Raw genomic sequence first — 288,358 nt, 5'->3', positions numbered from 1 at the left:
TGCAGAGGGTGGAACAGTGGTGTCACGTGTGACAAAAATGACTTAGGTAAATCCAACCTTGGGTTCCCCTGTGTTAGTTAGCCTGCCCTCGGTTCCTTGGACATGTCCCTAGATAACCGCCGAGTAGGTGGTGGTAGAGCCACCGTGACAAGGCCCAAACTCTACCCTGCTGTCTGCTAGGCTGGGGCTCACTACTTGGACGCTGCAGGTCACGTCACCGCCAGTTGTTAGCGCTCATGCAGAATATTTAAACAGGCGGATTACCACTGAGTATCGCTCACTTCTTGCTAACTTCTCGCTCGATGTGAAGTGCTGAGCGGGGAGCTTTTAGACTCAGCAAGAAGTCAATCCAGCAATGATTTTTATGCTGGCTAAAAGTAAGCGAATAGTAAAGAATGGCTGTGCATTTAGACGTAACGATTATTGTGCATCTTTTGAATCTAATTCCATTTGAATTAACTTTGCGCGATAAGCGTCCCATGTAAATGGCCTAAAAGTCTTATACCTGATATAATGGTGGTGCTATCAGGGTGCTTCATTTGCGCTTTAAATAACTTTTAAAATGGGCTTGTTGTGTTAAGATAAGAGAACAACAGCTTCTAATGGGTTAAGATGAAATAACTTTCTGTACTATGGTATTACAATCAAGGTAAAATGTGTCTCATCTATACATACATGGTTAGTGACTAGAGATGAGCGAGCACCAAAATGCTCGGATGCTCGTTGCTCGAGTCGAACTTTCCGCGATGCTCGAGGGTTCGTTTCGAGTAACGAACCCCATTGAAGTCAATGGGCGACTCGAGCATTTTTGTATATGACCCATGCTCCGCTAAGGTTTTCATTTGTGAAAATCTGGAAAACCCAAGAAACTGATGGAAACGACACAGCAACGGATAGGGCAGGCGAGGGGCAACATGCTGGGCTGCATTTCAGTTTCCCAGGTCCCACTATTAAGTCACAATAGCAGCAAGAGTGCCCCCCCCCCTAACAATTTTTACTTCGGACAAACCCTCATTAGCAAGGCACACCTTAGGTAAGCACCACACTACCTCCAACTAAGCACAAGCACTGCCTGCGGGACACACCCCTGCCTCTTCTCCTGGGTTACATGCTGCCCAACCCCCCCCCCCCCCCGCACGACCCAGCGTCCACAGCGCACACCAAAGTGTCTCTGCGCAGCCTTCAGCTGCCCTCATGCCACACGCTGGTTGCATAGCCACACCACCCTCATGTCTAATTATAAGTGTGTCTGCCATGAGGAGGAACCGGAGGCACACACTGCAGAGGGTTGGCAGGGCCAGGCAGCGACCCTCTTTAAAAGGGGCGGGGCGATAGCCCACAATGCTATACAAAAGCAATGAGAAATCCAATCCTATGCCACCTCCGTCAGGAGATGCAAACGTGGGCATAGCAATGGGGAATCCATGTGCCACACAGTATTCATTCTGTCAAGGTGTCGCATAGCTCAATCAACACTGCAAGGGGAAAGCCGTCAGCACTCTGCCCCCTACCCAAGTCAGTCAGTGTCTTTGTGCCAGACAGGTCAAACACTGCGATGGGAGCTAAGTTTGCACCTACAGCATAGGTGGGTCCTAGGAAACCCAAGACATGAACAAAAAATTGATCTGAGCGGCCAAACATGGCAGACTTGCACCGCGCCCACGACATAGGCCTCGGCCCACAGCTTCCGCAATCGTAGGCAGGAAGCGGACTTTCACTGCACCCAGGACATAGGCCTCTGCACAAACCCTCAGCAATCGCGGGCCTACAGCGGACTCCAATGCTAGTGTAGCTGTGCACGTCTCATTAGCGCTGTATTGCTCCTGTAGTTTGTCCCAATGCAGTGCCCCGGATAGTAGAGGTAACGTCAGATTAAATAGAGGTGGGCTTTGGCCCACACTGCATGCCCCAGTCAGACTGGGTTTTTTTTATAAATAGTCACAGGAAGGTACAACTCCGCAATGGGAATTCCGTGTGCACTCACAGCATGGGTGGCTCCCTGTAACCCACCGGCGGTACATAAATATATCCCATTGCAGTGCCCTGGACAGCAGAGCTAACGTCAGATTAAATACAGGTGGGCTTCGGCCCACACTGCATGCCCCGGTCAGACTGGGGTTCTTTATAAGTAGACACAGGCAGGTACAACTCCGTGTTGACCGACAGCATGGGTGGGTCCCAGGAAGCCACCGGCGGTACATAAATAAATCCCATTGCAGTGCCATGCACAGCTGAGGTAATGTCAGATAAAATGCAGGTGGGCTTCGGCCCACACTGCATGCCCCAGTCAGACTTGGGTTTTTTATAAGTATACACAGGCAGGTACAACTCCCTAATGTGAAGTCCGTCTGGACCAACAGCATGGGTGGCTCTCTGGAACCCACCGGCGGTACATAAATATATCCCATTGCAGTGCCCTGGACAGCAGAGCTAACGTCAGATTAAATACAGGTGGGCTTCGGTCCACACTGCATGCCCCAGTCAGACTGGGTTTCTTTATAAGTCGACACAGGCGGCTACAGCTCCCTAATGCGAAATCCGTGTGGACCCACAGCATGGGTGAGTCCCAGGAAGCCACCGGCGTTACATAAATAAATCCCATTGCAGTGCCCTGCACAGCTGAGGTAACGTCAGATAAAATACAGGTGGGCTTCGGCCCACACTGCATGCCCCAGTCAGACTGGTTTTTTTTATATGTATACACAGGCATGTACAACTCTCTAATGTGAAGTCCCTGTGGACCCACAGCATGGGTGGCTCCCTGGAACCCACCGGCGGTACATAAATATATCCCATTGCAGTGCCCTGGACAGCAGAGCTACCGTCAGATTACATACAGGTGGGCTTCGGCCCACACTGCATGCCCTATTCAGACTGGGTAATTTTATTTTGGGCCATGTACGTGGAACACCACGATGGGAACACTTAGTGCACCCATAGTGTGCACCGACCCCTGTAATACTCCTGTAGCTAAGGTATACGCACACCCCACTAACAGTTATGTTGCAGAACTCTAGGGAGACCCTATTAACACTTCTGTAGTAACAGTATAGACGGACCCCAGTAACATTTCAGTAGCTGCAGTATAGGCAGAGCACAGTATCAGTTACATTTCAGTAGTAACGGTATCGACAGACCCCTGTAACATTTCCGTAACAGCAGGATAGGCATAGCCCAGTATTAGTGGGATTTCAGTAGTAATAGTATAGACAGATAGACAACACCTATGTGGAAAAGCTAGTATTTTCTAAGACAAGAGAGGGGCATTTGATTGCAATGAAAAGGATACTCAAGGTACTGACAGTCTGCACTCCTTCTCATCTCAAGCTGGAAAATGGAAAGGCTTCATTCCTATGGTTTCCATTGTCCATTTCAAAGTGTTAGCAAATAGCAATCCAAGTTTCCGGCTACTACCACGGATCTTCCTTAGGAATTACCAAAGATGATCACAAGTAAAGGCCTCATCATCGGTCAGTCCAAAATCATTCAGGGAGTATGTGGTTCTCAGCTGGCCTGCTTCCATTTAGGGTTGGTACCTGCTGCCACTCAGTCCCTTGCCCTGCAGGGATGGTGTGTTCTATAGTCATCTGTATTCCGACCTCAGCTGTACGCTAATCTTTGGACTTAGCAGTACCAACAAGTTTTAAGCCACCAATGCTCTACCAGTCGTCTGAAAGCTTCCGCTAGGGATAACGGAATACTACCGCGGTTGTATTTAGTTGGTTTTCAGGATGTGGCCAGGATTAAGTGGGCTGTGGCGGGGGGGGGGGGGGGGGGGCTTTCATATTGTGTCGTTTAAGGTGAAATTCTTGGACTGCCGCCAGACGGACCACTGCGAAAGCATTTGCCAAGAATGTTTTCATTGTTGGAGGAGGAGGGGGATGTTTTTGAGGCAGTACGTGTCCTGTCCCCGTGTCCGTGGTTATATGCACCTTACCAGTAACCGCGTTGGTGGGAAAGTGGTCGCGACTGCGGACCTATTAGCGCGGTTTTATTTCGTTGGTTTTCGGAATGTGGCCAGGATTAAGTGGGCCGTGGTGGGGGGCTCTCTTATTGTATCGTTTAAGGTGAATTTCTTGAACTGCCGCCAGACGAACCACTGCAAAAGCATTTGCCAAGAATGTTTTCATTGTTGGAGGAGGAGGAGGGGGATGTCTTTGAGGCAGTACGTGTCCTGTCCCCGTGTCCGTGGTTATATGCATCTTACCAGTAACCGCGTCGCTGAAAAATTGGCGCGCCTGGGGACCTAATAGCGCTGCCTCGCCACCATCATGTCTTTGGCAAGCCTCCGTTTCCACAACCCTGTAACACAGCAGTAGCAGCAGTATAGGCAGAGCCGAGAATTAGTAACATTTCAGTGGTAAGAGTATGGACAGACCCCAGTAACATTTCATTGGCAGCAGTAGGGACAGACCCCAGTAACATTTCAGTAGTATAAATCTAGACAGACCCCAGTAACAGTTCAGTAGTATAAGTCTAGACAGACCCCAGTAACATTTCAGTTCCAGCAGTGTAGACAACAGCAGTAACATTTCAGTAGTATCAGTTGTGACATGCCCCAGTAACATTTCATTTCCAGCAGTATGGACAGACCCCAGTAACATTTCAGTAGTAGTAACAGTAACCACCCCTTTAACATTTCCGTTGCAGCAGTGTAGGCTGAGCCCAGTAACATTTAATTTGCAGCAGTATTGACAGAGTGCAGTAACTTTTCAGTTGTAGTAACAGTATCGACACACCCCAGTAACATTTACGTTGAAGCAGTATGGGCAAAACTGCAGATTCACATGTCCCTGGCAGCAGTGTAGGGAGAGCATATTTTTTTTAACATTTCAGTAGTAGCAGTATAGTCAGACCCCAGTAACATTTACGTAGAAGCAGTACAGACAAAGCAGCAGATTCACGTTTCCCTTGCAGCAGAGTAGGGAGAGCACAGCATTTGTAACATTTCAGTAGTAGCAGTATAGACAGGCCCCAGTAACATTTACGTAGAAGCAGTATGGGCAAAGGAGCAGAAAAACATTTCCCTGGCAGCAGTGTAGGGAGAGCTTAGTATTTGTAACATTTCAGTAGTAGCAGTATAGACAGGCCCCAGTAACATTTACGTTGAAGCAGTATGGGCAGAGCAGCAGATTCTATATTCCCTTGCAGCAGTGTAGGGAGAGTACAGCATTTGTAACATTTCAGTAGTAGCAGTATAGTCAGACCCCAGTAACATTTACGTTGAAGCAGTATGGGCAAAGCTGCAGATTCACATTTCCCTTGCAGCAGTGAAGGGAAAGTACAGCATTTGTAACATTTCAGTAGTAGCAGTATAGTCAGACCCCAGTAACATTTACGTACAAGGAGTATGGACAAAGCAGCAGATTCACATTTCCCTTGCAGCAGTGTAGGGAGAGCACAGCATTTGTAACTTTTCAGTAGTAGCAGTATAGACAGGCCCCAGTAACATTTACGTAGAAGCAGTATGGGCAAAGCAGCAGAAAAACATTTCCCTGCCAGCAGTGTAGGGAGAGCTTAGTATTTGTAACATTTCAGTAGTAGCAGTATAGACAGGCCCCAGTAACATTTACGTAGAAGCAGTATGGGCAGAGCCCACTATTAGTTACATTTCTGTTATAGCACTATAGACATGCCCCACTAACATTTCAGTTGAAGTAGTATGAGCCCAGTATTAGTAAAATTACAGTAGTAACAGTATACACCAACCAAGGTAACTTTTCAGTAGCAGAAGTATCGGCAGACCGAAGTTACATTTCTGTTGCTGAAGTATAGTCAGACCCCTGTAGCATTACTGTGGCAGAAGTATAGGTAGGCAGAACAGAGTTACATTTCTGTAGCAAAAGTGTAGGCCAACCCCAGACACAGTGGTGTAGCATGAGTGCAGGCGAAGCCCATAAAAATTACTTGGATTATATTGTAGGTGAGGGCCCGAAAAATTGGTGTACCGACAGTACAAATGTACCCCACAAAAAGTTGCCCATGCCCAACCCAGAGGGCAGGTGAAACCCATTAATCGCTTAGCTACTGTGGCTTAATTTTTAACTAGGCCTGGAGGCAGCCCAGTCAAAATAAAAATTGGTTCAGGTGGTTTCAATGCTTTAATGAGAATTGAAACAGATAAATATTATTTAGAAAAGTTATATGAGCCTTTTGGCCCACAGAAAAATTGCCCGTTCGCGGTGATTACGTGAGGTTTCAGGAGGAGCAGTCGGAGGAGGAGGACGAATATCATACACAGATTGACAAAGGTCTTTAGGTAGCGCTGCTGTCTGCTGGTGGAGAAGAGAAGTCTGGGGAAATCCAGGCTTTGTTCTTTATGAGTGTAAGCCTGTCGGCACTGTCAGTTGACGGGCGGGTACGCTTGTCCGTAATGATTCCCCCAGCCGCACTAAATACCCTCTCTGACAAGACGCTAGCCGCAGGGCAAGCCAGCACCTCCAGGGCATACAGCGCGAGTTCGGGCCACGTGTCCAGCTTTGACACCCAGTAGTTGTACGGAGCAGAGGCATCACGGAGGACGGTGGTACGATCAGCTATGTACTCCCTCACCATCTTTTTTAAAATTAGTTTTTCTCCAATGCAATGCAGGCAATGGAGCGTGTATTGGACTCTCCCTCTATGGCTGTCTGGCACCGTACACTGCGCCGGCAGCTGACTCGTAACACAGAGCGGTGTAAAAAATTTGTGGTTTCTTGGCGTACACTTGGAGGCAGACAGCGCTGACGTTACGCTAAGTGCGGACAGAAAAATATTTAAACGAAGGCTGCACGCAGGCCTTGTTGTGCACTATGCAGTTTGGATGGACGTGAAGTCCCACAGGCCACGCAGGCAAATGCACTGGGTCACCGTCAGCCGTAAAAAGGATTTCTTTTTTAAATTTCCTTTTTTTTCTATGCAATGCAGGCTGAGGCTATGCAGTGTGTATTGCACTTTCAATCTATGGGTGTCAGACACACCATGCACTTATGAGACAGCACGTGTGTAAGACAGAGGGGTGTAAAAAATGTGTGGTTTCTTGCCGTACACTTAGAGGCAGACAGCGCTGACGTTACGCTAAGTGCGGACACAAAAATATTTACATAAAGGCTGCACGCAGGCTCTGCTGTGCAATACTGAGGTACTACAACTCCCAGCAACCACGGAGTTAAATGCAAACGGTCACAGGTAGCCCTAAGAAGGACCGTTGGGGTTCTTGTAGACAGGATTCTACACTACCACTGTCCCTGCCTGACCAATACTGCCCCTATACTCAAGTACAGCCTGCAGCCTGAGGACGCTATAGCCTGCACGCCCGATATACATTTTAAAAAAAAGCGCAAAACTGCTCACAGCAGCCACAACAGTAATGTACTAGGTGAGTTGTGGCCCTAAGAAGGACCGTTGTGGTTCTTGAAGACGCTAACACTCTCCCTATAGCAGCAGCACTTTCCCTGATCTCTCTTAGCTTGTGTCTGTGGAGAGCCGCGGGCGGGGCTGATTTAAATACTCGGGGGTCACTTGATCCCGCCAGCCACTCACTGCAGGGGGGTGGGATAGGGCTGGAACTTCACAGGAGGAAGTTGTAATGCCTTCCTTGTGTTTCTATTGGCCAGAAAATGGCGCAAATTTCTCAGGGAAGGAAATGTAATTGACTCAAGTGCCACGTGGTGCTCGTCTCGAGTACCGAGCGTCTCGAACACCCTAGTACTCGAACGAGCATCAAGCTCGGACGAGTGCGCTCGCTCATCTCTATAAGTGACTATCCTCACCCGTATTACTTACATAATCAGTGGGAGTTACAGCAGTGAAGAAAAAGCAGAAAAGGGGGAAAAAAGAAAAAGGCTTCCAGCTGCAGAGAGGCTGCTGCTTCTGTTGCAACTACACAATTAGGGTGAGTGACTTACTACACATCTCAGCTACAGTCCATCAGGCCAAACTTAACACTGCTGCAACAGTTTCATACATCACTTGTTTACCACTAGATCTATTCATTTTTCTTGGAAATACTATATGTGGACTCTGACGCCATTGAGAGGCAGAAGGTAATACAAGCTACAACTTCTAATAAAACACTAGATCTGAAGAAGCTTCAACAATAGAACGCTATATGTGAGCACATTTCAATCCGAATTCTCCCAGCGTGATTTTAATCAGGCAGGCAAAAAGGGAAAACTCACGAAACTCGTAATCACTGACAACACCAGGGACCTTAAGACACCAAAAAAACTACAAGATCCCATGAAAACATCCAGGATATCTTCCCAGGACACTCCCCAAACAAACATTCACACCACTTCATTGCAAGGCTCAGAACACGAACCTAAAGAAGACACACTAATAAATTCAGACTCAGAAATTAAAAAAATAGATCAAGCCTCTGCCTACTAAGGAGTGCATCAGGGATCTCTTTAAAGAATTCACTAAAATGGTTAAGGAAGAGATCCCAAACTTAAGGAAAGACATAAAAGTGCAGGGTAGAATTGACACATTCGAAGACTTATGCACCAAGATGATTAACCACGCGGAAAAAGCTAAAGATAAAAGAAGAAGAATCACTAGATCTTCCTCATTTCCCCAAAGTATATTATATACATAAAATATACATAAATTTCCAAATTGACACCGGAACCCCTCCTTTTTGGTCAGACACACATTTTTATGATTATACAAGCTGATCTACCTAACCCAAGTTAATTTGATACAGGTGCTTGCGTGTTGTTCGCATGGAAAATTTTATGAAGTCAAGTTTACTTTAGAGGAACCTAGGAATAAAATTATAAATATATATATATATATATATATATATATATATATATATATATATATATATACAAGCACACACACACACACAGGGGAGCGTTAGATTCTCCTCAGGCAGCATGTACCAATGTCCCTCTGCAGAATGTGCCAGCCTGCCCACTCTCCTCATTTAGGACCTAAAGAATGTTCACAACAAATTTCATGCTTGTACGACAACAGGAAGTTATATTACATAGGGGTGCACTTACATTTGCAATTAGCATTAAATAATTGAGTTGTGACCTCCTCTCTTTTCCTATTTAGGACCTTAAGAATACTCCTGCCAAATTTCATATTTGTACCGCACCAGGAAGTTACATTACATAGGGGTACCAATACTTTTGCAATTAGCATTGAATAATCAAGTTGTGACCCCTTTACTTTTCCTATTTAAGCCCTAAAGAATGGTCGTGCCAAATTTCATGTTTGTACGACACTGAGAAGTTAGATTACATAGGGTTGCCAATACTTTTGCACTTAGCATTGAATAATCCAGTTGTGACCACTTTACTTTTCCTATTTAGGACCTAAAGAATGATCATCCCAAATTTCAGGTTTGTACGACATTGAGGAGTTAGAGAATTAGTGGCGAGTTAGTCAGTGAGTGAGGGCTTTCACCTTTATATATATAGATATATTTTATACAATACTGCAGCCTTGCGCATAATTTTTTCTGGCTGCACTGCGCTTTCAATAACCACAGTCATCCTCCAACAGGGAAATCCATATACAGGCTATATAGGCAGTGGGCTTTTTCCCAAAAATTGGAAAAAAATACTATATTTGGCCTGCCTGTGACCGTCTTCAGTTTACGGCGTGTGTGCTGGGGGTAGTAGTCGCTGATTAATACCCAGCCTTGTGCATAATTGTTTCCTGGCTCTGCTGTGTCCGTTACATGATCGCCGTCATCCCGCCAGAGGGAAAGAATATACATATATACGCTGCATACGGTGTCTGTCTGGTTTTTCACCTCACCATTTTAAAAAAATTGAAGCAAAATACTTAAGGCCTACCACTGGCCTTTGGCCACTTGACTGGTTCTGCGCTGTGAATTCCAGTAGCTCAGTCATACGCACCTAGGTCTCACTACAGGCTTGCGCATAATTGTTTCCTGGTCTGCTGTGCATTCCGTAAGCGAAGTCAGCCTCCAACCACAGGCCAATAAGCGGCACATTTAATTACAGTGTTCTGTTTCTGCTCTACTCGTAATACACCATGCTGAGGGGTAGGGGTAGGCCTAGAGGACGTGGATGCGGACGAGGACACGGAGGCCCAAGTCAGGGTGTGGGCACAGGCCGAGCTCCTGGTCCAGGTGTATCGCAGCTGACTGCTGCGGGATTAGGAGAGAGGCAAGTTTCTGGGGTCCCCAGATTCATCTCACAATTAATGGGTCCACGCGGTAGACCTTTATTAGAAACTGAGCAGTGTGAGCAGGTCCTGTCGTGGATGGCAGAAAGTGCATCCAGCAAAGTATCCACCGTCTCCATCCAGTCTTCTACGCCGTCCACTGCTGCAACTCTGAATCCTCTGGCTGCTGCTCCTCCTTCCTCCCAGCCTCCTCACTCCATTACAATGACAGATTCTGAGGAGCAGGCAGACTCCCAGGAACTGTTCTCGGGCCCCTGCCCAGATTGGGCAGCAATGGTTCCTCTCTCACCTGAGGCGTTTGTTGTGACCGATGCCCAACCTTTGGAAAGTTCCCGGGGTCCAGAGGCCGAGGTGCTCAAAGGTGTTTCAGTTTTTCACTGAGAGTGCAGACGACCGACGAACTGTGGTGTGCAAGGTTTCTCGCGCCAAGATCAGCCGGGGAGCCACCGCCACCAGCCTCACCACCACCAGCATGTGCAGGCATATGATGGCCAAGCACCCCACAAGGTGGTACGAAGGCCGTTCACCGCCTCCGGTTTGCACCACTGCCACTCCCCATGTGCCCCAACCTGCCACTGAGATCCAACCCCCCTCTCAGGACACAGGCACGACCGTCTCCCGGCCTGCACCCACACGCTCACCTCCGCTGTCCTCGGCCCCATCCAGCAATGTCTCTCAGCGCAGCGTGCAGACGTCGCTAGCGCAACTGTTTGAGCGCAAGCGCAAGTACGCCGCCACGCACCCGCACGCTCAAGCGTTAAACGTGCACATAGCCAAATTGATCAGCCTGGAGATGCTGCCGTATGGGCTTGTGGAAACGGAGGCCTTCAAAAACATGATGGCGGTGGCCCCGCACTACTCGGTTCCCAGTCGCCACTACTTTTCCCGATGTGCCGTCCCAGCCCTGCACGACCACGTCTCACGCAACATTGTACGCGCCCTCACCAACGCGGTTACTGGCAAGGTCCACTTAACAACGGACACGTGGACAAGCACAGGCGGGCAGGGCCACTATATCTCCCTGACGGCACATTGGGTGAATTTAGTGGAGGCTGGGACAGAGTCAGAACCTGGGACCACTCACATCCTACCCACCCCCAGAATTGCGGGCCCCAGCTAGGTGCTGGTATCTGCGGCGGTGTATGCTTCCTCCACTAAACCACCCTCCTCCTCCTACGCAACCTCTGTCTCGCAATCAAGATGTGTCAGCAGCAGCACGTCGCCAGCAGTCGGTGTTGCGCGGCGTGGCAGCACAGCGGTGGGCAAGCGTCAGCAGGCCGTGCTGAAACTACTCAGCTTAGGAGAGAAGAGGCCCACGGCCCACGAACTGCTGCAGGGTCTGACAGAGCAGACCGACCGCTGGCTTTCGCCGCTGAGCCTCCAACCGGACATGGTCGTGTGTGACAACGGCCATAACCTGGTGGCGGCTCTGCAGCTCGGCAGCCTCACGCACGTGCCATGCCTGGCCCACGTCTTTAATTTGGTGGTTCAGCGGTTTCTGAAAAGCTACCCACGCTTGTCAGACCTGCTCAGAAAGGTGCGCCGGCTCTGCACACATTTCCGCAAGTCCAACACGGACGCTGCCACCCTGCGGACCCTGCAACATCGGTTTAATCTGCCAGTGCACCGACCGCTGTGCGACGTGCCCACACGGTGGAACTCTACGCTCCACATGTTGGCCAGGCTCTATGAGCAGCGTAGAGCTATCGTGGAATACCAACTCCAACATGGGCGGCGCAGTGGGAGTCAGCCTCCTCAATTCTTTTCAGAAGAGTGGGCCTGGTTGGCAGACATCTGCCAGGTCCTTGGAAACTTTGAGCAGTCTACCCAGGTGGTGAGCTATAGTGGAATACCAACTCCAACATGGGCGGAGTAGTGGGAGTCAGCCTCCTCAATTCTTTACAGAAGAGTGGGCCTGGTTGGCAGACATCTGCCAGGTCCTTGGAAACTTTGAGGAGTCTACCCAGATGGTGAGCGGCGATGCTGCAATCAATAGCGTCACCATTCCTCTGCTATGGCTCTTGAGAAGTTCCCTGCAAAGCATAAAGGCAGACGCTTTGCGCTCGGAAATGGAGGCAGGGGAAGACAGTATGTCGCTGGATAGTCAAAGCACCCTCATGTATATATCTCAGCGCGTTTTGGAGGAGGAGGGGGAGGAGCATGAGGAGGAGGTGAAAGAGACAGCCGGGCCCACTGCTGAGGGTACCCATGCTGCTTGCCTGTCATCCTTTCAGCGTGTATGGCCTGAGGAGGAGGAGGAGGAGGAGGATCCTGAAAGTGATCTTCCTAGTGAGGACAGCATGTGTTGCGTACAGGTACCCTGGCACACATGGCTGACTTCATGTTAGGATGCCTTTCTCATGACCCTCGCGTTAGACGCATTCTGGCCACTACGGATTACTGGGTGTACACACTGCTCGACCCATGGTATAAGGAGAACCTTTCCACTCTCATACCCGAAGAGGAAAGGGGTTCGAGAGTGATGCTATACCACAGGACCCTGGCGGACAAACTGATGGTAAAATTCCCATCCGACAGCGCTAGTGGCAGAAGGCGCAGTTCCGAGGGCCAGGTAGCAAGGGAGGCGCGGAGATCAGGCAGCATGTACAGCGCAGGCAGGGGAACACTCTCCAAGGCCTTTGACAGCTTTATGGCTCCCCAGCAAGACTGTGTCACCGCTCCCCAGTCAAGGCTGAGTCGGCGGGAGCACTGTAAAAGGTTGGGGAGGGAGTACGTAGCCGATCGCACGACGTTCAAGCCCTATACCACCCCCCTGCTGTGAGTGGCTGGGGAGATCTGATGTCACCCGAGTATAAAAGTCGGCCCCTCCCGCGGCTCGCCACACATGCCTTGTGAGTTAGCTGAGGGAAAGTCCAGTTCTATTGGAGTTGCTGTAGGGAGAGTATTTGTAGTGAGTGTAGGCTTCAAGAACCCCAACGGTTCTTCTTAGGGCCACATCTACGTGTGTGCAGGCTGCTGTTAGCAGTGGAGAAATTTTTTTTTTTTCTCAAAATCGGCAGTGCAGAGCATTGCACCCGGTATTAGGGACAGAAGTGGTGCTTAGGCAGGGAGAGTGTTAGGAGTGAGTGTAGCCTTCAAGAACCTCAACGGTCCTTTCTAGGGCCACATTTAACTGTGTGGAGTACTGTGCAGGCTGCTGTTAGCTGTGTTGCTTTTTTTTTTTTTTTCTCAAAATCGGCGGTGCAGAGCATTGCACCCTGCATTGATACTACAGGCACAGAATTGTGTAGGCAGGGCCACAACACAGTTATTAGTCATTGAATAGATGCAGTGGGCCTTTTCTTTTTTAACAAAAGGGAAAAAAGTATATTTGCCCTGCCTCTGTCAGTCCTAAGGGCTCTGGGTACGTGTGTGCTGCGTGGAGAACCTAAAAAAATCAGACGCAACCAGCTACTGTTGAGTGCAGCCTTGCGCCAATTTCTTTCCTGCCTGGGAAATACCTGCTCTGCCACAGTTAATAACTCTGCAACAGTAAAGTTCTGTGACACTTTTGCAGGGCCGCAACACAATGTCAGTTATTAAACTTATTATTCAGTGAATAGACGCAGTGGGCCTATCCTTTTAAACAAAAGGGAAAAAAGTATATTTGCCCTGCCTCTGTCAGTCCTAAGGGCTCTGGGCACGTGTGTGCTGCGTGGAGAACGTAAAAAAATCAGACGCAACCAGCTACGGTTGAGTGCAGCCTTGCGCCAATTTCTTTCCTGCCTGGGAAATACCTGCTCTGCCACAGTTAATAACTCTGCAACAGTAAAGTTCTGTGACACTTTTGCAGGGCCGCAACACAGTTATATTAGTCATTGAATAGATGCAGTGGGCCTTTTCTTTTTTAACAAAAGGGAAAAAAGTATATTTGCCCTGCCTCTGTCAGTCCTAAGGGCTCTGGGTACGTGTGTGCTGCGTGGAGAACGTAAAAAAATCAGACGCAACCAGCTACGGTTGAGTGCAGCCTTGCGCCAATTTCTTTCCTGCCTGGGAAATACCTGCTCTGCCACAGTTAATAACTCTGCAACAGTAAAGTTCTGTGACACTTTTGCAGGGCCGCAACACAGTGTCAGTTATTAAACGTATTATTCAGTGAATAGACGCAGTGGGCCTATCCTTTTAAACAAAAGGGAAAAAAGTATATTTGCCCTGCCTCTGTCAGTCCTAAGGGCTCTGGGTACGTGTGTGCTGCGTGGAGAACGTAAAAAAATCAGACGCAACCAGCTACGGTTGAGTGCAGCCTTGCGCCAATTTCTTTCCTGCCTGGGAAATACCTGCTCTGCCACAGTTAATAACTCTGCAACAGTAAAGTTCTGTGACACTTTTGCAGGGCCGCAACACAGTTATTAAACTTATTATTCATTCACTAGAGGCAGTGGGCCTTTCCTTTTTAAAAAAAGTTAAAAAATTATATTTGGCCTGCAGGCTTGCGCCAATTTCTTTCCTGCCTGTGAAATCAAATCACTGGTAATACAGCATGCTGAGGGGTAGGGGTAGCCTAGAGGACGTGGACGCGGCCGAGGACGCGTAGGCCCAAGTGAGGGTGTGGGCACAGGCCGAGCTCCTGATCCAGGTGTGTCGCAGCCGACTGCTGCGCGATTAGGAGAGGGGCACGTTTCTGGCGTCCCCACATTCATCGCCCAATTAATGGGTCCACGCGGGAGACCTTTATTAGAAAATGAGCAGTGTGAGCAGGTCCTGTCCTGGATGGCAGAAAGTGCTTCGAGCAACCTATCGTCCAGCCACAGTTCTGCGCCGTCCACTGCTGCAAATCCGAATCCTCTGTCTGCTGCTCCTCCTTCCTCCCAGCCTCCTCACTCCACTACAATGACACATGCTCAGGAGCGGGAACACTCCCAGGAACTGTTCTCGGGCCCCTGCTCAGATTGGGCAGCAGTGGTTCCTCTCCCACCAGAGGAGTTTATCGTCACTGATGCACAACCATTGGAAAGTTCCCGGGGTCCGGGGGATGAGGCTGGGGACTTCCGCCAACTGTCTCAAGAACTTTCTGTGGGTGAGGAGGACGATGACGATGAGACACAGTTGTCTTGCAGTGAGGTAGTAGTAAGGGCAGTAAGTCCGAGGGAGGAGCGCACAGAGGATTCGGAGGAAGAGCAGCTGGACGATGAGGTGACTGACCCCACCTGGTGTGAAACGCCTACACAGGACAGGTCTTCAGAGGGGGAGGCACGGGCAGCAGCAGGGCAGGTTGCAAGAGGCAGTGCGGTGGCCAGGGGTAGAGGCAGGGCCAGACCGAATAATCCACCAACGGTTTCCCAAAGTGCCCCCTCGCGCCATGCCACCCTGCAGAGGCCGAGGTGCTCTAAGGTCTGGCAGTTTTTCACCGAGACGCCTGACGACCGACGAACAGTGGTGTGCAACCTTTGTCGCGCCAAGATCAGCCGGGGAGCCACCACCAACAGCCTCACTACCACCAGCATGCGCAGACATATGATGGCCAAGCACCCCACAAGGTGGGACGAAGGCCGTTCACCGCCTCCGGTTTGCACCGCTGCCTCTCCCCCTGTGCCCCAACCTGCCACTGAGATCCAACCCCCCTCTCAGGACACAGGCACTACCGTCTCATGGCCTGCACCCACACCCTCACCTCCGCTGTCCTCGGCCCCATCCACCAATGTCTCGCACCGCACAGTCCAGCCGTCGCTAGCGCAAGTGTTGGAGCGCAAGCGCAAGTACGCCGCCACGCACCCGCACGCTCAATCGTTAACCGTCCACATAGCCAAATTTATCAGCCTTGAAATGCTGCCGTATAGGGTTGTGGAAACGGAGGCTTTCAAAGCTATGATGGCGGCGGCGGCCCCGCGCTACTCAGTTCCCAGTCGCCACTACTTTTCCCGATGTGCCGTCCCAGCCCTGCACGACCACGTCTCCCGCAACATTGTACGCGCCCTCACCAATGCGGTTAGTGGCAAGGTCCACTTAACTACGGACACGTGGACAAGCACAGGCGGGCAGGGCCACTACATCTCCCTGACGGCACATTGGGTGAATTTAGTGGAGGCTGGGACAGAGTGAGAGCCTGGGACCGCTCACGTCCTACCCACCACCAGAATTGCGGGCCACAGCTCGGTGGTGGTATGTTCGGCGGTGTATGCTTCCTCCACTAAAGCACCCTCCTCCTCCTCCTCCTCAACCTCTGTCTCGCAATCTAGATGTGTCAGCAGCAGCAGGACGTCGCCAGCAGTCGGTGTCGCGCAGCGTGGCAGCACAGCGGTGGGCAAGCGTCAGCAGGCCGTGCTGAAACTACTCAGCTTAGGAGATAGGAGGCACACGGCCCACGAACTGCTGCAGGGTCTGTCAGAGCAGACCGACCGCTGGCTTGCGCCGCTGAGCCTCCAACCGGGCATGGTCGTGTGTGACAACGGCCGTAACCTGGTGGCGGCTCTGCAGCTCGGCAGCCTCATGCACGTGCCATGCCTGGCCCACGTCTTTAATTTGGTGGTTCAGCGCTTTCTGAAAAGCTACCCACGCTTGTCAGACCTGCTCGGAAAGGTGCGCCGGCTCTGCGCACATTTCCGCAAGTCCCACACGGACGCTGCCACCCTGCGCACCCTGCAACATCGCTTTAATCTGCCAGTGCACCGACTGCTGTGCGACGTGCCCACACGGTGGAACTCTACGCTCCACATGTTGGCCAGGCTCTATGAGCAGCGTAGAGCTATCGTGGAATACCAACTCCAACATGGGCGGCGCAGTGGGAGTCAGCCTCCTCAATTCTTTTCAGAAGAGTGGGCCTGGTTGGCAGACATCTGCCAGGTCCTTGGAAACTTTGAGCAGTCTACCCAGGTGGTGAGCGGCGATGCTGCAATCATTAGCGTCACCATTCCTCTGCTATGCATCTTGAGAAGTTCCCTGCAAACCATAAAGGCAGCCGCTTTGTGCTCGGAAACGGAGGCGGGGGAAGACAGTATGTCGCTGGATAGTCAGAGCACCCTCCTGTCTATATCTCAGCGCATTCAGGAGGAGGAGGAGGAGGAGCATGAGGAGGATGAGGAGGAGGGGGAAGAGACAGCTTGGCCCACTGCTGACGGTGCCCCTGCTGCTTGCCTGTCATCCTTTCAGCGTGTATGGCCTGAGGAGGATGAGGAGGAGGAGGAGGAGGATCCTGAAAATGATCTTCCTAGTGAAGACAGCCATGTGTTGCGTACGGGTACCCTGGCACACATGGCTGACTTCATGTTAGGATGCCTTTCTCGTGACCCTCGCGTTGCACGCATTCTGGCCACTACGGATTACTGGGTGTACACACTGCTCGACCCACGCTATAAGGAGAACCTTCCCAGTCTCATTCCCGAAGAGGAAAGGGGTTCGAGAGTGTTGCTATACCACAGGACCCTGGCGGACAAGCTGATGGTAAAATTCCCATCCGACAGCGCTAGTGGCAGAAGGCGCAGTTCTGAGGGCCAGATAGCAGGGGAGGTGCGGTGATCGAGCAGCATGTACAGCCCAGGCAGTGCAACAGTCTTTAAGGGCCTGGACAGCTTTATGGCTCCCCACCAAGACTGTGTCACCGCTCCCCAGTCAAGGCTGAGTCGGCGGGAGCACTGTAAAAGGATGGTGAGGGAGTACGTAGCGGATCGCACAACCGTCCTCCGTGACGCCTCTGCCACCTACAACTACTGGGTGTCGAAGCTGGACACGTGGCCTGAACTCGCGCTGTATGCCCTGGAGGTGCTTGCTTGTCCTGCGGCTAGCGTCTTGTCGGAGAGGGTGTTTAGTGCGGCTGGGGGAATCATCACAGATAAGCGTACCCGCCTGTCAACCGACAGTGCCGACAGGCTAACACTCATCAAGATGAACAAAGCCTGGATTTCCCCAGACTTCTCTTCTCCACCAGCGGACAGCAGCGATACGTAAGCAATACGTAGGCTGCACCCGCGGATGGAAGCTACGTTCTCTCTCACCATCCAAAACGGGGACATTTCTGCTTCATCAATCTGTGTCTAATATTCCTCCTCCTCCTCCTGCTCCTCCTCCTAAAACCTCACGTAATCACGCTGAACGGGCAATTTTCTTAGGGCCACAAGGCTCACTCATCTAATTTTTCTAAACAATTTTTATATGTTTCAATGCTCTTAAAAGCGTTGAAACTTTAACTTGAACCAATTTTTCGTTAAACTGGGCTGCCTCCAGGCCTAGTTACCACTTAAGCCACATTAACCAAAGCGATTAATGGGTTTCACCTGCCATCTTGGTTGGGCATGGCCAATTTTTACTGAGGTACATTAGTACTGTTGGTACACCAATTTTTTGGGGCCCTCACCTACAGTGTAATCATAGCAATTTTTATGGGCTTCGCCTGCACTCATGGTACAGAAGTGTGTGTGGGGTTGGCCTACACTTTAGCTACATAAATGTAACTTGGGCCTTGGCTATACTGCAGCTACTGAAATGGAACTAAGACTGCGCTCCCACTATACTGCTGCTTCGGAATTGTTACTGGGGCCTGTCTTGAGTGCTACTATTGCTGACATGGAACGAAGACTGCGCTCCCGCTATACTGCTGCTTCGGAATTGTTACTGGGGCCTGTCTTGAGTGCTACTATTGCTGACATTGGACGAAGACTGCGCTCCCGCTATACTGCTGCTTCGGAATTGTTACTGGGGCCTGTCTTGAGTGCTACTATTGCTGACATGGAACGAAGACTGCGCTCCCGCTATACTGCTGCTTCGGAATTGTTACTGGGGCCTGTCTTGAGTGCTACTATTACTGACATGGAACGAAGACTGCGCTCCCGCTATACTGCTGCTTCGGAATTGTTACTGGGGCCTGTCTTGAGTGCTACTATTGCTGACATGGAACGAAGACTGTGCTCCCGCTATAATGCTGCTAGTGATATGTTAGGGGGCCTGTCCTAATGCTACGGCTGAAATGTTACGAATTATGGGCTCTGCCTATACCGCTGCTAATGGTATGTCTCTGGGGTGTGGAAACAGAGGCTTCCCAAAGACATGATGGCGGCGAGGCCATTTCCCACCAACGCGGTTACTGTTAAGGTGCATATAACCACGGACACGTGGAGAGGACACGTAGTGCCTCAAAAACATCCCCCTCCTCCTCCAACAGGGAAAACATTCTTGGCAAATGCCTTTGCATTGGTTCGTCTGGTGGCAGTCCAAAAATTTCACCTTTACCGACACTACAAGAGAGCCCTACCACCATCCCCCCGCCACGGCCCACTTAATCCTGGCCACATTCCGAAAACCAACAAAATAAAACCGCGCTACTAGGTCCGCAGTCACCACCACATTACCACCAACGCGGTTACTGTTAAGGTGCATATAACCACGGACACGTGGAGAGGACACGTAGTGCCTCAAAAACATCCCCCCGCCACGGCCCACTTAATCCTGGCCACATTCCGAAAACCAACAAAATAAAACCGCGCTACTAGCTCCGCAGTCACCACCACATTACCACCAACGCGGTTACTGTTAAGGTGCATATAACCACGGACACGTGGAGAGGACACGTAGTGCCTCAAAAACATCCCCCCGCCACGGCCCACTTAATCCTGGCCACATTCCGAAAACCAACAAAATAAAACCGCGCTACTAGCTCCGCAGTCACCACCACATTACCACCAACGCGGTTACTGTTAAGGTACATATTACCAGTCTGACTGGGGCATGCAGACACCTTGACAGAATGAATAGTGTGTGGCACATAGGTTCCCCATTGCTATGCCCACGTGTGCAGCTCCTGATGGCGGTGGCACAGGATTCTATTTCTCATTGCTTCTGTACAGCATTGTGGGCTATCGCCCCGCCCCTTTTAAAGAGGGTCGCTGCCTAGCCGTGCCAACCCCTCTGCAGTGTGTGCCTGCGGTTCCTCCTCATGGCAGACGCACTTCTAAATAGACATGAGGGTGGTGTGGCATGAGGGCAGCTGAAGGCTGCGCAGGGACACTTTGGTGTGCGCTGTGGGGGGGGGGGGGGGAGGGGGGCGGTTGGTCAGCATGTAACCCAGGAGAAGTGGCAGCGGAGTGTCATCCAGGCAGTGATTGTGCTTTGTTGTAGCTAGTGTGGTGCTTAGCAAAGGTATGCCATGCTAATGAGGGCTTTTCAGAAGTAAAAGTTTTTGGGAGGGGGGGGCCCCACTCTTGCCGCTATTGTGGCTTAATAGTGGGACCTGTGAACTTGAGATGCAGCCCAACACGTAGCCCCTCGCCTGCCCTATCCGTTGCTGTGTCGTTCCCATCACTTTCTTGAATTGCCCAGATTTTCACAAATGAAAACCTTAGCGAGCATCGGCGAAATACAAAAATGCTCGGGTCGCCCATTGACTTCAATGGGGTTCGTTACTCGAAACGAACCCTCGAGCTTAGCAAAAAGTTCGTCCCGAGTAACGAGCACCCGAGCATTTTGGTGCTCGCTCATCTCTATACGGAATGTATTTTTCTCACTTTCCGGTGTCATAGATATGTGAAATTTGGCACGAGCATTGATTGCCATAAATAGGAAACGCTAATGGGTCCCAACTCGATTATTCAATTCTATGCGCAAAAGAATTAGCGTCCAAATTTTACATACGGAATGTAATTTTTTCACTTTCCGGTGTCAAAGAAACGTGAAATTTGGCACGAGCATTGAATCTATATATATAAAGACGAAAGCCCTCACTGACTCATTGACTGACTGACTGACTCACTCACTCACTGACTGACTCGCCAAAAGTTTTCCAACTTCCCGATGTCGTAGAAACATGAAATTTGGCACAAGCATAGATTATCTCCAAAATAGGAAAAGTAATTGGGTCCCAACTCGATTATTCAATTCTAGCGCAAAAGAATTGGCGTCGAAATTTTACGTACATAATCTAAATCTATCACTTCCCAATATCATAGAAACTTAAAACTTGGCACGGGCATTGAATATGTCATAAATAGGAAAAGTTAATAGGTCCCAACTTGATTATTCAATTCTATGTGCAAAAGAATTAGCGTCAAAATTTAACGTACGGAATCTAATTCTTTCACGTCCCGGTGTCATAGGAACTCGAAATTTGGCAGGAGCATTGATTATGTCATAAATAGGAAAAGCTAATGGTCCCAACTCGATTATTCAATTCTGTGCGCAAAAGAATTAGCGTCAAAATTTTACGTACCGAATGTATTTTTCTCACTTTCCAGTGTCATAGAAACGTGAAATTTGGCACGGGCATTGATTATGTCATGAATAGGAAAAGCTAATGGGTCCCAGCTCCATTATTCAATTCTATGCACAAAAGAATTAGCGTCCAAATTTTACATACGGAATGTAATTTTCTCACATAGAAACTTAAAATTTGGCACGGGCATTGATTATATCATAAATAGGAAAAGCTAATGGGTCCCAACTCCATTATTCAATTCTATGCGCAAAAGAATTAGCGTCCAAATTTTACGTACGGAATGTAATTTTCTCACTTTCCAGTGTCATAGAAACGTGAAATTTGGCAAGAGCATTGATTGTGTCATAAATGGGAAAAGCCAATGGGTCCCAACTCGATTATTCAATTCTATGCGCAAAAGAATTAGCGTCCAAATTTTACGTACGGAATGTAATTTTCTCACATAGAAACATAAAATTTGGCATGGGCATTGAATATGTCATAAATAGGAAAAGTTAATGGGTCCCAACTCGATTATTCAATTCTATGCGCAAAAGAATTAGCGTCCAAATTTACGTACGGAATGTAATTTTCTCACTTTCCGGTGTCATAGAAATGTGAAATTTGGCACGAGCATTGAATATATCATAAATAGGAAAAGCTAATGGGTCCTAACTCGATTATTCAATTCTATGAGCAAAAGAATTAGCGTCCAAATTTTACGTACGGAATGTATTTTTTTCACTTTCCGGTGTCATAGAAACTTGAAATTTGGCACGAGCATTGAATATATCATAAATAGGAAAAGCTAATAGGTCCCACCTCAATTGTTCAATTCTAAGCGCAAAAGAATTAGCAGCCACATTTTACGTATGGAACCTAATTCTCTCACTTCCTGATGTCATTTTATATAAAGGAAACGTCGCATGGTTACCTCCCGTGGTGTTTCCTGGGTAACACAGAGAACTATGCAAAATGGTGAACATATGTTTTTCCGGTATATCTAAAGTAACCATGACTTCATAAGATTTCCGTGTGACCACCAGATAAACACCAGTACCAAATTAACTAGATACTAGCTGATATACCCGGCTTCGCCCGAGTTAATTTGCTACTGGTGTTTATCTGCTGTTCACATGGAAAATCTTATGAAGTCGTGGCTAATTTAGAGATACCGAGGAAAAAAATATGTTCACCATTTTGCATGGTTCTTTGCATTACCCAGGAAACACCACGTGGAGGCAACCATGCGACGTTTCCTTTATATAAAATGACATCAGGAAGTGAGAGAATTAGATTACGTATGTAAAATTTGGACGCTAATTCTTTTGCGCATAGAATTGAATAATCGAGTTGGGACCCATTAACTTTCCCTATTTATGACATAATCAATGCTCGTGCCAAATTTCATGTTTCTACGACATCGGGAAGTGAGAGAATTAGATTACGTACGTAAAATTTGGACGCTAATTCTTTTGCGCTAGAATTGAATAATCGAATTGGGACCCATTAACTTTTCCTATTTATGACATAATCAATGCTCGTGCAAAATTTCATGTTTCTACGACCTCGGGAAGTTGGAGAATTAGTGGTGAGTCTGTGAGTCAGTCAGTCACTCAGTGAGTCAGTCAGTCAGTGAGTCAGTCTGTGAGTGAGTCAGTCAGTCACTCAGTGAGTCAGTCAGTGAGTCAGTCAGTGAGTCCATCTGTGAGTGAGTGAGTGAGTGAGTCAGTCAGTCAGTCAGTCAGTCAGTCAGTCAGTGAGGGCTTTCACCTTTATTTATATAGATATATTTTATACAGTATTCTTATATCTATACATCTTAATTAGTGATGAGCGAGTATACTCGCTAAAGGCAATTGCTCAAGCGAGCATTGCCTTTAGCGAGGACCTGCCCGCTCGAGACTGAAGGTTCGGGTGTTGGCGGCGGGCAGGGAGCTGCTGGGGAGAGCCGGGAGGAACGGAGGGGAGATCTCTCTCTCCCTCTCTCCCCCCTCCGCTCCCTCCTGCTGACAGCCACTACTCACCGCTCCCCCGTGCCGACACCTGAGCCTTCAGTCTCGAGCGGGCAGGTACTCGCTAAAGGCAATGCTCGCTCAAGCAATTGCCTTTAGCGAGTATACTCGCTCATCTCTAATCTTAATCAACTAATTTAATAAGAATTGGATATGCTTATAGTTTTATACTGTAATTCTATATATTTTTACTCTCCTATATTTTATGCATCGGCCAAAACTTATTGAAAGTGAATTTCTAATTTGTCCATTATTACTGTCTTTTGCAGTATGTTAATACTAATTGTTTGTGTATATCTACGTGTGCGCACATATATTCACATGTATATAAACTTGCAACCAAGACTTGTTGTTAGCAACAGCTGCATGCTGCTCCCAAGCCCAGATAAATGGGGATCGGTGGGGAAAGCAATGGCAAACTACTCGACCACCACTGCCAAAATACTTTATGGATCAAAACCAAATGAGTCCCAATATGGTGATGGAAAGTGGGCCCCCTGGGCTGGAAGGCACCAATCAAGCCACCGGGGAGGAACAAGGACGACAGTCAAATAACTCTTGCATAATGATGCAGGCAGGACAAAGCCATTTGGATGCCGGTCTGCTGATGCAGCTCCAAGCGAAAGGTTTAGTTTGCATTTCCCAAAGATTCACAACAATCGGCACGTGGAACCTCTGTGGCATCAACATGGGCAAATTGGAAATCCTAAAAAATGAAATGGAACTTCTCAACATTGACCTTCTGGGTATCAGCAAGCTTCACTGGACAGGCAATGTTTTTTTCAGTAACAATGATTACACCGTTTTCTACTCAGGCAATCGCACCATCAGACACAATGGACTGGAATTCACCGCAAACAAGGCAGTCACCACAGCTGTCCATTGTTTCAATGCCATAAATGATAGGATCATATCTATATGTATCAATGGGAATCCTCACTTGATCACAATTCTGCAAGTTTATGCACCCATAACTGATGCAACAGATGAGGACGCTGAGCTGTCATTCAATGCTAAGAGCTGCCTCTGATTGGACACAGCGCACAGCCAATCAGAGGCAGTGCTTCAGGATGTGGGGTTTTTCAATCCCCGGAGAGAAGAGCAGCAGAAGAAGAGTGCTGGGACCTGCAAGAAGGCGCACCAGAGATGACAGCGCTTCCCAGGTGATGTTTTTTTTTTCTACAGATATGGATTATTTTCGGGGGGGGGGGGTGCTTATATTTCAAGCACCCCCCAAAAATCCCCAGCAGTGGCAAAGGATCCTCATCCATTGATTTCAATGGGGGTGGCGCTGCTGCCGCTGGCCCTATTGGGACCAAGGAGCGAGATCACAAAAAATAATCGACATGCAGCGATGTTGTTTTAGCGCTGTATTGCAGGCGTTAAAACATCACAAATGTGCATGGAGCCATTGGAAGCCTTTGACTTCATAATTTTGCGATTTCTCTGTGCTGGGTTTCCCTCACAAGCGTGAAGCCACCCTGAAAAGGACCTTTAGATTAGCCTTAAAAGAAAAGATATAAGAAAGGAGACTCAACAAATGGGTCAATGAAAAATAATTTTATTTCTGGCACTAATATATGCCCCTTATTTTTAAAGGGCATAGTCATCAGTTGTTGGTCTTAAATTTGTATGAACAACAGCTTATCCATAGTATAGCCGAGTGGGGATGCCTCGGCTACTCTATTATCTTTTTCATTGACATCAATGTTTGTCCGCTCTCATCTGAGGATAGAATTTTGATGTCACAGGGTATCTAGGATTGAACTCACTAATACTGATCAGTGGTCATCATACCACTTTAGAACACTTTTGGAGATATCCTGGCCCTGAAGAGCCCACTCCAAGGTGAAACGCGTTGGACATTAAAAGTTGTTGAAATCTGCTGAACATATTTAGGGCATTAAAATTCGCTAAATACACCTAGTGATCTAATAATATCATCAAATAACTGATAATAGATTTATCTGGAGTAACAGTTATCATGTTTTCCAGACATGGGTAACCAAGTTATTGGGTGTCACAATCTATATGAACCCTCTGACCTACATTTCTGGGTTATTGGTTAGGAGAATAAATCCACATTGATCCTACACTATGTGATATCGGACTAGTTCATATAGTCCATCGTATGAGGATATTATATAGGTTTTTGTTTGTCTATAGACTGAGTTTTTAAGGTACTCTCAGGCAGGGACTTTATCACGCTATGTCAGGAGGTTGCTCTGTGGCTTTTCTGACTATAGATATCTTCACTAGACCTGGCATCTATTCAATAGGAGAGTTCTTTAAGGACATGTTAAGCTCATGCTATGTTATTGGACTGCTCTGCTTTGGTGTCACTGTAGGCACATTAACTAAGCAGGGTCTCTATTAAATATGAGAGTTCTGTAGGGTCATTGCAAGATCTATCTATATAGAGTAATGAAACTCAGTATTTTCAGGCCACCTGTCAAAATGTGCCTTAGAACCAACAGAGCCTTAATCCAACTCTGGCTTAGTACCTTCTCCTTTCTCAATTCATGAACTGTCTACAGAGTCCTGCCGCAGCACTTTAATGTTAGAGCATCTTAGCAAAGCCCCGCTCTACTCCAAACTAGCGAACTACTGCTTTTGCAGATCTGAGCTGGTATTCTGTGGACCTAGAGAAGGTTTCTGGAATTCTACTCTAACCTCATCCTATGGTCCTGCAAGCATTTCAGTACGTTTTGGGATTTGCCAGCTATAGCAACACATCATAATTCATTCAACACTTCTTCTGTCTGGAAGCTCTCCTTATGATCCTCATTCATAAAGGTTTAGGTCCATAACAGCAGTTCATGGCTATGAACAACTGAAGAGATGCGTCCACCGGTTCTCTCACTTGTAGATGTTATTCAGTCATTCTTTGTCAATATGGCTGTCTTTTCTGTGGGAGTAAGAGCTGTCCTATTCCAGATACTGTATTTTTTAATGAAAGGTTTCATCCTTGTGTTCCGCTATTTCTGCTGTGTCCTGCTGCCTTTTACTGACTCCTATAGGGTCCGTGATCTGGGGATCTGGCTGGTTAAGTCCAAACTTCCTTGGAGGAATCCCTGGTGAAAAATGGGAGGATCCTTTAGACTCTGCACCCAATTTAGTGTTGTAGTTCATTCAGTCCAAGATCAGTTGGTTTCATCATAAACATAAAGGCATAGGTGCAAACAATTAAAGTGAGCATTTGTCCTTTGGCATGTTGAGACCAGTGACTATTCCTGAGCCAATCCAAGGATCTTCTGCACCATGGAGCACCATGTTTACTTTAACTTCTTCTACCTATTAAAGAGTTAATGTCTCTTAAAATCTCTTTCACTTTCATTGTTAGACATAGGTCTCTTGCAGGAAGTGTCTGTGAATCAGTTTTCGTAGTTCAGTGATCTCCTCTTTACACAGAGCAAGCTCCACTATGCATAAAAAGTGTCTGTGAATCAGTTTTCGTAGTTCAGTGATCTCCTCTTTACACAGAGCAAGCTCCACTATGCATAAAATCAGTATGGATTCTCTGGCCATGAGAGATTATATTAAGAATTTCAGTCTGGATAATTGCCCTCATGGTAATCAGGGATACAACCGGGTTCTCCTGCAGCTATTTGGTTATGCTGGTCATGGCAAATCCTGCTTCATCAACTCCTGTAAGTACGTGGTGGATGATGGACCCTACAAGGTCTATGCGAAGGTTGCCAAAACAGAGCATACCCCTGAGACCATGATAAGAAAGGCATATGTGCTGACGGATACCATCACCCTGGTGGACAACCGAGGATTTGCGAAAATGAATAAGAACGAGACTGGAGAAATATATGCTCAGCTGGGTGAGTGCAGGAGAATTAATTAACTTTTCATTTCTATAAAATGTTCTATAAAATGTCTCACAATCAACTAGTAAATCGGAGGTTTCTCAGGTGATTTTTCTTCCAGTACAGTTGGGGTTTCTGGATATCCTCCACAAAATTTTCTGGGTTTATGAATCTATGTCTTTTTAGCCTCATGTTATTGAATATAGACATCAGACATGGCTTTGGGGCTTTTATTAGTAGGAAACCTGCGCTTATACATGATCACAAGAACAAGGAACTAGTCGATCTTCAAGTGTATGTGAAGCAGGGCCTAATGTTATGCATGATGCGGTGATGACAGAGGGAGGCGGCACATTTTATTTAAAAAAAAACAAAAAAAACTTTACTACACAAACTTAAATTATGTGTCTCTCCATGAGAGGGTACAAATATGTTTACCGCTGCAAATTAACCAAAACTTCACATTTATTACATATATCTCCATAGGATGGTCTCTGTATTATGTGCATGTGAGATCAATACACCGTAACTGATAGATATGTCTCCTCTACCTCCAACAACGTCTCTTGCCACCTTGTCCATTACACATAAGGAGATTACCATGGCGGGAGAAGCCACTTTGTATTTGTAATTATATCCATCATCACTGTCCTCATGAAACTTCATACTCATCATTGTACTCTGTATTACCGAAGGTCCACAGCATGTCAACCTCACGGCCTAATGGACCGTAGGTGCCGGAGCACGTCACTAAATTTAGGAGCTCTGTGTCACTGCAAGCTCACACGTACCATAGGCGTGAATACCATCTCAAGTAACTTTTATCTCCCGTGAACCTAACATCATTTCGTATAAGTGCATAGTGCTGACATCCCCGAAGTCCCTGTCCCTATCACACAGTGTGATGTGAACCTTAAACTTCACATCATATCAACAAATATTCTAAATTCCTGTGCACATCCTATAACTCCCATTGGGTTAACATCATATAACTCCCATTAACAGCCCTGGTCTGAAGTCTGTCTCTTCCTCTGCGAAGCAGCTCCTGCTGCTGCCACACACATCACTCAAATCTATGCACCAAGATGGCCACCTTGACATCACCTGTGAGCAGGGCTTAGACCTCATGCCCAGCACCAGCATACAGAGCTAGTCCTAGTGAGTTTAAGGACATTAGTGATGTCACAATCATGTGACCTCTGTCTCTGAAGGTCTTTTTACCCATTTATAGGCAATCATATCAAAAAAGAATTTAACACCTTACGTTCCATCCTTACAAATTGAGCAGAAGTCATACAGATGAGCGCTTGAACTCTGCCATCTTAGGTGCTTTCACTTTCATTAAAATGAATTGAGCGGCAATGCGCCTACACAATGTCCACTTTGCTCACTTTGAGACCAAACAGACCCCATTCTTGGGATCGGTTGGGGTCCCAGTGGTCAGACCCCTATTAATCCATCACTTTTCACCTATCCACTGGATGGCTGGAAACTTGAAAAAAAACATTAAGTCTCTGGAATACCCCATTAGGAACTGACTGAGTAGGAAAACCCCACTACAGTAAATAAGGAGTGCTGAAAGTCTGAGCGCCTATCGGGAGGGGAGGTATGTCCATTTCTCTTTTTATAAGTTATTAAAATTTCTATAATAATCAATCTCTATGAAAATCATAATAAAGCGAGCGACTGATATGTGATACCGAATTAGAGTCTGCGTCACTTCAGGAAGTAACTGCTCAGTACATTCTAGCAAAAAGCGTCCGGCTGAAGAGGAAATAACACAATGCTTGTTGTGCGTTCTGTACTGATATCAGACGCCCCCATGATGGGCGTTGGTGACTTTACACAGAACAACTATTAGCCAAATAACAATAGCATATATTTTTTCCAAGAAAGGAAAATAAAACCGATAATTCTCTTAAAAAGTATATGCTTATCTTTATTAATCCAATGGTGCCATTACATATCCGATAAAATCAGCTGGAGGACGCGTTACAGCTCCTTACATGGAGCCTTGATCACCGTGTGCAAATACATTCACTATGTCAACAGCAGTTATTTATTACCATCTATTAAATAAATAAAAGCAACCACATACTGATTATTATATTACTTATCATGCTAATAAATGTATAAGAAATCAGATTTAACGTTTAGACCTTCGGGATAACGGGTACATAGGGTCAAAATCCAAAAAGCCTCTCTTTTTCGAATTTGATTTTCATGTATATCTAATTTTCTATAATTATTAGCTTTCTCTATGCCATAAAAAGAGAAATTATTTGTATTTCCTCCGTGTACTAGAATAAAACGACGGACTGGGCCCGAACCACCTACTTCGCTGTTCTTAATCTGTCTGATGTGCTCATTAATTCTGATTTTGATTTTACGTGTAGTGCAACCTACATATTTTAAATTGCATTTATCGCGTGATACCACACCACATGGCCATAATATGGGTTCTGACTGGAATAAATAAAAATTGATTCCCACCAGCTCATTGTCAATTGCTTGTATGGCCATGTGGTGTGGTATGCACGAATAGAGGTTAACCACATCACAAGTAACCCATCGATATCCCGGTTTCCATGCTATGTTTTGAACAAATTGTAGTACATTTTTGCTATCTTTGAGGTAACCTGGAATTATACTGACCAGAGGTTGCAGGGATCTGTCCACCCACGAGCTGAGAAGCTCACAGGGTGAACCAATCCCCACAACTATTGGTCGAATAGGAGGGGGGAAAACCCCCTTGTGTACTTTGGGTAACCCATGGAATATAGGAATTGAAGGATTTGCGGGACATAGACATTCCACTTCTCTCTCATTGAGTATTCCATCCTCTAACCCCTCTTTTAGTAGTCTGGATAAACTCAATAAACATTCCCTAATGGGGTTAAATATCAGTCTATGATATGTATTAGAATCATTTAGAATATTTTTTATTAAGTTTAAATAAAAGGTCTGTATCTAAAATTACGATATTACCACCTTTATCGGAATTCTTGATTGTCAAATTTCTGTTGTCCAATCATATTTTTCAATTGTCTTTTCTCATTAATGGAAAAATTAACATCATTTTGGATTGTAGATTTATTATTATCATGCAATTTTGTTAGTTCTCGTTCAAGCACATATTGAACATCATCCATTACTTAACATCTTGCTTTTTTGGATAAAAAGTTGGATTTTTGATAGAAAGAGAGAAAGAGAGAGAGAGAGAGAAAGAGAGAAAGAGAAAGAGAGAAAGAGAGAGAGAAAGAGAGGAAGAAGAGAGAGAGAAAGAGAGAAAGAAAGAAAGAAAGAGAAAGAGAGAAAGAGAGAGAGAAAGAGAGAAAGAAAGAGAGAAAGAAAGAGAGAGAGAGAGAGAGAGAGAGAGAGAGAGAAAGAAAGAGAGAAAGAGAGAAAGAAAGAAAGAGAAAGAGAGAAAGAGAGAGAGAAAGAGAGAAAGAGAGAGAGAAAGAGAGAAAGAAAGAAAGAAAGAGAAAGAGAGAAAGAGAGAGAGAAAGAGAGAAAGAAAGAGAGAAATAAAGAGAGAGAGAGAGAAAGAAAGAGAGAAAGAAAGAGAGAAAGAGAGAAAGAAAGAAAGAAAGAAAGAAAGAGAAAGAGAGAAAGAGAGAGAAAGAGAGAAAGAAAGAGAGAGAGAGAGAAAGAAAGAGAGAGAGAGAGAGAGAGAGAGAGAGAGAAAGAAAGAAAGAGAGAAAGAAAGAGAGAGAGAGAGAGAGAGAGAGAGAGAGAGAGAGAGAGAGAGAGAGAGAGAGAGAGAGAGAGAGAGAGAGAGAGAGAATTAAATTGGTTGAAGTTCGTATCAGGTGTAAAATTTAGACCCTTCCTCAAAATATGCCTCTGCTTGTTAGAAATAAACTAAGGTGTTAATACAATAATATCATTGTCCCCTATTTTCTGTATCTTCTTGTTTCCACATTGTTGCTTTGCTCGTTTTTTGCACCTTTTTTCCTCATGTCTAGTAGTCAATCCATCAGGGCTCGATGATAAGCCATTTGAGGACTCCCCCTCTGTGGTCATATCTTCATTCTCTGATTTGAAGAAAGTAACTCTGTGTACCATCTTTTCTTTACTTTTTGTTCTGAGAATAGATCTATTTTGATATTGTTGATGTCGGTTCCTTTTCCACATATACACTTCATTCTTGGCATAATCATCTTGATCCCTCAGAAGTTTCTTCTTTTTTGTAATTGTTAAATTATATCCTCCATTTTAAGTTAATTATCTCTGAGTCTTTTATTTAGTATTTCATAGTCTTCCTGTTTGAAAGACTCTCGTATATTCCTTTCTAGAGTTATTATGTCATTCTTCAATTCTTTAAGTTTTTGTTCCTCTTGCTCCACAATCAATTCAATTAAATTAATGGAACATTCAGTCAAAATACTGATCCCTGCAACAATCACAGCTACCCTAAACTGGTATAAGGAAAGTTAATAATTATAGAAAATTAGATATATATGAAAATCAAATTCTAAGAAGAGAGGCTTTTGGATTTTGACCCTATGTACCCGCTATCCCGAAGGTCTAAACGTTAAATCTGATTTCTTATACATTTATTAGAATGATAAGTAATATAATAATCAGTATGTGGTTGTTTTTTATTAAATAGTTTGTGATAATTAACTGCCATTGACATAGTGAATGTATGGGCGGTGAAGCCGGTGTCTCACCTGACTGAAGAGAAAAGATTTATGCATGAGCAGAGATTATGTGGGAAGCAGTCGTAACAGCTAGTATAGAAACTTTTGTTTTTTACATATTAGCCAAATAGTCGATTGACAGAGTGAATGTGACGGTTGTTCCATCTAAACACGGCCACCAACTGGGTGATGAGTGAGAATTTCTTCACTAGTGATTTCTTTTCAGCTCACCTACAAATTAATTATCATCTGGTGTAAACAGGCAATCGTTTGTCTTTCAACAATAGACAATAGCTTATTGAATTGTGGGCTTCCATGACTGCAAAGTTGAATAACAATCGCTCTGTGTAAAATCAGATTAACAGTTGTTAGAACTGTTCAGCGACTATTTTGAGCGTCCATGCAGATGACTGTTATCCTATGTAAAGCCACCCTAACTGTAATAACCCCAATTCTGATGTATACTGTGTCAGACAAGTTCCTGGCGGCCAATAAAGAAGAATTGCTGGAATTATCAAACATTCCAAAAACACTGTGATAAATGTAAGGTTCTGCACATGGGCCGGAAATACATGTCACTGTAAAGGCCCATTTACCCCAGCAGATGATCGCTCAAACGAAAGTTTGAGTGACAGCTTTGAGCGATCATTTTGCATAAACTACTAAGTAGCTACTCAGCTACTTAGTAGCAATTAAGTGTACAAATGAAGCCTTCACTGAAAGCAGTTAATAGCCTGAGGGCTCTCATCTGCATTCAGATCCTTTGTTCTCCAGGGGAAACAATGCTATCGGCACTACCCACGGAGAACTGCTGATAAGAGTAAAGGACGATTTTTAGGTTGGACTGAATTTAACGATCAGCTAGCAGTGCCTGAAAAGCACACGATGGGCGCACATTTAAACTCACAGATGATCGCTAAAACGTTCGCCAGTTAGTGATTTTTTAGCGTTCATCGGCTGGTGTAAATGGGCCTGTACACACTAAATGGCAAACCACTGGGGAACACTGAAATGGGGAAGGACTTGGGGATTTAAATTATCTGAAAATTCAAGGGGCACATGACGACAACGGTGTTCTTCCTCTTCACAAGTCACTGGTCAGACCACACATGGAATACTGTGGACAGTTCTGGGCACCGGTATTCAAGAATATATCAAGTGGGTACAAAGGGGGGCAACTAAAATAATAAACTGAATGGGCGGACTACAATACCCATAGAGGTTATTAAAATTGAGGTTTTTCACTTTAGAATAAGGATGGCTGAGGGGCGCTCTAATAACTATGTATAGATATATCAGGGGTCAGTACAGAGATCTCTCCCATCGTCTATTATTCCCTGGACTGTAACAAGGGGGCACTCTAATAACTATGTATAGATATATCAGAGGTCAGTACAGAGATCTCTCCCATCGTCTATTATTCCCAGGACTGTAACAAGGGGGGCGCTCTAATAACTATGTATGAATATATCAGAGGTCAGTACAGAGATCTCTCCCATCATCTATTTATTCCCGGGACTGTAACAAGGGGCGCTCTAATAACTATATATAAATATATCAGGGGTCAGTACAGAGATCTCTCCCATCATCTATTTATATGCAGGACTGTTACAAGAAGGTGCTCTAATAACTATGTATAGATATATCAGGGGTCAGTACAGAGATCTCTCCCATCATCTATTTATACCGAGGACTGTAACAAGGGGGCGCTCTAATATCTATGTATAAATATATTAGGGATCAGTACAGACATCTCTCCCATCATCTATTTATACCGAGGACTGTAACAAGGGGGCGCTCTAATAACTATGTATAGATATATCAGGGGTCAGCACAGACATCTCTCCCATCATCTATTTATACCGAGGACTGTAACAAGGGGGCGCTCTAATAACTATGTATAAATATATCAGGGGTCAGTACAGAGATCTCTCCCATCATCTATTATACCCAGGACTGTCACAAGGGGGGGGGGGGGGGCGCTAATAAATATGTATAGATATATCAGGGGTCAGCACAGACATCTCTCCCATCATCTATTTATAACCAGGACTGTAACAAGGGGGCGCTCTAATATCTATGTATAAATATATCAGGGATCAGTACAGACATCTCTCCCGTCATCTATTTATACCGAGGACTGTAACAAGGGGGCGTTCTAATAACTATGTATAAATATATCAGGGGTCAGTACAGAGATCTCTCCCATCATCTATTATACCCAGGACTGTCACAAGGGGGGCGCTAATAACTTTGTATAAATATATCAGGGGTCAGCACAGACATCTCTCCCATCATCTATTATACCCAGGACTGTAACAAGGGGGCGCTCTAATATCTATGTATAAATATATTAGGGATCAGTACAGACATCTCTCCCATCATTTAATCTACCCAGAGCTATGACTGTAACAAGGAGCACCCTCTATGTCTAGAGCAAAGAAGGTTTCTACACTGACATAGAAGTGGGCTCTTAACTGTAAGAGCAGTGAAACTATAGAATGCTCTGATTGAGGATGTGGTGATAGCATACTTACTAAAAAGGGTTTTCCAGGGAGAATGCTATTGATGACCTATTCTCAGGATAAGTCATCAATAGTTGACTGACTGGGGACCGTTACTTGGGACCCTGATCAATCAGCTGGTTGTGTGCCCGCTGGCAGTGCCGCAATTACACAGAGGTCAGAGCGGAAGCAGCAGAAGTCTTTGCTCTAACTGCTGTGAAGTGGGCGGCGTTTGTAACTGCAGGCATAGCTCATGTTGGCAGATGTTGGAGCACAGACCACTGCTGTTCCTGCTCCAACCCGTGTGTAATTGTGACGTTGTCAGTGGGTGCACAATCAGATGATTGGTCAGGGTCCCAAGCTGATCAACTGTTAATGGCCTAGGTCATCAATACTATTCTTTCTGGACAAAAAACCCTTTAACGAGTACAAGAGGGGCTTGGAGTGTAAATGTATTACATCTTATAGTCACTGATTACTCAGAAGGATCGGTAATCCAGGGATTATTCTGATTATCTGATTGTAGTCAGGAAGGAATTTTGGCTTCTACCTCATTGGTCTTTTTTTTGCTTTCCTTAGCATTGAGAGAGGGAAGGAGGGGGGGGGGGGGGTTAATTGGCTGGACTAGATGGACATACATCCTTTTTCAGCCTTTCGTACTGTTACTATGGATAGGACTACTCAATTAGTGGTGCATGCTCTGATGAATCTGATGAATGTTACAGAAGTATAAAGCGGACGTTATCCAAGGGGCGCTGCTATAACTGCTACATTTTTTCATTCTTCTCTTGACCCAGGTAACTTTCTACCCCTGGATACTGAAGTTAAATGGCACTCGAAATTTAATGACATGCTCAATATAGTGTTAAATGCAGAAACACAGGACCAATCAATGGATTTAATCGTCCCTGTGTTCGTCTACAGGTAAGATTCAAGCAAGTACATACCACAGTTGCAGACAATGTGACTTTCAGTGTCTGCCCTGTGTCTATCCGAATTTATCGACTTGCTTACATCATTGCACTCTGTCGGTCCCATCATCATTCTGTTTTCTGTCCGTAGCCTGCACTGCTTCACGGTGCTTTGCACCAGTGTCTGGCTGCCAACCACTCCAGGACTACTCCAGAGGTACAGGGGTAAAAGGATAAATGACCCATCAGGATAACACCCTCAGGATTAGCCCAAAGTCAAACCGGTTGGTTGGCACAGTGGCCCACACTCACTGTCCGTAACATTTACATTGAGGAAAGTTTTCTGAAATTGTTCCACAATTTTTCAACTCAGTGTTTCACAGATTGGTGAACCTCTGCCTCTTTGTTTCTGAGAGACTCTGGCTCTCTAACATGCTGTTTTTCTGCACAATCATGTGACTTAGTAGAAAATTGCCCCCCCCCCCAGCTGTTTTTCATTAGTACCACTTACTTTTCCAGTCTTTTGTTAACCCTGTCCCAGCTTTTGTGAAAAGTGCTTCTGCTATCAGATTCCAAAAGAGATGTTTTTTGTTTTTTTTATTAAATAGAAAAATGTGTCACTTCCCCCTTCTGATGTGTTCTCTCTTCTACTGTGAATAAGATAGGATTAGATGAGATTACCAAATCATTGCATTCTTTCTTTTCTTAACATTTTTTTTACATTTTACACAGTGTCCCAACTTTTTGGAATTCAGATTGTACAATATGAGCCCGTGTCTAATCTGGGAGTGTTCTTCCCTCCTTAGACACATTTGTCCTGTGTGGCAAAACCCAATATGTACATGACAGCATGCATTCAGACACCAGTAATGGGGATCCACACAGGCAACGAATATTCTGTTTTGAAAACTGGAATCATATCTCTCATCAGGACGCAGGAATCTTCTCCTAAGTCCCCTTGTCCATGGGCGTTGCGATATCCCGCTATGTATAAGGTGTATAGGATGCTTCTCACGGTATTCTGTGATTTAAAGTAATATACCATCAGTTTATTTATTGACTGGTGTTCAATGCCCTAGATTTTTTCTTACTTCTATACAGATGCCACTGTAGAGTATCCTGGATATGACTCAATTTTGATGACTCCCAGAGACATAAGGGAGTTTATATGACAATATCTTCAACAGTAAGGGATAATTCCTTCCCATGAAGTATTAATCACAAATGATCTTAATAATCACAAAGGCAAAAAATAATAATTCTGCCACAGGATTGAATAGATCAATTCTGGGCAGTTAACTAGGTCTAATCTGGTCCGACGCGTTTCGCTCCGCAGTGGAGCTCCTCATGGACCTAAATGTACACCTTAGATATGCCTCTCTAATCAATAATCTTTCTTTTACTTTTTTACATCCCAATTGGTGGTTCCCTTATATTAAAGTAAATGATTAAGCAGCATATACTGGATGTCAGTACAGAGTAGTGATTTCACATCACAATAAGTGATACCACCGCTGGCACCCCCGCACCCAGAGCTACAAATAGAGACCTCCCACGGGTCTCTAGCCGGAACCGCGATTTTGCGGCCTACGGGACTGGGCGCATCCCCGGACTAAATTTCTAGAAGCGGCCGACCGGAAGTGAAGGCCGGCCGCGGAAAACAACAAAAAGAACCCTGCAGGGGAGCAGTGGGAGCCGGGGAGCGGCTGCTGGGACCTAGAATACGCTGGGGAACGGGCAGAGGAGGTAGCAGAGACGGTGGCAGACCCACAAAAGTGAGTAGGCCCGCAGCACACCCCATCACCAGAACGGAGGGGAGCATCCACCAGAGCAGGACACATCCCCCCCCCCTCTCCCCCCCCTTTCTGTGCAGGCGGCCGGAGGAGTGGGGAAACATAGTGTGGACTACAACCCCCGTTCACCCCCCCCTTTCCCCCCCCTGCAATCACCAGTGGCCCAGAGGGTCAAAACAGCAGAGTGGGGAACTAAAACAAGGTGCAGGACAGCCACTATACTGAGCCCCCATACCCCAGGCAGGGGACCCCTGACAGGATTAACTACATAAAGTGGGCCTGAGACCCCACTGACAGACAATCCACAGCCTGCGCTCCCACTGATCAGCACCTACGTGCGAACGTTACCTGCCCCGCGGCCGCTCCTGGGCGCCCTGGACCGCGCTTTCTCTCTTCTGATACCAGCCTAATAAAAGGGGGCTCCAGCTTCAAGCCGCCATCTTCTCCTCTGCTCACCTACGTACAAACTTGAAAGCAGGGCTTGGGGAAAACTACTCATCTAAAGAGACCACCATAAACCCATAGACCCCAACTGCCCCCATCAGGACTCAGAATGGGCATTTGATCGCTAACCATGATATAACGGGCCCCAGGGGCATATGTGAACATCAACAGCAAACCTAAGATATTACCGCATGGCTGCATAATTTTGAGTTAACAAACCTCAGCGAAGTACAATATATTTCCTCACAAAATGGTGAAGATTGGGAAAGACAAGAATAAAGATCACGCCGAAACGCCTAAAGCTACCAAAAATCAAGCTGAAATGGATAAATACCTTAAAAAGAAACATAGCTCCCCTGCGGCGCAAAAGCAGAGACCCTTACAAATAAGAGTTGAAGACCAACACTCGGAGGACTCAGAAGGGGAAAGTATATCGGCCGCTTCAGAACACAATGAAGAGCCTGACAGGGACCCAATCTCCCGCTCCTTCCTAAAAAAAATTCTTACCCAAGCCATCTCTCCAGTTTTGAAGGAACTAGCCGACATAAAAAATGAAGTTAAACAAATAGGTCACAGGGTAGAAGATCTTGAAAATACCCAGCAAGAACTGATTCAACACAACTTAGCTCTACAGTCTACTATTGCGGAGCAACAAGACCAGATAAATCAGGCAATGCTCTTAATCGAAGACCAGGAAAATAGAAGCCGGAGGAAAAACATCCGCTTCAGGGTCCTACCAGAGTCCATAGCATCTGAAGCATTAAACTCTGCCGCTTCACAGATATTCCAATCTCTGCTCGGAGAAGATAGAGCGGATAAAGTTGTGGTTGAGAGGATACATCGAGCCCTGAGACCAAAACCCTTAGCGTCGGAACCTCCAAGAGACGTTATCTGTGGCCTACTAAATTACCTTGACACCTCAGCAATATTACAGAAAGCCAGGGAATCAAGTGAGATCCTTTACGAAGGAAACAAAATCCTTCTTTTCCAAGATATTGCGCCCAGCACATTGCCCAAACGTCGGGTCTTGAAACCCTTAACAGATGCGCTTCGAGCTAAGAAACTTCCGGTGAGATGGCTCTTCCCGTTTGGCCTAGCAACCTTCAAAGACGGGCAGCAAATAACCATTAGGACGCCGAGCGATCTAGAGAAGATGTGGGGGAAACTGGAAATCCCCCCTATGGAAATACCATCATGGCTCTCGTGTCAACCAAAAACCCCGCTACCCAAGCTGAAGAAGCCCGAAAATTGGACTGTCAATAAGGCCCCTAGGACCCCAAGACATAAAAAAAGAACACAGCCTGAAACATGAAGCTGACCAACTCTCTTGCTACCCATCTCTCAACCCACCATTAGACGATTATGGGAACTATTTCTGGTTCTCTGGATGAACGGGGAAACCTGTCCCCTTCTACCTCACTTCCCTCCCTCTTTTATTACCACTTTCCGCTGCTTCTCTCCACATTTAGACTTTCAACGCAACTGGACCATGGGACAGAAAGGAGAGGAGCGGACTGGGAGAGAGAGGGGCCTATAAGCTACTTCGCTGAACCGACCGACAGAGGGATCTCAAAAGGTAAAAGACGACGGAAATAGAAGCGCAACTTCGAACATTTTATTTTAATGCCAAGGGAGACTTAGACCCTAAACCTCCCCCCCCCTCTTCCCCCTTTCCCCCCCCCCCGCCTTCCTTGTACCCCTCCCTCCCTTTCCCATGGGTCTCCCTGGCTCGTCCTACACCTCATGTTCGCACTTTCTAGGACTGAGATCCACTACCCTCTCAAGATTTAAAAGCAACAACCCCGCTGAGTTTTGGTGGTGAACTCCCTATCGCATGATGGGGAGCCACGACCTGAACTCACAGTGCGGTAAATTTGTTTATTGACATTTCTCATTGTATTTTTGTTTGTAACCTTTATGCTGATTACTATTACACTGTTGATAAGATTAAGAAATGATGTTCACGTGGCCGTCTGGGGGGCCGCAACCAACCTAAAGAAAGGTGTGCTCCCAACCCCCCCCCAAATCCACGGAGATGGGAAGAAGCCAAGGGGTTACTATCCCACCCCGGGAACTGACTGAGGAACAGACCCGAGGCCCCTTAGGGTATGGCCCTCCCCTCCATCCGTGCGTGAAACATTTCCTCACCCACCCACGCAACGTGGAGTTTACTGTTACCGTTTGTTTATACAGCAAGTTTACACACTATCTACAGATTAGAGTTGGAGAAGAGCCGGACCCTAGAGTAGTACACCAAGAAACTGAACATGGCAGAGATTAGAATCACCTCACTTAACATCAGAGGCTGGAACAATCCCCAGAAGAGAGCCCAGACCTTTAACCTCATGAAAAAACACCTTCCGGAAGTGCTGTTTCTTCAAGAAACCCATTTCCGACATGAACATATTCCCAAACTTCCAACCCACACATATAACCAATGGCACCACAGCACACATTCCTCTGCTTCCAGAGGAGTCACCATTGCAATAAACAAAAATGTCCCTTTCACGCTCACAGGATCAGAGCAAGATCCAGGTGGGAGATACCTATTCTTAAAAGGCACGATAGCCCATAAGCAGGTCTCACTGGCCAACCTATACGCCCTGAATAAACATCAAGCTCTGTGGCTCACACGGACCCTGACCAAATTCGGAAAGTTTGCGGAGGGCCTACGGGTGGTTGGTGGTGACTTTAACTTGGCGCTGGAACACTCAATTGACACAACTTCGAACGCCGTATCGACCCCCTGCAGCCGAGTACATAGACTTAGAAGCCTTCTGGCAGATTTGAACTTGCAAGATGCCTGGAGACTAAGAAACCCCAACCTTAGAGAATACACATACTTTTCCCACATCCACAAGTCATACCACAGAATTGACTACCTACTAATATCAGGCAAATTCCTACATTCGGTCACTTCGACCGATATAGGACAAATCACTATATCAGATCACGCCCCTATCACCTTATCGCTGATAGTAGACAGCCTGCCGAGGAGGGAATGGAATTGGCGCCTGAACTGCACACTGTTAGACGGCAAGGAAAATCTCTCTAACTTAACTGAAAAATTGGAAGAATTCTTCCTAATTAATGACTCACCTGAAGTCCCCACCCCAATCATTTGGGAAGCACACAAAGCCTACATAAGAGGGGAACTGATTTCGCTGGGCACCAGAACTAAACGTCAGAGAAACGAAGAAATTAACTCCCTTTTAGCCCAAATCTCAACTAAACAAAAGCTCCATAAAAATAATCCGAAAGATAAAATCCTTGAAGAACTCACAAACTTGAGAGATAAACTGAAAAACGTTCTGAACATTAGATCAGCTAAGACGTTACTCTCATCCAAATATAAGATTTATATGCACGGGGACAAGGGTTCAAAGACAATGACGAGGCTCATCCAAAAACAGAAAGAGAGAGCCTTTATCTCCCAAATTAAAACCCCTTCAGGAAAAATGGCGACATCTACAGAAGACATTTCATTAGAATTTGAAAAGTATTACACAGAACTCTATAGCTTAGACAAAGATGCCGAGAACCTACACGACTCTACAGCTAATTTCCTTAAAAACTTAAAGCTCCCCGGATTGTCAGAGGAAGACGCCACCTCGCTTTTATGCCAGGTTACGGACGACGAGGTGAAAAAGGTTTTGGCCTCTATTCCCAACGGAAAAAGCCCCGGCCCTGATGGACTCCCCATTTTATACTACAAAAAATTTGCCAGCACACTAATCCCACACTTAACAAAACTCTGTAATTCCCTTCTTTCTGGCACGCCTTTACCCAAACAATCCCTGGAGGCCCACATCTCACTTATCCCTAAAGAGGGCAAACCCCCAAATCTGTGTAGTAATTATAGGCCAATCTCGCTATTAAATGCGGACATCAAATTATGGGCAAAACTATTGGCTCAGAGAATAGCCCCTTTCCTCACCAAACTAGTAGATCCAGACCAGGTTGGATTTATACCGGGTAGAGAAGGCAAAAATAACACGACCAGAGCTATCCACGCGATACACTTCGCCAAGCAGAGCAAACTCCCATTGGTTTTGATCTCTACGGATGCCGAAAAGGCCTTTGATAGAGTTAAATGGAACTACATGGCAGCTACCCTGAATAGATTTGGCTTTCCACCCGCATTTATTAGTGCTATCCTCTCCTTATATACTGAACCAACGGCCAGAGTACAAGTCAATGGCACGCTATCCAAACCCTTTGCCATAGGGAACGGCACCAGACAGGGTTGTCCACTGTCCCCAACGCTATTTATACTGACAATGGAGACCCTCCTACAGGAAATCAGGCAAAACGGGGACATTAAGGGCCTTCAGATAGGAGACAGGATGCATACCACTGCGGCCTTCGCAGACGATCTTTTGGTACTGATTACTAACCCAACTAGGGCACTGGCAGCACTTATGGAGACATTCGATCACTTCGGCAGGCTGTCCAATTTTAAGATAAACTATGATAAGTCAGAAGCACTAAATATCTCTGTAACACCTCAAATAGTATGAAAGTTGAAAGAACAATACCTCTTTAAATGGCCCACGTCAAAAATAAAATACCTAGGCATTGCACTAACCGCCAATCCCTCTCAACTCTATGAAGCTAACCTTACTCCGCTACTCAAAAAAGTGAAAACACAACTCACACAATTTAACATTCCACTGATTTCATGGCTGGGTAGAAAAAATCTCATTTCTACCTACATACTCCCCCAAATCATTTATATTATGCACTCGGTCCCAATAGAGATCCCTAACCTCTTCTTTACGCACTTACATAAACTCTTCAGGAGCTTTATATGGGACAAACGCAAACCGCGGCTGGCGTTCCCTATACTCACCCAAAAACGCCCCCAGGGAGGAGCGGGACTCCCGAATTTACTACTCTACTACAGGGCGATCCACATCGCCAGATGGATCCTCCTGATAGACAGAGAAGTGACAACCCCCTCGTTGGTTTTGGAGAGGGAGATGTTGGGCAAGAGTAATCAAGCACTGCTTTGGTTAAACTGCCTCCCCCTACGTAAACACGCACACTTAAGTCCGATAACAAAATGTACAATAAAAATATTAAGAAATGTGAGATCGGGGGATGGCGAGAGAAGGATCCCTCCCCCCAATGACTCCGGCTCGTTTGATACCTGCCATCTTGGCAAACAAACCGCTCAGAGCTGGCGAGGTTTGGGATAGACTCGGCGATCTCTCAATACACGTAATTCTCAAAGGCCCCAAATTAACCAACCATACGCAACTAGATAACCTCCTGCCGCAGCACTCCCTCGATTTCCTAAGCAAGGCCGGACTTTTCTTTTCTCTGAGTCGATTCCAAGCTACCAGCCTCGGGGACCTGAGGGACCCTCTCTGGTTCGAGAATTACATTGAGCTCCCCGCCCGCCCGAAAAAATTAATGACCCAACTTTATAAAGGCCTTCTCCTACAATCCGCTACCGAAAAACCCTGGTATCTTAGGGAGTGGGAGAGAGAGCTGGAGCTAAACTTGAGCAGGGAAGAGACCCTAAGGGTCTTGAAAAACTCCCACGGATTCTCGAGTTGCGTACGCATCCAAGAGAACTCATACAAGACTCTCACTAGGTGGTATAGGACCCCAATCACGTTAGCAAAAATGAACCCAGAATCCTCAGATATCTGTTGGAGATGCGGGAAGGAGAGGGGAACTGCCCTACATATTTGGTGGACATGCACCAGAATCAAACCCTTCTGGCATTCAGTCAGCAAACTCATCAACAAAATTTGCCACACAAACTACACCTTTAAACCAGAGGAGATTCTTATCTGGCTACCCACGATTCAATTCAGACCATCTCGCAAAAACCTAACGACTACTCTGCTCACGGCAGCCAAGTTGCTGATCCCCCTTTATTGGCAGAAAAAAGACATCCCACCGACTTCACTCTGGCTCGAGAGGGTGTCACAAATCTTCAGGTTTGAAGAGATACTGGCCTGGGAAAACGGCTCTAGGGAGGACTTTACTTCCCTCTGGGCGCCATGGATTGGTTACCAAGGCGACAGAGATAACCAAGGCTCTTAAGCGAAAATCTACGTCCAGAATAATTATTTGTGGTCCACTTGGCTCTAACCCACAATATGTTTATATGTATTGCTGTATTGTTGTTTGTTCCCCCCCCAATCACCCTCTTCCCGGTTATGCACCCCATCACCTCACCCAAACCCCACACCTTTACCCATCCCCCTCCCTCCCGCTTCCCCTCTCTACCGTCTGATGTCAGTGTCAATAACTGCAGTAACAACACTTGAGAACTTTTTTGCCTTTTTAGTTTGTTACAGTTGATACGCAAAACATATGTTACATGAAGAGGCCCTGCGTGGCCCGACTGCACTTGATATGCACTGACAATGTTCCCTTTCTATGTTCAATAAAAATAAAAAGAAATTGTTTAAAAAAAAGTTACGTTTTAGAGTCCAAACAGTGACAATAATCTGATAGATAGACTGATCACGGAGAATCGGGGCAATAAGCATGCATTGCAGCATGCGAATTGCCGGCCGCGAGCGGAGAATCGCAATGATTCTCCGCTCGTGGACAGGGGGCCCGCTCTTTCCATAGCAATGCTTTGGAAAGCTTCAGACGGCGTGACAGGGGGCCTAAAGGTTTTACTAAGGTCTCGTTCACATGGGCGACAAAGTTGTGCGATTTTGTACTAAGCTACAAATCGCATGTATGTGAAGCCCATGTTTTCCTATGGGTTATTTTACACATGCAATATTTGGTAGCATGCGACAACCCGACACAAAAACCTCACCTGTGACTCATGAGGTTTTGTAGTTCATGTTTCCCTATTGAGCATTCCTCTCTGTTGCATCGCATCGCATGAAAACGCGGTGTGATGAAACTTTGACAGTAGGAAATCCTACTGTCAAAGCTATAATCAAAGCCCTGGCTGCAGAAATAGTAAAAAACTACACATACATCACCTTAGAAGCGCTTTCCGACGCCGACGCAGCTTCTCACGGGGTCTAGGCACTGTTTCTTTTCATCATCTTCTGGCCGGGGATTGAAAAATCCCCGCCTTCTGGAAGCATTGGTTGAATAACAGCGATTCATCGAGTGCTGGGTGTGATTGGCTAAGCGTCAGCCAATCACAGCCAGTGCTTCCAGAAGGCGGGAATTTTTCAATCCCCGGCCAGAAGACGATGAAGAGAACAGGGACTCGGAGAGAAGCTGCAGCGGCGCCCCGGACAGCGCGGAGGAAGTGATGTATACTTTTTTTTTTTTTTCTTCAGCTACGGCTTATTTTCAGTGTAGGGCTTATATTTCAAGCCCCCCCCTCCCCCCGAAAATCCCCGCATGTGGTGCTACAAAGTCATGTGACTTTGTAGCGCTACAAAGTTGCAGTATTGCCGCGAGAAACTGCAGCAATATCTCACGGACCAGCGATGCCATGTCGCTCGTGTGAATGAGGCCTAAGTAAAAGTTTTTCTCCTTTGTTCTAATAGGATCCAATCCCGGTCATAAACCTAAATATCCAACACCTGTACAAAGCTCTGTCACAGCCATCTGGCTGCAGCCTAGAGCAGTATTCAGATGGTCGCATGTGAGTTTCTCCTGAGGAATACCCATCCGTGTGCTGTCTCATATACACTGATCCCATACATTGACTCTAATGGGTCTGTGAAATAGGTGGACTGAATAAACATGTCTAATTGGGCCCTAAGGCTCTGTTCACACTGGGCTCTACACTCAGTCTACAGTTTATCCCAAAATGCAATACAGTGTATTTACTGTATTGAAAGACTAGAGGTACATTATATATGTCTGGTGAAGGGATCAGTCACAGCTAGAGATGAGCGAACGTACTCTTTTCGAGTGTTTTTGCACTCGAGCTCCACTTTTTCCGAGTAACTGACTACTCGGACAAAAAGATTCGGGTGGCTCCGGGGGTGAGTGGGGGGTTGCAGAGGGGAGTGGGGAGTGGGGAGAGAGAGAGAGAGCTCCCCTCTGTTCCCCACTGCTACCCCCCGCTCCCCGACACCCCCCGAATCTTTTCGTCCGAGTAGTCAGTTACTCGGAAAAAGCGGTGCTCGAGTGCAAAAACACCCGAAACGAGTACGTTCGCTCATCTCTAGTCACAGCAGATTTTATAAATGGTTTTCGGCTCTTCATGATGAACTGAAATTGATTAATCTCACTTATTTTATAGTGCGAAGAAACGGATACCCTTTTGGGAAGTGAAAGAACTGCGAGATATTATTCGGAAGGCCAGTAAAATAACAGGTATAAACCGTCAGTTATAACACAAGTAAGAATACACTGTAGGAGCAGCAAAGACCAAACTCATAATACCTTGTGACCTCCGCCAGCCCTGCAGTCACTGATAGTTTTGCTGCACAGAGTGACCTTATAGCAATTGGAGAGCAAGAGACCCATGTATTGTTCTTGCACAGGGGCTCTCTACTATCTATGCCCACCGTCGATATCTACTTTGACTGTGGCCTTATCCACTGTCCACATAAAAGTGCCAAAACTAACTGTGGAGAACAATGCAGTGGTTTCAGCTTCAAACAATGAAAAAAGATCTAAAGAAAAAGGGTGGTGCCTTTACAATGTTAACAATGAGGGTGTGCTAAACCTGTACATGTGATAAGACACGGTAAAAGTGTAAATAGTACAGCAATCTGCATAACAAATATCTGTCATAATATGAACACATGTAGTAGAACACCAGTGGCGTAGCGATAGAGGTTACAGGGATCACAGTTGCAACAAGGCCCCTAAGCTAGGGGGACCCAAAGGCCCCTTGCTACTAACATAGTTCGGCTTGTTGTGCCCTCCAAGCCCCCAGTCAGCCATGTGCCGGCAGTATGAACCTTGTGACACTTCTTGTTCCATCACATAGAAGTGATGCACTCACGCAGCCTATATACAACCGCTGCGAAGAATGGCTCTTCCCCAGTGTACTCTTCACTATGTGCTTGTAAGCACCTGTTCTACCCTGCAGGCACATAATAGGCTGTGCTAGCGCTGCACTTCTATATAACATATCCCAAAGTAAGTGTTACAGTGTAAATACTGCTCGGCTGGGCGGGGGTTCTTTTATTATACAGAGGCTCTATAACTCCATAGGTGTACAGGAGGGCTCTATTTCTTATACAGGGGCACCAGGAGGGGCTCTATAAATATTACAGGTGCACAGGATGCTCTATTATGTATACAGGTGCACAGGGGGTCTATTACCTTTACAGGAGCACATGGGGGACTCTATTACCATTATAGGGGCACAAGGGGCTCTATTGCTATATAGGGGTACAAGGGGCTCTATTATTTACACAGGAGCACAGGGAATATATTACCATTACAGGAGCACATAAGGGCTGTATTAATTTACAGGGACACAGGAGGGTTGCTTTGTAACTGCTGTAAGCAACTTGGAATAATTTGCTCACATTACAGGTAGACACCACCAAGTTAAAATCCAGAGTCTCATTTATTTTCACCTTCACAGCAATATCAGCTTGTTTCAGCACAGCTCTTTAGCAATTAACTTAAATGTCCTTAGCTTCATGGTTTCAATAATCAATAGTCCAACTGTGGTTCTCACTCACTTTCCAGGGCAACTTCAAGCAGCTTTTTCTCAGGACACGTCCTACACAGCTTTCCTCAAGAATGCTTCACTCTGCTTTCCTGAGGCACTAGATCAGCCCAGGTCCCTCTCTCTGGACCTCTAATTCTGGCTCTCAGCCCAGGTCCCTCTCTCTGGCTCTCAGCCCAGGTCCCTCTCTCTGGCTCTCAGCCCAGGTCCCTCTCTCTGGCTCTCAGCCTAGGTCCCTCTCTCTGGACCTCTGGCTCTCAGCCCTGGTCCCTCTCTCTGGACCTCTGGCTCTCAGCCCTGGTCCCTCTCTCTGGACCTCTGGCTCTCAGCCCTGGTCCCTCTCTCTGGACCTCTGGCTCTCAGCCCAGGTCCCTCTCTCTGGACCTCTGGCTCTCAGCCCAGGTCCCTCTCTCTGGACCTCTGGCTCTCAGCCCAGGTCCCTCTCTCTGGACCTCTGGCTCTCAGCCCAGGTCCCTCTCTCTGGACCTCTGGCTCTCAGCCCAGGTCCCTCTCTCTGGACCTCTGGCTCTCAGCCCAGGTCCCTCTCTCTGGACCTCTGGCTCTCAGCCCAGGTCCCTCTCTCTGGACCTCTGGCTCTCAGCCCAGGTCCCTCTCTCTGGACCTCTGGCTCTCAGCCCAGGTCCCTCTCTCTGGACCTCTGGCTCTCAGCCCAGGTCCCTCTCTCTGGACCTCTGGCTCTCAGCCCAGGTCCCTCTCTCTGGACCTCTGGCTCTCAGCCCAGGTCCCTCTCTCTGGACCTCTGGCTCTCAGCCCAGGTCCCTCTCTCTGGACCTCTGGCTCTCAGCCCAGGTCCCTCTCTCTGGACCTCTGGCTCTCAGCCCTGGTCCCTCACTCTGGACCTCTGGCTCTCAGCCCAGGTCCCTCTCTCTGGACCTCTGGCTCTCAGCCCAGGTCCCTCTCTCTGGACCTCTGGCTCTCAGCCCAGGTCCCTCTCTCTGGACCTCTGGCTCTCAGCCCTGGTCCCTCTCTCTGGACCTCTGGCTCTCAGCCCTGGTCCCTCTCTCTGGACCTCTGGCTCTCAGCCCTGGTCCCTCTCTCTGGACCTCTGGCTCTCAGCCCAGGTCCCTCTCTCTGGACCTCTGGCTCTCAGCCCAGGTCCCTCTCTCTGGACCTCTGGCTCTCAGCCCAGGTCCCTCTCTCTGGACCTCTGGCTCTCAGCCCAGGTCCCTCTCTCTGGACCTCTGGCTCTCAGCCCAGGTCCCTCTCTCTGGACCTCTGGCTCTCAGCCCAGGTCCCTCTCTCTGGACCTCTGGCTCTCAGCCCAGGTCCCTCTCTCTGGACCTCTGGCTCTCAGCCCAGGTCCCTCTCTCTGGACCTCTGGCTCTCAGCCCAGGTCCCTCTCTCTGGACCTCTGGCTCTCAGCCCTGGTCCCTCTCTCTGGACCTCTGGCTCTCAGCCCAGGTCCCTCTCTCTGGACCTCTGGCTCTCAGCCCAGGTCCCTCTCTCTGGACCTCTGGCTCTCAGCCCAGGTCCCTCTCTCTGGACCTCTGGCTCTCAGCCCTGGTCCCTCTCTCTGGACCTCTGGCTCTCAGCCCAGGTCCCTCTCTCTGGACCTCTGGCTCTCAGCCCAGGTCCCTCTCTCTGGACCTCTGGCTCTCAGCCCAGGTCCCTCTCTCTGGACCTCTGGCTCTCAGCCCTGGTCCCTCTCTCTGGACCTCTGGCTCTCAGCCCTGGTCCCTCTCTCTGGACCTCTGGCTCTCAGCCCTGGTCCCTCTCTCTGGACCTCTGGCTCTCAGCCCAGGTCCCTCTCTCTGGACCTCTGGCTCTCAGCCCAGGTCCCTCTCTCTGGACCTCTGGCTCTCAGCCCAGGTCCCTCTCTCTGGACCTCTGGCTCTCAGCCCAGGTCCCTCTCTCTGGACCTCTGGCTCTCAGCCCAGGTCCCTCTCTCTGGACCTCTGGCTCTCAGCCCAGGTCCCTCTCTCTGGACCTCTGGCTCTCAGCCCAGGTCCCTCTCTCTGGACCTCTGGCTCTCAGCCCAGGTCCCTCTCTCTGGACCTCTGGCTCTCAGCCCAGGTCCCTCTCTCTGGACCTCTGGCTCTCAGCCCTGGTCCCTCTCTCTGGACCTCTGGCTCTCAGCCCAGGTCCCTCTCTCTGGACATCTGGCTCTCAGCCCAGGTCCCTCTCTCTGGACCTCTGGCTCTGACTCTCAGCCCAGCTCCCTTTCTCTGGACCTCTGGTTCTGGTTGTCAGCCCAGGTCCCTCTCTCTGGCTTTCAGCGCACTTTTTCTGCTGAATGTGGAAGGAACCAGCACCTTTTATCCTACTTCTTGCCACACCTATGGGTGTTTCCCCTTGTCTCAGGCACCAGAATGCCTGTCTGTTGCCCCCTACAGGCCATTACATGTAGTGCCTCTCTTTACTATATAGGGGGTCTTTTACTTTAAGAAGTTGAATTAAAAAAATATGCTCTTCACTGCAGCTCCAGGTTTCCACTATTATGCTGTATTGACAGCCTTTAGCCTGATTAGCTGTAGCAGCCTGTGATGTCCCATAAACAGGCTGACTGTAGACTGTCAACAGACTCACTGCAGAGAAGGGAGCTGTGGGGAGAGTTGAGTATACCAACATTATTTTTATACATGGGGAGCTGGAATTTTTTTTAAAAATAACTCAGTTAACCCCTTAAAGGGTCAAAATGGACGACAATTATATTGTGAGTATTAGGTAGCAGCAGGATGGTAAGAAAGTGCAGAGATGAGATGTGGCTTTAAGATATCATTTCGGTTGGATGGAGAAGAAAAGAGAAAATGGGCAACACAAATTAGAGAAGATATCATTTGTGATTACTGGAGGTAACTGAACTGTAATCACTATCACTGTGTAGAGCCGGTATCTGACTATTGTATGGTGACTGCATTATATAGCAGTTACTAGATTTGGACTGCTGTATATAAGCTGGCATTTTATAAAGGTTCTCATATAGATATTCTGTCTGATTATATATAATGTGTGTATGTATTTTTTGAGGTGAGTTATGGCTGGTAGCCATGCAAAGTAGAGGAGTGGTGCAGTGTAGGAGACAGTGGAGTAAGGTTTGGGCCTTGTCTACCATCTGCCACCCTGAGGATAGCACAGGACCTGTCAAATTTACCAAAGGAAGGTCTTACATAAAAGGGTAACCGAATACGTGGTTTACTTTAACAGTCTGCTCTCACGGGTGATGCCACCGTTCCTTCCTCTGCGGTGAATCCGGATAGTGAATTAAAAGGGTCCACACTCACAGGGAACTTTTAAATAGAAAATCCAAAAATGGTAGACAGTGCTCATTTACTGGTAGAAAACTTTTTACAGTCTGATTACAGGTATAAACTCACGCCAGCAGGAAAACGGTGCATAAATCACAAAGTGGTGCGACAGGGAGGAAATCACAGGATATTTGAAGAATCTACAGTCTCAGTTATCTGCAGGGTTCTGCTCCCAGTACAAACTCCTTTTACTCTTGCCAGCTTTTTACCGGTCGGCACTCACATTGGGCAGGCACTCCACACTGCAATGGCAGTTCCACTCTCTCTCCGTTCATCAGTGGCGCAGGGCACCACTGGAATCTCCTGGGTAAAGCAGGCCCAGAGAAGGCTTAGGATATCTTTCAGCCTCTTCCATCTCGGATCCCACAGGACTGAAGGTGTCCATGTGGGTCACTTGTACCTCTACCAACACTCCTCTCACTCACAAGTCCAGAACCGAACACAGAAGACCTCTTGCAAACACCTTGTATTTCCATATATAAAACACGATCACGTGACAAACAACAAGATACATTTTTCAGGCATCTCACATACCAGACAGTTAACCCATTCAGTGCTGCAGAAATGCAATACACATCATATTCATGAAACATGAAAGACACTGACAATACAAAGCACGAGACAAATGCATTCATACATTATGGAGGAGCCTCGTTAACTCCAGGCCACTACAATGGTAATAGGGGCCCAAGCTGAAATATTTGCACCCAGGCCCATGAGCCTACAGCTACACCCCTGTATAACGTGTTATCTTCACTCTTATCCTAGGGTTGTTGCCCACCGTGGTCATCACAAATGAGCTGAGCGAGCATCTGAATGACATTCGAGAGATGTTCAGGAGGATGGGAGTGAAGAACATATTCTCTGTTGAGAATTACACGGAGGAGGATCACCTGAAAACCCGGGGGAAACATGAGGAGATGTTGGGGTGTCTCTATGGGATCATCAAAGATGTGGAGTTACTCATGAGATGCAATCGCGATCCCTTTACCGAGAAGATCGAGAGGAAGAGAATCTTATATGCATTTGCTCATGAGAGAGACATGGAGATAGTACAGGATAGGGAGAACAATGAGCGCTGGAAGAGGGAAGAGTCGGAGAGACGGGAACAGAACAGAAATGGCAGGGTAGGCTTTAGAGAAACAGTAAGAAATGTCACCTTAGGTATTGTAATGATACCTGTATCCGTAATCCTATTTGCCTATGATATTTTCTAGAGGGCAAGCAAGAAATGAGACGACCTCACGCCAACTACAGTAGAAATGTCTATAGAAACTGGAAATCAGCATTTTATCTGTCCTTTGTCATAGAGGTCTTCCCCTGTACCATTGGCATTAGCTGCACAAAATATGTAGCCCCCACAACCAGCTGGTTGGAATACTATAAGAAATCAGTGACCCCCTTCACAGAAACAGTTGTATTAAAGTGATACAGCGCGCTCCATGTCCATAAGAAAACACTATTATTATGGGGATAGCACATCCATGCGCCTAAACCCTTCAGGCTCATAGTTCATGGCCCATATTTACCAGAACTGATTAAGGGTTCATTTACTTGGGTGGTTTTATCGTGTGAGTTCTGCGTTTTGCGAGGCGCACAAAACTTGCACGAAAATAGAAGCAATTATTTTAAAAGTGTCTAGTCACACCTGCGATTTTTCTCTCGCAGCAATGTTGTGAGAAAAGACAATGCGGACCTGAACAAAAATCCCATCGCACTCACACGATTCGTGAAAAGCACAGTTTGCTGCAATGTCATTTTATCATAAAAACACATCGCAGGGAAATCCCCAGTTTCAGAGCACGATATTGGGCCATTTTTCTCGGACAGATATAGCGCTTGTGCTTGTAAATGCGGCTTTAGGCTAGTTTCATACGGGCGAGCGCACTTTCCACTTTATCTCACTTTCCACCATGTGAAAGCCCTGTGGAAGCGAGGCGTTTTAATGTGAAAACAGCCTAACATCACGGTTGGGAATCCCTTCATCCCATTGCTTTCAATGAGAGAACTCTGCAATCCTCTGTGATAGCGGCAGCAGGGGATTTCTTCATCCCTGCGAGGAATTCCATCACCCCCGTCGCGTCTGAAAGCATTTCCCGCTGCTGCCGTCACAGAGGATTGTGGAGTTCTCCCATTGCTTCCAATGGGCCCGGCCGATCACAGGGATATAGAACATGCTTTGATATGTTTCTTGCAAAGCGTTGCGGTGCCATGCAGAGAAACATCGCTCATGTGTATGAACCCATTCAAATGAATGGGGTTCATATTTGTGCAAGATGGGTGCATCTTGCAACGCACAAATCTCGCACGATTTTATCGTCTATGTGAAACCGGCTTAAAGGAACTACTTGACGTGGTTTGCTCCAAATTTACTGAAAGGTGCGCAACATTCAATGAACTTGGTGCATGTGGGGCCAAAACTAATTCTGCTCCAGCTGTAAGCATTACTATATAACAACGTCATATGATATAGTGTCACTCCTAGAGGTCAGATGAAGGACGCTTTACTTCACTTCCTCCTTTCTTGCTTCCTCGGTGACATTTCCTGCACTCCCAGGACACAGACTGCTTGCCTGCTGGTGACTCATGGAGCATTTTGTGGGTCAATGTATAGCTTTTGTTTTATGGCATATCCTGTTGTCATGTAACATTGTATCACTCAGTGACTAAATAATGGTTTCCAAGGGGGCGTGACCTTGTTATGATTGGATACTAATATATTTCTATGTTATCAATTATTACATAAAGCTCTGCACTTCCTTAATAAATTTAGATCAGAACCAATGTATTTCGTTGTGTCATCTCTTGCACAAATCACACCCTAATAGTCTCAATAATTCTATATAGGGGGTAAATTATATAACAGCCTACTTAGTAAGTGCAGTATGTGCATGCCATGTATACTGCATCTGTGTTATTGCAGTGTATTCCTCCTCACATATGGGGCGCTGTTCAGGCCTGCTTAGTTCTGCATCGGTATTTAAGACTGCAGCTTCAAACATCACGGCTTAATACAGTTTTTGTATCTGTAATTTTTAGTAGAGGAGAAAGAAAACCGTTCAGGGAGACTTCACAGGGGCATATGGGCAAATGCACACTTCAGCACAACATATTTATGCTATGAACAAGGTTGATGTGCACGAGTATGGGCGCAGTTGCACTTTCTGTGCACACAGGGCATATTCATTTGCGCAGCAGACACCCCAATTTGAATGGCTATTTAGCCTAATTAGGTGTTCTGTTTTTCACAGAATTACACAGCGTATTACTGCATGCATGCATTAAGTGCGCATTTGTGCACATCCCACAGTACTCTATAGGGACCTTTAATGCGCAAATACACACATTAATAGGGCAGGTCCTATTTTTTTGCATTCGGAAGAAATATGCATGCAAAAAAAAAAATGAGAATAAACCCATTGAAATCAACAGGTTCTATTCTCTGCGTATTACACACATCATTCAGGGGCCCATATGTCTGTAGGAAGCCTCCCCTCATTGTCAAAAACACACCTGCCTCTAGAAAAAGTGGTTTTGCTGAAAAACTCGTCCTGCAGTTCCATCTCAGGCAAATATGTAAATGATAAGAGTTGAGGTGTGATGAGATGAATGATCTTGTTACCTGAAAGTGGTTCCCCCCCTTGGCCTATAAAAGGCTCTCGGAGGCTCCTTGTCTGTAGTGACCTCTTCTTACACTTGTGTAGAGCTTGTTGACCACTAGACGCCTCTACGACGCAGAGAAGAGATTTCACCCCATTACCAGAGGGGGGAACATTATTGAGATGTGAGAGGTTAGATGGTCATATCAACGAATTGTCCCCCACCGGCCATTCTGACCAGACTGTGAGGAGGTGTTGGGACCAGTGGATTTGTGAGGGCATGTATTTTTGCTGGATGTGATGTGGGTCTTGATCCTGACCAGTCTGGCTTTTGCATTTCCCTCCTCGCCTAAAGAAGGTTCTTAGAGCCCCAGAGGACAATTTTTGCCTGCATTTGCTGCTGTGTATCTACTTTTCTACAATGAACAAAGAAACCGGACTGCTTGTCTTCAGCGACCAATCCAGATTTAGTTTGGGCGCTGATGACAACAGTGTTCATGTACAGCGAAAATCTTCCGTTTTCAGCAATACATCCTTCTGCTCAGATACTGTAATCACTTACTTATTATCAACATCACAGTCACACCGAGAAAGTTTATTTCCATTCCGACGTCTTCTACATGCTTAATATTTTTTGACAATGAGTGTATTATCACCAATAGGAGCCGTTGTGAAGGTCACTGAGCCTCTCAGGGGGAGGAATTTGTACATTAATACATTTCTACATTCTACATTTGCTCCCTTATTACCAGACCAGAAATTCTCCACCTGACATGACTAATGATTTAGGACTTTATCTCTAGTACAATAATCACAGCTTCTCGTATACACTGCATGGCCACTTTATTAGAGACCCCATCTAGTAGTACGTTGGGCCTCCTTTGAGCTTTGGAATCACCGCAGTTCATCATAAAGTAGATTCCACTAAGTGTTAAAATCATTCAGCTGGAATATCGGCCCCTGCGGACAGGAAGCTTTTTGTAGCTGCCACAAATTAGATGGAAGTGCTGGCATGTTCTGACTGGCTGACTGGAAGTGGTCAGCGATTCATGCTGCTTGCACCAAATTCTGATTCTCCCATTGAATCATCTAGCCAGACAATATTTTCTGCACTGCTCAGTCATACAATTTATGTGCTCTTTTCTCTTCAGAAGTCTATTTCTCTTAGACAGTAATAGCATTGGGCAGTGGTATCATTAGCACTGGAGATCCGGGTCATATAATCGAGTAATGTGCTTTAGACGAGTATCTCCCCGCTCGTCCCTAAAGATTCGGGGGCCGCTGCAGCTGACAGGTGAGTTGCGGCGGGGAGCAGGGGAGAGCGGGCGGGAGAGAGGGAGAGGGAGATCTCCCCTCCCTTCCTCCCCGCTCTCCCCCGCCGCCCCGCGCCGGCCCCCGAATCTTTAGGGACGAGCGGGGAGATACTCGTCTAAAGCACATTACTTGAGCGAGTAGTGCCTTAGCGAGTATACTCGCTCATCCCTAATCACTACATAGCACTGTTTAGCTGTGGAAACCGGCCCTAGGGGGTTAATTTCAGTCATTTTACATAGCTGCTGCAGGTAACCTAGCAACCAGTTAGTCGTTTTTATCCAGCTGCACAGATTAGAAAAAATGCCCAGAGACTCAGATGATGCAGGTAGCCTAGCAACCAGATAGGTTGTGATTGGCTGCAGACAGACTGGTCAGGTGACAGAGGTGATATAGCGTTGGACAACGGTCGCAGGAGGCAGAAGAGAGAAACCAGAGAGAGCAGAAGTAGAAGAGAGAAGCCAGTGAGTAAGAAGTGGCAGAGAGAGCAAAACAAGAAGAGCAAAAGAAGGAAAGAGAGAGACAGGAGAGAAAGCAGAGAAACAGAGATAAACAAAGAAGGAGAGTCAGCTGTGACAGTGAGTGGAGGAAAGATAAAAGAGATATTAATATGAAGAGAGGGAGAAAAAAAAAAGATATGCAAATATGAGGAGGGATTGAGAGAAGAAATCCAGAGTAAGCTCCCAGTATGTAAATGTGTTATACACAAGTATCTTTATTGTTGCAAACTGTATATCATTTATTACTCACTGTGTGTGTTGAATAGAATTATCTCATCTCCCAGTCTGATTAAATAACATTGTGTTTACAACAAGTTAAGCAAAATATCTGACTCAAGCGCACTAACATCCGAAATAAAAAAGAAAACAAATCATAATTACCCACAAATAAGCGCCACCATAGAGCTCTGGGGAGCCACTCATATTGTCTTTTTTTATTTCACACTTTTTCACTGTAGCTGAGAAAACATCCCCCTGTAGTGATATTAGTAACTAACAGAGGCAAGAAGCAAGTGGCACCCGGCAGTCATGTGATCGCCATGTCAAATAGCGACAGTGACACTTTCTCTATTCACTACATAGCATTAATTGAGTGTTAAGTCATCTGCAAGAGAGAAGGCAGACACGCTTAATAAAACGCGTTGGCCTTCTCCTACGGGTCTTGGGCTGTGTCTGAGAGCCAAGAAACTGACCTGCTCCTACTAGACAGCAAGAGCAGAAGCTTTAATCCTGCACTGTATTTTTACCATCAACTGGGATTAAAGCCAAGTGCTGTAAATTTACTGTGCTTGTTCTTTATGGGGTTAAAGGCAGCCAAGTCACAGTTTCTTTAACTACCAATGAGGGAGAGGAGCTGAGGACACTGGGGCGAGAATCTGAACAGGTATTCCGAACTTTATTTGTTTTATATTATATCCATGGGCAGTGACTCCTCTTTCCTATATTATATTCTGTACTCTCCATGTTACAGTGACTATGATCAGTGACTTCCCCTATTTTAAAGGTAAAGTCCCCTGGTGCAAGCACCGAGTAGTGACTAACTCCTAGGGTGACGTCCCATCGTCTTGAGCAGACTGTTTTTGCGGGGTGGTTTGCCATTACCTTCCCCAGTCATCTTTTACCCCCTAGCAAGCTGGGTACTCATTTTACCGACATTTAGAGGGATGGAAGGCTGAGTCAACCTTGGACCTGCTACCTGCAGGTCATGAGGGAGGGTTTAGGACTGCATTTCTGCTGCCTTAACACTCTGCTCCACATGAGGCCTCCCCTATTTTACAGATGGGCTATGCATAAAGGCCCATTTACACGTAATGATTGTTGTTCAAATTTGTTCAAACAAACAAAACTGTGAGATAACCATTCGATCCACACACAAGCCATCATGCACTTTTTGTTTGCTCTTCGTTTGTCGTTCAGTTTCAGCCAGCATAAAAGTCATCGTTGGTTCGCTCACTTCTCGTTACGTTTAAACACCCTCTGCTCAGTGTTTCAATGAGAGCGCTGAATGAGAAGTGAACAATTCTCAATGATGATCTGTCTGTCTAAAAATTCTGCATGAGCGCAAACAGCTGTGAACAAATTAGAGGGGATGTCACTCGCTTGTGCGCTTGTTCAAATGGGAAATGGTTTGTATACAATGGGCATAATACCCCCAACTGTCGGCTAAACAATCTACACAAGTGGGTGACGTCACTGCCCGTAGTTAGCGCTCATGCAGAATGTTTAGACAGGCAGATCATCACTGAGTATCGCTCACTTCTTGCTAACTTGTCGCTCAATGTCAACCTGATATAATGGTGGTGCTATCAGGGTGCTTCATTTGCACTTTAAATAACTTTTAAAATGGGCTTGTTGTGTTAAGATAAGAGAACAACAGCTTCTAATGGGTTAAGATAAAATAACTTCTGCACCATGCCATCACAATCAAAGTAAAATGTGTCCCATCTATACATACATGGTTAGTGACTATCCTCACCCATATTACTTACATAATCAGTGAGAGTTACAGCAGTGTATAGGAAGCAGAAAAGGGGGAAAAAGGAAAAGGCTTCCAGCTGCAGAGAGGCTGCTGCTTCTGTTGCAACTACACAAGTAGGGGGAGTGACTTTCTACACATCTCATCTACAGTCCATCAGGCCAAACTTAACACTGCTGCAACAGTTTCATACATTATTCTTTTACCACTAGATCTATTCATTTTTCTTGGAAATACTATATGTAAACTCTGACGCCATTGAGAGGCGGAAGGTAATACAAGCTACGACTTCTAATAAAACACTAGATCTGAAGAAGCTTCAACAATAGAACGCTACATGTGAGCACATTTCAATCCGAATTCTCCCTGTGTGATTTTATTCAGGCAGGCAAAAAGGGTCTTCAGGCCTAGGTCTGTGAAATCTGACAGGCCATAGGATGCCCTCAGTGTCTGGACTGGCGGCTCTCGGGGCCCCCGTGCCTGCACCACCGGTCCTATCAACCGAGCTGATTGGGGACGGTGCAGGGGAGCCCCGGTCTTGGTGACCCCCCCCCCTGGCCGATGCAGTCCTGGACGCCTGCTCCGTCTGCGCACGTCCCTGTTGCCATGACTCCCAGGTGCTTTTGCTCTGCTCTGTCTCTGCAGGTGCTGGGAGGGGCTTTTCTCCCAGCATCTAATTTGGTCCTGCTGCTGTCAGATTCCCCGCCCCAATCAGCTGCTGGGGCAGGAGTTCTGACAGCATTTAAACCCCTCAGTTTCTCCTGATCCCTACCAGTGTATGTTTGTCTCCAGGCTACACCCACGTTATTCTGATCTGATTCCCCGTTGTGGCTTTCTGCATTTGGACTTGACTTTGATCTCGCCTGATCCCTGGTACTGTATATTCCCCTGTTGTCAACCTGGACTTCCTGACTCGCCTCTGTGTCTGTTTGTCTCGGTATTTGTTTGTAGGTCTGGCCCCTTGACCCGCTTCCCTAGTGAGTATAGGGACCATTGTCCAGTTGTCGCCCTGGGGCCTAGCCCAGGGGGGCAAGTAGGTAGGGACAGGGGTTGCGGGTAGCTTTTAGGGACTTCCAGTACCCGGACTCCAGTTCCCTGACAGTTACACTGGCCATCGGGGTCAGACTTTTTTGTCCTACTGGCTATGTTACCGCTTCTATGGAGGCCGTGTCGACCTTGGCAAACCAGGTCCAGGCTTTGACTAACCTGGCACAGAACCTGACTTCCCATTTGGAGCAATAGGAACAGGTGTTGTCTAAGGCTCAGGTTCAGCCTTCCACAGTTCTGGCAACTATCTCTGAGCCTTCGGCCATGCTCCCTGACTTTTGTTCTGGGGAAAGGAAACAGTTCTTCTCTTTCCGGGAAGGCTGTAAGCTGTTTTTTGATTTGCAGCCCCACTCGTCTGGCACAGAGTACCAGAGGGTGGGCATCATGATTTCCTGACTGAGAGGAGAACCCCAAAACTGGGCATGGTCGGAAGGTGGTGGAGGACTATTGCTCCCAATTCAGACAGCACTGCACTGAGTCGGGGTGGAACGACTCGGCCCTCAAAGACTTGTTCTTGACTGGTCTATCTGAAGACCTAAAAGATCTGCTGGTTGCCCAGCCAGAGCCTGGTACCCTGGAGCAAGCAATGTCGTTACCCATCGAGCAGACCGGCGCCTGAGGGCCAGGCGATCTGCTCGGTCCAGTCTGGTCCACCCGACCTCCCCAGCCACTCTCCCTGTAAGACTGACAACTTCACCTCCCTCCGCCAAACCCCTGGAATTGAGGACGATGTCACCTAAACAGCGAAGGGAATACCTGTTAAAGAAGAACCTTTGTTTGTATTGTGGAGAGTCAGGTCATCGGATCGCTATCTGCGGGAAGAAGCATCAGTAGGAAAAACTTCCGCTCCTAGGCAGTTGTCGGGAGGAATGTCTAGGACCTCAGGTACTCCCTGTTGTGTCTAAAATGTTCTTGCCCTGCACCTTAGAGTTCTGATTCTTCTCTCGTGCAGGGCAAGCCTTTGTTGATTCTGGGGCAGCAGCAAATTTTGTAAATTTTGATTTTGTAGCTCAGATTTTTGGTTCCCTGCTAGGTTTAGATCCTCCTATTCAGGTTTTGGGGTAGACTCCAAGGCATGCTGGCATTGTCAATCTTGTTACCCCAGAGTTAAAATTTAACGTAGGAGCCCTGCATACTGAGACTTGCGCCTTTCTCGTCATGAAAGACTTGTCTGTGGACATAGTCTTAGGGCTCCCTTAGTTAAGGGAACACAATCCCATTATTAATTTGAACACGCTGGAGTTGGTCAAGTGGGGGTCCCACTGTACCAATCACATGAATCTGGTGAATTTGGATATTTCTGTTCTGGAGAGGGTCAAGTTACCAGATTATATCGCTGACTTTTCTGATGTTTTCTCCAAACAACTCTCTGAAGTATTGCCTCCTCATACAGAATTTGATTGTAAGATTGATCTGATCCCAGGAGCCAAACTCCCTAAGGGTCGGATCTACAATGTAACTGTTCCTGAGAGATAGTCCATAAAGAATTATATTCAGGACAGTTTGCCCAAGGGACACATTCAACCCTCGGAGTCCCCTGTGGGCGCCGTGTTTTTCTTCATTGAGAAGGACGGAGGCCTCAGACCCTGTATTGATTACAGGGAGTTCAACCAGATAACCATTAGAAACCAATATGCTCTTCCTCTCATCCCCGACCTCCTCAATCAGATTTCTGGGGTCCAATGGTTCTCTAAGCTCGACCTGAGGGGAGCCTATAATCTCATCTGTATTCGGGAAGGGGATGAGACGAAAATGGCTTTTAATACACCTCTGGGCCACTATGAATACCTCTTATGCCTTTTGGGTTATGTACTGCTCCAGCGATTTTTTTTTTTTTTTTTTTTTTTTTCCAAGGGTATTTGAATTCGATTTTCCAGGTTATCATGGGTGTGTTTGTTGTGGTATACCTGGATGACATCCTGATTTTCTCCCCTGACTGGGAGACACACTGTGTCCAGGTATGAACCATGCTGACTCACCTCAGGGCTAACAAATTGTTTGCGAAATTTGAAAAATGTGTTTTCGGTGTTCAGAGACTATCATTCCTGGGGTATATCATTACACCATGTGATATTTAGATGGATCCAGTTAAGGTGAAAGCTATCACGGAATGGGCTCAGCAAGTTACCCTAAAAGCTCTGCAGCGCTTCCTTGGGTTCGCTAATTACTATCGTAAGTGCATTAAGAACTTCTCTGTGGTGGCTAAGCCTTTAACGGATCTCACCAGAAAGGGGGCGGATGTGAGTAATTGGTCTCCGGATGCTCTTGCGGCCTTCTCCACCCTGAAGGCTGCTTTCTCTTCAGCGCCCATCCTAATCCAACCTGATCTATCCAGTCCATTTGTGGTGGAGGTAGACAAACCTTAGGCCTTGTGCCTACTTTTCCAGGAAATTCTTCTCCACAGAACGAAATTACGATGTAGGCAATCAGGAGTTACTAGCTATTAAATGAGCGTTTGAGGAATGGAGGCACTTTCTGGAAGGAGCACTCCATCAAATCACTGTACTTCCAGATCACAAAACCCTCATGTATCTAGACTCCACTAAGAGGTTGAATGCTCGGCAAGTGTCAAGGTAATCAATCAGTACAGCACCAATCAAGGCCCACCCTAATGTCCCGTAGTCGAAGGTAAAGGAAAAACATCACACACAGGTCTGGTGTGGTTCCCTGTACTGGAGTAATGGCGGTAACTTTACTGGCTTACACAGGGCTTTATACCCTTTGTATACGGTTCCTTGTTGACCAGAGACCTGCATAAGAGGTGTGGCCTGACTTGGTGGGACTAGTCTAGCTGGGTACGGTTCCCCAGCAGGGAGCATGAGGGGTGACAAACGTGGAGTGTTTCTGAAATGGTCAACAGCCTCCTGCATAAGTGGGAGGGCCTCGTGGAGATTTGTACATAAGCGAACCTCCTTAAGGTTAGGCACTGGACCATGTGTCCTGATGGTGTCCAGCATAATAGCTATGCAATCCGTCTTTGGGAACCCAAAGATGCCGGTAGAGATCAGGGAAATAGATACTGAAGTGATGTTTTCTACTCCACAGTTGGTCAAGATGCCGTCTACTGTGTCCTGCAAGATGGTTGCAGAACGCTTAGGGTTACTGTGGTCATAGACTGGACCTACTGCATGTATAATGAGGTTACAGGGAAGGTTCCCAGAGGACGTTAGAGCTAAATTTCCCAGTGGGAGAGGACTGTCGTCCTCTATAAGTCTGTTACAGTAGTGTTGAATAACTTGGTCCCCCTTGTCTACTATCAATTTGGCCACGCCTCCTTTGTGGCTAAGGTTGGAATTAGCAGGGTTGACTATAGCGTCTGTACAGTGGGTGGTAATATCACCCAGGCCTAAGGCCAAAGTGCACTGGCCATCCCACAGAGACACTGAACAGTGCACAGTCCATTCCTCCTCTCCAATCACTGTGGGTGGGGATAGGAAACGTATCCGGGCTGGACTGCAGCGGTCCCACTGGCCTGGGGTAGAGGTGACTACTCCCGGGCATGTAGGAGAGGCTTTGGTCAGGGTACTGGAAGAACCGGACGACAGGGACTGGCCAGTGCTAGTGGACTGCGAGTACGGGCTTGCTGTCTGCGTGGTTAAGTTGGGTGTTTCTGGAAAACTAGCCTCCGAATGCGTGTTCCACTGATCATTCCCCCCTTCCTCCTCAGGGTAATTCATCCTTGTCCTCCTCCGGGCTATGCTCTCCGGAAACTCCGGTGAGTAAAAAATTTGCTGGGGTGTTAACATAAAAATGGGTGCTACGGTATCCGGCAATGTAGGATGGTGGCCTGGGGGCACATAAAACAAGCCATCCCGCGTCAGTACAGGGTACAGTGAAGTATGGTTGGCAGTAGGCCACAGCTGTTTGGCAGTAGGCCGCAGATGGTTGGCAGGTGCACCAATATGGCCGCCGGAATCGGAATTCTGAAGTGTTTCCGGATCCGGCGGTGGTGGCCAAGAGGAAGGGGTTGTGTTTACGGTGCCAACCAGAGGAGGAGAAGGCATAGGAGGGGCCATGGCCGAAGGAGGAAGTGATGGTCTTCCTGAAGGTGTTGATGGAGTAGCAGGAAGTGTTCTAGGGGCATGACAATTAACACAGTATTGTACAGAGGGCGGATTCTGTTGGCCACAATGGTGACATGTGCAGGATTCAGAACAATCGCCATTATGGGGCGGTGGCCGCTCAGTTACAGTTACTTTATCAGGCAAGTAATACATATACATATTCAACTTTCCCTGACTGTACCTTAGCTCCTCTTCCACCCAACACTCCTTGGCAATGGCGGCCACCGTTTTTCCCCACATTTCAGCGCTTTTTAGCAAACATGCATCTTTCAGGGCGCCCCGCTTAGTCCAAGGCTGCATATTAAGTTTTTTGTATTAGCATTGCATAGAATTTGCACTTAGGTATAAAGGTATAAAAACATATAGCAATATATACACATGCCCTCACAAACCCTGCTAAAAAACTTAATATGAAGATCCCGCATCATGTCCCACGCCTGATCCTGGTCATCCTTCTTGTGTCAGGGCTTCCCCACCACCCACAAGGCCCTACTCCTAGGGGGGTGCAATCCCTACCTCACCTCAGAAGGAGGACATCAGGTATTCATGTCCTCTATCTGTACAAGTTAACACCCCGCAGAGTGCGACCTCACTGGAAGCTACGGCCTTCTACACTATCCCTAGGCGAATGAGAAATCCACTGACATCTTAAACGGGAGACCGGAGCAGATGCAGTCTTAGATGCCAGGCATCTCCATCACATCTCCATGTTGTTGGTAACGTACTGTAGTTGGCATCAATGGGACCGGTTCTTCTTCCTCCTCTCTCTCAAACAGGGGGAATGTTGGTGTCACGTTGACTAGTCCCTTACTCATGCTTTTCTTGAGCAGGGGCATAATACACGTACAGGAAATCAGTAGGACTATCAGAACAATACCTAGGACCACACCTACTTGTACCAACACTTTCTGACATCCTTTCAACCACGAAAAGTACTAGTCCCAGGGATCTGTGACCCCGGAATTTCTCTTGAGTTCCTCTGACAAATCAGTTAGTTTCTTAATGGCAACAGTCACTTTACCTGTAGGTCCAGTGTTATCAGGGATATAGGTGCAGCAAGTCTCACCAATCATTTTACATACTCCACCTTTTTCTACTAGAATCATATCCAGGGCCATCCTGTTCTGGAATGTCATGGATGCAATAGGCCCCAGCTGGTCAGCTAATCCCTGCAGAGCCTCTCTAGTGTAATTGACAAACCTTTGCTGATTATAATAAATGTAATTTATCCAGGGAATATTGTAATCCTCTCTCCAGATCGGGGCACCTGTGTAAGGATGCAGTACTCTTTCTTCCACTTCTCACAATCTACCTTATTGATGGTGGTATTGGTAAACAGGCTAATAAAATAGTTCTCATAATTCTCAGGCAGTTCAAGGGGGACCGTACCCAAATGGGGTCTAGCACTACCCCAGACATAGCAACCATTTTTATTATGGGTCTCTGCACTACCATCCATTCCAACTACAGGTTATGGCCAGAGAAACCTGTTTCCATTGACATAGTGTCCTCACAAGTAGGGTTAGCTATGGCCTTAATCCCATCTTGCCGTTTTAATTCATGAATCACTGTATTGAGCCTGACAGAAACTACTGCATCAAACTCAAAAGGTTCAGGAACAGGTGAATCAGTTGACTCTGTCGGGTTCGTTAGTTCTGTCCATCTAATATCATCTTTCATGTCTGCAAGTTTGAATGTACCCAGGGGATAATTGCTTCCCTCGGATGATCCCCATGTCCCAATTATGTAATCACCTGCGTCCCCTGGGCCCGGATTTTTAATAGTCAATATCAACGGTATGTTAAATTCAAACGTCTGAGCATTGTAGTAACTTTTTCCCTTCCCGGATAATGTCATACGTTGAATCAGTGATCTCCCACTTCTGTCTTTCCTGTCCTGAGCACTTTGGGACTTGTATTCCCAATCCTGGCCTGTGTTCCAACCTACTGCTCCCCAATTTTTACAATCCGCTCCCCAATAATCATCTGTAACACATATATACACCTCCTTTGAGCCATACATGGTCATTCTTTTGAATGACTGTCTAAGCTTGGTTATGTCTTTAAAACAAGGGGCTAACGTGCAGTAATCAAAAATATATGTGGCTATGTGTGTGTTTGAAGAATTGTACCACAGAGTCACCTCTCCCTCATATTCTTCAGACCAGGGGTTCCAATTTTCTGCTTTTCCCGCCCCTGCTCTTGTAATAGCCACCTCTGCCCAGGTCCCTTCTCCCACCCATAACATGAAAAGCATATACAGAATCATGGCCTTTGTGCTCCAGGACCCAAGGCCTTCTTGCAGTGTGAGGCGTGGATCCACGTAGGTTTCCCCTCGAGCTTGACTGTAGTAGGGGTGGTGAGCAACACTTGGTAGGGGCCTTTGAAATGGGGCTCTAGACCTTCCCTCTCGAACCTTTTCACATAGACCCGGTCACCTGACTTCAGATCGTGACACTCATCTGTGGGACCTGGGAGAGAAGCAGAAACTGCAGAGTATGTTACTGACAATTCTTTGGCAAGACCTGTAACAAAGTTAATGAGAGAATCATTCCCCAAACTTAGCTGTTGTTGTATATACCCTCCCACCCTCGGAGGAGCCCCAAAAAGGATCTCATAGGGGAACAATTTGGCCGGACCGCCTGGGGTGGTCCTGACAGAGTAAAGGGCTATTGGCAGGATTTCTGTCTAAGGTAGTTTTAACTCTTGTTGGGCTTTCAGGATCTTATTTTTCAAGATGCCATTAAGTCTCTCAACTTTGCCACTACTCTGTGGGTGGTACGGGGTGTGTAGTCCCAAGTCTGCTCCCACCATCTTCCAGAGAGAGCGAGTGACATTGGCGGTAAATGCAGAGCCCTGGTCACTTTCAATGACCTCCGGGACTCCAAACCTACAGATAAGTTCAGTAAGGAGCTTCTTAACTGCGGTAGTTGCTGTCATGTCAACCACCGGGTAGGCCTCAGGCCACCCAGAGAACATATCCACCACCACCAAAGCATAACGGTACTTTCCTGACTTGGGAAGCTGGATGTGGTCTATCTGGATCCTCAGGAATGGATATAAAGGCTTTGCAAGGTGCTGGGGAGGCACTTTGATAGTCTGTCCTGGGTTGCATCTCCCACATGCTTCACAAGTGTTTGGTGAAATTAGCTATCAAAGTGGTGATTCCTGGAGCATGATAGATTTGCTTGATGACAGCATGCATCTATTGTTTTCCCCGATGGGTCAGTCCATGGGCCCATTGTACCACTGCAGGGTATAGTGCTCTGGGCAAACAAAGAAGTCCCTGTATTTTAATCAGTTTGGTTCCTGAGTCTTCCCTTGCTCCATTCTCTTCCCAGGAAGCCTTCTCTTCTGGTGGAGCCATGCGTTGGAAATGCCTCAGCACGTCCATTGGGGTAGGCGTCTTTTTCTTTTCTTCTGCTGCTTTCTGGTTGACCCTTGCGGTGGCTCTGGTGTGGATCATCACCAGCTGCTCTCCTTCCTCTTGCACTGTGGCGGCCTACGCAGCCTGGTCAGCCAGGTAGTTTCCTTGTGCTTGTTCGGAGTTGAGTTTCCCATGGGCCTTGACCTTTATGACAGCCATTAGCCGTGGGAGTGTAAGAGCCTGCAGTAGTCCTTCAATAGCTTCAGCATTCTTCACAGGGCTTTCCTGGGCCGTCTTAAAACCCCTTACTTTCCAAATCCGTCAAAAGTCAGTAGCTACTTCAAAGGCGTACCGTGAATCCATATAGATATTCGCTGTTTTGTCTTCTGCCAACTGGCAGGCTGTTGTTAGAGCTTGTAGCTCAGCTTCTTGTGCTGACATTGATGGTGGCACTGTTCCAGATGCCAGGACTGCGGTCTGTGAGGTGACAGCCTATTCAGTGTGAAAACGTCCTTTATCATCAGCAAACCTGGAGCCGTCCGTGTACATGACAAGACCAGGTTGGAGATGGGGTTAGTTGAAAAGTTCTGTGGTAGGGAGCCCTGCTGCTCCAGCATCTGGAGGCAATCGTGGTCCGGCGGCTGACCAGGGAGTTCAGGGGGACGTGGGTCCTATGCTTCATCATCCCACCTTGCAAGAGGAAGGAGAGTCGCCGGGGTTGAGGGTAGTGCAGGTAGCAAGAGTAATGTTAGAAGGAAGCAAGAGTTCACATTGCAGGCGGGTGTGTGTCACCTGGGAGATGAGAGACTTATGTGAGATCTTCAAGATGGTATTGATGTCATGGGGGAAAAGTACAGTCATTGGGTGGCCAAGTACAATGTCTGAAGTCTTACGGAGCATCAACTGGGCAGCGATGACGGCTCTCATGCAGACAGGTGTTGCATGGTGGGTTGAAGGCAAAGTTGGCGGTAGACAAGCAGGCATACAATGGGGCCATGATGTGAGAGGCCTCTGGAATCCATTGTCAGCAGTAAGTGACCAGTCCTAAGAAGGCCTGTAGTTGTTTGACAGTCACTGGGGTTGGCATGTAGGAAATAGCGGCCTGACGTTCGGGGGTTAGGTGCTTGACCCCTGTAGAGATGCAATGTCCCAGAAAAATGACTTTAGGTGTGCACCATTGGAGCTTCTTGAGAGAGACCTTGCAGTTGAGCTCTGAAAGCACATGGAGCAACTTGATAGACCAGGTCTCAAATTCCTTCAATGAGGGACCACGGAGAAGCAAGTCATCCTAATATTGGAGCAGACAGATGTCTGGAGATAGGGAGGAGATAAATGGGAGAAGGAACGTCTGAAGAGCTTGTGAAAATTGGTTTGGAGAGTTTTGAGATCCTTGGGGCATTCTGGTCCAGATGTACTGTCTTCCTTCAAAGGTGAAAGCAAAACGGTATTGAGAGTCTGGGTCCAGCGCGACGCTGAAAAAGACATTGGTCAACTCCACCAAGGTAAAGTGAGTTGAGGTAGCAGGTATCTGGGATAACAGAGTATTGGGATTAGGGACCACAGGTGTCTCTAAGATAGTGACAGTGTTTACGGCCCGTAGATCCTGCACAAGTCTATATGAATCTGGTTGGCTCTTTGGGGTCTTCTTCTTGACCGGAATCAGAGGGGTGTTAGCAGGTGAGGTGGAGAGGATAAGTACTCCAGCCTTCAGCAGACAGAGGATTTGTGCCCGCAAGGAGTCAGGTTGTGTAGTCCTCAGGGGGTACTGTGGTATTAGGGGTGCTTGTGCCACTGGCTTGAGTAGAACTTTTACTGGTGGAACTGGCAGGAGGCCCACATCATCTGGGCATGTAGCCCAAAGAGTGGGTGGAAAGCAAGGTATTAAGTGGGATGGAAGAGACGTGGGGGATAACTCGTCAAAGTCTGAGTGTAGCAACAGAGGGATACAGGTAAGCAAGCAGATCTCTTCCGCTGTAGGCTTCAAGTCACCCAGGGAAACAGAGATTCCAGAAACTGAGTAGGAAATAGTGGCATGTAGTTTCTGAAGAAGATCAGCCCCCAGAAGGTTGAGAGGGTGTGTAGGGGAGACAAGGAACTGAGATAGGATGGTTTGAGTGTATGGCCCCACTTGTAGGGGAGCAGTAAGGGGGGCAGACCTGGGCTCTCCATCAACTCCCACACAGGAGATAGTGTCATAAGAAATGGGCAGGTCGGCTTTTTGGACGTCCACAGCCCTCAGGACTGATCTTGCAGCCCCTGTGTCCACAAGGAAAGAGAAGGGCGTACCCTCTATCTCTAGGGAGGCAGTGCAAAGAGGTAGGCAAACCAAAAAGAGGGTCGGACACCGGGGCTTCTGATTGTCAACGCTGTTGGAAGCCTTGAATTTGAGAAGCGCCACCAGGGGCCTGAAGGTTTCCAAATCCCCCACCAAGATTCCTAAATTGCTGTGCTGTGTTCAGTGCTGCGCATTGTCCTGATGTGCCAAAGTCCGTTGGTGGGTGAGCACGGCAGTGCCTTTTGATGTGGCCAACCTTTCCACAGGCAAAATACCGAGGACTCGGATCTTGGAACCTGGGAAATTGCTGGCCTTGTGGGAAGGCATAATTTTGGTAAGGAGCATAAGGCTGCTGGTAGTATTGTGGCTGGGGTAACTGAGGCTGAGGTGGGAACAGTTGCTGCGGATATTGGGGAATGGCTGGTGCCGGTGGAAGAGACGGAGAAGAAGTTGGGGGGTACCTGAGGAGCTTCAGGGGTAGTAGTCATCGCCATTAGAGGGGCAGCTGGTGTCGTTGCAGGTGCAGTTGATGTAGCGGGAGGGGAATCACCCTCCTCGTCATCTGTGAGGGATAACTGAACAAGCTGGGTGACTACTTTCTTAGGTGGCAATGTCCTCTCAAATGATTTGGCAATGAGCAATAACTGCTTAGGTTGCATATCAGAATATTCAGGGTGGGCTTTAGCCAATGGTTGGCCTATCTTAGGTTTCAGGCTTTCAACAAAATATTTATTAAAGAGAACACGATGTGTGGATGTAGAAACATCAAATCCATGGTCAGAAAACAGAACGTGTAGCCTGGCATAGAACTTCTCTACTAATTCTGTATCCTCTTGAGTTGAGTCCATGAGAGACGCGGTAGCATCTGCTAGTCTATCTTTGGCCCAGGTGTGTAGTGACACCAGACTGGTAGGAGGTATCGTCGGGGTCCTCTAAAATTGCTGTTTGGATGATGGGCCAGAACGTAGGGCCCGTGGCGAGGCTGCAAACATGAGCCAAATCGCGGTGAGTTGCAGAATAGATACCTTGCAACCGGCTAACTGCCCTATAAAAGGGCATGGGGAGCTTTTCTGGATCTAGGAGTTCTTTTCCATAGCGACAACCTGGCTAGGAGGTTGGGCCCTGTTCTTTTCACGGTTCAATTTTGTGGTGATTTACTGACCCGGCTCAAAAAATGTTAAAGCAGATGCCTTGTCTAGAAGTTTTGGTACCCCTGAGCCTGCAGAGTCTGAGCCAGAGAGTATTCTCTCCCCCGGGGTGGTTCTCGCTGCTGTCTCCTCTGACCTTTCACCTCTGATACACGCTGCTCAACAATCTGCCCTTGAAGCAATTCCGGAAGGCAAACTGTTTGTCCCTTTGTCCTTGAGGTTGAAAGTGTTAGAGGAGACGCATGCTTTGGTCCTAGCTGGTCACCCCGGTATCAGGGGTACTCAGGAACTACTGTCCAGAATTTATCGGTGGCCTCATATGGCTAGGGATGTCCGGTCTTTTGTGACGGTATGTCCGGTTTGCGCCAGGAGGAAGAGTCTTAGCAGACGTCCTGAGGGCCCTTTTCTTCTCTTGCCCATTCCATCAAGGCCATGGTCCCAACTGTCCATGGACTTTATAACTGATTTGCCTCCCTCGCTTGGGAACACTGTCATTTGGGTCATAGTTGATTGTTTCACCAAGATGGCACATTTCGTTCCGCTAGGCAAACTACCTAACACCAAATTTCTATCTGATATATTTATCAAGGAGGTGGTTCGACTGCATGGGATTCCGGAGGATATTGTCTCGGACAGAGGGGTACAGTTTGTTGCTCACTTCTGGCGAGCTTTCTGCGAAAACCTAAATATTAATTTATCCTTTTCGTCAGCATTCTGAGTCCAACGGACAAACTGAATGCATGAATCTAGAATTGATCCAGTACCTACGACTTTTGTTTCTGATAATCAATCATCTCAGTGGGGCAATTACTTACCTATCGCCGAATTTGCGATCAATAACCATGTAAACTCGTCTTCACAAGTCTCACTGTTTTTCCGTAATTATGGTTTCCATTCCTGGTTTAAATTCTCTACTCCTTCCGTTTCTGATACTCCATCTGCTGATACCTCGACTGATGAGCTGTGTACAGTTTGGGCCCATGTTCGTAAGAACCTTCAGGGTTCCCAGGAGAAACTACTTAGGCAGTCGAATAAGAGACGCAATATTTCTGCACCGTTTGTGGTTGGGGAGCAGGTGTTACTATTTTCCAAGAATTAGAAACTTAAAGTTCCGTCCTTAAAACTGGCTCCACGTTTTGTTGGTCCATTCACTATCTCTCAGGTGGTTAACCCAGTGGCATATAAAGCATCCCTTCCTGAATCTTGGAAGATCCACAACGTCTTCCATAAAAATGTGTTAAAAAGATATGTGACTTCAGCTTTGCTCACCCATGACCCGCCGTCTCTTACGCTGGTGCAAGGAAAATTAGAATTTGAGGTGGAGAGAATTGTTGACTCCAGGTGGGTTCGGGGCTTGATACAGTATCTGGTCCACTGAAGAGGGTTCGGCCCTGAGAAAAGGACGTGGGTCCCGGCCAGGGATGTTCATGTCCCACGTCTGGTCTGATTATTCCACAGGGCCCTGACTCTCAAGCCTCCTCCAGGTCGTGGGGGTCCGCTGTCCCCCCGTAGAAGGAGGGGTACTGTCAGGACTGTCGGCACTCGGGCTCTCTGTGCCCGCACCACCGGTCTTATCACCAGAGTTGATCGGGTGCAGCGCAGGGGAGCCCCAGTCTTGGTGACCTCCCTTGGCCGCTGCAGTCCTGGATGTCGGCTCCGGCTGCGTGCGTGCCTGTTGCCATGACTCCCAGGCGCTTTTGCTCTGCTCTGTCTCTGCAGGTGCAGCATCTAATTTGGGAGAACAGCTGTTCGGGCAGGAGTTCTGACAGCATTTAAATCCCTCAGTTTCTCCTGATCCCTGCCAGTGTTTGTTTGTCTCCAGGCTACACCCGCGTTATTCCCCATTGTGACTTTCTGCGTTTGGACCGGACTTTGACCTCGCCTGATCCATGGTACTGTGTATTCTCCTGTTCCTGACCTGGACTTCCTGACTTGCCTCTGTGTCTGTTTGTCACTGTATTTGTCTGTAAGTCTGACCCCTTGGGACCGTCGCCCAGTTATCACCCTGGGGCCTAGCCCGGGGGGGGGGGGGGGGCAAGTAGGTAGGGACAGGGGTTGCGGGTAGCTTTTAGGGACTTCCAGCACCCAGACCCCAGTTCCCTGACACTCTGCTGCCTACAAAGCTTTAAAACCAAAGAAGAAATTCTATACAAAGCCAGAACAGAAAAAAAAGAATGCAACAGTGAAGTCCAAATCTTTCAAGACTTCTCAAAACTTACATTAGACATGAGAGACAAATCCAACCACTTACAAGAGCATTGAGAGATAAAGACATTCCTTATAAATGGCTTTTCCCTTTCAGTCTAGTAATATCAAGCCCAAACAGAACATGGATAATCAAAATGCCGGAGGACCATTTGCTTGTCCTAACAGGCTACATCTCTCCCACATACTAATCACAGATAGGACATCCAAAGAAGAATCAGTAGATCTTCCTCCTCTCCCCTAAATTAAAATTTATACATAAAACTAGCTTACCCGTCGCGCGTTGCTGCGAAGACAGACATACATACAAACATTTGTTTTTATATATCTAGATTACAACTAATCACAGCGCAGCTTTCATGTTACTTCAGCTTTATAATATACTAGCTTACTCGTCGCGCGTTGCTGTGAAGACAGACATACATACATACATACATTTGTTTTATATATCTAGATAACAACCAATGACAGCGCAGCTTTCATATTACCTCAGTGGTATAATAAATAACAACCAATCGCAGCGCAGGTCACATGTTACCTCAGCAGAAAGAGAAATAACAACCAATCACAGAACAACTTTTATTCTGCCTTAGCAATATAAAAAATAGCAATCAATCACAGCGCAGCATTCATTTTATCTCAGCGGTATAATATATAGCAACCAATCACAGCACAGCTTTCATGTAACCTCAGTGGTATAAAAAGTAGCAACCAATCACAGCACAGCTTTCATGTAACCTGAGTTGTATAAGAAGTAGCAACCAATCACAGCACAGCTTTCATGTTGCCTCAGCAGTATAATATATAGCAACCAATCACAGCACAGCTTTCATGTTACCTCAGCAGTATAAGAAATAGCAACCAATCACAGCACAGCTTTCATTTTACCTCAGGCACAAATGCCTTTTGCTTTTGTGCTTGAAAAGGAAATCAAATGATATTTGTCTGGGGGGGGGGAGGGGATAACTGTCGACGATGCTCGCACATAGATGTACTATGCCAGTAATCTTCCCAGGAGTGTACTCAACAACTTCCCAAACTTTCATGGCGATTGGATGAATGGTGTAGTAATGCATAAAGGACAGACAGACATTCATTTTTATATATATAGACTAGCTTACCCGTCGCGCGTTGCTGCGAAGACAGACATACATTCATTCGTTTTTATATATCTAGATAACAACCAATCACAGCGCAGCTTTCATGAAACCTCAGTGGTATAATATATAACAACCAATCACAGCGCAGCTTTCATGTTACCTCAGCAGTAAGAGAAATAACAACCAATCACAGCGCAACTTTTATTCTGCCTCAGCAATATAAAAAATAGCAACCAATCACAGCGCAGCTTTCATGTTACCTCTGCGGTATTATATATAGCAACCAATCACAGCGCAGCTTTCATGTTACCTCAGTGGTATAATATATAACAACGAATTGCAGCACAGCTTTCATGCAACCTCAGCAGTATAAGAAATAGCAACCAATCACAGCACAGCTTTCATTTTACCTCAGCAGTATAAGAAATAGCAACCAATCACAGCACAGCTTTCATTTTACCTCAGCATTCTCAATATCCAGCAATTGTCTTGTGATACGTTCGGCGGATGCCTCATTTTGTAGTTGAACACGCATCCCGTTGCTCGTAATGCCTTTTGCTTTTGTGCTTGAGATGGAAATCAAACGATCTTTGTCTGGGCGGCATAACTGTCGACGATGCTCGCATGCGCGTGCGCCACCTATCGTAGGATAGATGTACTATGCCTATAATCTTCCCTGGAGTGTACTCAGCAACTTTCCAAAATCTCATGGCAATTGGATGAATGGTGTAGTAATGCATAAAGGACAGACAGAGAGACAGACATACATTCATTTATATATATCAGGAAGTGAGAGAATTAGATTTCGTACGTAAAATTTGGACGCTAATTGTTTTGCGCTTAGAATTGAATAATCGAGTTGGGACCCATTAACTTTTCCTATTTATGGCATAATCAATGCCCGTGCCAAATTTCAAGTTTCTATGTGAGAAAATGACATTCCGTACGTAAAATTTGGATGCTAATTCTTTGGCGCATAGAATTGAATAATCGAGTTGGGACCCATTAGCTTTTCCTATTTTTGACATAATCAATGCTGGTGCCAAATTTCAAGTTTCTATGACATTGGGAAGCGAGAAAATTACATTCCGTACATAAAATTTGGACGCTAATTCTTTTGCGGAGAGAATTGAATAATCGAGTTGGGACCCATTAGCTTTTCCTATTTATGACATATTGAATGCCCGTGCCAAATTTCAAGTTTCTATGTGAGAAAATTACATTCCGTACGTAAAATTTGGACGCTAATTCTTTTGTGCATAGAATTGAATAATCGAGTTGGGACCCATTAACTTTTCCTATTTATGACATAATCAATGCTTGTGCCAAATTTCAAGTTTCCATGACATTGGGAAGCGAGAAAATTAGATTTCGTACGTAAAATTTGGACAATAATTCTTTGGCGCTTAGAATTGAATAATCGAGTTGGGACCCATTACCTTTTTCTATTTATGACATAGTCAATGCTCGTGCCAAATTTCATGTTTCTACAACATCGGGAAGTGAGAGAATTAGTGGCAATGATGGAAATCGAACGATCTACGTGGGGGGGGTCGTAACTGTCGACGACGCTCGCGCCATTTATCATAGAATATTTGTACTATGCCTATAATCTTCCCAGGAGTGTACTCAACAACTTCCCAAAGTTTCAAGGCGATCGGATGAATGGTGTAGTAGCGCATAAAGGACAAACACACAGACAGACAGACACGCATACATTCAATTTTATATATATAGATGACATCGGGAAATAAGAGAATTAGATTCCATACGTAAAATTTGGACACTAATTCTTTTGCGCATAGAATTGAATAATTGAGTTGGGACCCATTTGCTTTTCCTATTTATGACATAATCAATGCTCGTGCCAAATTTCAAGTTTCTATAACATTGGGAAGTAAGAAAATTAGATTCCGTACGTAAAATTTGGACGCTAACTCTTTGGCGCTTAGAAATGAATTATCGAGTTGGGACCCATTAACTTTTCCTATTTATGACATTATCAATGATCGTGCTAAATTTCAAGTTTCTATGACATTGGGAAGTGAGAGAATTAGATTCCGTACGTAAAATTTGGACGCTAATTCTTTGGCGCTTAGAATTGAATAATCGATTTGGGACCCATGAAGTTTTCCTATTTATGACATAATCAATGCTCGTGCCACATTTCAAGTTTCTATGACATTGGGAAGTGAGAGAATTAGATTCCGTAAGTAACATTTGGACGCTAATTCTTTGGTGCTTAGAATTGAATAATCGGGTTGGGACTCATTACATTTTCCTATTTATGACATAATCAATGCTCCTGCCAAATTTCATGTTTCTATGACATTGGGAAGTGAGAGAATTAGATTCCGTACGTAAAATTTGGACGCTAATTCTTTGGCGCTTAGAATTGAATAATTGGGTTGGAAATCATTAACTTTTCCTATTTATGACATAATCAATGCTCATGCTAAATTTCAAGTTTCTATGACATTGGGAAGTGAATTAGTGGCAATGATGGAAATCGAACAGACAGACATACATTCAATCTATATATATATATAAAATTGAATGTATGCGTGTCTGTATGCGATTCTGTCTGTATGTCTGTCTGTCTGTCCTTTATGCATTACTACACCATTCATCCAATCGCCATGAAACTTTAGGAAGTTGTTGAGTACACTCCTGGTAAGATTATAGGCATAGTACATCTATTCTATGATAAATGGCACGCGTGCGAGCGTCGTCGACAGTTACGCCCCCCCCCCACGTAGATCATTCGATTTCCATCACTGCCAAACGTTAATGGGTCCCAACTCAATTATTCAATTCTAAGCGCCAACGAATTAGCGTCCAAATTTAACGTACGGAATCTAATTCTCTCACTTTCCAATGTCATAGAAACTTAAAATTTGGCACGGGCATTGATTATGTCATAATTAGGAAAAGCTAATGGGCCCTAACTCGATAATTGAATTCTAAGCGCCAAAGAATTAGCGTCCAAATTTTACATACAGAATCTAATTCTCTCACTTTCCAATGTCATAGAAACGTGAAATTTGGCACGAGCATTGATTATGTCATAAATAGGAAAAGCTAATGGGTCCCAACTCGATTATTCAATTCTAAGCGGCAAAGAATTAGCGTCCAAATTTTACGTACGGAATCTAATTTTCTCACTTCCCAATGTCATAGAAACTTGAAATTTGGCACGAGCATTGACTATGTCATAATTAGAAAAAGTTAATAGGTCCCAACTTAATTATTCAATTCTAAGCGCAAAAGAATTAGCGTCCAAATTTTACGTACGGAATCTAATTTTCTCGCTTCCCAATGTCATAGAAACTTGAAATTTGGCACGAGCATTGATTATGTCATAAATAGGAAAAGTTCAAAGGTCCCAACTCCAATGTCATAGAAACTTGAAATTTGGCACGACCATTGATTATGTCATAAATAGGAAAAGCTAACAGGTCCCAACTCGATTAGTCAATTCTAAGCGCCAAAGAAGTAGCGTCCAAATTTTACGTACAGAATCTAATTTTCTCACTTCCCAATGTCATAGAAAATTGAAATTTGGCACGAACATTGATTATGTCATAAATAGGAAATGTTCTAGAGGGTCCCAACTTGATTATTCAATTCTAAGCGCCAAAGAATTGGCGTCCAAATTTTACGTACGGAATGTAATTTTCTCACTTCCCAATGTAATTTGGCACGAGCATTGATTATATCATAAATAGGAAAAGGTAATGAGTCCCAACCGAATTTTTCAATTCTAAGCGCCAAAGAATTAGCGTCCAAATTTTACGTACGGAATCTAATTCTCTCACTTCCTGATGTCATCTATCTATGTAAAAATGAATGTATGTCTGTCTGTCTCTCCTTTATGCATTACTACACCATTCATCCAATCGCCATGAAACTTTAGGAAGTTGTTGAGTACACTTCTGGGAAGATTATAGGCATAGTACATTTATGCTATGATAAATGGCGCGCGTGCGAGCGTCGTCGACAGTTACGCCCCCCCCCCCCCACGTAGATCATTCGATTTCCATCACTGCCAAACGTTAATGGGTCCCAACTCAATTATTCAATTCTAAGCGCCAAAGAATTAGCGTCCAAATTTTACGTACGGAATCTAATTTTCTGACTTCCCAATGTCATAGAAACTTGAAATTTGGCACGAGCATTGATTATGTCATAAATAGGAAATGTTCTAGAGGGTCCCAACTCGATTATTCAATTCTAAGCGCCAAAGAATTGGCGTCCAAATTTTACGTACGGAATGTAATTTTCTCACTTCCCAATGTAATTTGGCACGAGCATTGATTATATCATAAATAGGAAAAGGTAATGAGTCCCAACCGAATTATTCAATTCTAAGCGCCAAAGAATTAGCGTCCAAATTTTACGTACGGAATCTAATTCTCTCACTTCCTGATGTCATCTATCTATGTAAAAATGAATGTATGTCTGTCTGTCTCTCTTTTATGCATTACTACATTAGATTTATAAAAACGAATGTATGTATGTATGTCTGTCTTCGCAGCAACGCGCGACGGGTAAGCTAGTATATATATATATAATTGAATATATGTCTGTGCGTCTGTCTGTCTGTTTGTCCTTTTTGTGCTACCACACCATTCATCCGATCGCCATGAAACTTTGGGAAGTTGTTGAGTACACTCCTGGGAAGATTATAGGCATAGTACATTTATGCTATGATAAATGGCGCGCGTGCGAGCGTTGTCGACAGTTACGCCCCCCACGTAGATCGTTCGATTTCCATCATTGCCACTAATTCTCTCACTTCCCGATGTCGCAGAAACATGAAATTTGGCAAGAGCATTGATTATGTCATAAATAGGAAAAGCTAATGGGTCCCATCTCGATTATTTAATTCTAGCGCAAAAGAAATAGCGTCCAAATTTTACGTACGGAATCTAATTCTCTCAATTTCCAATGTCATAAAAACTTGAAATTTGGCACGAGCATTGATTATGTCATAAATAGGAAAAGTTAATAGGTCCCAACTCGATGATTCAATTCTATGCGCAAAAGAATTAGCGTCAAAATTTTACGTACGGAATCTAATTCTCTCACTTCCTGATGTAATTTGGCACAAGCATTGATTATGTCATAAGTAGGAAAAGATAATGGGTCTAAACTCGTTAATACAATTCTAAGCGCAAAAGAATTAGCGTCCAACTTTTACGTACAGAATCTAATTCTCTCACTTCCTGATGTAATTTGGCACAAGCATTGATTATGTCATAAGTAGGAAAATATAATGGGTCTAAACTCAATTATTCAATTCTAAGCACAAAAGAATTAGCGTCCAAATTTTATGTACGGAATCTAATTCTCTCACTTCCTGATTTCATCTATATATATAAAAATGAATGTCTGTCTGTCTGTCTGTCCTTTATGCATTACTACACCATTCATCCAATCGCCATGAAACTTTGGGAAGTTGTTGAGTACACTCCTGGGAAGATTACTGGCATAGTACAACTATCCTACGATAGGTGGCGCGCGTGCGAGCATCGTCGACAGTTATGCCCCCCAGGCAAAGATCATTTGATTTCCATCTCAAGCACAAAAGCAAAAGGCATTACGAGCAACGGGATGCGTGTTCAACTACAAAATGAGGCATCCGCCGAACGCTATGCAAGACAATTGCTGCATATTGAGAATGCTGAGGTAAAATGAAAGCTGTGCTGTGATTGGTTGCTTTTTTTTATATTGCTGAGGCAGAATAAAAGTTGCGCTGTGATTGGTTGTTATATTTTATACTGCTAAAGGTAACATGAAAGCTACGCAGTGTGACTTCATTTCCCTATAGCAAATCCATGTATTAATATAGTAAAATAGAATATTAGGCTGAATGAAGACAATGTCCATCTAGTTCAGCCTGTTTCAATCCCCTAGTTGATCCAGAGGAAGGCAAAAACCCCAAGAGGCAGAAGCCAATTAGCCACTTTGGGGGAAAATTCCTTCCCGACTCCATAATGGCAATCAGAATAATTCCTGGATCAACCCCTGATAGTTCCTACCTGAATGTAAGACCTGGAACTACAACCCCGCTGATCACCTAATGTCTATATACTGTAGTCTTGAATAATAGGTGGATCGCAGCACACGTATCACCTGTCAATATACAGGGAAGATATTCCTCTCCAGATGGTGCCCGCTCTCAGGGGTCCTGGATCCTGGACCGTGTTCCAAATAGCAGAAAATACATACGAGAGCAGCACTCCAGGGGTTAAATCCAAGTATAAATCTTTATTGCCCACAACGTTTCAACTCTTACTCAGAGAGTCTTTGTCAAGTGCTGTCAGCACTTGACAAAGACACTCTGAGTAAGAGTTGAAACGTTGTGGGCAATAAAGATTTATACTTGGATTTAACCCCTGGAGTGCTGCTCTCGTATGTATTTTCTAATGTCTATATCCTGTAATATCCTTCCGCTCCAAAAATACATCTAGTCCCCTCTTAAACTCCTCACAAGATTTTGCCATCACCACATCCTCAGGCAGAGAGTTCCACAGTCTCACTGCTTTTACAGTAAAGAACCCCTATTCTGTGTTGTTGATGAAGCCTGCTTTCTTCTAGACGTAGCGGATGCCCTCTTGTTACTGACGCAGTCCTGGGTATAAACAGATCATAGGAGAGAGCCTTGTATTGTCCCCTCATGTATTTATACATAGTTATTTGGTCGCCCCTTAGTCGTCTTTTTTCCAGGGTAAATAATCCCAATTTTGATAGCCTCTCTGGGTATTCCAGTCCTCTCATTCCATTTATTAATTTAGTTGCCCTTTTTTGAACCCCCTCAAGCACTGCAACATCCTTCCTGAGCACCAGTGTCCATAACTGTACGCAGTATTCCATGTGAGGCCTGACAAGTCCCTTATAAAGTTGAAGGATAATGTTCTCGTCCCTCGCCACCATACCTCTTTTAATGCACACCAAGACTTTATTAGCTTTTGCAGCAGCTGACTGGCATTGGTTACTCCAGTTTAATTTACAATCCACTATTACCCCCAGGTCTTTTTCCATATCACTTTTCTCTAGCAGTACCCCATTTAGTGTATATTGGTGACATCTGTTTCTCCTGCCCATGTGCATAACCTTACATTCTCTTTCTGACCCTTTTTTGTAAATTGGAACCACGTTGACAATTCACCAATCCAATGGTACAATCTCGGTATTGATAGTGTCTATAAATATAAGAAATAGTGGTCTAGCTATCATGTCACTTAGTTCCCTTAGAACCCTTGGGTGTATTCCATCTGGACCCTGTAATTTATCGATTTTAATCCTTTTTAACCAGCTCTGCACTTCCTCCTGTATCTCATGTGGCATTTCCTTTTCGTTCGTGAATACACTTGAAAAGAAACCATTTAATAGATTTGCCTTACCCCCATCGTCTTCTATGATTTCTCCTGCAGTATTCATTAAAGGGCCAGTGCTCTCAGTGCAATATCACTTCATAGGGTTGTGCAATGCACTGCTTGGAAGCTCATGTGACCAGACCTCCGGTCACCAAGTATATCAATCTTAGGCCTTATTCACACGGGCTAAAAAATCACTCTATTTTTAGTGCTACAAAAATGGATGTATGTGAAGCTCATTATTTCCAATGGGTTCATTCACATGAGAGATGTTTTGTAGCCTGAAAGAACCCATTGGAGATCATGAGCTTCCCATACATGCGTTTTTGTAGCCTGCGTGAATAAGGCATGAATGATATACATTCCAATGTAACAATTTGCCATGATGAACTTTGGCTTTTGAAGTAAAACACAGCTTTAAGATAAATCACATGATCTGACGCGTTGGGTCAATACACACCTTTTGACTCGTCATTATATGCCTCTATGTAGGTTAGACATGTGAGTCTACCTGTCACACAATACACTGGTCCTCCTCTTCAGTTCTCTGCACCACCATAAGGGCATATGAGTATGTTACCCCTTTTTGATTAAATGACCTGACAAGTCATGTGAGTACACACCCACCTCTGGTCTCCATAGGAGTCTTTTGACTGCACTTCCCATTTCCAAGACTATAGGAAGGCAAGTCCTGGAAGGGGCAGTGTCCAACAGCTGATTCTGATGCTAATCAAACCAAACTTACTTAATAAATAACACCTCATCCTGATGAACACGGAGGCTTGAAGAAGGTGTCTTTGTACACAGCGATGTGTTGCCAAACCTTCATATCAATATGTTTTTGCATCATTGCTTTTATCTTTACTTTTGTTTGTAATGTGTCTGGCTCTTTAGCCTTTGTTATTATTCTTCTATTAAATTATCTCTGAATACTTGCACCCTCGTTGGGATCACTCTACTCTATATCACCTACCAAGATTAGGTTTTTTTTAATTAAAAGTCCCCTGTGAAGTAAGTTATCATTTACATGTCTATGATCTGTTACCTGGAGCACTGGGGTTCATTTATATATTTCGTTTTCTCTCCCCAAAACAGATTCCTGGGTTCAAGGCACCCCAAAAAAGCCAAGGAAGGCGAGAAGATTGGAGCAGGACCATACCAAAAAGAGGACTTTCATTAGACACCGCCTGACTAGATGGGACATTCCATACGTCTTTAACAACTCATTCTCCTTTGAGGAGATAAGTATGGACTTCTTGCTATCCATCTATTGCAATTTGCCTGTTTAAAGTTGAGTTTTTTATGTTATTGTTCGATCACGCTAGGAGAGCTGACTGGAGCAAATCTAATCTAATCCAATAAATTCACCTCACCGACTTCTGTTGATACAGGATCACTAACAATCCTTCTTTGTGCCACACCATCCTCCTACAAAATCTGATTACTTGCTTTTGAACATGAGAGGACATTGCCCATAATCTCTTGCTCAGCTGCAAAATGTTACTAATTGTTGTTTTCTTTTTCTCTCCCTTTAATTTCATTCTCATGTTGATCCAAATTGACCCAAATTACTCCTCAACGTGTTGGAAGTGTTCCAAAATGGAAGGAACATTCTCACACATTTGGTTCTCATGCTCATCTTTGAAGCTGTTTTGCATCAATATTAGTATGCATTTATATTAGTGTAGGGACCCACTACAACGCAAGGAACCGTGAAGTGGTTAGTGGGCTCAGGTACCTTGGTCAACATCCAACCAATGCCTTGCATTTATTATCTATCATTCACATGCAGTGTGGCATTAAGACTCCAGGGGGAGCCCAGGGTGGCAGTACCAATGTGGTTCACTGATGGATATGCAGGGCAACCCGCCGAATTATCATGGCGTCATTAATCGGTTGCTGGTCTGCATGGTGAACTACATATATCAGAATGGTCTGGCACCCTGTATCCACTATGTGTGGGAGTGAACACCAAGCATCCACCCCCCTCATTATCAGGAGGCAGTGTGAGTGGTTGTTTTATCGGTGTCTTGCACAGGTGTTATTGGCTCCTCCATTTGGCAGTCAGCTACCTGCATGGTGAGAGGAGGATGAATCTATATGCACTCCTCAGTCAGTAAGTAACAGCCATTTTTCTGTGATTGTTTTTAATTCTTGATTTCCCCTTCTGTGATGCATTTATATTAGTGTAGGGACCCACTACAATGCAAGGAACCGTGAAGTGGTTAGTGGGATCATGTATCTTGGCCAACATCCAACCAATGCCTTGCATTTATTATCTATCATTCACATGCAGTGTGGCATTAAGACTCCAGGGGGAGCCCAGGGTGGCAGTACCAATGTGGTTCACTGATGGATATGCAGGGCAACCCGCCGAATTATCATGGCGTCATTAATAGGTTGCTGGTCTGCATGGTGAACTACATATATCAGAATGGTCTGGCACCCTGTATCCACTATGTGAGGGAGTTTACACCAAGCATCCACCCCCCTCATTATCAAGAGTGGTTGCTTTATCGGTGCCCTCACAGGTGTTATTGGCTCCTCCATCTGGTAGTCAGCTACCTGCATGGTGAGAGGATGCATCTATATGCACTCCTCAGTCAGTAAGTAACGGCCATTTTTCTGTGATTGTTTTTAATTCTTGATTTCCCCTTCTGTGATGCATTGAAGTTGTTTTGGTTTGAAATACAAAAACTACTAAATCTAACTCTTGGATTTAGTAGTTAGTGGATTGGAAGTCTTAAATTTCACCCTAACTCTTTCTGCTGAACATAACCTCACAGATTGAACCACAAAAGAGAAACTCATTGCTGTCTTTTCTTTCTCAGTACAGCCAAAACACTAATTCTCTTAATTTCCAAACTATTAGAATGCCTGGTATACTCTTGCCTTATAAGCTATTTGTCAGAACACTGTATTCTTAACCCCCTACAGTCCGGCTTCTGCCCTCTACACTCAACAGAAACTGCCCTGACTAAAGTGTCAAAAGACCTTTTGACGGACAAATCACGGGGTGACTACTCCATACTGATCCGCATCATTTGACACTGTCGACCAAAAAAAAACCCTCCTCAGTATGCTTTGCTCCATTGGCCTAAACGACACTGCCGTCTCCTGGTCCTCCTCCTACCTATCTGACTGCTCATTCAGCGTCATCTTTGCTGGCTTTACCTCCTCTCCCCTTCCCCTTGCTGCTGGGTTCCCCCAAGGCTTGGGCTTCTCCATATACACAGACAAATCAGATTTGGCTTTCAGTACCATCCCTATGCTGACGACACCCAGTTATATACCTCCCTCCATGACATCATAGCAACATTCCTCCAGAGTGCCACCGACTGTCTGTCCGCTGTCTCTTACACTATATTCTCTATCTTCCTAAAATTGAACCTTTCAAAAACTGACCTACTGGTGTTTCTTCCCCCTGCTAACTGACCTCATCCTGACATCTCCTTCTCAGTGTGTGGCACCACCATAGCTCCCAGACTGCACACACGCTGTCTTGGGGTTATATTTAACCTCGATCTCTCCTTTACCCCCTTTATCCAATCTCTTGACCGAACATGTCAGTTGCATCGCAACAACATCACAAGAATCCACCTCTTTCTCACTGTGGACATTCACTGTTGCCCTCAATCACTCCCGGCTTGATTATTGCAACTTGTTGCTGATCGGCCTCCACTGCACCAAACTCTACCACCTCCAATCCATCCTGAATGCGGCAGCCAGTCTCATCTCCCTATCCAGCCGCTACTCGGATGCCTCTGCCCTGTGCCAGTCACTGCACTGGCTGCCCGTCAAATACAGAATGCAATTCAAACTCACTACCTTCATCCATAAAGCTCTCCACAGTGCTGTGCCACCCTAGATTGCCTCCCTCATCTCGATCCATCACCCAGTCCGCACCCTCCGCTCAGCTAATGAAATCAAATTAAGTGCCCCTTTAATTTCAACCTCTCATTTCCGCCTCCAAAACTTCTCTAGAGCAGCAGTCCTCTAGAACGTGCCACCCCAAACTAAACGGCAATTACTGACGCACAAAACTTCAGGTGTGCCCAAAAAACGTACCTCTTCAGGAAGGCATACCATGTCCCCCAAACCAAACCCTTCTTTACTCCACCTGATAACATGTTCTCTGCCTCTCTGACTGCAGTCCCTACTAGCTGTAATCAACCACCACCTGCAGTCATACTAATTCCACCACCCTACGGCTTATGTCTGACCATTGTCTGTGTGTATAACATCCCTCACTCTCCACCTTGCCATACTGTGCACATTTCCAGACCCTTTACCTTCTGTATCACCCCATTATTTGTAGTATGTAAGCTTGTTGAAGCAGGACCCTCACCCCTACTGTTTCCATCAACTGATTGCTTCATGTAACAGTGATTTTTGTATCTTTGCTTCTTACATCTGTTCTCACCTGTCTTTGTTAGCGCTGCAGAATATGTAGGTGATATATAAATAAAGATTATTATTATTATTAATAATATTTACTAGACATTCAAAAGGATCAGACTCCCCTTAGTATTCAGGAATGGCTCAATGAGATCTGCATACTGAAAAGGTTTGAAAAAAAAAACAGATACTCGCAAGAAGGAAAGGTAGAGAAATACCTTAAGAAATGGACCAAGTGGAGCACCTACAGGAATAAGTAGCCACCAGTCATCCAATTTCATGTTTGTGCGACACCAGAAAGTTACATTACACAGGAGTGCCAATACTTTTGCCCTTAGCATCGAATTTTCGAGTTGTGACCCCTTTACTTTTCCTATTTATGACCTTAAGAATGCTCCTGCAAAATTTTATGTTTGTATGACCCCGGAAATTTAGAGAATTAGTGGCAAGTCAGTCAGTCAGTGAGTGAGGGCTTTCACCTTTATATAGTCCTTTATATAGAGATGGTCAGTGACTCCACTATATATACTATATTTGATCAGTGACTTCCCTATTTATAATATATTTTGCATTAATAGAAGCTCCCCTATGTAGTACACACTGAATATTAACAGTAACAACCAATATATATTACACTGGCTGATATACCCAGCTTCGCCCGCGTTAATTTAGTACTGGTGTTTATCTGGAGTTCACACAGAAAATCTTAGAAAGTCGTGGTTACTTTAGAGATACCGGAAAAAAAATATGTTCACCATTTTGCATGGTTCTTTGTGTTACCCAGGAAACACCACATGAAGGTAACCATGCGATGTTTCCTTTATATAAAATGACATCGGGAAGTGAGAGAATTAGATAATGTACGTAAAATTTGGATGCTAATTCTTTTGCGCTAGAATTGAATAATCGAGTTGGGACCTTTTTTCCTATTTTGGACATAATCTATGCTCATGACAAATTTCATGTTTTTACGACATCAGGAAGTTGGAGAAATAGTGGCGAGTTAGTCAGTCAGTCAGTGAGTCAGTCAGTCAGTTATTCAGTCAGTGAGGGCTTTCGTCTTTATATATATAGACTAGCTGATATACCCGGCTTCGCCCGAGTTAATTTGGTATTGGTGTTTATCTGGTGTTCACACGAAAAATCTTATGAAGTCGTGGTTACTTTAGAGATACTGAGGAAAAAAATATGTTCACCCTATTGCATGGTTCTTTGCGTTACCCAGGAAACACCATGTGGAGGTAACCATGCGACGTTTCCTTTATATAAAATGACATCACGTAGTGAGAGAATTAGATTCTGTACCTAAAATTTGGATGCTAATTCTTTTGCGCTAGAATTGAATAATCGAGTTGGGACCCATTAGCTTTTCCTATTTATGACATAATCAATGTCCGTGCCAAATTTCATGTTTCTATGACACCGGGAAGTGAGAGAATTAGATTCCGTACGTAAAATTTGGACGCTAATTCTTTCGCGCTTAGATATAAATAATCGAGTTGGGACCCATTAGCTTTTCCAATTTATGACATAATCAATGCTCGTGGCAAATTTCACATTTCTATGACACAGAGAAGTGAGAGAATTAGATTACGTACATAAAATTTGGACACTAATTCTTTTGCGCTTAGAATTGAATAATCGAGTTGGGACCAATTAACTTTTTCTACATATGACATAATCAATGCTCATGCCAAATTTCAAGTTTCTATGACATCGGGAAGTTGGAGAATTAGTGGCGAGTCAGTCAGTGAGTGAGTCAGTGAGGGCTTTCGTCTTTATATATATAGATACTGTATGTAGTCAGTGACTCTACTATGTTATATAATGTATATAATCAGGGACCCCCTTATATATCACAAAAGTATGTGATTAGTGACTGCTTTTTAAGTATATACTGTATCAGTGACGTCCCTGTATATTAAATTCTGTATATAAGCAGTCTATCCCATTTAAATTACACACTGTACATTGTCAGGTACTACCTTATATATTACATACTGTATATGGTCAGTCATTCCCCTATTTATTACATACTGTATATCATCACTGTCTCCCCTATATAATATATACTTTATATGATCAGTTACTCCACTATATATTACAAACAGAATATGAACAATGACTCCCTTATATAGTATATACTATATATGGTCAGTGGCTCCCTTATATATCAAATTCTGTACATAGTCAGTCTACCCCCTAATAATTACACTCTATATGTGCTCAGTGACTCCCTAATATATTACAAACTGTATATGGTCAGAGATTGCACTATATATTACTCTCTATATTATCACTGACTCCCCAATTCATTACCTATTGTATATCATCAATGACTCCGCTTTATATTGTATACTTAGTATGATCAATGGCTCCCTTATTTAGTATATACTGTATTTGGTCAGTGACTCCCCCATATATTAAATGTTGTACATAATCAGTCTCTCCCATGTTTATTATACACTATATATAGTCAGTTACTCCCTTATATATTACATACTGTATATGGTCAGCCATTCCCCTATGTATTACATACTGTATATCATCAGTAACTCCCCAATTTATTACATACTGCAAATGACCAATGACAAACTTATATAGTATATAGTGTATATGATTAGTGTCTCCTACATAAAATATATTATTTATATGATTAGTGATTCTCCTATATATTACATACTATATATGAACCGTAATCCCCTATATATTGCATAGTTAATATGGTCAGTGACTCCCCTATATATTGCATGTTATACGAGGTGCTGCTGATAAGTCTTTGGGTTTACCCAGAAAGAAACGAGATAGGAAGATGAAACTTTACATTTATCCCACATACTCTCCACTGATACCAACAAACTTCAGTATTCCAAGTTCTGTAAGCTTTGCAAAAAGAAGGATTTCGGTTGTCATCCGTAGCAGCCATGGCATCAGAAATGGTGTGAAATTTGGTCCCCTTGAGGTGTTTCTTCAGGTTTGGAAACAGATGATAGTCAGAGGGAGCTAGAACTGGTGAATAAGGTGGGTGGTCAACCAGCTGGAAGCCTAGCTCCACCAGTTTTGCCGTGGTCGCTTGTGCAGTGTGAGCGGAGGTATTGTCTTGCAGGAACAAAATTCCTTTGGACAGCTTGCTGCACCTTTTGGCCTTCAGAGCTGCCTTCAATTGGTCCGAAAGTTCAATGTAATACCTTGCATTGATGATGGAACCATTTTGAAGGTAGTCCACTAGCAGCACGCCCTCCTTATCCCAGAACACAGACGCCATCACCTTAGTGGCTGAACTTCTTTGGGCGAGGAGAACCACTGTGCCTCCACTCTTTTGACTGCTCCTTGATTCAGGGTCATACAAATAAATCCAGGTCTCATCCATAGTGATCAGTCGATCCAGGAAGGTCTTACCAGTCCGGAAACGCTGACAAATGGGCCGGGAAGTTCTCACTCGCATGCTTTTCTGATCTGTTGTCAAACATTTCGGGGACCCACTTTGCAGATCACTTCTTCATGTTCAAATGTTCATGGATAATGACACAAACACGTTCACCAGAAATCCCCATGATGTCTGCTATTCCTGCAGCTGGCCGATTCTCCAGTATGAGGTTGTGCGCAGAATCGATGATCTCCAGAACAACAACCTCTCTCGGTCGTCCAGGACGTTCCTCATCATTGGTGCTGAAGTGGCCCGTTTTAAATTTGGCAACCCAGTTCTTAACTGTAGAATATGAAGGGCATTGATCCCCAATGTCTGTGGCATATCACCATGAATATCCTTAATGGACTTTCCTTGCAGAAACAAGAATTTTATCACTCCTCTGCTCTCATTTGCTGTGAATATTGCCTTAGACTGTTTGTTTTCCCGCGTGCCTAGATCACTGTTGCCATACGCTACAAACACAACATTTTGAAAACATATATTAGACACATAAGGTTTTCATGTGATGTAACATTCGTTACCATAGAAACAAACAAGAACACAAAGCCAAAGACTTATCAGCACCCCCTCGTATATGATCAGTGACTCCTTTATATATTACATACTGTATATGATTAGGGACTCCTCTATATATTCTATACTCTATATATTCAGTGACTCCCTAGATATTGCATACTGTATATGGTCAGAGATTGCACTGCATATTATATACTGTTTATTATCAGTAACCCCCACAATTTATTACCTGTTGTGTATGATCAATGATTCCCCTTAATATTGTATATTTCGTATGATCAATGGCTCTCCTATATGGTATATACAATATATGGTCAGTGACTATATTTTACATGCTTAAATGATCAGTGACTCCCTTATGTTACATACTGTATATGATCAGTGCCTTCCCTGTCACAGAGACAGGAGGAGAAAGGAGAGTCGACAATACCTATTGATCATGCTTCTGTCCCCGATTACTCACGGACATACTATTCTGAGCACACTGGCCGCTACCAACCGTCACGGCAGAGCCTCGATTGATCGCTCCAGCACTGTTGCAAGCTTTAAGTTGTTAGAATATAGCTGATTTGTATCCAGCTTTCTGGAGGTTCTGCAAACAGGTAAAGCAAAAACAAAAAAAATGACACCTGATCTATTCCACAATGCCGTGCACAATACACACGCTGCCACCACCACTTTGTTACAGGTAAACTGGAACTCAGACTTATGAATTATGAATAGAGATGAGCGAGCGTGCTTGTTCGAGTATTAGGGTGTTCGACATGCTCATTACTCGAGACGAGCACCACGCGGTACTCGATTCAATTCCATTTCCTTCCCTGCATGTTTTGCGCCATTTGCTGGCCAATCGACATGCAGGGAAGGCATTACAACTTCCTCCTGTGAAGTTCCAGCCCTATCCCACACCCCTGCAGTGAGTGGCTGGTGAGATCAAGTGACCGCTGAGTATTTAAAGCGGTCCCGCCCGCGGCTCGCCTCAGATACACAGGCTGGCAGAGATTAGGGAGAGTGCTGTTCCTGCTATAAGGAGAGTGTTAGGCTACTGTTTGCGTCTTCAAGAACCCCAACGGTCCTTCTTAGGGCCACATCTGACCGTGTGCAGTACTGTTGTGGCTGCTTGGAGCAGTTTTGCACAATTTTTTTTTTTCCATCTTGGGCTGTGCTGACAATTGCGTTCTCAGTCTGCAGTCAATTATACAGAGTATTGGGGCAGTACTGGTCAGGCAGGGACAGTGGTAGTGTAGAATCCTGTCAACAAGTACCCCAAAAAAGCTCCTTCTTAGGGCTACCTGTGACCGTGTGCATTTTACTGCGTGGCTACTGGGAGTTGCCTCACTATTACCCAGCTAGGCCTTTTTGCAGCCTTGCGTAAAATTTTTTTGGGACTGCAGTGTGCGTTACCGCTGTGAGCCTCCAACTGCACGCCAATAATTGCATATTTTTTTACACCGCTCTGTCTGTGCCTGCAAATTCACGCACAGCGTGCGGCGACAGACCCTGATAGAGGGAAAGACATATACGTGCTCTCTAGGCTGTTAGCTTTTTCAAAAAAATTTGAAAAAACGCTCCTTCTTAGGGCTACCTGTGACCCAGTGCTTTTCACTACGTGGCTGCTGGGAGTTGCCTCACTACTGCCCAGCTAGGCCTTTTTGCAGCCTTGCGTATTATTTTTTTGGGACTGCAGTGTGCATTACATAACCGCTGTCAGCCTCCAACTGCACGCCAATAATTGCATAATTATTCAGACCGCTCTGTGTGTGCCTGCAAATTCACGCACAGCGTGTGGCGACAGCCCGATAGAGGAAAAGACATATACGCGCTCTCTAGGCTGTTAGCTTTTTTAAAAAAAAATTGAAAAAACGCTCCTTCTTAGGGCTACCTGTGACCGTGTGCATTTTACTGCGTGGCTGCTCGGAGTTGCCTCACTATTACCCAGCTAGGCCTTTTTGCAGCCTAGCGTATAATTTTTTTGGCCTACAGTGTGCATAACATAACCGCTGTCAGCCTCCAACTGCAGGCCAATAATTGCATAATTATTCAGACCGCTCTGTGTCTGCTCTATTCGTAATCCACCATGCTGAGGTGTAGGGGAAAGCCTAGAGGACGTAGACGTGGACGCGGGCGAGGACGCGGAGGTCCAAGTGAGGGTGTGGGCACAGTCCGAGTTCCTGGTCCTGGAGAATCGCAACCGGGTGCTGCGGGATTAGGAGAGAGGCAAGTTTCTGGGGTCCCCAGCTTCATATCACAATTTTTGGGTCCACATGGTAGACCTTTATTACAAACAGAGCAGTGTGAGCAGGTCCTGTCGTGGATGGCAGAAAATGTATCCAGCAATGTATCGACCATCCAGTCTTCGCCGTCCACTGCTGCAACTCTGAATCCTCTGGCTGCTGCTCCTCCTTTCTCCCAGCCTCCTCACTCCATGAAAATGACACATTCTGATGAGCAGGCAGACTCCCATGAACTGTTCTCTGGCCCCTGCCTTGATTGGGAAAAAATGGTTCCTCTCTCAGCTGGAAAGTTCCCGGGGTCCAGGTGATGATGCTCGGGACTTCCAGCAACTGTCTCAAGAGCTTTCAGTGGGTGAGGAGGTCGATGATGATGAGACACAGTTGTTTATCTGTGAGGTAGTAGTAAGGGCAGTAAGTCCGAGGGAGGAGCACACAGAGGATTCGGAGGAATAGCCGCTGGACGATGAGGTGACTGACCCCATCTGGTTCGCTATGCCAACTGAGGAGAGGTCTGCAGAGGGGGAGGCAAGTGCAGCAGCAGGACAGGTTGGAAGAGGCAGTGGGATGGCCAGGGGTAGAGGCAGGGCCAGAGCGAAGACTCCCCCAACTGTTTTCCAAAGCACCCCATCGCACCAAGCCACCCTGCAGAGGCCTAGGTCTTCAAAGGTGTGGATGTTTTCTAGTGAGAGCGCGGACGACCGACGAACCTGTGTCGCGCCAAGATCAGCCGAGGAGCCACCAGTGCCAGTCTCGCCACCACCAGCATGCGCAGGCATATGATGGCCAAGCACGCCACAAGGTGGGACGAAGGCCGTTCAGTGCCTCTGGATCGCACCACTACCTCTCCCCCTGTGTCCCAACCTGCCACTCAGATCCAACCCCCCTCTCAGGACACAGGCACGAGCGCCTCCCGGCCAGCACCCACACCCTCACCTCCGCTGTCCTCGGCCCCATCCAGCAATTTCTCTCAGCGCAGCATCCAGCTGTCGCTAGCGCAAGCCTTGTAGCGCAAGCGCAAATACACCGCCACGCACCCGCACGCTCAAGGTTTAAACGTGCACATTGCCAAATTGATCAGCCTGGAGATGCTGCCGTACAGGCTTGTTGAAACGGAGGCCTTCAAAAACATGATGGCGGCGGTCCCACGCTACTCGGTCCCCAGTCGAAACTATTTTTCCCGGTGTGCCGTCCCAGCCCTACACCAGCACGTCTACTGCAACATCAATCGTGCCCTCACCAACGCGGCTACTGGGAGGGTCCACTTAACCACAGACACGTGGACAAGTACTGACGGCACATTGGGTGAATTTGGTGGAGGCTGGGACCGAGTCAGAGCCTAGGACGGCACACGTCCTACTCACACCCAGAATTGCGGGTCCTTCCTCGGTTCTGGTATCTGCGGCGGTCTATGCCACCTCCTCTAAACCCTCCCCCTCCTCCTCCTCCTACACAACCTCTACCTCTCAATTAAGAAATGTGAGCAGCACGTCGCCAGCAGTCGGTGTGGTGCGGCGCGGCAGCACAGCGGTGGGCAAGTGTCAGCAGGCTGTGTTGAAACTACTCAGCCTAGGTGACAAGAGGCACGCGGCCCCCGAGCTGTTGCAGGGTCTGACTGAGCAGACCGACATCTAGCTTTCGCCGCTGAGCCTCCAACCGGGCATGGTCGTGTGTGACAACGGCCGTAACCTGGTGGCGGTTCTGCAGCTCGGCAGCCTCACACACATGCCATGCCTGGCCCATTTCTTCAATCTGGTGGTTCAGCGGTTTCTGAAAAACTACCCGCACTTGTCAGACCTGCTCGGCAAGGTGCGCCGGGTCTGCGCACATTTCCGCAAGTCCACCACGGACGCTGCCACCCTGCAGACCATTCAACATCGGTTTAATCTGCCAGAGCACCGGCTGCTGTGTGATGTGCCCACACCCCGTGGAATTCTACGCTCCACATGTTGGCCAGGTTCTATGAGCAGCGTAGAGCTATTGTGGAATACCAACTCCAACATGGGCGGCGTAGTGGGAGTCAGCCTTCCCAATTCTTTACCGAGGAGTGGGCCTGGATGGCAGACATTTGCCAGGTCCTCGGAAACTTTGAGGAGTCTACCCAGATGGTGAGCGACGATGCTGCAATCATTAGCGTCACCATTCCTCTGCTATGCCTGCTGAAAAGTTCTCTGCAAAGCATAAAGACTGATGCTTTGCGGTCGGAACAGGAGACGGGGGAAGAGAGTATGTCGCTTGATAGTCAGAGCACCCTCATGTCTATATCTCAGCGCGTTTTGGAGGAGGAGGAGGAGCCTGAGGAGGAGGAGGGGGAAGAGACAGCTGGGCCCACTGCAGAGGGTACCCATGCTGCTTGCCTCCCATCTGTTCAGCGTGTATGGCCTGTGGACGAGGAGGAGGAGGAGGATCCTGAAAGTGATCTTCCTAGAGAGGACAGCCATGTCTTGCGTACTGGCACCCTGGCACACATGGCTGACTTCATGTTAGGCTGCCTTTCTCGTGTCCCTCGCGTTAGACGCATTCTGGCAACTATGGATTACTGGGTGTACACCCTTCTTGAACCCCGGTATAAGGAGAACCTTTCCACTCTCATTCCCAAAGAGGAAAGGGGTTCGAGAGTGATGCAATACCACAGGGCCCTGGTGGACAAACTGATAGTAAACTTCCCATCTGACAGCGCTAGCGGCAGAAGGCGCAGTTCCGAGGGCCAAGTAGCAGGGGAGGCGCGGAGATCAGGCAGCATGTTCAGCGCAGGCAGGGGAACACTCTCCAAGGCCTTTGCCAGCTTTATGGCTCCCCAGCAAGACTGCATCACCACTCCCCAGTCAAGGCTGAGTTGGAGGAAGCACTGTAAAAAGATGGTGAGGGAGTATGTAGCCCATCATACCACCGTCCTCCGTGATGCCTCAGCTCCATACAACTATTGGGTGTCAAAGCTGGACACGTGGCACGAACTTGCGCTGTATGCCCTGGAGGTGCTGGCTTGCGTCTTGTCAGAGAGGGTGTTTAGTACAGCTGGGGGAATTATCACGGACAAGCGTACCCGTCTGTCAACTGCCAGTGCCGACAGGCTTACACTCATAAAGATAAACAAAGCCTGGATTTCCCCAGACTTCTCTTCTCCACCAGCGGAGAGCAGCGGAACCTAAAGAATCTTTTCGCTGCAACCGCAGATAAAAGCACTCTTCTGCATCACAGGGAAAACGGGGCATTTATCTTTGTCAATCTGTCTCTGACATTAGTCCTCCTCCTGCTACTCCTCCTCCAGAAACAACATGTCATCGCGCTGAACGGCCAATTTTTCTGCGGCCCTAAAGGCTCATCTACATCTACCAATGTTTTTACAATTTTTCTAAGTTTCAAAAGTATTGAGACTGTTACATGAACCAATTTTTTCAACAGGGCTGCCTCCAGGCTCTGTTACAAATTAAGCAACAGTGAGCTGTATCTTTAAAAAAATGTTTATGGGTTTCACCTGCCCTCTCGGTTGATAAATATTTCAGAGGTAAACTTGTACTTTTGGTACACTTATTTTTCGGGCCCACGTCTAGACTCTTATCCAACTAATTTTTCCGGCCTTCGCCTACGCTCATGGTATCCCAATGTTTCAGAGGTTGGCCTATACTATTACTACACAAAATTTACTGCGGTCTGCCTGCCTGTCTGCCTATACTTCTGCTACGAGAAAGTTACAGGGGTCTGCCTATACTGCTGCCACTTACATGTTACACGGGGTCTGCCTATACTGCTGCCACTTGAATGTTACAGGGATCTGCCTATACTTCTGCAACAGAAATGTTACTGGGATCTGTCTATAGTTTTACTACTGAAATGATACAGGGGTCTGCGTATACTTCTGCTACAAAAATGTTACTGGGGTCTGCCTATACTTCAACAACAGAAATGGTGGTGGGGTCTGCCTATACTGCTGCTACAGAAATGATACTGGGGTCTGCCTATACTGCTGCTACACAACTGTTACTGGGGTCTGCTTATACTTCTGCTACATAACTGTTACTGGGGTCTGCCTATACTACTGCCACTTAAATGTTACAGGAGTCTGCCTATACTTCTGCTACAATAATGTTACTGCGGTCTGCCTATACTTCTGCCACGTAAATGTTACAGGGGGTCTGCGTATACTTCTGCTACAAAAATGGGGTCTGCCTATACTGCTGCTACATAACTGTTACAGGGGTCTGCCTATACTTCTGCCACATAAATGTTACAGGGGTCAGCCTTTACTGCTGCCACTTAAATGTTACTGGGGTCTGCCTATACTTCTGCCACGTAAATTTTACAGGGGGTCTACGTATACTTCTGCTACAAAAATGGTACTGGGGTCTGTCTATACTTCTACTACAGACATGTTTCAGGGGTCTGCCTATGCGTCTGCTACATAAATGTTACAGGGGTCTGCCTATACTGCTGCTACATAACTGTTACTGGGGTCTGCCTATACTTCTGCCACATAAATGTTACAGGGGTCTGCCTATACTGCTGCCACTTAAATGTCACAGGAGTCTGCCTATACTTCTGCTACAAGAATGTTACTGGGGTTTGCCTATACTTCTGCCACGTAAATGTTACAGGGGGTCTGCGTATACTTCTGCTACAAAAATGGTACTGGGGTCTGCCTATGCTTTTACTACAGAAATGTTACAGGGGTCAGCTTATACTGCGGCGACAGACATGTTACTGGGGTCTGCCTATACTGCTGCTACAAAAATCTTACAGGGGTCTGCCTATGCTTCTGCTACATTAATGTTTCAGGGGTCTGCTTATACTGCTGCTACAGAAATGTTACTCGGCTCTGTCTATACTGTTACAACAGAAATGTTACTGGGGTCTGTCTATATTGTTACTACTAAAATGTTACAAATACTGGGCTCTGCCTGTACTGCTGCTACTGAAATGTTACAGGGGTCTGCATATACTGCTGCTACTGAAATGTTACAGGGGTCTGCCAATACTGCTGCTACAAAAATGTTACAGGGGTCTGCCTATACTGCTGATACAGAAACGTTACTGGGGTCTGCCTATACTGTTACTACAGAAATGTTACTTGGCTCTGTCTATACTGTTACAACAGAAATGTTATTGGGGTCTGCCTATACTTCTGCCAATGAAATGTTACTGGGGTCTGTTTATACTGTTACTACAGAAATGTTACTGGGGTCTCCCTAGACTTTTGCAACATAACTGTTACTGGGGTCAGCTTATACCTTTGCTACAGGAATAATACAGGGGGCTGTGTATACTATGGGTGCACTAAGTTTTCCCATCGCGGTGTTCTACCTATCTGGCCCGAAAAAAACCCCAGACTGACTAGGGCATGGCGTGTGGGCCGCAGCCAACATGTATTTCTTCTCACATAACCTCAGCTATCAGGGGCACTGCAATGGGATTTCTTTCTGTACCGTCTGTTTGTTCCTGCTAGCCACCCATGCTGCGGGTGCACACAGACTTGCCAAAGCGCAGTTGTACCTGCCTGGCACTTTAAAAAAAAAAAACAGAATGTCTAGGGCATGGCGTGTGGGCTGCAGCCAACTTGTATTTCCTCTCACGTAACCTCAGCTATCCGGGGCACTGCAATGGGATTTCTTTGCGTACCGTCTGTGTGTTCCTGCTAGCCACCCATGCTGTGGGTGCACACAGACTTGCCATAGCGGAGTTGTACCTGCCTGGCACTTTAAAAAAAAAAAACAGAATGTCTAGGGCATGGAGTGTGGGCCACAGCCAACATGTATGTCATCTCACGTAACCTCAGCTATCTGGGGCACTGCAATGGGATTTCTTTCTGTACCGTCTGTTTGTTCCTGCTAGCCACCCATGCTGCGGGTGCACACAGACTTGTCATAGCGGAATTGTACCTGCATGGTACTTTAAAAAAAAACAACAGAATGTCTAGGGCATGGCGTGTGGGCCGCAGCCAACATGTATTTCCTCTCACGTAATCTCAGCTATCCGGGGCACTGCAATGGGATTTCTTTATGTACCGTCTGTGGGTTCTTGGAAGCCACCTATGCTGTGGGTGCACACAGACTTGCCATAGCGGAGTTGTAGCTGTCTGTCCCCAAAACACTGATGGGTAGAGTGCAGAGTGCAGATGGTTTACCCCTTGCGTTGTCGATAAGGTATCCGACACCCAAACAGGATGAGTAGTGTGTGGACACATGGAGTCCCCATTGCTATATCACTCGCAGCACCTTGGGCCACACAAGGTGTTTGCTGGGACAGAGGCTGACCCAGGGCCAGCTCACATACTTCCCACACCGAGTATTGCTGCATTGTGGAGATGTGTAGAAGTGCTGGGCTGGCAGCGGAGTCCCCTTTATGCCTACGTTTGCAGCTCCTGACGGAGGTGGCAAAGGATTGGAATGAAGATGGAACGTCAATCTATTATCAATTCTCAACAGCATTGTGGCCTATTGCCCCCCACCCCCACCCCCCTTTCGAAGAGGGTCGCTGCCTGGCCCTGCCAACCCACTGCAGTGTGTGCCTCCAGTTCCTCCTCATGGCAGACGCACTTATAAATAGACATGAGGGAGGTGTGGCTATGAGGCCAGCGTGTGGCATGAGGGCAGCTGAAGGCTGCGCAGGGACACTTTTGTGTGCGCTGCGGACGCAGGGTCGTGCGGGGGGGTTGGGCAGCATGTAACCCAGGAGAAGAGGCAGCGGTGTGTCCCGCAGGCAGTGCTTGTGCTTAGTTGGAGGTAGTGTGGTGCTTAGCTAAGGTGTGCCTTGCTAATGAGTGCTTGTCCAAAGTAAAAATTGTTAGGGGGGGGAGGGGCTATCCTTGCCGCTATTGTGGCTTGAGGGCTCCCACCCACTTGCGTTAGCGTTTTGCATTTTTTTAGCGCTGCGATAGAGCGCTAAAACTTTCTAGTTTAAATGAGTTGTAATGTGGCCATGCGCACTTGCGTTTTTTCCTCGCAGCGCGGTTGCGTTTTTTTATCGCTTGCGACTGCCCTATATTAGTGCGATGTGCTATTTTTCCCTCGCCCATGCAAGTCAATAGTTGCCGAAAAATCGCATTGCAGAATCGCATGCGCGACTGCGTTTCGATGCTTTGCTCTATAATTAAGTTTAAAGTGTCAAAAACGCTGCGATAAAAAAACACAGGACAGTCACAATACATAGAGCTTTGCGATGCGAGTTTAGTGGGAGAAAAATCGCAGCACAATCGCACAAAAATCGCACGTTGGCAACTGCGATATAGCAGCGATTTTAAAAACGCACTATCGCCCTTGCAAGTGGGTAGGAGCCCTAATAGTGAGACCTGGGAACCTGAGATGCAGCCCTGCATGTTGCCCCTCGCCTGCCCTATCCGTTTCTGTGACGTTTCCATCACTTTCGTAGGTTTTGCAGATTTTCACAAATGAAAACCTTAGCGGAGCACAGGTCATATACAAAAATGCTTGAGTCGCCCATTGACTTCAATGGGGTTCGTTTCGACTCGAGCATTTTGGTGCTCGCTCATCTCTAATTATGAACACAATTTTCAGAGTTATGATTAGTTTTAAAACAGATAAGGCTTCACTGATAAATAGTAGATTTTTTTTAGAAAAGATCTAGCAGTGCAGAATATATATGTCAAAAGATATACAAAAAAGGTTGTTACACAGGAGTATAAGGAAATAGAGTACTAATACGCAAGCAGCCAGTATTTTAAAATAAACAGGAGAAATTAAAAGAAAGTTACCATTCTTTGTGTGGAGTCACACAGAATTACAAATGAGTCCGCATGCATGGTGGACTCCAAGGGGCTGACCTAAACATGAGTCCATGTGTGATTTTTAGACACTCGGCGAGGTAACTCCCATTTACCTCTTTCCAGCCCCCAAGGGGGTTTGGCTTACACTGGAGCACATAGGCAGTGAAATCCATATTTCCTTCATAACTTTGTGTGGGTGGGACCCACAATGAAAACATGATGGCGAAGTTTCCTCTCATGATTTTACATACGGTTTTAGCACCCACACGAATATGTTCAGATACATATTTTCTCTGATATAAGGTTCTGGGGTCTCTGAGCATTACGCAAGGATGGGAATACCTATGTCTGATTTGTTGTGATGTGACATTTCGCAAAATATCCTTGTTGGTGGGATGCGACATACAGATCAGTCATAATTATCAAATTACATTTTCCCCTTTGTTTGAGCAAATTCCCTTTGTTAGAATTTGGCTGCAAAAGATATCAGATCTGGCTGTGGCCAGTTGCAAAAAATAGGGCTGAGAAGTCACTGGGGTGTGAAGGCTGTTACTGCCCCTATCTTATATTGTACATATATTCCCTAAGTCTGGTTTAGCATGTCTGTGGAACATTATATGCCCCCTGGGGTTTGTGATAGTCTTTTTGAAGCCTGCTTTGAAGCTACCTTTCAGCACTCAGCTTTCCTAGATTTTGAAAAGCATTTAACCATTCCACTTACAAACTACCCAGCAGTGTTACAAAACCACGGGAGACTAAGGCCATACCTCACAAAGGGGAGATTAGAACATTGAATTCATTCAGCTTTATTAATATCTCTATATCACATTCCCTACAAATTATATATTGTGCATCATCAATGACTCCTTTTGTATATTACATACCATATATGATCAGTGATTCCCCTATATAATATATACTATATATCATCATTGACTCCCCTATTTATTATTTTCTGTCTATATTCAGGGATAACTCCCTTTAGCATACACTGTATATGGTCAATGACTCCCCTATACATTACATAATTTATATAATCGGTCTCTCCCCTATATATATACAAACTGTTTATAGTCAGTGACTCCCTTTTGCAATACACACTGTATAAGGTCAGTAATTCAGCTACATATTGCATACTTATATAATCAGTCTCACGCCAATTTCTTACATTATATAATCTAAGAATAATTTGAATAATTCATATATATATATATATATATATATATATATATATATATATATTATTATTATTATTTTTTTTTTTTTTTAATATACACACATACAGTACATACACACACACTGGCTTGTTACCCACGATTTTGTCCACATGGAATTTGTATTGCCTCAATGTCTGTGTAGCTCTAAAAGACACGTGACAGTTAGCATCTAAAGTTTGACGGACCTGACATTGCTCCAATGTATCTCTAGCTCTGAGAGACGCGCGAAGGTCAGCATCCAGGGTTCAGCGGACCTGAGATTGCTCCAATGTCTCTGTAGCTCATACTCTGAAGTCCGCCGGGCCTCTGATGCTCCGGGGTCTCTACTGCTCTATGGCTGCCTGCAGACGGTCGGGTCCCCTGTGAGAATTCTCGCAGCGGGACCCGACCCGAGCCCCTGCAGGGACGAGCGCGGCACTCACAACTCCCGTGGCTCCGGCTCTTTGATGTGGAGCTGGCAGCCGGGGAGTGACATTTCTGAGCGGGGCTCTGCGAGCCCCGCACAGAAATAGAGCATGCTGCGATTTGTCTGCCGCAATCCTTTTTCCGTTTTCTAACGCAATCCTATGATGATTGGTGGCTCCACTGGGGCTGGGGCTGAAAAGCAGTCCTAAAGCACAAATGTCCAACGCTCAGTCTGACTCTTCTAGTGGGAATTACTTGTTGGAAATAACCAGGAATACTAAATCGAGTGCGTAGAATCCATTGGTGAAAGCAAATTTGGGGGTTGCTGCACTAAAATTCAAGAAAAGGCAAAAACATGCAAATAAGGTTGCCAAGACAACAACAGCTCAGATCTTTAGCCTCTAACCTTCTCCGGGTGAAGATTATACTGTGTGCAAAATGTCATGTCAATCAGTCGTACAGTTTGTGCGTGATGTTCCAACAAACAGACATTGACAAATATATGGAAGATATTCAGGCTCTCCTCTATAATATATATACTATATATAATCAGTGACTCCCATATATGCCACAAACCGTATATGATCGATTATCTCCTCTATATAGTACATACTGTATATTGTCAGTGACTCCCCTCTATATTATATACTGTATATGGTCAGTGATTTCCCAATTCATTGCATACTGTGCATAATCAATGACTCCCCTATATATAATATGTACTGTATATGATCAATGACTCCCCTATATATTATATACTGCATATGATCAGCATTTACCCTATATAATACATACTTCATATGATCAGTGAATTCCCTATACATTGCATAATGTGTATTATCAGTGACTCCCCTACATATTATATATTGTACATGGTCAGTGACTCTCCTATATATACTGTATTTGGTCAGTGACTCTGCTGTATATTACATACTGTATATATCCAGTGACTTCACTATATATTACATATTGTTTATGATCAGTCTCTTCCCTCTATTTTACACACAGTATATGTTCATATTATGATCAGTGATTCCCCTATATATTATATACTCTATATGATCAGTATCTCCCCTATATATTACACACTGTTTATGGGCAATGACTCTCCTATATATTATATACTGTATATGGTCATTGACTCCTCTACATATACTGTATATGATTTCTCCCCTGCATATATCACACTGTATATGGTCAGTTACCCCCCTATATATTATATGCTCTACATGATCCGTGACTCCCTTATATATTGTATACTGTACATTATCACTGATAACATCCTGTAAGGGTGGAATCTACTGAAAGTGAAAATGAAAGTGACTCGGAGACATTTTTTTTTCTTTCGACCTCACAGTCACAGACAAGGAAGAGGAAAAAGTACGAGGGGCCGTCGGTCAGAGATCCCCATCTACACCTGGTCTAAGTGGACTGACCCCCCGATGTTCTATTCCCCCACAGGGGCGAGAGGAAGAGTCTGAGCAGCAGAGGAGCAGAGGTATACAGAGAAGGGACGATACCCGGGAACAGACGAATATAGTGACACCTCCAGGTAACCCAGATACAGGGAGACCTGCAGACAGGTAAGAGATCAGCAGGTAAAGGAGATACAGCGCCTCCTGCAGGTGCTGTGTTATACACTGCCTGTAAATAGCAGCCAGCCATACCACACAGGAGAGAACAGAGATACTTGTGTAATATATTATCTGCTGTGTGTAACTGTAATACAGCGCCACCTGTAGGTAACATATGTCATAACAGCATATGTATACAGCACTGTCTTCAAGTACTATGTTATTTATTACCTGCAGATATCAGCCAGCTTTACCAACACAGGCAGAGAACAGATACTTGTGTAATATGTTGTCTCCTGTGTATAACTGCAATACAGCGCCACCTGTAGGTAACATATCTGTCATAACAGCAGATGTATACAGCAATATATGCAGATACTATGTTACATAATACCTGTGGATACCAGCTGGCTATAACCACACAGGAGAGAACAGAGATATGTGTATGATATACTTATTGTCAAAGCAATCCTCCCGTAGAAGTTGTCAAAATGAAACTTTCTCTGTGTGATTGTAATGTTGATACAAGTAAGTGATTACAATATTAGAGCAAAAAGGGCCCGTTGCACCGCTGCAGTGCCCAAGCAAGACATGGCAAAGTGGAGGAGACCGTGGGGATTGCAAGATGGATGTCACAGGTGGTTCTGCAATCTCTCTCGACAATGGCAGCAAAGATTTTCCCACTCAGTTGCAGCAAAGTGGCACAAAATAATAGATACAGTCTTGATAATGAACAGTGGTTTGTCACGTGACGCCAGCATTTCACCCAGAACTGTAAGAGTCAATTGGTGGGAAATAACTTGACAGGAGTCCTGGTAACTTTTTGTAGTAAACAGAAAGTGCACAGTTAACTAAAGCATTTATGTAATTAACTGAGTAGCAACAATGGCAGTCTTGAACAGAGCAATTAGTTTTGCAGTAGTCAAGACGGTGAAATGTAATGGAATTCCTGAAATACTTTAATGCTCTCTCTTTGGAGGTGACTCAGTAAAAAGTTGATGGTGCAGTATGAGATAGAGATTTTAGTGGACCTTTAGGCTATCCCTGGCTTTGACTTTACCTGGTTTTTGTGTAACTCACTATTTTAGTGGAACCGCTTTGGCTTTACTCCTCCTCACTGCCTGTAAGACTAGGGAGCTGGTGAATCCTGGCTTCCCTGAAGAAGACATGCTTGTTGAAGCTGCTTGCTCTGCTGACCTCCTCCTACATGTTCTCCTCCTCTGACCACCTGAGCAGACTCTCCTCTAACTCCTCCTTCACTTCCTCTCCAGTTCCCACACTTTCTCTCCTCTCCTTCTCCTCAGTATAGAGGCTCCCTGTGTAGTTTCCCTCTCTGTGCTCTAACCATACCCCTTGAGCAATCAATGAGGGCATGACATCCAGCCGCCAAGCTTTAAGCTTAGGAAGAAGGGGTACACAAGATTTCTCCGACATAAGGCACTTTCTATGTCTCCTGGAATCACATAGCAAAATGTGACAGGACTATGAATATGTGGCTACTCTGCAGGACCGTCTGGGCCACTACACTGCCTCTAGCTTGTATACAAGATATGATACAGGTGGGCATAAAGGTCCACCTGTACCCTGTTATACCGCCTCTAGCTTGAATACAAGATATGATACAGGTGGGCATGGAGGCTCTAGTATCCTGTTGCACCGCCTCTAGCTTGGATACAAGATGTGATACAGGTGGGCATGGAGATGCTAGTACCCTGTTGAACTGCCTCTAGCTTAGATATAATTGTGATATGGGTAGGCATGGAGGCATACAGGCTCCATATGATATCCTGCAGCATATCACTCCATATTTCTTGTAACTGACCCTCTAGATCATGTAAACTCATAGGCTATAGAAGTTTGCATTTCAGATGGTCCCATACATATTCTACTTGAGATAAATCTGGCGACCGGGCAGCCATCGAAGTGTGACAATGTTGTGGGGGCTTCCTGTGACCCCCTTGTGTGTGCCGCCAAGTATCATCCTGTTTGACAATGCCTCTTGGAAGCCACCATAAGAGGAACACATGTGGTTGCAGAATGTCCTGAACATATTGCTGATCTTTCATTGTCCCTCGTACCACCACTAGGGGTGACTGACCATTGTATGCGTTGGCCCTGCAGACCATCACACCAGCTCTTCAACAGCAAAAGCAAAATTCAGTCCCTCACCCCTAGTCTCCTTACCCCAAAGTCTCTAGACACATGGCCATCGTCAGTGCCCAAACGTAACCTGGATTCGCTGTTGTCCAGTTTCATTATTCACGACACCGCTGCAAATAAAGGCAATGGTTGGTGTTAAAGGCCGTAAACGTAATGGATGCCTTGTGACCAAATGTCCTCCAGCCAAGCACCTGGAAATGGTGTGGACAGACACATGGGCCTGTAATGATAGCGCCACCTGTCTCCGGATGACAGACAATGAAACAGTCGGAGCTAGTCATGCTATTGGACGATCAGATGATCCTCACTATTGGTGGTCTGTTAAGGGGCATCCTGAGCCCAGTCATCTTGTGTTTACGTGACCCCATGCATCTACAGGTCCCAACACATCCTAACAGTCTGGTCACAATGGCCCTTGTGATGGGCAATTTATCAATATGACATTCAGCTTCTTGCATTCTAATAGTGCGCCCCTCTCAGACTCTGGTAACGGGGTCTCTTCTCTGCGTCGTAGAGGTGTCTAGTGGTCAACAAGCTCTACACAAGCAGAAGAAGAGGTCACTGCACACAAGGAGCCTCCGAGAGCCTTTTTTGGGTCATGGGTGGAACCAATTTTAGGGCCTCTGGTGACAAGACCGTTTATCTCATCACGCAACAGTCAGATGTAACTGCATGCTGAGCAAAATGACAAGTTTCAGAATTTTTTTTTTTACAAAAGTGTTTATTTTCTGCATGTAATTATAGGGTGGCGCCATTTGTAGATAACATATCTGACACAACAGCAGATGTATACAGCCCCGCATGGACATAACAGTTATAGTGTAGTACAGCAGATAGCTAGGACCTGGAGTGTTTTACCTTCAGATAATCATGGAAGCTTAGGCTACAGATATCTTTTTTTCTTACCCGTGAAAAATAACATACACGAAGTCCGAATCTGGATTAAAAGGCCGCGGTATTTATATAAACTGGGTTAAAACATATTATCATAAAATATATAAAATGTAGACTCAGTCCGTCCACCTCAAGCCTACCAAATCTAATAAAATCAAATATAATATATTAAATATCATAACCGATATAACACGTAGACTCCGTCCGTCCACCTCAAGTCTACCAAATATAATAAAATCAAATATAATATAACCTGTAGACTTAAAGTCCTTTTAATAACCTTTCTGTCCACCCGCAGGAGGCGGGCGACATCCCCCATTTAAAGCATTAACATCACAAAAACATTGGGCGGGGCAACCTTGAATGCTGTGAGGAAACTGACAGGATTCTGCAGCTTTCCCTAATGTTATCTCCTCTCTTCTTCCCGCTCAAACCTCCACCAATCACAGCCTGTTGCTAGGCCTTTGCCTCACAGAGACCTTCTCTCCTGATAGGTCACCGCCATTATCTTCTTGCCCAATCATTCTCTGTCGCTAGGCTTCCCAGCTTCCATAGCAGACTCCTCATATTATAGCTGACCCTAGAGTGACTAAATAAAAACAGGTTAGAACCCCTCCCACCCCACCCCCAATTCAAACTATATGCATCTACCTTTTATTAAAGTTATTAACCCTTTCCACCCCCAGATTCCATGAGGCCTCTGTCCCCTAGCGTCCTTCTGCCATACATTATTCGGAACAACGTCCAGATAAAATGGCGACTGCAGACGATGTAGATCAGAAGGGGATACCCAAAGTAGAAGACTCAACACCAACCCCCGGTGCTGGACGAGTGTAAGTAACATCCAGGGATTACCCCATGAATCTACATGAATGTATTCACCTTATTTGCATCAAATGCTGTAGAGAAGGGGAAGGGACTGTGTACCCCTGTGTACCAATAAGGTTTTTTCCCCCTACCTCAAATTCTCAAGGGGCATTTAAAGGGAATCTGTCACTAGATATTCAGCTGCAGAGGAGTAACTTTCTAATCATGTGCTCATCAAATCTGTTTCAATTAGTATTATGTATGAAAAGAAGCTAAAATGCAGCGCATTGCTATGCAAATTATCCAAAAATAGTCATGTGGGCGGTCCCACCTCCTGAGGTATCACGCAGTCCTGGCTTAAAGGCAACCTATCATCAGTTTCTTGCTGCCTGAAGCCCAGTCAGCAGGAACCATGGACGTGTATGCAGATTGTGCCCATGTATGTCTTACTCTGAAATGCTACTTTAGAGATGTCATTGGAACTAGCTCTGAGTCACAGGGGTGGCACCGTGCCAGCCTCTCCCATCCACATCACGTAGAGTGACAGTCCTCTACATGCTTGTGTATAACAGAGAAGTCTCAGTCTAGATGGTGCGGGTGGAGAGAGGCGGGCCTGGTGCGGCCCCTGTGACTCCGAGCTCGTTCCAATGTCATCTTCAAAGTATGTTTATTCTGAAACACTAAATACATTTAGGCACAATGTGCATACGCGTCCCCGGCTCATGCTGTCTATGGTTCGGGCGGCAAGAATCTGCTGACAGCTTCCTTTTAGTTGACGTACAACAGGTCAGAATTCATTATCACAAGCCAGCACCATTCGGCCAGTACATCTCGCTTTACTGCACATGTGACGGATGCCTGAGGTGTAACTTGAAGCTCCTGGGCCCCAATGCAAAACCTGAATTTAAAGGGCCCCCAACTATAATGCTTTATTCATAGTACTGTGCTCCCAATATGGAGCAGAGAGGCCTTATGGGCCCCCTAAGGCTCCTGGGCCCGGGTGCAATTGGATCCCCTCTAGTTACACCCCCGCCGGTTGCCACTGCCTTGTAGTAATGAATCTGATTTATGTTACATCCATCAAGCCAGGACTGCATGACTCCTCAGGAGATGGGACCGCCCACATGACTCTTCTCAGATAATTCACATAAAGTGCTCTGTATTATTTATGCTTTTTATACATAAGGCTAAAATGATAAACTTGACAGGCGCTTATATAAGAAAGTATTCCCCAGCAGTATAATGACACAGTTGAGGTTCAGTGACCAAAAATCTAGTGACAGCTTGCTATTAACCCCCCAACAGTCATGTACAAATTGAAAAAAACCTTCTCAAAAATGTCACTTTTTTCTACTGTAGATTTTGAATTCATGTCTCATGTATATACCGTGTATATTTGCCGCAGAACTAAATTGCCTTAAGTACATTTTTAACCCCCTAAAAAATCTTTCACAGAGGATGGGATATTCTGCATCAGCATTGTGGAATATGCCCTCCTGTGGAATATTCAGCCCCAGAATCTGCGCTGCTAACACACGGATGTTGGTGTGGAATTGAAAATAGCAGAATGCTGCAGACAATTTTGCATCAAAATCCACAGTTAACGGTGCGGATTTGGGTGCAGAATTCAGGGCTGGCCTATTCTGTAACGCAGTTCTAGAATATTTTGTCCCGTGTGAAAGGTCCCCTAGTGACATAACGAATTTCAGCCAGAAGAGCCAGTAAATTGTATCACCTTTTGTGTTCCAGCTGACATAACTTTTTTATTTTTCATCAGTGTGTCAGTATGACATCTTGTATTTTGCAGGACGACTTCTAGTTTTTATAGGAATCAATTTTGTGTACATGTAATGTATTACATAAGTTTTATTATTTTCTTTTTTATTTTTGAACAATGCAATAATAAGCAGTTTCATCACTGCTTTTTGCAACTTTTTTTTGCATGGCGTTCACCATGTGGTACAAATATTATGTTACCTTTATTCTACGAGTCATTATTATGTTTGTTATGACAATGCCACATTTATAGATGTTTTATTATGTCTTACCTAGGGATGAGAGAGCATGCTCGTTTAAGGCTGCTACTCGATCGAGTAGCAGTTGTCACGATGGTGTGAGCAAACTAAGTATGGGGCCCACACGATCATACCCAAGAGGGACTGGATGAGTTCACGCGTTTCTGGCAAACTGACCCTGTGCTACACGGGAGGTTGACCTAGCCCTACCTAAGCGGGGACATTGCCCCAATAAGGGCAGCCCAGCGGTCTTCGGGTCTGGGCCCTAGCTGATCCTAGGTGCCACGCACCAGAACAGGACGCATTTACATGTCACATGGCAGGGACTGAACAACAGGACACACAGAGCCAGAATACACAGCATACAGCAGCCACAATGCAAACACTAATAGCAGATGAAAAGCTGAATATAAATGCGAGGTGTTAGTTCGTACATTGGCCAATGAACTTAAGCTGCAAGCCCCAGCAAGGCCCCTCGTATCTTGCAGTCCCTACACTAGCAAGACCCATTTACTAGAGGGCCCTAGGGACCAACCTAGTGTTGTCATAGCAAACAAACTCAGCAGACCAAACTGACACAAAATAAACGTACAAACGGACATGAACCACAAGGCACAGATCACACAGCAAGCTGCAACAAAACACATAGCAGGTCACACAGCAAACTTCAACAGACAAGGATTCATGATTGCTCACCCTGAACACCATACAGAGACTGGCCTGGAGCTGGGTTTATATGTGAGCACAGACTCAGGAGATTGGCTAGCAGAAAGTACCACACCCAGCCAGCTCAATCAATTAACCTTGTGAGGGCTGTGCTGCTAGGAAGCTTAGAACTACAGATCCCAGCAGCACACGTAACAGCAGTCTTATGAAGTAAGATGTTCTTTTTATTTTTTCAATATGTAATTGTGTTAGTAAGAAAGGTTACAAAAGTTTTTTCTGTAAAAATATTTAGTTGCCCCAGTCAGCAATGACTGCAGCATCTGCAATGCTATGCTGTGTAAATAGGTGATTAGATGAGTTATTCCTCATCATTTCACTCCTTCTCTGGGAAAAAAAACCTATATATCTGACAATCAGAGAGCAAATATGCACTCTGATTGCTGAGGTGTAATAACATGAACAAAAAATTCATGCTACCCCTTTCCTGGGATAGGGAGAAACAGGAGGATCTCAGGTCTTCTCTGCTGCAGCTGGTCCCTCATCCTCCCTCTCTACTCTGCACTGTGCACTGAAACATGACAGCTGTAAATCTAGTATTTCTGACTCCAAAGTTCTGTGTTCATTCCTAAACTGTAATGTTCTTTCTGCAGAACTAGCAGAGCTCATCCCAAACTGTTGGTGATGATAAGTCCCAGAAGGCATTTCATGATAATGGTGCTCCGTACAAGCTGCCGATCTCCATCACAAATGCACATTGGTCTCCGTTGGTTGCCAGGAAACACCGGCACTTCCCATTGTTTAAATGTTGACAAGTCCAGTGTCATCTGGCGATCAGCGGAGATCCTCATGTGTTTGCAGTGTAAGGGTGCCCACCCACTGGCGATTTTTTTTCCCTGCGAAATTCGCAGCATTTTTTTTTCTGCAGGGGTCTATGGGACTTGTAATGTTAAAATCGCGATCGCGCAAAATCGCAATTTACCGCGAAATCGCGATTTTGCGCGATCGCGATTTTAACATTACAAGTCCCATAGACCCCTGCAGAGAAAAAAATGCTGCGAATTTCGCAGGGAAAAAAAATCCCAGTGGGTGGGCGCCCTAAGGGTCATTTTAGGTGAGCCGATTTTCATTTGAACGAGCGAACAAGGGAGTGACGTCACCGCTAGCTTGTTCGCTCTGGTGCAGCCTGTTTAGACACGCAGATACATGGTTGGCTCATTCAAACAAGAATCATTCAGTCTTTCACATTCACTATATACGTGAATAGAGGGACTGTACGATTGCTGTTTAAACTGAACAATTAGCGAACGAGCCAACGATGGTTTTATGCCTGCATAAAATGAACGATGAACACAAATCAAACAATTCTCGCTCATTTGAATAGTTGAACGATAATCGTATCGTCTAAAAGCACCCTTAAACCTCAACATCTACGTGGCATCTAAGTATAATCGGGGGGTGATTAAGTGTTTGGCGGGTGGACTTCTTTCAGACTTTGCAGCTTAAAGGGATCCACTTCTCCATGCTCAATTAGTGATGTCTTTATCAGCAGCGGCACCTAACCCCAACAGTCAGCAACTAATAAAGCTCAGCAGCCGTCATCATCCTGGAACCTGTGCGACGTGGAGCGCCTCTACTGGTTACTGTGGGCGTTACTGGTGGAGGTTTCCTTCATGTGTCTTATCTGTAAGCTGATGTTTCTTCTTCTGTTTCTTATCTGCAGCTGTACTGATAGAACAACATCTGCTGGAGTCTTCTGCTGGGGTACAAATCAGCATGTAATGGCACTGATGGATCTCCTACGGGGTATTTATGACCCTTGTGAATCTGGCTCCATATTACATGTCTCTCCTGACGATGAGAGAGCCTGGAAATATGCTGATGGATTCTCTTCAGTGGTAATATTCTGCCCCTCTCAGACATTCGAGGCGCCTGAGGACCCCCTGAGGAGGTTCCTGGACTCCTGCTTCACCACACACGGTATGAGACGTCTCACTCTGAGTAATAATTCTGTATAATCCTGATCTCTAAGGGCTCCTGCACACTTGCGTTTTTTTCACGCGTTATAGCTTGCCTTTTTTCATGCTATATTGCTGCTTTTTTTTCAAGCGATTGTCAATGGGACTTTCTAATGTTAAAAACACTTTGCAAGTTGGTGCTTTTTTAACATTAGAAAGTCCCATTGACAATCGCGTGAAAAAAAGCAGCAATATAGCATGAAAAAAAGGCAAGCTATAACGCGTGAAAAAAACGCAAGTGGGTTGGAGCCCTAAATGTCACCAAAAACACTACTTAAAGGGGTTGTCCCGCGCCAAAACGGGTTTTTTTTTTTTTTGCATAGGCCCCCCGTTCGGCGCAGGACAAACCCAAGGGATGTGTTAAAAAAAAAAAAAAATGTAACTTACCCGAATCCCCGCTCTGCAACTTCTTTCTTCTTTTCCTGCAAGATGGCCGCCGGGATCTTCACCCACGATGCACCGCGGGTCTTCTCCCATGGTGCACCGTGGGCTCTGTGCGGTCCATTGCCGATTCCAGCCTTCTGATTGGCTGGAATCGGTACACGTGACGGGGCGGAGCTACGCGATGCCGTGTAGAAGGGGGTGGAGCCAGAACGCTGCTCGTGCCCGGACCGACCAGAAGGGAGAAGACCCTTCTGCGCAAGCGCGTCTAGTCGGGCGATTAGACGCTGAAATTAGACGGAGCCATGGAGACGGGGACGCCAGCAACAGAGCAGGTAAGTGAATAACTTCTGTATGGCTCATAATTAATGCACGATGTACATTACAAAGTGCATTAATATGGCCATACGGAAGTGTATAACCCCACTTGCTGCCGCGGGACAACACCTTTAAGTTAAAAGGAGTGTGGTTCGGTGGACGTGGCTTTACTCAACATTCATTATTCCCTCTGTTATTCCTCCTGGACATGTATGGATAACCAGATAAGTTGTTATCGTTCTTATACTGTGGCTCTGTGTTTTAGCTACCAGCTGGTGATAGCCGCCCTTGCACTTATGCCTCCACATATTGGGTCAGTGGTCCCACGTGTAGTAACAGTACCCATTCTGTGGCCCTAAATAGCAATAGTGCCCCTTGTGACTCTATTTAGTAATTATAGACCCTTTCTGTGACCCTATTTAGCAAAGTTTTAAGGCCCATTTAGTCACAGCGATTATTGCTCAAAATTTGCTCAAAAGCTGTCTTTTCAGCGATAATCGTTGTGTGTAATTGCACTGACATCGTGCAGTTTTGATTATGCCATTATTTCAGCGTGCTGAAAGACAACAATCAGCCTTATCAGGGATTCACAGCGGGATACAGCTGGTACTATTGATTCAGCTGTATCCCGCTCACTGAATACACCACTTGGAGCACAAAGTGATCACTCAATGTTTGAGCGATCACCTTGTGCTGTAAAGGCACACAACGATTATCACTCAAAAGTCGCTCAAAAGATGTTGATGTGTCAAAACCAGACTTTACTCCATATATGTCATTTTATTTTTTTGCTGGATCTCTTATCTCTATAAGGGCTAATACAGACAAACACATGTGCAAATACGCTTGCTGTTATAGAGCATATTTGTGCAAGTACCAGTCTAAAGCTCTGGTTTTTTTTAATGTTGAAACATTAAAAATAGTGCTTAGCTATTCAATCATGAATAGCTAAGATAGTGCTATTCATTCATGAATAGCTAAGCACTATCTGTAATTGGCTGAGCGCTCAGCCAATAGCTAAGTACTAGCTATTATTGGCTGAGCGCTCAGCCAATCAGCACAGCCCTTTCAGGAGGCGGGGATTTTAAATCCCCGGCTGCTGAAAGTGCTGGATAGCAGTGTCGGGGAGCCAGCCAGAAGGACGCGTGTGAGCGGCGGAGAGGTGAGTACTTTTTTTTTACCTTTTTAACCACTTATTGATGATTTTCAGGAAAGGGCTTATATTTCAAGGCCTTCCCCAAAAATCATACTGCAGGGTTTGCAAAAAAACACTGCTTTCAATGGGATCAGCAGCAGTGCCGATCCCATTGAAAACAATGGGATAGCATGCTGCACTTCTGCCACAGCTGTCACAGCTGTGACAGCTGTGGCAGAAGTCCGCGGTATTCTCCATATCTTTTCAATGGGGCTAGCACTGCTGCCGCTGGCCCCGTTGAAAAGACTGGCATCTTTCTAGCGCTGCTTGGCGAGTGTTTTCACTTGCTCTCGCAGCGCAAAATAGAAAATATTGCCAGTGGGTGTCTGCCCTAAACAGGTTAAAATTATGTCTGTCCAGAATACAGTGCAAGGTTTGGTTCAGCAGGTACTAGCATTGTCACAGCAGATGGCAGACATTATTAAACAGCTGTCTACCATTAAGTCTTTTCCTGAGGTTCTGCACAAACTGGACCAAAGCTTTAGTTACCAAACTGTTTTTTAGTAAACAGAGTGATTTTGTCTCTTTTTGTGACGCCTGCAAATTATATTTTCGTTTAAGGCCAATTTTCTCTGGGAATGAGGTCCACAGAGTGGGCATTGTAATCTCTAGGTTACAGGGAGACCCTCAGGCCTAAGGATTTTCCCTTACTTTCACTTTGCCTGCTTTGTCTTTGGTGGGCATTTTTTTCCTCAGCCCTAGGCCTGGTCTATGATGATCTGGATCGTGTTGCCCTTGCTGAGATAAAAATTTGTATGCTACAACAAGGCAATCGTCCAGTTGAGGACTACTGTGCTGAATTTTGGCACTGGGTGAATGGAACTCAGTGAAACAATCCGGCTTGGAGAAGACAGTTCTGTTTTGGCCTGTCCTGCAAGGTGAAAAATGCTATGATTCAGTATGCTACACCTTGCATTCTGGAGGATGCTATGGCCTTGGTGATTAGTGTTGATCACCATCTTCAAGAAAGAATGAGTCCCCCTTCTCATTCCCTATGTTCCCTGAAGAGCTTTCAGCTGAGTCTATGGTGATAGGGACAATTTCAATCAATAAAGATGTAGGGATAGACGACAAGAGAAGGGTTTGTGCTTGACCAAGGTATGCTAAACTCATCTCAGGCTCCTTAACCTCCCAATATTAACCTTAAAAAATATTGCTGAGAGCATGATTTGTTGGATATTTTGGCCACAGCAGTTATTTATTTTAACAAACAACATTACATATTAAAACAATTTCAAAGACACGGAGAGGATGCCCCTGGAGACCCAACCAAAAATTCAGGGTCTAATGCTTTCTACATAAAACTGAACCTTGCTTCCAACTGTACACTCAGCTCGGAGACACCACTAGCTGCCCCCACTGGAGGCTAGAATTTGAAAGCTTGATCAAGGCCATCTGTGATCCCTGCCCTGGACCTTCCCCTATGCACTAGACCCAGCTACTATCAACCAACAGGATAGAAAGTCTTACAGGTGAGGCCGTACCCACCAAAACTTTCTCTACCCAATATAAAAACCCGCCTCCAAGGGCCCCCACCACAGCCAGCACGACTTACCACCTAAGTCTGTGCAGACCCCCACAACTGCTGCACTCTCTCTATTTCCTCCTCTATGACCAGTGTCCACATATCTGTTCCAACACACACACACACACACTTTTGACTTCTGTACTTGAGGATACCAATTCACTAATACAAAAAGCTCCAAAAAAGGCCAAAGAGAATGCCACTTGAAATAAGATCACCTCCATCTCATTATGACAAACCTTTTTCAATGCCTTACCCAACTACCCCAAAATCACAAATGAAATCGTCCTCCTCCTATTCTTCAATCGTCTACCTTTTCGGAATCCATTTAGGGCCAGCCTAAACATAAAATCCTTCGTAACATCCCGCATCCCCCGTAACTTAAATTAGAACGTCAAACCTGCCATTATCCGTTCAACCTTTGCTACTGACCAACCTTTCCTAGCCGATTCACTCAATAACCACAATAGCACCCCAATCCTATCCTCATCCATCCTCACATCCCCTAAGTTCTTTACCCATTGCTCCCATTCTCTCCATCCTGACTTCTATGCCTTCCAAATGCCAACTGCCAGCAACCCTTGAATCAGGTGCTCCGCCGCATGTCGACCAGACTTCAAAGTTCCAGAGGGCATTGCCTTCCTTCCATCTCTGCTTCCAGCACCAGAGCCCGAAAATAATCCCACTGAAACCGAGAAAGTGAGTCATCTATGGAATTTTCAACCCCTGGGACATGTATTGCCACTACCCATGAATTTACTGATAAACATAACAAAACTAAGTGCCGCAATAAATCAACCACTGGCGGCGAATGCGCAGCCACCGCTTTAATAGCCTGCACAACTCCCATATTATCACAATAGCATTGTATCTTCTTATTCCTAAACCACTCTTCCCAAATTAACGCTGCCACCATGATCGGGAACAATTCCAGCAACACTGAATTCCTGACCAACCCAGCTTCCATCCAATCTATTGGCCAGGCTCCTGCACACCATTGCTCTTTAAAAAATGCCCCGAATCTGGCGCTCCCAGCTGCATTAGTAAAACGCTGAAAATCCACATTGTCTACTGCTGTTTCTATAACAATCGACTGATCAATATATTTTTTGATAAATGACAGCCAAACATCCAAGTCGGCCTCCAAACTTCTCATAAGCCTAATAAAATGATGAGGCGATTTTACCCCAGCTGTAACACCGGCCATCTTACGACAAAAAACGCGGCCCATGGGCATGACCCTACAGGCAAAATTCGGCTTTCCCAACGATTGCAAATCCTTAAGAGAAATTTTCTTCCCTGATTGCATCTTTTGCAAATTCTGCCTCGACGATTCTAACTTATCCTGCAGCAACCGGCATTCCATTCCGTCTGTATCAATCATAATTCCTCAAAAAGTCAAGCACGTTACAGGCGTCTCTTTTTTCTCTGGAGCCAATTGTACGTCAAAATGGCCGGCCACCCATTGCACCGTTGCTAACAAAGATCCGCAAATGGACTTATGTATGGCTGCCTGCATGCTGAGTTTGATGCACATGTTTTCCCTCCTGTGTCAGTAAGTATATGGCCATTTTCAGTGATCATTTGCTGGGCCAATACACAAAAAATCATCCAAACAATGGATGACTGAACAAATTCCTGCCATGTCACAGATGACCCACTCCAAAAACAAACTAAAAGCCTCGAAATAAGCACAAGAAATGGAACAACCCATAGGAAGACACCTGTCGACAAAAAACTAACCGTCCCAGTAGCAACCTAATAAATGACAACTATCCGGATGAACCAGAAGTAAATGAATAGCTGATTCCACATCAGTCTTTGCCAACAGCGCTCCTGACCCATATTTTCACACCCATTTTAACGCTGTGTCAAATGACATAAACCACAGAGCAAAGTTCAGGATCTATATCATCATTCACTGACGCCACCTTTGGGTATGACAAATGATGTATCTTTTTTAGGTACTACCCCAAGCGGTGACACAACCAAATCATCCCAAGGTGTGGGAACAAATGGACCCGTCATTCTATCTAAACGCACCTCCTTATTTAACCTCTCCCTCACAACCTCCTCATGTTGTAATGTGAATTTCAAATTTGTTAACGAAAAAGGAACTTTATAGCCCGAGGGGGTATGCAAAACCCTTCCTTAAAACCCTCAAACAAAAGTGCCCCTTTTTCCTTATCCAGATACCTATTTAGATAAGGGACCATCCTTTGAAGCCTCACCCGCGTCATCTCTTTTTCCACTACCTCCACCATCTTTTCCTTTCTCTCACCTAAAACAACGTACCGACCCATGGGGCGTACCTTTGCACACCGAACAGACATGCTGGAATCTGCATGTTGCTCCGAATCTACACTTCCCTTAGTTAAATAGCCAACACACTCCTGGCTTTTTACTTCCTGCTTGTCCCCCTTGTTGCCCCCTCTGCGCTACTACTGGAGCGGGCTCCCCCTGAAAGTGATGCTTGTATCTTGCCTGGGACATCATTTTCAGTCATAGACCAATATCCTTATGGTCCCATCTGATACTTGGCCTAACCGCCTTCCACTGATAAAATTGTTCATCATACCGGAGCCAAGTCTGTCCACCATATGTATGGTACGCTTCCCCTATAGCATCTAAATAACAAAAAAGCCCTGAACAATTCTCATGAGCCTTCTACCCTAGCACACTAGCCAAAATTGCAAAATCCTGCAACCAGTTTTGAAAATTCTTCAATATCAACTGCCACCGTTTTGTTTTCCTCATCCTCCTTTTTTGATTCCATTATTTTACCTTTATCTAAATTAAATTTTTCTAATGGCAAAAGGAAAAAAAATCTCCACATATCCATCCCACCAAATTTTTTTTCTTTACCTCCTTCAAAACAAATGTACACCTCCCCTTTTTCCTTATCGTATCGCAGCTTCATCTTTTTTCAGTTTGAACCACAACCATTACACCTGAAGCCCAAGAAGCAGTCGTCACTCTCTAACTTCCGAACATTGTCCCCGCATCCCACACATTTCCCAAAATTCCTGAAGCCAACCAAGCTGCTACCGGCCATAGAGCCACCTGACTCCCTACCCCCAAACCTTGCTAGCATCTCGCTAACAAATCCCGCATATTACCCAATAACAACCACAAATCCCCCTTGTGTTGCCCTCCTACACCCCCTTCTGCAGACCCACTTGTTCCTGCATTACAGTCCACCCCCCTGACAAGACTCGCATTTTTAGGATTAGGCAAACACCACAATAAATTATCTCACCTGACCGCATGGGCACTGTGATCCCACCAGCTGTCCTCTGCGGATATAGCCGATTTTCACTCATCCTTCCCTCCGCCGATATCGAGTCTTCCAACTGATAATAGAACAGACTTCCTTGAGGAGTTCCTTTCCCATCATCAAATTCTCCAGGGCCAAACTGACACCCGTCCAGCTGCGGCACAAACACAGCTGACTGCACTTGACTCCTCATACCCGCTCCTTCTAACACTTCCCCAGGATTGCTCCACTTCTTCGTGCACTCAGCAGAGCTCAAGGTAGCCCTCGGCGGATGTTCCTGATGCTGTGACCCCTCACACGCTGGCCCAGCTCCCCTGAGCCAACCATGGAAGTTCTGTGCCATCCAGCTGCTGCACTGTCTCTGCTGTATCCTGCCTCATGCTGCCAGGCAGGCTCCTGGGCCTATACATCACCCAGGGAGCCAGCCAGTCTGTCCCTTCCTCCCCTAGCTCGGGGACAAGGGTGACCGTCCAGAGGGTCCCCAGAGGGGCCCCTCACACTGCGCCAGGTTTGGGGCTTCACCTCCTCGGCTATTAGTCTTGCCAGAGGACAGGCCCTGCGTGAATGCCGCACTCTCATCGCCACTCCCTCAGCTTCAGCCGGCGCTGCAATAAGACACTGGCCACCTGCTATTGTAGCCACCCAGGAGGGTGATGCTCCACCCTCCTGCGTCTAGTTCCGGTCTTCTGGTTAGTTCCCTGTGTTCCTGTTTGTTTTATATCCTGTATATTCTCATCTTTTATTTGTTGTCAGTTACTGTTTGTCCCTGGTTATTGTACTCTGGTTCCCCTCTGACTCTGGACCTTGCTTTGTGCAAGTAGTGGGGTTGTCCTATTCAGAACGGATGCTCCACTTCGAAGTGGGTTCTGTTGCATGGGTTCAGAGTGCCCGTTCTGACCGGTATCTTGGTCAGAATGGTATGTCTGTGCCTGCATCTAAGCCACTTTAGCAGCAAGCATACACGCCTGTCCTGACTGCTCTGGTACCAAATCACCGATGGTTTTGTCAGCAGTCCAGGACAAGCGTGACACACTCATATTCAGGGTGGGATTAGGGTGGGGATTTCTGCTTGAATATTTACATTGTACACTTCTGCCAGGATTGAGCCTCCCAAATAATAGAAAATAAAATCTTTATATAGAGCATGAGTGCCGCTAACCCTAAAATTAATATAAAGGTGGTATATTAGTAATGATGGGAGTAGTTGTCCTCAGTACTTACTCAGTATATGATGTCCCTCGTGTACATCCAGGGTCAGAGAACATGATGGTGGTGATCACTGATGTGGAGGACACTGAATCCGAGAAAAGACGAATTGCTGAATGGAAAGAGGGAGAATACCCCCGGTGTCCCCTGGAGACCCTCACGGAGGCCGAGATGGATGTGATCAGTACATCAGATACAGACGATGTCACTGCAGAGAGGAGAATGGCGAAAAAAGTCAACCGCATGAGGGGAATCCTACAGTCGTGTACAGGTGACTAAGAACGCCATCTATCATGTCCTGATTCTTACTTTAGTCACTATTGATACCGGATGTTGGGGGTAGTAGTAGTGTGTATATTGGCCCGGGGGGCTTCTAGGGCAGGAGAGGAGCAGCCTGGTGGGTGTGATATAGAAGTCGTAGCCGTCTGTTTTCAGGGATATACTAGCTTATCATGTAGTCCATACCCTCTCCTGCCCGCTGCTGTTCACTACCTGCCTCAGAGCTCCATCAGGTGGGGAGAAGGTTGGAGTATATCACAGGGTCTCATGTGTTACTTATCACATATCTTTCCCTCTTCACAGGTAGTTCTGGTAATGCGCTCCAACGACTATCGGTAAGGAAACATTCATAGCATCTTTAGATAATTACACTGCGTATTAGACCATCATCTTATAAAGAGACTTGCTGTAATATATCTCTCATCATGAAATAGTCCTCGATCACCAGACGTCTTCCCATTGTGTCCAGCGACTGTGAAACAAGGACGCTTCTAGTGCTGGTTTTATGGCTGCTATACAATAGCTGGGATCCCTCCACTGCTGGTGTATAAGAGGATACAGCTAGTGGGATTGATCTACTGAGCACGTGTGACCCCCGCTCCATGCTCTGCGCTCCACTATCTCCATAGACAGTGAATGGAGTGGTGGTCACACGTGTGCATTGTGGCTCCATTCACTCAGTGGACTTGGTGTCAATTGTTTTTGAATACCTCTTCAATAACTGGAATCACCTGCTGCTGCATTCACTCAGCAGACTTGGGGTGCACCGTTCTTGTGAATGATGCACGCCATGTTCCAAAGTCAGGATACCCAGCGAGCAATTATGTGTTACTTATACTGTGGACAGGTTAATGATTTTAGTGTAGAACCCCTTTAAAATGGTGATCACATGGCACTGTGTTGCTTTCTTTGGTAAACATGACAGGTAACTATGCAGCGAATGAGACACGAGGCACACACTGAGGAGCCGGCGGGGTAGAGATGGCCCTTGTCACGGTGGTTTTACCAAACTTGTACCCGGAGGGACGCACAAACGTAGACCAAGGCACCGCTAGGCCTCTTCCAGGCAAAGCTGGGACAGCAGTTACCTGTATAGTGGGTGTAGTGGACTTGTAGAGATTTGTCACTCGTGACGCCACCGTTCCATTACACCGTTGATTATCCGGCGGTAGAAATAATAGAGTCCACACTTTGGATAACTCAATCACTGAGAACGGACAGTGACTGGAACTCTTACTTCTTGCTTGCCAAATACAACTTCACACACCACTACAGGAAGGACAATTTGGACAATGGTCAGAGAGGACACAGGATGAAACTGGGTCTACAGTTGCTCTCTGTATGATTCCACTCCTGGACACACATACTCCGGGACACAGGATGACACCGGATGGGGACACAACACTCCGCAGACACTCACTTGAAATTAGTAGCTTGGAAACTACATGGCGAATCCTTTCTCCATTCACGCTTTAAATAAGGGTCCTGAAATTAGGGACATCATGATACCTCTCCTCAGGCTCCATCTTTTCATCTTTTGTGGGTTGAAGGTACCCCCATGTGGCTGGCACTCAACCGTTAAAGTAGATAGATTCAGATAGATCTCCTCTCTACCTTGCACTCACATAACTTGCATACCACATGACTAGACAAACTTGTTACCTTTCCAGGCATATCCCAGACATTCACAGACATTAACCTCTTACATGCTGCAGCTGTGCAATGCACATAACTAGAGAAAAGACAATTTGCGCAGTGCATCCACATAAAAGACATGACACGTATGACAATTATGGAGGGGCCAGACATACCGTAGGTGTTTTGGGCCACTACAACTACAGGACTGTGCAGAAGGTTTAGGCAGGAGTGTAAAAATGCTGCAAAGTTAAAATACTTCGAAAAGTAAAAGTGTTAATAGTTTATTGTTGCCAAATAACAAAATGTAAAGAAAATGAACAAAAGAAAAATGTAAATCACATCAATATTTGGTGTGACCATCCTTTGTCTTCAGTATCAGTTCTTCTAGGTACACTTGCACACAGTTTTTGAAGTAACTTGGCAGTGAGGTTGTTCCAGACACCTTGGAGACATAAGTACAGATGTCGGCTCGCTCCAATCCTTCTATCTCCTCATGTAATCCCAGACAGACTGGATGATGTGAGATCAGGGCTCTGTGGGGCCATATCATCACTTCCAGGACCTCTTGTTCTTCTTTACAGTTAAGAGGTTTCTTAATGACTTTGGCTGGATGTTGGGGTTGTTGTTCTGCTGCAGAATAAATGTGGAGCCAATCAGATGCATTATGTTTTTTAATATTATTCTTGCTTTGTCTAAAACCTTTGCACAGTACTGTACATTAAAGAAAAGACTAAATCCATCCTCGGCCGTAGACTCGCTGACACCGATCTGCACTTTATCTTTATGTCGGTTTTAGAAAAAAAAAGTCATCATGGGGATTTTCTCCAGAGAAGCAGACAGTCAGTACTCCTGGCTGGTGGACTTGCTGCGGTCAGATGTTTTCATTAATGATATCGCTAAGGTCTGGCCCTGTCGTATCAGTAATAGCGGGTGGCAGCAGTTCCACCATGATATGTCTCGGTGCACATTCGGGATCCTGTATCACAGCAAGAACAGAGGGAGAATCAATGTGACCGATGTGACTGATTCCCTGTATGATGAGGAGCTGAAGCATCTCTCCTCTAGACTTGGTAAGACATGGTGGATTAATGTATGTGATGGCAATGGGCACCCCGTGGCATCACCATGTCTCTTTGATGCTGTAGTCTGTTCTTAGTAACATTTGTAAAACAAATGTTGTCTTGGAATTTGCTTCACTTACATCTGCTACTCAATAGAAACTCCATTGAGATTATATGCCCAGTGTGATGGTGGAGGCTAGTGAGATGGTTATTATATGCCCAGTGTGATGGTGGTGGCTAGTGAGATGGTTATTATATGCCCAGTGTGATGGTGGTGGCCAGTGAGATGGTTATTATATGTCCAGTGTGATGGTGGTGACTAGTGAGATGGTTACTATATGCCCAGTGTGATGGTGGTGACCGGTGAGATGGTTATTATATGGCCAGTGTGATGGTGGTGACCAGTGGGATGGTGGTTATTATATGTCCAGTGTGATGATGGTTATTATATGCCCAGCGTGATGGTGACCAGTGGGATGGTAGTTATTATATGCCCAGCGTGATGGTGGTGACCAGTGTGATGGATATTAATATGCCCAGTGTGATGGTGGTTATTACATGCTCAGTGTGATTGTCGTGACTAGTGAGATGCTGATTATGTCCAGTGTCATGTTGGCTATTATATGTCCAGTGTGATGGTGGTTACCGGTGAGATAGTTATTATATGCCCAATGTGAGGTGGTGACCTGGATGTGTTCTGCACACAGGGAAGAAGAAGGTTATTGTGGTGATTGATGATCTGAGTGACAGCGGTGACCAGCAGAAAACCAACATCCTAAGAAATCAGCCGAGTATCAAGAACATGGCTGAAGATCTGTTCCTCATCAGTCATGAGGAGAAAACCTCCTCCTATCAGAGACGTCTCATGGTGGACAGAGAACAAGTCAGGAGGAAACTGCAGACACTAAAAGAGAAGATAAGAAAGAGGAAAAATGGTATCATCATGTGTTATGTGATATTACACTTACTATACTGTATACTGTGCTCAGATATGTGGTGTTACATAGGACTGCAGGTCACATCTACTACATTATCTGTGGTGTTACATAGGACTGCAGGTCACATCTACTGCATTATCTGTACTCAGAGAGTTATCACTGTGTTATCTGTGGTATTACATAGGACTGCAGGACACATATGCAATATTATCTGTACTCAGAGAGTTATCACTTTGTTATCTGTTGTGTTACATAGGACTGCATGTCACATCTACTACATTATCTGTGGTGTTACATAGGACTGCAGGTCACATCTACTACATTATCACTATATGTTATCTAGCACATTGAGCTCACTGTCATGGAAGAAAATTGATGTGTAAAACAGAAATCACAAACAGAAGAGGAATAAAATAACAGTTTGTTGCGTGTAAACGGAGGTAATCCCAGGTAGACTAAGAACATTGCAGCAAACAATCCCTGCTTTGGTATAACACATAAAACTACAGAAGCTTCATACACAACACACTGGAATATACAGAACAAGTGTTAGAACAAAGTAGACCTTTTTTAAGTATTTATGTCCCTATTTACATAGTCCTCGTACGGCACCGCTATGGGGACGAGCAATAGGCCAGTACTGAACGTGTATGACCAACATCCTCACCCACTTTACTGTAGAGAAGACATTTCTTTTCTACACTGTAGAGAACATTGAGGTCACATATCTTCCTATTACATCATCTATTCTCCAGGTTTCGTCTCTTCACTTTAAAAAAAACACACACCATTTTGTTTCTCTACACACTGAATTACCTTTCTATTACAAATATCACCTATAGTAACCTATAGTCTATGAGAGTGCGAAGTCTTATGTATTTCCTAATGACCAGGAAGAGAGCAATATTACATTAGTTACATGTTTTTCCATCTATAATCTTTTTCTTTTTATCTATCTATCTATCTATCTATCTATCTATCTATCTATCTATCTATCTATCTCTCTATCTCTCTATCTATCTCTCTATCTCTCTCATATCTATCTATAAAGGTGAAAGCCCTCACTCACTGACTGGCCACTAATTCTCTAACTTCCCGATGTCGTACAAACATGAAATTTGGCAGGAGCATTCTTTGGGTTGTAAATAAGAAGTGCATCTCTATGTAATGTAACTTCTAAGTGTCGTACAAGCGTAAAATTTGGTGCAAGCATTCTTTAGGTCCTAAATGAGTGGGAGGGGTGGCACATTCTGTAGAGGGACATCAGTACATGGAGTCTGAGGGGAATCTAACGCTCTAAGTGTATACATATTTTATTCCTCAGTTACTCTAAAGTAACCTTGACTTCATAAAATTTTTCATGCGAACAACATGTAAACACCAGTATCAAATTAACTCGGGCGAAGCCGGGTATATCTAGTTATAGCTAGTTATATTATATAGATGACAAGGAGAATACAGGGGGATATTCACAAAGGATTCTGGCATGCATTCCATCCAAGTGGGGTATGTACACTCATTGTCAAAACTAATCCTTTCCCTAGAAGTTGTCAGAATGGAAGAAAACTTTGTGTGACTATAATATTGAAAAAAGTAAGTGATTACAATATCAGAGCAAAAGGATCCTTTATTACATAAAACTGACCCCTTGAAGTTAGGCTCTAGTACCCTGTTGTACCGCCTCTAGCTTGGATACAAGATGTGATACAGGCGGAAATATAAAAGTAAATAGGAAAAGTAAAGGGGTCACAAATCGATTATTCAATGCTAAGTGCAAAAGTATCGGCACCCCTATGTAATATAACTTCCCAATGTCGCACAAACATGAAATTTGGCAGGAGCATTCTTTAGGTCCTAAATAGGAAAAGTAAAGGGGTCACAACTTAATTATTTAATGCTAAGTGCAAAACTATTGGCACCCCTATGTAATGTAACTTCCCGGTGTTGTACAAACATGGAATTTGGCATGATCATTCTTTAGGTCCTAAATAGGAAAAGCAAAGAGGTCACAACCTGAAAATTCAATGCTAAGTGCAAAAGTACTGGCACTCCTATGTAATGTAACTTCCTGGTGTCGTACAAACATGAAATTTGGCACAACCGTTCTTTAGGTCCTACATAGAAAAAGGAAAGGAGTCACAACTTGATTTTTTAATGCTTAGTGCAAAAATATTGGCACCCCTATGTAATGTAACTACCCGGTGTCATACAAACATGAAAATTGTATGATATGCAGAGCTGTAGTGAGGCTGATTTAGCCTCTTCGGTCCTATTATGTAGTTCAGCTAATATGACACATTAAAGCATCTCATTACCAGTACACTATACAGTCAATGTGACTGCACATTGGTTCCTGATGAAGTGTCTTCATATAACACAGAAACACATCAAACCAGTTTTTGATATATAAATCAGGATTATCTGATATTGAAACCACAAAAAATATATAAATCATCATAACTTTCTCTTTGATAATCACACCCTTAATTAACAAGTATATATATATACTACATAAGCAAAAAAACTTCTCGCTTATCTGTTCTGCCACTCTACACTGAATAGGCTATCATATCCATCAGGAATTCATGATTCATCATTCATCCTGTATGCGTCATTTGACATGATGGATTAATACTAGAGATGAGCAGGCATACTCGCTAAGGACAATTACTCGAGCGAGCATTGTCCTTAGAGAGTACCTGCCCGCTCGGAAGAAAAGATTCGGTTGCCGGCACGGGTGAGCGGTGAGTTGCGGGAGTGAGCGGGGGGGGGGGGGGGGAGAGAGGGAGAGAGAGATCTCCCCTCCGTCCCCCCCCCCCCACTCTCCCTCGCTCCCCCCCCCCCCGCGCGCTGGCAGACAAATCTTTTCTTCCGAGCGGGCAGGTACTCACTAAGGACAATGCTCAATCGAGTAATTGTCCTTAGCGAATATGCTCGCTCATCTCTAATTAATACATTAACCTGATATACTTGACTAATGCTAACCCCGACTCAATTATGTTGGTTCTAATCTAACCACATCACCTTCTTCGGTATTAGCTGTGAAAACACGGGGGTTACATATCACGCCAAGCGGTCACTTCTCTTCTTTATCTTCACTTTATTCACACAATCTTTAACAGCAACATGAACGACTGGGTCTCCAGAGCAATAATTAATACTTGACAACACAAAGTCTCTTATAAACGTCCCTTCACAGGGTTGAAGGCAACCGCAACAACAAGTCCACTTGATTTGCACAGACCTGTGAATGTCCAGAGCGCAGCTGGTCCTCAGTCTGTTGTGCCTTCAGACCCTTAGTCCCAGGGCAGGCGTACTTCAGGGGTCTTGCTACCTCTCGCAGCGCCTTGTCCACAGTGCCTCTCCGCTCACAAGGGGAATCACCGGTTAACTGCATTCAGGCATACACTGGGCCTAGCAGCCCCAGCTCCACTGAGCTGTAGCACTGTCTCTGGTGTTGAGGTGAGGGGCGTCTCCCTGTCCACCTCTGGCCTTCTTATTCACACACTGGGCCTGGCAGCCTTACAGCTCCACTGAGCTGACACACTGGGCCTGGCAGCCCTGCACTCTCTTGCTGCAGTGGGAACAACCCTTTTTTATAGCACTGACCACACCTGTGGGTGTTTTCCTTCTTACTTCAGGCATCAGACTGATTGTCTGTTGATGCCTACAGGCAATCTTCTGTAGCACACCCCTACATAGCATATACAGTGTTCATTTGCATGAATTTAGTGTTTTTTGTAGTCTGTCTTTTTCAGCCCATTATTTTAATCAAAATTAATGAATATCGATTTTAGGTGTTTGTAACTGTGAAGGGCTTCTAGTGAATAATTTACAAACATTTTCTGCCTCAGTGAGGGGATCTTCTGAAGGGCAAATTGGTCAACCTGATTTTTACTCCTATTGACTTTAATGGAAATCAGAATCTACAGTCCCGATTCATGATGATATTTGTGAAATTCCCCTCATCAGTAATAACCAAATCACATACTTTCTTTCTTCATATTAAATATTTTTAATTTTGATTTTCATCACTTTTCTTATTTAACAAAAACATAAAAAAATAAAAACAAAAAGAGTACGCAACCCCCTCCCCCCCTTGAGTCTCTCTCGTGTATCCTCCATATAGATTGTCCAGCATCCTGAGTAAACAACAAGATAATTAGTCTATTCAGTTTTCCATCCTTTCAGATTATCTCTTTTACTTTGTCCCTTTGAAACAGTCAGTTGTACTTTAGGCCACATATTTCCTTATTACTGCATCTTTTCTTTTTCTTCTCTTTTTCCCCTCCTTCTATCAGATGGTAGTTTGACAAGTTGCTTGTAAGAATCTGATGAACATCTTGATAAAGTTGAGGCTTGACAGTTTGAAAACTGTTTCTAGCTGTTTTATAGTCGATTCAAGCTTTGCGAGAATAAATAGATCCACAGACAATTGATGGTGAATTCATATAATTTACTTAAAAGGGTTTTCTTTTCTCATTTGAAGAAAAAAAATCAATACTCACCTATTCCTCCCATGCCACCTTCTTACCACATCGTCTCCTCGCTGAACTTCTCCAGTCCCCCAGGTCACCTCACCACAAGCTGTCCAGATTGTCTTCTTGTTATGGAGCGTTCTTTCTTCGTCTGGCAGGCCAGTGGAGGTTACATCACTAGTGACGTAACGTTCACTGCCTAGGAAGGAGTGACGACCTATGTCCGAGACCGCGCATGTGCGCTGTCTCACATCGAGAGGTCATATACTATAGCAGAGACAGCATGCATGCGCAGTCTTGCCAATAGTTCCGCACTCCCTGCTAGGCTGTGAATGTTATGTCACTAGTGACTGGGTACATTGACCTGCAGGAAGGGACGCTTTGTCACCAGAAGATGAAGAATCAGCTGGCTGCAGGTGAGGTGACCCGGGGGACTGCAGGAGACAAAAGAAGATCGGCGGGGAAAAGATGCAGTAAGAAGACTGATGGCGAAGGAATAGGTGAGTATAGAATCTTTGTTTTCTAATGACAGAACCCCTTTAACAAAAGCATACAAGACATCAAAAATATACAGTACATGCAGCAAAAGATACAGGAAACAGGCAATACACTTATTCTCCATTATCTGGGGAAGCCTCCCGCTATATATCAACATCCGGTATTTTGCTCTGATGAAAGTAGCATCCTGATAATTACACCTTCGGCATTCCATCTTGCGCACACCGTACTGTTGGTGAGTACAATGGGCTCAACCCCTCTACATATAAAACATATGTATTTCCCCATGTGTAGGAAGTACGAAAAAAATGCCCCTGCGCTACTTACTGAAAACCCGTTCAGATGACATATAAAGCAACCTCAAGCTTGACAACAAGAGGTTTATTACTATTAAAATAAAAGAGGTAGCATGCCTCTTACACAAACCAAAACATACAAATGCATATGCAACGTGTTTCGGCGTAATGAACGCCTTTCTCAAGCATAAAACAATATAGGTCTTCATTAGTATATATAGGGTACAAACATAATTACATACCATATAATAGGTAGAGGTCAGTAACAAGCGGTGTGTTCCGATGCGGGGCTCCATCTTGGCGAAGAATGATGACGTGTCCCTGGGGTATACGCCCTCGATACGCCACGGAGTGGTAAGACCCACGTCAAAGGCGCAGTGTAAGATGCACCTCCCGGGGAGACGCCCTCCTAGATAGTATGGAACCCAGCCATGCGTTCTAAAGGAACATATCACGTGGTACAGCGTAACTCTCCGAACTTCCTTAATAGTGGAACGCTCCGTGCGCTCCACTGGGACGCATATACAACTCTATTCGTTGATAACACAGGACCTAAGCACTAAGCCATTTAGACAAAGATGCAATTCTTCTCATTTATATCACAGGACATAAAGGATAAAATACTATCAATAGACAATCTTAATATGTAATCAGTAAGCGATCTTAAAATATCAAACATAGCAAACTTACTATACTGGATACCCCTATGGATATTCGTTTTTTTCTCTGTTACCTAGAAGGAATTTAACATTAATAATATCAATGGTAATAAAAACTTCGTAAAAAAATATTAATATTAGCCTTAAAAAAAAATAAATTTTTTTTTTTTTTCAAAAAATTTTCTTAAGAGGTTCGTTGAGGCCCTTAGGGTACAATGTGTCCATACAAAAGATCCAGAACATCTCTCTGGTTTTTAGATGAGAGAAAGATCTAGAAGTTATAGTTTCTAATGGTGTTTCTTTTAATAACGATGCATTTTTCTGGTGTTTCTCTAAAAAATGGAGGGACACACTGTGTTTTTGGAAGCCTTTCGAGATGTTATGCCGATGTGGATTAATACGAGTTCTTGATGTTTTTGTCGTGCGTCCAATGTATTGTAATCCACATGGGCACTCCAAAAGATAAATAAGAAAAAAAGAACTACAGTTTAAAAATTGGTTGATATCCATAAACCTATTTTCACGATTGAGGAAAATCTCTTTTCTCCCCTGTATCAGTAGAGAACAACATTTGGCCCGGGCCTTCATACATTTGTAAGTACCTACTACTGTATTGGGGCATTATTGCCCCTGTCCGGCTAACCGTGACTTGTCCGAATTAGGGGGGGCCAAGATGTTTTGTAGGGTTTTGTTCTTTCGATAAACTACTTTTGGAGTGTCCAAAATATTGTCATGTAAAAAAGGATCTTGCTTTAAGATTGACCAATGTTTTTTTAGGGTTTTTTCAATTTCTTTGTGTTGCACATTAAATTTAGTAACTAGAGATGAGCGAACACGTTCGGCTCCGCCCCTTTTTCGCCCGAACACCGAACTTTGCGAACACTTCAGTGTTCGGGCGAAAAAGTTCGGGGGCCGCCGTGGCAGCGCGGGGGGGTGCGGCGGGGAGTGGGGGGGAGAGGGAGAGAGAGAGGGCTCCCCCCTGTTCCCCGCTACTGCCGCCCGCGCCGCCGCGCATCTCCCCGCCCCCCGGCGGCACCCGGACACTTACGCGCGAACACTGCAGTGTTCGGCAAAGCCGGTGTCCGGGTGCGGATGTGTCCGTAACGGACACGTTCGCTCATCCCTATTAGTAACGAATAATAATTTTTTTCTTAAAACCAACCTCAGTATCTATTTCATTAGTACTGATACCACCTCTATCGGTAATCACTTTTTCCTCAGGGGGTTTATCTTGTAAATTTTTATTATACGCTGAATTAATCAACTCTAATGGATAACCCTTCTCTTGGAACCTGGTGATTAGAACCTTTGACTGTTGTTTATAATCGTTCGTTGAGGAGCAGTTCCTTTTTATCCTCTTGAACTGCCCCTGAGGGATATTTAATTTCCAACTTTTTTTAATGGCAGCTACCAAAATTTAGCTAGCTATTACAGCCCGTTGGTTTGAAAAGCGTTTTAGTACCGTTCACTGATGAAATAACCAAATCTAAAAAGACTATTTCTACTTTACTTATATTGCTTGTAAATTTTAAGTTAAAATTATTACAATTCAACCCTGTAATGAATAAGTTTAAATCATCGATTTCACCGTCCCAAATTAGTAGAATATCGTCGATAAAACGTTTATACAAAATAATATGTTCATCCTTAAAAACTTTCTTCTCAAAAAAACCCATCAGCAAATTCGCGTAACTAGGCGCAAATTTGGTCCCCATTGCGGTACCACTCGTTTGCTGCAAAAAACATTATTACAAGTGAAATAATTGTTTGTCAATATGAACAGTATTGCATCAAGTATAAAATCCTTCTGTTGTACTGGCATCAGAGGGTCACTTTCTAAAAAATATTTAACGGCTTCAATGCCCTGGTGATGTTGAATATTAGAATATAGAGAAGTGACATCAAGAGTGCACCACAGGTAACTATCCTTCCATGGTACTTGTTTAATTATTGATAGGATATGACCAGTGTCCTTAATATGTGCTGGTAATGTAGTAACAAATCTTTGTAGATGTTGGTCTATAAAATGGGATAGATTGCTAGTTATTGAATTTATACCCGCTATAATGGGACGACCTGGAGGAGTGTTCGCATCCTTGTGTATCTTGGGTAAAAAATAAAAAAAATGGGATCTCAGGATTTGGGATACAAATAAAGTCCCTCTTCTTTTTAGATAAGAAGTTGTTGTTCAAAGCTGTATCAACTAATGCCTGTAATTTGGTGGACACAACAGGCGTGGGGTCTTTATCTAATTTCTGGTAGTATTTAGGATCTTCCAAAATTCTTAAAGATTCATAATCATAATATTCTCGGTTCATAATTAGCCCCCCCCCCCCCCTTTATCAGCTTTTTTTATGATGATATTAGGGTTCTCGGTAAAATTTTTCATCGCTAGATGTTTTTTTATCAAGATTATATTTCAAGCGTTTATCCTTAGTACATAGTACCGAAAAGTCATGCAGAACATTTTGGTAAAACATATCTATATAATTACCCTTGCTATCCAAAGGATAGAATCTATTGGGTGTTTTCAAACCCGTAGGTATGGGATCCTCTAGATTAAATACCTGAGATTCCTCTTTTTCTTTTAGAATATTTCTATGATTTTGAATGGAAAAGTATCGGCTAACCGTTAAATTTTTAATAAAATATTTAAGGTCACTCAGGGGCACATCGAGGGCGTATACCCCAGGGACACGTCATCATTCTTCGCCAAGATGGCGCCCCGCATCGGAACACACCGCTTGTTACTGACCTCTACCTATTATATGGTATGTAATTATGTTTGTACCCTATATATACTAATGAAGACCTATATTGTTTTATGCTTGAGAAAGGCGTTCATTACACCGAAACGCGTTGCATATGCATTTGTATGTTTTGGTTTGTGTAAGAGGCATGCTACCTCTTTTATTTTAATAGTAGTAAACCTCTTGTTGTCAAGCTTGAGGTTGCTTTATATGTCATCCTGAACGGGTTTTCAGTAAGTAGCGCAGGGGCATTTTTTTCGTACTTCCGACACTTCGTTATCCGGCCTTACATGAGGAACGGATTATTGGCTTGACCTGCGGCTCTCCAGTTAACTGGATCTTGATGAACCCTGGATAAAGGAGTCCTTATAAAGCCCACCAGGACCATTGGTGCAGACATGATCACCTCTGGGAGACATGTCAAGCACCGGGTGAGTTATTTTATATTTCCTTACTCATCTTCATGTAAGTGAACTTTTAGAGGTGCTAGGCGCTCTCCCTGATTTCTATTTATGTATTTCCCCATGGTGATTCTACATATTGTGACTATGCTCTCTGTTCTTTGTTTAACCATTAGCGTCTGTAATACTTAGTTCTCTTATCGGTTAACGAACGGCTGCACAAGTTTTGAGCTCCCACTTTCAGAGATTTTTTCAGATGGGTGTCTTTTTCTCTTGAAGAAGACTCTGGTTTGACTAATATCCTTACTCATGAGGCAAGGACACTTAAACTACCTTCCAATAGGTGGCACGTAGAAACTGTTTTCTTTTCTTACAGGAGAGCTAATTTGCATACACTTTTTTCCCATGAAGCATTGCATGGCCTATAAAACACCCTCCACCAGCTGAAAAGTGGTCTCTATAGAACAGGATCTCCTGTGTGGTTTAGTGATCAGTTTGAAATCTACCGGATTTTAGGATTTTCTAAATACAGAAAGCGATGTGGAAAACTGGAAAATATGTCACCAATTTAAAATATTTTATAATAGAAAATCTTGATATACATAACAGCTCATTTCCTGACAATACATTCCCTTCAATGGATGTTTTAACTTTCTCTTCCCTATTTGCATATATAATATCAGATGGTATTGCTGTAGGGATGAACAATAGGCCAGAACGGTATGATTGCTGCTATGGATGATTTCTCATCTCCCTAGTCCAAAATCTTCATTCTCTTTACTATCAAGAAGACAAAATTCTTCTGGGTGGTCTCCATTGTCTTACTATTTTTCATCATCAGTGAGGTCACATATTTCCATAATATCACCCATTCTTTATCTTTTCCCTCAAACCCAAACCAGTTCTTCCCTGAGTGGCTGAAGGTCGGGAATAGGGGCCACGCTTGCCGACTTCCCTTGCCTCCTCCTGCTGACAGTCGTGGTCCTGGTTTATCTGCTTCTGCATCTCTTCTTGTATCTGTCTCACTGTATCTCTGTCCATAGGGCACAAACACGCTCCCAGCCCCCCTCTTAAACGGATAGCAAACAAGCCCAGCTTTTCTGTTAGGTCCTGACGTCTTTAGGTCCACTTCTCCCATTACTAGATGCCTGAGCAATCAGTCTCTACAGCATGCAAAATGTCTCTGTTTGTTTTCCTGGTTTTGATCTGTACCTGTTCCACCCAGCTTGTCCTTTCTCCTCCACTCCTGACCTTGGCTTGTTTATTGACCACATTTATTCTGTCTGCTGCCAACCTGGACCCTTGGCCTCATTAATTATTATTAAAGTATTCTACCTAAAGAAACCTCAGCTCTGTTCAGTATTATTGTATCTTGATGCCACCGTTTGACAGGAGGAACGCCCCTCCCACACCCCTAGCTCCCAATAGGGTCAAGCCTAGAAGGTCCTAGCAGCACACTGTGCATTACTTGTTGCCGGCTGTGGTGGCTTAGGGTGAGGGTAATATTTCAACGTAGCCATACATTATGGGCTGTAATAACAAAACGAACCCTCACCCTAAGCCACCAGGGACGGCAAAAAGCAATGCACAGGCTTTCCCTCGGACTCGCTCACCTCTTGTCGGCACACTGCTTGTGTGCGATGACTCCAGGCCGGCCAGAGAATGAGGCCTGAGTGACGCCTGGTGGCAGTGTGTTGTGTCCATGTCGGTGGCTGCCTGCTCTGAGCAGCCGGCCGCCTCAGTGGTCCATTACTCCACATTTCCCCGCATATACTTACTAGGCATGTCCCAGCGGCGCCGCAGACGGTCCTGCTGCTGTTCCACGCCACACTGGGATCCCTGCTGTCATGCTGCTCTCCTGTGCGGCTGGCTACCTGTCACAGTGGTTTCCCATATTGCTGTGCCCTCTGTCCTGCGGCCACAATGTGAAGGTAACATGGGGGGGAGGGGGGTGGCTTGTGGGCCGCAGGAAAATAACCTTCACTTTGCTTTTGCCTCAGTGTTTTGAAGACTGCGCTCCGGTAAAACAGTGACGGGGATTCCGCCTTCTGCCTCGGTAAGCCCCTTGCAACGGGGGCTGCTGTATGCCTTTTAAGCACATGTAAAATGTGCTTCCAGGACCTAGAGCCTTTGCATCTTGACAACCAATCAGATACAGGGGTCATCACCCCGCTATAAATCTTGACTCCACCAGCACTTGCTGGTGGCATCAAGATACAATAATACGTAATACCGCTCTATTCTACCACCACGTCTCTGTCTACACCCTCTGGTACCTCATTACAGTAAACCTGACCAATGTGCATCAGCTGCTACTTCAGGGGAAATGGTCTGCACACTGAAGACCAGATTCCAATCGGTGCAGTTAAAGGGTAAATTCAGTAAACCCCAGGTGTGGACTCTGGATCTATCCCTAAGCCAAATTGGTTTTGAGGCACAGCAGATTCACTTATGCTGACTCGGCATGGATTCTGTAGAACCGAGGGACGTCTAAATTTTAGAGATATATATTGTGCTGAACCTAAATTTTCTATCATTTAAAGTAGGTGAAAAGAATGCAAAATCACAGTTATTGGGAGAAAAATCTAAAGGTGAAGAAAAAAGCAAAGAATATTTAAAAGATTCTGATCAGGGTAAGATAGTTTCTTTTATATAACCAAGAAATAATAAAAAAAAACCCATTTTCTGATCAGGGTGTGAAGCAAAATATTTGCTGTCTGTTTGTGCACAAGTGTTGTAAATTCTCTGTAGTCTAATACATATGTGCAATCCAATGTATTTGTAGACTATAAATCTGTTATAATATTCAGTATTCGATCTCCCAATATCACACTTTCAATAATTAACTATATAATGCCATTGGGAATCTCTTGTGATCATCTATTTCACTGACCGTCTTATTATACCTCTTCCCAACATACATCAATCATGTACAGTAAAAGTCGTGCTGCGGAGCTGACCCGCTGCATACACAGCAGTTGCTGACTGTGAAGCGTAGCAGATATCCAGCTGCAGTAGCCGATATAAGAGATAATGCTGATACCGGCTGTTTAACACCTTAGATGCTGGAGTCAATGCTGACTGTGGCATCTTAGTTGTTAGTGAGAAAGAGGGAGGTTTCTTTGCCCCCCAATTGTGGGGTGCCAAACGCCTATCATGACAGCTGGGGGGATAACAATGCCTCCTGACCTGCCATTCTATTACTTGTATTATACCCTGCCTTTGCTATAGTATAAAAGAATAACAGTCAGGACCCAACACACTGCAATCCCACACGGTGAACAGTGAAAATAAAAAAAAAACAACTTATGGCTCTTGAAAGCTGGGGCTAAAAAAAAAAAGAAAATGTGATTTTAATGCCGGGAAGAGGTTAATTGTTCAGTATTCGGTGTTGTTCACTATGTAACTGATATTCAGAACAATAAGAACAGTACAAGATTTTCTAACATCTTCAGTCATTACACAGCAGTTACTGCTCAGAAATCCTTACAGTCCTGTGTGCATGTCTAACCTCGTGGTATCGCTGTGGGGACAAAACATTGTATGATTGTTGCTGTGGATGCTTGTGATCTCCTATCCCAAGACTCTTATCCTCATTCGGGTACATGCACACGACGTTCTCTCTGCCTGATTTTCAGACCCAGAAATTGGTCCGGAAATCGAATGGAAATAGCTCCCCTTCATATGAGTGGTTGTATTCCCATAGGTTTTTGTTTTTACTTGGAAAAATAGTCCAAGTAAAAACAGATAGCAGCATGTCCTATTTTTGTCCGATTCACGAAAATAGTACAAGTCAATGTGTGCTGTCCCGCACATTGGGCAGCACACAGACGGCATGAACAAACCAAGTTGTCTCAGGTGTAACTTTTTACATGTCCGTGTGTATAACACATATATATTACAAGTATTACTCCCCATGGATCCATCTAAGCACAAGTTATACAACATCTGACATAGAATCCTGTGTACTTCCTGCAGGAAACATTCACTGATTACTCAGTTGTAACTTATTTTCTTTGATATTTTACAGAATCTTCGCTTCCAGCCTCGGTGAGTGTTGTTCTTCTACGATCTACTATATACAGCATTTACATTATACCTAAAGGCCCATTTAGACACAACGATTAGCCCTCAACATTTCCTCAAAAGCCTCCTTTTGAGCGATAATCGTTGTGTCTAACTGCACTGACATTGTGCAGTTTTCGTTAAGCAGTCGCCGATCGTTGTCTTTCAGCATGCTGAAAGACAACGATCAGCCTTATCAGTTCATAGCGGGATACAGCTGATACTACGGTATTGTTTCAGCTGCATCCTGCTCCCTGACAACAGGAGGGGTATGAAGAACAGAGTGGTCATGCCATGCTCGGAGCGCTCTGCTATATAACATCGCTCCAAGCAGAGAACAGCTGGATGAAGAAGACAAGCGGCCCCACTTGTCTTCTGCATCCCCCCGCTCGGAGCACAACATTTGAACGATCACCTAGGCCTGTAAATGCACACAACGATTATCGATCAAAGTCGTTCAAAATACATCTTTTGAGTAATAACCGCTGTGTCTAAATGGGCCTTAAAACTAGAGTTACTTTTACATAGTACATCTGTTGAGCCCATAAGTACCTTACAGCTGTACTAAAGCCTATCCCTATAAATTAAGCTTCTCCTGTTTACACTGAATGAGAAGCGCCAACATATTCCGCAGCGCTTACATAGACAGGGGGAATACAGAAAGACAAAAGTACAAAAAAAATTACAGAACCACGGTTACAATCGTAATCAGTTGGTGGAAACAGTAGTGGTGAGGGTCCTGCTCCAACGAGCTTACATGCTACAAGTAATGGGGTGATACAGAAGGTAAAGGGGCTGGAGGTGTGCACAGTATGGCGAGGTGGAGAGTGAGGGATGCTATATACAGACAACAGTCAGACATTTAGCTATGCGACGGCAAGATCAATATGACTACAGGAGCGGTTTATGATGGCTAGCAGGGATTGTGGTCAGTAGGTCAGGGAACATGTTATCAGGCAGTGTATAGAGGAGTTTGTTTAGAGAATGTGGTATGCATCCCTGAAGAGGTGTGTTTTTAGAGCACGCCTGAAGTTTTTCGAGTCCTGGATTGCCCGGATGTTCTTTGGTAGTGCATTCCAGAGGACTGGTGCTGCTCTGGAGAAGTCTTGGAGGCGGGAGTGAGAAGTTCGAATTAGAGGGGTGTGCAGTCTAGTTTCGTTTGCCGAGCGGAGAGCCCGGGCTGGGTGATGGATGGAGATGAGGGAGGCAATATAGGGGGGCGCTGCACTGTGGAGGGCTTTGTGGATTAAGGTAATAAGTTTAAATTGAATTCTGTATTTAACGGGCAGCCAGTGCAGTGACCGGCACAGGGCAGAGGCATCTGAGTAGCGGCTGGACAGGAATATGAGCCTGGCTGCCGCATTCAGGATGGATTGGAGAGGGTAGAGTCTGGTGCAGGGGAGGCTGATCAGCAATGAGTTGCAATAGTCGAGCCGTAAGTGGATGAGGGCAACAATAAGCGTTTTCAGCGTGTCTATGGTGAGAAAAGAGCGGATTCTTGAGATGTTCTTGAGGTGCAGCTGACATGTTCGGGCTACTGATTGGATGTAGTGGGTAAATGAGAGATCTGAGTCGAATATGACTCCAAGGCAGCGGGCATGTTGTTTGGGAGTTATGGTGGCGCCACACACTGAGATGGAGATGTCAGGATGGGGTCGGTTGGTGGAAGGAGGAAACACCAGTAAGTCAGTTTTAAAGAGGTTTAGTTTTAGGTAGAGAGAGGACATAGTGTTAGAGACAGCAGACAGACAGTTGGTGATGCTTTGGAGGAAAGGTGCAGAGATGTCACGGGAAGAGGTGTATAGCTGGGTGTCATCAGCATAGAGGTGGTAATGGAGGCCAAAGCTCCTGATGGTTTGTCCAACAGGGGCTGTGTAGATAGATAAAAGGAGGGGGCCAAGGACCGAGCCTTGGGGGACCCCAACAGCAAGGGGAAGAGAAGGAGAGGTAGAGCCAGCAAAGGAGACACTGAAGGTAGGAGGAGAACCAGGAGAGAGCAGTGTCCTTTAGGCCGATGTAGCGAAGCATACTGATGAGGAGTTTGTGGTCAACAGTGTCAAATGCTGCGGAGAGGTCGAGGAGGATCAGTAGGGAGTAGTCACCCCTCGATTTGGCTGATAGTAGGTCGTTTGATACCCTTGTAAGGGCAGTTTCTGTAGAGTGTTGGGGTCGGAAGCCAGACTGTAGGGGGTCGAGGAGAGAGTTCTCTGATAGATAGCTTACAAGGCAGGAGTAAACCAGCCGTTCTAGTAATTTGGAGATGAAGGGGAGGTTTGAGATGGGTCGGTAATTGGCAACGTCAGTTGCGTCAAGAGTCGGCTTCTTTAGCAGTGGGGATATGATGGCGTGTTTGAAAGAAGAGGGAAAGATGCCAGAAGCCAGAGAGAGGTTGAATATAGTGGTGAGATGGGAGATGACCACTGGGGAGAGGGATCGGGGGAGGTGTGAGGGGAGACGGTCGCTAGCGCAGGTGGTGGGGCGAGCAGAGAAGAGCAGTTTGGAGACTTCTTCCTCTGTTGCTGGTCTGAGTACAGACAGTGAGCAGGAGCTAGATGCAGTGCTGACAAGACTAGGGTCAGGGCTAATCTGGGATTGGGAAGTTATTTCTTGACGGATGTCATCAATTTTCTTCTTTTCAGTTCAACAGCACTGAGATCCGTCACCGGGGGCTGCGGTTTAGGGCTGAGAAGAGTGTGAAAAGTATCGAAGAGTCGTTTAGGGTTGTGTGATAATGAGGAGAGAGGTGAAGTAGACTTGTTTGGCGTGGTGGAGGGCGAGGTTGTAGGTTTTGAGCATGAATTTGTAGTGGAGAAAGTCTGTGGACGTTTGTGACTTTGGTTATTGGATTTATTACCTTTGGTTATTGGATTTAGGAGACTTAAACAATGTTTACGTTTTTTGTACCTCCAGATTACAGACGAACTGCCAGCCAGTAAATTTGTTTGTGGTTAAGTACCATGGACAGGGTTTTCCCTTTGCAGCATTGGCCACTCTTCCTCATGCTACAAGGGTATAATTGATGATACTACTGTGTTTTCCCAAAAATAAGTCCTACCACGATAATAAGCCCTATCCCGATTTCCGGGGGAGGTTTCAAATATAAGGCCCTCCCCCAAAATAAGTCCTAGCTAAACTACCTGAAAAAAACATCAATACTCACCAAGCTGGCTGCATCGGAGTCCCTCGCGCTGACCTCCAGTGCTGCGGCAAGCTGCCATGTCCTCTGCACTGAGATATCACTCTTTTTCTGGTGATGGGGCTTTCAATACCCTGCCTCTAGCAAGCGAGTGTTGTGACACAGCAGGTTTCTGCAGCACCGCCGGAGACCGTCAGCGCGAGGGACTCAGATGCCGCGGACCAGGTGAGTATAAGCCCCCCTGAAAATAAGACACTATGCCTCTTTTGGGGCAAAATTATTGTCTTATTTTCGGGGAAACATGATATCTAGCCCAGGGGAAATTGAGCATGGAGACTGCTCTGGATATATTGTCCTCGGCTCAGGTGAAGGTTTTTCCCCAGCATTGCCAGTCACTAGAGGTGCAGGGATATCCCATCTTACTCCTAGCAAGGCCTCTATTATGGGGTATACTGGAGGGTCCCCTTCCACCTTGAGGAACACTCTGCACTTGGAGCCCTTACATGACTATAGTCTCTCCCAAGAGCTGCACTCATATACAACTGTTCCAAGCCAGGGGCGATGTGTCTATGTGGATGTGACATCAGAAGGACATCACGCATCATGTCCAGTGGAAGCACAATCATCATGGGGATATATTGTAAAGTATTTGATTTTTTTACATTTTAGGTGGTTGGTTAATGTGGTTTTCTAAGACTATAATATTGATAGTCTATCTAATATCATATTACTGGGGACCCATCTCCTAGCACAGAGGCCACCCTCCACCGTATTCAAAATGCAAATTGAGTGCATTACCGGCTGGTCGCACTGTTAGCTGCACCACACCAGTCATGCAGCCAGCGGTGTGACCAGCCAGAGAGGAAGCCAAAGCAGAGAAGAGGAGGAGGAAGGTAGAAGCACGGCACAGTACGACGTGCAGAGAAGCAGGATGATGATGTCATTATCCTGCTGACACACTGTACAGCATGCCCAGCTGCTCCCCTTACACAGAGAAGTGGTCCAGGCCCCGGATAATCTATCTATCTACCTATCTCTCTCATATCTATCCATCTATGTATGGCTGGTATAAGTTATACATCTCCCTGTATATACTGTATATAAATGCACACTTTACACACAATTAAAAAACGCATCCAAAACACATGCGTTTTTTGTAGTGTATGCAGTTTCTTAAAAATGTATGTGGCTTTTGGATACTGCATGCAGTTTTTTTATGTGTTTTTCTTAATTGTGGTTCAAAAGTACAACAAAAAACATAAACACACCCTAAGGCTACACTCACGCATGGGCTCAGAAAACGCAGCTTGAAATCGTGGCATTTTTACCTCAATTTTAACCGACATTTTTGAAAGCCTGGTACAGCTTCGGCAGTACTTTTTAATCCCCTCCTTATCATTGTGATGGTTAATGAGGTGCATTAAAAATGCAAAAACACAAAAATAGAACAGGCTCTTGAAAATTGTGGCATTAGAAATACCGTGTTCGAGCTCTGGTATTAGTAACCCCATTAAAATCAATGGGAGCATTGTACCGCCTGCAGTTAGCATGGTGCTCGGGATGCCATGCTAATAGCGGTAATAAGTTGTGTGTGTGTGGCCTAAGGGCTAAAAACAAATTTTCAGCTAGTGAAGAAAATGAGTAATCTTTGGAAAGATTATGCATCATTTTGCAGCTGTATGCGATTTAGCTATGGGTACGGGGAAAGGGGAGTCACAAGCTGAACTTTTGTACTCGGGCACCTGAGCCTTTAGTTACGCCCCTGGACACATGCGTTTGGTACTGCAGCTCACTCCAACTCCACTCACATTGAAGTGAATAGGACTGGACTGCATTACCAAGCACGGCCACTACAAAATGTACAGTGCTGTGCGTGGTTAATAATGAACAGGACACAACACTCGCAGGAGCACCACAATCACTTCAATCAGCAGATAAACAGGAGTACCAAGTGTCTTTAGGATAGGGCATCAATAATGTGGTCTTAGAAAACCTTTTTAAAGCTTTTCTTATGTGTGTTCTGAGTAATTTTCCTCTGGGATCCCATACAGGAAAGAAGAATGTGATTGTGGTGATCGATGACCTGGAGGACACCAGTGATACAATGAAGAGAGAACTGCTCAGAACTCAGGTCAGCATAGAGAACCTAGCAGAAGATCTGATCCTTGTAAAGAGCACGTCACCAGAGGAGAAGATGAGGGCAATGAAAGACACATTTAAGAAGGTCTTATATTGAAAACAAGTTAAAAAATGTTAAAAACCGCACAAGACAGATGAAGGTGCAACACTCAACCTCTTGAAGACCCGACCATATCTAAGTGACCTCTCCGCTCCTGTTTGCCCTACTCTATACAGAATCTTTGGGTCTCCCCTTGACATTTGGGATCTTACCATCCTTAGGTCTCCCCATGCTGGCTACACACGTTAATTATGGAGAAGTTTCTCACTGCAATAGCTCTTATCTTTAATATCCATCTATATTTGGGGTGTGGCGCCAAACCACCAGTTCTTTTGGCTTTATCTTCATGTTTATTTGCACTATGTCTTGTTTCATTCCTGCTAATCAATTTACAGGGGATCAATTTCTTGAGCGGCTCTGGGCACCTGAGCTCCGGCGCCAGTGGAATTCTTTCACATAGTAACATAGTATTTTAGGCTGAAAAAAGACTTGTGTCCATCTAATTCAGCCTCTTACCCCCCAATGTTGATCCTGACGAAGGCAAAAAAAAACCAATGAGGTAGAAGCCAATTTTCGTCATTTAAAGAAAAAAAAATTCCTTGCTGACTCCAATTGGTCAATTGAAATAATCCCCGAATCACCGACCCTTCTGGGTAATCAGTGATATAACATGTAATATTGTTACACTGAGGAAAAGCATCCAGGCCCCTTGAGCCTAAGGGCTCCTTCACACGGGCGCATTTTTTATCAGTATTTTGAGAGCCCAAACCAGGAGCTGGTCTGAAATATCAAAGAAATGCAAAGCTTTCCATTATACTTTCTCTCTGTACGTTTCACTTCTGGTTTTGGCTCACAGAATACTGATGAAAAATACGCCCGTGTGAAGGAACCCTTAGGCCGGGTTCACACCAACATATGCGTAAGACCCTGTGTGAGTTATGCAGAGTTTTACCGCTGTGGCTAATGAAAATTACAAATGTGTACCAAATGTACCAAATGTAACATGAATGTGTAAATAAAATCAAGGAATAATCATACAAAATACTAATGTTATCACCAAAAGCATGTATACATGATTCAATATTAATACTTTTTTTCATTACAACTGTATATATGTTTATGGTCCTAGTTAATGAGGTTCTCTGCTTACTGGACAATCCCTTTTCAGCGCGCTGCAGTCCCAGTGATTGCTGTGACAAAAGATGTCACAGGAAATCAGGTGGCTGTTGTAGCCAATGATAGGCTGCAGTGTCACCACTCATCTCCTGGCATCGGTGCTCACATCCTAAGCATCGTGATGCCAGGAGTTCAAGAATGTGATGCTGCAGCATATCATTGGTTGCAGTGGTCACCGATTTCTTGAGACATCATCTGTCACAACTAACACCGGGACCATGGCGAGCTGCAGTACCGTGTACTGCTGACCGCGGAGGGGAAAGTAGACTACAGCTTATTGTTTTCCAGGTTGTCCAGTAACAGGAGAGCCCCTTTAAGTTGCAAGGACAGAAGCTCATATAAAAAAAATCTAAATATAGCCATTAATGGTCCAGTAATCAGACACGATGGTCAGATGATTAGCAAAAATAAATACATAGACGGAAAATATTGATAGAACAAAAGGATAATGATTTTATGGAGACTTACAGTCAGTCTCTAGATGTGTGGACAGGTTGGTCGCACCTCCATAGACATCCAGCACTCCTGGATGAACCCTATATACATGTAATATCAGGACACATAGACACCACATTTGGGTTTGCTCCGCCTTTCTCTTATCTTTTCACCTCTTTATGCCTTACAATATAAGTGGTTAATAGACGCTCATTATTTAAGTTTTTATTGTTACGTTTTAGAAAAGTCTTAGATATACAAGAGACGTATGACTAGCAGTGTAAGGACACCGAGGACTTTACTGAGAGAGGAAATCACATTTTTGGATAATATTAAGAGCAAAACACAAAACTGGAAGGAGAACCTTTAGGACAATTATATTGAATCCATACATCTCAACACGAAGGTCAGTCATTAATTATGGACTACGGAGCTGGGACTCAGACTCACATGGGGTTCTTCCCATGTCTCTCTAATTAAGTTTTGACCTGTTCACAGTTCTGTAAAGCAAAGGAGAGAAAACAGAGGATGGCGCCTCATGTAATACGTATGTTCAGGCATCTGCGAGCATAACCAGTTACCTTGTGAGGAGTAAAATAGCACATCTATCCCACTCCTGGGGTAGAGATTGGGTGCTGCTCAGCCGGATGTCCTAACAGCGAAGCCTTGGAGGAAATTTTGCCATATAGAGTGTACAGTAGTGAGGAAAACTGTCATCACATGCAGCGTTGTCAGTCCCATCAACAATGGAGGCTTCCAACAACTTGGACATCCCAATGATAACTTGCTGCCCTACAGTTTATTTGCCCTTTCAATAGCTTTCCAATGTGTTTTGTTGTGATAAGGTAACCCCTTGATGCCCCCCCCCCCCTCCCTCCGTCCTTTTTTATTTTTGGATTTTCATTCCCACTTAAAAAAATCATAATGCTCTTATTTTTCCATGAACAGAGCTGCCGGAGGGTTTGTTTTTTGCAGTTCTATTCTTTAATGTTACTATTTAATGCACCTTAGAGAAAAACTTCAAAGTAGAGTGAAACTGAGAAAAATATAATTCTGCCATCTTCGGGAAAGTATTGTCTTTACAATGTACACACTGCGGTAAATATTACGTGATAACTTTATTCTATGGGTCAGCATGATCACAACGATGCCACATTTATAGATTTTGCTGTACTACTGTTAACAAAATAAAATCTTTAAAAAAATCATTATTTTCCGTCACCATCTTCTGACAAACATAGCTTGGTTATTTTTCCATAGACATAGTTGTGTGGGGGCTTGTTTCTTGTGGGTCATGTTTTAGTTTCCTTCAGTACCAGTTTTAAGAACATGACTTTTTATTTGTTTTTTATTGCATTTTTTCATGTAGGCGGGGTGACCAAAAAAAAAGCGTAATTCTGGTGTTGTGTTTTCTTTTCTGGTGAGGTTTACTATCTGGGATAAATAATGCCTTACTTTGAATTATCAAACTTTTATGGATACAGCAATAACAGAAATGTTTCTGTTCTTTTTTTGCTTTTGTTTTTATTTTTTATTACAAATGTTTTTACTTTTAAAAAATTTTACTTCCTTTTTTTAGTCCCCCTAGGGGATTTGAATTTGCGTTTGTTTAACCCCTTAGTGACCACCCCATTGCTTTTTTACATCCTAGCTAAGTGAGCTTTAATCCCTGAGGACGTAAAAAACATGCATACTCTGGGGATTAAAGCCTGGGCTGAGGATGTGACAGCTCCATTTTGTTGGTTCCCAGAGGTAGCCGACAACATGCAGCTGTCATTGGGGGCTGCGGGAAGCCCCGCGGTCATGCAATCAGCGCTATCCATTTGCATTAAATTGTAAAAAAGTTTTTAAAAAGTTAAAGATTCAGCTGTCCTCATGGATCGGATCCATTGAGGCAGGTGATAGTAGATTAGGGCCACAATGGGTATGTCTCTGAACACAGAAAAAACAGAAGTATCCATTTTGGGGTGGAAATTCTCGTTTACATGTGCAGTATAGAAAAGAAAAACTGTCCTTATAATTACATATTTGCAAAAATATATGTGAGGGACAGCATGTCAGCTCATTATAGTTACCAACACTTAGCTAAATAACTTGGTGTGGCCATGAGGGATTAAGGTTCCAAATCCATCTCACCTCCTTACTATCACTGAGCCACTGCTGACCCTCTACTTGCAGTCCAGCAGCCAGTTCCTCTGGTAGCACGGTGAGTCCAGAAAAGAGTTAGTGAGTCCATAGAATACACTCACTGAAAAAGTTTTTTCCATTCCCTGTTTCATGAGTTATTGGAAGGAAGCTATATGACCATCAACACAAAACTGCAGAGCATCGCCGAGAAGTGTCAACTGAGAAGTCAATTCAGGATATCTTCTTCTCAGTGAAACCTCATGGACTTCCTGGAGTATGTGCCGCACACGTAATAAAAGGCTGAAAAGGGAACACCAAGTTGGGTTGTCATTCTTAACTGTCCAGTCCGTGTGGCTTGTCTCTCTGAAATTCCAGAAATTTTAAAAAACTAATCCTGTTGACCACTCAATGCCTTCACCTAAAGTCAAGGTGCTGCTGAATATCACCACAGCAAGCGGCTACCTCAGGGTATCAACAAACAGCAAAGCTGTCACTTATACCTCTATTAGGCTGCCTGTCCACGGGCATTGCGGTATCCCGCGGAGGAGATCCGCCGCCCCGGGAGCCGCTGCCGGCAGACGGATTACCGCTGTCAGCCTATCTGACAGATAGTCTGAACGCGGAGAATCGCGGTAAATTTGCAGCATGCTGCGTATTGCTGCCCACGAGCGGAGAATCTCAATGATTCTCCGCTCATGGACAGGGAGAAAGTGCACTCCATAGCAACACTATGGAGAGCTTTCACTGTGTTTCCCCGAGGCCAGATTATCGCCGCGGGGGACGTAATTCAAACCCGCAAGTGGACAGGCAGCCTTACAAGCAAGCCAAACCTACCAAAGCCAGGGCAGTTTAAAACCAGTCACATTCTTAGCAAGTTAGCCTTCTCTTCTGGACAACATTAATAGGAAGTGAAAGTAGGTAACAATAGTTTGAATGTAATATAATAAGTCACAGTTGCATCTCACAATCAGCAGCACACGGTCTGCTGCACAATCAATCAATCAAGAAATAATAGGTCAGCACGCAAACCTTTTTTATATTTTATTACAGTTAAAAAGATGTTACAGTACAAAAGAGATGAGTCTCCAATGTGCAGCAGACAGGCGGAAGGAAGGCACGCAACATATCAAGTTCATAGAAGTAAGTATATGCTCAAAAACTGCATGCATGCAAGATCATATGTCAAACATTTAATCATATAAAATGACACATCGAGCATACAAAGCATTGAATCTATGCACATGAGCAGCAGTACCTAATGTATAAAGCCCACCTTACCACCTGCACCCCGACATGTGTTTCGGCCTAAGCTTCCTCAGGGGGTTCCCTCTCAAAACAGCGGCAACCGACAAGATAATAAAATTAAACTCCTTCTCCTCACTGACTCTGCTCTGACAGGAATTCCTCCACCAATCACAGGACTGTTGCTGGGTGGTGACACGCCCAATCTGAGCACGTCTACTGATAGCCATTTAGAAATGCTGCAGGTTGTCAGACAGAATACAAAATGAGCAAACATGCAATGACCCTTTTAAAGGCATATACACATTTAAATAAAAGTTACCACATTTACTTTTGTAGTGCCCAACTCTGGGCCACTATAACTCCCTTCTTCATTGACCCAAGCCGCCCTCAGTATTTATGGGTGGCAAATTAGAAGGGTATTTAATGTAGGGTAGATAAAAAATTGTATAACCCCTAGATTTGGGCTGTTATTCCTTTCTCCATCAAAAGTGCTCTCCAGTAAGGAGGATAAGGGACTTTTCAAACCTTTGCTAGCTGGAGATAGCGCTACATATATATGATTGCAACTCTCCCACTTGGCTGATTAGCAGCCCACTCTGGCCTATAGCTGGGGACCCTTACTTCCAGTGTCCAGCATTAAATTTGACAGCATGCATGAAATAAAGACCTTTCAACAATGTTTAGCTGAACCAAGCAGAACTTTGGATCATCAGCAAAGCTATGGGGCCCACACATCAAACTTCTCCCCAAAGATACGTAGAATATCGCACTGGGACTGACATCTGGATAAAAAAGGGTGGCTAGGGCAGGAAAAATAAGGAAGGGAATGGAAACGACATCACGTCCTTGCCTTGTCTAGGGATGGTAAACTCATCATCCCTGGTCTCAGAGGAATTTTTTGGGGCTGATGGGTCAGGATGGAACCCTAGATCCCATGGTGAACACAAACATTAACCCCCTATGAATATTTTACGTTTATACAAGGGGAACCCTATATAAATCACGTTTTACATTAGATGTAATATTAAATAATGCAGATATGTGGTACTTTTCTACTTCCTCCTGCACAATACCTTAAACATTGCAAACATTTTTTTAAATTTCGCTCCACACTTCATCCTGCACAATACTTTAAGCGTTACAAATAATTTTGCAGTATTGCTTTGCATTAAGTCCTCACAACATATTTATTGTCCCATTAGTCTCTAATAAACAGGATACCTGATCCGGATGGAAAGACACAGCCATAATTTGTAGCTATTGATTCCTTTGGTATCGTCCCTGGATGCAGTTCGGGGCACACAGTCCATAATAAATAATTCTGCTTCTGGCTGTGAATTATCCGAGGGAAGCTCATACAAGCGTCCATGTTGTGGATTGCAAAGAAAGGCTCTACAAAAAAAGGAGTCTTTTTCAAACTTTTCAAACTGCAACTGTCTCTACCGAGGTGGGAGTCTTTTGTACATAAGAAAAGAAATACTTTAGCCTGAGGGAGCTTTTATGCCATAAATGAATAAACAACTTTTCTGCTCTACGATAAATGGGAGTCTTTTATGTAGGAGGCCACGGGTTCTAACGGTAGTACCACACCAGACGACTAGATGGCTTTGGTCTTGGTGGTGGTACGTTCTGTAATTCCACTGGGGCACACAGGTTCTTGTAAGGGTGGATCACCTTTTTAGCACCGGGTCCCTTTCTACCATGTAGTTTTAAAAAATATATCTTTTTCCCCTTTAGCAGATTGTGCAGGTACACAGGAATCTCTGTCCGCTTCACGGCCTGTCGGTTTACAAATATAACTTCCTGGGTTTCCTCCAGGATAAATCAGTAACCTCGGTCGACTTAAAATTATATTACTGTACCTAAAACTAATTGTTGGTACTATTCATCCTCAGTTGCAGCCCTTGTTTTTGGTCCCGTTGGGGACACCTGGACAGACGTAGGTGATGGGCTTCTATAAGAGGCATTTTTCAGGTTGCATTGGACCTCTTCAGTACTGAACTTCCTTTCTTTGGCTCCTTCTATATCAGAAAGACTCAGCATGTCCATTACTGCTGTAACCTTAGCCGTCAGTGTGGTGGACATGATTTTGGGGAAAATGGCATTTAGAGTAACAGTTACCGGGAGGTCTCCGGAAGTCTTTTCTTCCATTATTCTGTGAGACCCTTCATAATTAAAGCCTCCTTTATTCACTCCATCATCTCCCTGCTCGGGAGGAGGGGTATAGCCTCTTTTGGAAGAGTACATTTCTTCTCCTGCCACTGAGGTTGTTTTAGTGCTCCTTCACATGGGCAACAAATTCGCGTGATTTTGTTGCATTGTGACAATGCTACAAATTGCATGTATGTGAAGCCCATGCTTTCCTACGAGGTTAATTCACACCTGCGATGTTTTATAGCATGCGACATCCCGACACCAAAACTGCGATGTTTGCAGGCTGTCGCTCCCTCCTGGTTCCCGGCAGAGCATTGCTTTCTCTACGAAGGGCTTTAAATCCCCGCCTCCAGAAACACACGTGCCTTCAGCCAATCACAGCCAATGACAATGATGTCATTGAATGGCTGTGATTGGCTGAAGGCACGTGTGTTTCTGGAGGCGGGGATTTCAACCACTGCGTCCAGAAAGCAATGCTCTGCCGGGGACCAGGAGGGAGCGACAGCCTGCAGCAGCGGCGCAGAACACCAGGAGTAGTGAGTAATGATTTTTATTCTTTGCTCCACTGTATTGCCGGCGTATAAGGTGACAGTTGGGGGGTCGTCTTATACGCTCCGTCGCCTTATATGCCGGTATATATTTTTATTGTAACACATTTCTGGATGAATTGCAGGGAAGGGCTTATATATTTAAGCCCTTCCCGACAATTCATCCCGCGATCGCCGGCAGCCCATTGCTTTCAGTGGAACCTGCTGTATTGCTGGCTCAATTGAATTCAATGGGGAAAACATTGTTCTTCTCTGCCACAGCTGTTACAGCTATGGCAGAGGAGAACGATCTTTATGCTGACAGTGGGGGGGGGGGGCACTCTTGCCGCTATTGTGGCTTAATAGTGGGACCTGGGAACTTGAGATGCAGCCCAACATGTAGCCCCTCGCCTGCCCTATCCGTTGCTGTGTCGTTCCCATCACTTTCTTGAATTGCCCAGATTTTCACAAATGAAAACCTTAGCGAGCATCGGCGATATACAAAAATGCTCGGGTCGCCCATTGACTTCAATGGGGTTCGTTACTCGAAACGAACCCTCGAGCATCGCGAAAATTTCGTCCCGAGTAACGAGCACCAGAGCATTTTGGTGCTCGCTCATCTCTAGTCCTGAAGCTATATCGAAAATGACTCCTTTTCTTGTCTGCTGTCACACAGGAATGCCTAGGAGGTCTTCTCTCACTCACTGGAGCAACTGATCCTTCTCGGCGAGAGTTTGGCGCCTCGAGTGCAAGTAATCGCTCATGGGCGGAGCTTTTCCTCCTGCACGGAGCATTCCACTGCGGGAGCTTGCTTCCCCCCTTCTTTGAACTTTGAAAAGGTGTGCTCCGTGTAGGAGGAGAAACCAGATAATTTTTGAACTTCGATGTGATAACCCACACTACAGCTTGGAACTCCAACTTAAAGGAACTATAGTTTGGTTGCTTCTTTCAGCTCCTTTCAGTGACCAGCTGGCAAATGATATGACTCGCTCTTGGTCATTTTGTATTTGGCGCAACACTGCTCCCAGTGCTTTTAGGCTAGCATCAGTGTATAAACGAAAAGGCTTACTATTATCCGGATATCCCAATATAGGAGGGGGGATGAGTTTTCTCTTTAGCAATTGAAATGCATCTTCCTGCTCCTTTTCCCGAGTAATGTAGATTGATTTTTTCCATTTCTCTTTTGAGCATCCACGAATTAAATCTTGCAAGGGTTCAGCAATCCTCACAAAGTTAGGGATAAACATTCAGTAATAGCCTGCAAAGCAAGGAAACTTCTTACATCTTTTAGAGTTTTGGGCGTTGGCCAATTCTGTACATCTGCAATCTTGTCAGGATCTGGTCTGACACCATCAGAACTGACCATGTGTTCTAGATAGCGGACTTCAGTTTTTAACAGGTGGCATTTTGAGGGTTTTAGTCCATGTCTGACAAGTATTTTGAACACTTCAGCAACATGTTTTAGATAGTCATCATAGGTTTTTGAGTAGTTAATTACACCGTCTAGATATAAGAGCACTGTCTCAAAGTTCTTGTGCCCGAAGCACCTTTCTATTAGAAACTGGAAAGTGCCAGGAGCATTACAAAGCCCAAAAGACATGTTACCTTCATACTGAAGAGGGCGGTTTACTCCGCCGAAACGCGTAGCTACTGAAGAAATAAATAATTTAAATTTATCTTGTGGACCGTGTGTCCTTTACCGTCTCTGGACCCCACGAGCGCGGGGGTATTTTTTCTTTAAGTACGAAGGTGATATGCAAACAGCCTGTTCACGGCTGTAACCCCAGTGACGCTCTCCGGAGATCGGATTCGGGACTCCAGGAACGCTATAAGCCTGCCAGGATACAGGGTGCCGGTGGACCTTCTAGGTAGGAGGTCCAGCTGAGCACCAGGTGAGTGCTAAAAGTATCTCATGTTTTTGAAATTTGTTTTGAGTGAGTAGGCGCTGATTTCTGTCTTTTACAAAAGACATGTTGTTAAACTTGAACAGTCCCAATGGTGTCGTGAATGCTTTTTTATTCTTGTTTTCCTGGGCCATTGGCAACTGCTAATATTCACTAGTTAGGTCATGGGTCTAGAAATATGCTGCAGAACCTAAGGCCGTAAGAGACTCCTCAATTCTAGGTAGCAGGTAAGCATCTTTATGGGTAATGTTGTTTAACTTTCGATAGTCCACGCAAAACCTGATGCTCCCGTCCTTTTTCTTTACGAGTACTAATGGTGCTGCCCACAGGCTATGACTTTCTTTTATGACGTTGGCTTATTTCATCTCTCTAATCAGCTTCTTAGCTGACTGGCACATGGGTTTTGGAATAGGCTTGTACTTTTCCTTAATGGAGGGATTAGAACTAGTTGGAATGTTATAGCAGACATCTTTGGCTCTCCCGAAATCTAAGGAATGTTTGGTGAAGGCTTGGTGGAATTTTTGGGCCACTCCTAATACTCCTTTTACCTTTAGAGTAGATGTATCAGCATTCCCAATTTATACCTCTGTCCACCATGGGGTATTAAGCCCATTCCTGGTCCTTTGGGTATGTTGGAAGGCTAGTAGGACCTCTGCACTTAAAGGGGTAAGGACATCCTCTGCAATTACATCCAATATTTGTCCTGGCAGTTGCATCAATTCCTAAGCCGACCAGTATTTTTGGAATGTGGCTCTTTGAATGGTGGTTACTTGGGATCTGGTATACAGTAGGGCTGGAAATAGTATGCCATTGAAGTATACAGAAACTTATGGGCAAAGTCCCACGTACTTCAAGAGCCTTCTGGGTGTTCCTGAATCTAATCTTCACCCACCTGAGGGGTGGTCCTTGGCCTCAGTGGATACCCTTTTAATTTCCAGCAGTTTTTCTTGGTATGCCCTCTTTTGGCAATATTTACAGATGACTGGTCCCGGCCTATCTTGCCGCACATCAGTCCGTCTATCGGCTAGAGGGGTATGTGATCTCTGCAGATGAAAGACGGACACCTTGTTATACTAGTGGTCAGTCTTCACCCCCCAGTTCTTCCACTTTCTGACAGATGGTAGGAACGTTGCAGACCATTTCCATCATGTTCTTCTATAATATGTGGACTGAGTCATCCTTGTCAGTCTGAGACTGACCTGACTGCAAGGCTAGAACATGGGTTTGACTTAAGCGTGATCTTCTTGCCGATAAGAAGGGGCTTTTGATGTTTCTTTTATCTCAGTTGAAACCTCTTGGCCTAGAACCAGGATGGCCAATTCCTTGAAGCCCAGGAAGGATTTGTCTGCATTTTGTACAGACAACATCCTTAACTGTCTTCTCACTTCATCTGTGGATGCTCCTTCCACAAATTGCTCACAAATCATTTGATCCGCTCCTGTGGCTTCTCTCGGCTCAGCGTGTATCACTGCCTTCATGTTCTCCTGTAAGGATAGTGCATATTCCCTCAGGGTCTCATGTGGCATCTGTTTTTTGTTGAAGAATTGCTTCTTCACCCCTGAGGCTGTGCTGGTCTCAAAGATACTCTGCAGCCTGTCGAAAATCTGTTCTTTTGGCCATGATTTGACTTCACAAACTGCAGCTCCTTATTAACAAGGAGGAGAGGTGAAGGAGGAGTGGACTTACCCTGCCCCAGGGAATACTACTTGGCCACCCAGCTTAGTCAATGGATGGAAATGGCGTACCCGTCCAAAGACCCCCTGATTCTTATGCTAGACAAAGGTTCATATGGCCCCACCATCTTATACGATTTGTGGTTCCCCATAGTGAAGGCCCGGAGTGGAGGAGGGTGAAATCCGCTGCTTAAAGGGACTCTCGAGACCTGGAATAAATTAAGAGACTCCCTAGCTCCTTGTCCTTCCCCTCTCACTCCAATGTGCGAATTACATAGAACTCTAGGTCTTAGGCTAGACGCGTGCTCAGTTAGTACATGGCTGTTATTGAAAAACAAGACTATCTCGGAAGTCCATTCATTGGCCCAAGAACCCACCTCTGCAATAATCGCGGAGCTGCTTCCCAACCACAATCTCACATTCCTAGCTCTAGCTCACGTAAACAAAACGATTGCGGACTTCCTGAAGGTACACAAAGCATCTCGTCCTTTAACCCTATTTGAGACTGCACTAGCTGAAAAAAACCCAAACAAAAGGAAGGTGTCGTTTATTCGTAAACAATTTATTGCTGCCGCAACTCTTTCAAATCCTACTTTTATTACTTCCTGGGAAAATGAGCTAGGGATCTCCCTCACTCCCAGCGAAACGCGGCTCATACTGAGAACAGCATTTAGGCTATCCCCTTGTGTCACCTCACAGGAGTCGCACTGCAAGCTATTGGTGAGGTGGTATAGAACCCCTCAATGGTTATATGATCACAAACTGGCCTCGCAGGACAAGTGTTGGAGATGTGACCCGTATACTGGATCATTCCTCCACATCTGGTGGGACTGCCCCTCTTTGCGAACTTTCTGGAACAATGTCGGATGTGTGCTGAAAAAGATATCTCCAGGTCTAGACCTCTCCCCTGAGGTGGTTCTCCTTTGGAAGCCCACAGCGGCTTTTCATCCTCTAAAACACAAATTAATAGCGTTCCTCATTGACGCAGCGAAATCTCTCATCCCACTTAAAGGGGTTGTCCCGCGCCCAAACGTTTTTTTTTTTTTCTTCTGTGCGGTCCATTGCCGATTCCAGCCTCCTGATTGGCTGGAATCGGCACGTGACGGGGCGGAGCTACACGGAGCTACACGGAGCCCCATTGAGGAAAGAAGAAGACCCGGACTGCGCAAGCGCGTCTAATTTGGCCATTAGACGGCGAAAATTAGACGGCAACCATGGAGACGAGGACGCCAGCAACGGAACAGGTAAGTGAATAACTTTTGATAACTTCTGTATGGCTCATAATTAATGCACAATGTACATTACAAAGTGCATTAATATGGCCATACAGAAGTGTATAGACCCACTTGCTGCCGCGGGACAACCCCTTTAAGTGGTGCCAACAAGACCCTCCCACTTTATGTATGTGGAAGGATAAAGTAGATCTTCTCATGAATTTGGAAGAACTCTCAAGCTGGGCAAGGGGCTCTCATGAGGCTTTCCACAAAATTTGGTACCCCTGGAGGTCAATCAGAGGCGAAATAGGGTAAACAAGCTGAGGATGTGCCTCTTTTCCGGTTAGAGTAACAGAAATGTGATATCGAAGCCGTACTTAGGTGGTCACGGAGACAAATTTGGTGCAAGCGTGCGCTCCGTACTCACTATTGCAGACAGGGTCAGTGGTCGGAGTATCTTTCGGACTCAATCGGGGGATGCTCTCTCCCCACCTTTGAGCAATGCAACTTGCAAACCTTCCCCTGCCCCCTTTCCCTTCACCCCCCCCTGCCTCTCCCCCCCCCCCCCCCCCTGTCTGTCTTGTCTACACTTTAGGTCCTTTCTATTTTGCTTGGGGTTAATTCTGACCCGTGGGTTGCCCTGTGGGAGGTGTTGACCCAATCAGTATGCAGTTTTTTGTTTGTTTTCCTGCGGGGCGGGGAGACTTTGGTATCATGATGTGAGTAAGGATTCGTTGTATACTGCCAATACCTGTACCTTTGTCTGCCCTCCTTAATGGATTTTGTTTGTAATGTATCCAAAAAACTTTTCAATACAAATTGATTGGAAAAAAAACTGCAGCTCCTTCAAGTTGGCCCACCAACATTTCTAATTTTGGCTTGTTAGTTATTGGACACAAACGTTACATCACATTCATCTGATGCTTAAATTCACGGATGTTATGTAATTCTCCGCTGTACCGTAGTAGTCAGGGGGTTCCCAGGTAACAGGGCATGTTGAATGGCATCATGGGAGGTTGAGCAGTTGTGGAAGATCCAGCACCATTAGTCTGCTCGTTAACACTTGAGTCACACATTTTCTTTACTGTATTTGTAAAGAAACAATTTTTCTATGCACATACAAAATGGTAGTTTCAATTTAAAACGGCAATTGTCAAGGTCAAAGAGACTAAATATCCTGTTTGTGATGCCACTTTTTGTGGAGCGGCGGTCAGTTATGACGACAGGGCTTATGTTTCTATACTGTCGGTTGTTTCCTCGCATCTGACCGTTAGATCCTGCACTGACGGTCTGCACATGGCACAACAAGATGGTTGTTGTTGCGGAATGTGTTTACTATTCCTACTAATTTGTTCGTGACGCCAGTGCTTTATAACACAAAATGTAGTGGGTGATGACAATGATAAACAAATCACACCGTGCCACGGTTTTAGTAAAATAAAGTAATTAATTATTTATTTTTTGTGATGGAGATTATAGCAGAAATGCTCTTGGGGTTCAGTACAGTCAATCCGCAGCAATTAAACTTTTACTCAATTATATTCACAGACTGATGACCTTTGTGTATGGGCTTCCCTTTGATAGCCTTGTAATTGTGTCTAAGTATGGCTTTCACTCCTGGTCTCTAGCTTAATTTGCTTCCATGCAGGCACTGGTGGACCATTAGGCCTTAAAGAAAATGTGGAGCCTTATCTCTCATGATTGTAAAGGGTGGGGGGTTGTAAGGGCGCTGCTGAAGGGGCCCATGGCATAAATAGCCTCCCTAGAAATACAGATAGTGTATGGTGTATGGCAAGGGGGTTTTGATGGTAGTTGTCCATCTTCAGCGATCACTTGCTCTCTTCCTCCCGGGGATCAGTGCCATCACTCTGCTGTACTAGCTGCAACTCACCACAGGGTCTGGTGACTCTACTGAAGGGTTCAAGAGTATAAGTATAGAAGTGGCAGCATCCAAGGTGCAGTTCAAACGATCTTTATTCTTCCCAAGCGACAAATATAACGTTTTGACTACTGTGAGTCTTTTTCAAATATACAGACATTCACAAACACACTGACAGGTTCCTGACAGGAATCAGCAGAGCTCTGGACTCTTCTGACGTCCCAACAACAGCTTTCACTGCCACTAACCCTCTCCTCACTATCCGATGACTGTGTCCCTCGGACAACTCCTACTGACATGCTCCACTATACTGCTATCTTTCACTAAAATGGACCAACAGACTAATAGACTACCACTACTCTATAGACACTCTCTCTTATACCGACACCGACCTCCTCTCTGCACACACTGACTGACAGCTGACTGTACACTCTCTTAGACCGACACCAACCTCTTCTCTGCACACACTGACTGACAGCTGACTGTACACTCTCTCTTATACCGACACCGACCTCTTCTCTGCACACACTGACTGACAGCTGACTGTACACTCTCTCTTATACCGACACCGACCTCTTCTCTGCACACACTGACTGACAGCTGACTGTACACTCTCTTATACCGACACCGGCCTCTTCTCTGCACACACTGACTGACAGCTGACTGTACACTCTCTTAGACTGACACCGACCTCTTCTCTGCACACACTGACTGACAGCTGACTGTACACTCTCTCTTATACCGACACCGACCTCTTCTCTGCACACACTGACTGACAGATGACTGTACACTCTCTTAGACCGACACCGACTTCTTCTCTGCTGCACACTGACTGACAGCTGACTGTACACTCTCTTATACCGACACCGACCTCTTCTCTGCACACACTGACTGACAGCTGACTGTACACTCTCTTATACCGACACCGACCTCTTCTCTGCACACACTGACTGACAGCTGACTGTACACTCTCTCTTAGACCGACACCAACCTCTTCTCTGCACACACTGACTGACAGCTGACTGTACACTCTCTCTTATACCGACACCGACCTCTTCTCTGCACACACTGACTGACAGCTGACTGTACACTCTCTTATACCGACACCGGCCTCTTCTCTGCACACACTGACTGACAGCTGACTGTACACTCTCTTAGACTGACACCGACCTCTTCTCTGCACACACTGACTGACAGCTGACTGTACACTCTCTCTTATACCGACACCGACCTCTTCTCTGCACACACTGACTGACAGATGACTGTACACTCTCTTAGACCGACACCGACTTCTTCTCTGCTGCACACTGACTGACAGCTGACTGTACACTCTCTTATACCGACACCGACCTCTTCTCTGCACACACTGACTGACAGCTGACTGTACACTCTCTTATACCGACACCGACATCTTCTCTGCTGCACACACTGACAGCTGACTGTACACTCTCTTAGACTGACACCGACCTCTTCTCTGCACACACTGACTGACAGCTGACTGTACACTCTCTCTTATACCGACACCGACCACTTCTCTGCACACACTGACTGACAGCTGACTGTACACTCTCTTAGACTGACACCGACCTCTTCTCTGCACACACTGACTGACAGCTGACTGTACACTCTCTTAGACTGACACCGACCTCTTCTCTGCACACACTGACTGACAGCTGACTGTACACTCTCTTAGACTGACACCGACCTCTTCTCTGCACACACTGACTGACAGCTGACTGTACACTCTCTTATACCGACCTCTTCTCTGCACACTGACTGACAGCTGACTGTACACTCTCTTATACCGACACCGACCTCTTCTCTGCAAACTGACTGACAGCTGATTGTACACTCTCTTAGACTGACACCGGCCTCTTCTCTGCACACACTGACTGACAACTGACTGTACACTATCTTATACCGACACCGACCTCTTCTCTGCACACACTGACTGACAGCTGACTGTACACTCTCTTATACCGACCTCTTCTCTGCACACTGACTGACAGCTGATTGTACTCTCTCTTAGACTGACACCAGCCTCTTCTCTGCACACACTGACTGACAGCTGATTGTACACTCTCTTATACCGACCTCTTCTCTGCACACTGACTGACAGCTGATTGTACTCTCTCTTAGAGTGACACTGGCCTCTTCTCTGCACACACTGACTGACAGCTGATTGTACACTCTCTGATACCGACACCGACCTCTTCTCTGCACACACTGACTGACAGCTGATTGTACACTCTCCTGTACCAGCACTGACCTCTTCTCTGCTGCACACTGACTGACACTCGCTAACTGATCTCTCTCACTATTTCTCAGCTGTCTATCTCTCTATTCTCCTGCCGGCTCCTACACTCTGCAGTCACGGCACTCTCTAGTACATTAACCATCTTCTTCTCTGTCCAGTAGCTGACTCACTGACTGACTAACATCAGTTTCTCTCTTTTCACAGGGATGACTGACCGGACTCCTCTCTTTGTTCTCCTCTGACTGGAGTCACTGACTGCACTAACCTCTCCCTCCTGTCTCCTCCTATGACCAACTAACTGGACTCACTGACTAAACCAACTATCACCTCACAGCGTCCGCACACTTTCTATTTTTATTTCCTTCCACACGCTGCTATGGTGTAACCAGGCAATGGACGCTCCAATCACTGGCTTCCACACTCCTGTCACCTCATGGCTTAACAGCCTATCAGGTTGCTCAGCTCATCTGCACTGCTGTCCTATGAGGGCTGAATATGCCAGCAGCCAATGAAAATTAACTGGTCGCCAGGCAGATTATTAATAGTTCAGTTGCAGGGCAGGTTGACTAGTGGTTAACCCCTGCTTGCCCTTCAGAAATTAAACGCCAACAAATTATGGGCCACTACAATTCCCCCTCCATTACGGAACAATTTGGTTGAGTAGGGGCTGAGCCCCAACACATTAAAGGGGTGGTCTCGCGAAACCAAGTGGGGTTATACACTTCCGTATGGCCATATTAATGCACTTTGTAATGTACATCGTGCATTAAATATGAGCCATACAGAAGTTATTCCACTTACCTGCTCCGTTGCTAGCGTCCTCGTCTCCATGGTTCCGTCTAAATTCGCTGGCGGCTTGCTTTTTTAGACGCGCTTGCGCAGTCCGGTCTTCTGCTCAGCACGAGCCGCTTCAGTGTGTTAGCCGCTACTGCGCAGAAGAGCTGTAACCTCTCGTGAGCGCGCTGGAGCGGCCATTCTGCTACCATCCTCTGTTAGAGGAAGGTGCAGAGCCGCCCAGCCGAGAAGCCCAGCCCAGCCGAGCGGAGACGAGAAGCCCAGCCGAGAAGCCCTGCCTAGAAGCCGCCCATGTAAGTGAGGGGTCAGGGGTGATGTGTTAGCCTACCGCCCTGCCCCGTAGCCTACCGCCCTGCCCCGTAGCCCACCGCCTGGCCCCTGAGCCCACCGCCGTGCCCCGGAGTCCACCGCCGTGCCCCGGAGCCCACCGCCGTGCCCCCGATGCTGCCGCTGTGCCCCCGAGCCTGCCGCCATGCCCCCGATGCTGCCGCCGTGCTGCCCGAGCCTGCCGCCGTGCCCCCGAGCCTGCAGCCATGCCCCCGATGCTGTCGCCGTGCTGCCCGAGCCTGCCGCTGTGCCCCCGATGCTGCCGCTGTGCCCCCGATGCTGCCGCCGTGCCCCCGATGCTGCCGCCGTGCCCCCGAGCCTGCCGCCATGCCCCCGAGCCTGCCGCCATGCCCCCGATGCTGCCGCCGTGCTGCCCGAGCCTGCCGCCGTGCCCCCGATGCTGCCGCCGTGCCCCCGCCGCCGTACCCCGATGCTGCCCGCCGTGCCTCCGGAGCCTGCCGCTGGGGCCTATACATACATGCATACACACGCATACACACGCATACACACGCATACACACGCATACACACACACACACACACACACATATATATACACATATATATACACATACACACACACATATACAAACACGTGTGGGTATATATATATATATATATAATGTGTGTGTATATATACACTCACGAATACGCGTATGCGTATACTCGTACACACGTATACTATATATATATATATCTCTATATATCTATATCTATATATAGAGATATATATATATATATAAAAGATGTGTACACGCATATATACACACACACATTTTATATATATATATATATATATACACATATATACACATACACACGCATATAAAAAAACACGTGTGGGTATGTGTGTATATATATATATATATATATATATATATATATATATATATATATATATATATATATATATATATATATATATATATATATATATATATATAATGTGTGTGTGTATATACACTCACGAATACGCGTATGCATATACTCATACACACGTATACTATATATATATATCTATATATATATAGATATATATATATAAAATGTGTACACGCATATATACACACACATATATATTTAGGTGAAAAAACTATTTCATCTAAAACAGTGGAAAGTGAATTGCAGGGAGGCATTACAGTACCTTCTGCTGAGAATTCAGCACTGGACAGCTCCCTGCTATTACGAAGCCTGGGTTACTTGTGCAGGGGGAAAGGATCAGCACTGGACAGCTCCCTGCTAATACGAAGCGTGACCGGCGTCTCGGGAGCGAGCACGTCGGGCTGAAACAAGCGCAGGGAGAAGAAGCGGCGGCCATCTTTGGGAAACTTTTTATAAGTTCATGAAACGCCAGAACTGTAAGTAGGAACCGGCTTTAAAAGCCATTTACATTGGTACTTAGTAATGTATGCTGAAGAAGGGGGACTGGGCAAAAAAAATATTTTCACTGCTGCCTCGAGACATCTCCTTTAACTTAAGACAGCAGACAGCAAAGGCACTTAAGCCATTTTCTTGTCAGTGCTCTTCAAAGGCTAACTAAACAGCCTCTATAATGGGGCCTAGATGTGTCCCTTCTGACCCAGGTAGTCAGCCCAAGTATTTCTTGATGGGTCCCCAGGCACAGTTTGGGGCACACAGGCCATGCAACTCTTGGCTGTGCCGGCTGTAAGAAATTAATAAGCCAAAGTGAATAAACTGAGGAAAGAACCTCTGAGAAGTTCCTCAGGGTACGGTACATAGAACGTTGCATCACACCTCCCTGAATAGCCTTTCAGGGCACAACACTTGAATGGTTACAGGACATCATTGAGAAGTTCCTCAGGGCACTAATCCTAAACAATAAAGTGTTACTATAAACTGTAGTAGTCTTTTCTTTCATCTCCAAATTTGATAAGAGGCGTCCAATGTTGCACCTCTGTGAGTGTCTTACCATCTGGACAGTCTCTTCTTCTTGTGGTTCAGCCGACATTTGTATTCCACTTAGTGAGGGGTCGCTATTGTGGATTAGACGATGTGGCATGGTCAAGGTCATAAACGGTCCTAAGTACCATGTCAATGGGTTGTTGATGTCAAACTCAGGGACATGTCTGCTCAGAATCAGATCTGCCTCCACCAAAATAACTGGTTATAACCCTCTTAAGATGATGTAGGGTGCGCCTAGCCAAGTAGTGTTGGGGATTAGAGCAGACAGCAAAATAGTGGGAGAGATGCCTACCCTGGGTAAGACCATGGCAACCATTGCCTAAAGAGCAGGAGAAAGGTTACCTACTTGCTAGAATATTGCTGTGCAAAACTTACCTCTATGTCTGGATACTGCTGTGTACTTCTTTTTTCTTCCAGGGGAAAAAGTCTGGGTGACAGATTGTCACCATGCACAATATGAAAAGTATTATCTGATGCAATTGTAACAGAGTGCACATATCACATATGAACGGACAATCTGAAAGGCATTTCCATTACTACCGTGCTTCCCCGAAAATAAGACAGTGTCTTATATTAATTTTTGTTCAGAAAGGTTTAACTTTTTTACATGTATAGCTGCCTGGACACTATTTAAATTGACTTTTTAAATTAACTGTTAGCAGGGCTTAATTTTGGAGTAGGGCTTAATTTCAAGCAGCCTGAAAAATCATTTTGCATCCTCAAAAATTCTGGAAAATCATGCTATGTCTTATTTTCAGGGTATGTCTTATTTTCAGGGAAACAGGGTATAACAAATTTTATGACATTTTGATTGAAATATTTTTGTGTTTTTGTGTATTCTCATGCATGTATTTTGTACAATCCTGAAGTTTTTTATTATCTTTTTCTTATTACTACCATAATGAACTTGATGAAATTATATTCTGATGGTAATGATTTTATGCATACTCATATATATACTTGTTTCTGTTTATTTCTTTATTATATTTCTGTTTCATCTGATTGCTTATCCCTATCGATTATTTCTAAATACTTTATATACTTGTATATTTTCACCATCATTATCATTTCACATGCACTGTATGTAATGTGCCGCCAGCGATACTGAAGAAGAGGTGGTTTGCCTCAAAACATTTTGTGTATAAGGAATAGTCATGTTTTGCCTTAAAATGCTTTACGTTTTCTGCTGGCTTTTATCAAAAAAGAATACATTTTCTGTCAAACTAACGCCAAAGTCCTGTACCTTTATCCTAGAGGTCGCGCCAACACATCCGTGCTTTTCTTTTTATTCTTCACTGAGAGTGAAAATGAAAGTCACTGTACAGTATATGGTCACGGACTTCCCTATATATACTGTATATGATCTCTCCCCCACATATATCACACTGTATATACTCAGCGACTCCTCTATATAGTATATACTGTATGTGATCAGTGACTCACCTATATATTATATACTGTACAGTATATGGTCACGGACTTCCCTATATATACTGTATATGATCTCTCCCCTACATATATCACACTGTATATACTCAGCGACTCCTCTATATAGTATATACTGTATGTGATCCGTGACTCACCTATATATTATATACTGTACAGTATATGGTCACGGACTTCCCTATATATACTGTATATGATCTCTCCCCTACATATATCATACTGTATATACTCAGTGACTCCTCTATATAGTATATACTGTATGTGATCAGTGACTCACCTATATATTATATACTGTACAGTATATGGTCACGGACTTCCCTATATATACTGTATATGATCTCTCCCCTACATATATCATACTGTATATACTCAGTGACTCCTCTATAAAGTATATACTGTATGTGATCAGTGACTCACCTATTTATTATATACTGTACAGTATATGGTCACGGACTTCCCTATATATACTGTATATGATCTCTCCCCCCCATATATGACACTGTATATACTCAGCGACTCCTCTATATAGTATATACTGTATGTGATCAGTGACTCACCTATATATTATATACTGTACAGTATATGGTCACAGACTTCCCTATATATACTGTATATGATCTCTCCCCTACATATATCACACTGTATATACTCAGCGACTCCTCTATATAGTATATACTGTATGTGATCCGTGACTCACCTATATATTATATAGTGTACAGTATATGGTCACGGACTTCCCTATATATACTCTATATGATCTCTCCCCCACATATATCATACTGTATATACTCAGTGACTCCTCTATATAGTATATACTGTATGTGATCAGTGACTCACCTATATATTATATACTGTACAGTATATGGTCACGGACTTCCCTATATATACTGTATATGATCTCTCCCCTACATGTATCATACTGTATATACTCAGTGACTCCTCTATATAGTATATACTGTATGTGATCCGTGACTCACCTATATATTATATACTGTACAGTATATGGTCACGGACTTCCTTATATATACTGTATATGATCTTTCCCCTACATATATCACACTGTATATACTCAGCGACTCCTCTATATAGTATATACTGTATTTGATCAGTGACTCACCTATATATTATATACTGTACAGTATATGGTCACAGACTTCCCTATATATACTGTATATGATCTCTCCCCCACATATATCACACTGTATATACTCAGCGACTCCTCTATATAGTATATACTGTATGTGATCAGTGACTCACCTATATATTATATACTGTACAGTATATGGTCACGGACTTCCCTATATATACTGTATATGATCTCTCCCCTACATATATCACACTGTATATACTCAGCGACTCCTCTATATAGTATATACTGTATGTGATCCGTGACTCACCTATATATTATATACTGTACAGTATATGGTCACAGACTTCCCTATATATACTGTATATGATCTCTCCCCTACATATATCATACTGTATATACTCAGTGACTCCTCTATATAGTATATACTGTATGTGATCAGTGACTCACCTATATATTATATACTGTACAGTATATGGTCACGGACTTCCCTATATATACTGTATATGATCTCTCCCCTACATATATCATACTGTATATACTCAGTGACTCCTCTATATAGTATATACTGTATGTGATCAGTGACTCACCTATATATTATATACTGTACAGTATATGGTCACGGACTTCCCTATATATACTGTATATGATCTCTCCCCTACATATATCATACTGTATATACTCAGTGACTCCTCTATATAGTATATACTGTATGTGATCAGTGACTCACCTATATATTATATACTGTACAGTATATGGTCACGGACTTCCCTATATATACTGTATATGATCTCTCCCCTACATATATCACACTGTATATACTCAGCGACTCCCCTATATTGTATATACTGTATGTGATCCGCGACTCATCTATATATTATATACTGTACAGTATATGGTCATGGACTTCCCTATATATACTGTATATGATCTCTCCCCTACATATATCACACTGTATATACTCAGCGACTCCCCTATATAGTATATACTGTATTTGATCCGTGACTCATCTATATATTATATTCTGTATATGGCCCCTGACTCTCCTATATATGCTGTACCATCACTGATAACAGCCTGTAAGGGTGGAATCTACTGAGAGTGAAAATGAAAGTAACTCGGAGACATTTTTCTCCTTGAGCCTCACAGTCACACACAAAGAAGAGGAAGAAGTAGGAGGGCGGGTGGTCAGAGATCCCCATCTACACCTGGTCTGCACAGACTGACCCCCTGATGTTCTATCCCCCCACAGGGAGGAAGAGTCTGAGCAGCACAGGAACAGAGGTATACAGAGAAGGGGACGACACCTGGGGAACAGACGAATATAGTGACAGGTAACCTAGATACAGAGACACCTGCAGAGACAGACAGGTGAGAGACCAGCAGGTAACAGAGATATATACAGCGCCTCCTGCAGATGCCATGTTATATACGGCCTGCAAATACCAGCCGGCTATACCACATAGTAGAGAACAGAGATACTTATGTAATATATTGTCTGCTGTGTATATCTGTGATACAGCACCACCTGTAGGTAACATATGTCATAACATCATACATATACCACCTGCAGATAACAGCCGGCTTTACCAACACAGACAGAGGACAGGGATACTTGTATAATATACCGTCTACTCACTGTATATAACTGTAATACAGCACCACCTGTAGGTAACATATCTGTCATAACAGTATACAAATACAGCACTGTCTGCAGGTTCTATGTTATATACAACCTGGAGATACCAGGACTATAGCCAAGCAGGAATGATACTTGCATGTTATATTGTTGTGTAGAGTTGTAATACAGCGCCTTGTGTAGGTAACATATGCAGATGTACGCAGCATGATCTACAGGTGTTATGTTATATACTACCTGCTGATATAAGCTGGTTATACACACAGGAGGGAACAGAGATACTTGTGTAATAACAGTTACATGCTACTACCCGCAGATGGCTAGGACCACCAGCGTGTAATGTGGAGTGTTTTACTGTCAGATAATCATTATACGGAACAACGTCCAGATAAAATGGCGACCGGAGGCCATGTAGATCAGGAGGAGATACAAAAAGTAGAAGACTCAACACCAACACCCGTTGCTGGACCAGCGTAAGTAGCATCCAGTGATCACCCCATCAAACTTCATGAATAAATTCCTAACAAAGCTCAGGAGCCGCCATCATCCTGGACCCTGTGCGACGTGGAGCGCCTCTACTGGTTACTGTGGGCGTTACTGGTGGAGGTTTGCTTCATGTATCTTATCTGTAAGCTGATGTTTCTTCTTCTATTTCTTATCTGCAGCTGTACTGATATAATAAAGCATCTTGGAGTCTTCTGCTGGGGTACAAATCAGCATGTAATGGCACTGATGGATCCCCTACGGGGTATTTATGACCCTTGTGAATCTGGCTCCATATTACATGTCTGCCCTGACAATGAGAGTGCCTGGAATCGTGCTGATGGATTCTCTTCAGTGGTAATAATCTGCCCCTCTCAGACATTCAAGGGGCCTGAGGACCCCCTGAGGAGGTTCCTGGGCTCCTGCTTCACCACGCACGGTATGAGACATCTCACTGTATAATCCTGATCTCTAGATGTCACTCCATATGTGGTGTGAAAACCATAAAGTATTGTTTAGAAATTCTGTGTGATGGTCATAAGGATTGAAGGACAACTGTGTGGCTGGGGATTACTGTGCTGACACTACTACATGGGAGACATTATATGTACTGGGGAGTGTAGTATCTATATAGGGTGCCACTCTGTAGGTACCATGTGCGGCAAGTGTAGTAATTGAGTGCAATTCACAGCTGCCATTGGCATCACAGGACATGGGGACTCAGAATACTAGAAGGCTTGAAATAACTTCAGAATTAGTTGTGGAGCGGGGCCGGGGGTGGGATTGGGGCCAGGAAATCCATGGGTGGAATTAGGGTGGGGATGTCAGATAGAATATTTGCATAGTATATTTTTGCCAGGATTGAGTCTCCCAAATGGTAAAAGGTAAAATCCTGATATAGAGCATGAGTGTCACTAACTTTAAAACTTCTAATATAAGATTGGGTGATGCATTAATAATGATGGGAGTAGTTGTCCTCAGTAATTACTCAGTATATGATGTCCCTTGTGTACTTCCAGGGCCAGATAACATGATGGTGGTGATCACTGATTTGGAGGACACTGAATCCGAGAAAAGACAAATTGCTGAATGGAAAGAGGGAGAATACCCTCGGTGTCCCCTGCTGACCCTGACAGAGGCCGAGATGGATGTGATCAGTACATCAGATACCGACGATGTGTATGCAGAGAGGAGAATGGCGAAAAAAGTCAACCGCATGAGGGAGATCCTACAGCCGTGTACAGGTGACTGAGAACACAATGTATTGTGTCCTGACTGTCATTTTAGCCACTATTGATACTGGATGTTGGGGTAGTAGTAGTATATGGGCCAGGGGGCTTCTAGGGCAGGAGAGGAGCAGCCTGATGGGAGTGATGTAGAAGCCATCTGTTTTCAGGGATACACTAGACTTATCATGTAACCTATGATGAGTATTTAACCTTCTCCTGCCCGCTGCTGTTCACTACCTGCTCAGAGCTCTATCAGGTGGGGAGGAGAGGGTTGGAGTATATCACAGGATCTCATGTGTTACTTATCACATATCTTTCCCTCTTCACAGGTAGTTCAGGTAATAACCTCCAACGACGAGAGGTAAGGAAATATTCTTAGCATCTATAGATAATTATACCTGGCAATGCCTTGGCTTTCTAAATCCTTCCTCGGCCGTAGACTCGCTGACACGGATCTGCACTTTATCTTTATGTCGGTTTAAGACAAATAAAGCCATCGTGGGGATCTTCTCCAGAGAAGCAGACAGTCAGTACTCCTGGCTGGTGGACTTGCTGCAATCAGATGTTTTCATGGATGATATCGCTGAGGTCCGGCCCTGTCGTATCAGTAATAACGGGTGGCAGCAGTTCTACCAGGATGTGTGTTGGTGCACATTTGGGATCCTGTATCACACCAGGAACAGAGGGAGAATCAATGTGACCGATGTGAACGGCTCTCTGTATGATGAGGAGCTGGAGCATCTCTCCTCTAGACTTGGTAAGACATGGAGGATTGTGAGGATGGGAGTGGTGGTCCTACATATGATGAGAAGCTGGAGAAACATGAAAGATCAACAAATATGTGGTGTTTAGTCCACTGTGATGGTAGTTGATAAGATAGCAGTTGTTAATATGCCCTGTGTGATGGTGGTGACCAGTGAGATGATTATTATATGCCCAGTGTGATGGTGGTGACCAGTGAGATGGTTATTATATGTCCGGTGTGATAGTGGTGACTGATGAGATGGTTATTTTATATCCAGTGTGATGATGGGGAGCGGTGGAATGGTGGTTATTATATGTCCAGTGTGATGGTAGTGACCAGTGAGAGGGTTATTATATGTCCAGTGTGATGGTGGTGACCAGTGAGATTGTGGTTATTATGTGTTCAGTGTAATGGTGGTGACCAGTAAGATGGTTATTATATGTCTAGCATGATGGTTATGACCGGTGAGATGGTTATTAGGTGCCCAGTGTAATGTTGGTGACTGTGAGATGGTGGATATTAATATGTCTAGTGTGATGGTGGTGAGGAGTGATATGGTTATTATATGTCTAGTGTCATGGTGGTGACCGGTGAGATGGTGGTTATTATATGGCCAGTGTGATGGTGATGACTGGTGAGATGGTGGTTATTATGTTTCCAGTGTGATGGTGGTGACCGTTGGGATGGTGGTTAGTATATGTCAAGTGTGATGGTGATGAGCAGTGAGATGGTAATTATATGCTCAGTGTGATGGTGATGACCAGAGAGGTGGTTATTATATGCCCAGTGTGATGGTGATGAGCAGTGAGATGGTAATTATATGCTCAGTGTGATGGTGATGACCAGTGAGATGGTTATTATATGCCCAGCATGATGTTGATGACCAGTGAGATGGTTATTATATGTCCAGTGTGATGGTAGTGACTAGAGATGAGCGAGCACCAAAATGCTTGGGTGCTCGTTACTCGAGACGAAATTTTCGCGATGTTCGAGGGTTCGTTTCGAGTAACGAACCCCATTGAAGTCAATGGGCGACTCAAGCATTTTTGTATATCGCCGATGCTCGCTAAGGTTTTCATTTGTGAAAATCGGGGCAATTCAAGAAAGTGATGGGAACGACACAGAAATGGATAGGGCAGGCGAGGGGCTACATGTTGGGCCGCATATGAAGTTCACAGGTCCCACTATTAAGCCACAATAGCAGCAAGAGTGGCCCCCCCCCCAACAACTTTTACATCTGAAAAGCCCTCATTAGCAATGCATACCTTAGCTAAGCACCACACTACCTCCAACAAAGCACAATCACTGCCTGCATGACACTCCGCTGCCACTTCTCCTGGGTTACATGCTGCCAAATCCCCCCCCCCACGACCCAGTGTCCACAGCGCACACCAAACTGTCCCTGCCCAGCCTTCAGCTGCCCTCATGCCACGCCACCCTCATGTCTATTTATAAGTGCGTCTGCCACAGGAAAAGCAGGCACACACTGCAGAGGGTTGGCACGGCTAGGCAGCGACCCTCTTTAAAAGGGGCGGGGCGATAGCCCACAATGCTGTACAGAAGCAATGAGAAATCCAATCCTGTGCCACCTCCATCTGGAGCTGCACACGTGGGCATAGCAATGGGGAACCTATGTGCCACACACTATTCATTCTGTCAAGGTGTCTGCATGCCCCAGTCAGACCGCGGTTTTTTATAAATATTCACAGGCAGGTACAACTCCGCAATGGGAATTCCGTGTGCACCCACAGCATGGGTGGCTCCCTGGAACCCACCCGCTGTACATAAATGTATCCCATTGCAGTGCCCTGGGCAGCAGAGCTAACGTCAGATGAAATGCAGGTGGGCTTCGGCCCACCTGCATGCCCCAGTCAGACTGGGGTTCTTTAGAAGTGGACACAGATGCATTTACAACTCCCTGTGGACCCACAGCATGGGTGGCTCCCTGGAATCCACCGTCGGTACATAAATACATCCCATTGCATTGCCCAACACAGCTGATGTAACGTCAGCTGTAATGCAGGTGGGCTAAAAATTAATTTGATTACACTGTAGGCGAGGGCCCACAAAAATTGCTGTATCAACAGTACTAATGTACATCAGAAAAATTGGCCATGCCCAACCAAGAGGGCAGGTGAAACCCATTAATCGCTTTGGTTAATGTGGCTTAATTGGTAACTAGGCCTGGAGGCAGCCCAGTTAAAATAAAAATTGGTTGAGGAGAAAGTTTCAACGCTTTAATGAGCATTGAAACGTATAAAAATTGTTGAGAAAAATTATATGACTGAGCCTTGTGGGCCTAAGAAAAATTGCCCGTTCGGCGTGATTACGTGAGGTTTCAGGAGGAGGAGCAGGAGGAGGAGGAGGAATATTATACACAGATTGATGAAGTGAAAAGGTCCCCGTTTTTGATGGGGATACAGAACGATGCTTCCATCCGCGGGTGCAGCCTACGTATTGTTTATGTATCGCTGCTGTCCGCTGGTGGAGAAGAGAAGTCTGGGGAAATCCAGGCTTTGTTCATCTTGATGAGTGTAAGCCTGTCGGCACTGTCGGTTGACAGGTGGGTACGCTTATCTGTGATGATTCCCCCAGCCGCACTAAACACCCTCTCTGACAAGACGCTAGCCGCAGGACAAGCAAGCACCTCCAGGGCATACAGCGCGAGTTCAGGCCACGTGTCCAGCTTCGACACCCAGTAGTTGTAGGGGGTAGAGGCGTCACGGAGGACGGTCGTGCGATCGGCTACGTACTCCCTCACCATCCTTTTACAGTGCTCCCGCCGACTCAGCCGTGACTGGGGAGCGGTGACACAGTCTTGCTGGGGAGCCATAAAGCAGTCAAGGGCCTTAAAGAGTGTTCCCCTGCCTGCGCTGTACATGCTGCCTGATCTCTGCGCCTCCCCTGCTACCTGGGCCGCGGAAATGCGCCTTCTGCCACTAGCGCTGTCGGATGGGAAGTTTACCATCAGTTTGTCCACCAGCGCCCTGTGGTATAGCATCATTCTCGAACCCCTTTCCTCTTCGGGAATTAGAGTGGAAAGGCTCTCCTTATACCGTGGGTCGAGCAGTGTGTACACCCAGTAATCCGTAGTGGCTAGAATGCGTGTAACGCGAGGGTCACGAGAAAGGCATCCTAACATGAAGTCAGCCATGTGTGCCAGGGTACCTGTACGCAACACATGACTGTCCTCACTAGGAAGATCACTTTCAGGATCCTCCTCCTCCTCCTCAGGCCATACACGCTGAAAGGATGACAGGCCAGCAGCATGTGTACCCTCACCAGTGGGCCAAGCTGTCTCTTCCCCCTCCTCCTCATCTTCCTCCTCCTCCTCCTCCTCAACGCGCTGAGATATAGACAGGAGGGTGCTCTGACTATCCAGCGACATACTGTCTTCCCCTGGCTCTGTTTCCGAGCGCAAAGCGTCTGCCTTTATGCTTTGCAGGGAACTTCTCAAGAGGCATAGCAGAGGAATGGTGACGCTAATGATTGGAGCATCGCCGATCACCACCTGGGTAGACTCCTCAAACTTTCCAAGGACCTGGCAGATGTCTGCCAACCAGGCCCACTCTTCTGAAAATAATTGAGGAGGCTGACTCCCACTGCGCCGCCCATGTTGGAGTTCGTATTCCACTATAGCTCTACGCTGCTCATAGAGCCTGGCCAACATGTGGAGCGTCGAGTTCCACCGTTTGTGGGCACGTCGCACAGCAGTCGGTGCACTGGCAGATTAAACCGATGTTGCAGGTTGCGCAGGGTGGCAGTGTCCGTGTGGGACTTGCGGAAATGTGCGCAGAGCCGGCGCACCTTTCCGAGCAGGTCTGACAAGCGTGGGTAGCTTTTCAGAAAGCGCTGAACCACCAAATTAAAGACATGGGCCAGGCATGGCACGTGCGTGAGGCTGCCGAGCTGCAGAGCCGCCACCAGGTTACGGCCGTTGTCACACACGACCATGCCCGGTTGGAGGCTCAGCGGCGCAAGCCAGCGGTCGGTCTGCTCTGTCAGACCCTGCAGCAGTTCGTGGGCCGTGTGCCTCTTATTTCCTAAGCTGAGTAGTTTCAGCACGGCCTGCTGATGCTTGCCCACCACTGTGCTGCCACGACGCGCGACACCGACTGCTGGCGTCATGCTGCTGCTGCTGACACATCTTGATTGCGAGACAGAGGTTGCGTTGGAGGAGGAGGAGGGTGGTTTACTGGAGGAAGCATACACCGCCGCAGATACCACCACCGAGCTGGGGCCCGCAATTCTGGGGGTGGGTAGGACGTGAGCGGTCCCAGGCTCTGACTCTGTCCCAGCCTCCACTAAATTCACCCAATGTGCCGTCAGGGAGATATAGTGGCCCTGTCCGCCTGTGCTTGTCCACGTGTCCGTTGTTAAGTGGACCTTGGCAGTAACCGCGTTGGTGAGGGCGCGTACAATGTTTCGGGAGACGTGGTCGTGCAGGGCTGGGACGGCACATCGGGAAAAATAGTGGCGACTGGGAACAGAGTAGCGCGTGGGCCGCCGCCGCCATCATACTTTTTAAGGACTCCGTTTCCACAACCCTATACGGCAGCATCTCAAGGCTGATAAATTTGGCTACGTGCACGTTTAACGCTTGAGCGTGCGGGTGCGTGGCGGCGTACTTGCGCTTGCGCTCAAACACTTGCGCTAGCGACGGCGTGACGTTGCGCTGAGACACATTGGTGGATGGGGCCGAGGACAGCGGAGGTGAGGGTATGGGTGCAGGCCAGGAGACGGTAGTGCCTGTGTCCTCAGAGCGGGGTTGGATCTCAGTGGCAGGTTGGGGCACAGGGGGAGAGGCAGCGGTGCAAACCGGAGGCGGTGAACAGCCTTCGTCCCACCTTGTGGGGTGCTTGGCCATCATATGTCTGCGCATGCTGGTGGTTGTGAGGCTGGTGGTGGTGGCTCCCCGGCTGATCTTGGCGCGAGAAAGGTTGCACACCACTGTTCGTCGGTCGTCTGCACTCTCAGTGAAAAACTGCCAGACCTTTGAGCACCTCGGCCTCTGCAGGGTAGCATGGCGCGAGGGGGCGCTTTGGGAAACAGTTGGTGGATTATTCGGTCTGGCCCTGCCTCTACCCCAGGCCACCGCACTGCCTCTTGCAACCTGCCCTGCTGCTGCCCTTGCCTCCCCCTCTGAAGACCTGTCCTCAGTAGGCGTAGCAAACCAGGTGGGGTCAGTCACCTCATTGTCCTGCTGCTCTTCCTCAGAATCCTCAGTGCGCTCCTCCTTCGGACTTAATGCCCTTACTACTACCTCACTGATAGACAACTGTGTCTCATCGTCATCGGCCTCCTCACCCACTGAAAGGTCTTGAGACAGTTGGCGGAAGTCCCCAGCCTCATCCCCCGGACCCCGGGAACTTTCCAATGGTTGGGCATCAGTCACGATAAACTCCTCTGGTGGGAGAGGAACCACTGCTGCCCAATCTGAGCAGGGGCCCGAGAACAGTTCCTGGAAGTCTGCCCGCTCCTCAGAATGTCTCATTTTCATGGAGTGAGGAGGCTGGGAGGAAGCAGCAGCTAGAGGATTCTGAGTTGCAGCAGTGGACGGCGCAGAACTGTGGGTGGACGATAGGTTGCTGGAAGCACTTTCTGCCATCCACGACAGGACCTGCTCACACTGCTCATTTTCTAATAAAGGTCTACCACGTGGACCCATTAAATGTGCTATGAATGTGGGGACGCCAGAAACGTGCCTCTCTCCTAATCCCGCAGCAGTCGGCTGCGATACACCTGGATCAGGAGCTCGGCCTGTGCCCACACCCGGACTAGGGCCTCCGCGTCCTCGGCCGCGCCCACGTCCTCTAGGCCTACCCCTACCCCTCTGCATGCTGTATTACCAGTAATGCAGAAACAGAACGCTGTAATTAAATGTGCCGCTTATTGGCCTGTGGTTGGAGGCTGACTTCGCTTACGGAACGCCAGGAAATAATTTGGCGCACGCCTGCTGTAACACTTAGCTGCCTGCGTATGATGTTGTTGAAGTACTACACCCAGCACACACAGACCCAGAACACTGAGCAGCACAGTGACAGGCAGGCCAAATAGATTTTTTGCCCAATATTTTTTTGAAAAGACCAACTGCGTATATTCAATCAATAATATATGTCTTCTGGCCCTGCCTACACAATTCTGTCCCTGGAGTGTGTGACAGAACTAAAGAGCGTTGCACTGTTATTAACTGCAACAGAGCGGTGATTTCTGAGCCAGGAAATAATTTGGCGCACGCCTGCTGTAACACTTAGCTGCCTGCGTATGATTTTGTTGAAGTACTACACCCAGCACACACAGACCCAGAACACTGAGCAGCACAGTGACAGGCAGGCCAAATAGATTTTTTGCCCAATATTTTTTTGAAAAGGCCAACTGCGTATATTCAATCAATAATATATGTCTTCTGGCCCTGCCTACACAATTCTGTCCCTGGAGTATTACTGCAGGGCGCAATGCTCTGCACGGCCGATATAGCAAAAAGCTGCAAAAAGCAGCCTCCACAGTACTGCACACGGTTAGATGTGGCCCTAAGAAGGACCGTTGGGGTTCTTGAAGCCTACAATCACTCCTAACACTCTCCCTGCCTAACCACCACATCTGTCCCTGTAGTATTACTGCAGGGCTCAATGCTCTGCACGGCCGATATAGCAAAAAAAAAAAAAGTGCACAACTGCAAAAAACAGCCTCCACAGTACTGCACACGGTTAGATGTGGCCCTAAGAAGGACCGTTGGGGTTCTTGAAGCCTACACTAACTCCTAACACTCTCCCTACAGCAGCTCCAACACGATAGCACTTTCCCTCAGCTATGTCACAACGCATCTGAGGCGAGCCGCGGGAGGGGCCGATTTTTATACTCGGTTGACACCTGATCTCGCCAGCCACTCACTGCAGGGGGGTGGTATAGGGCTTGAACGTCGCAGGGGGAAGTTGTAATGCCTTCCCTGTCTTTCAATTGGCCAGAAAAGCGCGCTAACGTCTCAGAGGTGAAAGTAACCTGAACATCGCGTGGTGCTCGTTACGAGTAATGAGCATCTCGAACACGCTAATACTCGAACGAGTATCAAGCTCGGACGAGTACGTTCGCTCATCTCTAGTAGTGACCAATAAGATGGTGCTTATTATATGTCTAGTGTGATAGTGGTGACCGGTGAGATGATGGTTATTATATGCCCAATGTGATGGTGGTGACCAGGATGTGTTCTGCACACAGGGAAGAAGAAGGTCATTGTGGTGATTGATGATCTGAGTGACAGCAGTGAGCAGCAGAAAGCCAACATCCTAAGAAATCAGCCGAGTATTATGAACATGGCTGAAGATCTGTTCCTCATCAGTCATGAGGAGAAAACCTCCTCCTATCAGAGACGTCTCATGGTGGACAGAGAACAACTGAGGAGTAAACTGCAGATGGTGATAGAGAAGATGAGAAAGAATAAAAATGGTATCATCATGTATTATGTGGTATTACACTTACTAACATACTATATACTGTGCTCAGATATGTGGTGTTACATAGGACTGCAGGTCACATCTACTACATTATCTGTACTCAGAGTTATCACTGTCGGCTATCCAGCACATTGAGCTCACTGTCATGGAAGGAAATTGACCTGGAATGTAGAAATCTCAAAAAGAAGAATAAAATAACAGTCTGTTGCATGTAAACGGAGGTAATCCCAGGTACACCGAGAACAATAGAGCAAACAATCCCTGCTGCGGTAAAAAACATGAAACTATAGAAGCTTCTTACACTACAAACTGGAATATACAGAACAAGTGTTAGAACAGACTAGAAGTGTTTCCAGTATTTATGTCTCAATTTACATATTCATCGTACGGCACCGCTATGGGGGCGAGCAATAGGCCAGTACAGAACGTGTATGACCAACATCCTCACCCACTTTACTGTAGAGAAGACATAATCCTTCTAGGGACAAGATGTGATACGGATGGGCATGGAGGCTCTAGTACCCTGTTGTACAGCCTCTAGCTTGGATACAAGATGTGATAAGGGCAGACATGAAGGCTCTAGTACCCTCTTGTACTACCTCTAGCTTGGATACAAGATGTGATACGGGCAGGCATAGAGGCTCTAGAATCCTGTTGTACCACCTCTAGCTTGGATACAAGACGTGATATGGACAGGCATAGAGGCTCTAGTATCCTTTTGTACCACCTCTAGCTTGGATACAAGATGTGATATGAACGGGCATGGAGGCTCTATTACTCTGTGTATGACCTCTAGCTTGGACACAAGATATTATACAGGTGGGCATGGAGGCTTTGCTATCCTGTTGTACCACCTCTAGCTTGGATACAAGTTGTTATATGGACGGGCATGAAGGCTTTGGTATCCTGTTGTACTACCTCTAGCTTGGATACAATATGCGATACAGCTGGGCATGGAGGCTCTAGTACCCTCTTGTACCACCTCTAGCTTGGATACAAGATGTGATACAGGTGGGCATGGAGGCTTTGCTATCCTGTTGTACTACCTCTAGCTTAGATACAATATGTGATACAGGTGGGAATGGAGGCTCTAGTACCCTCTTGTACCACCTCTAGCTTGGATACAAGATGTGATATGGACAGGCATGGAGGCTCTAGTATCCTGTTGTACCACCTCTAGCTTGGATACAAGATGTGATATGGACGGGCATGGAGGCTCTATCACTCTGTTGTATGACTTCTAGCTTGGATACAAGATGTGATATGGGTGGGCATGGAGGCTCTAGTACCTTGTTGTACCGCCTCTAGCTACTACAGAAACTTCTTACACAATACACTGGAATATATATATATAACAAGTGTTAAATCAAACTAAAAGTGTTTCCAGTATTTATGTCTCCATTTACATATTCATCGTACGGCACCGCTATGGGGGTGCGCAATAGGCCAGTACAGAACGTGTATGACCAACATCCTCACCCACTTTACTGTAGAGAAAACATAATCCTTCTGGGGAGACTTCATTTCCTTCCCACTCTGTAGAGATCAGTCGGTCACATGTCTTCCTATTACATCATCCATTCTCCAGGTTTTACATTTTCACTTTTTAAACCAAACCATTTTGATTCTCTACACACTGAGTTACCTTTCTACTACAAATATCCCCTATAGTAACCTATAGCCTAGGAGAGTGTGAAATCTTATGTATTTCCAAGTGGACAGGAAGAGAACAATATTACATTAGTTACAGGTTTTCCATCTATAATCCTTTTGTCTCTTTATTATATCTTATAGATTACAAGAAGAATATAGGAGGATATTTACGAAGGACAATGCATCAGATTGCGTCACACATTCCATCATCACCATCGGGTATGTACATTCATTGTCAAAACTAATCAGCTCCTCTAGAAGTTGTCGGAATACAATGAAACTCTGCGTGTTTGCAACATTGATATAAGTGATTACAATATCAGAGCAAAAGGACTATTTATTTCATAAAACTGATCCCTTGAAAGGAGGCTCTAGTACCCTGTTGTACCGCCTCCAGCTTGGATACAAGATGTGATACAGATGGGCATGGAGGCTTTCGTATTCTGTTGTACCACCTCTAGCTTGGATACAAGATGTGATACAGATGGGCATGGAGGCTTTGGTATTCTGTTGTACTACCTCTAGCTTGGATACGAGATGTGATATAGACGGGCATGGAGGCTCTAGTACCCTGTTGTACCGCCTGTAGCTTGGATACAGGATGTGATACAGGTGGACATGGAGGCTCTAGTACCCTGTTGTACCGCCTCTAGCTTGGATGCAAGATGTGATACAGGTGGGCATGGAGGCTTTGGTATTCTGTTGTACTACCTCTAGCTTAGATACAATATGTGATACAGGTGGGAATGGAGGCTCTAGTACCCTCTTGTACCACCTCTAGCTTGGATACAGGATGTGATACAGGTGGACATGGAGGCTCTAGTACCCTGTTGTACCACCTCTAGTAGTAAAGTAGTTACAACTCACTTCATCCAGTGTAAAGATCTTTTATTGTGCCCATTAAATGCCACACATTTCCTATTAAGGAACTCCTTAGGATGCTGCTTTAATTAACATATGGATGTCATTGTGAGGTGGTTCAGGATCCAGAGCCACGCTGATAGCTTTGCATCCCCATTCTATAGAAGAGGCCTCTGTCCTATGTGGATTGATATGTGTGTGCTGCTGTCTACTGCACTATTCTTTACATCTAGCTGGGATATATAATGTGATACGGTGCATGGAAGCTCTAGTACCCTGTTGTACTGCCTCTAGCTTGGATACAAGTTGTGATACAGGTGGGCATGGATGCTCTGGTAGTCTGTTGGGCCGCCTCTAGCTTGGATACAAGATGTGATATGGGTGGGTATGGAGGCTCTAGTACCCTGTTATACTGCCTCTAGCTTGGATATGAGATGTGATACGGGCAGGCATGGAGGCATATAGGTTCCATATGGTATCCTGTGGCATTTTGCTGTAACTGAGCCTCTAGATCATGCAAATTTATAAGCTGTCGAAGTTGGCATCCTAGATAGTCCCATACATGCTCTATTGGTGATAAATCTGGTGACATGTTGTGGAGACATTCCTATTATACCCTTGTGTGTGCGACTAAGCATTATTATGTTGGAGTGCTTTGGTTGCATTGGAGACCTTCTGAAGGGCAAATTAGTCAACCTGATTTTTACTTCTATTGACTTTAATGAAAGTCAGAATCTGCAGTCCCGATTCTCGATGATATTTGTGAAATTGGCCCAATACCGACACAAACTGATTATTCCACTAATTGCTCATCACTAGTCTTCACTTACCCAACTGTACAATACCCCTAAAACTGGTGTATAACACTGTCTAAGAGCCAAGATGAACCGCCGGAGGTTAAGGATCGCGCTGAACTGAATTTTTAGCAAAGTTTCACCTGAAACAGAGTTTGACTGTTTCAGTTCGCTCAACACTAGTTAGCGTCATTTGGGAATAGGCTGCCGTGGTATAATCCCTGAACACCGCCACTCGGTGATGGCAGCCCGTCTTGGTGTTCTGTGAGAGAGCTTGGTGATACATGACAAACACCAGAAAATTGAACTCCCTTCCATGAAACTGACTCACAATGGGTGTAAAAACCACAAAACAAAAAGCAGTGCACTCCACCCCCACCTTGAGTCTCTCTCATGTATCCAATATATAGATTGTCCAGCATCCTAAGTAAACAGCAGTATAAGTAGTCCATGACATGTTCCATCCTTTCAGATTATCTCCTTAACTTTGTCCCTTTGAGAGCGGTCAGTTGTACTTTAGGTCACATATTTGCTTATTACTGCATAAACTTTTTCTAGCTGTTTTATAGTCGAATCAAGCATTGCGAGAATAAATATGTTCACACACAATCGCTTACTTAACAAACATACAAGACATCAAAAAGACACAGTACATACAGCAAAAGATACAAGAAACAGACAATACACTTATCCTCCATTATCTGGGGAGCCTCCCGCTATATATCAACATCCAGCATTTTGCCCCGATGAGAGTAGCATCCTGATGGTCATGCCTTCGGCATTCCAACCTGCACACACCGTACTGTTGGTGAGTACAATGTACTCAACCCCTCTACATATAAAACACATGTATTTCCCCATGGTGATTCCATTATTCTGTGTATTGTTACTATGTTCTCTGTTTAACCAGTAGGGTCTGTAATACTTGTTTCTCTTATTGGTTAACTAACTTATTCAGATGGGTGTCTTTCTCTTGAAGAAGACTCTGGTTTGACTAATATCCTGACTTATGAGGCAAGGACACTAAAGCTACCTTCCAATAGGTGGCACTTAGAAACAGTTTTCTTTTTCAGGAGAGCTAATTTGCATACATTATTTTTCCCAGGGAGCATTGCATGGCCTATAACACTTCCTTGATATACATAACAGCTCATTTCCTGACAATACATTCCCTTTAAAGAATGTTTTTTACTTTTTCACCCCTATTTGCAGGTATATTATCTGATACTATTGCTGTGGGGATGAACAGTAGGCCAGAACGGTATGATTGTTGTTATGGATGATCTGTCATCTCCCTAGTCCAATATCTTCATCTACTTTACTATCAGGAAGACAAAGTTCTTCTTGGTGGACTCCATTGCCTTCCTATTTTTGAACATCATCCATCATCAATTATATCATCCATTCCTTATCGATGTGACTCTGGTCTTCTCCATCAAACCCAAACAAGTTCTTCACTGAGTGGCTCTTCTTGCCGACTTCCCTTTTCTCCTCCTGCTGACAGTCGTGGTCCCGGTTTGCCTGCTGCTGCATCTCTCCTTGTATCTGTCTCATTGTATCTCTGTCCATAGGACATACACATGCTCCCAGCCCACCTCTTAAAGGGTTAGCACTAGAGATGAGCGAACGTACTCGTCCGAGCTTGATACTCGTTCGAGTATTAGGGTGTTCGAGATGCTCGTTACTCGTAACGAGTGCCACGCGATGTTCGGGTTACTTTCACTTTCATCTCTGAGACGTTAGCGCGCTTTTCTGGCCAATTGAAAGACAGGGGAGGCATTACAACTTCCCCCTGTGACGTTCAAGCCCTATACCACCCCCCTGCAGTGAGTGGCTGGCGAGATCAGGTGTCACCCGAGTATAAAAATCGGCCCCTCCCGCGGCTCGCCACAGATGCGTTTTGACATAGAGGAGGGAAAGTGGTATCTTGGTGGAGCTGCTATAGGGAGAGTGTTAGGAGTATTTTAGGCTTCAAGAACCCCAACGGTCCTTCTTAGGGCCACATCTAACCGTGTGCAGTATTGTGGAGGCTGCTTTTTGCAGTGTTGCACATTTTTTTTTTTGGTATATCGGCCGTGCAGAGCATTGCGCCCTGCGGTAATACTCCAGGGCCAGAAGCGCTTAGGCAGGGACAGAAGACATATTGATTGAATGTAGGCAGTGGGCCTTTGCAAAAAAATTTGGGGAAAAAAATCTATTTGGGCTGCCTGTGAGTGTCCTCAGTGTTCTGGGTATGTGCTGGGTGTAGTAGTTCTCCAAATTCATACGCAGCCAGCTAAGTGTTACAGCAGGCTTGCGCAAAATTATTTCCTGGCTCTGTCTGGGCTGTGAAATCATTGCTGTATTGCAGTTCACAGTGCAACACTCTGCAGTTCTTTGACATACTCCAGGGCCAGAAGTGGTGAGGCAGGGACAGAAGACATATTGATTGAATATAGGCAGTGGGCCTTTGCAAAAAAATTTTGGGAAAAAAATCTATTTGGGCTGCCTGTGACTGTCCTCAGTGTTCTGGGTCTCTGCTGGGTGTAGTAGTTCTCCAAATTCATACGCAGCCAGCTAAGTGTTACAGCAGGCTTGCGCAAAATTATTTCCTGGCGTTCCGTAAGCGAAGTCAGCCTCCAACCACAGGCCAATAAGCGGCACATTTAATTACAGCGTTCTGTTTCTGCACTACTGGTAATACATCATGCTGAGGGGTAGGGGTAGGCCTAGAGGACATGGACGCGGGCGAGGACAGGGAGGCCCAAGTCAGGGTGTGGGCACAGGCCGAGCGAGTGCGGTGGCCAGGGGTAGAGGCAGGGCCAGACCGAATAATCCACCAACTGTTTCCCAAAGCGCCCCATCGCGCCATGCCACCCTGCAGAGGTCAAGGTGCTCTACGGTGTGGCAGTTTTTCACAGAGACGCCTGACGACCGACGAACAGTGGTGTGCAACCTTTGTCGCGCCAAGATCAGCTGGGCAGGCACCACCACCAGCATGCGCAGGCATATGATGGCCAAGCACCCCACAAGGTGGGACGAAGGCCGTTCACCGCCTCCGGTTTGCACCACTGCCTCTCCCCCTGTGCCCCAACCTGCCACTGAGATCCAACCCCCCTCTGAGGACACAGGCACTACCGTCTCCTGGCCTGCAACCACACCCTCACCTCCGCTGTCCTCGGCCCCATCCAGCAATGTCTCTCAGCGCAGCGTCCAGACGTTGCTAGCGCCACTGTTTGAGCGCGAGCGCAAGTACGCCGCCATGCACCCGCACGCTCAAGCGTTAAACGTGCACATTGCCAAATTGATCAGCCTGGAGATGCTGCCGTATAGGCTTGTGGAAACGGAGGCTTTCAAAAGCATGATGGCGGCGGCGGCCCCGCGCTACTCGGTTCCCAGTCGCCACTACTTTTCCCGATGTGCCGTCCCAGGCCTGCACGACCACGTGTCCCGCAACATTGTACGCGCCCTCACCAACGCGGTTACTGCCAAGGTCCACTTAACAACAGACACGTGAACAAGCACAGGCGGGCAGGGCCACTATATCTCCCTGACGGCGCATTGGGTGAATTTAGTGGAGGCTGGGACAGAGTCAGATCCTGGGACCGCTCACGTCCTACCCACCTACCGAATTGCGTGCCCCAGCTCAGTGGTGGTATCTGCGGCGGTGTATGCTTCCTCCACTAAACCACCCTCCTCCTTCTCCTACGCAACCTCTGTCTCGCGATCAAGATGTGTCAGCAGCAGCACGTCGCCAGCAGTCGGTGTCGCGCGGCATGGCAGCACAGCGGTGGGCAATCGTCAGCAGGCCGTGCTGAAACTACTCAGCTTAGGAGAGAAGAGTCAGACGGCCCACGAACTGCTGCAGGGTCTGACAGAGCAGACCGACCGCTGGCTTGTGCCGCTGAGCCTCCAACCGGGCATGGTCATGTGTGACAACGGCCGTAACCTGGTGGCGGCTCTGCAGCTCGGCAGCCTCACGCACGTGCCATGCCTGGCCCATGTCTTTAATTTGGTGGTTCAGCGCTATCTGAAAAGCTACCCACACTTGTCATACCTGCTCGGAAAGGTGCGCCGGGTCAGCGCACATTCCCGCAACTCCAAGACGGACGCTGCCACCCTGCGGACCCTGCAACATCGGTTTAATCTGCCAGTGCACCGATTGCTGTGCGACGTGCCCACACAGTGGAACTCTACGTTCCACATGTTGGCCAGGCTCTATGAGCAGCGTAGAGCTATTGCGGAATACCAACTCCAACATGGGCGGCGTAGTGGGAGTCAGCCTCCTCAATTATTTACAGAAGAGTGGGCCTGGTTGGCAGCCATCTGCCAGGTCCTTGGAAACTTTGAGGAGTCTACCCAGATGCTGAGCGGCGATGCTGCAATCATTAGCGTCACCATTCCTCTGCTATGCCTCTTGAGAAGTTCCCTGCAAAGCATAAAGGCAGACGCTTTGCGCTCGGAAATGGAGGCGGGGGAAGACAGCATGTCACTGGATAGTCAGAGCACCCTCATGTCTATATCTCAGCGCGTTGAGGAGGAGGAGGAGGGGGAGGAGCATGAGGAGGAGGGGGAAGAGACAGATTGGCCCACTGCTGAGGGTACAGATGCTGCCTGCCTGTCGTCCTTTCAGCGTGTATGGCCAGAGGAGGAGGAGGAGGAGGAGGAGGAGGATCCTAAAAGTGATCTTCCGAGTGACCCTGGCACACATGGCTGACTTCATGTTAGGATGCCTTTCTCGTGACCCTCGCGTTACACGCATTCTGGCCACTACGGATTACTGGGTGTACACACTGCTCGACCCACGGTATAAGGAGAACCTTTCCACTCTCATTCCCGAAGAGGAAAGGGGTTCCAGAATGATGCTATACCACAGGGCGCTGGTGGACAAACTGATGGTAAACTTCCCATCCAACAGTGCTAGTGGCCGAAGGCGCATTTCCGCGGCCCAGGTAGCAGAGGAGGCGCAGAGATCAGGCAGCATGTACAGCACAGGCAGGGGAACACTCTCTAAGGCCTTTGACAGCTTTCTGGCTCCGCAGCAAGACTGTGTCACTGGTCCCCAGTCAAGGCTGAGTTGGCGGGAGCACTTTTTCTGAGGTACATTAGTACTGCTGGTACACCAATTTTTGGGGGCCCTCGCCTACAGTGTAATCAAATTAATTTTTAGCCCACCTGCATTACAGCTGACGTTACATCAGCTGTGTTGGGCACTGCAATGGGATATATTATGTACCGCCGGTGGCTTCCTGGCACCCACCCATGCTGTCGGTCCACACGGAGTTGTAACTGCATGTGTCCACTTCTAAAGAACCCCAGTCTGACTGGGGCATGCAGTGTGGGCCGAAGCCCACCTGCATTAAGCAGGACATTACCTCAGCTGTGATGGGCAATGCAATGGGATATATTTATGTACCGCCGGTGGCTTCCTGGCACCCACCCATGCTGTGGGTCCACAGGGAGTTGTAACTGCATGTGTCCACTTCTAAAGAACCCCAGTCTGACTGGGGCATGCAGTGTGGGCTGAAGCCCACCTGCATTAAACATGACATTACCTCAGCTGTGATGGGCAATGCAATGGGATATATTTATGTACCGCCGGTGGGTTCCAGGGAGCCACCCATGCCGTGGGTCCACAGGGAGTTGTAACTGCATCTGTCCACTTCTAAAGAACCCCAGTCTGACTGGGGCATGCAGTGTGGGCTGAAGCCCACCTGCATTAAACATGACATTACCTCAGCTGTGATGGGCAATGCAATGGGATATATTTATGTACCGCCGGTGGCTTCCTGGCACCCACCCATGCTGTTGGTCCACAGGGACTTCACAATAGGGAGTTGTACCTGCCTGTGTCTATGAATTAAAAAGCCCGGTCAGGTTGGGGCATGCAGTGTGGGCCGAAGCCCACCTGCATGTAATCTGACGTTAGCTCTGCTGTCCAGGGCATTGCAATGGGATACATTTATGTACAGCCGGTGGGTTCCAGGGAGCCACCCATGCTGTGGGTGCACACGGAATTCCCATTGCGGAGTTGTACCTGCCTGTGACTATTTATAAAAAAACGCGGTCTGACTGGGGCATGCAGACACCTTGACAGAATGAATAGTGTGTGGCACATAGGTTCCCCATTGCTATGCCCACGTGTGCAGCTCCAGATGGAGGTGGCACAGGATTGGATTTCTCATTGCTTCTGTACAGCATTGTGGACTATCGCCCCGCCCCTTTTAAAGAGGGTCGCTGCCTAGCCGTGCCAACCCTCTGCAATGTGTGCCTGCTTTTCCTCTGGCAGACGCACTTATAAATAGTCATGAGGGTGGCGTGGCATGAGGGCAGCTGAAGGCTGGGCAGGGACAGTTTGGTGTGCGCTGTGGACACTGGGTCGTGGGGGGGGGGGGGGGTTGGGCAGCATGTAACCCAGGAGAAGTGGCAGCGGAGTGTCATGCAGGCAGTGATTGTGCTTTGTTGGAGGTAGTGTGGTGCTTAGCTAAGGTATGCATTGCTAATGAGGGCTTTTCAGAAGTAAAAATTGTTGGGAGGGGGGGGCCCACTCTTGCCGCTATTGTGGCTTAATAGTGGGACCTGGGAACTTGAGATGCAGCCCAACATGTAGCCCCTCGCCTGCCCTATCCGTTGCTGTGTCGTTCCCATCACTTTCTTGAATTGCCCAGATTTTCACAAACGAAAACCTTAGCGAGCATCGGCGATATACAAAAATGCTCGGGTCGCCCATTGACTTCAATGGGGTTCGTTATTCGAAACGAACCCTCGAGCATCGCAAAAAGTTCGTCTCGAGTAACGAGCACCCGAGCATTTTGGTGCTCGCTCATCTCTAGTTAGCACACAAGCTCAGCTTTTCTGTTTCTTGCCCATCCTGTTGGCTCCTGACATATTAAGGATCACTCCTCCCATTACTAGATGCCTGAGCAATCAGTCTCTACAGCATGCAAAGGTGTCTACTCTTCTGTGTGTTCTCCTGGTTTTGATCTGTACCTGTTCCACCCAGCTTGTCCTTTCTTCTCCACTCCTGACCTTGGTTTGTTTAATGATAACATTTATTCTGTGGGCTGCTTGCCCTGAGGTTGGCCTCATTACTCTTAAAGGGATTGTCCCGCGGCAAAACATAATTTTTTTTTTTTACACAGACCCCCACATTGTGCACAGTAAAAACGAATCCATGTGTTATTTAAAAAAAAAAAAAATTCCTTTTACCTGGATCCCCGTTCTGCAGCTTTGAAGATTCTTCTTTTAAAGATGGCGCCGCTGGTCTTCTCCCACGGTGCACCGCGAGTCTTCTCCCATGGTGCACCGTGGATGTTCTTCTCCATCCTGCGTTCCACTGCCGATTACAGCCACCTCATTGGCTGATTGGCACCACGTGACGGAGGCGGAGCTACGATGACGCGGAGAAGAGGGAGGAGCCAGGACGCCGCTCGTGAGCCCAGACACAGCCAGCAGAGGATTCTTATCTGCGCAAGCGCCGACTGTTGCGGTGACCAGAGAAGAGGCTTCATCGTTGCCATGGCGATGGGGACGCCAGCGCTGAAGGGGGTAAGTGTATAACTTCTGTATGGCCAATATTTAATGCACGATGTATATTACAAAGTGCATTAATATGGCCATACAGAAGTGTATAACCCCACTTGCTGTCGCAGGACAACCCCTTTAATGAAAGTATTCTACCTATGGAAACCTTGGCTCTGTTCTACTACAACATCCAGTACCGCATTACAGTAAACCTGACCAAGGTGCATCAGCTTCTACTTCTGGGGTAATGGTCTGGGGTCCCGTACAGCGAAGGCCAGATTCCACTTGGAGTGGTTAAAGGGTTAATCCAGAAACCCCAAGGAGTAGCCTCTGGATTTAGCCCTAAGGACTCATGCACATGGGCAAATTGAGCAGAGGATCCAGCGCTTGTCAACAGTCGCGGGCGATCCGCTGCTTAATGTGCCCATAGATGTGCGTGGAGAGTCATCTCTCCATGCACACAAGTGGATTTTATTTGTGTCCGCTACATGCCAAAAATAAAATCTCAGCATGCTCTCTTTTAGAGCGGATACGCAGGGACAGCTTCCATTGAATCTGTGCTTGCCCGTGTGCATCTGGCCTAAGTCAATTTGGTTTTGAGGCACAGCAGATCCACATATGCTGTCTTGGCAGGGACTCTCTAAAACCGAGGAACATCTGAACTATAAAGATATAAATTGTGCTGAACCTAAATCTTCTATCCTTTTAAATTAGGTGAAAATAATGAAAAATCGCAGTTATATGGAGAAAAGTCTAAAGATGAAAAAGAAAACTTCGGTGTAGGTAAGATAACTTCTTTTTCTTCTTTTTAACCTATAAAAACATTCTCCGATCAGGGTGTAAAGCAAATAATTGTTGTCTGTTTGTGCACAAGTGTTGTAAATTCAGTAAATTCTCTGTAGTCTAACACATATGTGCAATCTAATGTATTTGTAGACTGTGAATCTGTTATAATATTCAGTATTCGATCTCCCAATATCACACTGTCAATAATTACCTATATAATGCCATTGGGTTATCTCTTGTGATCACCTGTTTCACTGACAGTCTGATTTTAACCTCTTCCCAACATACATCATTCATAGCTGCAGCCATTATAAGGGATAATGCTGAGACCGTCTATTTAGCACCTTAGATGCTGTGGTCAGTTCTGACTGTGGCATCTAAGTGGTTAGGGAAAAATAGGGCGTTTCTTTTCCCCCCAATTTTGGGGTGCCAAACACCCATCATGACAGCCCCTATTCTAAGACTCTCATCCACATTCGGGTACATTCACATGATGTTTTCTCTGCCCAATTTTCGGGCCAAAAATCAGACGGTAATGGCACCTGTTCATTGGAATGGGTGTGTTCACATGGGCTTTTTTTTTTTTTTAAGAAACGTTTGTTGGGTATACAATATGATACAAATATGCAAAGGAAGATACATCAGCAGCATTTTCTAAATTTCAATAGTCAAAGGTTTCAAGCTCTTTCCATCCTTTCTAGTTACATATACCCTTTTATTTGTGTATTCCCACCCCTCCCCCCTTCCCAAACAACTGAACCCTAGATTCCCAACCTGGGGAATCGTATCAACTAAAACATAAAAACAGAAGTTTTACGTGTGACACGACCGTCATCACAGCAAGCAGTCAGTATCCCTGTGAATAATGAGAAGTAGGAAAGGAAAGACCTCCCAATTTTCCCCTGGCCAAGAAATCAATCAGATACGCCTGATGTGGTATTAGGGCAGTCAGCCCACCGACCCCATATCCTAGAAAATTTGACAGGGCAGCCTTGGGTCATATATGTCAATTCATATAGAGGGATGGCTCCATTTACTTCACGCTGCCAAGCAGCCCTAGTAGGTTATCTGGATGCTTCCAGTTAAGCAATATAACTTTTTTAGCATAAAAGAACAACAATTTATATAAAGTGCCTGCTGCTGTATCAACTGGAATGTCCCCCCCAAGGCCAAAGAGACACATTTTAGGATGCAGGATGGGTGGGGCCACTAGGTGCGTCTCTATAAACTCGAGGACATTTCTCTAATAGGTCTGCAAAACATGGCATTTCCAAAACATATGCATAATTGTGCCTGCACTCACCAAGCATCTTGGGCAGTCTGCGTTGGGGATTAGACCCATGGTACACAAGTGAGTGGGAGTATAGTAGATTCTATGTAGGAACTTGACTTGGATTAACCTGTCCCTTGTCCCACTCCACTGAATCAAAGGCCTTATCTTGGTTGATGAAGACTAAAGTACGCTTTCCCTGGTTGGAGTGTGACAATGCGAGGTTAGTGAAAAGCCGTCTAACATTCATGGTCGCTCTCTTTTCCCGCATGAATCCCGATTGATCAGCATGTATGATATGGCTAAGGGCCCTATTAATGCGTATTGCCAGTATTTTTGCTAGAATTTTAATATAGTTGTTAAGGATGGAGATGGGTCGGTATGAGCCACAGTCCCCCTCACGCATAGTTGCTGGCAAGATTCCCTCCTGAAGGATATAATTGTATAACTTGAGGAGTTTTGAGGCTATGAATTCTGTGTTTCTTTTGTACCACTCTATAGAGAGTCCGTCTGGTCCCGGGGATATTCTGTTCAAGGAGGACTGGATAGCCTCTATTACCTCCTCTAGCTCCAAATTCCCATCTAGCATAGTCATGCTACTCTGGGGTAATGTCAGGAATACAATAATGTCGAGGTAAGCACTTAGGTCTTCCCCGGGGCAGTTGAGTTTAGACGTATACAGAGTGGTGTAGAAGTTAGTAAGTGTATTATTGATAAGCTCAATGTCAGTGACCATGGCTCCAGACACATCCTGGGCAGCCACAAATCGAGGTATGATAATATCTTCACTAGCAAGTACATGGGCTTTTTCTTTACTTGGATGAATAGTCAGAGTAAATAAAATTGCAGCATGCCCTAATTTTGTCCGATTCTCAAACAAAAATAGTATATGTAAATGTGAGGTGTCCAAACTGAATTGAGCTCGAAAACCTTGGTTGCAACTTTTTACATGTATAAACACCAAACACATATATATTACAGGTATTACTCTCCCTGTATTCATCTAAGCACAAGTAATACAACATCTGACATAGAATCCTGTGTACTTCCTGCAGGAAACATTCACTGATTACTCATTTGTAACTTATTGTCTTTGATATTTTACAGAATTTGCCCTTCCATCCTCGGTGAGTGTTGCTGTTCTAAGCTCTACTATATACAGTATTTACATTATACCTAAGACTAAAGGAACCTTTACATGGTATGACTGTCAGGCTCATAAGTGACCAACAGCTGTACCAGGTGAATGGAGGCTGAAGGCGCCAAGAATCACTCCGGTCCGCCTGCTGGCATTCACAGTAAACAGAAGTAGCTCATAGATTAAGCGGCTCCTGTTCACACTGAATGAGAAGCCGCCAGCAGTCCTTCCTTTTCAATGAGCTGAAACGGAACAACTGGTGACACCTGAGTGACTGCTCGCTCCGTCCCTTGTCGGGGGCCGTGTCTGCACAGTTATTAATTGTTTCCGTTTCTTATCAGTCCAAGAAAAAGTCCATCGGGATCTTCTCCAGATCATCGTTGAGTGAATATTCCTGGTTGAAGACACTGCTTGAATCACAGGATTTCAGTGACCAAGTCCGGTCCGTCCATTCATTTTATGTTTCCAATGATATCTCCAAGTTCTACCAGGATGTGACTCGGTGCGCATACGGGATCCTGTATCACAGCAGGAACAGAGGGAGAATCAATGTGACCGATGTGACAGATTCCCTGTATGATAAGGAGCTGGAGTATCTCTATTCCATACTTGGTGAGACATGGAGGATTGTAAGGATGGGAGTGATGGTCCTATGTATGATGAGGAGGTGGAGCATCTCTCTTCTACACTTGGTAAGACATGGAGGATTGTGAGGATGGACGTGATGGTCTTATGTATGATGAGGAGCTGAAGCATCTCCCCTCTAGACTTGGTAAGATATGGAGGATTGTGAGGATAGGAGTGATGGTCCTATGTGTGATGAGGAGCTGGAGCATGTCCCCTCTAGACTTGGTAAGACATGGAGGATTGTAAGGATGGGAGTGATGGTCCTATGTATGATGAGGAGCTGGAGCATCTCTCTTCTACACTTGGTAAGACATGGAGGATTGTGAGGATGGACGTGATGGTCTTGTGTATGATAAGGAGCTGGAGCATCTCTCCTGTAGACTTGGTAAGAGCTAACATCTTACATCTACAGGAGATGGAAATTTTCAGAAAATGACTGCATTGTGTCCTTTAAGTATCGGCCTCTGGTGGACCTTTTTTTGTATCATAAGGAATCGAATTAGCATAAATGATGTAATAACTCTGATCCTTTTATCTGTTTTTTTACAAGGCCACCAATGTTGGATGTTTTCCTTCCTTAAAAAGCTATCATTGAGTCTAGATACGTTCTACGCCCATTACTGAACCTCTGGGTTCATAGACTTAGCGTTTTCAAGGATAACAAAAATGTGTTTTATTTTTCAGAAATATATAATATAAAAAATGACTTTCTATTTATCCGTCATCATGATTATGCGCCCGCTGTGTAGAGGGGAAGCGCCTGGGTTTGCACAAAAATCTTCATAGACAAATTAAAATGTGATACATTTAGTAGGTGATACTGATGGCAGGTGAAGTTCTCATAAATTGTGTTTTGCTGCTATCTACCAGCCTATAGCATGGTTCATGGACTTTGTGTTTCTACATGAATGGGATTGGAGATGGAGAGCATGTGATGGACAGAGACTGGAAGAGACTGGAAAAGATTCAAAGTAGTGTATCTGCGGAAGCAAATGGACATACTGTAAGTCAGGCGAGCGGGTGGTTGCTGAACCAGTGCCTCCATCTTGGCCAGGATTTCAGGGCCTCTCACTTAGCGAGGTCTGTCAATTTAGAGACATCTTAAGCTGATGGAATGCAGCAGATGTATCTTAGAGGACCTATGTCTGTCCGGGGCTGTGTAGCCTGCCATGACTGTTCATACCACCAGAAAGTGAGTACTGGCGCTCAGAGCCTAGAGGATTTGAGTTGAACGTTTGGGCACAGCTAGAGAGAGGCTCTTTATTACTGGTTGTCAGATATGGGAGACAGTAACCGCACCACATGCATAGTGAACGCCTGTTAAACAATTACCGGCGACGTTTAAGTTTTTTGTACCTCCAGATTACGGATGAACTACCAGCCAATAAATTTGTTTGTACTATGAAGAGACTATTCACTTTGTAGCATCGGCTTCTCTCCCTTAGGTCGAATGCACATAGGCGTATTTGCACTGCGAAATCCGGAGTGGACGTTCGCCTCCGGTCCCCGCAGCAAATTCTGCCCATAGACATGCTATTGAAAATTGCTTTTTCCTGCCCACGAGCAGAAATCAACTGCGATTTGCCACTCATGGTCGAAAAATGGCAGCATGTTCTATTTTAGTGTAGGCCTTGCACGGACAGCTTCCATTGAAGTCAATAGAATCCATCCGTCCCACAGCCCTTCTGCAATGAGCATTGCAGAGGGGTCGTGGGATCTGCGCCATTGCCTAAATCTGTACTGCTCATGTGCGCCGCCGCGATGGCTGGCACATCCACAGTACAGAAGCTGCCTGCACACAAATCCATCGTACAGGTATGCGGTGGTCACAGCCCTGGGTTGGATTCCGCTGCGAGATCTCGCAGCCAGAATCTGACCCGTTCGCGTGTAGGTGGCCTTATGCTACAAGGGTATGAACGATGATACTATCTAGCCCAGGGGAAATTGAGTAGGGCAACTGCTCTAGATATATTAGCCTTAGCTTGGACAAGGGAAAATCTTTCCCCCAGTATTCCCATCTTACCCCTGGTAGGGCCCCTATTACTAGTTATACTGGAGTCTCCCCACTCCATCTTGGGGAACCCTCTGCATTTGGAGCCATTACATGACTGTGGCCCCCTCCAACATTTGCACCCATACACCTGCTCTAAGCCAGGGGCCATGTGTCTATGTGGATGTGACATCAGAAGGACATCACACATGTCCAGTGGGAGCACAATCATGATGGGGATATATTGTAAAATATTTGATTTGATTTTTTTACACATTACTTTTTGTTTCTTTCACCTAATAGCCATGTTAGATGGTTGGTTAATGTGGTTTTCTAAGAATATAATATTGATAGTCTATCCAATATCATATTACTGGGGACCCATCTCCTAGCATCTCCACCAATTGGTTGTGTCCTCTCCTTCATTTTCCAGCCACATATGCATTTGGTAGTGGCCATGTCTGGTACTGCAGCTCACTCCAACTCCACTCACATTGAAGTGAATAGGTCTGAACTGCATTACCAGGCATAGCCACTACAAAATGTACAGTGCTGTGCCTGGTTGATAATGAACAGGACACAACACTCATAGGAGCACCACAACCACTTTAATTAGCTGATAGATAGGAGCACCAAGGGTCTTTAGGGTAGGCATCAATACTGTGGTCTCAGAAAGCCCCTTTAAAGCTCTTTTTATGTGTGTTCTGAGCTGCAGTAATTCTCTTTTGGGAACCCATACAGGAAAGAAGAACGTGGTTGTGGTGATCGATGACCTGGAGGCCACCAGTGATGCAATGAAGGGAGAACTGCTCAGAACTCAGGGCAGCATAGAGAACCTAGCAGAAGATCTGATCCTTGTAAAGGACACGTCACCAGAGGAGAAGATGAGGGCAATGAAGGACGCATTTAAGAAAGTCTTATATTAAAAACAAGCAAAAAAGTTAAAAACAGCACAAGACAGATGAAGGTGCAACACTTAACACCTATCTAAGTGACCTCTCTGCTCCCGTTTGCCCTGTTCTATACAGAATCTTTGGGTCTCCCCTTTACATTTGGAATCTTACCATTAACTACACATGTTAATTGATTATGGAGAAGTTTCTCACTGCATTATCTCTTATCTTTAATATTCATCTATATTTGGAGTGTTGCACCAAACCACCAGTTCTTTTGGTTTTATCTTCCTGTTTATTCGCATTGTGTCTTGTTCCACTCCTGCTAATCAATTTACAGGGGATCAATTACCCGAGCATCTCTGGGCACCTGAGCTCCGGCGCCAGTGGAATTCTTTCACATAGTAACATAGTATTTCAGTCTGGAAAGACTTGTGTCCATCTAATTCAGCCTCTTACCCCCCAATGTTGATCCAGAGGAAGAACAAAAAAACTATGAGGTAGAAGCCAATTTTCCTCATTTAATGTAAAAAAATTCCATTTTGCTTATTTGCTTGTTTGCTTATTCCAATCTAGCAATCAGAATAATCCGCGGATCAGCCAAAACCAAGAGTGGATCCAAAATACAGAAGAGATGCAAATCTTTCCATTATACTTTCCCTCTGTACGTTCCAATTGCGATTTTGGCTCACAAAATACTAATAAAAAATACGCCCATGTGAAGAAGCTCTTAGGCCAGGCTCACACGACCCTACGTGTAAAGCCCTGTGTGAGTCAGGCAGAGTTTTACCGCTGTGGCGTCGGTGGTGAGCTGACCTATCACTGCGTATGGCGGGGATATTGTACTGTGCATGACAGCGTATTTCAGATTAGCTAGGGTTATGCACTATGGTGGTAATAGGATGCATTACAACATAAGGCCTATGTCAGACAAGTGTTTTTTTTGTGCACCAATAGGCAGGCAAAAAAGCGCCACTTACATCTGCCCCACAAGGTTTTGGGATTTCCCCATAGCAGGGAGAGAGAGCGGAGCAATGGGGGAATAACCCACAGCGCGGAGCAACAGAGTTGGCTTCCGGGTTAATCCCCCATTTCTCCACTCTGTCTCCCTGCTATGGGGAAATCCATAGATCCATTCTCTCTCTCCCTGCTAAGGGAACTCCTGAAGGATATCCCCATAGCGCCAAGAGAGGGGGTAGGGGTTTAGGGATTGTCACAGAAATTCCCCATCGCAAACCATGTAGGGGATTGGACTAAAGGCTGTTCCTCCTAGCCCCTTCCCCTCCCCACGCTCTTAAGGGATGCCCTTGGGGAAAGCCCTGTAACCCCGCCCCCCTCGCTATAGGAAAATCCCTTGGGAGGGAGGCAATCCCCTTGAGGGGGAGGCAATCCCCTACTGCCCCAGCTGCTGGGGTATTGCCCAGCAGCGGAGCAGGAGGAATACCCCGCAGCTTACAACAGAGCATTTAAAAGGTGCTGCCCAGAAGCACATTTTAAATGTCCCATTGTAAATTCCTGTTAGTCCCCGCGGGGATTTAACAGAACCCTCGTGGAGTCCCTTAACCCCGCGATGGCTAACAGGAATTTACAACAGGACATTTAAAATGTGCTTCTGGACAGCACCTTTTAAATGCTCTGCTGTAAGCTGGAATCTATTCCGAGCGCAGGAGTTTCCATAGACTCCTGCTACCATAGGAGTCAATACAAACTCCTGCACAGCGCACCAAAGATAGCCAATGTTCTATCTTTGTTAGGTGCGCGCTGTTTTGTGCTCCTACATTCTCTCATGTGAGTGCTTGTATAGGAACCTATTGGTTCTTTTAGATGCGCTCTTTTTGTGTACCCCAAAACAACCCTCGTCTGACCGAGCCCTTAGAAAAATGCAAATGTGAAGGTGTACAGGGGGAGGATGAAACAAAAAGATGGGGGGGGGGGGGTCTGGTGTGGTGTGGACATAAATAAAATAATGAAAGTAATAAACGTGTGCCAAATATAACATAAGGCTTGTACATAAAATCATGTATACATAATTCAATATTATTACTTTTTTTCAGTACAACTGTACCTATTTAATGAGGTTCTCCGCTTATTGAACAACCTCTTTTCAGCTCGCTGCAGTCCCTCCAATTAAGTTCTGAGTCACCAGAAACATATCGGTGACCAGTGCACAGTTCTGTAAAGCAAAGGAGAGAAAACAGAGGGTGGGGCCTCATGTAATACGTATGTTCAGGCATCTGCGAGCATAACCAGTTACCTTGTGGGGAGTAAAATAGCGTATCTATCCCACTCCTGCGGTAGAGATTGGGTGCTGCTCAGCCGAATGTCCTACCAGTGATGCCGTGGAGGAAGTGTAGCCATACAGTAGTGAGGACAACTGCCATCACATGCAGCGCTGTCAGTCCCATCAACAACGGAGGCTTCCAACAACTTGGACATCCCAATGATAATTTTCTGCCCTACAGTTTATTTGCCCTTCCAATAGCTTTCCTATGGGTTTTGTTGTGTTAAGATAACCCCCTGATGCCCCTCCACCCCCCACACCCCAATTTTTATTTTTGGATTTTCCTTCCCCACTTTAAAAAATCATGATGCTTTTATTTTTCCATAATCAGAGCTGCCGGAGGGTTTGTTTTTTGCAGTTCCTTTTTTCAGTGTTACTATTTAATGTACCTTATAATGTACTGAGAAACTAAAACTGACAAAAAATTAGAGTGAAAGTGAAAAAAATACAAATTCCACCATCTTTGGGAAAGTATTGTCTTTACGATGTACACACTGCGGTAAATATTACGTGATAACTTTATTCTATGGGTCAGCATGATCACAACGATGCCACATTTATATGTTCATTTTGCTGTACTACTTTAAACAAATAAAATTTTTGAAAAATGATTATTTTCCGTTGCCATTTTCTAACCACCAGCTTGATATTTTTCTTGTTTTTATTGCTTTTTTCATGTACGCAGGGTGACCAAAAATTCTGGTGTTGTGTTTTCCTTTCTGTTGAAGTTCACCATCTGGGATAAATAATGACTAACTGCTTAGTCAGGCGAGCGGGGTTTTTTTGGTGCATTCTTTTGCACAAAACGCATGCACACAAAAATTTGCATGACCAAAGCAGGCATCATGCTAAAAAAACCCGCACTTGGCTGCATTCAAAATTCGCACATAAATAGCAGTGTCGCTATCCCCTGCTGCGGCTGTGACAGCTGCAGCAGAGGATTTCTTGGATGTGAAACCCCTGGATGCTGTCAGAGCAGCAGCGCTGACCCCATTGACATACAGAGAAGATCGCAATCCTTTGGCACATCTGTGATAGCTGTGGCCGAGGATTTCTTCATTTCCGTGGGAAGTCCCCTTATCGCTGAACACTGTGACAGCATTGTGACAGTGTCTAGTGACAATCGGACTCCCCGCAGGGATGAAGAATTCCCCTGCCACAGCTGTGACACAAGAGCGCGATGTTCTCCCATTGCTTTCAATGGGGCTGGCGCTTCTGCAGCCCCATTGAAAGCAATGGGCTGCAGTGATTTTCGGGGAAGGGCTTTAAATATAAGCCTTTCCCTGAAAATCATCCCAGGAAAGTGTAAAAAAAAGTAAAAATATATATACTTACCTTTCCTCAGCTGCCGGGACTCAGGTGCGTCCAGCTGCATGTCCTCCTTAACTGCTCTGAAGTGCTTTCAGCAGGCAGAGATTTAAAATCACCCCCTGCTGAAAGGGCTGCCTCTGATTGGCTGAGCACTGTGACCAATCAAAGGCAGTGCTCAGCTATTGAACAACAGCTGAGCGCCGCCTGTGATTGGTCCCTGCGCTCAGCCAATCAGAGGCAGTGCTCAGCCATTCATTGAATTGAACATCACGATCTTCAATTTATTCATTGAATTGAATATTGTGCTCCTGTGCCACAGCTGTGGCAGGAGAATTCTTCAGCCCCACGGGAAGTCCCCTTGTCACTGGACATGGTAAGAATGCTGCCAGAGCATTCAGTGATGAGGGCGCTGCTCGCAGAGATGTAGAAATCCTTTGCCACAGCTGTCACAGCTGTGCTAGAGGATCACAATTTTCTCTGTATTTTGTCAATGTGGCCACCACAGCTGCCACCGGCCCTATTGACCACAAGGTGAAACCCCTGGATGTGACAGCCTCCAGGGATTTCACATCTAAAAAATCCTTAATGCAGCAGTTTCTTGAGCTTTGAAATGCGCTGCCCTATTTTTACCGGTGCTAATTTTTGTGCGCAGGTAAAAAACGGACACGTGACCGCTGCCATTGAAAAGCATTGGTTCTAATAGATGCGAATCACAAACGCAAAAAACATCTGCAGCAAAAAACATCTGACTGAGCCCTTACTTTGAATAATCGAACTTTTATCGATGTGGCAATACTGAATATGTTTCTGTTTTTTTTGTTTCGTTTTTTTATTAGAAATGTTTTTTATTTAACTTTTAGTATTCTTAGTCATGTACAGCAATAAAAAAAATGGCACTTACTTTTTTAGTCCCCCTAGGGGACTTGAATTTGTGATTGTTTAATTGCTTCTGCCTTATAGTACAAGACTTCAGTATTGCATCTTATGGTAGTTCTGCGGGTATTGTATTGACAGGTCACAGACTAATCTTAACAGGCAGAAATATATCTCACCCCTGAGCACATTCAGAAAGTCCCTGATGACTGCCATGACAACCAAACGGAACCTCGCAATCTCATGAGCAGGATATTTGGATACCCTAAACAAGAATTGAGGCATTATCCGGGGATTTAAATTTCTCACCAACGCCTGTGGAGTCATACCAGCCGCTTCTGCCTGCGTTCAAACAAGAAGTCATACGGTATTGCAGACCTTAGTGTCGGCAACACTATAGGTGAGGGTCAGGATGTCGGCTCATTATAGTTATTAAGTAGAGATGAGCGAGCACCAAAATGCTCGGGTGCTCGTTACTCGAGTCGAACTTTCAGTAATGCTCGAGAGTTCGTTTCAAGTAACGAACCCCATTGAAGTCAATGGGCGGCTCGAGCATTTTTGTATTTCGCCGATGCTCGCTAAGGTTTTCATTTGTGAAAATCTGGGAAATTCAAGAAAGTGATGGGAACGACACAGAAACGGATAGGGCAGGCGAGGGGCAACATGCTGGGCTGCATTTCAGGTTCCCAGGTCCCACTATTCAGCCACAATAGTGGCAAGAGTGAGACCACCCCCCCCCCCTCCCCGCACTGTCAGCATAAAGATCGTTCTCCTCTGCCACAGCTGTAACAGCTGTGGCAGAGAAGAACGATGTTAGCCCATTGAATTCAATGGAGCCGGCAATACAGCCGGCTCCATTGAAAGCAATGGGCTGCCGGCGAGCGCGGGATGAATTTTCGGGAAGGGCTTAAAAATATAAGCCCTTCCCTGAAATTCATCCAGAAATGTGTAAAAACAAAAAAAAATATATACTCACCCGGTCCCGGCAGACGGAGTTCAGCCGCGACCGGCGGCAGTTCTCCTGAACTGCTCTGAGTAGTATTCAGCAGCCGGGGATTTAAAATCCCCGCCTGCTGAATGAGCTGCCTCTGATTGGTCACAGCCTGACCAATCAGAGGCAGCTCTCACTCACACCCATTCATGAATTCATGCTCCATACAAACCCTGTGCACCCAGAATGTACATAAACTGTATGTCCTGTGATGTAAAAGGGTTAATGAAAAAAGAGCACTGGGGCCTCCAGGGATCATGAGAACTGGACCTCCCATGTCCATCATATAAATGGAATTGAGATACACATGCGTGACCACCGCTCCATTCACTTCTATGGGTCTGACGGAGATAGCTGAGAGCAGTGCTTGGCTGCATTCATCAAAATACTAGCAACTACTTGTCCGTGAGTGAGTTACATGCTCCCAGCCTGATCACATGACCGTGACATCATTACAGGTCTATAAGCATAAAGAATGCAGAGACTGCTCACAGGACCTATGATGATGTCACCGTCATGTGATCAGTCACCGACTCTGAGCTGCGCATAGTGTAACATAGGGGCACAGTACTGGATTTACTGACTGTACCTTATAACGCAGGGGATCAGTAGTGGATCTCCTGGCTGGTCCCAGTAACATAGGAGCTCAGTACTGGATCTCCTTGCTGCTTCCAGTAATACAGGGGCTTAGTATAGCATCTCCTGGCTGCTCCTGGTAACATGGACGCTCAGTGCTATATCACTTAGTTGCTCCCAGTAACACAGGGCCTCTGTACTGGATCTCCTAGCTGCTTTTAGCAACATAGGGGATCAGTACTGGTTCTGACACGTCCGACCCCGAAGCTTACCTCAGGATGTTGTGTAGTTATAGCGCACACACAGAAGATCCTACACCTAGGGAAATGTGAGGCTTGGTGTGGCTATGAGTGATTTTGGCTCCAACTCCCTCTCACCTTCTTACTATCACTGAGCCACAGATGGCCCTCTACCATCCACTTACAGCTCAGCAGTATGGTGGGCTGTATTAGTAGGTAATGATGATTTGCTGTCTTTTATCGTCAGGATGCCAGTGCCCTGCCAGTGCCCTTGGGCACAATTTGTAGTAGTGAGGTGCTGAATAACACACGGAGCCCGATATCCTGCTTAACTTGTAGTAAACACAGTGTTATTATTAAGTCAGACAGGGAGACGAGGTCATTCTCCTCAACACATACAGCGAGTAACAAATGATATCTCCAGCGAATTACCAGTGAATTATATACAATTTGCAACAATCAAGATACTTATGTATAACACGTTTATATACTGGGAGCTCTGAATTTCTTTTCTCCATCCCTCTTCATATTTACATTTCTTTATCTCCCTCTCTTCATCTCCGCTCTTCCTCATCACCGAAGGGACAAAAGGTTTCAATAAAGACTTATGGAACACCCTGTGAACCCTCCATGTAGCTGGCAAACCCAGTTCGTAGGCAAGCGGGTTCACTACACGTGTGATGACAAAGGGACCCACGTAACGCGGCACCAGCTTCAAGATTGGGACCCTTAATTTGAGATTTTTAGAAGACAGTTATACTTTCTGTCCCACCCTGTAAGGTTCAGATACAGACAGACTCTTCCCACTACGCAACTGCATACGAGCCCCTGTTGCTTCCAAGTTTTTCTGTACCTCTTTCCATACTCCCTGCAGCGTATCTGTGGTGACATCAGCTGCAGGACAGACAGATGGAGTAGGGATCGCTGTAAGGAAGCGAGGCTGCTGACCGTATACACAAAAGAATGGAGATACCCTAGTGGAAGAACAAGGGCGGTTGTTTAGTGCAAACTCTGTCAACGGCAGGAACTCTGCCCACTGATGAGCCTTTTCGCCAGCAAACAATCGTAAATATTGCACTAAATCTTGGTTCTTCCGCTCAGTCTGACCATTAGTTTGTGGGTGGAATGCACAAGGAGAAGGAAAGCGACGTTCCCAGGTTTCTGCAGAAGGCACGCCAAGACTGCGACACAAACTGAACCCCACGATCAGATACAATGTTTTGGGGGACCCCATGTAGGCGAATTATTTCTTTTACGAAAATCTTGGCAAATTCTTTTGCCGAAGGTAGCTTCTTTAACACCACAAAATGTGCCATCTTTGAGAAGCGGTCGACAACCACTAAGATAGTGGTGCACTTCTGGGATTTCGGTAGATCAGTGATAAAATCTACCGATAACTGCGACCACGGACTAGAAGGTACCGGTAACGGTCTCAGAGAACCCTCCGGAGGACGCCGCTGACTCTTATTGCATGCACAGACAGAGCATCCCTTAACAAAGTCGCGGATCTCCGGAGACATGCCTGGCCACCAGAAGTGTCTAGAACAAAGATCCAGGGTTCCCTGAAAACCCGGATGACCTGCGAGAACCGACGGGTGAGATTCATCCATCACTCTAAGACATAAGGTCTCTGGCACAAACCATCTGCCCTCCGGCACCCCCAAAGGAGCGTCCTGCTGAGCATTCTGTAGTTGAGGGACGAAGTTAGATTCTATAGCTGCCACCACCACGCCAGGTGCCAACATATTCTCGGGAGTCATGGTCTCACTTTCCGGCACCCCGAAACTCCATGACAGGGTGTCCGCCTTTACGTTCTTCTCTACTGGGATATACGTCACAACGAAATTAAACCTGGCGAAAAACAATGCCCACCTGGCTTGACGAGCTGTGAGTCTTTTAGCATTGGCGAGATATACCAAATTCTTGTGATCAGTATACACGGTAATCGGGTGTCTAGCACCCTCGAGATGGTGTCGCCACTCTTCCAAAGCCCATTTGATCACCAGTAACTCACGGTTACAGACGTCGTAGTTGCGTTCTGCTGAACTAAACTTCCGTGAAAAAAACGCACATGGGCTATACCCAGATCTCCCACTGACTTCCTGCGACAATACTGCCCCTGTCCCCACCTCAGACGCATCTACCTCAATGAAAAAGGGTAGGCACGCGTCCGGCTGTATTAGCACCGAGGCAGTCGTAAATGCCCTTTTTAGATGACTAATGGCCTCTCGGGCTGCAGGCGACCATTTTACCAAGTCAGCCCCCTTCTTAGTCAGATTGGTCAAGGGTTGAGCAATAACCGAGTAATTTTTAATGAATTTGCGGTAAAAATTTGTGAAACCCAAGAACCACTGGAGAGCCTTAAGGTTGTCTGGTCTGACCCATTGGGAGATTGCTGCTACTTTATTAGACTCCATCTGAATCTCCGTGGGTGAAATCACATAACCAAGGAAAGATACTTGTTTAGAACCAAATGAACATTTCTCCAACTTGACAAAAATTTGATACTCGTGCAAACGGGTCAGAACCAGCCTCAGGTGCCGCACATGAGAATCCCAGTCAGGAGAATACACCAGAATGTCATCAAGATATATGACCAGAAATACCCCCAGGAAGTCGTGAAAGACCGTGTTCATAAAATCCTGAAACACAGCGGGGGCGTTACAGAGTCCGAAAGGCATGACCAGACATTCAAAATGTCCTAACGGGGTGTTGAACGCTGTCTTCCATTCATCTCCCTCTCGAATGCGAATTAAATTGTAAGCCCCCCTTAAGTCCAGTTTGGAGAACCAGTGGGCCCCTACCACCTGATTCAGCAAGTCTGGAATCAGGGGCAAGGAGCACAGGTTATTCACTGTGATTTTATTCAAGGCCCGATAATCCATACAAGGCCTCAATGTCCCATCCTTCTTCTCAACAAAGAAGAGACCTGCCCCGGCAAGGGACCTGGATGGCCGGATATGTCGTTTGGCCAGAGACTCCGAGATATAGGACTTAAGGGCTTTGTGCTCACGCCCTGACAAATTGAAAATGGCTCCCTTAGGGATGGGACTGTCGGGAATCAGATCAATACCACAGTCCCACTCCCTATGGGGAGGCTAAGCCTCAGACAGTTTTTTGGAGAATACGTCCTGAAAATCCGACAAATATTCCGGAATAAGCACAGTATCTGCGGACCACATGGCTATGGTAGATAGGTGATTATGACACGATGATCCCCAATGAGTCAATTCCAGGGTGGACCAATCAAATTGGGGATTGTGCAGTGCCAACCAGGGCATACCAAGCACCACATCAACAGACATCTTTTCCATAACCAGAAAAGACAGATTCTCAGAATGGAGAACACCCACAGTGAACTGCAGAATGGGAGTCCTCCATTTAACAACACCTGCGGAGAGAGGGGTCAAATCAATACCAATGAAGCGCATGGGGGGGCTTCAGCATGGAAAATTCGGTTATCAGAGATCTGACAAAATTTAAATTAATCAGATTGACGGCAGCACCCGAATCAATATAGGCTTGACCGGACCGAATGAAATTCCGGAAGCCAACCTCACAAGGCACCAACAACCTAGGGAGTACCTGTGATCCTAGGCGACCCTTCCGAGAATCGCCTAGGATAGGTAGTTTTTTCGCCGCTTCAGACTGATGTTGCCGTTGCTTCTGTGGACAGGTTGCTACTCGATGTCCGGCTTCCCCACAGTAGAGATCGTGAGTCATCCGGAACCGTCGCCGTTCCCTGGGACTTAGCTGGTCCACTTCCATAGGCTCGGCCCCAGGAGCTGGCATGGGAGAAATGGGAACGGATCTACAGGACTCCCTAGTTTTACAGGCCTGGCATTCCTTTTCTCTAGATCTCAGTCTCCTGTCAGCCTTTACTGCCAATACCATCGCCTCATTAAGTGTTATGGGAGCGGGATGGGAAATAATTAGATCCTTGACAGCATCAGAAAGACCCAACAAAAACACATCTTTGAGGGCGCCATCATTCCAGGAGGTTTCACCGGCATACTGTCTAAACGTAGAGCAGTAGTCTTCAGCACACTGCTGCCCCTGACGCAAAGCCATACAGCTATTATGTTACGGTATCCTACCCGATGATACGCCAGCCCGGGTTCCCCTAGAACTTACCCGCAACCCCTGTCCCTGCCTACTTGCCTCCACTCCTGGCTAACCCCAGGCGGGCAACTGGGCGGCGGTCCCTACACTCGCTAGGGACTGAGGAGGGACACTGGCGTACCAAGATGGAACAGGGTAGAATACCGACGAGAAGGGCAGATGAATAAACCAACAGAAAATAAAACAGACCGAGGCAGATGGATAACCTGGCAGATAAAGCACACAAGCTGAAACACAGGAGACTGACAGAGGCAGGAAGCTAGCACACTGAACAGAAACCAATAACTGGCAGTGAATGGACCTCACTGCCAGCCTTATAAACAGAAGCCTCCGCCCAGGGGAGGAGAGAGGGAGGCGACGCCTCCTAGCAGAATTCCATAGCAGGGACTCATGCATAGAGCTGTACTCACAGACGCCCGCGCGCACGCAGCCGCCCGGACCCACGAGCACGCGCACCACGCCGACCAACCACCCGCGGCCCCAGCAGCCGCCGCATGGTAACAAATAGGCTACAAGACATCCTGGTGACCTGGAGCAAAGGATGTAGAGAGGCCTTCACAACTCACAGTGCTGGCAGATCAATTCTGACAGATCCATCATGTCCTCCAAGGAGGTGTATCTGGATTCCAAGCTTGGCATGTTCTTCTTCTGCAGATCTGCTCCCCAGCTAAGCACACCTTCACCTTCAACATCAGGTTTACCAAGCCTCTCCATGTGTTAGGCACCTATGTCCCCAGAGGCCCCTCTTTAAGGGAGAGGTACTGTAAGGGTTGTTCTGGTTGGGATCTGTTGTACTACATAAGTTTCTAGAAGCACAACCCCACAGGTGTGGAATGATTAAGCTGGCTGGGTGTGGATTTTCCCAGTCAGCCAATCCCCAAGGTCTGTGTTCAATAAATAAATATATATAGTTCATTTGTGGTGTGAGAAGGTTCTATGCCTGGTGGTTGCAAGAGGGGTTTGTGTCTTGGGTTTTGTTTGGTTGTGTCCCTGTACTCCTGGTTAGTGTAGGGACTAGCAGTGTAGTCAGGAGCCATGAAGTGGCCCGCTAGCTTCCGTGTTTTGATCAAAATGTCAGCTTATACCTGGCATTTATAGCATTTCCATCTGCTACTAGTGTTTGTGTTTTGGCCGCTGTATGGTGTGATTATGGCTTTGTGTGTCTACTTACTCTGTCCAGTTGTCCCTGTTGCTGGTGGCATGTGTATGTGTCCTATCCTGGGTGCTTGGGTTCCTAGGGGCAGCAAGGGCCCAAATCCGAAGACCACTGGGCCTCCCTTTATTGAGGTGATATCATTGCTCAGGTAGGTCAGTGGCACTTACTCTAGTAGAAGATAGGGAGAGGTGCTAATCTGTGGTAGTTCACCTGGTGTTCCCTATCAATCTGGGTCATGTTTGCATGGGCCCGGTGCTCACTTGCCCACACGAAAGTAACACCATATGCATTTTAGGTGGTCGACAGCGAATCAAGATCAGTCCTTAAAGAACGCCTGTCAAGACCTGCATTTCAACAGTTTGGTAATTTAATCCTTAGGCCTGAGGTTATAAAAATGTGCAAAGATTTTAGTGGTTGTTCAGATACGTTACCCATTGATGCCTTAGATTCTGCATGAAGGTGAAAATAAGTACATTTTTGATTGTCTCATAAAAGGCAGTGCCATTGAAATGAATGGAGGGGTTGTGCACATGTGCAGGATGCTCCGGCATGGGAGCATCCATGAAGCCCAGAAGCTTCAAGTTACGCCTCTGTGCTCCAGATTCCCATTCTTCGCATTGGCGGGGGTCCCAGCAGGTGGACCCCAATATAGTTGGAGGCGTCTTGAGAAATGCCAACTCTCAGTAAAGAGGCCACAGTTCATGGTGAGAAATCACTGCTAGTAACATCTGTAAGGAGTATACAGAGATATGTACTGTTATGTTACCAGAGGCGTAACTTGAAGCTCCCAGGCCCCAATGCAAAACCTGTAATAGGACCCCCAACTATAATGCTTTACTCATAGTACTGGGCTCCCTATATGGAGAAGAGAAGCCTTATGGGCCCCCTAAGGCTCCTGGGCCCAGGTGCAACCACATCCCCTGCATCCTCTATAGTTACGCCCCTGTATGTTACAATATACATGTTATGGATTGTTAAGGGTGTCACGTCGTAGTTGGTTTATGAGTTTTTGGCTCGGAATCTTGCCGCATCTCAGACGCTGTGCATGTTGGATTTAATAGTCCATCTCATGAGTTTTTACAACTTCACAGCTTTTAGATTTATTACATTAGTTTTCAGAATTCCAGTATAACTTTCCATAGTTAAGAATCCACATAAAACCTTGACGAGCTCCATAACTACTTTACTGTCCTGGAACTGATCCGCGTTTTCTTCTCCATTCACATCTAAAGCTAGAGCCAGAATTCTGTAGGTTAACAGAGAGCCGGGCTTTGTGGGAACAGTTACAGCGCAGCTCTAAGGTCACAGGTCTATCAACAGAGCGGGGCTAAAGTGCAGCCAGAATGATTGTAAAAACAGCTATGAAAATGATTGCAGAAAGACACAAAATAACTCAATATCTCTGCAAAGTAAAATTGTTAGGAACGTTACTGCAGACATTAAAAGACATTTTGCTACAAGCAGCTCTAGACTTCCTACGACATGACCATAAAGTTAGATTTCAAGATGCAAAATTGCAAATGCAGCTTTGGCTGTGACTGGAGTATAATAAATGATGCAATTTAAAGCAAATCAGTTTTAGAAAATGTGTGAGTTTTTTCTTTTGTTAAGCTTGCGTTGTAACTGGATCAGTTTTTTTACAGAACTGCAAATAGAAAAGTTCAGACTCATCAAAAAAGAGAAAGAACAGAAGACGAGGAGTGCATAATGTAGAGGGGGAGGTCGTTTGTGTAATATATTCGTGTATAAGGAGGAGGAGGTCTTCTCTGTAATATAAGACAACCCCATCTGCTCAAGTGTAATTCCGGCGAGGATGGATTCAAAATGGCAGCCGCGCTGCGTGATGCCATAATAGAATCGTGCTGATGTGAAGCTGTGTGGTAGATGGTGGCTCAGTGCTGGTGGGAGGCTGTGTGGTAGACGAAGGCTCAGTGCTGGCGGAAGGCTGTGTGGTCGATGGTGGCTCAGTGCTGCTGGGAGGCTGTGTGGTAGAAGAAGGCTGAGTGGTCATGTGAGGATGGGTATTAGTGTATCTTGACGCCACCTGAACAACAGGTGGAGCCAAGATAGAGGATGTTTAACAGGGGGTTAATGCCCCCTGTTCGTGATTGGCTGGACGTCATTGTCCCCTTTTCTGGCCCTCACAGGTCCTGCTTCTGCCACTGGCCTGACTGTAGGTGGCGTCCCAGCAGCCCCGCTGTCACTCTCCCTGGTGCACCTTTCTATGCTTCACAGCTCTTGCTGGTTGGGCACGCTGTCACCTCTGCTGCCTTGTAGTATGGCGCTGTGACTCTTCCTGGCAAACCCTTCTTCCCCGTCAGACGTCATGCTCTTGGCTGTGCTGCTGAAACCTCTTGCAAATGCTGTCAAAGTCATTATTCAGGAGCCCCCCGCCCCTGCCGCTCTGCAGCGCTCAGCGATGCATGGATGTGAGTCAGCGACCAGCGGCGCTCTGCACTCTGTGCCACAACACCGCAGCCAAGTGCCGACCGGCAACACTGACCGCTGCAGGCCACAGCAGCGCTGACCGAGGCGGCTCAGCACTAGGGACCACATGGGCACTGTTAAGTTCGGCCGGGCGCCGGTCACAGGCGATGTTCACCGCTCCTTGTCCCAGCCGCCCTGTGAAATGCAGACTGGCAGCTTTCACCTTTATGCACGGCGTTTTCCGCTGGGCAGCACCGCTCATAACTGCCAAGCGCCGACTCTCATCCTTCCTCTGCTGTGGCCGGCTGGTGCCTACAGGACCTGTGAGGAGAGACAGCCAGTCAGCCAATCAGCAACAGGGGGCGGCAAACCCCTGCAAACACCTTCTATCTTGGCTCCACCACTACTTCCGGTGGTGTCAAGATACCCTAATACCGTGAGGCTGTGTGGTAGATGAAGGCTCAGTGATGGTGGGAAGCTATGTGGTAGTTGGAGCATCAGCGCTGGTGTGAGGCTGTTAGGTGGATGAAGGCTCAGTGCTGCTGGGAGGCTGTGTGGTCGATGGTGGCTCAGTGCGGGTGGGAGGCTGTGTGGTAGATGAAGGCTGAGTGCTAGTAGGAGGCTGTGTGGTAGAAGAAGGCTGATTGGTCATGTGAGGCTGTGTGGTAGATGAAGGCTCAGTGCTGGTGGGAGGCTGTGTGGTAGATGAAGGCTGAGTGCTGGTGGGAGGCTGTGTGGTAGTAGAAGGCTTAGTGGTCATGTAAGGCTGTGTGGTAGATGGTGGCTCAGTGCTGGTAGGAGGCTGTGTGGTAGATGAAGGCTGAGTGCTGGTGGAAGGCTGTGGTAGATGAAGGCTCAGTGGTCATGTGAGGCTGTGTGGTAGATGGTGGCTCATTGCTGGTCGGAGGCTGTGTGGTAGATGGTGGCTCAGTGCTGGTGGAAGGCTGTGTGGTCGATGGTGGCTCAGTGCTGGTGAGAGGCTGTGTGGTAGAAGAAGGCTGAGTGGTCATGTGAGGCTGGGTGTAGTGTATCTTGACGCCACCTGAACAACAGATGGAGCCAAGATAGAAGGTGTTTAACAGGGGGTTGACGCTCCCTGTTCGTGATTGGCTGGACGTCATTGTCCCCTTTTCTGGCCCTCACAGGTCCTGCTTCTGCCAATGGCCTGACTGTAGGTGGCGTCCCAGCAGCCCCGCTGTCACTCTCCCTGGTGCACCTTTCTATGCTTCACTGCTCTTGCTAGCTGGGCCCGCTGTCACCTCTGCTGCCTTGTAGTATGGCGCTGTGACTCTTCTGGGAAAACCCTTCCTCCCCGTAAGACGTCGTGCTCTTGGCTGCACTGCTGAGAAATCCTGCAGATGCTGTCAAAGTCATTATTCAGGAGCCCCCCGCCCCTGCCGCTCTGCAGCGCTCAGCGATGCATGGATGTGAGTCAGCGACCAGCGGCGCTCTGCACTCTGTGCCACAACACCGCAGACAAGTGCCGACCGGCAACACTGACCGCTACGGGCCACAGCAGCGCCAAACCGTGGCGGCTCAGCACTAGGGACCACATGAGCGCTGTTAAGTTCGGCCAGGCGCCGGTCACAGGCGATGTTCACTGCTCCTTGCTCCAGCAGCCCTGTGAAATGCAGACTGCCAGCTTTCACTTTTCTGCACAGCGTTTTCCGCTGGGCAGCACCGCTCATAACTGCCGAGCGCCGACTCTCATCCTTCCTCTGCTGTGGCCGGCGGGTGCCTACAGGACCTGTGAGGAGAGACAGCCAGACAGCTAATCAGCAACAGGGGGCGGCAAACCCCTGCAAACACCTTCTATCTTGGCTCCACCACTACTTCCGGTAGCGTCAAGATACACTAATACCGTGAAGCTGTGTGGTAGATGAAGGCAAGGTGATGGTGGGAAGCTATGTGGTAGTTAGAGCATCAGCGCTGGTGTGAGGCTGTTAGGTAGATGAAGGCTCAGTGCTGGTGGGAGGCTGTGTGGTCGATGAAGGCTCAGTGCTGGTGGGAGGCTGTGTGGTCAATGGTGGCTCAGTGCGGGTGGGAGGCTGTGTGGTAGATGAAGGCTCAGTGCTGGTGAGAGGCTGTGTGGTCGATGGTGGCTCAGTGCGGGTGGGAGGCTGTGTGGTAGATGAAGGCTGAGTGCTGGTGGGAGGCTGTGTGGTAGAAGAAGGCTGAGTGCTGGTGAGAGACTGTGTGGTAGATGAAGGCTCAGTGCTGGTGGGAGGCTGTGTGGTAGATGAAGGCTGAGTACTGGTGGGAGGCTGTGTGGTAGTAGAAGGCTGAGTGGTCATGTAAGGCTGTGTGGTAGTTGGTGGCTCAGTGCTGGTAGGAGGATGTGTGGTAGATGAAGGCTGAGTGCTGGTGGAAGGCTGTGGTAGATGAAGGCTCAGTGGTCATGTGAGGCTGTGTGGTAGATGGTGGCTCATTGCTGGTGGGAGGCTGTGTGGTAGATGAAAGCTCGGTGGTTGGGTGAAACTGTGTGGTAGATGGAAGCTCAGTTGTCATATGAGGCTGTGTGGTAGATGGTGGCTCAGTGCTGGTGGGAGGCTGTGTGTCATAATAGAATCTTTATGACAGTATGGAAATAACCCCATACTGTGTACGTATGGGTATATATGTAGACACTCCCCCCCTCCCCAGACATACATTCCTGCCCCCTCCCCCCATGGGTAGTGGGGCTGTGTCCCCCTTCCCCCACCCAATTTGTCTCCATGGGATGAGTTATGACCATTCTTTAGGTCTTACACAGGAAAAGCTAAGGCTCACAATTGATTCAATGCTAAGTGCAAAAGTAAGTGCACCCCTATGTAATGTAACTTCCCGTTGTTGTACAAACTTCTGCCCTCTGTGTATATATTGTATATACTGAGAACAATCTAACTGACCTGTATGTGCATATACTGAAAGGCTGTAAAGTACATAAGGAAGAGACCATGGACTGCAGGAATGGAGCATGCCTTTAAGGCTGAGGGGTCTGCAACCTCCAATCTGGGGGTAAACGTGAATAAAAAGGGGTGTTACCTTTAAGGTTATAAAGTGAGGAGAGTGGGAGGGGGGCACATTCTGCAGAGGGACATCAGTACATGCAGCCTGAGGAGAATCTAATGTGTATACATAGTTTATTCCTTTGTTTCTCTGAAGTAATCACGACTTCATGAACATTTTCTGTGTGAACAACAGGTGAACACCTGTACCAAATTAACTCAGGCAAAGCCGGGTTTATCAGCTAGTATATTATATACTGCATTTGATCAGTGACTCACCTATATATTATACACTGTACAGTATATGGTCACGGAATTCCCCATATATACTGTATGTGATCTCTCCCCTACATATATCACACTGTATATACTCAGCGACTCCCCTATATAGTATATACTGTATTTGATAAGTTACTCATCTATATATTATATACTGTATATGGCCCCTGACTCTCCTATATATGCTGTACTATCACTGATAACATCCTGTAAGGGTGGAATCTACTGAAAGTGAAAATGAAAGTGACCGGGAGACATTTTTTCTCCTTGAGCTTCACAATCTCAGAGAAGGAAGAGGAAGAGGTACGAGGGGCCGGTAGTCAGAGATACCCATCTACACCTGATCTGCACAGACTGACCCCCTGATGTTCTATGCCCCCACAGGGGCAGGAGGAAGAGTCTGAGCAGCAGAAGTATACAGAGAAGGGGACGACACCCGGGGAACAGACGAATATAGTGACAGGTAACCTAGATACAGAGACACCTGCAGAGACAGACAGGTGAGAGATCAGCAAAAACAGAGATACAGCGCCTCCTGCAGATGCCATGTTATATACTGCCTGCAAATACCAGTCGGCTATACCACACAGGAGAGAACAGAGATGCTTGTGTTAAATATTGTGTGTCGTGTATATCTGTGATACAGCACCACCTGCAGGTAACATATCTGTCATAATAGTAGATGTATACAGCATTGTCTGCAGGTACTATTTTATATACTACCTGAAGATACCAGACAGCTATAGTCACACAGGCAGAAGACAGGGAGACATGTGTAATATATTGTCTGCTTTGTGTAACTATAATACAGCTCCACCTGTAGGTAACATATCTGTCATAACAGCAGATACATACAGCACTGTCTGCAGGTATTATGTTATGTACAATCTGCAGATACCAACCGGCGGTACTGTTGTATTATGTCTACACCGAAAGCTAGGGCTGACCGGTCTTTGGTGGTGTGAATGCCCTCTGTCAGGCCCCTAGCTTCTGATTGGCTAGTACTGTGGCATGGAGGAGACTGAGAGCCGAGGTATTGTGGTGACAGCAGGGAGCACTGACAGCAGGGCCAGCTTGTTTCCCCTCTGATGCCGAACTCATACCTCTGACCGCCGCACTAGCTGGGACCACTGTCACTCAGCTTCCCGCTGCTCTCCCCGGTCGACTGGCACCTCCACTCCTGTCACCGCTGATGGAGATGGGGACAACTGTAAATGTGCTCCACGCTCCACTCCACACCGCAATGCTAACTGGCCTCCCATTCCCGCTGCGGCCGCTGCTGCCAGGAGCACTGTCACTGGGGTTCCTGCCCTTCTCCCTCCCAAACTGTCATCTCCGCTACTGTTCCTCCTGTGGCCGGGACCACCGTCAGTATGGTGCACGCTAATCTCCCCACCGCACAGCCATGTGCCCTCTGGTTACCTCTGCGGCCACTGCAGATGGGACCAGAGCTGTCCCTTGAGATGATGGTAGGCTGCCGGGGACGGGTCGCCTTGGATGGAGGGTTAGTTTAGGTGTTAGACTTACATTATTAGCTGTTTACACCTAATAATGGAAGCCCAACACTTAAACTAACCCTCCAGCCAGCCAATCAGTAGCTTGTGGGTGTACACTGGGTGAATACAGCCCATCACTAGGTCTCCACCTATACTTTTGGTGGAGACAAGGTACAACAGAACCCCAGCCAGCTAAAGCACACAGGCAGAGGACAGGGATACTTGTGTAATATACTGCCTCCTGTGTATAACTGTTATACAGCGCCACCTGTAGGTAACATATCTGTCATAATAGCAGATGTATACAGTACTGTCTGCAGGTACTATGTTATATATTACCTGAAGATATCAGCTAGCTATACCACACAGGCAGAGGACAGGGATACTTGTGGTATATTTTGTCTGCTGTGTTAAACTGTAATACAGCACCACCTGTAGGTAACATATCTGTCATTACATCAGAAGTATACAACACTGTCTGCAGGTACTATGTTATATACTACCTGCAGATACCAGTGCTCTAGCCACACAGGAGAGAACAGAGATACTTGCGTGATTTATTTTCTGCTGTGTGTAACTGTAATACAGCGCCACCTGTAGATAACGTGTGTCATAACAGCAGATGTATACAGCACTATCTGCAGGTACTATGTTATATACTACCTGCGGATGGCAGAAGATGACCAGACTCAGACTCCCGTATTTTGGCCATGCAATCGAGCAGAGTCGCTAGAAAAGTCTATAATACTTAGACAGATCAGAGGCAAAAGAAGACCCGGCCGCCAAAGAGCATGATGGCTGATAGTGGCAGAGCTGATACTAGCATGGATATCACACAACTGAAAGATGCAGGGTAAAACCGAAAAACATGGAGGGAGCCTTTAGGGTCGCCGAGGGGCATAAACGACTAAACGTCTAACAACAACCTGCAGATACAAACCAGCTATACCACACAGGAGAGAATAAAAATACTTGCGTAATATATTGTCTGCTGTGCATATCTGTAATACAGCGCCACCTGCAGGTAACATATATATCATAACAGTGATTTATACAGCATTGTCTCCAGGTAATGTGGAGTGTTTTACCTTCAGATAATCATTATACGGAACCACAACCAGATAAAATGGCGACCAGAGATGATGTGGTTGAAAAGGAGTTACTCAAAGATGAAGACTCAACACCCGGTGCTGGACGAGCGTACGTAACATCCAGTGATCACCCCATGAATCTACATGAACTAATTCTCCTTATTTGCATCGAATGCTGTAGAGAAGGGGAAGGGACCGTGTACCCCTGTGTACCACATGTACTCCCCATAAGGTTTTTTGCACTTTCAGATTCTCAAGGGACATTTAACCTGTCACTAGGTATTCAGCTGCTGAGGAGTAACTTTCTGAATATGTGCTTTTCAAATGTGTCAGATTAAGTATGAACAGAAGCTGTAATACTCTGCTGGAGAGGAGTCATGTGGGCGGTCCCATCTCCAGAGGAGTCATGCAGTCCTGGCTTAATTAACATTCAACAGGTTGGGATACGTTATTACAAGCCAGCACCATCTGGCACAAGGGCAGTGCACAAATACATCTCGCTTTACTGCATACGTGCCGGATGCAGCTGGCTGTAATAATGTATCCGACTGATGTTACATCAGTCTAACCAGGACTGCATGACTCCCCAGGAGATCGGACCGCCCACATGACTCTTCTCAGGTAATTGACATAAAGCAAGCTGTATTATATCTGCTTTTTATGCACAACTAGTTACAGTCCAAAGTCGCAAGCCAAGGCAGGAGAGGCAACGTAGAGGCACGCCGGCAGCAGCGACGTATCAGAGTACCTCCCTTTTCTGCAGGCATGTGCAGTAGTGTAACTACCACCATGTTACATCATACAACAGTCACATGACATCTGCTAAAGACAATAGATACATATCAGTATCAATGAATATAACCTCGGGAGTACCAATGCATAATCCATATATAAGAGTTAGTTTCAAATGCAGTAATCACGGAAAAAACATATTTTTAAGAACACTCCAAAGTTACAAATCTTGCTGAACCCCTGCAGGACCAATGCATCTAAAGTGCTAATCCAAAAAGTTTCTTTCTGGAGTAATTTATTTTTTCTATCAGCATCATGTCTACCTACGATCTCTTCTAAAACAGAACACCCAAGCTTGGACCTTCTCCAAGGAACAGCTGTAGAGTTACCAAAAATTACACTAAATGCTTAAACACAGGAACCTGTTTTACTCCCGTTATGCGGGCATGATATTCATGGCCGCATAACGGGACAAAACAAAAGCATTAACTTCAATGGTTTCATTTTCACTAGCTCTATTTTGGGCATGAATACTTGCCCTATCCTTGGTGCATGTAGTATTAATTATGCAAGAGAAAGATAGGGCAGGACCTATCTTCCCACTACTTTTTTTCAAACGCCTAGCAAAAACGAAAAAAAATGTTGTTCATGCACTATTATGCTTCATACTGGTGGGAGTAGTAGCGCATACGGCCGTCTGCAACCGCCCTTAGGGAGGCAGCAGGTGGGCTACTTGTTTTAAAAGCAATGTGATATGTTTTGCAGAGGACAAATTCTTCCAGGAGAACAGCCAAGCACTGCCCTTCTCCAAGGAAAAGCTGTGGAGCTTTAGGGCACATGCACATGAGCGATGAAAAAGTTGTATCCGATATGTACTATTTTTATCTGAGAATCGGAAAATCACATGTTGTGATTTTTTTTTTCTTTACCTGAACTGTTCGTCCAAGTAAAAAAAAAAGCCTACATACATACAGCCATTCAAATGTATGGGTGCTATGTCAATCCTATTTTAATATTTTAAAGGGAAAAAAGGCCATGCGCATGTACTTTTAGAGAAATTGATTGTATTGGGGGGTAATGAGGAGGAGGAAACCCGGTGGAAGCAGGAGGACAGCAGCACCACCACCGTCTTGAGGTCAGAGTGTGCCCCTCGTCAGACATTGGAGCTCTAGCTGTATTACATCCGCTCTTTATACATACATGCTTGACAGGGGCTTGTATAGGAAGCTGTCCCAGAAGGCATTTCATGATCATGGTGCTCCATACACGCTGCCGATCTTTATCACAAATGCACATTCGTCTCCACTGATTGCCAGGAAGCACCGGCACTTCTTACTGTTTCAATGTTGACAAGTCCATTGTTACCTGGAGACTTGTATGTTTTTGGTGTGGAAATCCACAAAATGTGTGTGCCCTCTAAAACTAAATATGATTGGGGGGTGATTAAGTGGCAGATGAACTACTTTCAGATTTTGCCCCTTAAAGTGCCCAACAGTCAGCCACACTGTGACGAAGGGTGCTTTTAGACGGGACAACCTGTAGGGGGCAGATGCCTGGCCATTCCAGTGATAATCATTCCAATGCTGTTACAAAGGAATGCTCATTGTTAGTGAATGGAGGTGGAATAGGCCGAGGATCGTATCGGTCCCCCTGCCTCCATTCACAGTAAGTGGCCGACTGCCTGCTAACACGGGGTGATTGTAGTTCAGTTGTTTGCATGCAGAAACTGAATGACGAATGAGAAGTGAATGAATTCAGTCATCGTTCAGTTGGGGCAGCATTTACACTCAATGCAGGAATCTAAATGATTTATCGGCCCGTGTAAAAGGGTCCTAATAACTCAGCAGCCGTCATCATTCTGGAACCTAGGCAGACGTGGAGCGCCTCTACTGGTTACTGTGGGCGTTACTGGTGGAGGTTTCCTTCGTGTATCCTAACTGTAAGATGATGTTTCTTCTCCTGTTTCTTATCTGCAGCTGTACTAATAGAACAACATCTGCTGGAGTCTTCTGCTGGGGTAGAAACCGGCAAATAAGAGCAGTGATGGATCTTCTACCGGATATTTATGACTCTTGTGAATCTGGCTCCATATTATTTGTCTCCCCTGACGATGAGAGTATCTGGAAATGTGCTGATGGATACTCTTCAGTGGTAATAATCTGCCCCTCTCAGACATTCGAGGCGCCTGAGGACTCCCTGAGGAGGTTCCTGGACTCCTGCTTCACCACACACGGTACGAGACGTCTCACTCTGAGTAATAATTCTGTATAATCCTGATATGTAGATGTCACTTCATATGTGGTGCGAAAACCATAAAGCATTGTTTAGAAATTCTGTGTGATGGGCATCAGGGCAAAGTAAAGATAATTGTGTGGCTGGTATGTGATTACTGTGCTGACATTACTATATGGGAGACCTTATATGTACTGAGGAGTGTAGTATCTCTATAGGGTGCCACTCTGTGGGTACCGTGTGTTCCAAGTGTAGGCAGTCATTGAGTACAATTCACATCTGTCATTGGCATCACAAGACATGGAGACTTGGAGAATACACGAAGTCTTGAAATCACATCAGGGCTAGTTGTGAAGGAGGAGCCAGGATATGTTGGGGTGGGATTAGTGCCAGGATATTAAGGGGTGGGATTAGTGCCAAAATATTCAGGGGTGGGATTAGTGCCAGGATATTCAGGGGTGGGATTAGTGCCAGGATATTCAGGGGTGGGATTAGGGCAGGGATTACTGCTGGCATATTTGCATAGGATGCTTCTGCCAGGATTGAGTCTCCAAAATTATAAAAAGTAAAATCTTTATATACAGCATGAGAGCCGCCAACTCTAAAGCTTCTAATATAAAGGTGGTGTATTAGTAATGATGGGAGTAGTTGTCCTCACTAATTACTCAGAATCTGATGTCCCCTGTGTACTTCCAGGGCCAGAGAACATGATGGTGGTGATCACTGATTTGGAGGACACTGAATCCGAGAAAAGACGAATTGCTGAATGGAAAGAGGGAGAATACCCCCGGTGTCCCCTGGTGACCCTGACGGAGGCCGAGATGGATGTGATCAATACAACAGATAGAGCCGATGTGTCTGCACAGAGGAGAATGGCGAAAAAAGTAAACCGCATGAGGGAAATCCTACAGTCGTCTGCAGGTGACTGAGAACACAATGTATTGTGTCCTGACTGTCATTTTAGCCCCTATTGATACCAGATGTTGGGGGTAGTAGTAGTAAGTGAGCCTGGGGGGCTTCTATGGCAGGAGAGGAGCAGCCTGGTGGGTGTGATATAGAAGCTGTCTGTTTTCAGGGATAAATTAGCCTTATCATGTAACCTATGATGAGTATTTAACCCTCTTCTGCCCGCTGCTATTCACTACCTGCCTCAGCTCATCAAGTGGGGAGGTGAGGATTGCAGTATATCACAGGATCTCATGTGTTACTTATTACATATTTTTCCCTCTTCACAGGTAGTTCTGGTAATAAGCTCCAACGACTATTGGTAAGGAAATATTCTTAGCATCTATAGATAATAACACTGTGTATTAACTGATATCCTATAAACAGACCTTCTGTAATATATCTCTATATGTGACATCATGAAATGGTCCTTGATCACCAGAAGTCCTCCCATTGCTTCCAGCAATGGTGAGTCAAGGCAGCTTCTAGTGCTACTTTCTATGGCTACTAAACAATAGCTGGCATCCCTCCACTACTGGTGTATAAAAGGATACAGCAAGTAGGACTGATCTACTGAGCATGTGTGACCACCACTCCATGAACTTCTATGTGACTGCGCTTCACTATCTCCATAGTCAGTGGATGGAGTGGTGGTCACACATGTGTACTGCAGCTCCAAGGATCCCAAAGTTCAAAAATCATTTATTACTTATTTCGTGGATAAGTAATAAATAGTCTGTGTAGAACCCCCTTAAAGTGGTGATTACACCTGGCAATGCCTTGGCTTTCTAAATCCTTCCTTGGCCGTAAACTCACTGACACAGATCTGCACTTTATCTCGGTTTTAGACAAATAAAGCCATTGTGTGGATCTTCTCCAGAGAAGCAGACAGTCAGTACTCCTGGCTGGTGGACTTGCTGCAATCAGATGTTTTCACGGATGATATCTCTGAGGTCCGGCACTGTCGTATCAGTAATAGCGGAAGGCAGCAGTTCTACCATGATGTGTCTCGGTGCACATTCGGGATCCTGTATCACAGCAAGAACAGAGGGAGAATCAATGTAACTGATGTGGACGGCTCTCTGTATGATGAGGAGCTGGAGTATCTCTCCTCTAGACTTGGTAAGACATGGTGAATTATGAGGATGGGAGTGGTGGTCTTATGTATGATGAGTGCAGCGTCTGAGGAGCGAGCCACAGCTTAGGAGACAGCGGAATAGAGTTTGGGCCTTGTCATGGGGCTCTACTGTCTCCCACCCAGTTGGTAACCAGGGACATGTCCAAAGGGCAGGGGGCAGGCTATTAAATAGGGAAACTCCCCAGTGGTTTACCTGTAGCCCTTTTGTCACGGGTGACGCCACCGTTCCATCCTTCGCGGTGAATTCTAGCTGATGTAATAAAGAGTCCACACATGTAGAGCTGACTTTTTGAAAGCAGAACCAGGAATGGTCGGTAAAGCCATTTAGGGCTCATGCCTACGACCGTCGTGGGATACACCCACAGATTTACGCGCGGGTGTACCATGGTTGTAAACAAAATGCGCCTGCTAATGATCGTGGAAAAATGCATGTTTTTCCGCGGTCTGCATTAATATTATATTAATGGAGACCTCCCGCGGAGTAAATCTGCAGAAAATAGAACATGCCACTTTTTTTACCGCGTGCATAAATCCACGGTAAAATTCCATATGTCGGCATTGGCTGGCAGAAAAGCTATTTAGTTCAATAGAACCAAATAGCTGTGGAATTCCACCGCGGATTTACATTGTGGAAACCACAGTGCAAATCCGTTCATGGGCATTTGGCCTTACTTGTAGCATAACTTGAAGAAGCTTAGAACAGTCCAAAACAGTTTTACATCCACCGGCAAAGAGACGGGTGCGGGAGAACACGTGGTGTGACAGGGAGGTAACACGGGAGGACAGAGGGACTCTCACAGGCCAAGTTATCTGTGGTTCTCGGTTCCTGGACAAACTCCTACTTCCACTCGCCAACTCTCTACCAGTACACACTCACGGTTTAGGGATTGCACTTGGCGCTACCTGGTGGACTCACACAGTCTTACGGTTTCTCTTGATGTTCAGCATAGGAGCCGCAATAGGTTAGACCCTGGACACACACAGCATCCTCTCTGCCATCTTCTGGGTCAACACATTGAAGGTGTATATAGGCGTATTTGGTGCCTGTTTTTTGTCCATGTATTCACTGTGGGTTTTTTTGATATGCGCAAAAATAAATGTTTAATGTAAGAAGGCCCAATTGATGTCACAATTTTTTTAACCACTGCCAACGTACCTAAAAACGCAGTGAATGCATGTGCAACTGCATATTTCTTGTGTTTTTACGTGATATCATTGACTTTATTAGTCAATTTCAATTCATTGTATGGCCCAAAATAGGGAATTATCCATTTTTTTTATACCCATAAAAATGCATGTCTGATAAAGATGAGCGAACGTGTCCGTTATGGACACATCCGCACCCGGACACCGGCTTTGCCGAACACTGCAGTGTTCGCGCGTAAAGGTCCGGGTGCCGCCGGGGGGCGGGGAGATGCGCGGCGGCGCGGGCGGCAGTAGCGGGGAACAGGGGGGAGCCCTCTCTCTCTCCCTCTCCCCCCCACTCCCCGCCGCACCCCCCCGCGCTGCCACGGCGGCCCCCGAACTTTTTCGCCCGAACACTGAAGTGTTCGCAAAGTTCGGTGTTCGGGCGAAAAAGGGGCGGGGCCGAACATGTTCGCTCATCTCTAATGTCTGAATAACCAAATGCAAATTAATGAGGTTTATGCTGTCTGTAATATGCAAGTAAATAATATACATGTAATATGGGCCAAAAATACTGGAAGGAGAAAAAGAAACATGAAAGATGGATAAATAAGTGGTGATGGTGTGATGATGATCGAAGAGAGGGTTATAATATATCCTGTGTGATGGTGGTGACTGGTGAGATGGTGGGTATTACATGTCCAGTGTGATGGTGGTGAGCAGTAAGATGGCTATTATATGTCCAGTGTGATGGTGGTGACCAGTGAGAGGGTTATTATACGTCCAGTGTGATATTGTTGACCGGTGAGATGGTTATTATATGTCCAGTGTGATAGTGGAGACCAGTGAGATGGTAGTTATTATATGCCCAGTGTGATGGTGGTGTCAGGTGACATGGTGTTTACTATATGCCCAGTGTGATGGTGGTGACCAGTGAGATGGTGGTTATTATATGCCCAGTGTAATGGTGGTGACTAATGAGATGGTTATTATATGTCCAGTGTGATGGTGGTGACAAGTGAGATGATGGTTATTACATGTCCAGTGTGATAGTGGTGACAGGTGAGATAGTGGTTATTATATGTCCAGTGTGATGGTGGTGACCAGTGAGATGGTTATTATATGTCTAATGTAATCGTGGTGACCGGTGAGATGGTTATTATATGTCCAGTGTGATGGTGGTGACCAGTGAGATGGGTATTATATGCTCAGTGTAATTGTGATGACTGGGGAGATGGTTATTATATGTCCAGCGTGATGGTGGTGACCAGTAAGATAGTGGCTATTATATTTTTAATGTGAAGGTGATCAACAGTGAGATGGTTATATGTCCTGTGTGATGGTGGTGACTGGTGAGATGGTGGTTACTATAGATCCAGTATGATGGTGGTGACCGGTGAGATGGTTATTATATGTCCAGTGTGATGGTGGTTATTATATGCACAGTGTAATGGAGGTGACCAGTCAGATGGTTATTATATGCCCAGTGTAATGGTGGTGACTGGTGAGATGGTGGTTATTATATGTTCAGTTTGATGATGGCAACCAGTGAGATGGTTATTATATGCCCAGTGTAATCATGGTGACCGGTAAGATTGTTATTATATGCCCAGTGTAATGGTGGCGACCAGTGACATGGTTATTATATGCCCAGTGTAATCCCGGTGACCAGTGAGATGGTTAATATATGTCCAGTGTGATGGTGGTGACTGGTGAGATGGTTATAATATTTCCAGTGTGATGGTGGTGACTGGTGAGATGGTTATAATATGTCCAGTGTGATGGTGGTGACCGGTGAGATGGTTATTATATGTCCAGTGTGATAGTAGTGATCGGTGAGATGGTGGTTATTATATGTCCAGTGTGAGGGCGTGATTGGGGAGATGGTGGTTATTATGTGCCCAGTGTAATGGTGGTGACCAGTGAGATTGTGGTTATGTCCAGTGTGATGGGGGTGACCAGTGATATGGTTAATATATGCCCAGTGTGATGGTGGTGACCAGTGAGATGGTTATTACAGTATATACCCAGTGTGATGGTGATCAGGATGTGTTCTGCACACAGGGAAGAAGAAGGTCATTGTGGTGATTGATGATCTTGGTGACCAGTGAGATGGTTATTACAGTATATACCCAGTGTGATGGTGACCAGGATGTGTTCTGCACACAGGGAAGAAGAAGGTCATTGTGGTGATTGATGATCTAAGTGACAGTTGTGACCAGCAGAAAGCCAAAATCTTAAGTAATCAGCCGAGTATCAGGTACATGGCTGAAGATCTATTCCTCATCAGTCACGAGGAGAAAACATCTTATCAGAGACGTCCCATGGTGGACAGAAAACAACTGAGGAGGAAACTGGAGACGCTGAAGAAGATAAGAAAGAGCTAAACTGGAATCCACATGTATTATGTAGCATTACACTTACTAACAGACTGTATATGGTACTCAGATATGTGCTGTTACATAGGACTGCAGGTCACATCTACTGCATTATCGGTGGTGTTACATAGGACTGCAGAAATTGGGTATTAATCTCAGAAAAATTTGATTGTTCTCAGTAAGGGAAACCAAGTACTCCTGTAGATATGATACCTTTTATTGGCTAACAAAAATACATGATGTTATTGCTAGCTTTTGGATCCTATTAAGATTCTTCCTCAGGTATAAGTTCTAATTAACACATCACCAGACAAGATGAGCAGAGAAGTAAATACTTAATCAGTCCACTGGCAAGGAATGTGACAGTTTTGTGATCTCTACATAGGTGATAGAAAATGGCAGGCCTGTGTGTTATCTCTCCTTCAGACCTGCCTGCACATAAGGAAGATGAAACAATACCTCTGCAGCGCCACCTATTGGATGGCAGCATTCTTTCAAGTCAATGTATGAATTTTTCAAAGTCTTTAAACCAATAATTTGGAAAACCACCCCAATCTCAGAAAGAGACACACAAAATGTTTGTAGATATGAGTCCTTCTAATGGCAAACAAGATACTCCTTAGATCTCTTCAGCAGTATCCGAAGAAGCACTCACATATATTCACTGCTCAAAAACGTTAAGAGAACACTAAAATCGCACTTTGGATCTCAATGAATGAAAATTTCAAATTGATTTTTTTTTTACTTTAAGGAAAGTTTATTTAAAAAAAACATGTAGAATACAGCATCAAAACATCAGCACCGCAATAAAAGGGAAGAGAATACACGGCAACATGCCAAAATATTGCAGCAGAAACTGTGCCAATAAACCTGTTTTAATCAAATCCTACGTTTTTCTCTTTTGAAACTGTAAGACGAAGGCAAAAGGATTCCCAAGCGGGGAACAAGGATAAACAAGGAGTAAATACAAAACACACAATAGTACCACACACCGCGACTGACACGAAAAATATAGAAAAGACCTGACTTTAAAAAATTGAGGCTCCTACACATCAAAGTGTGAGCCAGCCTCCAATATGTGTACATTGTTCTTGTTACTGTATATAGTCCTCTACTGTGTGTTTTATTATTCATCCACAAGAGGTCGCTATACTACAAAAAAGATTATGGTCAAGCTGTGAGGTGACAGGCCCATGGTAGCCTGTGATTGAAGCACCCATTGCCTGGTTACAGCGTGCGCACGGGAGGAGAGAAAATTAAAAACGTGCGTACACTGTGAGGGGACAGTTGGTCGAGGGAGACATCTGAGTGGAGCTACAGAAGAGGGAAGGAAATCATGTCCTGAGCGAGGGGAGTGTCATGAGGGGACTGGAGCTGCAGCGGATTCAGATTCTCATCAGATGCCCGCTGGATGGGAGAAGACTTGCTGCCAGGGATGTTGCTGAACAACCGGAGCGAGACTGGATATTGTGTGTATAATACTGGATGTCGCTGAGGAAGTGAGTAATGGCTCTCTGCGGTACCACACGCCCCTCATCTGTCTGATCATACAGCAGACCGGACCAGTAAGAAAACTACGTGCATGCCAGACACCATATTTTGGTGCCAAGTTACTTGTGTTTGGGCCTGTAGTTAGATTAGATAGGCTTATGGACCGTGTCAGGCCACACTTCAGTGGGATCGGCACAGTGGCTGGCATGCCACATTTCAGCGGGATCGGCATAGTGGCTGGCAGGCCACATCCAGCTGTTCAGTAAGAAGCTTCTGGAGAACATTCACCTGGCTATATAGCCACTGTACTTTATACGTGTCCCTTATTGTATTGGGTCTGGGGGGATAGAGTCAGTGTAGGTAAGTCTGTAAGCTGTTGTGCTGCACCGCCGGTACTCAGATCACTCTCCCTTCCCTTTGTTCCTTAGTAGCGGTATTAATAGGTAATAAAGGGACGGTTTATTTAGGCCTGCCCGTTAGGTAAAAGCATAGTCTATTATAGTAGCGCCCTTTAGGGAGTACAGCGCTGTACAGCACAAGGGCCTCCGCCATCTGGCTGAGTGTATGTGAGTTTTGTCGGGTTACCCATTGTTTGTGGTCACGTGGGCCACAGGGCTTTAGTAAAATTCGGTTTGCACCTGAACTGGTGTCGGAGATGTTTTTTTTGTTCGTGACTTCACTGTATCCTTGGAAGCCCACCCCGATACACGTCTTGCAACTGCAGAGGGGAATAGTTAAGCAGCCATCTCTAATGCAGATGTTAACTTACACAGGTGTCCTACGCCATTGACCACCTGGATCCAGGCATCCCTAGTTGCCCTTTTAGGATGCTTCCAACTGGGTAAAATTACTTTTTTAGCATAGAAAAACAAAGGTTTATACTGGTACCAGTCATACATTTCAGCCAAACCTTCCAAAAGGGTCAAGGAGGAAGAGATGGCCAGGCGTTCAACTTGGGGTCTAATAGTATGTAACAGCTGGCAATACCTGAAGTAGAAGTTATCTGGTATATTAAAAATTAACTGCAGCTCCTGAAACATGCAGAAAGTGCCCTCACTAAGTATATATGAAAGGGTGGTTATCCCATAGGGCCGCTAAAAAGCAGATTTGGTGAAGTGCTGCAGATGGGGAAATCACAGGTTATCCAATAGAAGGGTACTTGGAGACCATTTAGCCACCTTCTCAGGAGACCCTTAAAGGGCTGTATACTAAACTTTAAGGGTCACCAGCCTAGAGGAAAGCAGAGTGATCCCATCCCTGGGGAAGTAGGTCCCCCTTAGCAGCAACCCCCACAAATTCTGCGTTCCAAGCCGACCACTGGCTTGCATTCAGATGAGAAAAGCCACTAACCTTTCTAAACCTACTGACTGACCATATAATAATAATAGAGAGATAATTCCCCCCAATTTACTGGAAGGCAGAGGGTTTCTAATTTAATCCTAGGGAGAGAACATCTCGATAAGATCCAAAGTACTGTTTGAGTTTGGAAGAATTTCTTGGGGAAAAGGATAGGGGAATTATGAAGGACATACAGAAGTTTGGGTAATAACTTCATTTTTAATAAATGTATTCGGCCTACCAAAGTAAGAGGAAGTGAGGCCCACCGAGTGGCCAACTCCCAGGCCCAGTCAAGAAGGGAGGCAAGATTTGCATCATAAAACGCAGAGACCTGTCTAGCTATCCATGTAGCCAAATAAGTTATCCCATCCATCCAATTCAATGGCAGAGAGACCAAAGCTGCCGGTGGGTCAACTACCAAAAGAAGGTCCTTATCCCAATTTACTTTAACTCCAGAGCAAAGGCCAAAAGCATCAAAAATGGACAAAGCTAAAGTGAGGGAAGACTCTTGGTCCTGCAGAAAAAGGAGAATGTCATAAGCATACAATGCAATGCGTTCTCCATAATTGCTCAATTTAAATCCAACCACTGTGGAGGATGCAAGGACTTGAAATTGCGAGAGGCTCGTTAGCTAGAGCAAAAAGGGCTGCGGACAGGGGGCAACCCTGCCATGTGGCCCTACTCAGAAAGAATCGTGCAGAGATATGAGTGTTAGTTTTAACACTAGCTACCGGAGAGCTATAAAGAATCAGCACCCACTTAATGAAAGCCTAAGCCCAACTCGGTCCATCATCACCCAAAAATTCCTCCACTCCACTTAATCAAAGGTCAATAAATAGAAGAGTTGGCTTAGCGTTACCGTTTTTCGTGCGTGAAAAACGCTGCGATTTCGCAATTGTGCATTTGCGTTTTTCGTGCGATTTTCGTTGCGTTTTTCTGGCTGTAATTTCGCAGTACATCACAGCTTGAAACGTTGCATTGCGTTTTTCTCCTCAAGCTCCCTGCACAAGTGCTGTGTAGAACTTGAAATTGTTGTTGACCTGCCCCCTCGTAAATTGTATCATAGTGCTCACAGCTGAGTTTAGGCTGTTAATGTGGTTGAAAGGAGTTTGTCTTCAACAATATATTCTGCTGCCCTTTGTAAGATGGAGTTTCAGTCCAACGCAGTACTTTTCAATTGGCTAATCTCACTGCGTTTCGGTGAAAGAAGCTTTATTTGGAACTCTGACCTGCTTACTTCTAGAAGAATGTGGGTCCACCCTCTACTACAATGGCGGCCACTTAAAGGGCACTTTCGTGTGCTGTACCAGGAACTTCGTCGACACCCTGTCAAATTTGAGGCATATACCAGACTTTCCGTGCCTATGTTTGATAGGTTGCTTTCCCTTCTGCGTGCTGACTTGACGTTCCAGGACACGCGATTGCGGAAGTGCATATGTGCAGAGGAGGGTTTGTTAGTTACGCTGAGGTTAGTATGGTTACTGTTTCCCCCCTTTTGGTATAATTACCCTGTGCAGGTTCTTGCTGTCACAACCTCCCAGTTTTAGCATTATATCCCCCCCATGATGCTTTCAAGGTGCCACTGAGAAACAATTTTGCTTTGGCCAGGCTAGATTTGTGCCCTTAGTCCAAAGGACTTAAATGGGTGACTTTGTGGCCCTAATGTATTGTTCATTGCTTAGCTTTTGACTCATGTCTGAGCTACATTTTACCTTGGTACGCTTTTTCCCACCGCGTGCTGCCTAAGTACATTGGGAGTCTTGACTTCAACCCTTTTTTGAAAAACGGTCATTTTGCCTACAGTCCTTTTTTTGGTTTAAGACCATCTACACTTCCGCCGGCATCTAGGTACATTCACTTAGGACCCTTTTTTGGCTGGTGAAATGCATGTATATATTCTGAAGATGTGCGCTTAATTGTATCTACTGTACATGCTATGATGGTGGGAATGTGGGGGGGGGGGGGGAACTCATATATATATATATTTTTAACAAAGCCGCAACACTGCATTAAGGCTGTTAGCTACTTGCTTTATGGCCTTGACTTGACAATAAGCTGTTGCAGTGGTGATGTCACCACAATTATGGCCAAGGCAGTAGCATCCGTTACTGTGCAATGCCTTTGACGGGCACAGCATTATCTCTTTTCCTCAGCAAAATGACCATTGCTATCCAGATTGGAAACTATGGTTGCATTTGTTGGACACATCTGGCACAACCTTTTTCCAAAGCCGTGGCTAAGTGCTGTTTTGGTGGAGACAGTGTTTTAATGGGGGAGAAATTGTCCTTATTTTAAAAGCGTTTGTACTGCACATGTTCTACATTTACTATTGAGCCTTGTTTTAATGTACGGTGTTAGTGATTTATTGGATATTCTTATACTTTAGTTAATGTAGTTCATGTACATTGCCACATTTCAGCATCCTCTTGTGTCCTTGTATTTGTTCTGCAGATTTTAAATAATGTGTTTTCAACCATTAACCCAACAGGTTTCTTGCAACTGGGGACTCATTTGCAACCATCCAATTTCAATATCTCTAGGGCTACACGACAATATCCAGAATTATCCATCATACATGTGAAGTTCTTTGGCGGCGCCTGCAGCCCCTATATCTTCAACAGCCAACTGTGGGGCATTGGCTACAGAGAGCAAATGGGTTTCACACCCGTGCACAGTTTCCATTATGCATCGGGGCATTAGATGGCAAACATGTGCATATAAGAAAGCCGGCCCACCCCGGTTCACAGTACTTTAATTATAAACATTACTTTTCAGTGTTGCTGCTGGCAGTAGCAGACACTGATTTTAAGTTTGTTTTAGTGGACATTGGGGCCTATGGGAGTACCGCTGATTCATGAGCTTTTTCTTTTTCATGCATTGGCCAGAGGCTGCAGGATGGCACATTATTTCTACCCCCACTCCGAAACTTGCCCGGGACAGACGGCCCCCTAATGCCCTATTGGTTTGTTGCAGATGAGGGTTTTGCCCTAAGCAAACACATAATGCAGCCATTTGCCCGCAGGCAATTAACGCCTGAGCGACGTATCTACAACTACCGCCTCTCACGGGTCCGACGATATCTGGAATGTACCTTTGGTGTCCTTGTCTCACGTTGGCGGGTGTTAGAACGGACACTTCCCTTCACTCCAGATGGTGCTGTGGGAGTGATCAAGGCCTGCGTTGTGTTGCATAACTTTGTGCGCAATGAAGAGGGTGCACTGTCTGATGACCTAACAAGCCTTGTTCCAAACCTTGATGCCTTGGCTTTTGGGAATGCTCCGATGCAGCCAGCAACAGTCGGTGTACGCATTAGGGACTATCTGACTAATTATTTTCAAACTCCCGATGGTTCTGTACCTTGGCAAGACAGAGTACTAAGAAGGCGGGACCTACAGTAACCACCTTATTGTTTTCTCCTCCCCTACCCTTTTTTTTGGTGGTGGGTGCCCAAGGCCATCAAATAATTACAGTGTCCTATAGCAGTTCTGACATTGTGATGTGTAATGTGTATGTAGCTTTGAAGCAAACATTTATTTTTCCATTGATGTTGATTCTCCAATCTGATGATAAACATCGTAAAACACCAAAAAACATTATCTGTTATTTTTGGGTGTAAATACACACAGCAAGCCTTTGGATTAACCCTTTCCAATGCACTGTGTGACCTCTGAAGGCATTTTGATTTAAGGCTGTACAGCTCTGATGTTGGAAGACATCCTTTGGGGTTCTCTTACTGTATATTGCCAGGCTCTCTGCTGTCAGAGTCTATCCAATGTGTCACCTCATGCAGTACTGGCTTTAGCCAGCAGATAGCGCTGTTGTATAACGGCAGAAAAAGAGTAAGCCCCCTAGGAAAACAAATATACTAATTGGATGGCAAAGGGTTAATTATTGCTACACTACAGCTCTGCGTTGCTCTCAAAGTTAATTGTAGCCAGATCCAAATAATACTGTGCTACTGTCCTTGAGCCTTCACACTACAGTTTATAGTCCCTGTTTTCATGCGCCTAATTGGCCAACCTAAATTTAAATGTTAACATAAAAGGGTCGTGGTGTCTCAATGTGCATCTTGTGGCCCTGACGGTGGTTAGAAAAATGGTCAACCATAGCTGCCTATTGGATTTTTCCAAATAGCTGAGAATTACACTTCTGACAAGTTAACAAGTTAGGGCCTAATGTGGTTGCCTATGGACATACCTGTAAGTTTCCTTAGTGTTTCTGGCCCCAATTATGGTAAACTAGCCATTCCAGGCCAATGAACTTGCACAATTCTTAATTTTGGCTCACAATGCTTAGTCTCTTCTTGTTGCATTTAGCAAAAGTAACAGACCCAGTCATTTGCTTTGGGAAGTGTGACAAGATGTAGTTTGTGCACACGGATGAATGTTTGTAGCCAAAATTGTGCCATTATCATTAGACACTTTTCACTGGTTTGACAGCTGCAGCACCATCCACATTCGAAGCATGTGTTGAGTCAATAGTATTTTTCAAACACTTAGCACACCCTATTTATGCCTTGACAATGCATTTCCACAGCATTCCTTGTGCATGAAGCACAATAGTTTCTTGACACAAAAGAAGAATCAACTCACATCTTCTGCACTAACGTTTAGCCTCTGGCCACAACTTCATCGCTGTTGGAACGCTTTCAAAGCACTTTGCCAATTTAGGTCCTTTGTGGAAGTTGAAGGGCTGTGAGAGTTTGCAGAACTGTAGTGATATGAGGACCCACAGCAACCACAATATGGCAAAGAATCTCCCACCAGGGAGGGAGCATATATACCCCAGTACCATGCAGTAGCAACAATTAGGTTCTGAACCATCAACCTCCGTATCATCCAATGTAAAGAAGCGTGCCAGCATAAAATGTAGCAAGAACATATTGATAATAGGCAACAAAACTTTCTTTTTCCATGGCTGGACTCCCTGCATGGTTGTGGGAAACTAGTGGCTTGATAAAGGCCAATTATAGGCCAAAACGTTGCCTGATCCTTGCTTCATGGAAAAAGAAAGTTTGGTTGACTATTATCAATATGTTCTTGCAACATTTTATGCTGCCACGCTTCTTTACATTGGATGAGACTTTGCAAAACTGTCACAAAAGCACAGGCTACATTGAATAATGTTTGAATGTGCATGTTTTATTTCAAAATAATTGACTGAGATGTCACGCCTCTGATTATTGGTAACTTACCAAAGTGTTTTGCATAATTCTAATGAGTGGTGCAAACGGTGACCATAACGTTCAGGAAACAATATTGTTTGCAATGTGGAATATGTTGTCACTACAACGTTTGGTGTTGAACATGTCTTTATTCTACAAAAATGCGCCTAGGACGCGGCAAAAGCAAAATGCTATGAAAAAAGGCGTTTTTACAGCATAAAAGTTTGTGCCCTACTTTGGGCAATAAGCTTTAAAACAAAAAAGTCCAACATGCTGGACCAGTCATATCAAACAACATTTGAGCACACTTGAACAAATGCTCATGAACATTATTTTAAAGAAAGAGCTACAGGGCCGACCTATAGTTGACAATACGTTGGCAACGTGGACGATGATGTTCCTTCACATGGGTCATGAAGCAACAGCGGGAGGGTGCCATGCAAGCTGCCTTCGGCTGGGTTTTGCCATATAGGCTGTTGCAGTTCCAAGGCCCCAGCATCACCCACAAGCAACTGACGGTATGGCCCATGTCTGTGGTCCACAATCAAGTCACCAGCATGTTGCTGCGCCTGTGTTCGAGGAGGTTCGGGATTATGCAGCCTGTTGCCAGAGGGCACTGTTTACGGGAAGGTGTTGTTTTGTGTAAACTGCCAAATTCCCGCAAACAGGGCCCTCCCTCGCTCAGAATCTTGGGATACATTTATCACAGCTATAATGGCACTGAGCAACTCAGTTTGGAGGTCTTCAGATATGCGCCTGCCACACGATGCAATACACTGACCCATCGTGTCAGCCCAGTCAAGTTTATTTTGGCACCGCAAATAATCCAGAACCTCCTCGTCCACTAGACGCCCAACAAATGGTCCCTGTTGGCCAATGGGGTGGCTTCACCCAGCTCTTGCTCTTGGTTGGGTTCTGCTTGGGGCAGCTGGTGGTGGAGTTTCTTCTTGACGAGGAGGCGGAGGAGCAGGGGGTGCCCCTGGGGCTTCAACTCCATCACTGTGGAGTGAAATCATCGGTGAGCTTGCCTCTGTGTCAGTGGCTTCATCCGGAGACTGCTGCTCCTGCAGATTATCGCCCGTTCTAAAAGAGAGGGCAAAAAGTCAATACACCCATTGCGGGACTGATGGTGTGAAAGCAATGTAAGGCAGCCAGGAATGACATGTTACTAGATGTAATTTTGTAAGGAAATTTTTGGCAAACAAACATTTCTCGATTATTTTGTGAAAAATAAAACTAAATGTCATTTCCTTAGAACCACATGAACCAAATACTCTTCTTAGATGTGGGGACACATAGTTTTTAAGGACAAGAACATGCAGTGGCAAAAATGTGTATCAGAGAGAAGCAATGTTTGGTTATTCTTTGAGAGGGTCATGGCAGCCCACATTATCCATTGAGTAATGGGAATTGTACAAAGCTAAACCTCAGGAATACTCAGAGTATCTTGCAGGGAGAGTGTGTTTCATATAGGCCCTGTTGGTTACACAGCGGACAGAAAACATCATTCCCATAACAAGAAAAGCACTTACGGCCTTTGATCCACAAGAGGATGTAGAAAGCTGATAGCATGTGCCAAGTAATATGGCCTTGTGCGCCTCCGGCCGGCTCCACTGGGCACCCTCTTTGCCAACTCTTTACGATAGGTGTCACGGACGCTACGCCACTTCATTTGGATCTCCTCCACTATCAGAAGAAAATGAACAATAAATATAAGTAACAGGCAAGGCAAACCCATCACATGCAAGTTCTATTTTGTTAACATTTAGAAGCTACAGGAGTTCCCTGCTCCTACAGAGCTGCTGGGTCATAGTTTTCCCTGTGCAGCTCTGCCACTGAGTACTGTCACTAGAGGTATTTGACCTGCCCTGAAACTGGGGCTCCTATGCAGCGTGCAGCTACACTGGAAAAATTGCAAATTACCAAAAACAAAATAGTTATTGTCTAAACCAAGGTCTTACATGACCTAATGGGGGACAGTACTAGTAAAAGACCTTATTACATACAGCACCAGCGAAATGTGGCATAATGACAGACTTTTGTATGGAAGAAATGAATGGTAAAATTTTACCCCCCAAAAAATACATACCCCGTTTACCTGAAAGTCAGACATATCCTGAAAATAAGCCATAGCATTGCTTTTAAAGGGTGTCTACGCAGATATACATGTTATACAAAAAATTGGTCACTACATTTAATCTAACACCCTGTCTTCTTTTCAGGGAAACACGGTATATGCGCACGGTTAAATCCCAGACAATATTGTATTATAACTATACATATATTGGAACATATATCATAAATGTTCCTTACAAATGTTCTCCTCTCTTTTTACAACCTAGTTACAAGGCCCCCCTCCCTCCAAAAAATGGCTCAAATCCATACTAAGTCTATGGTCCTTAATTTAACACAAAAACCAGGTCATTAACCCATTCCCGCTGCAGGGCGTAAGTTTACGTCCTGGGAGCGGGGTACTTCCCGCAACAGGGCGTAAACTTACGTCCTGGAGATAGCGTGGGATCACATATGATCCAGCGCTATCCCGCAGTGAGAGCCGGCTGTCAGTCACAGCCGGCGTCTCGCTGCAACAGCGGGGGGACATCGGAGATGCGCCCGCCACTGTTAACCCCTTCCCTGCCGCGATCTAAGTAGATCGCGGCAGGGAAAGAGTTCACAGCGGGAGCGCGGCTCCCTCTGTGTCTCTGGCCGGAACTCGCGATGTCATCGCGAGAGCCCGGCCTGTCACCATGGCAACAGGATGCCAGACACTGGCGTCCTGTATTGCCTATGCCTGAGATCACTGTATGATCGATAAGGCATGGGAGAGCAGTAGCTCTGCCATGCCTTATGACAGCGATTATCAGGGCAGTGGTTAAAGTCCCTCAGAGGGACACAAACAGTGTAAAAAAAAGAAAGATTTAAAAAATGAATTAAAAAAAATGTAAAAAAAGAGTAAAAAAACCATTTTTTATGCTTTTTCTCAGATTAGCATAAAAAAAGGTAAAAAAAAAATAAAACCCCACATATTTGGTATTGTCGCGTCCATAACGATGCGTACAATAAGTTTCACATGCTTTTGACTGTGCACGGAAAAAAACGCTAAAAAAAAAGCTAAAAAACGGAGGCAAAATGCTCATTTTTAGCATTTTGCCTCACTAAAAACGCAATAAAAGTGATCAAAAAAGCCGTATGTACGCCAAAATGGTACCAATAAAATCTACAGCTCGTCTTGCAAAAAATAAACCCTCATAGAGCTCTGTACATCAAAAAATAAAAAAGTTACGTGACTTTGAATGCAGCAATTTAGAATAGAAAAAAGATTTCCAAAAAAAAGGGTTTTTATTGCAGAAAAGTGGGAAAACCTAAAAAAAATGTTAGAATTTTGGTATCATTGTAACCGTACCGGTCTGCAGAAAAAATGGAAAGACTCATTTATGCTGCATGATTAACGGTGTAAAAAAAAAAAAAAAAAATCTATGGCAGAATTGATGCGTTTTCTCTCTCTGCTATCATTAAAAAAAAAATAATAATTTTACAATATAGTCTATGTACCCAAAATTGGCATCGATAAAAACTACAGTTCGCCACGCAAAAAACAAGCCCTCATACGGCCGCGTCAACGGAAAAATAAAAAAGTTATGGCTTTTGATAAACGGAGAAGAAAATCCGCCAAATATTGTTGCGTCCTTAAGCCCAAAATAGGCCATGCCATAAAGGGGTTAAAAGGGCTGAACAAGAACACACACACAATATCTCAAAGGGTCACCCATTTATGAAGGAAAAAAAGAGAGAACAGAAGCACACAGTTACAAATACCTCATGGCAAAGGCAACACCTCAAAAAAGCTCCAAACATTACAAGTACACCAATTATAATACAGACAGATGTACAATCAATGTGGCTGCAATATCTGCATGGCTAGCATCCTGCAGCAGTTTGGTTGGTGCATGGGCGGCAATATTGAAAATAACAAGCAGAAATATGCATTATTTGGGCCCAACTCAAGGCAAAACACCAAAAATAAGGGGGGGGGGGGGCACTGACTGTAAGCACTGCAGTGAGTAATCAAATCAAGAGTGCATTTCATATTGTAGGTGAAATGTCTGGGCAATGAAATATGTGCTGCCAAAGGGTGTAAATGCATATGTTAGGTCTATAATTTAAAACCACCATTACAAAATAAAAGGGTGTGCAGGAAAAATGGCACATCTTCAAAAGTGGAGAATATGGAAAAGATGATTTACAAAAAGCACACATGTTTCCACAACACAAGCAGAAAGAAATTGGGAAGTGGGGCCGTGGCATCTAAACCTACCAAAAAGCATCCCAAAAAAAGACAAAATACAGCAAACAGCACACACCCCAGCTCAACCAGCGCGCGCACACACACACACACACTACAAAAAATAAACATTTAGCAATGGGAAAATTAGACATACAAAGCATCAGAGCGAAAGTAACCATATCATGTAAATAAAGGCACATCAATACTTACGCATTTTCAGCCTTGTTTGTGCCCGACAACGCAGCCAATGCAGGCCATAGATCTCCTCCCCAATTTCCTCCCAGGCCTCATCCCTGAGGGCGCTTACGTGAAAATCCTCGGTGTGAGTGTCCCAAATACATGGGCGTTCCTGGACTAGGGCAATGAGCCTTTCTTTATCAATCCAAGGTGTAGTCATGCTGCTGCCAAGCTGGAACTAAAATGGCTGATGAAGTGATCACAGACCTTGATGCTGCAGCTCTTTCCCGCCTCCATGCTTCGGGGAAATCCCTAGAGCAAGTCATACCCTACAGCACCTGAATTCAATGCCCGCCCTTCCTCTGTCTCCACTGGTGAAATTCTCCAAAAACGCAACGCAACACACACAAACTGCGTTGTGTTGCGTTTTTACATCCCTCCATTGACAATCATTGGAGCATAGAGAGCAAAATAAGGATACATATACAACTGACAGTAGCAATGCGAAAAACAGCAACACAGCGCAAAAAAAAAACGCAGATGGACAAGAACACATTCTATACCAATGGCTCTGCAGAATAAACGCAAATCAGCATTGCAGGGGAAAAAAAACGTGAGTGGGTAGTCACCCTAAGGCCTTAGTCACACGGGCGTTTTTTCACGCAATTTGCGGATCGCATGACGGATGCGCATCCGCAAATCGCGTGACTGGTGCACGCAAGTCGCCCGCAAATCGCCCGAAAATCTGCTCCTAGCCGCGTTTCATTAGAAACGGGCCGGAGCTGTCCAGCGCATTGCATTCAATGGAGACGGCAATAGAGCCGGCTCCATTTAAAGCAATGCGCTGCGGGCGAGCCCGGGATGAATTGTCGGGAAGGGCTTAAATATATAAGCCCTTCCCTGCAAGCCATCCTAAAATGTGTAAAAATAAAAAATATATATATATACTCACCTTCTCCCGGCAGCCGGAGCTCCGCGCGGCCATCCTGCAGTGGGTGTGAAGGGGGTGTGAGTCAGACCTGCCCCCTGATTGGCTCAGCGCTGTGCCAATCAGAGGCATGTCTCACTCACACCCATTCATGAATTCATGAATGGATGTGAGTCAGACCTGCCCCTGATTGGCTCAGCGCTGAGAGGCAGCAGTCACTCACCCATTCATGAATTCATGAATGGGTGTGTGAGTGAAACCTGCCTCTGATTGGTCAGGGCTGTGACCAATCAGAGGCAGATCATTCAGCAGGCGGGGATTTTAAAGCCCTGCCGGCTGAATAGTGCCGAGAAGCAGTTCAGGAGAACTGACAGCGGCCGCGGCTGGACTCCGGCTGCAGCGGAAAGGTGAGTATACAATTTTTTTTTATTTTAACACATTTTAGGATGAATTGCAGGGAAGGGCTTATATATTTAAGCCCTTCCCGACAATTCACCCCGCACACGCCGGCAGCCCATTGCTTTCAATGGAGCGGCTGTATTGCCGGCTCCATTGAATTCAATGGGCAAACATCGTTCTTCTCTGTCACAGCTGTTACAGCTGTGGCAGAGAAGAATGATTTGTCTTCTATATGTTCTCAATGGGGTCGGCGCTGCTGCCGCCGGCCCCATTGAGCGCATGTAGAGAAGAGAACAGGAATCGCAGATCGCACATAGGTGCGATCTGCAATTTCTGTTCTATAATTTATCAAACGAGCGCATAAAAAGCGCTCATGTGTCCGATACCATTGCAAAGCAATGGTTCTATAAAATCACCGGACGCATGCGCATGCGCAAATCGCGGCTAAAAACGCCCGTCTGACTAAGGCCTAAGAGTGTAAAAAGATGTTCAAGATTCATATCTGCACTCTTGCCAGGCATAAAGCCAGATTGGTCAGCGTGTATAATTTCTTTAAGGACAGAAGTGATACACATGGCTAGTATTTAAGCCAAAATTTTATCAACATTGTTAATAAAGGAAATTGGGCAGTAGGAACCACAGTCTATTGGGTCCTTTCTGGGTTTGGGAATTAGAACTATCAGAGCCTCTCACATGGTATCTGGCATGATGCTATCCTGCAGAATGGTAATTGTAAAGCATAAGAAGCCTAGGGGCCAAGAACTCTGCATTCTTTTCATATCACTTAAGGGGAAATACACCAGTATCCGGAGACTACGTAGTCGTAAAAAGACTGGGTAGTAGTTCTATCTCCTCTTCACTGCCCCCCCCCCCCCCACACACACACACACACACACCCCACTCACACACACATATACATTTACATAGATCCCACTATTCTGTGATAGTTTTGGGAAAAAAATAGCATTAAGATAAATCTTCAGATCTCCAGATAAACTAATCTTATTCAGATTCAACTCAGCATGGAGGGAGGTGAACCCTTGATTAAGCAACTCTGGATCATTCACTGTGGTGCCACTGGGGCTACAGATTGCTACATGAGGTCTTCCCTATTGCTATCTTCCCTATCCAGATATGCAAGCAGATGATCATTTTTATCTTCTTTATCAAAGATTTGATGCTGGGAGTAAATGAGTTTTTCATAATGTTTTTAACCAGCAGCTTATATTCCTTCTGCAACTCATTGAGGATGGAATAATTCTCTGGAGAGGGGCTTACCATGTAGTTAGCCTCTGAGTATGAAAGGTGGCACTCTAGAGCTAACCGTGCACTTTGTAGAGATCTCCTGTGCTCAGACATAGCAGAAGTAAACAACCCTCTACCAAAGGCCTTAAAGGCCTCCCATATAATGGACTCAGAGGCTGATCTTTGATTGGCCTCCCAATGCATTGCAGTTGAAGTAGGGAGTGATCCAAAATACCTCTAGGTACATAAGTGACATCATATATCATAGGGAAACAGTCTTGAGTGCCCATATATTGATCAATGAGAGAAGGCACTGTGGGAAAGGGAATGACAGGAATAGACAGTGCCTTCATCGCCACATCTCTTGTAACAAATAAGAAGAGGACCATCCTGGTAATGGGGGGCTGAGGGATTTGCTCACGTAAGCCAGCCACGCACTGGGTCCATGGTGAGGTTAAAGTCACCCATCATCACCACTAAGGGTGACTACCCACTAGCGTTTTTTTTACTGCGAAATTCGCACAGTTTTTTTTTCCTGCAGGGGTCTTTGGGCTATGGGACATGTAAAGCTAAAATCGCGATCGCACAAAATCGCGATATCGCGGTAAATCGCGATTTTAACATTACAAGTCCCATAGACCCCTGCAGGAAAAAAAAACGCTGCGCATTTCGCAGTGAAAAAAAATGCTAGTGGGTAGGCACCCTAAGGCCGGTTCAAGCAAGAGTTCCCAGGCCATCACGTCATGGAGAACCTGGAGGTCAGCAGGGAAGGCTGGCAAGTTAATGCTAACTATTGTGAGAAGCCAAACATGGAAAGCACTTTGAAGAATAAGAAATCTACTCCCAGTATCAATGCAAACTTGCTTAAAAATAAACTGGGCTGGCTTAGCCACAAGAGCAGTGACTGCTCTGGTATAATTAGAATAGGAGCATGATAAGCAGAGACAACAGAACCCCATTTAAGCACCAGTACCTTGGAGCCCTGCAAGTGAGTTTCCTGAACAAATAGCACATGGGGAGAGTAAGCTTTAAGAAAATTAACTACAAAGGCCCTCTTAAGTTTGGAATTGTAACATTCCAATAGACCATTTTAAATTTAATAATCGCCATGGCAGTAATAAAGAGAGCTATAAAGTCATAGGGCACCCGCATAATACTAGAAGTGCAGTCGCACTGGGAGGAATATAGACAAAAAATAAACTATTTTGCAGAAAACAACAACACCTCCCACCCCACCCGTTCCCCTGAATAAGGGCGAGCACCCACTGGCGTTTTTTTACCTGCGTTTTGCGTTTTTCCTGCACAGGCATAGAGATAACATGTGTTCCTGTCCACTGGCGTTTTTTTTGCGTTGCGTTTGCGTTTTTAACATAGGAGCTGTCAGTTGCATATGTGTCCTTATTTTTCTCCATGGAAATTAATGGAAAAGCCGCGAAAACGCCGCGAAAACGCCGCGAAAAACGCCGCGGAAAACGGGCGGAAAAACCGCGGGAAGCGCGGCGAAAACGCTGCGTTTTTTCCCCGCGGAAAACGCAAACGCCAGTGGGTGCTCGCCCTTACTCAGGACAGGTCTCTCCCACCCTACTCATCCAACCCAACAAAAAGTAGGTTTGAATCCCATAATCACCAAAACTAGATGAGGGAACAAGGTGAACTAAAAGGTAGAAATAAAAGGGAAATTTAGAGAAACTAGAGTACCCAGAGGAAACCCATGCAAACTCCACGCAGTTATAGTGTAGTGGCCCAGAGTTAACAAGGCTCCTCCATAATGCTAAATGTTTGTATTGTGCAATGGTATTGTCAGTGTCTTCTATGTTGTATGCATTTGATATGTATTGCACCTCTGCAGCACTGAATGAGTTAACATCTGGGAAATGTATCTTGTTGTTTGTCATGTAACTGTTATAAACTGTTATTGGAGCCTTGTGTGGCGCAGAGTGTAAGCTCTCGCCTACGACCTGAAGGTTGCAAGTTCGATCCCCACATGCGTCAGGTAGCCGGCTCAAGGTTGACTCAGCCTTCCATCCTTCCGAGGTCGGTAAAATGAGAACCCAGCTTGGTGGGGGGTAATTAAGTAATAATTACCTGAAAGCGCTGCGTAATAAGTTGGCGCTATACAAATACCAAGATTTAACTGTTTTATATATGTGTTTGTAAGAAAGTAAGTGGGTCAGTGTTGCAATAGAAAGAGTCTTTTCCAGTTGGCAAGTGAGTGAGCCACACAGACACTGTCTGGTCTAGAAGAGGCCGAGCAAAGGCCTGAAGCTTGGCCTGGGCCTACACTGCCAAGGATGTGCCAGTGTCGCTATCTGCGCTGAGAGTGAGGGAGAAAGACACCAGAAAAATGAGTGTTGACCAGTAGAGAGTAAAAGAGAAGAAAAGAGTTTACTGGGAGCAGGATCACACAGATAACTGGGACTCTGGATTGTCTAGATTACCCCGAGAAGTCCTTCCTGTCACACCACCTTCTGAGGGCGAGCACCCACTGGCGTTTTTTTACCTGCGTTTTGCGTTTTGCGTTTTTCCTGCACAGGCATAGAGATAACATGTGTTCCTGTCCACTGGCGTTTTTTTGGCATTGCGTTTGCGTTTTTAACATAGGAACTGTCAGTTGCATATGTGTCCTTATTTTTCTCCATGGAAATTAATGGCAAAGCCGCGAAAACGCCGCGAAAAACGCCGCGGAAAACGCGCGGAAAAAACGCGGGACACGCGGCGAAAACGCTGCGTTTTTTTCCCGCGGAAAACGCAAACGCCAGTGGGTGCTCGCCCTGAGAGTGCAAATTGTGCTGAACTGTTACTGTTATTTGTTGGAACTTTATTGAAATTAAGTAAACGGACATAACCAACCATTCCCGGTTTGTCCAGAAAGTTATCCCTGTTAGCGGACTACTTTATTTTCACTTCAATATTCACCTCAGAGGATGGAACGGTGGCGTCATGAGTGACAGCGGACTTTAAAGTAACCGCTATTTACCCATTCCCTGTGACCTCCCCCAGCAAGAGCTTGGGTGGGTCCCAAGCTACCTGCAGTTGAGGAGATGGTAGAGCCAATGTGACAGAAACCTTTATCTACTCTGCCCTCTCCTTGACTGTGGGCCTGCTCCTCGAATGATGCAGGGTGGAGTTGTTTTTGGCGTGCACAAACAGAATTGTGCCTCCGCGCCTTTGGTGTGTCATTTTCCTCCATGCCTTCCTTTAAAACACAAAAAAGAAGTGCCTCCACCATTTTCAAACACAGAGAAATTGTGCCCATGCCTGAGTTTATAAGGACTGTTTAGTTGTGTCCAGTTCCAACCAAGTTATAGAGTCAAGGCTGAGTCACCTGCAAGAAGATGCAGAGCCAAAAAGACTTTAATCTTCATTTTTATGTGTCCAGGATGTGTTATACCCTGATAGGAAATCATGTGGTGTTGTTGGACGGAGTGAGATTGCCTGCGCTACACTTTATCCAAGAAGAGGGGGAAGACAAAATGGAGACACAAGATGGCACCCAAGCTTCTTCTTCCCTTGCCTACACAGAACCCACAAAACTTTCCTGCCACTCAGTTCACACCATGGCTGAGGGAAATGTAGGGGGGAGGGCCCTGCAGGTTACCCGCCATCACGACCCCACTTCTACTGCGGTGATGAGCCTGCACTGGTGGGGTTAGCGCCACCATCTTTTCTTATTCACTTCTGCCTGAGAGAAGCTTTAGGGAGCGTCTAAAGATGGACTCTATTTCTTCTGAGTGTGTTGCTCCCATTTCTAATGGACCTCCAACAGGAGAAAGACTTCCGAAGTCTGCAGCGATACCGAGCAGGGGATGGATTCATAGAGAGCCGTTACCCCCATGAATTCTTATCCACTATGATAACCAGGAAGTAAAGAACGCTTTGCCCGTGCACTTTCTGCTGTGGGACTGCTCCTCAGACGCTGCAATTGTTCTTAGTTGGATTTAAATCTAGGGCCCCAGTGCTGCAAGGCTGTGGTGCTAACCACTGAGCTATTGCGCTGCCCAATTGAGCTGCACAGTGCTGGGCTATGAGCATAGATGTCCGGCCCCCATGGACTCCGTTTATGACTGTACGGTCAGAAATGTGCACACCAGTAGCTGCTGAAGGTCATTATTTAGTGCTCTGGCAGTGCTCCTCCTGTTCTTCCAGTTCTGATGTTTAGTTGATGCCTTTGTATAGCCCAACTCACCCCAGCCCAGCCCTTGTGTAACTGCCGATGTCCTGCTATCTGCTCCATGCTCTTGATATTATGCAGGTAAACACAGCAAATCTTGTGCTATCCTGGTGGAGCAGGACTACCTGTGCAACCTGATTGGGCTGCATATAGCACCTTATTCTCTCTCTAGGACTTTTTCCACTCTGCTTTTATATGTGCAGAAATTTTAGGTAGTACCGCTACGGGGACAAACAGTAGGTCAGCGTAGAACATGGCAGGTGCTATGGATGAGTTGTGACTTCTTAGTTCAAAATCCTCATACACTTTACTGTAAAGGAGACATAATGCTTCTGGGTAGATGCCATTACCTTTCCACTCATTGAACATCAGTCAGGTCACACATTTCCCTTTGACATCATCCACTCTTTATCAATGAGATATTTTGTTTTCTTCAAACCCAAATAAGTTCTTCAGTGATTGGCTGATTCTGCAGCACTGCATGATTTCAGATTTACAAATATATAAATTGTGATGAACTTAAATCTTCTATCATTTATACTAGGTTAAAATAATGGAAGAAGGCCGGATGTTGAAAAAAGGATCAGAGAATACAGTAACAAGACACAACAAACCAGTGCACTTAGGATCAGCCTTTTAGCTTGGAAAGAATAGAAAAAAAAACAGCAACAAAAAACCAACATAATTTCCAATCAGGGTCTAACACCTAGTACTTATTTGTCTGTCCATAAGAGCTCTAATATAAAATAAACTCTCTATAATCTTAGACATCTACTCAAGTCAATGTAGTTGTAGACTGTAAGTCCGTTGTAATGATTATTATTCCATCTTCCAAGATCATGTTTTCAATAGTTAATAGAGATGAGCGAGCACCAAAATGCTCGGGTGCTCGTTACTCGAGACGAACTTTTCGCGATGCTCGAGGGTTTGTTTCGAATAACGAACCCCATTGAAGTCAATGGGCGAACCGAGCATTTTTGTATATCGCCGATGCTCGCTAAGGTTTTCGTTTGTGAAAATCTGGGCAATTCAAGAAAGTTATGGGAACGACACAGCAACAGATAGGGCAGGCGAGGGGCTACATGTTGGGCTGCATCTCAAGTTCACAGGTCCCACTATTAAGCCACAATAGCGGCAAGAGTGCCCCCCCCCTTAACAACTTTTACTTCTGAAAAGCCCTCATTAGCAATGCATACCTTAGCTAAGCACACACTACCTCCAACAAAGCATAATCACTGTCTACATGACACTCCGTTGCCACTTCTCCTGGGTTACATGCTGCCCAACCCCCCCCCCACGACCCAGTGTCCACAGCGCACACCAAACTGTCCCTGCCCAGCCTTCAGCTGCCCTCATGCCACGCCACCCTCATGTCTATTTATAGGTGCGTCTGCCAGAGGAACCGCAGGCACACACTGCAGAGGGTTGGCACGGCTAGGCAGCGACCCTCTTTAAAAGGGGCGGGGCGATAGTCCACAATGCTGTACATAAGCAATGAGAAATCCAATCCTGTGCCACCTCCATCTGGAGCTGCAAACGTGGGCATAGCAATGGGGAACCTATGTGCCACACACTATTCATTCTGTCTAGGTGTCTGCATGCCCCAGTCAGACCGCGGTTTTTTATAAATAGTCACAGGCAGGTACAACTCCGCAATGGGAATTCCGTGTGCACCCACAGCATGGGTGGCTCCCTGGAACCCACCGGCTGTACATTAATGTATCCCATTGCAGTGCCCTGGACAGCAGAGCTAACGTCAGATTAAATGCAGGTGGGCTTCGGCCCACACTGCATGCCCCAACCGGACCAGGGTTTTTAATTCATAGATACAGGCAGGTACAACTCCCTATTGTGAAGTCCCTGTGGACCGACAGCATGGGTGGGTGCCAGGAAGCCACCGGCGGTACATAAATATATCCCATTGCATTGCCCATCACAGCTGAGGTAATGTCATGCTTAATGCAGGTGGGCTTCGGCCCACACTGCATGCCCCAGTCAGACTGGGGTTCTTTAGAAGTGGACACATGCAGTTACAACTCCCTGTGGACCCACAGCATGGGTGGCTCCCTGGAACCCACCGGCGGTACATAAATATATCCCATTGCATTGCCCATCACAGCTGAGGTAATGTCATGTTTAATGCAGGTGGGCTTCGGCCCACACTGCATGCCCCAGTCAGACTGGGGTTCTTTAGAAGTGGACACATGCAGTTACAACTCCTTGTGGACCCACAGCATGGGTGGGTGCCAGGAAGCCACCGGCGGTAGATAAATATATCCCATTGCCTTGCCCATCACAGCTGAGGTAATAAATTCATGTTTAATACAGGTGGGCTTCGGCCCACACTGCATGCCCCAGTCAGACTGGGGTTCTTTAGAAGTGGACACATGCAGTTACAACTCCCTGTGGACCCACAGCATGGGTGGCTCCCTGGAACCCACCGGCGGTACATAAATATATCCCATTGCATTGCCCATCACAGCTGAGGTAATAATGTCATGTTTAATGCAGGTGCGCTTCGGCCCACACTGCATGCCCCAGTCAGACTGGGGTTCTTTAGAAGTGGACACATGCAGTTACAACTCCCTGTGGACCAACGGCATGGGTGGCTCCCTGGAACCCACCGGCGGTACATAAATATATCCCATTGCAGTGCCCAACACAGCTGATGTTACGTGAGCTGTAATGCAGGTGGGCAAAAAATTAATTTGATTACACTGTAGGCGAGGGCCCCCAAAAATTGGTGTACCAACAGTACTAATGTACCTGAGAAAAATTGCCCATGCCCAACCAAGAGGGCAGGTGAAACCCATTAATCGCTTTGGTTAATGTGGCTTAATTGGTAACTAGGCCTGGAGGCAGCCCAGTTAAAATAAAAATTGGTTGAGGTGAAAGTTTCAACGCTTTAATGAGAATTGAAACGTATAAAAATTGTTTATAAAAATTATATGACTGAGCCTTGTGGGCCTAAGAAAAATTGCCCGTTCGGCGTGATTATGTGAGGTTTCAGGAGGAGGAGCAGGCGGAGGAGGAGGAATATTATACACAGATAGATGAATCAAAAAGGTCCCCGTTTTGGATGGTGATAGAGAACGATGCTTCCATCCGCGGGTGCAGCCTACGTATTGTTTAGGTATTGCTGCTGTCCGCTGGTGGAGAAGAGAAGTCTGGGGAAATCCAGGCTTTGTTCATCTTGATGAGTGTAAGCCTGTCGGCACTGTCGGTTGACAGGTGGGTACGCTTATCCGTGAGGATTCCCCCAGCCACACTAAACACACTCTCTTACAAGACGCTAGCCGCAGGACAAGCAAGCACCTCCAGGGCATACAGCGCGAGTTCAGGCCACGTGTCCAGCTTCGACACCCAGTAGTTGTAGGGGGCAGAGGCGTCACCGAGGATGGTCGTGCGATCGGCTACGTACTCCCTCACCATCCTTTTACAGTGCTCCCGCCAACTCAGCCTTGACTGGGGACCAGTGACACAGTCTTGCTGGGGAGCCATAAAGCTGTCAAAGGCCTTAGAGAGTGTTCCCCTGCCTGCGCTGTACATGCTGCCTGATCTCTGCGTCTTTCCTGCTACCTGGGCCGCGGAAATGCGCCTTCGGCCACTAGCGCTGTCGGATGGGAAGTTTACCATCAGTTTGTCCACCAGCGCCCTGTGGTATAGCATCATTCTCGAACCCCTTTCCTCTTCGGGAATGAGAGTGGAAAGGCTCTCCTTATACCGTGGGTCGAGCAGTGTGTACACCCAGTAATCCGTAGTGGCCAGAATGCGTGTAACGCGAGGGTCACGAGAAAGGTATCCTAACATGAAGTCAGCCATGTGTGCCAGGGTACCTGTACGCAAAACATGGCTGTCCTCACTCGGAAGATCACTTTCAGGATCCTCCTCCTCCTCCTCTGGCCATACACGCTGAAAGGATGACAGGCAAGCTGCATCTGTACCCTCAGCAGTGGGACAAGCTGTCTCTTCCCCCTCCTCCTCATGCTCCTCCCCCTCCTCCTCCTCCTCCTCCCCTGGCCATACACGCTGAAAGGATGACAGGCAAGCAGAATCTGTCCCCTCAGCAGTGGGCCAAGCTGTCTCTTCCCCCTCCTCCTCATGCTCCTCCTCCTCCTCCTCAACGCGCTGAGATATAGACATGAGGTTGCTCTGACTATCCAGCGACATACTGTCTTCCCCCGCCTCCGTTTCCGATTCCAAAGCGTCTGCCTTTATGCTTTGCAGGGAACTTCTCAAGAGGCATAGCAGAGGAATGGTGACACTAATGATTGCAGCATCCCCGCTCACCATCTGGGTAGACTCCTCAAAGTTTCCAAGGACCTGGCAGTTGTCTGCCAAACAGGCCCACTCTTTTGTAAATAATTGAGGAGGCTGACTCCCACTATGCTGCCCATGTTGGAGTTGGTATTCCACAATAGCTCTACGCTGCTCATAGAGCCTGGCCAACATGTGGAGCATAGAGTTCCACTGTGTGGGCACATCGCACAGCAATCGGTGCAGTGGCAGATGAAACCGATGTTGCAGTGTCCGCAGGGTGGCAGCGTGCGTGTGGGACTTGCGGAAATGTGCGCAGAGCTGGCGCACCTTTCCGAGCAGGTATGACAAGTGTGGGTAGCTTTTCAGAAAGCGCTGAACCACGAAATTAAAGACATGGGCCAGGCATGGCACGTGCGTGAGGCTGCCGAGCTGCAGAGCCGCCACCAGGTTACGGCCGTTGTCACACACGACCATGCCCGGTTGGAGGCTCAGCGGCGCAAGCCAGTGGTCGGTCTGCTCTGTCAGACCCTGCAGCAGTACGTGGGCCGTCTGACTCTTCTCTCCTAAGCTGAGTAGTTTCAGCATGGCCTGCTGACGCTTGCCCACCGCTGTGCTGCCACGCCGCGTGACACCGACTGCTGGCGACGTGCTGCTGCTGACACATCTTGATTGCGAGACAGAGGTTGCGTAGGAGGAGGAGGAGGGTGGTTTAGTGGAGGAAGCATACACCGCCACAGACACCACCACCAACCTGGGGCACGCAATTCGGGGGGTGGGTAGGACGTGAGCGGTCCCAGGCTCTGACTCTGTCCCAGCCTCCACTAAATTCACCCAATGTGCCGTCAGGGAGATATAGTGGCCCTGCCCGCCTGTGCTTGTCCACGTGTCCGTTGTTAAGTGGACCTTGGCAGTAACCGCGTTGGTGCGTGCGCGTACAATGTTGCGGGAGACGTGGTCGTGCAGGCCTGGGACGGCACATCGGGAAAAGTTGTGGCGACTGGGAACCGAGTAGCGCGGGGCCGCCGCCGCCATCATGCTTTTGAAAGCCTCCATTTCCACAAGCCTATATGGCAGCATCTCCAGGCTGATCAATTTGGCAATGTGCACGTTTAACGCTTGAGCGTGCGGGTGCGTGGCGGCGTACTTGCGCTCGCGCTCAAACAGTGGCGCTAGCGACGTCTGGACGCTGCGCTGAGAGACATTGCTGGATGGGGCCGAGGACAGCGGAGGTGAGGGTGTGGGTGCAGGCCAGGAGACGGTAGTGCCTGTGCCCTGAGAGGGGGGTTGGATGTCAGTGGCAGGTTGGGGCACAGGGGGAGAGGCAGTGGTGCAAACCGGAGGCGGTGAACGGCCTTTGTCCCACCTTGTGGGGTGCTTGGCCATCATATGCCTGCGCATGCTGGTGGTGGTGCCTCCCCAGCTGATCTTGGCGCGACAAAGGTTGCACACCACTGTTCGTCGGTCTTCAAGCGTCTCTGTGAAAAACTGCCACACCGTAGAGCACCTTGACCTCTGCAGGGTGGCATGGCGCGAGGGGGCGCTTTGGGAACCAGTTGGTGGATTATTCGGTCTGGCCCTGCCTCTACCCCTGGCCACCGCACTGGCTCGGCCTGTGCCCACACCCTGACTTGGGCCTCCGCGTCCTCGGCCGCGTCCACGTCCTCTAGGCCTACCCCTACCCCTCAGCATGCTGTATTACCAGTAATGCAGAAACAGAACGCTGTAATTAAATGTGCCGCTTATTGGCCTGTGGTTGGAGGCTGACTTCGCTTACGGAACGCCAGGAAATAATTTGGCGCAAGCCTGCTGTAACACTTAGCTGGCTGCATATGATTTTTTAGAACTACTACACCCAGCACACACAGACCCAGAACACTGAGCACAGTGACAGGCAGGCCAAATAGATTTTTTGCCCAATATTTTTTAGAAAAGGCCCACTGCCTATATTCAATCAATAATATGTCTTCTGTCTCTGCCTCCACACTTCTGTCCCTGGAGTATGTCACAGAACTGCAGAGTGTTGCACTGTTAACTGCAGCACAGCGGTGATTTCAGAGCCCAGACAGAGCCAGGAAATAATTTGGCGCATGCCTGCTGTATCACTTAGCTGGCTGCGTATGATTTTGTAGAACTACTACACCCAGCACACACAGACCCAGAACACTGAGCACAGTGACAGGCAGGCCAAATAGATTTTTTGCCGTATTTGTTTAGAAAAGGCCCACTGCCTATATTCAATCAATAATGTGTCTTCTGTCCCTGCCTCCACACTTCTGTCCCTGGAGTATTACTGCAGGGCGCAATGCTCTGCACGGCCGATATACCAAAAAAAAAAAATGTGCAACACTTCAAAAAGCAGCCTCCACGGTACTGCACACGGTTAGATGTGGCCCTAAGAAGGACCGTTGGGGTTCTTGAAGCCTAAAATACTCCTAACGCTCTCCCTGCCTAAGCACTTCTGTCCCTTGAGTATTACTGCAGGGCGCAATGCTCTGCACGGCCGATATACCAAAAAAAAAAAAAAGTGCAACACTGCAAAAAGCAGCCTCCACAGTACTGCACACGGTTAGATGTGGCCCTAAGAAGGACCGTTGGGGTTCTTGAAGCCTACAATAACTCCTAACACTCTCCCTATAGCAGCTCCAACACGATAGCACTTTCCCTCAGCTATGTCAGAATGCATCTGTGGCGAGCCGCGGGAGGGGCCGATTTTTATACTCGGGTGACACCTGATCTCACCAGCCACTCACTGCAGGAGGGTGGTATAGGGCTTGAACGTCACAGGGGGAAGTTGTAATGCCTTCCCTGTCTTTCAATTGGCCAGAAAAGCGCGCTAACGTCTCAGAGATGAAAGTGAAAGTAACCCGAACATCGCGTGGTACTCGTTACGAGTAACGAGCATCTCGAACACGCTAATACTCGAACGAGTATCAAGCTCGGACGAGTACGTTCGCTCATCTCTAATAGTTAACTATACAATACCAGCATGTTTTTCAAGGAGTAAAAGAAAATCTTTTGTGATCAACTGTTTTACTGACAGTCTTATTCATGTTAAACCTCTTCCCAACATCCATCATATACATATGGCAGAAGTCAGAAGGCATAGTATGGATGTGGGCTTAGGAGCTGTGCTCACTTCATACTTCATGGGTGTGAAACACAGCAAATAAAAAAAATGTTTAGTTTCTATTCAAAAAGAATTCCAAAATTTTGGCCAAGAGCTTTGCAAGATAACAGGTTTAGTAACATTTTCAGAGGTTGTGCCGTTCTGTAATTAGATGAACAAAGCACATTGTATCTAGTAATAAATGGTTAATGGAATAATCTGTTTGTGACAGTATCGGGACAATTTTTGCAAAATTCATAGTGGAAAGCAATGGCATAAATTTTACAAGGACAAATTCTGCAAGGTGAACACAAAACTTAAGCATGGAGCTGCTCCAAGGAACAGCTGGAGCGCTACCAAAAATATAGCTACGCAGGATGGCAGGTGGGCTGCTTGTTTACAAACTTTAGGCATTGCTTTTAAAAGGACAAATTCTACACTGTGAACAGAACAGCCAAGCACGGACCTTCTCCAAGGAAAAGCTGTAGAGCTATAGCTGTTTCTTGTGCTTTAGAAAATGTTGATTTTGGGAGAAGGAGAAGGAAACATGGCAGAAGCAGGAGAAAGAGAGCAGCAGCAGTTATACCACCACCAAAAGCACCTTGAAGGCATGTGGGAACATGAGAACTGTAGCTCCGTATTCTCATATTGACATATTTTTTAATTGGCGGGGGGTGGGGAAGCATAAGAGGAGGAAACATGCTGGAAACAGGAGAAGGAGAGCTGCTCCACCGCCACTAGCAACAGTACCTCGGGAGCACAGTGTGGTCTTTGATCTGAATCTATGCTCAGTCATATGTGCGTAAAAATTGCCAGCGTGCTAACTAATCAGTGGAATCTGTCAAGCAGGGGCAGTAATAGAGTGGAACAATGCATGAAAATAGAATCATTGCCCAGCTAGCCAATCAAGACGAGCAACACTAGTAATAAATCACAGATTAATGTTTGGCTATGAGAGTAGTGTAAAACTGAAGGTTTTGGATTTGTAAGTCATAATGTTGGTAGGTGGTCTAAGATGAAGTTGTTCAAAAGGGATGTTGTACATCCTTCAAACATAGGTAGAAAAGGTCTTGGTGAGGAATTCAGAAATTTTTTTTGACAGACATTTAAAGGGGTTGTCTCGCGGCAAACATCAAAATTTTACATTACCCCATTCCCCCTGTCACCCCCTGGCATAAAATAGCAATTTAAAGCCGCTTGCTACTCACCGATCCGACGAAATATGAAGTTTAAAAAATCTTCTGCCTAAGATGGCCGCCGGTCCTTTCCCAGGGATGCACTGCTGTTTTCTCCCATGGTGCACCGCGGGTCTTCTCCCATGGTGCACCATGGGCTCTGTGCGTTCCATTGCCGATTCCAGCCTCCTGATTGGCTGGAATCGGCACACGTGATGGGGCGGAGCTACGCAATGACGCGTTGAAGGGGGCGGAGCCAGAACGCCGCTCGTGCCTGGACCGAGCAGAAGGGGAGAAGACCGCACAGCGCAAGCGCGTCTAAAAAAGCAAGAAGACAGCAAAATTAGACGGAGCCATGGAGACGTGGACGCTAGCAACGGAGCAGGTAAGTGAATAACTTCTGTATGGCTCATATTTAATGCACGATGTATATTACAAAGTGCATTAATATGGCCATACAGAAATACTTAACCCCACTTGCTTTCGCGAGACAACCCCTTTAAACTAGATAAAGGGGGCAATTTAATTTATGAAGATGATTTCTGTCCCCAGCCAGTTATGTTGAAGTCATGCATTGGTAATTCCAAAAATATGGTAGTTAATTTTGGTGATGGAATTAATGTAGCTGCTAAGAGTAAAAGAGAAAATAATTTCCCCCACACAATGTGTAGTAATGCTCATTGCTTAGGAAACAAGCTCTGTAAGCTAATGGCTATTATGGCTAGGGATAATTTGGACCTGGTTGTCATAACTGAGACATGGTTTAGGAGCTGTAATGATTGGGAAATAGCCATGCCTGGGTACACACTGTACAGAAAATACAGAGTAGAAAGAAAAGGCAGTGGAGTAGCTATTTATTTAGTGCATAGACTTCACTCTCAGCACCATCTCACCCCTACCTGCCTGTCATCTCCCTAGCTATCTCTCACTGCGTCCATCTGACAGTCCCCCTACTCCCACTCCCGCCACAGCTACACATTATCCCCACTGACTCTCCCCAACTCCAACTACGCATGCTCCGCCCCTGGCACAGCTACACACATTATCCCCGCCGGCTCTCCCCATCTCCCACTGCGCATACTCTGCCCCTGGCACAGCTACACACATTATCCCCGTCGGCTCTCCCCATCCCCCACTGCGCGTGCTCAACCCCCGACACAGTTTCCTACACAGTTTGACTTGTATACATTTCTTGTTTTTGACCTTTTATGCATCATTTATGTATTTATTCGTCCTAAATGTTATTCGTTTTATAATGTAATTTTTTTATGTTCTCTTGTTTTTTCATATTCTCTTATGCTTCTGGATTTCTTTATTTATCTTCTGTAACCTAGTCTAACCCAGCCTGACTGATGAAGGGGCCGACCCCAAAACGCGTATCTGCTGGTTTTAATTGACACAATAAACAGAGAAGTTGGATAAATCTTATCCCACTGCCTGTCTAAATTCATTGGAGAGCGGCGCCGGGCTACCAGTATTGTTTATCCATATGTACAACTCAGACACACCATAAATCAGAGACTGATATAGCTCACAAATCTCTAAATATAATGTTTATATATAGAGAGAGACACACAAGAGCTAAAAACAAATAAAATAGTGTACAAAACACTGAACATACAGTAAGGCCCCCTGTCCATGGGCGTTGCAGTATCCCACGGCGGAAATCCACCGCGGGAGCAGGAGCCGGCAGACAGATCTCTGCTGTCAGCCTATTTGACAGATAGGATGACCGCGGAGAATCGCGGCAATTCACAGCATGCTGCAAAATGCTAGCCACAAGCGGAGAATTGCAATGATTCTCTGCTCACAGACACGGGGCCGGCGCTTTCCATAGCAACGCTATAGAAAGCTTCAGACAGCGTGATTCGCTGGCGATTTACCGCCGGCGAAATCACGTCCATGGACAGGGGGCCTTAAGGTCACTACAATATGTGACCTAAACACTAGAGATGAGCGAACCTACTCGGCCACGCCCCTTTTCACCCGAGCACCGCGATTTTTGAGTACTTACGTACTCGGGCGAAAAGATTCGGGGGGCGCCGTGGGTGAGTGGGGGGTTGCAGCGGGGAGTGGGGGGGAGAGGGAGAGAGAGAGGGCTCCCCCCTGTTCCCCGCTGCTACCCCCCCCCCTCCGCCACGCCTCCCCCCGCCCCCCGAATCTTTTAACCCGAGTACGGAAGTACTCGAAAATCGCGGTGCTCGATCGAGTAATTACTCAAAATGAGTAGGTTCGCTCATCTCTACTAAACACCCATATCTTCCCTAAAATGACTTATACAACTCCAACCTAGAAATGTATATACACATTCCAAATAGTATTAAAATAACAATAACAATATGGAACATGTAATATAATAGTAAATGAAAGCCTAAAACTGAACATGCATATTCCTAATGAATGCCAACTCTGGGTGATCTGTCACAATATATCACGATAAATCCTAAAGTGCAACTGTGCTATCTGTAATATGTATAAAGAAAATATAGAGACTGTACAAAGATGCAGCGAACTTTTGAGCAATGCACCATAGGATCCCAGATCAGAGAAACCTCAAATGTATTGAAAACTAAATAATCTAATGATAAAGGACGCAAAAGTGGGAGAAATGGGGGATGAAACTTCACACGTATCACTCTCTCCAAGTGGGAGAGCTTCCCCTAGGGTCCTGCACACATAACGCTTGGAATTAGAGGACAAAAGGTTCAATCTTAGTTTCATAAGACCAGAGAATCCTGTTTCTCAGTCTGAGAGTCCTTTAGGTACTATTTCACAAACTTCAGATGGGCTTTCATGAATCTTTTACTGAGGAGAGACTTCTTTCTCGCCCTATTGCCATAAAGCCCAGATTGGTGGAGGCTGCAGTGATGGTTGACCTTCTGGAAGTTTCTGCCATCTGCACACATAATCTTTGGAGCTCAGCCACAGTGACCATTGGGTTCTTGGTCATCTCTCTTACCGAGGTCCTTCTTCCTTGATGACTTAATTTAGTGGGTCGGCGGCTCTAGGAAGAGTCCTGGTTGTTCCAAACATCTTCCATGTAAGAATTATGGAGGCTCTTGGGTACTCTCAGTGCAGCAGAAAAGTTTTTGTAGCTTTCTCCAAATCTGTGCCTGTCTCTTTCCTTATAGGCTTGGTTTTTGCTCTGATATGCATTGTGAGCTGTGAGACCTTATATAGACATTGGGGGTGTCTTGAATTTAATGAATGACTGAGCGCTGCCAGTGATTGGCTGAGCGCTCAGCAAATCAGACACAACCCTTTCAGGAAGTGGGGATTTTAAATTTTATATTCCCGTCTCCTGATGGAGCTTCAGTACAGTGCTGGGGAGCCCAGAGGCAAGACGCGCCAAGCCCGACAGTGACAGAGAGGTGAGTATGTATTTTTTTGCATTTTTTACACAAGTTAAGGATGATTTTCAGGTAAGAGTTTACAATTTAAGCCCTTCCCAAAAAATCACTGCGGGGGTTGCCTGCAGGCCATTGAGTGGTCTTCTGCCACTGCTGTCACACTGTTCAGTAATGAGGGAATTCCCCGCGGGGATTCTTGCGGAGCATGGACCTATGCGGTGCATGTATGTCCTATCTTTACAGGTGCAAGCATAGGGAACCACTGGTTCTAATAGATGCGCTGTTTTGTACGCACATATGTGCGCACAAATATACGCTTGTCTGACTGAGCCCTAAGGTGTAGAAACATTTAAACGATGATCAAGAGAACTTGGAACACCCACAGCTGAATTTCAAGTGCCATACCAAAGGGTCCGAATACTTATGCCAATGAAAAATGTTAGTTTTTTCTTTTTTTTTTAATTACAGAGATTTGTAACATTTTGTCATTAGGGGATATTGAGTGCAGAACGATCCAGAAGAAGTAGAATTTATTTTTAATTTGTACAACGCCACAAAATAAGAAAATGTAAAGAAAAAAAAAAGTGAAAGGGTCTGAAGACTTTGTGGACCCTCTGTATGTATAGCTTAATGCAGCCCTGAAAAAGGAATATGCTGTTCTAGAGAGATATTTAAGGTACAACTAAGATGTGAGATCTGTAGCCCAGCGATATGAGATATAGTGTTCTCTGTAAACACACGCATATATATATATATATATATATATATATATATATATATATACACAGAGAGAGAGAGAGAGATACACACTGTAAGGGTATATACTGGGTATATACTGTGCGCTAGAGATATAAGGGATATACTGTATATACAGTGCCAAATAAATGTAAGGTGTAGAGATGAGCGAACGTACTCGTCCGAGCTTGATACTCATTCGAGTATTAGCGTGTTCGGGATGCTCGTTACTCGTGACGAGTACCACGCGATGTTCGAGTTACTTTCACTTTCATCTCTGAGACGTTAGCGCGCTTTTCTGGCCAATAGAAAGATAGGGAAGGCATTACAACTTCCCCCTGCGACGTTCAAGCCCTATACCACCACCCTGCAGTGAGTGGCTGGCGAGATCAGGTGTCACCCGAGTATATAAATCGGCCCCTCCCGCGGCTCGCCTCAGATGCATTCTGACATAGAGGAGGGAAAGTGCTGTTGGTGCCGGAGTTGCTATAGGGAGAGTGTTAGGAGTATTTTAGGCTTCAAGAACCCCAACGGTCCTTCTTAGGGCCACATCTAACCGTGTGCAGTACTGTGGAGGCTGCTTTTTGCAGTGTTGCACTTTTTTTTTTTTTCGTATATCGGCCGTGCAGAGCATTGCGCCCTGCAGTTATATACTCCAGGGCCAGAAGTGCTTAGGCAGGGACAGAAGACATATTATTGATTGAATATAGGCAGTGGGCCTTTGCTAAAAAATTAGTGGGAAAAAAATCTATTTGGCCTGCCTGTCACTGTGCTCAGTGTTCTGGGTCTGTCTGCGCTGGGTGTAGTAGTTCTACAAAATCATACGCAGCCAGCTAAGTGTTACAGCAGGCTTGCGCCAAATTATTTCCTGGCTCTGTCTGGGCTGTGAAATCACTGCTGTATTGCAGTCCACAGTGCAACGCTCTGCAGTTATTTGACATACTCCAGGGCCAGTAGTGGTGACGCAGAGAGAGAAGAGATATATTGATTGAATATAGGCAGTGGGCCTTTGCAAAAACAATTGGGGAAAAAAATCTATTTGGGCTGGCTGTGACTGTCCTCAGTGTTCTGGGTCTCTGCTGGGTGTAGTAGTCCTCCTCATTCATACGCAGCCAGCTAAGTGTTACAGCAGGCTTGTGCAAAATTATTTCCTGGCTCTGTCTGGGCTGTTAAATCACCGCTGTATTGCAGTCCACAGTGCAACGCTCTGCAGTTCTTTGACATACTCCAGGGCCAGAAGTGGTGACACAGAGAGAGAAGAGATATATTGATTGAATATAGGCAGTGGGCCTTTGCAAAAACAATTGGGGAAAAAAATCTATTTGGGCTGCCTGTGACTGTCCTCAGTGTTCTGGGTCTCTGCTGGGTGTAGTAGTCCTCCAAATTATTTCCTGGCGTTCCGTAAGCGGTCAGCCTCCAACCACAGGCCAATAAGCGGCACATTTAATTACAGTGTTCTGTTTCTGCACTACTGGTAATACAGCATGCTGAGGGGTAGGGGTAGGCCTAGAGTTCGTGGACGCGAGCGAGGACGCGGAGGCCCAAGTCAGGGTGTGGGCACAGGCCGAGCCAGTGCGGTGGCCAGGGGTAGAGGCAGGGCCAGACCGAATAATCCACCAACTGTTTCCCAAAGCGCCCCCTCGCGCCATGCCACCCTGCAGAGGCCAAGGTGCTCTACGGTGTGGCAGTTTTTCACAGAGACGCCTGACGACCGACGAACAGTGGTGTGCAACCTTTGTCGCGCCAAGATCAGCTGGGGAGCCACCACCACCAGCATGCGCAGGCATATGATGGCCAAGCACCCCACAAGGTGGGACGAAGGCCGTTCACCGCCTCCGGTTTGCACCACTGTCTCTCCCCCTGTGCCCCAACCTGCCACTGAGATCCAACCCCCCTCTGAGGACACAGGCACGAGTGCCTACTGGCCTGCACCCACACCCTCACCTCCGCTGTCCTCGGCCCCATCCAGCAATGTCTCTCAGTGCAGCGTCCAGACGTCGCTAGCGCCACTGTTTGAGCGCGAGCGCAAGTACGCCGCCACGCACCCGCACGCTCAAGCGTTAAACGTGCACATTGCCAAATTGATCAGCCTGGAGATGCTGCCGTATAGGCTTGTGGAAACGGAGGCTTTCAAAAGCATGATGGCGGCGGCGGCCCCGCGCTACTCGGTTCCCAGTCGCCACTACTTTTCCCGATGTGCCGTCCCAGCCCTGCACGACCACGTCTCCTGCAACATTGTACGTGCCCTCACCAACGCGGTTACTGCCAAGGTCCACTTAACAACCGACACGTGGACAAGCACAGGCGGGCAGGGCCACTATATCTCCCTGATGGCACATTGGGTGAATTTAGTGGAGGCTGGGACAGAGTCAGAGCCTGGGACCGCTCACGTCCTACCCACCCCCCGAATTGTGTGCCCCAGCTCGGTGGTGGTATCTGCGGCGGTGTATGCTTCCTCCACTAAACCACCCTCCTCCTCCTCCTACGCAACCTCTGTCTCGCAATCAAGATGTGTCAGCAGCAGGTCGCCAGCAGTCGGTGTCGCGCGGCATGGCAGCACAGCGGTGGGCAAGCGTCAGCAGGCCGTGCTGAAACTACTCAGCTTAGGAGAGAAGAGGTAGACGGCCCACGAACTGCTGCAGGGTCTGACAGAGCAGACCGACCGCTGGCTTGCGCCGCTGAGCCTCCAACCGGGCATGGTCGTGTGTGACAACGGCCGTAACCTGGTGGCGGCTCTGCAGCTCGGCAGCCTCACGCACGTGCCATGCCTGGCCCATGTCTTTAATTTGGTGGTTCAGCGCTTTCTGAAAAGCTACCCACACTTGTCATACCTGCTCGGAAAGGTGCACCGGGTCAGCGCACATTTCCGCAACTCCAAGACGGACGCTGCCACCCTGCGGACCCTGCAACATCAGTTTCATCTGCCAGTGCACAGATTGCTGTGCGACGTGCCCACACAGTGGAACTCTACGCTCCACATGTTGGCCAGACTCTATGAGCAGCGTAGAGCTATTGCGGAATACCAACTCCAACATGGGCGGCGTAGTGGGAGTCAGCCTCCTCAATTATTTACAGAAGAGTGGGCCTGGTTGGCAGACATCTGCCAGGTCCTTGGAAACTTTGAGGAGTCTACCCAGATGCTGAGCGGGGATGCTGCAATCATTAGCGTCACCATTCCTCTGCTATGCCTCTTAAGAAGTTCCCTGCAAAGCATAAAGGCAGACTCTTTGCACTCGGAAACAGAGCCGGGGGAAGACAGTATGTCGCTGGATAGTCAGAGCACCCTCATGTCTATATCTCAGCGCGATGAGGAGGAGAATTAAGAGGAGGGGGAAGAGCATGAGGAGGAGGGTGAAGAGACAGCTTGGCCCACTGCTGAGGGTACACATGCTGCTTGCCTGTCATCCTTTCAGCGTGTATGGTCAGAGGAGGAGGAGGAGGAGGAGGATCCTGAAAGTGATCTTCTTAGTGAGGACAGCCATGTGTTGCATACAGGTACCCTGGCACACATGGCTGACTTCATGTTAGGATGACTTTCTCGTGACCCTCGCGTTACACGCATTCTGGCCACTATGGATTACTGGGTGTACACACTGCTCGACCCACGGTAAAAGGAGAACCTTTCCACTCTCATTCCCGAAGAGGAAAGGGGTTCCAGAATGATGCTATACCACAGGGCGCTGGTGGACAAACTGATGGTAAACTTCCCATCCGACAGCGCTAGTGGCCGAAGGCGCAGTTCCGAGGGCCAGGTAGCAGGGGAGGCGCAGAGATCAGGCAGCATGTACAGCGCAGGCAGGGGAACCTTCTCCAAGGCCTTTGCCAGCTTTATGGCTCCCCAGCAAGACTGTGTCACCGCTCCCCACTCAAGGCTGAGTTGGCGGGAGCACTGTAAAAGGATGGTGAGGGAGTACGTAGCCGATCGCACGACCGTCCTCGGTGACCCCTCTGCCCCCTACAACTACTGGGTGTCGAAGCTGGACACGTGGCCTGAACTCGCGCTGTATGCCCTGGAGGTGCTTGCTTGTCCTGCGGCTAGCGTCTTGTCAGAGAGGGTGTTTAGTGTGGCTGGGGGAATCATCACGGATAAGTGTAGCCACCTGTCAACCGACAGTGCCGACAGGCTTACACTCATCAAGATGAACAAAGCCTGGATTTCCCCAGACTTCTCTTCTTCACCAGCGGACAGCAGCGATACCTAAGCCATACGTAGGCTGCACCCGCGGATGGAAGCATCGTTCTCTATCACCATCAAAAACGGGGCCATTTTTGCTTCATCAATCTGTGTATAATATTCCTCCTCCTCCTCCTGCTCCTCCTCCTGAAACCTCACATAATCACGCCGAACGGGCAATTTTTCTTAGGCCCACAAGGCTCAGTCATATAATTTTTTTTAAACAATTTTTATACGTTTCAATGCTCATTAAAGCGTTGAAACTTTCACCTGAACCAATTTTTATTTTAACTGGGCTGTCTCCAGGCCTAGTTACCAATTAAGCCACATTAACCAAAGCGATTAATGGATTTCACCTGCCCTCTTGGTTGGGCATGGGCAATTTTTCTGACGTACATTAGTACTGTTGGTACACCAATTTTTGGGGGCCCTCGCCTACAGTGTAATCAAATGAATTTTTAGCCCACCTGCATTACAGCTGACGTTACATCAACTGTGTTGGGCAGTGCAATGGGATATATTTATGTACCGCCGGTGGGTTCCAGGGAGCCACCCATGCCGTGGGTCCACAGGGAGTTGTAACTGCATGTGTCCACTTCTAAAGAACCCCAGTCTGACTGGGGCATGCAGTGTGGGCCGAAGCCCACCTGCATTAAGCACGACATTACTACCTCAGCTGTGATGGGCAATGCAATGGGATATATTTATGTACCGCTGGTGGCTTCCAGGCACCCACCCATGCTGTCGGTCCACAGGGAGTTGTAACTGCCTGTGTCCACTTCTAAAGAACCCCAGTCTGACTGGGGCATGCAGTGTGGGCCGAAGCCCACCTGCATTAAGCACGACATTACCTCAGCTGTGTTGGGCAATGCAATGGGATATATTTATGTACCGCCGGTGGCTTCCTGGCACCCACCCATGCTGTGGGTCCACAGGGAGTTGTAACTGCATGTGTCCACTTCTAAAGAACCCCAGTCTGACTGGGGCATGCAGTGTGGGCCGAAGCCCACCTGCATTAAGCACAACATTACCTCAGCTGTGATGGGCACTGCAATGGGATACGTTTATGTACAGCCGGTGGGTTCCAGGGAGCCACCCATGCTGTGGGTGCACACGGAATTCCCATTGCGGAGTTGTACCTGCCTGTGACTATTTATAAAAAACAGCGGTCTGACTGGGGCATGCAGACACCTTGACAGAATGAATAGTGTGTGTCACATAGGTTCCCCATTGCTATGCCCACGTGTGCAGCTCCAGATGGAGGTGGCACAGGATTGGATTTCTCATTGCTTCTGTACAGCATTGTGGGCTATCGCCCCGCCCCTTTTAAAGAGGGTCGCTGCCTAGCCGTGCCAACCCTCTGCAGTGTGTGCCTGCGGTTCCTCCTCATGGCAGACACACTTATAAATAGACATGAGTGTGGCGTGGCATGAGGGCAGCTGAAGGCTGGGCAGGGACAGTTTGGTGTGCGCTGTGGACACTGGGTCGTGCGGGAGGGGGGGGGGGGTTGGTCAGCATGTAACCCAGGAGAAGTGGCAGCGGAGTGTCATGCAGGCAGTGATTGTGCTTTGTTGGAGGTAGTGTGGTGCTTAGCTAAGGTATGCATTGCTAATGAGGGCTTTTCAGAAGTAAAAATTGTTGGGAGGGGGGGCCCACTCTTGCTGCTATTGTGGCTTAATAGTGGGACCTGTGAACTTGAGATGCAGCCCAACATGTAGCCCCTCGCCTGCCCTATCCGAAGCTGTGTCGTTCCCATCACTTTCTTGAATTTCCCAGATTTTCACAAATGAAAACCTTAGCGAGTATCGGCGATATACAAAAATGCTCGGGTCGCCCATTGACTTCAATGGGGTTCGTTACTCGAAACGAACCCTCGAGCATCGCGGAAAGTTCGACCCGAGTAACGAGCACCCGAGCATTTTGGTGCTCGCTCATCTCTAGTAAGGTGTAAATATACAGGGCCACATATATATATTTCTGTCTGATGAAACAGAATAGGTTGCAATGAAAATCATCAGCATCTGAGATCTCCCAATTAGCTCACAAACAGCGGCGAGTTTTCGATAAAAGTGCAATTTGTGAATAATGTCCGGTTGTCCGTGAACGCCAGCGCTGTATATAAGATTAGTAATGGATTTCATCATACAGGGTGTCCGGAAATAGTTCACCTCATGAGACCCTGATAAATACCTTTCCTTCTCGTTATTTCATTTCCTCCCAACAAGATACGACTGCAGAGTTCTGCCCTAAACCCTTAACCCTTAACCATTAACCCTTTACTTATTCAGTGTCAATCCATAGAAGTTCTGCATTACATGATTATGTATCTCTGTGGACATACACACAGCTATATGCCGCTACATGATGCAATATATATATATATATATATATATATATATATATATATATATATATATATATATATATATACATATATATATATATATATATATATATATATATATATATATACACACACGGTATATAGACTCAGTGCACACAATGTAGAAAGGAGGACATGGCAGCTGCTTCCTTCCTGCACTCAGTCACCTTATCTGTTAGTCGGCATTAAACATCTTCATGGGAAAGAGAAAGTGAAAGTAGAGAGAACAACAAGCTGCGAATATAAGAAACAAAGCAGAATACGATGATGGCAGGAAGGGGCCTAAAAAGAGGTGAGCGATCCCATAATTACTGTATATAGGCAGTGATCCCATTACTATATATACACAGAGAGTGATCCCATAACTATTTATAGAGGGGAGAGTCATCCTATAAGTATATAGAGAGAAGAGAGTGATTCTATAATTATATAGATAGAGGAGAGTGATCATATAACTATATATAGAGAGTGGAGAGTGATCCTATATCTATATACATAGAGGAGAGTGATCTCATAACTATATATAGAGTGGAGAGCGATCCCGTAACTATATAGAGAGAGGAGAGTGATCTCATAAGTATATATAGAGGAGAGAGCGCCCATAACTATATAGAGGGAGGGCAGTGATCAACATAGCTATATAGAGAGAGGAGAGTGATCCTAGAAGTATACATGGAGAGGAGAGAGATCCCATAACAATATATTGAGAGAGGAGAGCAATCCCATAACTACATATAGAGGAAAGTGTTCTTATAACTATATAGAGAGAGGAGAGAGATCCAGTAACTATATATAGAGAGAAGTGATCTCATAGCTACTGTATTTGGCCGAAAATAAGAGACTGTGTTATATTAATTTTTGCCTCAAAAGAGGCATAGTGTCTTATTTTCAGGGGGTGTCTTATATTCACCCAGCCGCTGGCGACTGTGTGTCTCGCGCTGCGGCAGGCTGCAGTTCTCATCGCTGAAAGGATTCTCTTCTCCTGGTAATGGGGCTTTAAATATATTGCCTCCGGTAAGCGCTGTGATTAGTTCATCGAGCGCCGGCTCTGATTGGCTGGTGCTCGGTCCAATCACAGCGCTTACGGGAAGCAGGTTATTTAAAGCCCCATTACCAGGAGCAGAGAATCCTGTCAGAGCTGAGAACTGCAGCCTGCCGCGCGAGGGACACAGATGCCGGCAGCTAGGTGAGTAAAAGCAATAAGGTAAAAAAAAGCGATACTCATCTAGCCACCAGATTCTGTGTCCCTCATGCTGCAGCAGGCTGCTGTCCTCAGCACTGACAGGATTCTCTTCTGGTGATGGGGCTTTGAATGCCCCACCTCCGGTAAGAGAGTGCTGTGCTTGGATCAAGGGTCAGCCAATCAGAGCCGTCGCTCAATGAACCAATCACAGCCATTCAGTGATCACAGCCGTGTGACCTGGCCTCTGTTACCGGAGGCGGGATATTCAAAGCGCTGTCACCAGAAGAGAATCCTTTCAGCATTGAGGACTGCAGCCTGCCGAAGTGCGAGGGGCACAGATGTCGGTGGCTGAGTGAGTATTGCTTTTCTTTCTTTTTTCCTTTTTAACATAGTGTAGCTAGGGCTTATTTTGGGGGGAGGGCTTATATTTGACTCACCTGAAAATATGGGCAGGGCTTATTATCGGGATAGGGCTTATTTTTGGGGAAACTTGGTCTATAGAGTGAGGAGAGCAATTCCACAAGTAGGTATAGTGAGGTGAGTGTTCCCATAACTGGATATATATATTACAAACACACACATATATATATGATATGATATGATATGACATATAATATGTATCTGTCTTTATATAGAAAATTGGTATTATGACAATGCATAGGTCAGGAAGGGTATTGTTTCTCCTTAAGGAGAGCACCTAGTAGGTGAGTGAGGCCATCCATGCTCCTCTGGGAAATATGCAAATAAGAAAGATGGAACAATACCTCTGCAGCGCCACCTATTCGAAGGCAGCATTCCTGCAAGCCAATGTCAGACTCTTTATACAAGCCTTAGGGCGCCCACCCACTGGCGTTTTTTTACCTGCGTTTTGCGTTTTGCGTTTTTCCTGCACAGGCATAGAGATAACGTGTTCTTGTCCACTGGCGTTTTTTTTGCGTTGCGTTTGCGTTTTTAACATAGGAACTGTCATTTGCATATGTGTCCTTATTTTTCTCCTAATGCACCCATGAATGTCAATGGAAATTAACGGAAAAGCCGCGAAAACGCCGCGAAAAACGCTGCGTTTTTTTCCCGCGGAAAACGCAAACGCCAGTGGGTGGGCGCCCTTAGGGTGCCTACCCACTAGTGTTTTTTTTCACTGCGAAATTGGCAGGTTTTTTTTTTCTGCAGGGGGTCTATGGGACTTGTAATGTAAAAATCGCGATCGCGCAAAATCGCGATTTACCGCGATATCGCGATTTTGCGCGAGCGCGATTTTAGCTTTGCATGTCCCATAGCCCAAAGACCCCTGCAAAAAAAAAACCGCTGCGAATTTCGCAGTAAAAAAAACGCTAGTGGGTAGGCACCCTTATAGCAATGATTGGTGCAGCGTCCCGTAGGGTGACCCCGGACACAGGGCATATGTTGAGAAGCTGGGAGGATAAGATGCAGCACTTACCAGGCTCCCTCCCTGAGGGACACAGGCAGGGCAGTGCTGGGCCTCTTCCGGACACCCCCAGCATATCGAGATATTCTTGTATCTTGTCACCACCAGGCAAAGACGCAGGGATTGAAATGGCTCATTAGTCTTAGGGCTTGTTCACATGGGCGTATGCTATGCATACAACGCTGTGAAACTCCCGCAGCATTGTACGCATTGCAGCCCTTACGTTCTGCCAGCAGAGACCGCAGATCAGCTGCGTATGGCACTGTGCATGCCCAGCAATCACACGTCACGGACATGGGCAGTGTGATTTTTTTTTAAAATTGCCTGCTCTGTTCATTGAAGCGCTGCCCCTTCACAATGCTTGCGTATGAACAGCGTTTCATACGGCGCCCATACTAGGGCTGTGTATGATACACACAGAGCATGCTGTGATTTATTTCTCCTGCGTATCGATACGCAGGTGTGCATAGATCATTGAAAGGCCATATTTACGTGTGCGTAATACGCGGTGACAATATGCCCGTGTCAATGAGCCATAAATGAGTTCCAGACGTGTTCTTTTACCAATGCAATCATGCATCCCCTTGTGTACTGGACATGCATTTGCGCAGCCTCTGTTGACTTTTATGGGTTCTTTAGTGCGAAATATGCAGAAAAATAGAGAATGCTCTACTTTGTTTTTTTGTGTGACCGAAAAGCGCATTGGAAATACGGAAATGGAATATCTGTATTTCCAAGTTTGTTTAAACATGATTATAAACCATACAGAAACGTGTATCGGAGAACGCTACGAGTTTCAGGCTGTCTCCGCACAGCCCTTCATCATGGCGCAATTTTTTTGTCTGCAAGATCATATTTAAAACCAGACCTCACCAAGAGGAGAGAAAATGAAAATGTGCGTCAGAACTGCAATTACTTATACATAGAGGGATCAGTGCACCATTTATAAAGTATAAGGTCCAGCGTGCAAAGGTTTATTAACCCCTCCTATGCCATGCACCTTTAAACAGCTTTAATCTCTATTACACATCGTATAAAATGTTGTGGAGGTGCAGAAATATTTATTTAAATATAAGGAATTGCAGCCTTGATGAACATGTGATTATCTCACTTCTTGGTGAAGTTTGGTTTACATCTTGATTAGAGATGAGCGAGCACCCAAATGTTCGGGTCCTCCTTATTCGAGTCGAGCTTTTCGTAAAATGAGAGAGCTCTATTCGAGTAACGAACCCCATTGACTTCTCTCTCTCTCTCTCTCTCTCTCTGTCTCTCTTTCTCTCTCTCTCTCTTCTCCACCCAGCCAGCCAAAAAAATTGACGTTGACATGTGCAGCGGGGAGGGGCAAAAACTGGGGCGGGATCGAACACGGCGTGATGCTTACTCGAGTAGCGAGCACCATTGAGTATGCTAATACTCGAACAAGCATCAAGCTCAGAAGAGTACGTTCGCTCAACTCTAATATTGATCTTTCTGACAGGAAAATTGTGGCATGATGAAGGGCTGTGGGGAGTCGGCCTTAGGGCTCCTACCAACTAGCGATGTGTTGTCTTGCGATGGGGAAGGAAGGAATCCTCTGCCATAGCTATCACAGCTGTGGCAGATGACCGCGATGCTATCTATTGCTTTCAATGGGGTCAGCACTGCTGCGGCCCCACTGAAAGCAGTGGGTTGCAAGCAACTCCTGCAGCAATGATTTTTGGGAAAGGACTTGAAATATAAGCCCTTCCCTGAAAATCATCCCTAGCTGGAAAAAAAAGTAAAAAAAAAAATGTTCTCACCTAGAAGACCCGTCCGGCTCTTCTCTCCAGCCCTGGCAGTCATCTTGTGGAGGCCGGGGATTTTTCAAGCGATGGTCTGATTGGGTGAGCGCTCACCCAATCACAGGCAGCGCTCAGCCATTCATTGAATTCATAATTCATTGGTTTCATAATCATGCTTTTTCACTCGCTCTCGCATTGCAAGAAAGCATATCGCTAATGGGTAGTAGCCCTTAAACTCATAGTTTTTTTCTAGACACATTTCTGTATGTTTTTTAATCATGTTTAAGTAAAACTTGTGATTTTATAGATATTCCACTGATGGATCCTTTAACAGTTTTTCCTACATTGTAGTCTGAAGGTTCTCTGCATTGGATTCGGTATACATGGGTGTGAACAAGATCACATAGAGGTCAGCTGTTTCCAATATACTTTCCGCAGCTGCAGTAATGCAGTGGTGTCTCTCAGTAGTGCAGTCTCAGTAATGCAGTAGTGCAGCCTCAGGCTTTGGGCAGATGACTTCTAGGGATTCGTTCTCAGCAGAGAAGAAGGAGATTATAGATGGCTCCTTGCATGTTTGATGGTATTTGATCTTTTCACCCAGAAATCTTTAGGAACTAAAATCTGTTTCCATTCTTGTCTTTGTTCATGTAGGAGGATGTGAAAAAATGAATATGGAGAGTGAAGAAGAATCGTTGGTGAAACATCAGAAACTCTCAGGTAGGACCTCTGCTTCCTGAGGTGGGGGTTGGACAGAGCACATGACCTACAGAAGGACTAATGCTACAATAAAGGCCCCGGCACTACAGGATCTTTAGATGTGACTAGAGGATCACTACATATTTCCCATTTTTATTTGACTTTTTCTTGCTGACACTGAATGTAAACCTTCATTGCTTACATTATAGACTATGTTTGTATGTGTATATATATCTGTCAGAAACCAAAACTATACTGTATCCCATATGCAGCACCATTTTCCCCCACATTAACTGCAGGCACCATGGTAGAACCCAAGACCCCATAATACGTCAATACAGCCTGTATGTTTGTTGTGCGACAGATCCAACATCACACCTGGGTTTCCATTTATACGTTAAATCATGCCGCGGGTGGGATCAGAGCCTAAAACTGTCCGGCTCCTGATGATCACACTATAGAGCAAACAGAAAGCTTACACTGTATTACATATTACCTGCTGAGTTTTATTAGCGGACCCCTGAACCCCCCTTAGATCTGTGTACAGATGCGTTTATATTACGGAATAGTCATTTACTGTTGAACGGTGCAGACAGGGTTCCTTTTATTCTATGTTTTTCTAGAAGACATGAAGAAGAATCCAGATGAAGCCGATGAGATGTCTGATGATGATTTTGTAGATTTGTCTGAAGACATTTCTAATCTGCCAGGTAAGAGATTCCTCAGGTAGAGTCCTGGGAGCGCCGGTTGTATGACTGATCATGGCAGGATGCTCCTACCTGGTTGGCACTTCATTCCTAAGACGTGCTGTAAGGGAAGCTCATCCTCATCACCTCTCAGACATCACAGTGAAGGTCCAGACAACTTCTGATGAGGTCATTGATTGGGATCTGAAGCACAACTGGTGGTAAAGTAATAAAAGCAATCAAAGTCTCTCACGGCAGATGAAAAATGTCAGAGAGTTTCTTTTTAATCTGGTCTTTAATCACCAGGCTAGAATCTTCCATGCAATGATGTAACTTAAGTCTCTTGTTACAGCGAATCAGCGCTCACTGGTATGTTCACAGAATAATAAGCTGCGCCCGAATAGCTGAGGCGTTAGGTTATACAAAGTCCTTTACCGGTATCGATCTTTTGTAGCCGTGACTGGCAATGTGTTACTTAACAAACTTTTTCCACGGTTCCCTCTTAGAAGAAGTGGTGTTGCCAGTCCTTCTACACCCTGACTTAGGAGAGCTGTGTGTGACCCGTCCAGTCCACTCACTTATTGCTCCAACAACTAACATGGTGTGTCCTCCCGATCCCGTTTGCACCCAGTGAGCTCCTCCCCCCATTTAAGTGACAAAGATAAGTTGTATAAAATTTAAAAAATGGCACGCTATTGTAAAGGGGAAATGTAGCAGCGCTGCCCCCTTACATTAAAATGGGTGCGCTCCATCATGATGACACAAGGAGCACTTCTGGTAGCTGATGCCCCCTCAGCTCTGTGTACGCACAGGTTGGTACTCTGTAATGAGAGGGGACAATGTTCAGGTTGGTCAGGAGGCATCGGACATGTTCCCTTGTTGGGTGATAGCTCCTGCTTGCTGAGTTCACATATGTACTAACGGTGTGAATACGTTTGCCCTTATTACCTGCTCATCAGTGACTGTGTCATTAGTTCTACTCTTTCCTTAAGACTGGGGGTACTCTACATTCCTGACCGAATTGCTCACTCCTCAATAAAGACTAAGACAACATGCCAGCATTTAACACGTGGGCTAGGCCACAGCTTTATTGAGTAACATTTTAACATAACTTTAATCAGTTAACCTTTTCATTAACCTTTAACAACTTCCCATACATCACATAATAACTTTATTCCATTCTTATAAGGCACCAGAAAGCCTGCTCAGATCTAAACTGAGCTAGAAGGACTGCCTTTCTTTAAGACCAAAGCTGGCATGGGAAGCTGTCTGCCTAAACCAGCTGTGACAACTTTCAATACTACCTCAGTTCTAAAAAACCCACCTAACCCTTCCACCAGGGCAGGCAGGTGGGTGTCTTCTCCTTTCCTACACTATCTTCTGGAAACTTATCCCCTCATCCTTCCAAAACTTTTTATTTTTTCTAGCTCCTCCCAACATTTTAAAATAAAAACATACTCGCCCAATCCTGACTCTCTACCCGCCCCCCAGTCCCTAGGCAGCTGCATTAACCCCTACAGCTGCCTAACAGGACTGGGGGTACTCTACATTCCTGACCGTATTGCTCACTTTCCAATAAAGACTAAGACAACATGCTAGCATTTAACACGTGGGGTAGGCCACAGCTTTATTGAGTAACATTTTAACATAACTTTAATCATTTAACCTTTTCATTAACCTTTAACGGCTTCCCATACATCCCATAATAACTTTATTCCAGTCCCATAAGGTTCCAGAAAGCCTGCTCAGATCTAAACTGAGCTAGAAGGACTGCCTTTCTTTAAGCCCAAAGCTGGCATAGGAAGCTATCCACCACAAAGGATGCAGCGTAATACTACACCGCACTCCGCCCCACCCCACCTGCCAGCTCCAATGGCGCCTCCAAACAAAGGCTGGACAAATATCTGTCTGGGATGATTTAGTAAATCCTGCACTGAGCAGGTGGTTGGGCCAGATTATCCTGGAGGTCCCTTTCAACTCTACCATTCCATGATTCTATGAAATAGTTCAGGAAGTATGGGTGGCTGGGAATTAAGGAGGCAGTGATCATGCTACCCTTGAATTTTGGATAACAAGGGGAGGAAGACCTGAGAAGACTCAAACCTCAAGGTTTTATTTGAGTTAGGCAGATTTTAATGGACTCATAAAGAGGGTAGGAAGGTGTCAATGGCTGGATGTTCTTAAGGACAGAAATGTCCAAGAAGGTTGGGAAATATTAAAAAATTAGATTCTAAAAGCACAATCGTTAACAATCCCTAAAAGAAGGAAGAATGGGAAGCATTTAAAGAGACCAGAATGGTAAAAATGATGTTGAAAAGGTCAAACTTTAAAATTCCTATTTTGCATCTGTTTTCTCTCAGAAAGTAAATGTAAGATCAGCTGATATTCCCTGTGCTATTGGTGGAATAAAAGAATGCAGGCTATCTGTAAGCAGAGCGATGGTAATGGAACACTTAGGTAACTTAACTGAATTCAAGTCCCAAGTGTCCAGATGAATTACATCCAGAATACTAAAAGAAGCAGTGGAGGTAATTGCTAAACCACTCGCCATAATTTTTGAAAATTCTTGGAGAATAGGAGAAGTCCCAGAAGATTGGAAAATGGCAAATGTCCGTATCTTCAAAAAAGGGAAGAAGGTGGATCCAGGAAATGACAAGCCTGTGAGCCTGACTTCTATACCAGGAAAGGTCTTTGAACAAAAAATATTAACAACATGTATGCAAGTATTTGGATGAGAATGGAGTAATTAACCAGAGCCAGCATGGGTTTGTAACAAACAGGTCATGCCAGACTAATCTAATTTCTTTCTATGACAGAATCATAGACTGAGTTGATCAGGAAAATGCGGTGCATATAGTATATCTTGACTTTAGTAAAGCATTTGACAAAGTATCTCATCCATACTTATTGAAAAAAGAACCAAATATGGGATTGACATCTGCAATACTGTGTCCAGATCTGGGCACACTGGGGCAAGCAGGTACCAGTATGGTGAGGGGTCTGCAAATCATGTCCTATGAGACATGATCTAGGAATTTTTAACTTGGAAAAAGAAGGCTGAGAGGAGAATTAGCAGCTGTCTACAAATATCTGAAGGGTTGTTACATTTCAGGAGATCAGCCCTATTCTCATATGCACAGGGAAAGACTAGAAGCAATGGGTTGAAACTGAAAGGGAGTAGACACAAATTAGATATAAAAAAAACTTTCTGACAGTGAGGGTGATCAATGAGTGGAACAGGTTACCACGGGAGGTGGTGAGTTCTCCTTCAATGGAAGTGTTCAAACAAAGGCTGGGCAAATACCTGTCTGGGATGATTTAGTGAATCCTGCACTGAGCAGGGTGTTGGACCCGATGACCCTGGAGGTCCCTTCCAACTCTACCATAGTATGATTTTAAGATTTTGTATCTGTAGAACCCAGAAAGTCAGGCAGGTGTACACAGTATATCCACATTGTCCAAGAACCCGGTATAAAACAAACATTCACCTACTTTCAAGCCCCACAGATCCCAGGGTTGACCAGGCCAGCAAAAAGGGTTGCGACAGATGAATAGATCGTCTCCATATTCTGAGTTGTGTAAGAACCTATACCCGGTCAACCAATCAAATTGTAGCACTACACCAGTATGCCTCACTGGTCTCTCATTTTTGTTATACTTTTATCCAGTAAAGCTCCTTGTGCTTTCTTTTCTGCTCGCTCCATCTCTTAGCAGTACTGGAGAACAAACACCCAGTACTCTTCCACATCTCCCTCTGGTGGGTGATATTCCTCAGGTGTAGCCATGGCAGATTAAACAGCTTGTTCTTCCTCTCTCTCATCCTGTTCATTACACCATTTGTTGACAGCGGGGGCGGATGCTCCTGCAGAGGGTGCTCCTGGCTCCAGGCAGATGCGGCTGCTGAGAGACATATTAGCTGGAGGGGAGGCCCGATGACCAGGCCTCACTTCAATTTGCTATCCCCAGCCATGCCCCATGTGATCCTAGGGATAGTCATACCCTGGGTGCAAGCATCCTCTAAAATGCCCACAGGCTCTATCAGATAGCCACATGGTAATGTTAGCAGGATGAACAACAATAACTATTGTTAGTAACTGGAACGTCACTGTAAGTAATCCAGGGCTCTTACCTTTTAACAAAACGGCTGCATCTAGAATGTCCACAAACACAAGTGGAGCTAAAGTATTAAGAGCAATCAATTCCTCTCATGGCAGAGAGAAAGGCAAGGAAGAAGTCAGAGAGTCTCTTATTTAATCTGGTCTTTAATGACCAGGCTGGAATCTTCCCCGCAATGAGGGATCTTATATCTCTTGTTACGGAGGAGCAGCGCTCACCGGTATGTTCACAGAATAACAGGTTGCACCCGGATAAATTGAGGCTTTAGATTATACAAAGTTCATTACCGGTATCGATCTTGTAGAGCCGTTAACGGCACTGTGTTACTTAAAGAACTATTCCACTCATCAAACATAGTAACATACTGTGGATGGCGGAAAAAAGGCATATGTCCATCCAGTTCAGCCTATTACCCACCAATGTTGATCCAGAGGCAGGCAAATAATTCAGATGAGGTAGAAGCCAATTTTTCCCTTTTAAGGGAAAAAAATGTCCTTCCTAATTCCAATCTGGCAATCAGTATAATCCCCAGGTCACCGACCCTTCTGAAGCTATTAATGATTATAACATATGATTTTTCATCACTTATAAAAGGTGTCTAGGCCCCTTCTTTAAATCGAATTTGTCGTCACCACATCCTCAGACAGAGAGTTCCCCAGTCTCACTGCTCTTACTGTAAAGAGCCCCCTTTTATGTCAGTATTAAAACCTTCTTTTCTCTGTATGTAGAGGATCTAGCCTTGTTACATTCTTGGTACCTAGTTTTCTAAGGCTCTTGCGCGCATGCAGAATGAACGCTTAAAGCACCACCTGGACGGTCTTACGTCTCCAGCACTCTACAACACTTCCCGATCCCATTTGCGGCCGGTGAGCTCCCCTCCCCATTAAAATAAAAAAAGCTTACATTATAATGGGTGAGCTCCATCATGAGGACATAAGGACCACTTCTGGTAGCTGGTGCCCCCTCAGCTCTGTGTAGGCACAAGTTGGTACTCTGTATTGAGAGAGGACAATGACAGGTTGGTACTATACAAAGAGAGGGGACAATGTTGAGATTGGTTAGAAGGCTTCAGACATGTTCCCTTGATGAGTGATGGCTTCTGGTTGCCAAACTCACGTATGTACTGATGGTGTGAATACTTCTGCCCCCATTACTTGCTCATTAGTGATTCTGTGTCATTAGTTCTGCCCTTTCCTTAATGATGGAGTGTGTATATTCTAGTGAGCTGGGGAACATAAGTAGAAGAATTAGTTGTATCTGCAAGATGTGTCAGTAAGACTATTCTCATTATCTAGAAGCTGATAAAGAAAATGTTATGGAAGATCCCTCACCGCCAGGTAAGATATATAATATCTATCTATCTATCTATCTATCTATCTATCTATCTATCTATCTATCTATCTATCTATCTATCTATCTATCTATCTATCTATCTATCTATCTATCTATCTATCATCTATCTATCAATGCCTCTTCTTACCCTTGTACTAGTGATTTGGTAAATGTTGAGTAGAACAGTCAGTCACATCTATAAGATCTGTCAGTAAATGTATTTTTACAACCTAGGAGACAATGAAGGTTTTGTATCTGTAGAACCCACAATGTCAGGTAATTGTATATAGTATATCCACGTGGCCCAAGAACCCGGGTATAAGACAATTGTGCTGTATGAAGAGAGGCGACCTCTCTTCATACAGCACGAGTGTCAGCTGTAATAAACATTGCATTACAATAGCTATTGCATTCAGGGGCGTACCTAAAGCCTAAGGGGCCCGGGTGCAAAAGTTCAGCTGCCCCCCCCCCCTCCGTACCCGTACCTATACCTAAACCGTGCTAATTTACAAACATGATGCAGCCCCTTGGTGTAAGCCTTCTCATCAGGACTCCTTTCCTTGACTACGTAAAAACCTGTTGGTAATGTCTTAGGCCGCTTTCATACGGCCGTACAAATTGCGTGAGATTTGTGCGTTGCAAGATGTACAAATCGCACATGAATATGACCCTATTGTTTTGCATGCGATCATACACAGGAGCGATGTATTGGTTTTTCTCTGCATCACACGAGAATATGATGATGTGATGTGAGCTGGTTATAACACAACAACCCCTCACATCCGTGGGGACGACGCACGTTGGTGAGTGTGATAGGGGGCAGAGTTTCACGGCCCAATATCAGATTCACTCGTGTGAAATTAGCCCAAGGCCGGCTGTACACGGCTGGATTTGCATTGCGGAATATGGAGCGGGCGTCCGCCCACGGATTCCGCAGCATGTACCGCCCATAGCATGCTATGGAAAAGCATTTTTTCTCTACACGAGCGGAAAGCAATTGCGGTTTTCCACTCACGGAGGAAAAAGCATGGCATGCTGTATTTTAATGCATGTATATACCCAGATTATACCAGCTGTACATATATAATTATATACAGGAGAGGTATAACCTATACCAGCTGTATATATATAATTATATACAGGAGATACACAGGTTACACCAGCATGGTACATATCGCTATATACAGGATGTGTATCCCCCTGTATATAGTGGTATGTCCCATGCTGGTGTAACCTGTGTATCTCCTGTATATAATTATATATATACAGCTGGTATAACTTATACCAGCTACACATATATAATTATAATTCCTTCTCTACTCACCTCTGCAGCAGTCTCTGGGCAGCCTGTAATGGAAAGTCCCCCGTCTTTTGATCACATGACCAGGCTGATCACATGACCAGAGCCTGGTCATGTGATCTGCAGCCACAGGTCCTCTCCCAGGTCCTGTGCATCCAGTGCTCCGGAGGTGAGTAGAGCCGCAGTAGCCCCTCCCCCTGGTAATCGCTGGTCGGCAGAGACTGATAGACTGCAGCTGTGACCACTCACAGCTGCAGTCTATCAGTTGGAGGGCCGCGCCGTGGGGGTCTGCAGCCTGTAATTGGCTGCCCACTCCACGTGTAACAGCCCTCCCCTCTGCTCTTGCCGACCTGCCGCGCTGCCTCCCGTCTCTCTCCTCTCCCTCCTCCCCTCTCCCTTCTCAGCCATCATGCGGCCGACAGAGCCGGTCCCCTGGGCCCCCTCAGCTCAAGGGCCGGGTATATGCACTGAATGTGCATGTGGGTATGGCGGAGGGCGGCCCCGGGGCCCCCTGAGCGCAGGGGCCGGGTCGCCATGGAGACCCCAGCCCCCCCTGATGCTACGCCTATGATCGCATTACATCATACTGCAGGAGCGATCAAAGCATTGCTAGTTATGGTCCCCTAGGGTGGCTAGGAAAAAAAGTAAAAATAAGATTAATAAAGTCTTACTAATTGTGAAAAAAAATATCAAAAGTTTAAATCAGCCCCCTTTTGCCATATCTTTAATTTAAAAAAATCTAACTCATAGAACAAAAATACATATTCGGTATTGCCACGTCCGTAAAAGTCCGATCTATCAAAGGAGCACATTATTTACCCCACACAGTGACCATCGTCCGAAAAAAAAAAGAACATCAGAAATACACTTTTTCAGTCACCCTTTCTCCCAGAAAAAAAAATTCAATAAAAGGCAATCAAAAAGTCATACATATTCTGAAATGGTACCAACGTAAACTACAGAATGTCACACAGAAAATGAGCCCTCGCACAACTATGCCGACAGAAAAATAAAAAAGTTACTGTGCGCAGAAGATGGCGGCAGAAAATACTAAAGAAAAATTAAATGTCTTTGAAAAAAATAAAAGTAGTACAGCAAAACAAAAACTGTATAAGTTTGGTATCGTAGTAATCATACTGACCCATAGAATGAAGTTATCAGGTCATTTGTGTTGCAATTTGTGCGCTGTAGAAACAAGGCGCACTGAAAGATGGCGGAATGTCATTTTTTTAATATTACTCCACTTACAATTTTTTAAAAGTTTTTAAATATTACCATTGAAAATAAAAACTCGTCCCTCAAGAAAAGAAGCCCTCATTCAGCGACGTCGATGGATAAATAAAGGAGTTACGATTTTTTACAGGGAGGGAGGAAAAAGCAAAAATGGAGAAAAAAGGGTCGCGTCATTCAGGGGTTAAAAAACCTATACCCAGCCTATCAGACAGAAAGATGAAGGACCCCGACCGATCCCGCCTCTGTCACCAATTGGTCATGGATCAACTAATCCAAACACACTTGCTACTACCAATTGTCCCGGCAGAGCCTCTATCGATCACTCTAGCGAGATTGTATGGGCAGCGTTGTTAGAATACAGGTGGATTGGTACCCAGCTTTCCCAGGCTCCTGCACACATGCAGAACCAACACTTCAATCACCGCCTGGTCAGTCTTACGTCTCCAGCACTCTACAATACCCACATACACGGCTTCCCAATCCCGTTTGCGGCTGGTGAGCTCCACGCTCTATTAAACTGACAAATGTCGGTTACATTAAAAAAGATAAAAAGCCATGCTATTGTAAGGGGGATCGTAATAGCACTGTCCCCATACATTATAATGGGTGAGCTCCATCACCAGGAAACAGAGACCACTTCTGGTAGCAGGTGCCCCCTCAGCTCTGCTTAGGCACAAGTTTGTACTCTGTATTGAGAGAGGACAATGTCCAGGTTAGTCATGAGGCGTCGGACATGTTCCCTTGATGGGTATGTACTGATAGTGTGAATACGTCTGCCCCCATTACTTGCTCATCAGTGATTCTGTGTCATTAGCTCTGCCCTTTCCTTAATGACAGAGTGTGTCTATACTAGTGAGCTGGGGAACATAAGCAGAAGAATCAGCCGTATCTGTAAGATGTGTCAGTAAGACTATTCTCATTATCTAGAAGCTGTTGAAGAAAATGTTATGAAAGATCCCTCACTGCAAGGTAAGATATATAATATCTATCACATATCTATCTATCTCATGTCTATCTATTATCTATCTCATATCTTTCTATCCCATATCTCTATCTCATATCTATGTCATGTCTATCTATCTAATATCTATCTATCTATCTATCTATCTATCTATCTATCTATCTATCTATCTAGGCCTCTAGTACCTTTGTACTAATGGTTTAGTAAATATTGAGTAGAACAGTCAGTTAAATCTATTAGATATGTCAGTAAATGTATTTTACAACCTAGGACACCATGAAGGTTTTGTACCTGTAGAACCCACAAAGTCAGGTAAGTGTATACAGTTTATCCACGTGGCCCTAGAACCCGGGTATAAAACAAAGATTCACCTTCTTTCAAGTCCTATAGATCACCAGCAAAAAGGGCTGCAGCAGATGAATATATTGTCTCCACATTATGTATTGTCTAAATACCTATATCCGGTCTATTAGAGAGAGAAAGGAGGGACCCTGACCGAACCCGCCTCTGTCGCCGATAGGACATGGATCAACTAATCCAAACGCACTCGCTGCTACCAATTGTATCGGCAGAGCCTCGATCGATCGCTCTAGCAGGATTGTATCGGCAGAGTTGTTCCAATACAGGGGGGATTAGTACCCAGCTTTCCCAGGCTCCTGCACGCCTGCAGAACGAACACTTAAATCACCGCCTGGTCAGTCTTACGTCTCTAAAACCCACATACATGGCTTCACCAATCCCATTTTTGTGGGCCGTAAGCTCCCCGCACTATTAAACTGACAAATGCCGGTAACTTTAAAAAAATAAAAAGGCGCTTGTGTAAGGGGGAGTGTAGCAGCGCTGCGCCATACATTATAAAGGGCGAGCTCCATCACCAGGACACAAGCACCACTTCTGGTAGCAGGTGCCCTCTCAGCTCTGTGTATGCACAGGTTGGTACTCTGTAATAAGAGGGGATAATGTCCAGGTTGGTCAGGAGGAAACGGACATGTTCCCTTGATGGGTGATTGGCTCCTGCTTGCCGAGTTCACATATTTAGTAATGGTGTGAATACTTCTTACCCCATTACTTGCTCATCAGTGATTCTGTGTCATTAGCTCTGCCCTTTTCTTAATGACGGAGTGTGTCTGTACTAGTGAGCTGGGGAATATTAAGTAGAAGAATCAGTCGTATCTGTAAGATGTGTCACTAAGACTATTCTCATTATCTAGAAGCTGCTGAAGGAAATGTTATGGAAGATTCCTCACCGCCAGGTGAGATATATAATATCTATCTATCTATCTATCTATCTATCTATCTATCTATCTATCTATCTATCTATCTATCTATCTATCTTCTCTCTCTCTCTCTCTCTCTCTCTCTCTCTCTCTCTCTCTCTCTCTCTCTCTCTCTCTCTCTTTCTCTCCCTCCCTCTCCCTCTCCCTCTTCTTACTTTTGTACTAGTGATTTGGTAAATGTTGAGTAGAACAGTCAGTCACATCTATAAGATCTGTCAGTAAATGTATTTTACAACCTAGGACACCATGAAGGTTTTGTACCTGTAGAACCCACAAAGTCAGGTAAGTGTATACAGTATATCCACGTGGCCCAAGAACCCGGGTATAAGACAAACATTCACCTTCTTTCAAGTCCCACAGATCACCAGCAAAAAGGGCTGCAACAGATGGATATATTGTCTCCATACTATGTACTGTCTAAAAAGCTATACCTGGCCTATCAGAGAGAGAGAGAGAGGAGGGACCTCGACTGATCTCGCTTCTGTCGCCGATAGGCCACAAATCAACTAATCCAAATGCACTCGCCGCTACCAATTGTCCCGGCAGAGCCTCGGTTGATCAGTCAAGTGGTATTGTAAGGGCAGAGTTGTTAGAATACAGGTGGATTGGTAAACAGCTTTCCCAAGCTCCTGCACGCATGCAGAATGAACGCTTAAATCACCGCCTGGTCAGTCTTATGTCTCCAGCACTCTACAAGACCCCATACATGGCTTCCCAATATCATTTGCGGCCGTAAGCTCCCCATACTATTAAATTAACAAATGATGGTTACATAAAAAATATAAAAATGCGCGCTATTGTAAGGAGACCCCGGTCACAAGACATACATTGAGGAGCAGGGAGGTTAAGGTGCTGGCTTGTCATAGCGGCACCTACCACACTCCCGGAGGAACGCACGTAGCTGGGCCTCTTCCGGACACCCCGACATGGTGATACGCAATAAACTGGGAAACAGGGTTCGTAGATGTCACGTGTGACGCTACCTTTCCGGTTCCCACTGGCATGACCATCAGCAGGGGAAATAATGGAGCCACAGACAGTTATATAGTATCTCAGGTCCCTGAGAAAGGTCAGGGCCTGGAATAACTTTACTTGGAACTTTGGTCGTACAAGGCACAAATGACAGATTTGGAAAAGTGCAGGAATTGTATAAGCTACAGTACCTCCACACAGCAGGACCCAGACCAGGCCGCAGGAGTGTGAACAATTAAAGTAGAGTACCTCCACCTGGCGATCCCAGACTTCAGGACGTGCAGGTGTGAACTGATTATAAATGAGTACTTCTGCACTAGGCCTTGACAGAATGCATATACTCACTACTCACTCTCTGTTTGTTTGGGGCTCACTCTTTATGCGTCAAAGCAGGCACTCGGGAAAACCTCCCCTCTTCTTCCATCTTCAGCTCGTGAGGGCTGAAGGTGCCTCCATGAGCCTCTGTGAGGAACCTCCAGATGGAACTCAAGATGGACTCCGAACTCTTTTCCCGCTCACACGCACCCACATTTATAACCTCTCTCATACCATGCGACACAGTAGAAAAAGATACATTTATCAGGCAGTCTTTGGATTTTGCAGACATTAACTCTACATTTGCTGCAGCTGTGGAACACACTTACCAGAATGACGAGATAGTTTTGCACAGTGCATCCACATGAGACATAACATGTATGACATTATTAGAGGGTACCAGCATGCTGTACTGATAGTGCGAATACTTCTGCCCCCATTACTTGCTCATCAATGATTCTGTGTCATTAGCTCTGCTCTTACCTTAATGACAGAGTGTGTCTGTACTAGTGAGCTGGGGAACATAAGTAGAAGTATCAGTCGTATCTGTAAGATGTGTCACTAAGACTATTCTCATTATCTAGAAGCTGATGAAGAAAATGTTATGGCAGATCCCTCACCTGCAGGTAAGATATATAATATCTATCTATCTCATTTCTATCTATCTATCTATCTATCTATCTATCTATCTATCTATCTATCTATCTATCTATCTATCTATCTATCTATCTATCTCATTTATATCTATCTATCTGTCTATCTATCTATCTATCTATCTATCCTGGCATCTTCTTACCTTTTGTACTAGTAATTTGGTAAATGTTGAGTAGAACAGTCAGTCACATCTATAACCTAGGAGACCGTGAAGATTTTGTACCTGTAGAACCCACAAAGTCAGGTAAGTGTATACAGTATATCCACGTTGCCCAAGAACCCGGGTATAAAACAAACATTCACCTTCTTTCAAGTCCCAATATATACAGCTGAATATGTTGTCTCTATACTATGTATTGTCTAAAAACCCATACCTGACCTATCAGGGAGAGAAAGGCCACAGATTAATTAATCCAAACGCACTCGCTACTACCAATTGTCCCAGCAGGGCCTTGATTGATCACTCTAGCGAGATTGTATGGGCAGAGTTGTTAGAATACAGGTGGATTGGTACCCAGCTTTCCCAGGCTCCTGCACGCATGCAGAACGAACACTTCAATCACCGCCTGGTCAGTCTTACGTCTCCAACACTCTACAATACCCACATACACGGCTTCCAAATCCCGTTTGCAGTTGGTGAGCTTCACGCTCTATCAAACTGACAAATGTCGGTTACATAAAAAAAAAAAATCTATACTATTCTAAGGGGGATCGTAGCAGCGCTGCCCCCATACATTATAATGGGTGAGCTCCATCACCGTGAAACAAGAACCACTTCTGGTAGCTGGTGCCCCCTCAGCTCTGTGTAGGCACAAGTTGGTACTCTGTATTGAGAGAAGACAATGTCCAGGTTGGTCAGGAGGCGCCGGACATGTTCCCTTGATGGGTATGTACTGATAGTGTGAATACTTCTGCCCCCATTACTTGCTCATCAGTGATTCTGTGTCATTAGCTCTGCCCTTTCCTTGATGGCGGAGTGTGTCTGTACTAGTGAGCTGGGGAACATAAGCAGAAGAATCAGTCGTATCTGTAAGATGTGTCAGTAAGACTATTCTCATTATCTAGAAGCTGCTGAAGAAAATGTCATGGAAGATCCCTCACCACTAGGTTAGATATATTATATCTATCTCATATCTATCTATCTATCTATCTATCTATCTATCTATCTATCTATCTATCTATCTATCTATCTATCTATCTATTATCTATCTCATCTCTTTCTATCTCATATCTATTGCTCTATCTCTTATCTATCTATCTATCTATCTATCTATCTATCTATCTATCTATCTATCTATCTATCTATCTATCTCATAACTCTCTTTATCCCATATCTTTCATATCTATCTTTATCTCTCTATCTCATATCTCTCTCTACCTCATATCTCTCTCTATCTCATATATCTCTCTATCTTTTTCTATCTCATATCTCTCTCTATCTGTCTATCTCATATATCTCATATCTCTCTACTATACCTTCTTACCCTTGTACTAGTGATTTGATGAATGGTGAGAACAGTCAGTCGATCTATCTCATGTCTATCTATCTTATATCTCCTGTACATCATGCTTTCTATTTCATATCTTTCTTTCTATCTTATTTGTCTTTATCATACCTTCTTACCCTTGTACTAGTGATTTGCTAAATGTTGAGTAGAACAGCCAATCTATCTATCTAATATCTATCCCATGTCTATCTATCTAATATCTATCCCAATTCTATCTTTCTATCTCATATGTCTCTATCTCCTATCTATATATCTATCTATTTCTCTATATCATATCTCTCTCTATCTCATGCAGTATATCTATCTATCTATCTATCTATCTATCTATCTATCTATCTATCTATCTATCTATCTATCTATCTATCTATCTATCTATCTCATACAGTATCTCATATCTATCTATCCATGTTGGCTTCTTGATACCTTTGTACTAGTGATTTGGTCAATTTCAAGTAGAACAGTCAGTCACATCTATATGATTTGTCAGTAAATGTATTTTTACAAACTAGGAGACAATGAAGATTTGGTACTTGTAGAAGCCACGATGTCAGGTAAGTGTATACAGCGTAGGACTCAGGTTATCCAATAACACTGTAAGGGGCGCCGGTCTCATGTCCCGTGTGTTTCTTCTCTGTGTTGCAGATGATTGGATTTTTGTAATATATAAGAAAAGTGCATCTGAACTGTGGGTGAGATATATTATATTCTACAGGAGATGGGGATAATGCTGTCTGGTGTTGTGTGTATTATGGTGACCAGATCCATCCCGGCCCTCACTGCTGGGGATTCACAATTGTAAATGTCTTGTTACAGCACACCAGGCTCACACATTATTCACTAATGTACGTTCTACCATTAAAGTCGCTTAGTTGTTAGCACCCTTTCCTTTCAGTGTTGGGGGTCCGAGGCTCAAATCTTATCAAATATAGCACCAGTATGATGTTTAAAAAATGTATCCAGATGTTGTCCTTTTTCAGATTTGAACCTATAACTCCAGCACTTGCCATACAGCAGTACTAACAATCAAGCCATCACACTTGTCTATTTGGCTTGAAAGGAGGAGAACAACAACAAGAATAAACACAAGGACCACAGATAGAACACTTGTACCTTGATCTCCAGCACTGCAAGGTAGCACGCCTAAAAATTGAGCCACCACACCTGTCCTTGCTGCTCCAGAGAAGAGGAACAGAAAAAATAAACACACATAAAAATCCCACCCAGATGTTGCCCTTGGTCATATCTGTACCTATAGTTCTAGTACTGCAAGGCAGCTATACTAACACTTGAGCCGTCACACCTCTCTTTCTTCTCCCTTCTACAGAGAAGAAGATAGAGAAGAACAAGAATAATGAATACAAAGATAGCATACAAACTCCATGCAGATGTTGTCCCTATAGATCTGTGATCCCAGAACCTCAGCTCTACAAAGCAAGCCTGCTAGTCACTAAGCCCTCTAGCTTCTACTTTATTTATCTTCCGGCTTTTCCTGAAGGAGAATGAGATGTTCTTATCCTTATTTTTCTTCCTCTCTTCGGAGGAGGAGTTGGAGTTCAGCGATTAGCATTGTCTAGGTTCAAATCTGATTAAAGACAAAATCTACATGGACTTCTCTCAGTTGTGGTTCTTTAACTGCTCCAGAAAAAGTAGCGTGGGGACTCCGTTGTTTGCGTTGTGGCCTTGCAGCATTGGAGTTCTTTGTTCAAATATGTCCAAGAGCATCATCTGGATTCGGCTTTTATCCTCCTCCTCCCAGACAAATGCGGTGGCTCAGTTGTTAGCACTGCTGTTTTCGAGTTCTAGGTTCAAATCCGACCAAGGGTAACATTTGTATGGAGTCTTTACATACTTCGTGTTCATTTTGCTTGGTCTTATTCTCATATGGAACAAAATAGACAAGTGTTGTGGCTCATTTGTTAGTGCTGCTTTGCATTGCTAAAGCTGTAGGCTCAAATATGACCAAGGGCAACATCTGGGTAGAGTTGATCAAAGTCTATACAGATGTTATCCTTGATGGCCTTGCAGCACTGGAGTTCTATGTTCAAATATGACCAAGGGCAACATCTAGATTGGGGTTTTAAGTTCTGTTTGTGTTTAGTCTTGTTCTCTTTCTCTGGTTCAGAACAAAATTGGTGGCTCAGTTTTTAGCACTGCTGCTTTGCTAGGTTCAAATCTGACCATCATCTAGATAGTAATTTTCAAAACTCCAATGTGAATTGGTGACAGCATGGTGGACACTGATAATCAGTGTCAACAACATTGTACCAGTGTAGGGGTTAGGAATATGTGACCTAAGTGGCTTCACAGGATGCACCACCCCTCCTAAGTGCATTACGCATCATCATTGTGCTCTCCCCTCCTCTAATAGCAAGCTACACTTACCCCCCTGCAGTTCTTATCAGCGGCTCTCACAGCTCCTGTGTAGTCAGTTGAGACTGCTGTCTTCTAAGAGCAAGGATTACATTGTCGGGGGGTTGTACTGGGGGGGAATTATACTGTGAGGGGGAGAGGGGTGAAGGAGATATTTGTAAAGTTGTCTTATTTTTCATTTTAAGCCACAGAGTCAATTTACAAAAACATCCTGTTTGTGCCGGTGACACGGCCCATGATTCCCTCACTTCTGTAATGGTTGTGCTTGTGGTTGCGGGGCACCAAAATAATTTCTGCATCGGCTGCCATCTGACCAAAGGCCAGTCCAGACCCACAGCAGGATACATTTAGGTCACATTTACTTTCCGTAAGATGTGGAATAATGAAATGCAAATCTACTAAACAGTTTCTTCTCAAGTGTATCACCAAAGAAAAGGAAATGCCACATGAGATGCAGGGGAATAAAACGAACCCCTCACAAAATATCTCATACCTAACGCAGGAGGAGGTGCGGAAGCGTCTAAAGAAAGCTAAAATTGAGAAATCGCCGGGCCCAGATGGATTACACCCAAGGATACTAAAGGAACTCAGTGACGAGATAGCTAGGCCGCTATACCTAATATTTCTAGACACTATCAAGACCGGTGTAGTACCATTGGACTGGCGCATTGCCAACGGGGTTCCAATTTACAAAAAAGGGAGCAAAAGTGAGCCTGGTAACTACAGGCCAGTAAGTCTCACTTCAGTAACGGGAAAAATTTTCGAGGGGATTCTGAGAGACGCCATCGATGAGTACCTCAAGGAGATTAAGGGAATAACTCCTCACCAGCATGGATTCATGAAGGGTCGCTCATGTCAGACAAATCTGATCAGTTTCTATGATGAAGTAAGCTCTAAGCTGGACCAGGGAGAATCTATTGATCTTGTATATCTGGACTTCTCTAAAGCCTTTGACACCGTGCCACATAATAGGCTAATATACAAAATGAGGCAGCTCGGACTGGGCGAAAACGTGTGTAAGTGGGTAAAAAATTGGCTCAATGATAGAAAGCAGAGGGTGGTAATAAATGGCTCATACTCTGATTGGACCACAGTCGCTAGCGGGGTGCCACAGGGTTCAGTACTAGGCCCCACTCTGTTCAACATATTTATCAATGACCTGATAGAGGGTCTGCACAGCAAAATATCAATATTTGCAGATGACACAAAATTATACAATATAATTAATGCAACGGAGGACAATGTGCGGCTACAAACGGACCTGGATAAGCTGGGGGCTTGGGCAGAAAAATGGCAAATGAAGTTCAATGTTGAAAAATGTAAGACTATGCACATGGGCAGGAGAAATGGATGTCACCAATATTCACTTAATGGGGTACCACTAGGGAAAAGTGATATGGAAAAGGATCTGGGGGTATTAGTGGATAATAGACTAAACTGGAGCAACCAATGCCAGTCAGCTGCTGCAAAGGCAAATAAAGTCTTGGGGTGCATTAAAAGAGGTATAGGGGCGAAGGACGAGAACATTATCCTTCCATTATATAAGGCACTTGTCAGGCCTCACATGGAATACTGCGTACAATTCTGGACAGCGGTGCTCAGGAAAGATGTCACAGTGCTTGAGGGGGTTCAAAGAAGGGCAACTAAACTAATACATGGAATGACGGGACTGGAATACCCAGAGAGGCTATCCAAACTGGGACTATTTACTCTAGAAAAAAGAAGGTTAAGAGGCGACCAAATAACCATATATAAGTACATGAGGGGACAACACATGGATCTCTCCTGCGATCTGTTTACACCCAGGACCACGACGGTAACAAGAGGACATCCGCTACGATTAGAGGAAAGTAGGTTTCATCACCAACACAGAAAGGGGTTCTTTACTGTAAGAGCAGTTAGACTGTGGAACTCTCTACCGGAGGAAGTGGTGATGGCAAAATCCATAGAGGAGTTTAAAAGGGGACTTGATGTCTTTCTGGAGAAGAAGGATATTACATGATATAAATATTAGGTTACGTGTCAATCCTGGTATATAGGCAGGTAGGAACTATTAGGGGTTGATCCAGGGAACAGTCTGATTGCCATTAGGGAGTCGGGAAGGAATTTTTCCCCCAAAAGGGCTAATTGACTTCTGGCCTTGGGGTTTTTTGCCTTCCTCTGGATCAACACAGTAGGATAGACAGGCTGGACTAGATGGACAATGTCTTCATTCGGCCTTACATACTATGTTACTATGTTACTATGTCTCCATTCTATCACTGCAGGTTGTGACTAAGTCTCCATATTCATGCGCCTGGATTAAAGACGTGCTAGAATCAAACGTCTTCAATGAGTATAAAAGTGACGGGAAGACACTTAAATTTCAAATAGATCTAAATGAGAAATTTAAGATGAAACTTTCCTCCTGCTCTTGTGTCGTGTTCTATTTTGAAAATGACAAATGGGATTCAGCGACAGCAGAAGAAGTGAAGGAATTGTCTGATTCCTACGGTAAATAAGTATTTGTATATAGAGGCCTATATTTACTATATACCACAAGTGTGAGTGATACACGTGATATGGCATATACGGCCATATTACTACGGGGTCCAGACATCACTAGCTTTAGAGCAGAATTCCCTTTTAACGTACAAGAATGTATTGTAAAATTGGCCTAGGAATACTCCGGGTTACATAAACACAAATCTAATTGCCAAAAATATAATCTAAATACTTTATTATTCAAAAAAGACAAAGAGAACATCAAATGATATTTAAAATAATGCGGCAAATAGTGGGAGCAACGAGATGTGACCAGCAGTTATCAGTTAGTATCATGTGTGTAATTGTGCATTTACATACTAAAACAGGCCTGGATGGCCAACTTCCAAAAGCCTATGTGGAAATTAATAAATCAGCACAATCCAAAACCCTAAAAAATCTAATCTATAGCCACCCGACATGTTTCGCCTTGCAGCGTCCTTGAGGGGAGCGAAAAACACCCGAGGACTAATTAGCCCTGAGGACCATGAGGACGCCGCAAGGCGAAACATGCTGGATGGCTATAGATTAGATTTTTTAAGGGTTTTGGATTGTGCTGATTTATTAATTTCCACATAGGCTTTTGGAAGTTGGCCATCCAGGCCTGTTTAAGTGTGTAAATACACAATTACACACATGATACTAATGACTGCTGGTCACATCTTGTTGCTCCCACCATTTGCCCCTTTATTTCAAATATTATCCAATGTTGTCTTTGTATTTTTGGAATAAAAGTATTTAGATTATATTTTAGGGGGTATTATCTGTGGGTATTTTTTGGATTTGGCAATTAGAATTGTGCTCCTAAGGGTTCCTTTAGACTGGCAAGAAAATTGGGCAGATTTCTTGCGTTGGGAGACGGAGTGAAAACGCATCATTATGAAAGCAAAGTATTTCAATAGTTTCATTCTCATCTGTGATGTTTTCACTCCTGCAAAGTTGTGTCCCGGCCCCATTGACAACAATGCGAGAAGATGGTGATCCCTTGCTGCAGCTGTGACAGCTGCAGCAGGGATTCCTTCAGTCAAATCCAGAGGTTTCTTCTTGCTCTCAATGGGGCGGTGGCTGCATCGCTGGCCCCATTGAAAGCAATGACAGAACATCGCGATCTCCTGGCTCTGCTGTGACAGCAGCAGCCGGGGATTCCTTCATCCCTGTGTAGAGTCCCCTCATCACTGAACACTGTGACAGCAGCAACAGGGTGTTTATTTATGAGGGGACCCCCCGCAGAGACGAAGGAATCTCCTACTGCAGCTGTCACATGCTTGCTTTCAATGGGTCTGGCACTGCTGCAGCCCCATGGAAAGCAATGGGATGAAGGGATTCTCCGCAGTAATGTGAGGCTGTTTTCACATGAAAATGCCTCACATCCAGGGGTTCCACATGCATTGCGAGAGCTCTTGACATACAGAACATTTCCCTAAAGCCGAGTGTCTCTACAGCTCAGAGTTTCTGAATGTTTCCTACTTCTCCATGATATCCAGCAATGAAGAATGTCATAATCCTGCTGAGTGAAAACACATCAAACAACCCGCTTCCTGGGCCGATGAGGGTTCTGAACTTCTCAAAGCAAGAAGTTGCCTGGTACAAAGACAATCTGAAGTTTTACAACAGCAAGATCGAGGCTATGAAGACGTTAGTGAAGGGTAAGGTGATGTTACAGATGTGTCCAGGTTATCAATTATCAATACATTATCACGACATGCCAGCTAAACTGTCCGCAGGCTGCAACTCACAGCACAACCTATGAGGGGCCCTATATAGACTCGTACGCTCTAATGTGCTTTAGACACCTACAGATTAAGGGTTGTGGAGTCACTGGAAGCCCAAACTGAACTTCTTTTTTCTGTATTTTTGTTCCCAGATTCCACTTCCAGGCAGGTAAGAGAACAGTGCCGGCAATACTGCTAAACGGTCACAGGGGATACAAAACTGATGGTGACTAGAGAGGATCTTCACAAGTGCTAAAGAAAATATGTAATGAGGGAAAGAAGGCCTCTTACACTTCCGTAGTCGATATTCTAAGTGTCACCATGTATCTGCAGTCAAGGATTATTTTAAATTATTCTTTTCATCACTGCAAAAGTTCCTTTTCTTTTTCTCTCTTACCTTTTCCCAAAACCCAACCAATGGTTTTCAGAAACTGTTTAGTACATTTAGAAATATTGTCCCCATGGGTCCTTCAAATATCAGAAACGTCCTTATCCAACCTCTGTGACTTAGAATTTGCCGGGCCCAGATTACGCTCCAGAAGCATCATATAGGGTCTGGACACAACCCGGCACCATGATGGAGTTATAGATCCGTCTCAATTGTGTGAATGGAAAAGAATCTGAATCTAAAAGGCTACATTCAGTCTTAAACCTAAAGAGCCCTTTATACGTTATTAGTTGTCAAGTATTTGGGGGAGTTGGACCGCCCCTTCCAAAATCTGTAATTTTACATACAAGAAATTCTATTCAAAAAGAAATGCACCAGAATGAGAGAAATCTAGGAAATTGCAGACATTAAAGATTCTTTTGGACTTCAAACCAAACTCTATGGAGCATAGTATGTAACTAAAAGTTCCCGTAGGGAAGATCCACAGGGCTCCTGATTTCAAAATGTCAGCAATCAAGTTATACCTACATTTCCTTACGGAGCCAAGCACAGCTCACCCAATCTATAATGTATCGTATATCTGGATGCTAAATGATATATATTAACATTTCAAGGTGAAAGACCTCCACCGCCCATTGTATGAAATAGTTGCTTAAGAGTCATACATGGGGACATTCCCTTCCATATAAGGTCTCTGAATATATTATTGATTATAATAAAGCTGTCATCATATAACCAAATTGAAGCATTTACCAGAATATATATGTGACTTTGGATAAGAGCTCCGTTTTTATCAAGGCTGACAAGACTTACTTGCTCTTATTGAGTGGATCTCCATTCTGGGTCATAAACGTGGGGTTCTGAGCAGGGAGTCCCGCTTAATGATGTTCATATGACCTGAAAAACGTCACCATTTCAAGATCTGGTCCAATGACATCACGAAGAGTTCTTGAAAATGGTTAGACATTGAAGCACAAAGTACTTATAGGAATTGTCATTATTTAAAAAATGATTTGCTGCTTTTCCACTAAGGCTACATCTTCATAATAGGGGAGTTCTCTGGTCCAGTGTACAGTAGAGCTCCATGTTAAATCGCCATTCCTATCCTCAGCCCTGGTTCTCTTCTTCTCTTCTTTTGTTCAGACACCTCCTCCCCGTTTGGCTGGTTTTTCCCAATTAGACAAATACTGCAAATTTCTTCTGTAGGAAAAAAAAGAACTAATATCATGGATGATCATTATTTGCAATCAACCCAATAAGTGAAGTTCAAACTAACTTTTATCTGGGTTCTTTATGGTTTTCTCAGGGTCATAAGGTTGGAATCTTTTCAAGATCTTCAGAGAGTGATTTTGAATGGCTGAAGATCCTCCTGGAATCTGAATATTTCTGTGATGCTGTAAAAGATGTTCGGCCTTATTATATTTCCAACAGAGGCTTTCAACAGTTCATGACTGATGTCTCCAATTGCTCCTTTGGAATCTTGTATCATACCAAAAACCGAGGGAGGATCAATATCACAGATGTCACTGACTCCCTGTATGATGAGGAGCTGGATTACATGTCCGGGATGCTAAGTAAGAGACAATCTACATTGCACAGGTTTTTAACAAAGTCATGTTACGTGTGGGACTTTGATAGAACTTTAGGCTTTCATTAGGGAATTTTGCCTTCATTAAAGGCTTTAGTATTTAGCCTTTGGCACTGGGTGTTTGATTGGACTTTGGATATTTATTAGGTTTTTCAGTATTTGGCATTTTCAGTTTGAGTCTTTTTTTTTTGGGGGGGGGGTGATATTTAGTTTTTGGCATTTGGGTGTTTGATCAGGCTTTGGTTGTCGTGAAGGTTATGGTTCTTCATTGTTTGGTCTTCAGGAGAAATATCTGCTGTACAAGCATGATACAGAGATACATTTTTTTACAATGTTACTTCCACAATTTATACAAGATTCTTTAAAGGGATTTTATAGGTTATATAATTTGGAGATTAAGTTGGGGATTTTTTTTTTCTTTCTACTTTAGATAAAAAGGTGATTGTGGTGGTTGATGACCTGCAGAATGGCAGCGACGAGGAGAAATCACGGATCCAGCAAAACCAGCGCAGTATTATGGAAAAGGCTTTAGACTTGTTGCTGTTCACCACAGAGGAGAAAAAGTTTTTAAAGCCCCTGGTAAAGATGAGAAGCTTGATAAATGGAGGTGAGATTAATAGTGATGATGAGGGTTATTCTCTAATATGATGAGCATTTCAGCAAAAGATGGTCTCTCACTAATTTAAAAACTTGCATCAAGTTGTCAAGCCACTTATTATCTATGCACCAGGGGAGGTAAGAGGATGTTGACAGACAGAATGGAAGTCTTGTTTGAACTTTGTTTCCCTCTAATGATTCCTGAAAAGTTACCATTTGTCGCCCCAAAAAACAACCAGACCAAATTCACAATCAGGGCGAGCACCCACTGGCGTTTGCGTTTCCCGCGGGGAAAAAACGCAGCGTTTTCGCCGCGTGTCCCGCGGCGTTTTCGCGGCTTTGCCATTAATTTCCATGGAGAAAAATAAGGACACATATGCAACTGACAGTTCCTATGTTAAAAACGCAAACGCAATGCAAAAAAAACGCCAGTGGACAGGAACACATGTTATCTCTATGCCTGTGCAGGAAAAACGCAAAACGCAAAACGCAGGTAAAAAAACGCCAGTGGGTGCTCGCCCTCAGTCAAAAGATTCTATATGTTCACATGAGACTTCATGATGTTTATGCAGGACCACAACACAAACTGCCATGTAGGATATAATTCCTTAACACATGAACCACATTGTGTGCAAATGGAACATTTAAAGGTATTTTCAGAAATGATGATAAGTTGATATAGTAACCAATACTGTGAAGTCCATTTACAATAGCGCTGTGAGTTTCCATTATTCGGCTCCATCCTAGGAGCCCAACTAGGGTAAAACTGAAAGCACTGGATGAGACATATGCCAGACCCAATTGATTAAAGACAGACCCTATTGATTATAATGGGGAACATCTGTCTTCTATCACGTTACCTGGCATTTTCCTAGATGAAGTAGAAATGCTGCATTATTTTGTTCAGGATTTTATGTCAGATCTTTGCTGGCTCCAAGTTGAGCTTCTGATGTAAATATAAATCTAGCCTCAGGTTGTGTTAAAGGGGTTGTCCCGCGCCGAAACGGTTTTTTTTTTTTTTTAAACCCCCCCCCCCCCCCGTTCGGCGCGAGACAACCCCGCTGCAGGGGTTAAAAAAACAACCCGCACAGCGCTTACCTGAATCCCGGCGGTCCGGCGTCTTCATACTCACCTGCTGAAGATGGCCGCCGGGATCCTCTGTCTTCATGGACCGCAGGGCTTCTGTGCGGTCCATTGCCGATTCCAGCCTCCTGATTGGCTGGAATCGGCATGTG

General features: G+C 45.6%; 5 protein-coding genes across 7 annotated transcripts; all 5 read left to right on the top strand.

Annotated features, from left to right (window-relative positions):
* The first annotated feature begins 26,721 nt into the window (after positions 1-26,721).
* On the top strand, positions 26,722-52,235 carry LOC136577227 (uncharacterized). The gene is made up of 4 exons (XM_066577035.1): positions 26,722-27,110; positions 35,043-35,169; positions 45,585-45,658; positions 51,008-52,235. The coding sequence occupies exons 1-4, from the start codon at positions 26,777-26,779 to the stop codon at positions 51,454-51,456; spliced, it is 984 nt and encodes a 327-aa protein (XP_066433132.1). The 5' UTR covers positions 26,722-26,776; the 3' UTR covers positions 51,457-52,235.
* Positions 52,236-101,469: 49,234 nt separating this feature from the next.
* On the top strand, positions 101,470-193,224 carry LOC136577225 (uncharacterized). Its single transcript, XM_066577031.1, has 13 exons — positions 101,470-101,505; positions 101,587-101,708; positions 105,440-105,586; positions 165,009-165,265; positions 165,846-166,070; positions 166,385-166,416; positions 166,539-166,812; positions 174,016-174,243; positions 176,046-176,123; positions 185,777-185,845; positions 188,226-188,245; positions 188,598-188,868; positions 191,615-193,224. Exons 3-13 carry the CDS (start codon positions 105,507-105,509, stop codon positions 191,797-191,799), a joined length of 1,719 nt encoding a protein of 572 aa, XP_066433128.1. The 5' UTR covers positions 101,470-101,505; positions 101,587-101,708; positions 105,440-105,506; the 3' UTR covers positions 191,800-193,224.
* LOC136577411 (uncharacterized) lies at positions 105,973-140,396 on the top strand. Its single transcript, XM_066577308.1, has 10 exons — positions 105,973-105,999; positions 106,133-106,221; positions 109,962-110,218; positions 118,205-118,429; positions 118,741-118,772; positions 120,872-121,145; positions 121,844-122,071; positions 133,703-133,789; positions 135,187-135,206; positions 137,861-140,396. Exons 1-10 carry the CDS (start codon positions 105,973-105,975, stop codon positions 137,948-137,950), a joined length of 1,329 nt encoding a protein of 442 aa, XP_066433405.1. The 3' UTR covers positions 137,951-140,396.
* Positions 193,225-209,291: 16,067 nt separating the features above from the next.
* LOC136577226 (uncharacterized) lies at positions 209,292-220,944 on the top strand. 3 transcript variants are annotated; one of them, XM_066577032.1, is made up of 7 exons: positions 209,292-209,471; positions 211,599-211,704; positions 214,304-214,560; positions 215,256-215,480; positions 215,795-215,826; positions 216,353-216,626; positions 219,937-220,944. In XM_066577032.1, the coding sequence occupies exons 1-7, from the start codon at positions 209,381-209,383 to the stop codon at positions 220,152-220,154; spliced, it is 1,203 nt and encodes a 400-aa protein (XP_066433129.1). In that variant the 5' UTR covers positions 209,292-209,380; the 3' UTR covers positions 220,155-220,944. The 3 variants fall into 3 exon arrangements, with proteins under 3 accessions (XP_066433129.1, XP_066433131.1, XP_066433130.1); XM_066577034.1 differs by lacking the exon at positions 219,937-220,944 and adding an exon at positions 219,832-219,919; XM_066577033.1 differs by having other exon boundaries at positions 209,334-209,508.
* Positions 220,945-258,696: 37,752 nt separating this feature from the next.
* LOC136578035 (uncharacterized) lies at positions 258,697-286,299 on the top strand. The gene is made up of 15 exons (XM_066577942.1): positions 258,697-258,818; positions 263,547-263,612; positions 264,215-264,301; positions 269,689-269,730; positions 273,186-273,227; positions 273,490-273,531; positions 274,431-274,472; positions 274,737-274,778; positions 277,503-277,544; positions 278,455-278,496; positions 278,588-278,634; positions 282,583-282,808; positions 284,323-284,489; positions 284,703-284,719; positions 286,245-286,299. The coding sequence occupies exons 1-15, from the start codon at positions 258,791-258,793 to the stop codon at positions 286,297-286,299; spliced, it is 987 nt and encodes a 328-aa protein (XP_066434039.1). The 5' UTR covers positions 258,697-258,790.
* The last annotated feature ends 2,059 nt before the right edge of the window (positions 286,300-288,358 follow it).

This window comes from Eleutherodactylus coqui, chromosome 8 (genome assembly GCF_035609145.1).
Source record: "Eleutherodactylus coqui strain aEleCoq1 chromosome 8, aEleCoq1.hap1, whole genome shotgun sequence".
Taxonomy (NCBI): domain Eukaryota; kingdom Metazoa; phylum Chordata; class Amphibia; order Anura; family Eleutherodactylidae; genus Eleutherodactylus; species Eleutherodactylus coqui.
Note: the sequence above shows the minus strand (reverse complement) of the source record. Positions and strands in the feature narration are given on the sequence as shown.

What these genes read in the sequence shown, in the direction of transcription:
- LOC136577225 (XM_066577031.1), top strand. Translation starts at nt 105,507, where the DNA reads ATGGCGACTGCAGACGATGTAGATCAGAAGGGGATACCCAAAGTAGAA. An exon ending in GCATCTCTCCTCTAGACTTG is followed by an intron (nt 166,813 to 174,015) that starts GTAAGACATGGA and finishes TTCTGCACACAG; the next exon opens with GGAAGAAGAAGGTCATTGTG. An exon ending in CATTCCATCATCACCATCGG is followed by an intron (nt 176,124 to 185,776) that starts GTATGTACATTC and finishes CTTTTAAATTAG; the next exon opens with GTGAAAATAATGAAAAATCG.
- LOC136578035 (XM_066577942.1), top strand. Translation starts at nt 258,791, where the DNA reads ATGATGGCAGGAAGGGGCCTAAAAAGAG. An exon ending in AGGAAGGGGCCTAAAAAGAG is followed by an intron (nt 258,819 to 263,546) that starts GTGAGCGATCCC and finishes TTGTTCATGTAG; the next exon opens with GAGGATGTGAAAAAATGAAT. An exon ending in GAAAGATCCCTCACTGCAAG is followed by an intron (nt 273,228 to 273,489) that starts GTAAGATATATA and finishes TTTACAACCTAG; the next exon opens with GACACCATGAAGGTTTTGTA.
- LOC136577411 (XM_066577308.1), top strand. Translation starts at nt 105,973, where the DNA reads ATGGACGTGTATGCAGATTGTGCCCAT. An exon ending in TGTATGCAGATTGTGCCCAT is followed by an intron (nt 106,000 to 106,132) that starts GTATGTCTTACT and finishes TGTGTATAACAG; the next exon opens with AGAAGTCTCAGTCTAGATGG. An exon ending in TTTAAAAGATTCTGATCAGG is followed by an intron (nt 133,790 to 135,186) that starts GTAAGATAGTTT and finishes GATATTTTACAG; the next exon opens with AATCTTCGCTTCCAGCCTCG.
- LOC136577226 (XM_066577032.1), top strand. Translation starts at nt 209,381, where the DNA reads ATGCCCCCACAGGGGCAGGAGGAAGAGTCTGAGCAGCAGAAGTATACA. An exon ending in AATCCTACAGTCGTCTGCAG is followed by an intron (nt 215,481 to 215,794) that starts GTGACTGAGAAC and finishes CCCTCTTCACAG; the next exon opens with GTAGTTCTGGTAATAAGCTC. An exon ending in GTATCTCTCCTCTAGACTTG is followed by an intron (nt 216,627 to 219,936) that starts GTAAGACATGGT and finishes TTCTGCACACAG; the next exon opens with GGAAGAAGAAGGTCATTGTG.
- LOC136577227 (XM_066577035.1), top strand. Translation starts at nt 26,777, where the DNA reads ATGCATAAAATCAGTATGGATTCTCTGGCCATGAGAGATTATATTAAG. An exon ending in GTCCCTGTGTTCGTCTACAG is followed by an intron (nt 35,170 to 45,584) that starts GTAAGATTCAAG and finishes CTTATTTTATAG; the next exon opens with TGCGAAGAAACGGATACCCT. An exon ending in GAAGGCCAGTAAAATAACAG is followed by an intron (nt 45,659 to 51,007) that starts GTATAAACCGTC and finishes CTCTTATCCTAG; the next exon opens with GGTTGTTGCCCACCGTGGTC.